This window comes from Bufo gargarizans, chromosome 5 (genome assembly GCF_014858855.1).
Source record: "Bufo gargarizans isolate SCDJY-AF-19 chromosome 5, ASM1485885v1, whole genome shotgun sequence".
NCBI lineage: Eukaryota > Metazoa > Chordata > Amphibia > Anura > Bufonidae > Bufo > Bufo gargarizans.
Genome location: NC_058084.1, coordinates 80,257,115 through 80,545,472, shown reverse-complemented (window position 1 = coordinate 80,545,472; position 288,358 = coordinate 80,257,115). Strand labels below are relative to the sequence as shown.

General features: G+C 41.9%; 1 protein-coding gene and 1 long non-coding RNA gene across 5 annotated transcripts; both read left to right on the top strand.

Moving 5' to 3' along the window:
• The first annotated feature begins 90,693 nt into the window (after positions 1 to 90,693).
• RUNX1T1 (RUNX1 partner transcriptional co-repressor 1) lies at positions 90,694 to 224,883 on the top strand. Of its 4 annotated transcripts, none has more exons than XM_044294087.1 (11): positions 90,694 to 91,484; positions 176,153 to 176,290; positions 178,290 to 178,531; positions 182,074 to 182,163; positions 190,092 to 190,273; positions 193,520 to 193,770; positions 194,362 to 194,447; positions 195,975 to 196,179; positions 205,124 to 205,192; positions 209,771 to 209,961; positions 220,971 to 224,883. In XM_044294087.1, exons 1-11 carry the CDS (start codon positions 91,457 to 91,459, stop codon positions 221,244 to 221,246), a joined length of 1,758 nt encoding a protein of 585 aa, XP_044150022.1. In that variant the 5' UTR covers positions 90,694 to 91,456; the 3' UTR covers positions 221,247 to 224,883. The 4 variants fall into 4 exon arrangements, with proteins under 4 accessions (XP_044150022.1, XP_044150024.1, XP_044150025.1 ...); XM_044294089.1 differs by lacking the exon at positions 90,694 to 91,484 and adding an exon at positions 130,682 to 130,802; XM_044294090.1 differs by lacking the exon at positions 90,694 to 91,484 and adding an exon at positions 130,940 to 130,998.
• Positions 224,884 to 232,740: 7,857 nt separating this feature from the next.
• On the top strand, positions 232,741 to 259,799 carry LOC122937727. Its single transcript, XR_006389903.1, has 4 exons — positions 232,741 to 232,817; positions 240,663 to 240,709; positions 246,593 to 246,623; positions 259,301 to 259,799. It is a non-coding gene; the product is annotated as an uncharacterized LOC122937727 (long non-coding RNA).
• Positions 259,800 to 288,358: the final 28,559 nt, after the last annotated feature.

The following is a 288,358-nucleotide window of genomic DNA, read 5'->3' as shown; positions in this document are numbered from 1 at the left end:
CCACGGCCGCAGCCACACTGGCATAACTTCTGCCATGCGCCACGGACGCAGGAGGGGCAGCAGAACCGGCTCCCCCCCCCCCCGCCTGTTACAACTGTCACGCCAGACCCCCTGAGGGGGGCACACGGGGGGACCCCGCCACTTTTACTGCGGACGGCCGACCCCCCCTTCCCCCCCCACAGGATCCGGGACAATAGCCCCAACATTAAACATCTCAATACTTTTATCACTTTTCACCCAGGGGACCCACCTCTGCGGTGGCCATCACTATTTAATTGTCCCCCCCCACACATACTGCTGGACCAGTGGGGATAATAGGAACCTCTGGTGCAATTGGCAGCACAGCCTCAGCCTCCACAGCTTTTGTGGCTGTGTCCTCGGCCTCATTGGCTGGCAGGTGTATTTGCGCCTCTGTTACAATCCTCCTCACCCCCCCTGTACCAGGGGAGGATTGAGTCCACCGCCCTAAAAATTTTATATGCTGTGGCCAGTTTTTTCCCAGACTTTTTGGCAGGTTTCATTGTTTTCCCTTTTCCTTTATTGTCCTGTCTGTTGTGTCTTGCTGGACTTTTCCCTCCTGCTGCCTGCAGCCGGCTTGTGGCACCACTGCACCCAGCCACACACACTCCAGCCACCGAGATCCCGCTCCGCCCACCCTCGCCCACAGACATTCCTATAGGCGTGTCCACAGGTGCCCCCGCTGCCCCCAACACAGGTGCAGCGGAGCCACCAAGGGCAGGCAAAGCAGGGGACCTGATATCAACTGCAACAGGGGGGCGATGGCATCCCCCCCATACTGCCGCACTTCCACTGTGCACTTACCCAGCGCTACTGTGGACGCGGCGGCAGGCGAGGACACCTGACGCTTGGCCACGCCCCCCCTTCTTTGCCGAAACCTTCCTGTCTAGCTCCTCCATCTCTTCGCCGCCCTCGCTACGTTCGACGTTCGACGCCATCTTAGCTCCTTTCCTCTCCCCACTCCCACGCTCCCTTACCACTACAGAGACCATGCTAGGGGGGTTAGTGGGTGCTGCGTCCCGAGGCGACCCTGCAGTTGGCCCGGAACACAGCTGGTGAGGCACATACACATATCTCACCTCTAGTGAAGTCTTCTTTGCCTTGTTATGATTTTTGCCTATTGGATCCTCCTCCAACAGATCGTCGCCAAAAACAAACCCTTCTTCTCGGATTCTTGGGAATTCCAGGTGACGGATCTCCTCCATCAGCTGACCGCCTGGGTTGCTCTCGCTGTAGTCCTCCTCTGAACTCGCAGGGGGCAGATTAGTTTGCTGGCATCTCTGCCCCGCTGGCAGGCTTGCTTCCAGAGTCTGCTCCCCCAGGTCTTCCTCTGCCTCATCCTCCCAGGACTGTCTTGCCTGGGCCATCTCAGAGAACCTTTCCTCATTCTTTAGCTTCTCTTGAAAGGGGCCACTACCCACCTCCAGGAGCACTCCACTCACCTCTCCACTCGCCTCTTGGAGGGTTACTGTCCACCCTCCCGGACTGGCTGGTGTTCTTCACAGCATCACCCCTGGGGGCCACAGGGGACACTTCCACATGACCCCTGCTTGATCTTCTGACCCCTGGAGTGGAATATGGAGCAGAGGCCGGTAACTCGCCTCCCCTACCTCCCGACGGCCTACCCCGGGAAGCAGGATCCTGGGCCTTTCCTGAGCGCATAGCCCAGGCCCCTACCAGCTCCCTGGGGCCTTAACGAGGTGGAAGTTGTCAGGAGCTGCTGCACACACACCTTCAACCTCAGCTGCAGGAAACAGACACGCCCATGCCTTAATCTCTGCTATGGGACCTCTCTCCTCTGTCTGGGTGCCGGGGCCTAAATATCTTACAATGGCCTCTTCCAGTGGTGGGTGACGTGAAGCCTGATTCTCTGCTATGACATGAAGCCTGATTCTCTGCTATGACTTGAAGCCTGATTCTCTGCTATGACATGAAGCCTGATTCTCTGCAATGGGACCTCTCTCCTCTGTCTGGGTGCCGGGGCCTAAATATCTGACAATGGCCTGTTTCAGTGTTGGGTGACATGAAGCATGATTCTCTGCTATGACATGAAGCCTGAATCTCTGCTATGGGACCTCTCTCCTCTGTCTGGGTGCCAGGTCCAAAATATCTGACAATGGCCTGTTCCAGTGGTGGGTGACGTGAAGCCTGATTCTCTGCTATGAAATGAAGCCTGATTCTCTGCAATGGGACCTCTCTCCTCTGTCTGGGTGTCGGGGTCTAAATATCTGACAGTGGCCTGTTCCAGTGGTGGGTGGCATGAAGCCTGATTCTCTGCTATGGGACCTCTCTCCAATTGATATTGGTTAATTTTTATTTATTTTATTTTTATTTTTATTCATTTCCCTATCCACATTTGTTTGCATGGTATTTAACTACATTTTGCTGCCTTTTGCAGCCCTCTAGCCCTTTCCTGGGCTGTTTTACAGCCTTTTTAGTGCCGAAAAGTTTGGGTCCCCATTGACTTCAATGGGGTTCGGGTTCGGGACGAAGTTTGGGTCGGGTTCGGATCCCGAACCCGAACATTTCCAGGAAGTTCGGCCGAACTTCTCGAACCCGAACATCTAGGTGTTCGCTCAACTCTATCAATCAGTATTTTGTGGAAGCAGGTGTATTGCAGCCCTCAATTAGTATTTGTTGGAAGAAGGTATAAAGCAATAGCACCACTCAATCAGTATTTTGTGGAAGAAGGTATATGGCACCTCTCATTCAGTATTTGGTGGAAACAGGTATATAGCACCCCTCAATCAGTAATTGGCGGAAACAGGTATATAGCACCCCTCAATCAGTATTTGGCGGAAACAGGTGTATGGCACCCCTCAATCATTATTTTGTGGAAGCAGGTGTATCGCAGCCCTCAATCAGGATTTTGTGGAGGAATGTATATAGCTGTAATGACCGGCAACACCCACAGGGAGGAAAACAGGGAAAGCCCTGCCCAAGGGAGAGGGAAAGGTGGTGACCCCTAACTCACCTTGCAGCTGGCACCTGCCTGCCCTGACGTCCCTAGACGGGTTCCTCACCCGTGCGGCGATCACGTGCCTAAACCCTGGCTTTCCCTGAAATGAGCCCTAGATAATGAACGGGCCGGTGGGATCGCTAGTCCTCACCACTGCACTAAGAGGGAAACACCAGGGAGAGGACAGACAAACACAGACAAACACAAACACCCAGGTGGACGGCAACAATTGTCCACAAAGGTCCAACAGGGCTGCGCACAGTCACGCATATACGCGTCATCTCGCGAGACGCGAGATGACGCGAGTATGCGCCCGCGCGTGCGCAGTTCGCGCCGTCATTTCATCGAGAGGTATTTCGTCAGCAACCTGCCAGCCAATGATCGTGGCTGGCAGGTTGCTGATTTTTAAAAAATCCAATCAAAGTGCCAGATAGCAGATCATATTTGTAAATATGATCTGTTATATGGCTGCCTGCTCCTCTGCTGGTTCTTTTCGTCGGTTGGATCCAGCAGAGGAGCAGGCTTCACAGTGAGTACATCAACACTACACTATAGCCCCTGATCACCCCCCTGAACCCCAATTAACCCTTTGATCACCTCTTTGATCACCCCTGTCAATCACAAGTGAAAAGAAAAAAGTGATTAGTGCAAACTGTCACTTTTTTTTTTCACTGTTATTGACCGTTAGGTTTTAGGTATAGTTTAGGTCCCTTGGTTAGGTAGTTAGCAATCAGTTAACGCCCAGCCCACCGCACCGCAGTCCGTTATTCGCTGATTAGCGTATCGCTAATCAGCATTTGTACTTTTATAGTATCTGGAAGTGATCAAAACTGATCACGGTCAGATCTATAATAGTACTAGTGTCACTTTAGTTCGCCCTCCACCCAAAACGCAGTGTTTGCCCGATCAGGCCTGATCGGTCGCCCACACGTGCGTTCGCCCACACCCGCCCCACCGCAGTGACAAAAATATTTGTTTTTTTTGATCACTGCACATTCACTTTACACGCACTGCGGCGATAAAAAAATCAGTTTTGATATTTTTTATCAACCGCAGCGGCCTCCGGTACTTCGCTAGCCTCCCCTTTGTAAGACAGGCTTGCTTTTTTTTTCTTGGGTAGTCTCAGGGAATACCCCTAAATTTAGTTGCCCACATGTCTAACAGGGGGTATTCTTCTGAAGAGGCCTACAGGCTTCTGACCCAGTCGGATGAGGAGTGGGAACCCTCATCTGATGAATCCAGCGGGTCAGAATACGAACCTGTAGAAAGCAGTGGCTCTCTGACCCAAAGTTCGGACGAGGAGGCTGAGGTCCCTGATACCACCAGGCGTACCCGGCCCCGTGTCGCTAGACCGCAGGTTGCGCAGGATCCGCTTCAAGAGCAGCAGAGTGGGGCTGGTGCTGTCGGATTACGTGGTGAGGCATACACCAGCAGCCCATCCCTCCCTGGACCTAGTACCAGCACTGCCGTACAACCTGGTGAAGTAGCGAGCACCAGAAGGGCAGTTAAAGCTGGTACGGTGGCACGTGCAGTAGTGACCCCGTCGCAGCCACCGCAAAGACGTGCCCGTAGAGCCCCTAGAATCCCAGAGGTGCTGGCAAACCCTGAGTCCCCAACTTCAGCCGCACCATTAGTTCCCCCTTTCACCGCCCAGTCTGGAGTTCGGGTTGAGACGGCTCAGAACGGTTCGGCCCTGGGATTTTTTGAGCTGTTCTTGACTGCGGAGCTTTTAGACATAGTTGTGGCCGAAACAAACAGGTATGCCACACAATTTATCACCGCTAACCCGGGAAGCTTTTATGCCCAGCCTTTCCGGTGGAAACCAGTCCAAGTTTCCGAACTTAAAACTTTTCTGGGCCTCCTCCTCAACATGGGCCTGACAAAAAAGCATGAATTGCGGTCATATTGGTCCACGAACCCGATTCATCACATGCCCATGTTCTCTGCTGCCATGTCCAGGGCACGTTTTGAGGCCATCCTGCGGTTCCTGCACTTTAGTGACAACACCGCCTCCCGTCCCAGGGGCCACCCTGCTTTTGACCGGCTCCACAAAATACGGCCCCTCATAGACCATTTCAACCAGAAATTTGCAGATATTTATACCCCAGAGCAAAACATCTGCATAGACGAGTCCCTAATACATTTTACCGGGCGCCTTGGCTTCAAACAATACATCCCAAGCAAGCGCGCCCGGTATGGGGTCAAATTGTATAAGCTCTGTGAAAGGGCCACAGGCTATACCCACAAATTTCGGGTCTATGAGGGAAAAGATCAGACCCTGGAGCCGGTCGGTTGCCCTGACTACCTGGGGAGCAGTGGGAAGACAGTTTGGGACTTGGTGTCACCCTTATTCGGCAAGGGGTACCATCTTTATGTGGACAATTTTTACACAAGTGTGGCCCTCTTTAGGCATTTGTTTCTAGAACGGATTGGCGCCTGTGGTACCGCGCGGGCTTCCCCCAACGGCTCGTTACCACCCATCTTGCAAGGGGGCAGAGGGCCGCACTGTGTAACGAAGAACTGCTCGCGGTGAAATGGAGAGACAAGCGTGACGTTTACATGCTCTCCTCCATTCACGCAGACACGACAATACAAATTGAGCGAGCAACCCGTGTCATTGAAAAGCCCCTCTCAGTCCACGACTATAACCTCCACATGGGAGGGGTCGACTTCAATGACCAGATGTTGGCTCCGTATTTAGTTTCCCGACGCACCAGACGCTGGTATAAGAAGGTGTCTGTATATTTAATTCAATTGGCTCTGTACAATAGTTTTGTTCTCTACAGTAAGGCTGGGAGAACTGGATCCTTCCTCAAATTTCAGGAAGAGATCATCGAGAACCTCCTGTATCCAGGAGGTTCCGTGGCCCCAACCACCAGTGTAGTTAGCCGTCTACACGAGCGACATTTCCCCAATGTCGTTCCTGGTACCTCAACCCAACCGTCACCCCGAAAAAGATGTCGTGTCTGTAGCAGGAGTGGAATAAGGCGTGACACCCGCTATTTCTGTCCTGACTGTCCGGACCACCCTGCCCTATGCTTTGGAGAGTGTTTCCGGAAGTACCACTCACAGGTACACTATTAGCATAGGGATCATCTCACCAGGACAGGCACACAGGGCTATTAGGGCCCATTCACTCACTGCTGCTGCACCAGTAAGCAAACAGGTTAATGTTCAGTTAAAAAAGTTAAAGTTACATGTTCTGTTGCAAAGTTTATAAAATTATTGCGTTGCGGCCTGGTTTTTTCATTTTTTTTTTTTTCTTTTCTTACCTTCCAGGTGGACCAACCGATCGACCAGCTGCAGCACCGATGTGCATTCTGACAGAAGCATTGCGCTGCTGTCAGATTACACGCAAGTCGGTGTATGCGGCGCTGCAAGACGGGATTTTCTCCTCTGCAGTGACAGATACGTTTGCCGAGGCATACGAGCTGAGGAGGAGGCGGCGTTCCTATGCTTTGGCAAACACTTTGTATATATATAAAAAAAATATAAAAAAATCCCGGCAATGATTTATTCATCCACATCGATTGATGCGAATGGAGAAATCTGGTTTGCCAGGGCATACGAGCTAAGTGGGTATGGATGTAGGGCGGAGCTCCTATGTCCTGGCAGACGCCTTTCCCCTCCATTGATCGATGCGAATGAAGAAATCTGTGCCGTTCATTTTTTTCTTTCAGCCCAGAGGCTGAACGGAAAAAAAAATCTCATTACCTGTATGCTCAATATAAGGAGAATAGCAGAAACTCCTAATGCTGGCCATACATGTAATGATTGCGGAGACCCTCAAATGCCAGGGCAGTACAAACACCCCACAACTGACCCCATTTTGGAAAGAAGACACCCCAAGGTATTTGCTGAGGGGCATATTGAGTCCATGAAAGATTTAAATTTTTGTCCTAAGTTAGCGGAAAGTGAGACTTTGTGAGAAAAAAAAAAAAAAAACAATTTCCGCTAACTTATGCAAAAAAAAATATAATTCTATGAACTTGCCAGGCCCCTCATTGGATACCTTGGGGTGTCTTCTTTCCAAAGTGGGGTCACATGTGGGGTATTTATACTGCCCTGGCTTTTTAGGGGCCCTAAAGCGTGAGAAGAAGTCTGGGATCCAAATGTCTAAAAATGCCCTCCTAAAAGGAATTTGGGCCCCTTTGCGCATCTAGGCTGCAAAAAAGTGTCACACATCTGGTATTGCCGTACTCAGGAGAAGTTGGGGAATGTGTTTTGGGGTGTCATTTTACATATACCCATGCTGGGTGAGAAAAATATCTTGGTCAAATGCCAACTTTGTATAAAAAAATGGGAAAAGTTGTCTTTTGCCAAGATATTTCTCTCACCCAGCATGGGTATAAGTAAAATGACACCCTAAAACACATTCCCCAACTTCTCCTGAGTACGGCGATACCAGATGTGTGACACTTTTTTGATGCCAAGGTGGGCAAAGGGGCACATATTCCAAAGTGCACCTTTCGGATTTCACCGGTCATTTTTTACAGATTTTGATTGCAAAATACTTCTCAGACATATGGGCCCCTAAATTGCCAGGGCAGTATAACTACGCCACAAGTGACCCCATTTTGGAAAGAAGACACCTCAAGGTATTCTGTGAGGGGCATGGCGAGTTCCTAGAATTTTTTATTTTTTGTCGCAAGTTAGTGGAATATGAGACTTTGTAAGGAAAAAAGAGAAAAAAAAAAATCATCATTTTCCGCTAACTTGTGACAAAAAATAAAAAATTCTAGGAACTTGCAGTGCCCCTCACGGAATACCTTGGGGTGTCTTCTTTCCAAAATGGGGTCACTTGTGGCGTAGTTATACTGCCCTGGCAATTTAGGGGCCCATATGTGTGAGAAGTACCTTGCAATCAAAATGTGTAAAAAATGGCCTGCAAAATCTGAAAGGTGCACTTTGGAATATGTGCCCCTTTGCCCACCTTGGCAGCAAAAAAGTGTGACACATCTGGTATCGCCGTACTCAGGAGAAGTTGGGGAATGTGTTTTGGGGTGTCATTTTACATATACCCATGCTGGATGAGAGAAATATCTTGGCAAAAGACAACTTTTCCCATTTTTTTATACAAAGTTGGCATTTGACCAAGATATTTTTCTCACCCAGCATGGGTATATGTAAAATGACACCCCAAAACACATTCCCCAACTTCTCCTGAGTACGGCGATACCAGATGTGTCACACTTTTTTGCTGCCAAGGTGGGCAAAGGGGCACATATTCCAAAGTGCACCTTTCGGATTTCACCGGTCATTTTTTACAGATTTTGATTGCAAAGTACTTCTCACATATATGGGCCCCTAAATTGCCAGGGCAGTATAACTACGCCACAAGTGACCCCATTTTGGAAAGAAGACACCCCAAGGTATTCGGTGAGGGGTATGGCGAGTTCCTAGAATTTTTTATTTTTTGTCGCAAGTTAGTGGAATATGAGACTTTGTAAGGAAAAAAGAGAAAAAAAAAAAATCATCATTTTCCGCTAACTTGTGACAAAAAATAAAAAATTCTAGGAACTCGCCATGCCCCTCACGGAATACCTTGGGGTGTCTTCTTTCCAAAATGGGGTCACTTGTGGCGTAGTTATACTGCCCTGGCAATTTAGGGGCCCAAATGTGTGAGAAGTACCTTGCAATCAAAATGTGTAAAAAATGGCCTGCAAAATCTGAAAGGTGCACTTTGGAATATGTGCCCCTTTGCCCACCTTGGCAGCAAAAAAGTGTGACACATCTGGTATCGCCGTACTCAGGAGAAGTTGGGGAATGTGTTTTGGGGGGTCATTTTACATATACCCATGCTGGATGAGAGAAATATCTTGGCAAAAGACAACTTTTCCCATTTTTTTATACAAAGTTGGCATTTGACCAAGATATTTTTCTCACCCAGCATGGGTATATGTAAAATGACACCCCAAAACACATTCCCCAACTTCTCCTGAGTACGGCGATACCAGATGTGTCACACTTTTTTGCTGCCAAGGTGGGCAAAGGGGCACATATTCCAAAGTGCACCTTTTGGATTTCACCGGTCATTTTTTACACATTTTGATTGCAAAGTTCTTCTCACACATTTGGGCCCCTAAATTGCCAGGGCAGTATAACTACCCCACAAGTGACCCCATTTTGGAAAGAAGACACCCCAAGGTATTCTGTGAGGGGCATGGTGAGTTCCTAGAATTTTTTATTTTTTGTCGCAAGTTAGTGGAATATGAGACTTTGTAAGAAAAAATAAATAAAATAAAATCATCATCATTTTCCGCTAACTTGTGACAAAAAATAAAAAGTTCTATGAACTCACTATGCCCATCAGCGAATACCTTAGGATGTCTACTTTCCGAAATGGGGTCATTTGTGGGGGTTTTCTACTGTTTGGGCATTGTAGAACCTCAGGAATCATGACAGGTGCTCAGAAAGTCAGAGCTGTTTCAAAAAGCGGAAATTCACATTTTTGTACCATAGTTTGTAAATGCTATAACTTTTACCCAAACCAATTTTTTTTTTTTTGCCCAAACATTTTTTTTTTATCAAAGACATGTAGAACAATAAATTTGGCGAAAAATTTATATATCGATGTCGTTTTTTTTTTGCAAAATTTTACAGCTGAAAGTGAAAAATGTCATTTTTTTGCAAAAAAATCGTTACATTTTGATTAATAACAAAAAAAGTAAAAATGCCAGCAGCAATGAAATACCACCAAATGAAAGCTCTATTAGTGAGAAGAAAAGGAGGTAAAATTCATTTGTATGGTAAGTTGCATGACCGAGCGATAAACGGTGAAAGTAGTGTAGTGCCGAAGTGTAAAAAGTGCTCTGGTCATGAAGGGGGTTTCACCTAGCGGGGCTGAAGTGGTTAATCAGTATTTTGTGTAAGAAGGTATATGGCACCCCTCAATCAGTATTTGGCGGAAACAGGTATATAGCACCCCTTAATCAGTATTTGGCAGAAACAGGTATATAGCAGCCCTCAATCAGTATTTGGTGGAAACAGGTATATAGCACCTCTCAATCAGGATTTTGTGGAGGAATGTATATAGCACCCCTCAATCAGTATTTGGCAGAAACAGGTATATAGCACCTCTCAATCAGGATTTAGTGAAAGAAGGTATATGGCACCCCTCAATCAGTATTTTGTGGAAGCAGATGTAACGCAGCCCTCAATCAGTATTTGGTGGAAGAAGGTATATAGCAATAGTGCCCCTCAAACAGTATTTTGTAGAAGAAGGTATATGGCACCCCATAATCAGTATTTGGCGGATACAGGTATATATCACCCCTCAATCAGTATTTGGCAGATACAGGTATATAGCACCCCTCAATCAGTAATTGGCGGAAACAGGTATATAGCACCCCTCAATCAGTTTTTAGCGGAAACAGGTGTATGGCATCCCTCAATCAGTATTTTGTGGAAGCAGGTGTATTGCAGCCCTCAATAAGTATTTGGTGGAAGAAAGTATATAGCTATAGCACCCCTTAATCAGTATTTTGTGGAAGAAGGTATATGGCGCCCCTCAATCAGTATTTGGCAGAAACAGGTATATAACACCCCTCAATCAGTATTTGGCGGAAAAAGGTATATAGAACCCCTTAATCAGGATTTTGTGGAAGAAGGTATAGCGTAGCCTTAAAGCAGTTTTTGGGGGGCAATAGGTACTGTATATCACGCCCGTTGCAATTAGTTACTCCTATAGCGTTTGTCCCTCTATCTAGCTGCGGTATTGCAGCAGAACAGCACACAACTGCTGCACAATACAAATAAATGCCGATCCAGAGCATCCCAAACATGCTCAATGGGTGACATGTCCGGGGAGTATGCTGGCCATGCAAAAACTGGGATGATTTTAGCTTCCAGGAATTGAGTACAGATCCTTGCAATATGGGGCCGTGCATTGTCATGCTGCAATATGAGGTGATGGTCGTGGATGAATGGCACAACAATGGGCCTCAGGATATCATCACAGTATCTCTGTGCATTCAAAATGCCATCAATAAAATGCACATTTGTTCATTGTCCCTAACATACGCCTGCCCATACCATAACCCCACCACCCCCTTGGGCCACTCGATCCACAATGTTGATGTCAGCAAACCGCTCACCCACAAGATGCCACACATGCTGTCTGCCATCTGCCCTGAACAGTGAAAACCGGGACTCATCCGTGAACAGAATGCCTCTCCAACATGCCAGACGCCATCAAATGTGAGCATTTGGCCACTCAATTCGGTTACAACGACGAACTGCTGTCAGGTCCAGACCCCGATGAGGACGACGAGCATGCAGATGAGCTTCCCTGAGACAGTTTCTGACAGTTTGTGCAGAAATTCTTTGGTTATGCAAACCGATTGTTGCTGCAGATGTCCGTGTGGCTAGTCTCAGGCGATCATGGAGGTGAACATGCTGGATGTGGAGGTCCTGGGCTGGTGTGGTTACATGTGGTCTGTGGTTGTGAGGCTGGTTGGATGTACTGCCAAATTCTCTGAAACGCCTTTGGAGATGGCTTATGGTAGAGAAATGAACATTCATTGCACGGGCAACAGCTTTGGTAGACATTCCTGCAGTCAGCATGCCAATTGCATGCTCCCTCAAACGTTGCAACATCTGTGGGATTGTGCTGTGTGATCAAACTGTACATTTCAGATTGGTCTTTTATTGTGGGCAGTCTAAGGCACACCTGTGCAATATTTATGCTGTCTAATCAGCGCCTTAATTGGCCACACCTGTGAGGTGGGATGGATTTCCTTGGCAAAGGAGAAGTGCTCACTAACACAGATTTAGACAGATTTGTGAACAATATTTGAGAGTAATGGGTCTTTTGTGTATTGAAAATGTTTCAGATCTTTGAGTTCAGCTCACGCAAAATGGGAGCAAAACCGAAAGTGTTGCGTTTATATTTTTGCTCAGTGTACGTATGGCGTAAGATATACTAACCCTAAGATATAGACAGTCTAAACTTAGGCCAGTCAGTTTATTGATTTAAAAATTTTATTAAAGTGTCTGAATGATAAAGTTGGTGCGTTGTTAGACAATTTTGTCTGTTATACCACCTACTGGTGGACTTACATTGCACCAAAATTTTTGTACAATTTTGGAACATATTGCCACATCTTAGGCATGATATGTGATAAAGCATGCTATAATTTTTTCAAAATTTAGATAAACCCTAAGGCACACAGAAGTACAATTTGGGCCCATGATAGTTTATGGTTGCCATGTTATAGATCCATAGAACACAGTTCTGCAGTTGAATTGTCTGCAAGAGCCTGTGAGTCTCCTTTCACTTGCAGTTCTGCCTTAGATTTTACTGTGTTTTTTCCAGCATTACCTACATAGTCCCTATAGGGATATTGCTTAGTTAGCATGTATAAACATGGACTCCAAGTCTACATTGTATATTTCCGTATTCAGAACTTGTCGTTCCATTATAATTCATTGTGTGGTGTGATGGGGAAGGGGGGTCAAGCTTGTCTACAGAGACAATTCTTGTGCTGGCCATACAGAGTCTGAACTAAAGGTGTAAAATGTGTAACACATTTAAAACAATTGACAATCATAATCAGTTACAGTCGTGAATGTATTTAAATTGTGCAGATTATCTTCCCCCTTTTTCTTGAAGCCATAGAGATATGAGATCCACAGACAGGTAATTAACAATGTAAAGGACAAAAGCAGTTGGAAAGTTAATTACGTGTGATTATCTTACAAAAAAAGGTGATTATGCAGCTGAATGACAAAAGAAAAGTGTTCAATGGAGACAAAAAAATGCCACACTACAAACTGATAGAACCAAGGCCACCCATTGCTAAATTAGAAGCAGTACATTCGAGTTTGTTGTTTTCAATATCCCAGCGTTTCTAGCAAATTTAGACAATGGTGGCTTCAGTGATTAAAATGCGTCTCTCTTTTTGTTTTAATCGTTCATGCATTTTATCTTCAGGAATCTAAAAAATATATATAAAAAATGAAAATGTATATGTCAATTATTTTTCAGCAGGGTGTATTACCATATACCAGGGACACATAGCACATTGGTCATTTTCAGTACAATAAAAAATATCATATATTTCAACTCTATTCATATTATACCGGTAGGTCTCATACACACAGTACAACTGCATGTATAGAGCTTGCATTACAGTCCCTATGATTCCATATTATGCTTGCGTATTGGTGTCAAGGCTTAACAAGCACCACCACAAAAAGGTATATATATATATATATATATACAGGGAGTGCAGAATTATTAGGCAAGTTGTATTTTTGAGGATTAATTTTATTATTGAACAACAACCATGTTCTCAATGAACCCAAAAAACTCATTAATATCAAAGCTGAATATTTTTGGAAGTAGTTTTTAGTTTGTTTTTAGTTTTAGCTATTTTAGGGGGATATCTGTGTGTGCAGGTGACTATTACTGTGCATAATTATTAGGCAACTTAACAAAAAACAAATATACACCCATTTCAATTATTTATTTTTACCAGTGAAACGAATATAACATCTCAACATTCACAAATATACATTTCTGACATTCAAAAACAAAACAAAAACAAATCAGTGACCAATATAGCCACCTTTCTTTGCAAGGACACTCAAAAACCTGCCATCCATGGATTCTGTCAGTGTTTTGTTCTGTTCACCATCAACATTGCGTGCAGCAGCAACCACAGCCTCCCAGACACTGTTCAGAGAGGTGGACTGTTTTCCCTCCTTGTAAATCTCACATTTGATGATGGACCACAGGTTCTCAATGGGGTTCAGATCAGGTGAACAAGGAGGCCATGTCATTAGATTTTATTCTTTTATACCCTTTCTTGCCAGCCACGCTGTGGAGTACTTGGATGCGTGTGATGGAGCATTGTCCTGCATGAAAATCATGTTTTTCTTGAAGGATGCAGACTTCTTCCTGTACCACTGCTTGAAGAAGGTGTCTTCCAGAAACTGGCAGTAGGACTGGGAGTTGAGCTTGACTCCATCTTCAACCCAAAAAGGCCCCACAAGCTCATCTTTGATGATACCAGCTCATCTTTGATGATATCAGCAGGGTGTATTACCATATACCAGGGACACATAGCACATTGGTCATTTTCAGTACAATAAAAAATATCATATATTTCAACTCTATTCATATTATACCGGTAGGTCTCATACACACAGTACAACTGCATGTATAGAGCTTGCATTACAGTCCCTATGATTCCATATTATGCTTGCGTATTGGTGTCAAGGCTTAACAAGCACCACCACAAAAAGGTATATATATATATATATACAGGGAGTGCAGAATTATTAGGCAAGTTGTATTTTTGAGGATTAATTTTATTATTGAACAACAACCATGTTCTCAATGAACCCAAAAAACTCATTAATATCAAAGCTGAATATTTTTGGAAGTAGTTTTTAGTTTGTTTTTAGTTTTAGCTATTTTAGGGGGATATCTGTGTGTGCAGGTGACTATTACTGTGCATAATTATTAGGCAACTTAACAAAAAACAAATATACACCCATTTCAATTATTTATTTTTACCAGTGAAACGAATATAACATCTCAACATTCACAAATATACATTTCTGACATTCAAAAACAAAACAAAAACAAATCAGTGACCAATATAGCCACCTTTCTTTGCAAGGACACTCAAAAACCTGCCATCCATGGATTCTGTCAGTGTTTTGTTCTGTTCACCATCAACATTGCGTGCAGCAGCAACCACAGCCTCCCAGACACTGTTCAGAGAGGTGGACTGTTTTCCCTCCTTGTAAATCTCACATTTGATGATGGACCACAGGTTCTCAATGGGGTTCAGATCAGGTGAACAAGGAGGCCATGTCATTAGATTTTATTATTTTATACCCTTTCTTGCCAGCCACGCTGTGGAGTACTTGGATGCGTGTGATGGAGCATTGTCCTGCATGAAAATCATGTTTTTCTTGAAGGATGCAGACTTCTTCCTGTACCACTGCTTGAAGAAGGTGTCTTCCAGAAACTGGCAGTAGGACTGGGAGTTGAGCTTGACTCCATCTTCAACCCAAAAAGGCCCCACAAGCTCATCTTTGATGATACCAGCCCAAACCAGTACTCCACCTCCACCTTGCTGGCGTCTGAGTCGGACTGGAGCTCTCTGCCCTTTACCAATCCAGCCACGGGCCCATCCATCTGGCCCATCAAGACTCACTCTCATTTCATCAGTCCATAAAACCTTAGAAAAATCAGTCTTGAGATATTTCTTGGCCCAGTCTTGACGTTTCAGCTTGTGTGCCTTGTTCAGTAGTGGTCGTCTTTCAGCCTTTCTTACCTTGGCCATGTCTCTGAGTATTGCACACCTTGTGCTTTTGGGCACTCCAGTGATGTTGCAGCTCTGAAATATGGCCAAACTGGTGGCAAGTGGCATCTTGGCAGCTGCACGCTTGACTTTTCTCAGTTCATGGGCAGTTATTTTGCGCCTTGGTTTTTCCACACGCTTCTTGCAACCCTGTTGACTATTTTGAATGAAACGCTTGATTGTTCGATGATCACGCTTCAGAGTGCTGCAAGATATCTCACTATTTTTTACTTTTCTGAGCCTGTCAAGTCCTTCTTTTGACCCATTTTGCCAAAGGAAAGGAAGTAGCCTAATAATTATGCACACCTGATATAGGGTGTTGATGTCATTAGACCACACCCCTTCTCATTACAGTGATGCACATCACCTAATATGCTTAATTGGTAGTAGGCTTTCGAGCCTATACAGCTTGGAGTAAGACAACATGCATTAAGAGGATGATGTGGTCAAAATACTCATTTGCCTAATAATTCCCTGTATATTGTCATTAGGCAAAACAAAATAATACATGAAATATGTTTAATAGTTTTTTTTTTTAAACGGTATAAAAATAAAGTTTTAAATAAAAGTGATTCAGCAAAAATATAATACATAATTCCTATCACTGTAATTAGAGATGAGGGAATCACAAAAAATTCAATTGCTATAGATCTCAGGTCTCCTAGGAATCATATTTTTTTCTGAAAACATTCAGAGAATAAATTCAAGAGAGATCCCCACCCATAATTCCCAACTGTAAATGACACAATCAAGCCAACTCTCCTTTCAAAAGGACAACAGTTCTGGGTGTCTCAAGAGAAAGTTGCCCTGGTTAGCTGAGTAGTCTGGGGAGTACTCATGGGAGTGCTCTTTCTCAATAGAGAGTCCAACATGCTTGCATGAGGAGTATTGTAGTCCAGCAAAAGCTGCTCTGCCTTTCTGGGAAACATATATGCAAATTTAAGTATCATACATCTTCTGGTATCAGATAGTCTTGGTGTTCTCTCCTTTTTGAAAGAAAAATGAATTTGTGTGTGTGTCTCTCTCTCTCTATTTCTCCCTCTCATGATATGTCCAAAATGAATCCGAATTTTTGGGGAAATTCTGAATGAATTCCAAATAGGTAGATTCACTCATCTCTAGGTGGCACCTTTACAAAAGACAATTATTCACAATTGCCCAGATATTCAGCCCACATAGAGAGTCTTTAAGAGTTTGTACAGTACCTTCCTAACCATTGAGGGCATATGTGATTAATACAAACCGGATTCCCAAAAAGTTGGGACACTAAACAAATTGTGAATAAAAACTGAATGCAATGATGTGGAGATGGCAAATGTCAATATTTTATTTGTAATAGAACGTAGATGACAGATCAAACGTTTAATCTGAGTGAATTTATCATTTTAAAGGAAAAATACGTTGATTAAAATCTTCACGGTGTCAACAAATCCCCAAAAAGTTGGGACAAGTAGCAACAAGAGGCTGGAAAAAGTAAATTTGAGCATAACGAGCTGGAAGACCAATTAACACTAATTAGGTCCATTGGCAACATGATTGGGTATAAAAAGAGCTTCTCAGAGTGGCAGTGTCTCTCAGAAGCCAAGATGGGTAGAGGATCACCAATTCCCACAATGTTGCACAGAAAGATAGTGGAGCAATATCAGAAAGATGTTACCCAGCGAAAAATTGCAAAGACTTTGCATCTATCATCATCAACTGTGCATAACATCATCCGAAGATTCAGAGAATCTGGAACAATCTCTGTGCGTAAGGGTCAAGGCCGTAAAACCATACTGGATGCCCGTGATCTCCAGGCCCTTAAACGACACTGCACCACAAACAGGAATGCTACTGTAAAGGAAATCACAGAATGGGCTCAGGAATACTTCCAGAAACCATTGTCAGTGAACACAATCCACCGTGCCATCCGCCGTTGCCAGCTGAAACTCTACAGTGCAAAGAAGAAGCCATTTCTAAGCAAGATCCACAAGCTCAGGCGTTTTCACTGGGCCAGGGATCATTTAAAATGGAGTGTGGCAAAATGGGAGACTGTTCTGTGGTCAGACGAGTCACGATTCAAAGTTATTTTTGGAAATCTGGGATGCCATGTCATCCGGACCAAAGAGGACAAGGACAACCCAAGTTGTTATCAACACTCAGTTCAGAAGCCTGCATCTCTGATGGTATGGGGTTGCATGAGTGCATGTGGCATGGGCAGCTTGCATGTCTGGAAAGGCACCATCAATGCAGAAAAATATATTCAGGTTCTAGAACAACATATGTTCCCATCCAGACGTCATCTCTTTCAGGGAAGACCCTGCATTTTTCAACAAGATAATGCCAGACCACATTCTGCATCAATCACAACATCATGGCTGCGTAGGAGAAGGATCCGGGTACTGAAATGGCCAGTCTGCAGTCCAGATCTTTCACCTATAGGGAACATTTGGCGCATAATAAAGAGGAAGGTGCAACAAAGAAGGCCCAAGACGATTGAACAGTTAGAGGCCTGTATTAGACAAGAATGGGAGAGCATTCCTATTTCTAAACTTGAGAAATTGGTCTCTTCGGTCCCCAGACGTCTGTTGAGTGTTGTAAGAAGAAGGGGAGATGCCACACAGTGGTGAAAATGTCCTTGTCCCAACTTTTTGGGGATTTGTTGACACCATGAAATTCTGATTCAACATATTTTTCCCTTAAAATGGTACATTTTCTCAGTTTAAACTTTTGTTCCGTGATTTATGTTCTATTCTGAATAAAATATTAGAAGTTGGCACCTCCACATCATTGCATTCAGTTTTTATTCAAGATTTGTATAGTGTCCCAACTTTTTTGGAATCCGGTTTGTATATGTCCTAGCGATTTTGTATATAGTAAGTAGCAGTTGCATATACTGCATGTTTATGGGAGACATTTTTACCATAAATGTGATGTTTAGAGATTAGCAAAGTTTTGAAAAATTTAATTTGGCAGCTTTGCCGAATTTTGACAAGAAATTTGATTGCACCCACTTCATACACAAATCTCTTTCCATTGTATGAAGTAGGTGCAATGATGGGGAACAGCGATCATGTCAGTCCCCGTCATATAACTTCTCAGATGCCACGTTCAATGCTGATAACAGCATCTGTGACTCACATGCAGCCTTTCAGGGGTTAATCAGGGGTTAAAAAAAATTATACTCACTTTATCCACTTGATCGTGCCCTTTAGCGGGTTTTCTTCAATCATGATGGTAGCAGACAGCCTCTCCGTGATCAAGTGATGAGTATAATATTTTTTTTTTTCAGCCACCATTTTAGGAACAATTGATTCATTACCACAAAGCGTGGGGAAATTTAGCTTTGTGGCGAATCAAATTTTTCCTAAAATTCTGATCAAAGTCAACTTCAATTCGCTCAACACTAGTGATCTTAGTAAGACACTCACCTTCTCTGTTGTTGACTCCATTTTGGTTATATTTTTTCATGATGAATTAATAAAAAAAAAATCTTTATTAATTAATTATACAAAAAAAACTTTTTTTTTTAATCTTGAACTTGTACTGTTCTATACTCTTGTTTTTTACACTGAATCAGTACAAAAAATGCTCACATGTACAAGGAGCCCCTGAGGAGTCGGTGTAGAGGATTGGAGTGGTAATTGCCTTAATGAGGTATTGTGTCACAGTGTCCCATTATAAGGAGAATTATTTCTATTGAAGGGGGACATTATGGTGGGCTTTATTACTCCCCCATGGTATGACCCCCTAGTAGCAGCACCAGCCTCTCCCTGCTCTGCTATCCCGCTGCCCCTTCTCCAAATCCTTATTATGAAATCTTTCTCATTAGGATAAAACACAACATCAGCTCCTCCGAGCCCCCCCCCCCCCCCCCACTGCCCCCAAGGGCCAAGCCAAGTAAATGTAAGTTTTCATGTGAAATATGTTTGTTATACACATATAGCATACACTGTGCCACACAATATACAGTATACCTCTACACTGTGTAGTCTGTTCTATAAGCACCATGTTTTGTGGTGGCGGACAGAAAATAATCTGGAAGTGCTCCTTCCAAGACCAGGCTCTGGATCCGCCAGTGCCTCGGCCTCGCTGAAGTCGCCTGGCGGCCGCACCGCTGCCCAGTTTAGAGGACTGGGCCGACTGTCAGATGATGACAGGGCCGGCGCCGCAAAGAGTAATCTCCTAGGCCGGCCCTTTACAGAACTCACCAGGACAGTGATAGGTCAGCTGTGCGCGCTGTGTCGTCACGTCAGACTCCTCCCCTGGGTTCTAGGCCCTCCGTAAAGTAGAAGACCATGACGACTGCTGCGCGCAGGAAGTAAAAAATTCTTCCTGCTTGGAGTCAGGTGCGGTGCTGGCAGCCGGCGGTGAGTCGCGTTCAGCAGCCTTCAGTGTACTGCCCACTTGCCTAGAAAACAACTCATCGGCGGTAAGAAAGTAACTCAGCATTTGCTCACCTCACCTATTATACTATATACTGTATAATTTATACATATGTCAATAAGGCCTCATGCACATGACCGTTGTGTGCATCCGTGTCCGTTGTTCCGTTTTCCGTGATTTTCTGTGGACCCATTGACTTTCAATGGGTCCGTTGAAAACTCGGAAGATGCACCGCTTGTCACCCGCGTCCGTGATCCGTGTTTCCTGTCCTTCAAAAAAATAGGACCTGTGCGGCACCTGAGGGGTTAATTGTGCGGATCACAGCCCCCTGTAAGAGATCGGATGCTGCCAGGCAGCAGGGGGCAGTCATGTCCACAGTTCTTAGTATATTCTAACTTGAAGCATCCCCATCACTATGGGAACGCCTCTGTGTTAGAATATACTATAGGATCTGAGTTTTCACAATGTAACTCAAATCCGATGGTATATTCTAACATAGAGGCGTTCCCATGGTGATGGGGACGCTTCAAGTTAAAATATACCATCGGATTAGAGAAAACTCCGATAGGGACTCCTTACTTTACATTGAAAGTCAATGGGGGACGGATCCGTTTGCAATTGCACCATATTGTGTCAACGTCAAACGGATCCGTCCCCATTGACTTGCACTGTAAGTCAGGATGGATCCGTTTGGCTCCGCACGGCCAGGCGGACACCAAAACAACTTTTTTTTTACTTTCCTTCATGTCTGGTGATCCTCCAAAAATCACGGAAGACACACGGAAGAAAAAACTTACACGGATCACGGAACAATGGAACCCTGTTTTGCGGGCCGTGAAAAAATACTGTCGTGTGCATGAGGCCTTAAGGCATGGAAAAGCTGGGTGATGATTTTTTCACCTAGCTTTTCCATGCTTCTGAATTGCATATCTGCTTATAGGCATATATCTTTATAATAGCTGAGCCGGATCTATTATAAGCAGATATGCCATTCAGGAGCATGGAAAGCTAGGTGAGAAATAGTCACCTAGCTCTTCAATGCTCCTGAATGGCATATCTGCTTATGATAGATCAGCTATTATAAACAGATATGCCTATAGGCAGATTTGCCACTCAGGAGCATAGCATGGAAAAGTTAGGTAAGAGATTATTGGTGCAATGGGATTGATAATGCAGGCTTTTACTACCTGCCTACTCAATTGGGGGTCTACTCACTATGTGACTGTCTACCTACCTACTGTAAGGGGGCACAAGTGGGTGTCATTACCATTTGGGGCACTAATGATGGGGTGTTTGTATAGAGGTGCATACGACATATGAAAACGCTCATGAAACCGTCGGCACAGCCAAAGAGGTTAGTGTATGGATACTTTGCATACCTTTATAGATGTTCTTGCCTTTATGTCACTAAACAAAAAAAACTTTATGGGGGCCCAGTGTCTAACAGGTGTGGTTGTGGGTGCGCTGTCCTCCTGGGCTGCAACACTTCTGCCCTGTGAGTTCATGCCTGAACCTTCTTTGACACACACCGATCCCGTATGCGCTGTGAATGGGGATTGCGGTGCTTGCACAGTCTCAGGTTCCTACAGACTCCACATTTGTGTACCGCAATCCCCATTCACCCATTCATGGCACATGCGCAGGATCTCAACACGTCGCTGTCAAGTGAGCCGTTGGTTTCAACCAAAGGCACGGGCGTGACTTCACATGGGAGAGGTGTGACTTTGTGGGATGGAAGATTTCCTGGCTCTCCAACCACTTAACCCCATATAACCCAAGAAAGACACAAACACATGACTTGGGTAAAAGGCCGTAGCTTAATTTATTAACACAATAGATTACGAAGTATTGTACAGATACCTAGTAGCATAACAAATAGTACAATAAATTGCACCAATCCTATATTATTCCAACATCACAACAATATGTAATATTTGAAAATGAAGGGATCCTAGAAGGCAATCCAAGTAACCAGATTCGCCCCTCGCGAACCTCCTCACATGATCCACGTTTAATCCAACCTTACCCTCGGCCGCACTCTCCGACCCAAGGGCACCAACTCTTGGAATGAAACCACTGTCAGGCTATTAGCCCAAACAGGATCCCCCAGCTTGCCATTCACCACAACGTCCTAGATGCACGGCCATGGCGCACTTTTTTAGACATTCAGCGCCGAAACAACATGCCAGTGAGGCGCTTGATTTGCGACAGCCCGACACGTTGGAATTCAACACTCCTAATGTTCGACCGCCTGCTCCAACAAGAAAAAGCCGTCAACGAGTATTTGTATGACCGGGGTGCTAGGACAGCCTCTGCGGAGCTGGGAATTTTTTTGCCACGTTACTGGACGCTCATGCGCAATGCCTGTAGGCTCATGTGTCCTTTAGAGGAGGTGACAAACCTAGTCAGACGCACCGAAGGCACCATCAGTGACCACATCCCATTTGTTTTCTTCCTGGAGCGTGCCCTGAGAAGAGTGCTGGATCAGGCTGTAGATGAGGAAGAGGAGGAATGTGGCTTTGAGGAGGAGGAAGACCAACCACAGCAGGCATCCCAGGGTGCTCGTTGTTGTCACCTATCTGGGACCCGTGGTGTTGTACGTGGCTGGGGGGAAGAACAGACCGTCAATGACATCAGTGAGGAGGAGGAACAGGAAATGAGTAGCTCGGCATTTAACCTTGCGCAAATGGGGTCTTTCATGCTGTCATGTCTGTTGAGGGACCCTCGTATAAAAAGGATGAAGGAGAACGACCTGTACTGAGTGGCCACGCTACTAGACCCCCGGTATAAGCAGAAAGTGGCGGAAATGTTACCAAATTACCGGAAGTCAGAAAGGATGCAGAAGTTCAAAATCAAACTAAAAAATATGCTTTACACAGCTTATAAGGGGGATGTCACAGCACAACGGGAATCTAACTGGGGAAGAGGTGAAAGTAATCCTCTCCTAACACGACCACAGCGGCAAGGACAGGGCACTTTACAGATGTGTTGTTGATGGAGGACATGCGGAGCTTTTTCAGTCCTACACATCGCCACAGCCCTTCGGGATCCAGCCTTAGAGAACGACTCGACCGACAGGTGGCAGACTACCTCGCCTTAACTGCAGATATCGACACTCTGAGGAGCGATGAACCCCTTGACTACTGGGTGTGCAGGCTTGACCTGTGGCCTGAGCTATCCCAGTTTGCGATAGAACTTCTGGCCTGCCCCGCTTCAAGTGTCCTGTCAGAAAGGACCTTCAGTGCAGCAGGAGGCATTGTCACTGACAAAAGAATTCGCCTTGGTCAAAAAAGTGTTGATTACCTCACCTTCATTAAGATGAATGAGGCATGGATCCCGAAGGGACTGACAGTAGGGGATACGTTTAACTAACAAAAGGCCTGATGGCATGCCTTGGCCTCAAAATGGTCCCCACGCTGCTGTATTTAATGTTTGCATACCGGATGACTTTCGTGAATTCTCCGCCACCAACTAGGGTTCAAGCCGCAATGTTTTAGTCACCTTTCTGCCTTGAAAACATCTATTTTTCTGCAACAATAACATTGTTTTTCAGGCATGTGTACATGCCTAATTATTCTGGCCTCTGGTGCTGCACTGTGGCTGCAAAAACAAAACAAAAAAAAGGCACATACATGTGTCAATTCCCCTTCGTGATCGGTACCTTGTTGTGGTGAAGGGGCTTGTGTATCACAATGAAGCGATCATCACCTCTATGAGTGTGTTGGCAATGTTGCCACACCCCAGATGATAAGGCCGTTGCTTCATTATGATCAGACCAAAAGCGATCGGGGCGGCTGGATGTTTTTCCATAGAAAAAACTTTTTTTTATCTTTTTTTTTAAGTTGTATGGGTGGGTTTTTAATACATAAAATAAAAAAAATCATAATAAAGTCTCTTAATAGTTTATTAGAAATAATGCAGACAATTTAAAAAATCCCCAACAATTCCAATACAAATCAAGTATAAAGCTCAGAACTAAATTATTACAGGATGTCGTAATGGTTCGTTAATTCGACAATGGTTAATCAATTCGACACACGTCCCCGGATAGGGGACGTAACAGGGATTAAACTGATAGGAATAGGACTAGTTAAGACACCACTAATATAGGGTGTCACAGCACATTGCTCCGTGCACGAGCAGTGCCCCAACTTGGGAGTAAGAGGACCGACCAAGCTTCTTTTTCCATCTCCCGGTTCCTAAAATCAGTTTGGTGTATCAGAGTTTGGTCTGTCACTGTGAAGGCAGTCGAAGATACCCGGCCTAAATTTTTTTTCACAAAAGGCAATCCCACCCTGATATAAACTGATGAGAATAGTACTACAGAAAATAGCCCTCATATCGGGTGTGACAGTAAATTGCACGGCGCAGACGCAGTGACCGTGGTGTGGATTCAAACAAAGGGGAGGGAGCCAGCAATTTTTTAACCATCTCCCTGTTTGAAAAATCTATTTAATAAATGGACCCCAGATTGGGACGTAACAGGGATTAAACTGATGAGAAGAGAGAACTATAGAAAATACCACTCATATCGGGTGTGACAGTAAATTGCATGGCACAGACGCATTGACCGTGGATTCAAACAAAGGGGAGGGAGCCAGCGTTTTTTTTAACCATCTCCCCATTCGAAAAATCTATTCAATTCACCTTTCCGGGACCCTTGGTGTTGTACGTGGCTGGGTGAAGGAAGAAACCTTCAATGACATCAACGGCACATGGCTAGCTTGGTATCCAACCTTGTGGAAATGGGGAGTTTGCGGTTGGGCAAATGGACTGTTTGCGGTGGTTTGCGGTGCATTAAAAGGGGAGTTTGGTCTGTCAATGTCTGTGAAGCGGGCGTAACCCTTACACTACCTGATCGATACAACATCATACCTGATCGTATACACACACTGGATGTTTTAAACCACGTTGTTAAAAAAAAAAATTGGATTGTTAGGTGATTTATGCCCTTTATGGATTAAAATCCAACTCTGCGTCAACTATGTAATTTTCCATGGGAGTTTTGCCATGGATCCCCCTCCGGCATGCCACAGTCCAGGTGTTAGTCCCCTTGAAACAACTTTTCCATCACTATTGTGGCCAGAAAGAGTCCCTGTGGGTTTTAAAGTTCGCCTGCCCATTGCAGTCTATGGCAGTTCGCCCGGTTCGCCCGTTCGCGAACATTTGCGAAAATTCGTATTCGCTGTTCGCGAACGGAAATTTTATGTTCGCGACATCTCTAGTGGTAGGATGATTTGTCCAGAAGATGGGAGGATGATGGAAAAGTAGTAAACAAAAAAATAAAATTGGGTGAAACTGCAAATACGAGAAATGAATGAAAAATGGTGGTCTGGTTTGACCGTCTGAAAGGAGAAGGTGAGGAAAGAGAACATCTACATCAAAGGACACATCACTGGATGTAAGAGGTAAGGGGCGCTGTATTAGCCTGCAGTGATATGTAAGGAGGGAAGGGGTTAGGATGAGAATTTGGTATGGGGAGGCGCTTTTTCCATTTTCGCCTCAGGCAGCAGTAAGTTTGCCCCCCCCCCCCCCCCCCCCGATTGCCAACCATATCTCCTCTGTACAAAGATAAAACATACTACAATACATATAAAGTAATTGCAGATACCCCCAGGTCTGGAGTACTGTGCATGCTTTAGGTTTAATTCACGCCAGTTGTGTATTGACTTTACTCACACGAGTTGTATACTTTTATGTGGATTCTCTTGTGCATGAAATCTGATATGGTACAACTAATAAAACACTAGCATTACAAAAATATAACAACATAAAAAGATGGAGATCATCAGATGAAGGAAAGAGGATGAAAAATGAAACAGTCCTGCAGATGTTCTTTATAACATCAGATGGGTTACAAATCTTTCATTCTGATCATAATCATAGCTGATCATTTTTTATCAGATTCTCTCTTGTCAAGTGCGGTTAGAGAAACGTTTGAGACCAATAAATAACCAATAATCAGGGAATACACTGACAATTATTCATTTTTCGTAAATTTTTTCCTAAATGAGCAAAGTTGAACTATAAAATGTGTATATAAACACTCACCTAAAGAATTATTAGGAACACCTGTTCTATTTCTCATTAATGCGATTATCTAGTCAACCAATCACATGGCAGTTGCTTCAATGTATGTAGGGTTGTGGTCCTGGTCAAGACAATCTCCTAAACTCCAAACTGAATGTCAGAATGGGAAAGAAAGGTGATTTAAGCAATTTTGAGCGTGGCATGGTTGTTGGTGCCAGACGGGTCGGTCTGAGTATTTCACAATCTGCTCAGTTACTGGGATTTTCACGCACAAGCATTTCTAGGGTTTACAAAGAATGGTGTGAAAAGGGAAAAACATCCAGTATGTGTCAGAGGAGAATGGGCAGACTGATTCAAGCTGATAGAAGAGCAACGTTGACTGAAATAACCACTCGTTACAACCGAGGTATGCAGCAAAGCATTTGTGAAGCCACAACACGCACAACCTTGAGGCGGATGGGCTACAACAGCAGAAGACCCCACCGGGTACCACTCATCTCCACTACAAATAGGAAAAAGAGGCTACAATTTGCACAAGCTCACCAAAATTGGACTGTTGAAGACTGGAAAAATGTTGTCTGGTCTGATGAGTCTCGATTTCTGTTGAGATATTCAAATGGTAGAGTCCGGATTTGGCCATCCCTCAAGACCATCATGTACCCATCCTGTGGTGGCTACTTCCAGCAGGATAATGGACCATGTCACAAACGAATCATTTCAAATTGGTTTCTTGAACATGACAATGAGTTCACTGTACTAAAATGGCCCCCCAGTCACCAGATCTCAACCCAATAGAGCATCTTTGGGATGTGGTGGAACCGGAGCTTCATGCCCTGGATGTGCATCCCTCAAATCTCCATCAACTGCAAGATGCTATCCTATCAATATGGGCCAACATTTCTAAAGAATGCTATCAGCACCTTGTTGAATCAATGCCACGTAGAATTAAGGCAGTTCTGAAGGCAAAATGGGTCCAACACCGTATTAGTATGGTGTTCCTAATAATTCTTTAGGTGAGTGTATGTGTATATATATATATATATATATATATATATATGTTGAGCATAGTTCTTTCTCAATGTTTCTCTAATTCTTGCTCAGTTTCTGAGAATTCTTGAATCTGTCATACAGACACATATTGATATTATATTCATGTATAATTTTAGGTAAGGAAAAGAGATGAGCGAATCGAAGGGAACTCGATCTGAATTTCAGGAAAGATTTTATTCGCAACTAATGCGAATTTCCTCGCGCTTCGTTGCAACGAATCGCAATTTTCCTAAAATGGCGGCTACATGTGTGACTGAGGAAATTGGGCAAGAAACTAAGGGAAGGCGGGATCACCCAGATTGACATGCCTGCATGCAGCCAATCAGCATCCAGCCAGCCCTGTGATGTCATAGCCCTATATATATGGCAGCCATTTTAGATTCTGCCATTTTCCAGCGTTCTGAGTGCAGGGACAGACGTGTGAAGGCGCTAGGGACAGCAAGTAGTAAAACGATTGTGGAAAAAAAGACAGAAAAAATTATTTATAAGTGCAGGGAAATTATAGGAATCATTTCACAGCATCTTAGTGCAGGGAGAGACGTCAGAAGGCGCTATGGACATTGATAGGAAAGTGATTTACAAGTGCAGGGAATGATTATTTGGGGATCCAAATAGTAATTTGACAGCTCTGTCATTGCATCTTTTTGTTATTGAGCTGCAAGATCTGGAGGAGACATCCGCCGCTTCCTCCGCTAGGCGGGCAAGTAGTGATGAGGAGGGTGGCGCAGGAGCTTGTGTTGGAAGCAGTCAGGCTCCTGACCCAGAGATCGTTGAGGAGGATATCAGTGACGTGCAGACACTACTTGATGATGAAGCCGATCGAACTTGGGAGCCAGGGTGCATAAGGGGCTTCATCATCATCAGGAGAAGAGGGTGGCAGCTTGCCTGTGAGGCAGCAGCTGAGCCAGCAAGGTGGTAGCATGGCTGGGAGTCAGCAGAGTGGCAGCAGTTGCAGGTCTGGAGCCAAACGTGCCCAGGGTAGACCACCTGCTTTGCAGCAGCCTACATGCCCAGGAAGTTGTGATGCAGGTGTTCACAGAGGCAGATGCAGTAGCAGTAAGTCAGTGCAGACTGATGGAGGAAAAATCACCTACTTGGCAGTGTGGCAGTTTTTTCTTAATCTGCGAGAGGAGGTTAACGTGGCCACATGTAGAATAAGTGGGCAGAAGGTGAAGTATGGCCAGGGTGCCAATGTTGGCACTTCGGCCATGCGTCAACATATGCAGCGTCACCATGCAGTGGTGGTCCAGTCTGCCGCAGCTACCGCTGCATCACCCAGTGGCGCACACCCAGTTTCAGCCAGTCAAGGCTCCACAACCTCAGCTGAAGGGAGCTGTCTTTCATTCCCATCTTCTGTTGGTCCAGATGCTCCTGCTCCTCCTCCTCCTAATCCTTGTCAGTCATTCTGTCAGCAATCGATTACCAAAGCATTTGCCAAGAGACAGCAGTATGCGTGCACGTATCCAACGCCACAGAAGCTGAACGTGCTCCTGGCCAAGTTGCTGGTGCTGCAGTCCCTACTTTTCCAAGTGTTGGAATCTGCTCCTTTAAGAGAACTGATGGCTTGTGCCGACCCAAGGTGGAAAGTCCCAAGCCGTCATTTCTTCACCAAAAAGACAGTACTAGCCCTGCACAAATATTAGTGATGAGCGGCAGGGGTCATATTCGAATTCGCGATATTTGATTGTGTAATATGCGAATTTTCGTAATTCGAATTTTTATTGCAGATTTTTCAACTTACAACTATTAGACAAAGAAGATTATAGCACTATATTAGCTAAATTGCTCTATATTCTATTTTTGGAATATTCACTATATTGCTATAACAGTTTTTTCGAATATTCGTAATATATAGCAATATAGCGAATATTTGAAAAAAACGAATATAGAGCAATTTAGCTAATATAGTGCTATAATCTTTTTTTTATAGTTCAGATGAGAAAAAAATTACAACTATTAGACAAAGAAGATTATAGCACTATATTAGCTAAATTTCTCTATATTAGTTTTTTTTCGAATATTCGCTATATTGCTATAACTTCGTTTTTTCGAATATTTGTAATATTCTAAAACAAGAATATTTAGCAATATAGCGAATATTCGAAAAAAACTAATATAGAGCAATTTAGCTAATATAGTGCTATAATCTTCTTTGTCTAAAAGTTGAAAAATTCGCAATAAAAATTTGAATCCGAAAATTCGAATTACGAAAATTCGCATATTACACAATTATTACCTTGCCGATTTTTTCAAGAAAAAAAAATCGTGCATTTTCGAATATGACCCCTGCCACTCACTACTCCTAAAGTCAAGTATATTGCAGCCTTCTTATTGGCCCACAAGCTAGAAGCAGGAAGGGATCATGTGTACTGATAAAAAAATAAAAAATAAATCTGAAAAAAATCGAATATTCGAAATTACGAATATATAACTAATTCGAAATATTCGCAAATTTTCAAAGTACCTATATTCGCGATAAAAATTCGAAATTCGAATATTCGTGATCAACACTAACAAATATGTAGAACAGAAGATGGGCCAGTCCTTGAGCCTATCGGTGTCTGCCAAAGTGCATGGTAGCACGACGTGTGGAGCTGTAACTACGGTCAGGGACAGTACATGTCTTTTACGGCCCACTGGTGTAATGTGGCTTCTCCATAGCCACACCAGCAACTTAGCCAGGTCCCGCCACTTCCGCCTCCACGTTGTCACACCCCCTTGGTCCTGCTACAATGTCTGCCTCTACCTCCTCATCCTCCACCGTGTCCTCAGCCTCCACTGCAGGGACAAGTCATAGTGCCCCTCCAGCATACCACATGTACAGGGCTCGGCGGTGTCACGCTGTTCTGCACCTGGTTTGCCTTGGAGAACGGAGTCACACAGGGGAAGAACTGCTCCGTGTGATGCATCAAGAAATCGAATCCTGGCTTTCTCCGCGTCAACAGAAAATCGGAACCATGTTGTCAGACAATGGGAAGAACTTGGTGTTGGGGCTGTGTCAAGTGTAAATTCCAGGGGTTATCCCCCATGTTTTTTCGCCCTTTGGGAAAAATTATTTCCTGTGTATTGCAGATGTAATGGCAGTTTTTTGGGCACAAGGTATAAACAAAGATCACTTTTCATTGGAAGTAAATCAGTTTTTTTCAAACCAGTCAATTCCGTTAAATAATACAGACATACAAACAGGGTTTAAGAACCTAGGGAAAACATATAAACAATACTATTGTTCATGGAGGGAAATAGCCAGCCTAGAGACATGTATGAAGGCCGATTTATTGTCCTGTATTTGTGGGAGGGGTGTCAGCAGCACTTATATACCAGGCAGTCACCTCCCTTGGGTGTGACGACGGTGTATGCTTGGAGTATCCTGAGTCTGCTGGAGAGGCACGTGAGTTCCAGGTCAGCAGGTTCCGATCCAGCTTGCCGGTTAGGAACTGTAACTGAGGTCATTCCGGTCTCGGGTGAGTGTTCACTGCACATGCAGCACTGTGTAGTTTACAGTCCGGTCGGCGGTGCGTCAGTTTCCTTAAGTGAGGAGGTACTGGACACCTCACCAGAACAATCTGCCTGGTAGCCCACGTCATGGCTCCCACACGGCTAGGTTGCAGGAGTCAGCGAGACTCCATCTCGGTTTTCATGCAGGTACTCATGCAGGGGCGTACATAGAAATCATTGGGCCCCATAGCAAGAATCTTAATGGGGCCCCACTAACTCCGTCCACTGGCCCATCCCACCACCTGCCCTGGCTTCTCCCCTGCCATACCCCCAGCAGTTGCAGCCGTGTAGACATTAGGAGCTACTTTCACACCTGCGTTTCTATTTTCCGGTATTGAGATCCGTCATAGGGTCTCAATACCGGGAAAAAAAAACACTTTTGATTGTCCCCATTTATTGTCTGAGGGCACTGTCCACTATAAGCAGCACACAGGCACAGCTCATGGGGGGGTGGGCTATGGTGGTGCTGGCATAATAGTATACCAGTGCCACCATATCCCCCCTTGCCTTATGAACTGTCAGAACCTCCTAATGCATACCTCAGCTGCTGCAGAACATATAAAGCTTTGTCACATCTGTGTTGGGGCCTCATTCGTGGATCAGGTCAGAAATGCTGGACACAATTTTATAGCCTGGAAGATGGAAACCTGACAGATCTCATCATAGTCAGCGGGATCCGTCAGGTGTTGTCGTCCATGAAGTGCCAGATCCGGAACTGCAGTGATTTTCGCTGATTTGCTCCTATGACAGCAGAACAGCGACCGTCACCAGCACAGAAGTGAACAAGTAATACTCACCTCAGCTGCTGCAGAACATTATAATAGTGACAAGGGAACTACAAGTCTCATCATCACCAGATTATTATTGGAAATTAGGGAGCAACACAGGGAGAGGTGAAAGTGGAGAGAACTACAATTTCCAGCATGTCCAGGCTGTTATGATCAGATACAAGCAGACATTACACAGAGTATTAGGCCGGGTTCATATCACCGTTTAGTTTTCAGTTCTTCTGATCCGTCAGATGAACAGAAAAATAAAGAAAAAAAATGATCCTGTATTTGAAGCATCAGTTCTGCACATTTGGCATCCGTTTATGCCATATCTGTCGGAGATCCGTTATTTTAGACAGAAAAAAGTCCTGCATGCAAAACGGAAAACTAAACTGTGATGCGAATCCAGCCTAAAAAAAGAGAACTACAACTCTCAGCCGAGTAGAAATGTATATTCATATACTTGTATGCTCCCCTCCCCTATCTACATACAAGTATATGAATATACATTTCTACCCCCCTTTCTGGAAAAGATATCATGCTTCTTTGAAGGGATTTTCCCCAGGTCTCTATTTTGGAAGAAATTGACTGTCTGATGCTTCATTTATGTTGTAAGAAGGTCATTTTATTATATCTGAAGGGATTTTAGCATCATTTTAAGTTTTTTAATTGATTTTTACAAAAAACTGTGTTTTCTGTGCGTTTTATTTGAAAATGATATGATAATGTTAGTGACAATGCTATTAGGCCAGATTTTTATATTTTTCTTATTGTTACTTCATTAGAATGAGATATGTTCATGTTAATGTGATAAACTAGGAGGTCCATGGGAACATTCCATATACAGCTGCGGTCCTTCATTTGACATCCAATTGGACATTGCAGATGTCAAATATTGAATAGATTATGGGATGACACCACTTTGCCATTTGCTGTTCTGATACAGATGATAGGATGTTGCGATATTTGATGTTTATAGTATCTATACTATGAAGGTAGCAGGATCTAATATGGAATCTGATCAGGTTCCGATACCATGTTTTCTGGATGCTACAATTAAAGCAGCTCCACCTGAGCTGGCTTCCTGGGAGGATACAAAAGGCTGCTCAGAGCTCACTGTCTCCACCACTGAGGAAGAGGTGTATACCTCGAAACGCGTTTGGGCAAGTCGAGACAGTGAGCCTTCTCTCTCCCCTAAACACTACGAGTGAACCGTTGAGCGACAGCTTCGGTCGGGGCCATCTACACAGCCAGCCTAATACAGAGCCGGTGAACGCTACAGGAATACGCTATTACGATCTAAGTTGGTGAGTCACGTGAGACGTCACGTCAGACTCTTACCACGTGGGACGCCGCGTTAACTTCATCCAGCCATTACCTCGAGTCCTCATGCAAGCGGTGCGGACATACAGAGGGTAAGACACTTTGGCTGTTGCTGTGAGATTATACAAGAGAACTTTCTTGCTTAATACCTGACCCTTATCTGTCGGAATTCGGCTGTTATATATGGGACTTTGAGGAAGTTTTGTATCTCTTTGTGATACATTTGAAAGAGACATCCTGAAACGGCAATCTGCCCTTACCATCCGTGGTGATTGAATATCGGAGGTTTGTTGTTCTATGGACTTTTTGGAAATAATACTAATGATTAAGGATCCTTATTCTCATTTGTTATAGAATTAATCTGATTTTATTGATCTTATGGTTGATTTTATGTATAGTGAATATATGTGATATTAAATTTATATTGTGAACCCTTTTCAATTAGTGCATAGGCTTTATGAGTGTAGGAGCCCCACTACCTGAACAATTGTACCACAATGTGAATGAGGCCCTCCATTATGTTATATACAGGTTGTATCGGAGTGCCTCTTCCTTGTAATTTTTGGCAGCACTTGCACTTTATATACAAGTAAATATACAGGACAGAATGTTACCTAACAATTTTTCCTCTAAAATCGATTTTATCTTCAGTTTTGAGCGTATCATTGTCAGTCTTTAAAAGTGGCGTACTACCCAGACAACATCATTCCCAGCAGCAACCTGGGAGTCCAAGATGCATCCAGACATCCTCCCAATGCTGTTCCTGAACCATTTTGGTGGTGTTTCCATAAATTTCTGACCTTTTCCTATGAACCAGACTCCCTCCCCTCTTCAGAGCAAGGGGTGCCTGGTTTAATGCTCGGGTTCTTTCATTAACTTCTATTGTGGTCGGGCCATCCCGAGGTGTTCTACTCGAGCAGCCGAGCATCCTGAGGTGTTTGACACAAGCACCCGAACATCCGAGCACTTTGTTGCTCGATCAACACTAATGAGCAAATGCTACCCGAGTGAGGGTGGATGCTCCACAGACAGGATCCGTTTTTTGTGGGTTATTGTTCTGACGGATCAGAGGAAGAGCAAATTAATCAGTGACATCAACACAAACTTACTGTTGACACCCTCTCCACTCTGTCGGGGGGCTCTACTTGTGTAAGCGTTTAATAGAACAGGTTCTGTATACATCTATGTGGAATCTACTGACGACGGTGTAAAAGGAGTGCGCTTCTTCTTGACGCTAACATCGACCTGTAAGGCTGAGTTCATACTTGAGTTATTTGGTCAGTGTTGGCCCCATGACTGCCCAAATAAGTGAAGTTTGCAGTCATTCTAAGAGCGACGCCTGTCATATGCTTGTCATACTGACTCACAGTATTGTTTCACTACCACAACAGACTCCCTATGTGTGTTACTGCAAGGCATAGTGTTCTACACTCCTATAAAGGCTCTCTGCAGCCTGGAAATAGCTATTTTTAAGGCAATTCACCGCAAATAAATTTGTATAGAAGATAATTTTTCGGAAAAATTTGGCGAACCAGCCGAATCACATTTTGTAAAAATTCACTCATCTGTAGTAAGGAACATGTACAAGATGTTGTGGTCTAAAGGATTGGATACCAAGCCTGGATTTTAGGGAGTTGACCTGAAGAAGCACACACTCACATGGTCATTTTATTTGTATAGTCTTTGCTGTATGACCACTTGTAAAAAATAATAACGATAGATCATCCATATCACAAAGTGGAAGGTAGAGCAGCATGTTGTCATGAAAATGCAATAAAATCTTCAGGCATCATTTTATTGAGCAGACTGACATATATAAAGGTGAGTTACATTGTAGTGAGTCCCTGAGGAACTGGTGCAGAGGATGGGAGTGGTAGTGGCCCTGATGAAGTGCTGTGTCACGGTCTACTTCCTCAGACCATTGATCCTTGTGGATCAGTGGAAATGTAGTTTTTGAAGAATAAGGCCAGAAGTGAACATATAACAGTCTCTTTTTACTAAGTGCATCATATACTTTTTAGTGCATTCAACAATTGGATGCAGTTCTGGGGTATTAGAGGGCCAGGGTAGTACTTGGAAGTCTCGGTCATGTTCTTCCAGCCAGTGTCAGTCATTTCTAGCCATGTGACACGTCATTGTCTTGCTGGAAAATCCCATCTGACCCAGGGTAGACAATCAGCATGTATGGGTGTACGTGATCTGCAAGAATGGATTCATACCCAGATTGATTGAGAGTGCTTTTCATATGGATGAGTGGGCTCAGAGAATTCCATTGAAACATTCCCCAGACCATAACGCTGATACCACCAGTTTGTGTTTATCTACCAATGGTTGCAGGGTGCTTCTTGTCTGATGTTTCTCCCCTGACACACCAACGTCCATCCATTCGATGCAGCAGAAAATGAGACCCATCGGAGAAAGCAGACCTTTGCCAATCAGCAGAGATCTAATTTGTTGCTGTGAAAATGGAAGCATTTCTGCTGATGCAACTTCGATAGCCGAGGTGTAGTAACCATCTGTATCCGTTTGCTTTGAAGCCCCATATGCTGTTGGGTTCATTGAACAGTTATTTTAGACACATGTATGGTAGCCCCTGGTTCCTTTTTGGCTTTGTAGCAGACGTTCACGTTTCACATGAATGGCACATGGTGCCTTGTTATTTCCACATTATTTATTCACTATGGTGCCTTTTGTCCCCCCGTTCCCCGATACACTTTCACCACAGCAACATGTGAACAATTCACAAACTTTGCAGTTTAAGAAATACTGGCGCTCTTGGCCCAAGAGGCAATAAACATCCCTTTTTCGCAACTCTGATAAATAGTCCCCTTTACCCATGACAGCAAAAAGGGATATGTGTGCAAATAGCCTATCACACACTCTATATACCCACCAAACCAGCTCACCACATCTGACTTCTTTCATGAGCTATGCACTGCCAACAATGAGAGCAAAAATGGTCATAATAATGTGACTCATCTATACAATTTTCTGAGATGGTTTAATTTAGGCATTAAAATCTTTGCTCTTTCTGAGTTCAGTAGCTCAAGTGGGTGGTCCTATCAGTACCTGTCATAGTGAGCTACCTTCAGAACAGTGCTCAAGGCATGGCCTAGCAAGCATCCTGTAAAGAGCCTATAGACTGCAATAGTATTCTATTGCAGTCTATGGAACAAGGGATCAGAAAATCTAAGGGCACTAAGAATTATAGTAATAATATAAAAAAAATAAAAAACACTAAAATATTAATAATTCTAAATGAATCTAAAAATAAACTAAAATATTAACATAATTGCTATTGCAGTGTCCAAAAATATCCAAACTAAGAAAATATTTTTCCTGCGCAGTGAATGCCTTAGTGGAAAAAATAAAAAACACAATTCACTATTATTTGGTCACCTGGCACCGCCCCCAAAAATATATAAAGTGATCAAAAAGTCATATGTACTCCAAAATGGTACCAATAAAAACTAGAAATTATCTTGCAGAAAACAATTTCTCGCACAGCTCTGTAGACAAAACTGTAACAAGATTATGAGTGCCAGAATATGCCGATCCAAAGCAATTTGTTTGAAAGGTTTTTCATTTTTTTAACTTGTTAAACATAATAAAACAACGATATAACTTGTCCCACATATGGCTAGGTGAACAGAGAAAGTAAAAAAGTTGTGGGTCTTGAAGGTGGGGAGGAAAACACTAAACCACAAAATGAAAATTGGCCGGGTCTTTAGGGGGATAATTCATACATTTCACGTTTCACAGAAGATTTCCCCACAAATCTATATATATATCAGTCTGGTCAGCTCCTCCTGCTTTAAACCCTGCTGCCTGCATAATGCTCTGCATTTCAGGGTGTCAGGTTCCCTTTAACTTCCCAAACAGCATAAAACTGTTATCAGTCTTTAGTTCTATATTGAATAGCACAGGTTAAGTACTAATTACTAGTAATGTAACTGTACGCTGTAGACGGTGAAGCGATAGAACCGGCTTTCCTATCTTCCCCAGTTTGAAAGCTCAGCTGTTTCACTGCAAGAATTGGCTGCCAAGTCTACTCAGTATGTGCACATTTATTATGCTTATAATTAATAGGCCCTGTGCTTGCTAAATTTTTGGAAAGCAGTTCACAGCCTGCCCAGGTAATGCCTTCTGACAACGTTTTGAAGAATGATTATGTCATTTGGCAAAGTTCTAGCAAAAAAAAGTAGCTTTTTTTCTTTTTTGTAATGCATAGCCTGCCATATGGCTTGAGAGAAGGCTCAGCCAGATTCCACAGGCACGTATTGGATAATATCCCACAGTACTTGGAAAAGAATTCGGCTTTCTTGCCAAAATGTGGACTCTGTTAATCTCCTATTATTGTGTGGAAACCAATTCATCTGTATTAATTATAAACAAATTTTAATTACTTCAGTAAAAGCTCATTATGTACATATTGGTTGCCAACCCAAGTGTTTGAACCCTGTAAAGCTTTTAACGAAAAAAATTAGGCTTACAAATAACAGTAATTTCTTTTTATTGAACAGGATAAACTGATAACATGTTTTTTGCCTGCATGTGGCCACATTCTTCACACTTCTACATTTTTCTTATAAGAGATGACTGCTAGTAAAATGCTGTGATTTGTATTTCATAAAAACAGGCGGTGAGGAAATATACAAGGATAGCGGAGACTCTATAGCACATTCATTTACAGCACTGAACCAGGGTGTAGAAGAGCATGAGTGTATAGAGAGACCTATACCTCATTATATTTTACTTTAATTTACAATCAAAACTGCAGTACTAACAGAAATCTCAAAGTGACTTTGTGAATAACTACATCACAAGAGTGAAGATTGTTTTTGCTTTATATTATCTATATCTATAAGTACACAATGAATCTGTAGTCCGGGTACTTCTTTTCCTGGACACCACTCTGCCGTTGGATGGTGTGCATGTATCAGTTCTCAGAAATCAAGCATCTCCAAGAATTCTCAGGTGCCTGAAGTAGGGTACCAAACCAGACACATAGCAAGGGAATTCCACACACTTGTAAACAATTAAAGGGGTTGTCCCACAAACAATATTCTACATTTTTTAAACCAGCGCCATTTGTAATTAAATGTAATTAACAAGTAGTATAGCTAATGAGCGATTCAATAAAATACGTTTATATAGAACCATCTACTGGTTTATCTTTTCCTTTTTGCTGTGTTCACCATGGCTGAGGTATATACACATGCTCGGTTCCATCCTTTAACTGCCACCAGCTGTATCTGCTGTTAGACACTATGACAGTTACAGAAAGAAGATGGGGCCGAAAGGACATACATGACCCCCTGAGAAAGGACAAGCCCCCCAACCACTATGAAGCTGGCATTTTGGCCATTACTATGAGAACTACTATGTCAATATTGTCAACATATCCTTTGGTTTAACACAGGCTTTCAAAAATAGTTCATGTTAAAATTTCGGCTGCTGTCTGGACTGCTGAAGAGTTGTACTTATCAATGCAGCTGATATCACTGAGCCTCTGTATGCGTCAATGCTTTCTGATATATCGATTAGTCTCTGCAAATCCTTTGTTGCCTGATGACTCCTAATGCTGCCTGTCTCATTGATGTTGGAGACACAGTCCTTATTGTTGGAGACCATTGCCAATTGTACTTCATTAAGAATATCATTTGGTTACCTTATCAGGATGTCATATTGCACTATGACTTTATGATTCCATGATTTTATGAGTCAGCTGCAGTGTCCTTAAAGAGGTTGTTCAGCCCCAGGGTCCTTTTGGGCACATCCCCCAGTGAAATTGGACCTGTGGAGGGAATACTCTTTACCTGATCCACGCCACCCCACTGCCACTGCAGATCGTGGTCTCCCCTCATCAACATCCAGTTTGATGCAGACTTCATGGCTGACTGGGTGCAATGGTGATTCCCATGGCGAGGTGTGCCCTAAAGGTCTTTGGGGGAAAAACAATCACTTTAAGATCATGTGCTGAATTTGGTTTATTACCAGACAATAAGTTCATGATGAACAGGAGATACACCAAGGCCACAATTTGACTGGAAACTTCCCTTTAATGGGGTTATCCAGGTTGCACCTTGATCCCATGTGGCAGCCACTTCCTGGATCACGTTCCATACATTGGGCATGGTCATGATCCTATCCTGAATCCTGGATCCTATCCCGCAGTGCATGTGTGAGTCTGAATCGCTTGCCACAGTGTACATCACATGATCCTGGAAGTGGCTGCCATACAGGATTGCATTGTAACCCGAATAACCCCTTTAATGGGGAATATAGTATGGATAGGTACTTTAGATCTCCTAAACGAGTGATTAAAAATCGGTTCCATAAAAATAGAGATGTTGATACTTCACAGGTGATGACCTCCGATAATTTGAAAGCAATTGTAGGTGTAGTTGTAACTCCATCTAGCCCTCTGTTTCAATATCAGCACAGCATTGTCTATTGAAATGTCTGTGGATTGCACCAAAAAAGTCCAAACCACGCTTGCCTAAATATTGAAGCTGTTGAGGAATAAAATAGTTTAATAGTACATCTGGAGTCCAAGATGGGGGGAGCTCAATCTGTAATGATATGTTTTCCATTTGAAACATTTGCTAATTGTGGGTGATTTGGATGATATAGTAGGACGCCTTCACACACTACAGATTTTTTTGCAGAATTTTCTGCAACTAAAAATCAGTTCAGCTCATTTCAATGGGGAAGCAAGCACATGGATTTCTGCAAGCCCCATTCATCTGAATTAAACAGATTTTCAGTTGAAGAAAATTCTGAAACAAAATCAGCAGCATGTGAAGGCACCTGTATAGTAAAAGTAAGATTAGGGAAGATGATTTTAGGGAAAAAAATGTATTGCCTCCTTCTGTAAAGTTATCAGTGAATTAGGATGATATCTGGAGGCACTGCCATCTGTAAAAAATGTATACATGCTACGGTAAAAGTTAAGATAGCATTTTTTTAACTGATTAAACTTTGGATAATGAATTTGCTTTTTTCATGGTACAATCTATGACGGGCCTCAAAGCATTTCAGATCATTATAGACAGTGATGAGAAAAAGAAATTGACCAATAGAATAAAGATCAATGCCTTTTTGGCTACCTTTACAAGGAAATAGAGATGAATAAATTGCTGGAAATTTGTTTTGGGTCCAATTCTGATGAATTAGTCTGAAGATTTGATTTGTCAATGAATAAATTCGACCCTGATCAAAAGTCCTCAGGTTGTTATTGTCATTTCAAGTTATGTATGACACTCGGAGGTCTATGACTCATTTTTCCTCTTTTTAGACTCTTTTTTGTTTGTTTGTTTCTTTTTTTCCTCTTTCAAGCTCTTTAAGGCAAAGACACCATTAGTAATGTCAAAGTGGCAGTGACATATATAGCTATGGTTGACGGTGTTAAATAGCCTGTTTAATAGAACACCTCACTGTCAGATTCTCTTTGCTTTTTAAAATTAAAACATGTTCCAAAAATTCTCCCTTTATTGGGGGCAGAAGTGGCAGTAGTAGCAGCGGCAGCAGTACAGTATGATTAGTGACAGACAAGACAGAACATGTACTGTGTAGGAGTAGTAGAGGCAGTAGGGTAGCTGTAGCTGCAGCAGCAGTAGCACTATAGTATGTGATATGATGGACAGGCAGACCACGGCAGTGGCATCATGGTGATAAATAGCCACTGTTAGCAATGGCAGATCTATTCATTGGCATCATCCTAAAATGTGTGAAACTCTTCATGGATCCATTCTGGATTCATTTTCACAAATATAATGTTTTCTACACTGGCGGAGGACAATTCTGTCAGATTTGGTGTGACAAACCCTTCTGCTATGCTGAATACCTAAAGTACTTTGGAGGTTGGACAATACAGTACACTGTGCTACGGATCAGTCAGTATGGACCCACTGTGCCAACTAACCTGAGTGGCATATCCCTTACCCTAAGAGAGTTACTCTGGCACTTCCTCGGTATTCACCCTTTAACCCCTATACTGAAATCTGGACTTCTCTGTGGGTTTGCAGTTTGAGCAGTCACTAAGGCCTGAAAGCTGTTTTTTTTTTAGATCCAGGCATCGCGTTAACTTGGTTGAATTTAGACTCAGGATAGACTTGCAGGGTGGAAAGTGGTGAAGCACACAGAAGGCGGGCAGGCTGGAAACTAGACTGGAGCACAGACTGGGTGTAGAACTGAAACACAAACAGAACTGAACTGAACCAGAAATGCAGGGGCACAGAGGCATGATGGCTACTGGACTGGAACACTGCAGGAACAGAGTGTAAATAATGTAGGTAAATCACAATAGCACTAGATCAAAAATCTGGTCACCAGAGAACCTAAAGCTCAGGTACCCTCTGCCTGGAGAGGGTGCCTTAAAAACCCAGGGATCCTAAGCTTTTGGCTGTGGAAATATTGGGGAGCATGCACTCTGGCACTTTCTGGCCACTGTTCCAATCTGCTGATACAAAAGTCCATGGAGTCAGGGAACAGAGTATGTGGCAGAGCACACATACAGTTCAGGTATGACTGAACCTGTTTTTTCAGGTGGTGCATATCCATTTGCTGATGTGCATCAGCTTGGATCTTCAAAAAGGCTTCCAGCAAACTGAATTGGCTGCTGCAGCTTCTACTGCTTGTACCGGCAGTACTAGCAGAAATAGCGGAAGGTTAGTGTCTCATGGGGGGACATAGAGGGGCCTTCTGGTCAGACACACGAGCAACAGGCACTTACTGGGCAAAAGCGGTGGTGAGCTAGGTACAGAGAGCATCCTTGTTATACAACAAATTTGCCTCCCTTTCCCTTTGGTGATCTCATGCATGATATAATCATTGACCTCTTTACACTTCTACTGCTCCAACATATGCAAGATGCAATTCCAGCGAATTGGAACTGTGCAGATCAAGCAGTGCAAAGGCAGACCATCTGTCAGACCGTTCTGTCACTGCAAATCCAGGAGAGCATGCTTAGCAACATAAGAATGGCTGAAATGAGCAGACACTTTCCGGGACATAGCCAGCACCTTCTCCAAGTGGCAGTGTGCTAAAAAGAAATGTACCACAAAATGAATCAAAGTGCCATGCAGGGATCATGTATTTTATGTCCCATATGCAGCACAGACACAATGGTTCTGCCATTGTCCCTGGCCACCTTGACCATTTGTACTTGGTGGGAAGAAATCCAGTAGGAAATTTGCTGCCTGATGCACATGGCTTCTCTTCCCCCCAGACTCATCAGTTTACACATATGAAAGGATGGAGGTGGAGTAGATACAATGCTCTGCCCTGTTTCTTGAAGACCATTGAGTAGGATGTGGAGGAGGTGGATAATCACCTGGGTTAGGAGCCAGAACTACTCAAACGTGGAGGTGTCAATAGGACCTGACCTTGTTGCTGTGGTGTAGCGTCGCCACTGCCGCTAAAGCATTTACCCAGTGGCTGTAAGAACTGCTCCATGTTTGGATGGGGTCATGTACCTTGCTGTACAACAACAATTCCAAGAAGCTGCCCACATTCTCCATCATGTGACCATGTACAACAGTTCCCTAAGGGTACTTTCACACTTGCGGCAGGACGGATCCGACAGGCTGTTCACCATGTCGGATCCGTCCTGCGGCTATTTCGCCGCGCCGCCGGACCGCCGCTCTGTCCCCATTGACTATAATGGGGACGGTGGCGGAGCTCCGGCGCAGCACAGCAGTGCACGGCGAAAGGCCGTCGGACTAAAATTACTGCATGTCAGGCTCTTTAGTCCGGCGGCTTTCGCAATGCACCGCCGTGCTGCGCCGGAGCTCTGCCCCCGTCCCTATCAATGGGGACAGAGCGGCGGTCCGGCGGCATGGCGAAACAGCCGCAGGACGGAAATGACATGGTGAACAGCCTGTCGGATCCGTCCTGCCGCAAGTGTGAAAGTACCCTAAAAGCACTGGAATCCACTAAGTTGTATGGCAGCATCTTTACCTCCAGCAACTTGGCCAGGTTGGAGTTCAGTTTTCATGCAAGTGGACTACTAGGTGCATATAGTTGTTTCCTGGCTACACATTACATTATGGATGACTGATGATGAAGTGGAAGACAAGGAGGAAGGGTAATCTGAGTGGGAGAAGCAGTAACTAATTAGGTTGATTATGATAATGAGGATAGTCTTGTTCCGATTGCTGGCCAGATTTTTCCACTGGAACTGTTGATGCTTCCTCATATGCTGCAATAGAGTGGTGGCTACATTTGTGCTTGACTGCTCACAGCTTATTTTTATCCTGCAGAACTTGCATGCTGCTGTAGTTTTGTTTGCAGGCACTGTGGAGAAAAAGATTCTATATGGGAGATACCTGTATAGAGCTTGGCCTAGGTCTGACAAATTTTAAGCCATCTAAACCTAAAGACAAAACTCTGGGCATAAAATTCTCTCTTCCTTTTGCTCTTGATTTTTTATAAACCTCCCCATTGTGTTTAAAACCCTAGCACAATATGGAAGCAGGTGTTAAATCTGAAAGATGACCTTTTATTCCATAAATAATCCGCCATCCTCTCGCTGTATTCTACATTGTAAGGGCGCAACGTGTGCCTTAATTCATTTAGGAAAGTAAATGGCCGTGTTTACATATCTGTAAATGGCATTAGTAATGTGAGTAGGGCTGTCGCTCGGCAGGGAATGAAATGCGATCCGGGACGTGTGAGAGAGAACAGGCAGGCGGCTTTCCGATGATTTGCTCTGGGAGATCAGAGATGTACCCAGTTGTGTTGCAGATGTCTGCAGCATCTCACAATACTAAACCCATTTACAATGCAAATACCCTTGAGGTCGTGATATTGGCCTTCAAAGATTCGGCTCCAGAGACTTCACCTTTTAGGAAGTCATCCTTGTCCCTTGTTTTTTTTCCTTCCAGCAGTCCTTGAGCTACTTTTGGTAAACAGCTTTTATGAGTGTTTATTTTATGACAGTCTTATAATGGTATATTGCAGGTGGCAGCACAGCAGGTGTGGATGTTAAGGAACCATGTGAGCTTGTCTGTATGTGTCTCAGCAACGGTTTCCCTTCAACAACGGTTAATACAATTCTAATTCCTTCCAGGAACCACAACAGTAATATATTTCCTGCTTTTTTTTTGTTGCAATTGAGGCTGAAGGCAAAGAAAAGTCTCATTGCTTAGTTCTATAGACAAGGATGGAGACTTGTAATGCATTCATTGGAGTGCAGCTTGCTTGTAATTATCCTCCTTGGCAGCTGAACGAAGGTGGTTAATATTTTAATCATAAATTAATGATGATTTCTACTGCTGTAATTTAAAACACCATAGAAAACAAACAGGAGCATCCAATTGTATGTGTGAAGCTTTATGAAGCTTAGGGCATGGCTACATGATTTTGGGCGTGATGTGTGTTTTTTAATTTATTTTACGGATTTATATAGCGCTACTATAATCCGCAGTGCTTTACAGACATTAGAATCACGCTGTCCCCAATGGGGCTAATAATCTAAGGTCCCTATCAGTATGTCTTTGAAGTGTGGGAGGAAACCGGAGTACCCAGAGGAAACCCACGTAAGCACGGGGAGAACATACAAACTCCACACAGATGTTGTTCTTGGTTGGATTTGAACCCAGGACCCCAGCATTGCAAAGCACCAGTGCTTAATGTGTTTTCCCTTACCTGCAGCAGGATCTGTGAAGCTATAATTGCTGGTCACCCCACTGATAGCAGCACAACTGCTGTGAAGAATATCCGCTGTGTTGGACTTTCAGTCTATCTGGAGCAGTGTTCTTCACAGTTGAGCTGATTCTGTGAACCTCAAGACTAGGGATGAGCGAACTCGAACTATATAGTTCGGGTTCGTACCGAATTTTGGGGTGTCCGTGACACGGACCCGAACCCGGACATTTTCGTAAAAGTCCGGGTTCGGGTTCGGTGTTCGTCGCTTTCTTCGCGCTTTTGTGACGCTTTCTTGGCGCTTTTTGAAAGGCTGCAAAGCAGCCAATCAACAAGCGTCATACTACTTGCCCCAAGAGGCCATCACAGCCATGCCTACTATTGGCATGGCTGTGATTGGCCAGAGCACCATGTGACCCAGCCTCTATTTAAGCTGGAGTCACATAGCGCCGCCCGTCACTCTGCTCTGATTAGCGTAGGTAGAGGTTGCGGCTGCGACAGTAGGGCGAGATTAGGCAGATTAACTCCTCCAAAGGACTTGATTAACTGATCGATCTGCAGCTGTGGATCATTGAGCTGCTGATCCTCAATTGCTCACTGTTTTTAGGCTGCCCAGACCGTTTGTCAGTCACATTTTTCTGGGGTGATCGGCGGCCATTTTGTGTCTTGTGGTGCGCCAGCACAAGCTGCGACCAAGTGCATTTAACCCTCAATGGTGTGGTTGTTTTTTGGCTAAAGCCTACATCAGGGTGAAGCTGTCACACCAAGTGCATTTAACCAGCAATAGTCTGTTTATTTTTTGGCCATATACTACATCAGGGGCAAGCTGCGCCTGTCACCAAGTGCATTTAACCCTCAATGGTGCGTTTGTTTTTTGGCTAAAGCCTACATCAGGGTGAAGCTGTCACACCAAGTGCATTTAACCAGCAATAGTCTGTTAATTTTTTGGCCATATACTACATCAGGGGCAAGCTGCGCCCGTCACCAAGTGCATTTAACCCTCAGTAGTGTGGTTGGTCAAGCTATCACACCAAGTGCATTTAACCAGCAATAGTCTGTTCATTTTTTGGCCATATACTAAATCAGGGGCAAGCTGCGCCCGTCACCAAGTGCATTTAACCAGCAATAGTCTGTTCATTTTTTGGCCATATACTACATCAGGGGCAAGCTGCGCCCATCACCAAGTGCATTTAACCCTCAGTAGTGTGGTTGGTCAAGCTGTGACACCAAGTGCATTTAACCAGCAATAGTCTGTTCATTTTTTGGCCATATACTACATCAGGGGCAAGCTGCGCCCATCACCAAGTGCATTTAACCAGCAATAGTGTGGTTATTTTTTGGCCATATCCCAGTCTAATTCTGTCACTAAATCCATACCGGTCACCCAGCGCCTAAATACTAGGCCTCAAATTTATATCCCGCTAAATCTCTCGTTACCGCTGTCCTGTTGTGGCTGGGAAAGTTATTTAGTGTCCGTCAAAGCACATTTTTTGTTCTGGGTTGAAATACAATTCCCAATTTAGCAATTTAAAAATTTAGTGGTTTCTGCTGTATCAGAGCTATTTGAAATCTATCCCTAAAAGGGTATATAATATTCAAGGTGCACATAGGGTCATTCAGAATAACTTCACACACCCGCTACTGTGCATTTCCAAGTCTAATTCTGTCACTAAACCCAACCCTGTCACCCAGCGCCTAAATACTAGGCCTCAAATTTATATCCAGCTAAATCTGTCCTTAGTGCTGTAGCTGGGCGAGTTATTTAGTGTCCGTTCAAGCACATTTCTTGTTCTGGGTTGAAATACAATTCCCAATTTAGCAATTTCATAATTTAGTGGTTTCTGCTATATCAGAGCTATTTGAAATCTATCCCTAAAAGGGTAGATCATATTGAAGGTGCACATAGGGACATTCAGAATAACTTCACACACCCGCTACTGTGCATTTCCAAGTCTAATTCTGTCACTAAACCCATACCTGTCACCCAGCGCCTAAATACTAGGCCTCAAATTTATATCCAGCTAAATCTGTCCTTAGTGCTGTAGCTGGGCGAGTTATTTAGTGTCCGTTCAAGCACATTTCTTGTTCTGGGTTGAAATACAATTCCCAATTTAGCAATTTCATAATTTAGTGGTTTCTGCTATATCAGAGCTATTTGAAATCTATCCCTAAAAGGGTATATAATATTCAAGGTGCACATTGGGTCATTCAGAATAACTTCACACACACCCGCTACTGTGTATTTCCAAGTCTAATTCTGTCACTAAATCCATACCGGTCGCCCAGCGCCTAAATACTAGGCCTCAAATTTATATCCAGCTAAATCTGTCCTTAGTGCTGTAGCTGGGCGAGTTATTTAGTGTCCGTTCAAGCACATTTCTTGTTCTGGGTTGAAATACAATTCCCAATTTAGCAATTTCATAATTTAGTGGTTTCTGCTATATCAGAGCTATTTGAAATCTATCCCTAAAAGGGTATATAATATTCAAGGTGCACATTGGGTCATTCAGAATAACTTCACACACACCCGCTACTGTGTATTTCCAAGTCTAATTCTGTCACTAAATCCATACCGGTCACCCAGCGCCTAAATACTAGGCCTCAAATTTATATCCAGCTAAATCTGTCCTTAGTGCTGTAGCTGGGCGAGTTATTTAGTGTCCGTTCAAGCACATTTCTTGTTCTGGGTTGAAATACAATTCCCAATTTAGCAATTTCATAATTTAGTGGTTTCTGCTATATCAGAGCTATTTGAAATCTATCCCTAAAAGGGTATATAATATTCAAGGTGCACATTGGGTCATTCAGAATAACTTCACACACACCCGCTACTGTGTATTTCCAAGTCTAATTCTGTCACTAAACCCATACCTGTCACCCAGCGCCTAAATACTAGGCCTCAAATTTATATCCTGCTAAATCTCTCGTTAACGCTGTCCTGTTGTGGCTGGGAAAGTTATTTAGTGTCCGTCAAAGCACATTTTTTGTTCTGGGTTGAAATACAATTCCCAATTTAGCAATTTCATAATTTAGTGGTTTCTGCTATATCAGAGCTATTTGAAATCTATCCCTAAAAGGGTAGATCATATTGAAGGTGCACATAGGGACATTCAGAATAACTTCACACACCCGCTACTGTGCATTTCCAAGTCTAATTCTGTCACTAAACCCATACCTGTCACCCAGCGCCTAAATACTAGGCCTCAAATTTATATCCAGCTAAATCTGTCGTTAGTGCTGTAGCTGGGCGAGTTATTTAGTGTCCGTTCAAGCACATTTCTTGTTCTGGGTTGAAATACAATTCCCAATTTAGCAATTTCATAATTTAGTGGTTTCTGCTATATCAGAGCTATTTGAAATCTATCCCTAAAAGGGTAGATCATATTGAAGGTGCACATAGGGACATTCAGAATAACTTCACACACCCGCTACTGTGCATTTCCAAGTCTAATTCTGTCACTAAACCCATACCTGTCACCCAGCGCCTAAATACTAGGCCTCAAATTTATATCCAGCTAAATCTGTCCTTAGTGCTGTAGCTGGGCGAGTTATTTAGTGTCCGTTCAAGCACATTTCTTGTTCTGGGTTGAAATACAATTCCCAATTTAGCAATTTCATAATTTAGTGGTTTCTGCTATATCAGAGCTATTTGAAATCTATCCCTAAAAGGGTAGATCATATTGAAGGTGCACATAGGGACATTCAGAATAACTTCACACACCCGCTACTGTGCATTTCCAAGTCTAATTCTGTCACTAAACCCATACCTGTCACCCAGCGCCTAAATACTAGGCCTCAAATTTATATCCTGCTAAATCTGTCCTTAGTGCTGTAGCTGGGCGAGTTATTTAGTGTCCGTTCAAGCACATTTCTTGTTCTGGGTTGAAATACAATTCCCAATTTAGCAATTTCATAATTTAGTGGTTTCTGCTATATCAGAGCTATTTGAAATCTATCCCTAAAAGGGTATATAATATTCAAGGTGCACATTGGGTCATTCAGAATAACTTCACACACACCCGCTACTGTGTATTTCCAAGTCTAATTCTGTCACTAAACCCATACCTGTCACCCAGCGCCTAAATACTAGGCCTCAAATTTATATCCTGCTAAATCTCTCGTTAACGCTGTCCTGTTGTGGCTGGGAAAGTTATTTAGTGTCCGTCAAAGCACATTTTTTGTTCTGGGTTGAAATACAATTCCCAATTTAGCAATTTCATAATTTAGTGGTTTCTGCTATATCAGAGCTATTTGAAATCTATCCCTAAAAGGGTAGATCATATTGAAGGTGCACATAGGGACATTCAGAATAACTTCACACACCCGCTACTGTGCATTTCCAAGTCTAATTCTGTCACTAAACCCATACCTGTCACCCAGCGCCTAAATACTAGGCCTCAAATTTATATCCAGCTAAATCTGTCGTTAGTGCTGTAGCTGGGCAAGTTATTTAGTGTCCGTTCAAGCACATTTCTTGTTCTGGGTTGAAATACAATTCCCAATTTAGCAATTTCATAATTTAGTGGTTTCTGCTATATCAGAGCTATTTGAAATCTATCCCTAAAAGGGTAGATCATATTGAAGGTGCACATAGGGACATTCAGAATAACTTCACACACCCGCTACTGTGCATTTCCAAGTCTAATTCTGTCACTAAACCCATACCTGTCACCCAGCGCCTAAATACTAGGCCTCAAATTTATATCCAGCTAAATCTGTCCTTAGTGCTGTAGCTGGGCGAGTTATTTAGTGTCCGTTCAAGCACATTTCTTGTTCTGGGTTGAAATACAATTCCCAATTTAGCAATTTCATAATTTAGTGGTTTCTGCTATATCAGAGCTATTTGAAATCTATCCCTAAAAGGGTATATAATATTCAAGGTGCACATTGGGTCATTCAGAATAACTTCACACACACACGCTTCTGTGCATTTCCAAGTCTAATTCTGTCACTAAATCCATACCGGTCACCCAGCGCCTAAATACTAGGCCTCAAATTTATATCCCGCTGAATTTGAATACAATACATTGGGCCAAATAATATATTTGTTGTTGTGGTGAACCATAACAATGAGAAAAACATCTAGTAAGGGACGCGGACGTGGACATGGTCGTGGTGGTGTTAGTGGACCCTCTGGTGCTGGGAGAGGACGTGGCCGTTCTGCCACATCCACACGTCCTAGTGTACCAACTACCTCAGGTCCCAGTAGCCGCCAGAATTTACAGCGATATATGGTGGGGCCCAATGCCGTTCTAAGGATGGTAAGGCCTGAGCAGGTACAGGCATTAGTCAATTGGGTGGCCGACAGTGGATCCAGCACGTTCACATTATCTCCCACCCAGTCTTCTGCAGAAAGCGCACAGATGGCGCCTGAAAACCAACCCCATCAGTCTGTCACATCACCCCCATGCATACCAGGGAAACTGTCTCAGCCTCAAGTTATGCAGCAGTCTCTTATGCTGTTTGAAGACTCCGCTGGCAGGGTTTCCCAAGGGCATCCACCTAGCCCTTCCCCAGCGGTGAAAGACATAGAATGCACTGACGCACAACCACTTATGTTTCCTGATGATGAGGACATGGGAATACCACCTCAGCATGTCTCTGATGATGACGAAACACAGGTGCCAACTGCTGCGTCTTTCTGCAGTGTGCAGACTGAACAGGAGGTCAGGGATCAAGACTGGGTGGAAGACGATGCAGGGGACGATGAGGTCCTAGACCCCACATGGAATGAAGGTCGTGCCACTGACTTTCACAGTTCGGAGGAAGAGGCAGTGGTGAGACCGAGCCAACAGCGTAGCAAAAGAGGGAGCAGTGGGCAAAAGCAGAACACCCGCCGCCAAGAGACTCCGCCTGCTACTGACCGCCGCCATCTGGGACCGAGCACCCCAAAGGCAGCTTCAAGGAGTTCCCTGGCATGGCACTTCTTCAAACAATGTGCTGACGACAAGACCCGAGTGGTTTGCACGCTGTGCCATCAGAGCCTGAAGCGAGGCATTAACGTTCTGAACCTGAGCACAACCTGCATGACCAGGCACCTGCATGCAAAGCATGAACTGCAGTGAAGTAAACACCTTAAAACCAAGGAAGTCACTCAGGCTCCCCCTGCTACCTCTTCTGCTGCTGCCGCCTCGGCCTATTCTGCTGCTGCCGCCTCGGCCTCTTCCTCCGCCTCTGGAGGAACGTTGGCACCTGCCGCCCAGCAAACAGGGGATGTACCACCAACACCACCACCACCACCTCCGTCACCAAGCGTCTCAACCATGTCACACGCCAGCGTTCAGCTCTCCATCTCACAAACATTTGATAGAAAGCGTAAATTCCCACCTAGCCACCCTCGATCCCTGGCCCTGAATGCCAGCATTTCTAAACTACTGGCCTATGAAATGCTGTCATTTAGGCTGGTGGACACAGACAGCTTCAAACAGCTCATGTCGCTTGCTGTCCCACAGTATGTTGTTCCCAGCCGGCACTACTTCTCCAAGAGAGCCGTGCCTTCCCTGCACAACCAAGTATCCGATAAAATCAAGTGTGCACTGCGCAACGCCATCTGTAGCAAGGTCCACCTAACCACAGATACGTGGACCAGTAAGCACGGCCAGGGACGCTATATCTCCCTAACTGCACACTGGGTAAATGTAGTGGCAGCTGGGCCCCAGGCGGAGAGCTGTTTGGCGCACGTCCTTCCGCCGCCAAGGATCGCAGGGCAACATTCTTTGCCTCCTGTTGCCACCTCCTCCTTCTCGGCTTCCTCCTCCTCTTCTTCCACCTGCTCATCCAGTCAGCCACACACCTTCACCACCAACTTCAGCACAGCCCGGGGTAAACGTCAGCAGGCCATTCTGAAACTCATATGTTTGGGGGACAGGCCCCACACCGCACAGGAGTTGTGGCGGGGTATTGAACAACAGACCGACGAGTGGTTGCTGCCGGTGAGCCTCAAGCCCGGCCTGGTGGTGTGTGATAATGGGCGAAATCTCGTTGCAGCTCTGGGACTAGCCAATTTGACGCACATCCCTTGCTTGGCGCATGTGCTGAATTTGGTGGTGCAGAAGTTCATTCACAACTACCCCGACATGTCAGAGCTGCTGCATAAAGTGCGGGCCGTCTGTTCGCGCTTCCGGCGTTCACATCCTGCTGCTGCTCGCCTGTCTGCGCTACAGCGTAACTTCGGCCTTCCCGCTCACCGCCTCATATGCGACGTGCCCACCAGGTGGAACTCCACCTTGCACATGCTGGACAGACTGTGCGAGCAGCAGCAGGCCATAGTGGAGTTTCAGCTGCAGCACGCACGGGTCAGTCGCACTACAGAACAGCACCACTTCACCACCAATGACTGGGCCTCCATGCGAGACCTGTGTGCCCTGTTGCGCTGTTTCGAGTACTCCACCAACATGGCCAGTGGCGATGACACCGTTATCAGCGTTACAATACCACTTCTATGTCTCCTTGAGAAAACACTTAGGGCGATGATGGAAGAGGAGGTGGCCCAGGAGGAGGAGGAGGAGGAGGAGGAAGAGGGGTCATTTTTAGCACTTTCAGGCCAGTCTCTTCGAAGTGACTCAGAGGGAGGTTTTTGGCAACAGCAGAGGCCAGGTACAAATGTGGCCAGCCAGGGCCCACTACTGGAGGACGAGGAGGACGAGGATGAGGAGGAGGTGGAGGAGGATGAGGATGAAGCATGGTCACAGCGGGGTGGCACCCAACGCAGCTCGGGTCCATCACTGGTGCGTGGCTGGGGGGAAAGGCAGGACGATGACGATACGCCTCCCACAGAGGACAGCTTGTCCTTATCCCTGGGCAGCCTGGCACACATGAGCGACTACATGCTGCAGTGCCTGCGCAACGACAGCAGAGTTGCCCACATTTTAACCTGTGCGGACTACTGGGTTGCCACCCTGCTGGATCCACGCTACAAAGACAATGTGCCCACCTTACTTCCTGCACTGGAGCGTGATAGGAAGATGCGCGAGTACAAGCGCACGTTGGTAGACGCGCTACTGAGAGCATTCCCAAATGTCACAGGGGAACAAGTGGAAGCCCAAGGCCAAGGCAGAGGAGGAGCAAGAGGTCGCCAAGGCAGCTGTGTCACGGCCAGCTCCTCTGAGGGCAGGGTTAGCATGGCAGAGATGTGGAAAACTTTTGTCAACACGCCACAGCTAACTGCACCACCACCTGATACGCAACGTGTTAGCAGGAGGCAACATTTCACTAACATGGTGGAACAGTACGTGTGCACACCCCTCCACGTACTGACTGATGGTTCGGCCCCATTCAACTTCTGGGTCTCTAAATTGTCCACGTGGCCAGAGCTAGCCTTTTATGCCTTGAAGGTGCTGGCCTGCCCGGCGGCCAGCGTTTTGTCTGAACGTGTATTCAGCACGGCAGGGGGCGTCATTACAGACAAACGCAGCCGCCTGTCTACAGCCAATGTGGACAAGCTGACGTTCATAAAAATGAACCAGGCATGGATCCCACAGGACCTGTCCATCCCTTGTGCAGATTAGACATTAACTACCTCCCCTTAACCATATATTATTGGACTCCAGGGCACTTCCTCATTCAATCCTATTTTTATTTTCATTTTACCATTATATTGCGAGGCTACCCAAAGTTGAATGAACCTCTCCTCTGCCTGTGTGCTAGGCCTAAATATATGCCAATGGACTGTTGCAGTGGTGGCTGACATGAAGCCTGATTCTCTGCTATGACATGCAGACTAATTCTCTGCTGACATGAAGCCAGATTGTCTGTTACGGGACCTCTCTCCTCTGCCTGGGTGCTGGGCCTAAATTTATGACAATGGACTGTTGCAGTGGTGGCTGACGTGAAGCCTGATTCTCTGCTATGACATGCAGACTGATTCTCTGCTGACATGAAGCCAGATTGTCTGTTACGGGACCTCTCTGCTCTGCCTGTGTGCTAGGCCTAAATATATGCCAATGGACTGTTGCAGTGGTGGGTGACGTGAAGCCTCATTCTCTGCTATGACATGCAGACTGATTCTCTGCTGTCATGAAGCCAGATTGTCTGTTACGGGACCTCTCTGCTCTGCCTGTGTGCTAGGCCTAAATATATGCCAATGGACTGTTGCAGTGGTGGGTGACGTGAAGCCTCATTCTCTGCTATGACATGCAGACTGATTCTCTGCTGACATGAAGCCAGATTGTCTGTTACGGGACCTCTCTCCTCTGCCTGTGTGCTAGGCCTAAATATATGCCAATGGACTGTTGCAGTGGTGGCTGACGTGAAGCCTGATTCTCTGCTATGACATGCAGACTGATTCTCTGCTGACATGAAGCCAGATTGTCTGTTACGGGACCTCTCTGCTCTGCCTGTGTGCTAGGCCTAAATATATGCCAATGGACTGTTGCAGTGGTGGGTGACGTGAAGCCTCATTCTCTGCTATGACATGCAGACTGATTCTCTGCTGTCATGAAGCCAGATTGTCTGTTACGGGACCTCTCTGCTCTGCCTGTGTGCTAGGCCTAAATATATGCCAATGGACTGTTGCAGTGGTGGGTGACGTGAAGCCTCATTCTCTGCTATGACATGCAGACTGATTCTCTGCTGACATGAAGCCAGATTCTCTGTTACGGGACCTCTCTCCTCTGCCTGTGTGCTAGGCCTAAATATATGCCAATGGACTGTTGCAGTGGTGGCTGACGTGAAGCCTCATTCTCTGCTATGACATGCAGACTAATTCTCTGCTGACATGAAGCCAGATTCTCTGTTACGGGACCTCTCTCCTCTGCCTGTGTGTGTGCTGGGCCTAAATATATGCCAATGGACTGTTGCAGTGGTGGCTGACGTGAAGCCTCATTCTCTGCTATGACATGCAGACTGATTCTCTGCTGACATGAAGCCAGATTCTCTGTTACGGGACCTCTCTCCTCTGCCTGTGTGTGTGCTGGGCCTAAATATATGCCAATGGACTGTTGCAGTGGTGGCTGACGTGAAGCCTCATTCTCTGCTATGACATGCAGACTAATTCTCTGCTGACATGAAGCCAGATTCTCTGTTACGGGACCTCTCTCCTCTGCCTGTGTGTGTGCTGGGCCTAAATATATGCCAATGGACTGTTGCAGTGGTGGCTGACGTGAAGCCTCATTCTCTGCTATGACATGCAGACTGATTCTCTGCTGACATGAAGCCAGATTCTCTGTTACGGGACCTCTCTCCTCTGCCTGTGTGTGTGCTGGGCCTAAATATATGCCAATGGACTGTTGCAGTGGTGGCTGACGTGAAGCCTCATTCTCTGCTATGACATGCAGACTAATTCTCTGCTGACATGAAGCCAGATTCTCTGTTACGGGACCTCTCTCCTCTGCCTGTGTGTGTGCTGGGCCTAAATATATGCCAATGGACTGTTGCAGTGGTGGCTGACGTGAAGCCTCATTCTCTGCTATGACATGCAGACTAATTCTCTGCTGACATGAAGACAGATTCTCTGTTACGGGACCTCCCTCCTCTGCCTGGGTGCTGGGCCTAAATATATGCCAATGGACTGTTGCAGTGGTGGCTGACGTGAAGCCTCATTCTCTGCTATGACATGCAGACTGATTCTCTGCTGACATGAAGCCAGATTGTCTGTTACGGGACCTCTCTCCTCTGCCTGGGTGCTGGGTAGTGTTGAGCGCGAATATTCGAAAAGCAAATTTTTTTCGCGAATATCGCAACTTCGCGATTTCGCGAATATTTCGAATATAGTGCTATATATTCGTAAAAACGAATATTCGTTTTTTGTTTTTTCCCCCCCCCCCACAAAATTACAGTACACATATAATTGATTGTTTCCCAAAGGTCCAACAGCTCAGATCTTACTCACATTGCCTAGAAAGTGATTGAGGCGCGAATCTTCGTAAGGCGATTTTATTAGCGCACATGCGAATATCGGCACGTCCCAGAACAGAGGCAAAGGGCTTTGCATTCATACATTAGTGAATTGAGTTGCGAATCTTCGTAAGGCGATTTTATTAGCGCACATGCGAATATCTACACTTGTCCCAGAACAGAGGCAAAGGGCTTTGCATTCATACATTAGTGATTGAATTGAGCTGCGAATCTTCGTAAGGCGATTTTATTAACGCAAATGCAAATATCTACACTTGTCCCCAGAACAGAGAGGCAAAGGCCTGTGCATTCATATAGTATAGCACCATATTCGCGAATACGTAGAACTTCGTAAAATTCGATTAACGAAAATTCGTATTTTTTATTTTACTTTCCACCTTACAGATTACATTGATCTGTACTCTGTCAACTACTGTCATCACCCCCCACTGTATCTCGATTGATTCCCAAAAGTCTCACATTCCCTAGAAAGTGATTGAGGTGCGAATCTTCGTAAGGCGATTTTATTAGCGCACATGCGAATATCTACACTTGTCCCAGAACAGAGGCAAAGGGCATTGCATTCATACATTAGTGATTGAATTGAGTTGCGAATCTTCGTAAGGCGATTTCATTAGCGCACATGTGAATTTTGCATAGCATATGTATTATGCGATGCGAAAATTCGAATTATCGCATATGCGAAATAATAACGAATTTGAATAATCGCGAATATTTTACGAATATTCTTTCGAATATTCACAAAATTTCGCGAATTCGAATATGGGACATGCCGCTCAACACTAGTGCTGGGCCTAAATTTATGACAATGGACTGTTGCAGTGGTGGGTGACGTGAAGCCTGATTCTCTGCTATGACATGCAGACTGATTCTCTGCTGACATGAAGCCAGATTGTCTGTTACGGGACCTCTCTCCTCTGCCTGGGTGCTGGGCCTAAATATATGCCAATGGACTGTTGCAGTGGTGGCTGACGTGAAGCCTCATTCTCTGCTATGACATGCAGACTAATTCTCTGCTGACATGAAGACAGATTCTCTGTTACGGGACCTCTCTCCTCTGCCTGGGTGCCGGGGCCTAAATATCTGAGAATGGACTGTTCCAGTGGTGGGTGACGGGAAGCCAGATTCTCTGCTATGGAACCTCTCTCCAATTGATTTTGGTTAATTTTTATTTATTTAATTTTTATTTTAATTCATTTCCCTATCCACATTTGTTTGCAGGGGATTTACCTACATGTTGCTGCCTTTTGCAGCCCTCTAGCTCTTTCCTGGGCTGTTTTACAGCCTTTTTAGTGCCGAAAAGTTCGGGTCCCCATTGACTTCAATGGGGTTCGGGTTCGGGACGAAGTTCGGATCGGGTTCGGATCCCGAACCCGAACATTTCCGGGATGTTCGGCCGAACTTCTCGAACCCGAACATCCAGGTGTTCGCTCAACTCTACTCAAGACCCTTGGAGCAGGAGCAGATGTTCTTGCTTCTTCACTCCTCAATAGCCTACCTCTTTCTAGAACTATCTAGAACCCCCCATCCTGGCAGGAAGTAGGAACAGCTCACTCCTAGTAAGAGAAAAAGAATGGGAGGATAATCTCCATTCCTAAAGCCAACCATACCTTATCATTGCTGATGTACATTACTTAGAATAATTTGTAGGTCTGGGGCATTGCAGTAGAAGGATCACAAAACTTTTGAGGAGTTCAAAGGTTCAAACCAGCTTTTTTAAAGTCTCCTAAAATAGTGTTAAACTGTTAAGCATCACTTCAGCAAAGGTTTGCCATCCTGGGTCATCTGTTGTCCAAGTTATGTGAATCCCATACAAGAAAAATAATTGAACTGTTCCTTGGAACTACTCATGGTAGAAGGTCACCATGGTAGACCAACCCTGATAGGTCAGGAATTGTTATCCTAAATTGCAAATCTTCCTAGCTTACTTCCCACACTGTGCTCACAAGGGCCCAGAAGGCTGAGATATAAGGAGCTTTCTGATCAGGTCCTTGTCTGATGGAGCTACCTTAGCTGTCTCTCTGTGTGCACCTTGGGACAATGATCACCATAAGCAACCCAACTAACCGAAGGGTGACTTTGCAGAGTTAACAAGGCAAAATCATTCTTTAACTACATCTCAGCTTCCTGGACACCTGTGAGTGTGACATTGGGAGAGAGATATTGTGGTTAGCTGCAGCCACACTTTTTCAGGTTTTGAATGAGTTCACCTTTAATAGTGTCTTGAGACAAAGCACTTCGTCAGATGGAAGAATTCAGAAGAGTCTTGTCAAGGTTGTAACAGGAGGCATGTCATAAATAAGTCATTTCACAAAGGAAAATATACATTATTTAAAGGCCCATTGGACCAAAATGCTATGTATAACATACGATAATGGAAAATGTCCATTACTGTAACTGTTTCTTTTGAGCCAAGGCTACTGGACCCCAATGAGAAATCTGTAAAAGGGGCCCTCACCTGCCATGTATCATTTGTAATGCTGGTGTTTTAATTACAAGAATAGCACGATGAACAGTGTCCATCATAGGTCAATGGGGTCTATCAGGACTTGTGTAAAAACAGTTCCAGCATGGATCAGTTATGAAGAGAACCGTGGCAGTAAAGTGAACAGAGTCATAGGCCATGTTAACTATCATCAGGATTCAGGCCAGGTTCAGGCACCTAAATCCTTACAGAGACCACTGAGCTTCCACTTGTTGTTTAAGTGAATAATAACAATACATGGGGAATGATGAACACACATGTGTGCATACAAGCCACACATTAGCTCCAATTAAAGGGGTTGGCCACTTTCTGGCTACTTGTGCCGAATGTGTATGTAAGATGACTATACATCCTTTGATATTTTGTGCCGTTTGCTATATTTCATATGCCATACCTCCTTCTAAGGCAAATATTCTGTGCTGTTTGCACAGCGGTCCTGTCCCTAAGATGGCCGCTGATGGAGGGTCACATGACCAGACACATGACTCAGCCTCCTCCATTCAAACACACTGCATGTGCAATAAACTCCCAAACTCTCAGGGTGGCATACCTTATGAAATATAGAAAATGGCACAGAATTTCAACAAAGGCTATATTAGTAAGTGTCCTATAGTCATCTTACATACACATTGGTCAACAGATGTCAGAAAGTGGTAAACCCCTTTAATTATAATGTGACTATTCCACAGATGGATCTGCTGGCCAATCTCTAGCAGATGTCCAAGTTTCAGCTTTAGGCTCCTGACAGGAGGTACTGTGTAAACATGGTCTAGCTAATTTAGGCATAAGAAGGTACACATGATCTGACAATTACATTCCTACTTAATATTGGTGACATACCAGAGTGAAGTGTTGGATGTTCATTACATGCATGGTCACTTCAGACCAGAACAGCCATATTTTGTTCCAATAGAAATTCCATGTGCAATGTATTGTCCATGTGAAAGATAATTCCAGCTCCCTATGCTACATAAGGACGCAGCTGTCATTGTAGTGTGAAGATGCAAATTCTTACCAGCACAATCCAGGAATCTTCTCAGTGGAGAATAAGAAAGCAGAGGACGGTATATCCCTTGTTGCCTGGAAACCACCATAACAGCTGGCCTGGTACTAAACAATGTGTCCATGAATGATGGTGCTTTATGGAAGTGGAGGCTACAGAAAAAAATTTGACATGGGCGGTGTGGAGTAGGGGGGCAAATATAATTTACTCTTACATTCCTGAAAACAAAATACTGTCCTCTCGAGTAATGTTAGGTATCTATGTCATTATGTTAGTGGTGGCAGCGCTGGCATCAATCCTGGTGGATCCTCTAGAATATTTGCTCTGATTTCTTGACACTTTTTTCCTTATTCTTTACTTGATAAACCTTGCTCAGCTCTGCTTCCTGGTCCCTCTCAACACACAGGAAATGACTGTTGGGCCAATCCCTCGCCGCAGTAGTGACCCCAATCAGGCAATGATTGGCTAGCAGTAACTTCCTGTGTGTCGAGGCAGAGATTGGCGAGGGACCCAGGAACCATTGGAATAGGAGTGACAGGGGATTTCTAAAGTGAATACGACTTATTTGAATATGTTATATCTTATTTGTTTAAAAATTTTAATCTGCCAAATAATCACTAGTGATGAGCAGCATAGGCAATATTCGTATTCGTGACATATCCCGAATTGCTGGCCTAATATTCGCCATTAATTCTTAATTTCTAGAATTCGTGATCTCTAGTCATTATTTGCAAAAATCCACAATCGGAAAATTCACAAAAAAAAATTGTGATATGAAAATTTGCGATCAGCACTACTCCTAAATTCAAAGACAATGCAGCCTTCTCATTGGCCCACAAGCAAGAAGCAGTGAGAGATCATCGGTACTGATAAAAAAAAATCTAGAATATTCGCGATTAGGAAGCTATAGCACTATATTCTAGATATTCGCGAATTCTTAAAGTGCCAATATTCGCGATAAAAATTTGTGATTAGAATATTCACGATCAATACTAATAATCACTTTAAAGGGAACCTGTCACCGGGATTTTGTGTATAGAGCTGAGGACATGGGTTGCTAGATGGCCGCTAGCACATCTGCAATACCCAGTCCCCATAGCTCTGTGTGCTTTTATTGTGTAAAAAAAACGATTTGATACATATGCAAATTAACCTGAGATGAGTCCTGTCCCTGACTCATCTCGCGTACAGGACTCATCTCAGGTTAATTTGCATATGTATCAAATCGTTTTTTTTACACAATAAAAGCACACAGAGCTATGGGAACTGGATATTGCGGATGTGCTAGAGGCCATCTAGCAACCCATGTCCTCAAATCTATACCCAAAATCCAGGTGACGGGTTCCCTTTAATTCACCTGGTTACTATGAAAGACATAATACCCTGTATGGAAGACTAAAAAAAATAGGTTTATGTTGGATCCACATATTGCACCTACCTGGAGCAGCAGCCACTTTCCCTGCAGAGACCTGGCAGAAGGCCAGAAGGCTGATGAGAGGTGAGATCATAGCTTTCACTGTTCATTGGCATTATTGACGGTATCTGCTAAATTACCTGTGTATCAGCAGGACAATAACTAGGTATCCGGGGCTTTCATGGTCCCATAGACTATAATGGGCGTGATGGATCTGTGAACACGGACAAAATAGAGCACACATCTGTGCTAAAAACACTGATGTATGAATACACACATTAAAATGAATGGGGACGTGTGCTCCCCGTGCAGAACACGTACAGAACACGTCCGTGGAATACTGACGTGTGAATAAGGCTTAGCTCTCAATGACACTTCTGCACCTGTCCACAGGTATTTTGTCCCACTCCTCATGAGCAAACTGCTCCAGCCGTCTCAGGTTTGAAGGGTGCCTTCTTCAAACTGTTTCAGCTCCTTCCACAGATGTTTAATAGGGTTTAGATCAGGGCTCATAGAAGGCCATTTCAGAATAGTCCAATGCTTTGCTCTTAGTTATTCTTGGATGTTTTTAGCTGTGTGTTTTGGGTCATTAGGGTGCCTTCACAGGCAGATGGTTTTGTGGCAGAAAATTCTGCGACTGAAAATCATTTCCATTCATTTGAATGGGGTAGCCAGCACATGGATTTCTGCAAGCTCCATTAAGGTGAATGGAACAGATTTTCAGTCGCGGAATTTTCTGCCACAAAATCTGCCGCGTGGGAAGGGAGTCTTATCCTGTTGGAGGACCCATGACCTGTGACTGAGACCAAGCTTTCTAACACTGGCCAGCACATTTCACTCCAGAATGCCTTAATAGTCTTGAGATTTCTTGCACAGATTCAAGACACCCTGTGCCAGATGCAGCAAAGCGGCTCCAAAACATATCTGAATGTCCATGTTTCACAGTACAATGTTCTTTTTATTGTATGTTACATTTTTGCATCTGTAAACATAGAGCTGATGTGACTTCTAGGACATTCTCCCTGAAGCTGTGTGGCTTGTCAATATGCATTTTGGCAAATTCCAGTCTTGCTTTTTTAGGATTTGCTTTCAACAGTGGCTTACTCCTCGGTTGTCTTCCATTAAGTTGGCTAAAATAGGAACGGAGGGCGCAATCTGACACTAATGTACCTTAACCTATAATCTCTTTGGAAGTTGTTCTGGGCTATTTGGTCACAATTCGTTTTATCCATATCTTCAATTTATCATCAATTTTCCTCTTGCGAACACGTCCAGGGAGTTTGGCTACAGTCCTGTAGACCTTAAACTTCTGAATGATATGTGCAACTGTAGTCACATGAACATCAAGATGTTTGGAGATGGTTTTATACCCTTAACATGATGTACTTTTCATCTTTCAAATAGGCGGACTGACTGATTCCAAGTTTGAAGACACTTGTGATGCTAATTACAGGACACACTTTAGTTTAGCGTGTCCCTATGATCAAATTATTTTCAGTCTTTTCCAGGGGCACCATTATTTTTGTCCAGGCCAGTTTTCTTAGTTTGTTTTCTAAATTATTCTGTTGAACCACAGTTCAAAAGCAATGTCTTTAGCTGATTAAATTTTTAGTAATTTTTTATTTATTTTTACTTTTGACAGTTTCAAGTTCTTTCAGTGTATTTTAGTGCCTTTTTTCCATCAGAAATGCTGCATATTTTGAAAGCGGACCTACCCTTACTCTGCTATGTCCTGACCTTCTCTCCCATCTTTCCCCTTTGGATTTAAAGGATCATGTCCATTACAGAGACATATGTCCTATCCACAGGATGCCAGTTGGTGTGGTAGTACCATTGTCTGTGTTTCTCTCCTCCCATCTTATAGGGTTTTTATTATTGAAACTGCCCCTGGAAGCAGCATGTCATAGCAGAACCTGAAGAGTAGAGGAACAATTCCGACAGGGGGGGACTGGCCATAAGCCTTAAAGGGAATTTTCCCGGCCCATGGGACCACCTGAGCCCTCCTCACTGCCGCTGGCCGGGTATGTTTTACTGGAGTAACTACAGGGGTCATTATTAGAGGATGTCAATTTGGACCAGCCTACAACATTCGGGCCACCTTAGTTTTTTTTTCAGAGCCACTTTAAGTTCTCAGTCCGCCCCTGACTTCCCCACTCACTGCTGTACAACAGAGCCTGACAACAGTGAGTACGAACAGGTTCAGCAATATACATGAGTTTCTCCTTCTCATCTTCCACATCTTATTAGACATGAGGAGGAGGAGGATGGACTGTGGCTGGTTGCACAGAGAGGGATTAGAGCAGGGATCAGCAACCCCCAGCATATTTGCTGTTCTGAAACTACAACTCCCAGAATCATCCTTTAATTTCTATGGAGGTTACAAGAACAGCTGAGTAAGTGTGCATACTGGGAGTTGTAGTTTGTGCCTAAGATTGCAGATCCCTGTATTAGGGAATTGTCAAGTGTTGGAGGAGAGCTGCAGCAGAAAGTCATATTACTCTGGGAACCCCAAGTTAAATGTATAGGTATACCGATGTAACCATAATGAAAACCTCCATGATTTACTTGCAGAGAATTATAAGGCAATACACAGCATCTATTCTTATTTTGTGATTAGACCACATTAGTTTTTTTTTAAAGGATTAGGGCCCCTTCAGCTCATAGATATCAATGCAATCACCATGACTTTGCTCTTCAGCAGCTTATACAACACCAAAAGGACCTACTTATAATGGCAGTTCTGTTGCCTGAGGGAGCGGAAAGTTAATGAATGACCTCTGCCTCATATTTGTGTACATCAATTCCATGTTATGCCTTTGATCGTCCAGAGACACAATAACACCAATTCAGTCGACTGCAGAGTCCCCTCTGAAAGACCTCCATGTGTGAGCCCAGAGTTCATGAGTTAAAAGTAGCATCGTGATCATAAAAAATTAACTCAAAAGAGTTAAAATGACGCCTAAATGTTTCAAAGGTGTTCTGGTTAACAGATGTCAGAAAAGATGCAGAAATGTATCTATATCCTTCTGTCTATCCATTTATCCATCTATCTATCTATCTATCTCATATCTATCTATCTATCTATCTATCTATTTATCTATTTATCTATCTATTTATCTATCCATCTAATCTATAATGTGACATCTAAATGAACTGTGGTATGTTTTATACTATATATGTATATATATAATATATATATATATATATATATATACATATATATATATATATATATATATATATATATACTAGCTGAAGGACCCGGCTTCGCACGGGTATATTTAATCTATTTAATTTAATGTTTGTGTGTGTCGTTAAAAGATATCAACACTATCCGCTATAAAAGCACTCCACCCCCTTAACAGTGGCCTGCACAGCCCCCCACCCCTTAACACTGCCCCCCCACAGTGCTCCATTCTTTAAAATTGGACCTCCACAGCAGCCCACCCCCTTAACTTTGACCTTTACAGCAGCCTTCCCCTTTAACAGTCAGTTTCACAGCACACCACCCCCTTGACAGTGACCTCCACAGGGGCTCGTCCCCTTGCAAGTGGCCTTTACAGCAATCTGACCTCCATAGCGGACCGTCCCCTTAACTGTGACCTTCCCAGCAGCCTGCCCCTAGGGTGGCCAGAGGTCAAGTTTTAGGCCGGACAGTCCGGCTTTCAGATTTCCTGTCCTCCATCTGTTGCAGGGCCTGGACAGACACAAGGATGTCCTTTTGAACAGTTTATTGGCTATATTTAGGAGTTGCACAACTAAACCAGAAGTAATGGCAGGTGCTCTGATCGATATGATACCTCCAATCACGTACAAAAGATTATATAAAAGCAAGTCGATCGGCCCTCAATATCTGTTCCAAACTGCTAGCATTTAATTCAACAAAAAAATACTGCAATAAAAACAATAAAAATGTCTTGATATTATCACAATAAAACAGCAATTTTCACTAAAAAACTATTTTCACTAAAAAGCAGTATTGGTTTTCACACTAAACACAATTGTGCACGCTAAAATACACGTAATACAAACCCTGCGTATGGATAGCTTATTAGATGCTTGTATAAACACCAGAGTCCTTAATAGAACAAATGTCCTGTAAAATAATCGATCCCAAAAATCGTTATAAAATACTCAGTCCAAAAAATCGTGTCCAGAGAATATTGTAGTTCATCAGATTTTTTACGATTATCTAGTTAAATTATAATTGATATTTTGTGAATATTTTCCCCTATCAATGTACTATGGTGTCTGTATTGCAGATAGGCTTAAGTCCTATGGGGAAATTATGCGATGATTGCTGAATTCCAATTAAGCCACACACCTGCGGTAAAACCGTGAGATATATTGGGACCTCAGAGGTAAGCGTACACCGGCTGTTTTACACGTGGGACGCCACACAGCACGGAGAAATACCAAAAGAGACCTATCTATCAGTGAGTACCATATATACATGAAAGTTTATAAGTGGTATAATCGAAATCCGCATAACTGTGACTGTATATAGCAATCATCGCATAATTTCACCATAGGACTTATGCCTATCTGCAATGCTTTTTTGGATCGATTATTTTACAGGACATTTGTTCTATTAAGGACTCTGGTGTTTATACAAGCATCTAATAAGCTATCCATACGCAGGGTTTGTATTATGTGTATTTTAGCGTGCACAATTGTGTTTAGTGTGAAAACCAATACTGCTTTTTAGTGAAAATAGTTTTTTAGTGAAAATTGCTGTTTTATTGTGATAGTATCAAGACATTTTTATTGTTTTTATTGCAGTATTATTTTGTTGACTTAAATGCTAGCAGTTTGGAACAGATATTGAGGGCCGATCGACTTTCTTTTCTATATTCTTTTATATAGTCCTTTTGAACAGATCACTCTCAGACAGCATCACTGTGCTGTCTGAGTGTGAGCTGCAGGAAGAAAGTCACTGTCCCTCCCACCACTGCAGCTGACAGAAGTTGATTTTTAACTTCATTTTTTGAATCCCTGTCAGCTGAGAAGTGGGAGGGGGCGTGGCCTAACCAGTTCAGGGCGTGGCTTAGCGAGACCTAGAAGTTAATTTTTTTACTTCATTTTTTCAATCTCAGTCGGGTGAGGAGTGGGAGGGGCGTGGCCTAACCAGATCGGGGGCGTGTCCTTTTAAACCTCACCAAGACAGCAGCACTGTGCTGAATGTAAGCTGCAGGGAGAAAGTCATCGTCCCTCCCACCCCGGCAGTTGACAGAAGTTGATTTTTAACTTTATTTTTTTCAATCCCTGTCGGCTAAGGAGGGCTTGGCCTAACAAGATCAGGGCGTAGCTTAGCTGGACCTAGAAGTTGATTTTAAACTTTATTTTTTCAATCCCTGTCAGCTGAGGAGTGGGAGGGGGCATGGCCTAAACTGATCATGGGTGTGGCTTAGCAGGACCTGGGGCGGGGTTTTAAGTTCATCTTTTGAGGGTGGACACATTGTGGCAGGGGGCGTGTATGGGCTCCTTCCTGCAAGAGTGATGCCCCTCTGAGCACCTTACTGGCTCATTTGCATACCAAATAAACTGGATTTTCAGAGGATAAAAACATCTATTGCTGGAACAAAGGCACATCTCCTACAGCAGTGAAGAAAATGGCTGGGTTGTTATGGAAACCTAGAGTAAAACTGTGTATGTGGAGACTAAGGGCCTGCGAGCTTCTATTGGCTAATAAGGGTCATGCGACCAAGCTTCTATTGGCTAATGCATTTTAGGGGAATATCTCAGGAACAGTATGTGCTATAGAGCTGAGACCTGGTCTAAAACCTTCCCAGACACCTGATGTACCTGTGTGCCAAAATTTGTGATTATAAATGCGACGTGCGGATTCCTTTAACGGACATACATACATACATACACACATACACTCAGCTTTATATATATACTAGCTGAAGGACCCGGCTTCACTCGGGTATATTTAATCTATTTCATTTAATTTTTGTGTGGGTCGTTAAAAGATATCAACACTATCCACTATAACAGTGATATCTACAGCACCCCGCCCTCAAAACAGTGACCTTCACAGCCCCCCACCCCTTAACACTGACCACCCCACAGTGCTCCGTCCCTTAAAACTGGACCTCCACATCAGCCCACCCCCTTAACTTTGACCTTTACAGCAGCCTTCCCCTTTAACAGTGACTTTCACAGCATACCATCCCCTTGACAGTGACCTCCCTTACCTTTATTTTTTCAATCCCTTTTGGCTGAGGAGTGGAGGAGACGTGGACTAACTAGATCGGGGGTGGCTTACCGCAACCTAGAAGTTGATTTCTAACTTCATTTTTTTCAAACTCAGTCAGCTGAGTGGGAGGGGGTGGCCTAACCGGATCGGGGACATGTCCTTTTGAACAGCTCTCTCTAAGACAGCAACATTGTGCTGTCTGAGTGTGAGCTGCAAGGAGAAAGTCACCCTCCCTCCCACCTCTGCAACTGACAGAAGTTGATTTTTAACCTTATTTTTTCAATCTTAGTTGGCTGAGGAGCGGGAGGGTGTGTGGCCTAACCATATCGGGGGCATGTCTTTTTTAACAGCTCACTCTAAGACAGCAACACTGTGCTGTCTGAGTGTGAGGTGCAGGGAGAAAGTAACCCTTCCTACCACCCCTGCAGCTGACAGAAGTAGATTTTTAACTTCATTTTTTCAATCCCCGTTGGCTCAAGAGTGTGCGGGGGCGTGGCCTAACCAGATCTATAGCGTGGTTTAGCAGGACCTTGAAGTAGATTTTTAACTTTATCTTTTCAATCTCAATCGGCAGAGGAGTGGGAGGGGTGTGACCTAACCAGATCAGGGGCGTGTCCTTTTGAACAGCTCACTCTAAAACAGCAGTACTGTGCTGTCTGAATGTAAGCTGCAGGGAGAAAGTCCCCCTCCCTCCCACCCCTGCAGCTGACAGAAGTAGATTTTTACATTAATTTTTTCAATCCCTGTCTGTTCTGGAGTTGGAGGGCGTGGCTTATCCAGATCAGGGGTGTGGCTTAGCTAGACTTGGCTCCGGGGTTTTAAGTCTTTTCAGAGTGGACACACTGTGGCAGGGGGCGTGTCTGGGCTCCTTCCTGCAAGAGTGATGACCCTCTGGGCACCTTACTGGCTCATTTGCATGCCAAATAAACTGGATTTTCAGAGGATAAAAACATCTATTGCTGGAACAAAGGCACATCTTGAAATAAGGTACTAAGTGCTACCAGGCCATGGCTTTACTTCAATAGCAATTATCCAGGTGACAGATTTCATTTAAAGCTCTCTTACAGCAGTGAAGAAAAATGGCTGGGCTCTTATGGAAACCTGGAGTAAAACTGTGTATCTGGAGGTTGGAGGACCTGCGAGCTTCTATTGGCTGATAAGGGTCATGTGACCAAGCTGCTTTTGGCTAATGCATTTTTTGAGAATATCTCAGAAACGGTACATCCTAGAGAGCTGAGACCTGGTCTAAAACCTTCCCGGACACCTGATGTACCGGTGTGCCAAATTTCGTGATTGTAAATGCAAAGGTACGGATTCCTTTAGCAGACACACACACACACATACTCTAAGGCTACTTTCACACTTGCGTTTGGAGCGGATCCGTCTGGTGTCTGTACAGACGGATCCGCTCCTATAATGCAAACGATTGCATCCGTTCAGAACGGATCCGTTTGCATAACAGTTTTTTTTCAGATCTGATTTTTCACTTCGTGAAAACTCAGATCCGACAGTATATTCTAACACAGAGGCGTTCCCATGGTGATGGGGACGCTTCAAGTTAGAATATACTAAAAGAACTGTGTACATGACTGCCCCCTGCTGCCTGGCAGGTGCTGCCAGGCAGCATGGGGCAGACCACCCCCCACTCCCTCCCTCCCCTGTTTTTAACTCATTGGTGGCCAGTGTGGCCGCCCCCCCCCCCTGTTTTTAACTCATTGGTGGCCAGTGCGGCCGGCCCCCCTCCCCCCCCCCCGATCATTGGTGGCAGCGGAGAGTTCCGATCGGAGTCCCAGTTTAATCGCTGGGACTCCGATTGGTAACCATGGCAACCAGGACGCTACTGCAGTCCTGGGTGCCATGGTTGCTTAGCAATATTAGAAGCATCATGCTTACCTGCTGCGCTGTCTGTGACCGGCTGGGAGCTCCTCCTACTGGTAAGTGACAGATCATTAAGCAATGCGCCGCACAGACCTGTCACTTACCAGTAGGAGGAGCTCCCGGCCGGTCACAGACAGCGCAGCAGGTAAGTATAATGCTTCTAATATTTCTAAGTAACCATGGCAGCCAGGACTGCAGTAGGAGTCCCAGCGATTAAACTGGGACTCCGATCGGAACTCTCCGCTGCCACCAATGATCGGGGGGGGGGGGGGGCGCACACTGTTCCACCAATGATGGGGGGTCAGTCATTTTAATTAGGGGGGGAGGGGGGCCGGCCGCACTGACCACCAATGAGTTAAAAACAGGGGGGGAGGGGGGGCCGCCCGCACTGGCCAACAATGAGTTAGGAGGGAGGGGGGCTGACCGCACTGGCCAACAATGAGTTAAAAACAGGGGAGGGGGAGAGAGGGGGGCCGCCCGCACTGGCCACCAATGAGTTAAAAACAGGGGGGGGCCGCCCGCACTGGCCACCAATGAGTTAAAAACAGTGGGGGGCTGACCGCACTGGCTACCAATGAGTTAAAAACAGGGTGGGGAGGGAGGGGGCCGCCCGCACTGGCCAACAATGAGTTAAAAACAGGGGGGGAGGGGGGTGCTGGCCGGCAGGGGGCAGTCATGTACACAGTTCTTTTAGTATATTCTAACTTGAAGCGTCCCCATCACCATAGGAACACCTCTGTGTTACAATATACTGTTGGATCTGAGTTTCACGATCTAACTCAAATCCGATGGTATATTCTAACATAGAGGCGTATATTAATAGGGACTCCTGACTTTACATTGAAAGTCAATGGGGGACGGATCCGTTTGCAATTGCACCATATTGTGTCAACGTCAAACGGATCCGTCCCCATTGACTTGCATTGTAAGTCTGGACGGATCCGTTTGGCTCCGCACGGCCAGGCGGACACCCGAACGCTGCAAGCTGCGGAACGGAGGCCAAACGGTGCCAGACTGATGCATTCTGATTGGATCCGCATCCACTCAGAATGCATTGGGGCAGTACGGATCCGTTCGGGGCCGCTTGTGAGAGTCTTCAAACGGAACTCACAAGCGGAGCCCCGAACGCAAGTGTGAAAGTAGCCTTAGCTTTATAATATATATATATATATATATATATATATATATTTTTTTTTTTTTAATTTTTTTTTTTAAAGCTGCAACATCAGAAGGAAATGTTCCAGGGGGTATTAAAAAAAACAAACACACCATGATATGATACCACTCGATAGACAAATCTGTGCTGCTTCTTTTTATTAATCTCTGCATATTTTAATGAGAAAATAGAGGGTATTAATTACATCTCATTATGTTAATATATATCTTGGCATGTTATGTGCATTGTAGACATAGGGTTGCATTGTCATGGTGCCAATTTCATAAGAAAAAGTTAATTAAAAATAATTGCACTAATTGTCTTAATTAAACATGTAATTAACATTGTTCTGAACATATTTTGATGATGCATATTTAAGCCTATTGATCTTTTTTTTTTTTTTTTGTGCAAGTCGAGTTCCACAAAATAAAGCTTTTTACGCTTTACCATGCATCGACTAGGAAGGAAAGAAAAGTGTTGAAGGTCTTGGTGGGGGTGGGATTCTTCTATCTCATGTCATGATGTTATGAAATATAAAAATTGGAATATAATAAAATATTCTCCTGATAGAGCTAGAAAGCAAGATCTATACTGACTTTGTAAACATTTGTACCCACGACCAGATAGGTTCCTTTGATGTAGAATAGAGATGAGCGAATTTCTTGAAATTCATTTGGGGTCTGATTCGCATAAATCTGTTGTCATATTTGATTCAGGTCCAAATAAATTTGACCCAAACCGAAAAATGCCTCAACTGCCCTGAAAAATCATGTATGACACTCTGAGGTTTCCTAGGACTGTATCCAACCCATTCCATGCTCTTTACAGCCAAGACAGCCCAAAAATTATAAATTTTTGGTGGCAGATGCCTTCTTCTTTGTCTCCTTACTTGTAAACTAAAAGCCACCATTTTGAGTGATTCATGAGAAATAAATCACAAAAGTTTTGGATTAGCTACAATACAAATTAGTTTGATAATTCATAATGAACCCTTTAGGTGTTCCACAAGAATTAAAGGAAAATAGAGATAAAATTTTAAAATTTCACTTTGTTGGCAGATTTTCCATTTGAATCCATTTTTTCCAGTTACAAAGCAAGGGTTAACAGCCAAACAAAACTCAATATTTATGGCCCTGATTCTGTAGTTTACAGAAACACCCCATATGTGGTTGTAAACTGCTGTACGGGCACACGGCAGGGCTCAGAAGGAAAGGAATGTCATACAGTTTTTGGAAGGCGGATTTTGCTGGACTGTTTTTTTGACACCATGTCCCATTTGAAGCCCCCCTGATGCACCCCTAGAGTAGAAACTCCAAAAAAAGGGACCCCATTTTGGAAACTACGGGATAAGGTGGCAGTTTTGTTGGTACTATTTTAGGGTACATATGATTTTTGGTTGCTCTATATTACACTTTTTGTGAGGCAAGGTAACAAGAAATAGCTGTTTTGGCAGCGTTTTTATTTTTTGCTATTTACAACATTCGTCTGACAGGTTAGATCATGTAGTACTTTTTGGGCGACTGTCTTGTGTAGGGTCTAATTTTTTTCGGGATGAGATTATGGCTTGATTGGCACTATTTTGGGGTGCGTATGACTTTTTGATCGCTTGCTATTACATCTTTTGTGATGTAAGGTGACAAAAATTGGCTTTTTTACACAGTTTTAATTTTTATTTTTTACGGTATTCATCTGAGGGGTCATGCGTTTTGCACTCGCGTGAGAAAAATCGCGCATGTTTGGTACCCAAACCCGAACTTCTTCACAGAAGTTTGGGTTTGGGATCAGTGTTCTGTAGATTGTATTATTTTCCCTTATAACATGGTTATAAGGGAAAATAATAGCATTCTGAATACAGATTGCATAGTAAAAGAGCGCTAGAAGGGTTAAAAAATAAATAAAAAAGAATTTAACTCACCTTAGTCCACTTGATCGCGAAGCCCGGCATCTCCTTGTGTCTCCTTTGTTGAAAAGGACCTGTGGTGAGCATTAAATACAGGTAAAGGATCTTTGATGAACTCACTCCGGTCATCACATGGTCTTTTACCATGGTGAATCAATACCATGTGATGACCGGAGTGACGTCATCAAAGGTCCTTTACCTGTATTTAATGCTCACCACAGGTCCTATTCAACAAAGGAGACACAAGGAGATGCCGGGCTTCGCGATCAAGTGGACTAAGGTGAGTTACATTTTTTTTTATTTTTTTAACCCTTCTAGCGCTCTTTTACTATGCATTCTGTATTCAGAATGCTATTATTTTCCCTTATAACCATGTTATAAGGGAAAATAATAATGATCGGGTCTCCATCCCGATCGTCTCCTAGCAACCGTGCGTGAAAATCGCACCGCATCCGCACTTGCTTGCGGATGCTATGCGATTTTCACGCTTCCCATTCACTTCTATGGGGCCTGCGTCGCGTGAAAATTGGATAATATAGAGCATGCTGCGATTTTCACTCAACGCACAAGTGATGCGTGAAAATCACCGCTCATGTGCACAGCCCCATAGAAATGAATGGGTCCGGATCCGCACGGAATACTCGCCCGTGTGAAAGGGGCCTAAGTTTTACACAATATCGGCATTTTTTAAACAAAAAAAAATGTTTTAGTGTCTCCATATTCTGAGCCATAGTTTTTTTTTTTTATTGGGCGATTGGCTTAGGTAGGGGCTAATTTTTTGCGGGATGAGGTGATGGTTAGATTGGTACTATTTTGGGGGCGTACGCCATTTTGATCACTTGGTGTTGCACTTTTTCTGATGTAAGGTGACAAAAATTGCCTCTTTTTTACACCATTTTTATTTTAATTTTTTTATGGTATTTATCGGACAGGGTGGATCATTTGATATATTTATAGATTCGGTCATTATGGAAGCGATACATAATATCGGGCTGCCTTCTGAGGCATCGAGTCCCCGCCACAGCAGCGCGGGGACTTGATGGGCTCCCTCAAACACAAACCCCTTCTATGCTGTGGTAGTGGCATAGAATGGGTTAATCCGCAGCAATCACCGATACGGGGGGGGGGGTCAAAGGACCCCCTTGGCATTGACCCAGGGTGCCTGCTGATTGATTTCAGCAGCTACCCAGCACGGCGGTGATTGGAAATACACAGGGCGTACAGGTATGCCCTGTGTCCTTAAGAATCGGGGACATCAGGGCGTGCCTGTACGCCATGTGTCCGTAAGAGGTTAATGTAGAAGGTTGAAAGTTCAAATCCCTACAGAAACTTTTTAAAAATAGAGGCTTAATAAAACTTAAATACACAAGGTGTTCCCAACAGCAAAACATTTGATTTTATTCAGAAAAAAAATGGGTCAAAACGTAAAATATGACCAAATAACACCCATATTAGCCTGCACCAATCTTTTTAACATGTGTAACCAGCATTTTTAAAATGTTTCTGTGGGGATTCAAACTCACAACCTTCTACATTCTTGTATAATACAAGGAAACTTCCATGCTGTTTTTAATAGAAGATAAACTTATATGAGGTTTTTCAGCATTAACTCAGCATTTAGTTCTATAGCCCAGTGGTTAAGGTTCTGGCTCTTAATGTAGAAGGTTGTGAGTTCAAATCCCTATGGAAACTTTTTTTTAATAGAGGCTAATTACAGGGTGTTCCCAATAGTGAAAAATTAGATTTTATTGAAAAATAATAATAAGAAAATTTTGAGTAAAATGTAAAATATGATCAAATAACTCCCGTATTAACCTACAACAACCATTTTAACTTCTGTAACCAGTATGTTTCTGTGGGGATTTTAACTCAAAACCTTCTACATTACAGGTAAAATCCTTAACCACTGGGCTATAGAGCTCAATTATACGTTACTATTGAAAAACCTCATAGAAGTTTATCTTGCATAATACAAGATAAACTTCTACGAGGTTTTTCAGCAAAAACAGCATTGAGCTCTACAGTCCAGTGGTTAAGGATTTTGCCCTTGTGAGTTTGAATCCCCACAGAAGCATTTTAAAAATAGAGGCTAAATGAAACTTAAATACAGGTGTCCCCAAGAGTGAAAAGTTTGATTCTACTGAGAAAAAAAATAGAGCAAAAAGTAAAATATGATCAAATAACACCTGTATTAACCCAACCAACTTTTTAACTTATGTAACCAGTATTTTTTTGTTGGGAAAGGTGGCAACCCTAACAGCCCCACCACTCAGGGCCTCTATAGGCCCGCTCACTGCAGCAAACTAAGCTTTATCAGGAGTCATTTCGTAAAGAATTATTTTTTTCTTTTCATCGCGATATTCTGACCGTCATAACTTTTTTATAGTTATGTCCACAGAGATGTGTGGGGGCTCATTTTTTTTGCGGGACAATCTGTCGTTTTTGACAATACCATTTGAGTTGTGTATGACTTGATCACATCTTATTAAATTTTCTTGGGAGATAAAGTGATAAAAAAAAACTCAAAACGGCCTATTTTTTTTTTTTTTTTCTGTTACGCCATTCACCATATGGGCTAACTTTTTAAAAAATATTTTAATACTATGGGCGCTTTCGTATGCGGTGATGACCATAATTCAAATTTTTTTTGCTTCTTTTTACTTTGGGGAATGGGGGTGATTTTTATGTTTTTTTATATTTTCAAAACTTTTCTTTTTGTTAATTCCCCCAAGTGGACCTCAACTTACAATCATCAGATGTAAATTGCGCCATTATTCTGTATAGAAATGACTTTATCATAGCTCAGTGCTGCCATCTAGTGGCCTGAACTGGGATATACTAACAATGAGCCTGGAAGCCTAGTACACGCTGTGACTCATTTTAAGAACAGGGTCCTTTCCCTGATCTCCTCTGGGGGAAGAGCGCCTAAAGAGGAATCCCGCACTTCCGGTTTTTAACACTCTCAGATGCTGTGAGTGAGGGGAACTGATTGCTGTGAGGGGAGGGGGCATGTGGCACATTCTGGGGCCATGAGGGTGAAGAACTGTGTTAGGAGGTTTACAGGGTGTAAATCTGTGAGGGAGGGCCGGAATCGACAGAATGTAATTGTGTTGTTAGTACATTATTACAAGATTTGGGGCCCCACTTTTGGTTTTGCCCAGGGCCACATTTTGTCCCTGCCTACATGGCCTAAAATGCCCTATCTAGGTGCCCTGACATGGCATGTTTCGCTATGTCTAGCTCATCAGGGGTCAGTCAGAGTAAAGGTCAGTCAGTCAAAGTAAACAGCTGCCTGGTGATGAAGTACAGGGCATCTCTGGCTAACTAATAGAGGCTGGATTTGGGTGGCCAGACATCTGGTTTTAGGCCGGACAGTCTAGTTTTCCAGCTCCCTTTCTTCCGTCCAGCGCAGGGACTGGACAGACACAGGGATTTCCACCCTTTCAGTAGCTCATTCTCAGACAGCGGGACTGCGCTGTCTGAGCGTGAGCTGCAGTAACTTACTGAGGCTTCTCTCACCCCCAGTCAGTCACTACAGCCTCAGACATGGCTTCCTGTGGCTGACTGAGGGGGAGAGAAGCACCTCTGGCTACCCCCAGCTCATCTTCCATTCGGCAAGTTCTTCCCTCTCCTCCCCCCGTTTTTTCTCCGGCCGGCGATGGGGGGCGTGACTTCACCAAGGAGGGGGCATGGCTTCACAGAGGTGGGCGTGGCTGGTAAGGTCCAGCTTTCTGGGGTGTAGCCAGTGGCCACCCTAGGCTAGATACAGGCAGGGGCGTAGCTATAGGGGGTGCAGAGGTAGCAGTCGCTACCGGGCCCAGGAGCCTGAGGGGGCCCAAAGACCCTTGTGCTGCATAAGAAGACACACAAAGCACTGAGGGAAGGGGGACCCAAGCCTAACTCTTGCACCAGGGCCCATGAGCCTTTAGCTCCGCCCCTGGATACAGGCATGAGCTAACAGAATAGGGGGCGTCTAACCACACTCTACTGCTCATAAACAATGATTCTATAAGGGGATGAGTGATGGCATCAGCAATTGCTCCTTCCTATACTCTGGAGAAGATCACTGCATGTAAATACAGCGATCTCTTTCACTAATGAGTATATGATTGTTGGGAAGAAACGCATCCTTTCCGACAATTGTCTACTAAATCTATCAGTGTAAAGTAGTGTTGAGCGAATGTATTAGAATGTATGGGCTCCAATGAGCTGAAGTTAGGTATTCACGAAGTCATGCATTTTCTACTTTAAAAATCAACTACTGAAGTTATTCAAAGAAGTAACACACGACTTTGTGAATACCTAACTTCGGCTCATCAGAGCCCATACATTCTAATACTGTACAGAGACGGATCTCCGTACAGTATTATTCCGAAGTTTTAATCGAAGTGACTTCGAATGACGCATCCGATGCTTGCTTCGCTCAACACTAGTGTAAAGGGACATATACGTACACTAGAGGCAATGCAATTAACTCAGAAATCTATCTTCCTATGAATATATTTAGTTACCTCGTGCAGTGGCCTACCACAGGCCTGGTTAATAGGGAGGGGGAAAGAGGCAACCGCCCAAGAGCCTCCACCACTGTCGTGTGCTTTCCAAATACTCTCAGCAGCAACCTTTCTCCATTTTCCCGCACTGCTAACTAGAAAAAATCCGGTGGTTGAGTATTTATGTACAGAATGCCCCCAAACACAACAATGTGTCTTTGGATCACGCTGACTTTGGTCGAACTTGCTAATTATCTAATTAGTAAGACATAAAGCCACACATTATGTGACACTACAACGTTTTTCTCACAGTCCTTCCCCCACCTTGATACATCCCTGGTCAGAGTAATATTCCATGAAGACAATTGTTCCTGTTATTGCTAACTAAACTAACATTTATCATTTCTTAAAGGGGTTTTCTAGTTCTATTATATGGATAATGTATCCTCATTATTTGCCCTCCGTCATTTCCGTTTACCACCCTACTCGTGCTCTCCGTTCTGTTAGTGACCTAAGATTTAAATCCTCTATAATTCCTACCTCTCACTCCCGTCTTCAAGACTTTTCTCGCGCTGCACCTACTCTCTGGAATACTCTGCCCCGGAATATCAGGTCAATTCCCAACTTCCCTACCTTCAAACGTGCCTTAACCCTTTCCTTACATGTGACGTAATAGTGCGTCATGGCGGCAAGTGACTTGCCACATTTTGACATACTATTACGTCATGGTGATCGGGCGGGGACCGGAGCAATACGCGCCTGATCACTGCAGGGACCCAGCAGTCCGCCCTGCTGTATCCGTTTTTTCCATTCCGATCAAAGATAGAACATGTCCTATTATTGTCCGCATAACGGACACGGATAGTACTGTACTATCAGGGGCCAGCTGTTCCGTTCCGCAAAAAACAGAATGCACACAGACATCATCCATTTTTTTTGCGTATCAGTTTTTTTGCAGACTGCAAAATAGTGAAAAAGCCATACGGTTGTGTGCAAGAAGCCTTATTGTGATAAAGTGAAATAAAAAAAATAAAAAAGTAAACATATTAGGTATCGTCACATCAGTAACAACTAGCTCTATAAAATGATCACATGACCTAACCCCTCAGGTGAACACTGTATAAAAATGAATGGCTTGAATCCTACTTATCACAAACAACTACCTTATGTATCACCCCTAATTCCTCATAGATTGTAAGCTCTTGCGAGCAGGGCACTGACTCCTAGTGTTTCAGTTGTATATTAGCCAGTTAAATTTGTTTTGTACATAAACCCTATGAACCCTATGAAATTGTAAAGAATATGGTGACGCTATATAAATAAATATTATTATTATTATTAATAAAGGCCATCAATAGCTGATCTGCAAGGGTTCGACAACCTACGATCAGCTGTTCTGCAGTAGCCCCGGCACCAGAAGTCAGTGCTAGAACTACAGCTCTATCCACTGTATGCAATTTGCAGGCAGCATGTTATCGAGAAGAAGGAGCTGAGAAGACATATATAAATATAAATTTGTGGGAAAAGATTCAGTAAAACTGGTAATTTATACATTTAAAGGGCATCTGTCAGCAGATTTGTACCTATGACACCGGCTGCTTCCACCCGGCAGTGTGCTCGGTGACGTCGCTGGCTCTGATGGGCAGGCTTTAGCGCTGTCCTAGCTGTTTTACTGGCTACGGCAGCGCTAAATCCCGCCCATCACTGCCAGTGATGTCACTGGGCTTCCTGGCAGCCCCATGGAGAGCCCCGGTACGTCACTGGATCTACAAAAAATGCCTTTGCCCTACGTGATTTAGCACAGGGCAAAGGAGAGCATCGGAGCATGAACTGCTCCGATGCTCAAGTCAGGGGGGCTGCCGGGGTGAAAATGGAGGTATGTTCGGGTTCAGCTCTGAACCCGGACGACCCCTTTAACTTATGGCTTTATCTAGAAAACTGAAAGGAATGTGATAAAATGACAAAAGAAGCATTACTGACTGACTTTTACCCTAAATCCAGAACCACTGATCTGCTCCTTCCCACTGTTCTTTATTAATATGGCCGCAGGCGTTCTGCTTAGCGTGCCGATGGGACAGAGCTTAGTGGTGCGAGGTTGCATGCTCAGCCTGCTGCTCCACCAGAACAGGAATACGGGATCCCTATTTTTTAGATTGTGGGGGTCCCAGCGTTTAAAGCAGTTAGTCATCCACTATCCTGTCTATACTGTCATACTTGGCACAACCCCCTTAATGCCTCTTTTATTACCTTATCACAATCACCCCCAACACCACCACCACCTTGGCCATTTTTTTTTTGCCAACTTAGAAAACCTCTTCAAGGAGTTGTGATCTACTCAGGACCTGTCCGAGATCTAATCGTAGATCTCGATCTTACCTAGGCTCTATCCTGTCCCTATTACAATCCATACATTTTCAGGGGTGATTTCTGTATTAGTGAAGGACCGCTGAATAATACAGACATTTTGCATTATTCAGTATAACTTTACTTGCTATTCTCTAAATCTTTATTCTTTATTAATAGCTTACAAATAATATATGAGATGCATTTATACGCACTACAATATTTAAAATTCCAATTACATCACAGCCAAGTTTACAAGAAGTAAATGATGGTCTGCGTGGTGATGGGCACATGCGGGCTATTTATAAGCTGTTTAATCCTGGGCAGCCCTGCTAACCAAACAGTGCATACCATCAATATATACATAGTGTGGAAGCAGCATTTCACTGTACATCTATCAGCTGGCTCCAATATGTCAGACATCGTTTCGGGAAACTCACAGGAGCGGTCTGCCAGCTATCATTTTTTTAAATCATGGAAGGAAAATTCTCTTAAACACTTAGTTTAGTGGAAGCCACACAATTCATCAGAGACTTGTTATTTTACCCGACAATATACATCTTCCTTGGCTCTATTCATCAAAGTGTCTGGATCCTGACCCTGTTTTTTCAATATGTCTTTATAGAATTAGAGAGGTTTTCTAGTATATAGCCATAAAAAAAAAGTTCTGCAGGTTTCTAATATGCTTTGTGCGTGATTTCCTTATGGCTTGAAAGATCTCTGTTAGCAGTCTCTGACCATAAAGAGACCAGCCCTGTGTGGAGACTTACTGGAAGTACTCCATGGATATGGAGAGTTAATGGCAATGCTCCATGGGAAACAAATCTGCAAAGAGGCATCTCCCAAGGAAAGGAACCATCTCGTCAGTACCACAGATTGGAAGTGGATCCCGATGAGTCAAGATCCGACTTTCCTACAAGCCTTGGAATTTAACAAGGGAATATAGCCAGGCCAGATATCCATCCACAGACAGTATCAAGGCATCACACTGAGGCCTCATGCACACAACCATTGTTTTATTCCGTGTCCGTTGTGTTGTTTTTCGTGATTTTCTGCGGACCCGTTGACTTTCAATGGGTCCGTTGAAAACTCGGCTAATGCACCGTTTGCCATCCACGTCCGTGATCCGTGGTTCCAGTCCGTCCAAAAAATATAACCTGTCCTATTATTTTCGCGGAAAACGGTTTGCGGACCCATTCAAGTCAGTGGGACTGCTAAAAAACGCGGAGGCACACAAGATTGTCATCCCAGTCCGCGCGTCCGCGTCCGCGTCCGTTTTTTCCTATCATTTGCATGGCAAATCTGTCCTAGACTTTTTTTTTACTTTCTTTAATGTCTGGTGGTCCTCCAAAAATAAAGGAAGACACACGGAAACAAAAACAGAAACGGATCACGGAACAACGGAACCCCATTTTGCGGAACGGAACACAACAACGGTCGTGTGCATGAGGCCTTAGCCAGCCAAAATCCTTCTCCGTACTGACGAGGGGAAAGCACTCTGAAACAGCTGTCTATGGATGGATATCTGGACTGGCTATATTCCTTTGTATAAACCTGAGGATTGTTGGAAAGTCGGATCTTGACTCATAGGGAACCACTCCCAAAGGGTGACACTGGCGAGATGGTTCTTTTTCTTGGGAGATACCTCCTTGCACAGTCTTTGAACATAATCATATTGTTTTAGTCAAAATTTCATGGGTTCTGATCTTGCTTTAGAGCTTATTCACTTGTGTCTTTTTACAGATGCATGTGGCCGATCCAAGAAATTTAGTTCATGTCCTATTCTGGTCCATGTCTTTGAACATGGACCTGGTTATCAATTTGAGACAATTGTCGCTGAAGGTAGCCAGGTCTGTATCCAACCCGCACATATAGACCTACTGCCGTATTAAAAAATCCTCCATGCTTTGTGTCTGCAATATTGACAATTTTTAATATGGACGCCTGAATAAAGTCTTAGGGTTCTGATTTTTTTTAGAGGATATAAAACCAGATAATGGATCTTTTTTTTTCTGGTTTGTCCTGATGACTATGATATAAATGTAGCAATGCACATCCGCATATTTACTACCATATTGTGCAGGATGTTTTGTGTTCTTTTTTTCCGCGATTTTTTAAAATTTGTCTTGAAGGAGAGGCACCTTCAGGTGTGAATGCACTCCTATCTTGGGAGTAGCATTCATGTGCACTTTTGCCCTTCCTATCAAACAGGCCGCCTTGATTAGGTGGTACATATAGCTGTGTGTGCTCCTCCTCTCATTGGATGCTTGGTGCACACAGAAGTGACTAGGAGCAGCACACTATATGTGCAGGGTCTGCTCTCCTGAGCATAGATGCCCAACGGCATAGGTAGGTTTAGAGTAGGGCCTGATTGAGACCACCATGGCGCGGGTAGGTGGGCACATATATGTTTTGATCAAAATATATTGGCTGAGAGTCTCAGATTGTATTATTGAAGTGAGGTCTTAGTCCATATATTATGTTTGCATTTATTGTTTTAGTGCATTATTTTCTGTGATTTTATTAATGTAGCCATGAACATCTGCATATTTATAACCATATTGTGCAGGATGTTTTGTATATTTTTTCCGTGATTTTTTTAAGTTGCATGATAACCTGCTATGTAATGCACATCTAGTTTAGTCTGAAACACACCTCTTGGGATAGGGCTCAGGCTACCATGCTTCCCCTTCTTCATGCTTTATCCTGCAGATCTCTGCCCTCATATTTGCTTTTGTACATAAATATACGTCCAGGGAAGTCAGTGTATGTGGAGAGGATTTCCTTTACAGCAAATGAAGAATCATTAGAAACTACAGAAAACCAAGCCACTGGGCAGATGGACAGCATGATGGGGCTTAAATCGGGTTCTCCAGGAATGAATAAAATTACTGAAAATAGCATTTATAATGGCTAGTTTTCTCTAGGGTGCAATCTGGGGATCCGGGGGGGATAGGATCTGTTAGCACACACAAAACCCATCTTAATAACACAGCTGGTTGGGTTACATCATAGTCTTTCCTGTCCATCCTCTCTGAACTTCCTCTTCCCTCCCTTAGTACACACAGTTGATATCTTATCGTAATTCATGATAGCAAGAGTAGGAAGGAGACCTGAGATAGCTCATTAGCTCACTGCTCTGAAGAAACCCATCCAGCTATATTATTAGGATGGGTTTTATGTGTGCTAATAGGGCAGCGGCCATTTTCTTTCCCCTGCTGCATGACCCTAAAGAAATTGAGCCACTTATAAATAATAAAAGCTATTTGGGAATGTATTTATAATAAAGTAATATTTAGGTATTTTCATTCATTTTATTTTATGAATTCCTGGAGAATCCCTTTAAGTGAGACCTCACAACTCTGATGTCCAAATACCTTACAGTCCTTTTCCATAGGCAGATTTCTACTTGCGCAGTGAGCCCCTGAATGGCTGGTGCAGAGGCATGGAAGTGGTAGCGGCCCTGGATAGCTGTCATGGTGTACTCCCCTCAAACCGTTTCTTCCTGGGGATCAGTGCAGTGGAAATGTAGTTTGAATAATCAAGCCAGAAGTAAATTCATAACAGTCTTTCTTTACTTGTGGCACATCCAACAGTATGAAGTACAAAGTATAGATTCTGGCAGCAGATAGAGGAGATATGGTGGCTGATTGGATGGTAATTTGATAGCACTAGCAAGCACTTGCAGATATAGGTGTCCATGGGCTTGATTTTTCTATGGCCTAGCAGTGGTTTGAGTGATGGGTGTCTGAGCTGTAGTCCCTCACCTTGCAGCAGGGTCTGTAAAACTGTATTTTGCTGATCACTCTGTTATCTTGTTGCACTGATGCTTTCTGGAAGCAGTATTCCTAATCTCTCTGGAGTGTTATACTACTTTCACACTAGCGCTTTGTGCGGATCAGTCACGGACGGATCCATTCAGATAATACAACCGTTTGCATCCTTTCAGAATGGATCCGTTTGTATATCTTTAACATAGCCAAGACAGATCCGTCTTGAACTCCATTGAAAGTCAATGGAGGACGGATCAGTTTTCTATTGTGCCAGATTGTGTTAGTGATAAAGGATCCGTCCCCATTAAATTACAATGTGTGTCAGGACGGATCCGTCTCCATTGTCTTACATTGTGTGCAAGGACGGATCCATTTGGCTCAGTTTCATCAGACGGACACCAAATCTCTGCAAGCAGCGTTTTGGTGTCCGTCTCCAAAAGCGGAATGGAGACTGAACTGATGAAAACTGATGCATTCTGAGCGGATCCTTTTCCATTCAGAATGCAAACTGATCCGTTTTGGACCGCTTGTGAGAGCCCTGAACGGATCTCACAAATGGAAAGCCAAAACGCCAGTGTGAAAGTAGACTGAGGCCTCATGCACACGACCGTTGTGTGCATCCGTGGCCGTTGTGCCGTTTTCCGTTTTTTTTCGCGGACCCATTGACTTTCAATGGGTCCGTGGAAAAATCGGAAAATGCACCGTTTTGCAGCCGAGGCCGTGATCCGTGTATCCTGTCCGTCAAAAAAATATGACCTGTCCTATTTTTTTTGACGGACAACGGTTCACGGACCCATTCAAGTCAATGGGTCCGTGAAAGAACACGGATGCACACAAGATTGGCATCCGTGTCCGTGATCCGTGGCCGTAGGTTGCTTTCATACAGACGGATCCGAAGATCCGTCTGCATAAAAGCTTTTTCAGAGGTGAGTTTTCACTTCGTGAAAACTCAGATCCGACAGTATATTCTAACACAGAGGCGTTCCCATGGTGATGGGGACGCTTCAGGTTAGAATATACTGAAAAACTGTGTACATGACTGCCCCCTGCTGCCTGGCAGGTGCTGCCAGGCAGCAGGGGGCAGACCCCCCCCCCCCTGTTTTTAACTCATTGGTGTCCAGTGGGCCCCCCCTCCCTCCGCTGTAGATAACTCGTTGGTGGCCAGTGGGCCCTCTCCCCTCCCTCCCCCTCCTAATTAAAATCGCCCCACTATCATTGGTGGCAGTGGTGAGTACCGATCGGAGTCCCAGTGTAATCGCTGGGGCTCCGATCGGTAACCATGGCAACCGGGACGCTACTGCAGTCCCGGTTGCCATGGTAGCTTAGCAATTTGTAGAAGCTTCATACTTACCTGAAGAGCAGCGATGTCTGTGACCGGCCGGGAGCTCCTCCTACTGGTAAGTGACAGGTCTGTGCTATAAGCAATGCGCCGCACAGACCTTTCACTTACCAGTAGGAGGAGCTCCCGGCCGGTCACAGACATCGCTGCTCTTCAGGTAAGTATGAAGCTTCTACAAATTGCTAAGCTACCATGGCAACCGGGACTGCAGTAGCGTCCCGGTTGCCATGGTTACCGATCGGAGCCCCAGCGATTACACTGGGACTCCGATCGGTACTCACCACTGCCACCAATGATAGTGGGGTGATTTTAATTAGGAGGGGGAGGGAGGGGAGAGGGCCCACTGGCCACCAACGAGTTATCTACAGCGGAGGGAGGGGGGGCCCACTGGACACCAATGAGTTATCTATAGCGGACGGAGGGGGGGCCCACTGGCCACCAACGAGTTAACTACAGGGGAGGGAGGGGGGGCCCACTGGACACCAACGAGTTTACTACAGGGGAGGGAGGGGGGGGGGCGGCCGCACAGGGGAGGGAGGGGGGGGGGGCGGCCGCACTGGCCACCAATGAGTTAACTACAGGGGAGGGAGGGGGGGGCGGCCGCACTGGCCACCAATGAGTTAAAAACAGGGGGGGGGGGTCTGCCCCCTGCTGCCTGGCAGCACCTGCCAGGCAGCAGGGGGCAGTCATGTACACAGTTTTTCAGTATATTCTAACCTGAAGCGTCCCCATCACCATGGGAACGCCTCTGTGTTAGAATATACTGTCGGATCTGATTTTCACGATGTAGCTCATATCCGACAGTATATTCTAACATAGAGGCGTTCCCATGGTGATGGGGACGCTTCAAGTTAAAATATACCATCGGATTGGAGAAAACTCCAATCCGATGGTATAAAAGAACTCCAGACTTTACATTGAAAGTCAATGGGGACGGATCCGTTTGAAATGGCACCATATTGTGTCAACTTCAAACGGATCCGTCCCTATTGACTTGCATTGTAATTCAGGACGGATCCGTTTGGCTCCGCACGGCCAGGCGGACACCAAAACGACTTTTTTTTCATGTCCGTGGATCCTCCAAAAATCAAGGAAGACCCACGGACGAAAAAACGGTCACGGATCACGGACCTACGGACCCCGTTTTTGCGGACCTTAAAAAAAAACGGTCGTGTGCATGAGGCCTTAGTCTCACAGGAGAATATTACCTGGTTCCAAGAAGTAGGAGCTCTGACATGTGCTTCTTCTCCCCTCTCTGTCTGAACTGGAACTCCCCCTCCAGGAAGCAAGACCTGTTCCTGCCAACCATTCCCTCCTCTGCTGGAACACACTGCACCTGTAAATGTCAACAATCAATGATATAGCAAACCAATTGGAGTTTGTTTAAAGAGGCCCACCAGTAAATACAAAGAGTTTTAGAGAGAAAAAGGAGATTCAGAGAGTGCTGCTCTAAAAAACAAAAAAAAGGACCACATTTATTACAATTGCTATTAAAGGGGTTATTCCCTTCTATAGATCATACTTACCCCGCCCACTGACACCCGCATCACTCCAGATCCCTGCACGGCCGACACTGCATCTCCCTGTCGCGCGGATCAAAACATCCTCTGACGGGGGGTGGGGGTGGGGGGGGGGTTGCAGCCAATAGAAGACCGCAAGAGTTACCAGCCTCCCTAGCATTGTGAGAGACGTCACTCTCTTAGCTCTCTACATAGGTAAGCATAAGTACAGATGAGCGAGACAAAATCCATTTGAAATTAATTGAATTTGGCCTGAATTTTGTAAAAATTCAATCTGCATAAGGATCCAAATTTTTGGTGAATCTATTTGGGTGAATTTTATGAGAGCGAGAGAAAGAAATGAAGAGAGATGGAGAGAAAAAAATGCCAAAGACTGGAAAAATCCTAGGAGACCTCGTACAAAGATTTTCAGGCCAACTGGAGCACTTTCGATTTGGGTAGAATCGATTTTATATATATATATATATATATATATGAAAAATAGATCAGCACTCCATTTATATTGTTGTTCACGCCCGCATGGGTTAATGCTGCCTTTTTTTGTAAACACTTCAATTTGATGATGTCACTTCCCTTCACTATATATGTCTATTTTGCATTGTTCACATTTTTTGAGAAAGGCTATATGTTGAGGCCGAAACGTCTCATCACTAAGGCCTCATGCACACGACCGTTCAGTTTTTTTGCAGATTCGCAAAAAACTGAAGCCTCCCGTGTGCCTTCCGCAATTTGCGGAACGGAACAGGCGGCCCATTGTAGAAGTGCCTATTCTTGTCCGCAAAACAGACGAGAATAGGACATGTTCTATTTTCTTTTGCGGGGCCACGGAACAGAACAACGAATGCGGACAGCACACAGAGTGCTGTCCGCATCTTTTGCGGCCCCATTGAAGTGAATGGGTCCCAAACAATGGCTGTGTGCATGAGGCCTAATGGGTGAATAAACACAATTTTTTTTACCCCAATCCTGGAGTGCTGCTCTATTTTTCAGCAATACATTTTGGGTAAGCCTCTCCCCTTGAGCTAGCACCCACTTCCATTAATGGTTGGTGCTGCCATACTCTTACCTTTGTGTGTGTATATATATATATTCCATATACACATATACTGTATATAGTCTTCGTAATGAATGCAGCCGTATTTATAGGAATATTAGCCAGCACAGAGAGAGGTTAATCTGAGGCCGTCTGTGGTGGTAAAATCAATAGACGTGTTTGAGACATTATGTTCAAATATGGAGAACATCTGAAATTATAAAGACAAACAAACCACGTGGCTGAAAACGAGCTCTCTATCCCTTTTCTCTATTCAGCCTAATCATTGTGTAATGGGTGTTCACAGGACTGAGGTTAACAACAATTGGAGAAATTCAATTTCCTTGACCGTGGAAACATTCTTTGGGGAAATCATCTCAGTCTGAGACATCACGAGATCCGATCATATTCATGCAAACCATTAATTAATCAATGGGATTTCCAAAGGCCGATCAAACCTCCGTGCTCCCTGTCTAATGACGCTGGCCGCTCCAGCACTGTAGTCTGTAAATCCATATGTCAGAGGCTCGGACTTAAAGGGGAACCTGTCAGAAGATTCATGCTTCCCTAAGCAACAGCAGCATGAGGTACTGACCGGTTCCCACGTGACAAAGAACTAGAGGAGATTTATCAAAACTGGTGTGAAGGAAAACTGGCTTAGTTGTTCCACAGCAACCAATCAGATTCCACCTTTCATTTTCTGATTGGTTGCTATGGACAACTAAGCCAGTTCTACTTTACACCAGTTTTTATAAATCTCCTCCTATGTTTTACTCTTAAATACTGTGGTGTGGAGAGGATAACTTGAAAACTTCGACAACCCCTTTAAATCCTCCACCACTCCACCACCAGTATCTCTTTACATGGCTGGAGTGATGCCTGTAAATACGGAATATCATCACTGCCGCCATGTAAACCATACGTGTCAATACTGGAGAATATAACGCACTGTGCAGAATTTTTCAGGCATAAGTCCAACCCCCTTTGCAGGTCACAACCTATAACACAGTCCAAGCTAAGGCGCTAGAGGAGCAACGTGAGCAAAGGGCACAAACAGAGGGTCATAACTGAAACAGAGACATTAGGGTCACCTGAGGCAAGGTAATAGTGGGGATACTGGAGCAGGGGTAACTGGAGAAGAGGCAATATTAGCGGTGCATTTAGAGTGGGGGCATCTGGAGCTAAGGCATTTATAGGGTGCCCCTAAAGCAGAGGCATTAGGGTCGCCTGAGGCAGGGTAATAGTGGTGATCCTAGAGCAGGGGTATTAGGGGGGCAACTAGAGAAGAGGCAATAGTAGGGGTGCATTTAGAGTGGGGGCATTGAATGGGCATCTGGAGCTGTGGCACTAATGGGGGTGCACCTAAAGCATAGGTATTGGGGGGACCTAGGGCAGAGTCCCCCCAGTACCACTCTGAACTCTGCAGAGAGCAGCACACATACACAGATCTGAGTCTACTATAAACAAATCCCCTATTTCCCCCTTACAGTCTCATACAGGTCACTACTGTCACACACCTGAGAAATCAGCCCAGCACCGCAGAGGAGTCTTCTCTCCAGCAGCCACAGTTTTCTGACAGCAGGGAGGGCAGGAGGAGGCAGACACCTTCTATCCTCCTTCACAGCCAGCAGACCCAGAAGTCTAGAAGATACTGCGGGGCCTCCTGTACAATGTACACCAGTAGGAGGCTGCATCACTGTGCGATACTGCCACCTAGTGGTTACAATAATTATCTCTCCTGAGAAACAAGAGAAATAATTACTCCTCCATCTTATCCAGGCGCAGGAGACTAGGGGCCTACCAAGGAATCCCCCGCCTCCCTGATGGGCCAGTCCGAGCCTGGTTCGGCGTGGGAAGAAGTGTCTACTTGGTAGTTCCCCTTGGGCAGAGAGAGCTAGGGTGCATTTCAGGATCCATGTTATACAAGGATCTCTTAATGTCTACTGTACCTTGAGTTATGTGACCCTTTCCTTGTCCATGGGCTGAAGATCGTGCCAATTTTCAGGAATAAATGTTTTTTTTTAACTTTTTCCCGATAATTGGCCTGTATAAATGTGTCGCTGATCACACAACCAATGGTGTAAAGTAGGACTGGCTTAGCTGCCCACAGCAACCAATCAGATTCCACCTTTCATTTTTCACATGAAAGATGGAATTTGATTGGAATCTGATGAGCTAAGTTATGGAAAATTCGATTTGGTTCCTTCTCCGAATTTCACAAAGAAATTGGTTTTGTGATGAATTACTACTACTTACTTGTAGTGGGCGCAATGACGGGGAACTGGTGGTCGCGCCAACCAACATCATTAAACCCCTCACATGCCGCTTTCATTGGTGATCGCGGCATCTGAGGTTACCATTTAGGCCTTTCAGGGTTTAATCAGGGTAAAAATAAATAAATACTCACCTTATCCATTTAATCACGTAGAGGCCGTCGCGGCCATCTTGATTGAAGACGTTGCGCAAAATCCTGCTTGGTGACGTGATGATGTCATCACGCTGGCTAGCGTGGTGATGTCATACGTCACCACATGTGAGATTTCGCTCAAATGGATGAGGTGAGTATGTTTTTGTATTTTTTTACCGCCAAACGCCATTTCAGGGAAAATTGATTCGTAACTATGAAGCACAAGAAAATTCGGCTTCGCAGCTAATCGAAATTTCTCCTGAAATACGGATTGAAGTCAGTTTGTTTGACTTCGATTTGCTTAACACTAGTGCAGACTTTATCTTGTGACCTGTTATTTTTGCATTTTTTTGCATTCTGTAAGGCTTGTTCTAGGTTCTACTGTATACTAATATATAGGGATATGAGAGTCTGCTGAGTTTCTATCAGAATTCTGGTATTTTTGACAGCAAGAATCATGCTGCACACAAAACTATTTTTGCCATCAAAAATATCTAAACCCCCTGCCGACAACTGAATGAGCCTAAATTGGGGATGTGAAAAAAAATGAGGTGTACGGAAATGCTTCTTTTACTAGAGGTGTGATAGACCTGTGCAAAAACCTTCAAATAAATAGCGTTAGGGACTCATACCAGAAAAGACTAGAAGTAAACGTGGAACAAACATATATTTAAGATCCGTTCACATTAGCATCATGGAGTTCCGGCAAAGCCTTGCCAGCTATGATGAAATTAATTTCAAATGAATCCCAATGATTTCTTGACAGATCCAAGGCTTTTGATGCTGCTTCGTATCCCCTCAGGTTTCCGTAATTTTTGCAATTCCGTAAATTACTGCAGCACTCCAGACTATGCTATTCTTGCCTGTCAATGACGATGTAGACCAACGAGGATGTGAACAAAGCTTTAAAGAGCTCTCAGGAAAAAATATCTGATTGCTACAAAACAAAAAACACATACAAAGCACATAATAAACAAAAAATGCTCAAAATAATCCTTACCCACCCCAACCCTGCAAATAAAAAAAACAACAAATGGAATGACCCAATGATTTTTATTGTCGGCAAATTTTACTTTTCGGCTAGTTTGTCATCAGCACCAGATCCACAAATAAGGGTTATAAAAAAAAGCACACAATTAAATTGGAGATCAGATCTCATAGGAAGAGGCGTCAGAAACAATAGAACAGCTGGCATTGCTTGCATTAACCCTTAGAACCCTGCTCGCTCCTCATCAGGAGTCTCTGCATATTATTTCAGATTGTAACAGAAGGGACTTAAGTGCAGTTGATGACTGACCTAAGCCAAATTAGGGAACGGAGGGAGAGAGCATTTACCAATATTAAACCTGCCTCCAAAACATTACGAGTGATTTTAATTATAATTGACCTACATGTGTTATTGTATTTTATATCTTCATTAGCGCCAGGATGTGGTCCTTGGATGGGGAAGGAAGGACTGGTCATTTGACATATTACAGGGCGTCGTTGAGTGATGCTGCTCTAAGTTCATTTTCTTCATTGGGGAAATATGGTTAACTTTTGACGTCTAGGCTGACTCACACCAGGTGATGTCTTCTGCATCACTTCTGAGGGCAGGTTTGGAACAGTCCCTGAAAGTCTACGCCAGATGTATACAGCCTGTCTACCTATATTGTATTATACATTGCCATTGACTGTAAGCCTATAGTGACTCCCATAAAAATTTTTATTTCTGTGCGATACACATTTCTCAGTATAGAGCAGCATTAGGCTTTGTCAACGCTACGGTTTCAATACAGTTGAGGCAAGGGTCTACCAGCAAAATGTCTGACAAAAGGACAGTGATAGTCTATGGGGACCTTAGATGTCAGGGCGCAGAACATAGACCCCAAATATGGTGTACATTTAGCTTTTATACCCCATCGAGCCATTCAACATTACATGCTATGCAATAAGATGCAATGTATGCCATTCAGTTTACAAATAATACACACAAAATATTTTCTCCCCTGAACTGTACTTCAGTTTATTTTCCGACTTGTCATTTCACAAAACAATCATTACAGTAATAAAGTAACTCAAGCAACTCAAACATAGCAGCAATATCCTCTCGGTCCAGTCATTACCCCCAATCATAAACTTTATTATATCATCACTGATATATCAGAGGGATCGGTAAAAGACAAGAACTAGAAGAAGACAAGACAAAATTTGACCAGAATTTTCCCACAAATTTGGATTTGTCAGAATTTCCTGAGAAAAAATTTGGAAAAGATTGAGAGAAACAGAGACAGGGAGGGAGAGAGATTGATTTTCCATGCACTAAATGTAATTTCGATTCTGGTAAAATTGATTCGTAACCGAATCGAAACTCAGGGTCGATTGAAACTTCTCTATGAATCTGACCCAAAATTTTTTAGGAAATTTGCTAATTTCTAATATGAACAACTCGCTGCCTACAACTGTACCATTTACCAAAATTAATCCGATGATTTCCGCAGCAGAACTATAGGACTGCGCAATGGTAGGAGTGATATTCCAATGAGATGCCGCTAAGAGATCTTTGTACGTATGTTCTGATGGAACATATTCCAGTATTGGGTAAATCGGTAGTCATGGGGACCCTTGGGTCTCTATACCTACCTTCCCTTATTTTACATACATCATCCTCTTCAGAGATCCTCTTATCCTGAGCAGGTCTTCCGCCTTGGGTCATGTTGGGCAACCTAAAGACATTTCATGAAGAGACGTAAGGAGCAGTTACACCTCTTTGTTTTCAGCACCACCATTACTTAATGAAAAAAACAAACAGACTAAAAAAAAAGAAGTAACAGAAGGGGATTAGTGGAGACGAAAGAGAGAGGCTGGGATTGTAACTGCACTGTCTGCACAGTGATGAGTCCCAGGCAGAGAGGCAGCCAGGAGGAGCTCTGCATCCAGATGGCCAGGGAAAGTGCTGCTCTTGGGTTACTGCAGGGCAGGCGGCTTGGGAGCCTGTTACAAGTCCACCAGGTCTGAGAGAGAAGAGAACAAGGGAGAGTGTGAGCATAAAGAAGTAACTGGCAATGTGCTCTCCCCATTGTTAGCATTACTTGACCCCCTGTGACCTGTGCAAGACACAGATGTCTGCTACCTCTATCACCTCCCACTGCTGGGAGTCCTCCCACCCTTGCACCTGGGTAGCTGAGCCTGGCTGTCTGCTGCCAGTGTGCTGCTTGACTTTACAGGGAGAGCAAGAGAAATAAACATTGAAGAGAGAAGAAGGAGGAGGAGGAGGAGGGGAGGAAGAGATTGCAGCCTTATGCTGGAGATCAGAGCAGATCAGGCTCCTTCCTCCTCCATGACAGAGCCACATAGCCCTGGTCGCCTCTCTGCAGACCACCAGTGACAGCAACAACCCGTGACTTCTCCAGACCACTCTTGTCTGCAAACACCAGGATCTTGTCAGCTCAGACCCCCCACCCCAGTGGTGTTCCCCCCTCCCCACCCCCTGCCTCAGTCCTCAGGAGCTGTGGGCAGCTGGAGTTCTTCACTTAGTTTGGACTTGGATCATCTGGACTTGCAGCATTCCTCTTCTTCTCCACCTCCACCACCACCTTGGTTATTATTACTTTGTGCACCCCTCCTTCTTCCCTTTTTCACTTCTGCACATCAGAAAATAAGGAACTTTTATTTGCAGTTACTGGACAAGCCTGTGGCGAATGGTGGGAATTTCAAGCCCCTTCCAGTGTAAGTAGCCATCAAGTCATGTTTCAGTGCTTCTCAATGAGCTATCAGCTGCCAGACCTGGGACCACTTACCTTGTTTCTCCAAACTGCAGCTACGCATGACAATTTAGAGGTGTTGCACAGTTTAAGGTCATGTCCTATAGGAATGGGTTGCACTAAATTAATATCTGAGATTTGTAGGTTCTGTCATCTTCAGGATTTTGCTTTGTTTATTTTTGTTTGTGTGTGATATGCACATATTGCATTGATAATTTCATTGTTTTTCAATAGGCCATACAAATCCTGGAGATCAGCCTTCATTATGTGTGTTGGTATATATATATGTCTGTGTGGTTCTTTAGTCATATATATGATAGTTTCAGCTTATATTGATTAACAAAATATTCCTTTATGAAACTTGTAGGTACCTGGACAGCAAATCCAGACTATAACAAGACAGTTAGGTAGTAGTGGACAGCCATAGCTATCTATGCTCCAAGCAGGCAATATGACACTGAAAGCTCTAGGTGCTAACATGTATCCATGTATGTCCATCTCTGCCTCCTCTACTGTATACAGTCATACTGTATGTACACTATGGGGCGAGCCTGGCTGACATAAAACAGGAACTGGCTCACACTCCATATACAGTATGTGAATAGCAACCAAAGAGTAATCACTACATAGTGTCTTACCATTCCCATGGCTCTGGAGAAGCTAAGTTGTAAATAATAATAATAATAATAATAATAATAATTAGAACAATAACATTATTAATAATAATAATAATAATAATATTACTAATAACAAATTAAATAATAGTCACAATTATAACAATAATAGTAATAATAGTAACAATTATAACAGTAATAACAAAATAAATAATAATAGTAGTAACAATTATAATAATAACAGTAATAATAATAATAGTAACAATTATAACAAAAATAAATAATAATAATAGTAACGATTATAACAATAATAATAATAATACACATAATATAGCACATTACAATATTATAACCATATATTAAGAGGAGGAGTGTTTTCATCTAGATATTGCCCCCCTTTATTGTATCTATTTGGATCTAGGGCTCTGGTTATCTGTAATCCTGGGTGAAGGTCCCTGGCTGTAAATCCTATCCCCCAGGCTGACCCCTTTAATTGATTGATCTACAGATGTAGGTGCCTGCAGTCTGGGCCATATAGGTGGACTGAGAACTAGGTTTATTTCTTGCTGCTGGAGCCTTTAATCCTGTGGTGGAAATGGACAGGCATCTGGCCTCGCTGGGAGCAGATTGAGCCTGGCCAGAGATAAGCAGGAGCAGCTTTGGGAGGCTGATAGTGTGCTCTGGGCTTCCTGGTGGGACACACAATGTCAGGCATAGTTTCCTAGCTGTGGAAGCAGGTTTCCTTAGGAAACACAGGCAGCTTCCTCCAGTGTTTTTCAGGCTCCAGCAAACCTTTCCAGGAAATGATCAGTCAGATCAATAGGCACATTTACATTTTGCATGGAAAAAAAAAAGAAGCTGTGTTTTGTGGGTGCAGATGCTCCTTATGGACAGGCGAATGAATGGTGGGAGCTCCCTGGTGCAGATCATTGTACTGATCAGGCTATGTGGCTGAGGATAGTAGTCCCTGTATATACAACACTGCCACATTATTCCTGGGTCAAATCCTAGAAATCAATGGATGGATCCATAGGCAGCAGAATTATCTATGTAGAGTGAATGCCCAATCCAGAACTGGTGAAGGTACCCTTGATATTGCAGCTTCCTTTCAGGTTATGCTGGGGGTTGTAGTTACACTGGTTTAGTTTATTAGTGACATGGATGTTTCTTCTCCTGGTTGTGACTGATCTTCCATGGCTCATGCAGGAGATGCCACCTGATAATGGGATGTGACAGCCATTGTGTGTCCCTGAGAGATGGCCAGTCTTTATGGAGTGCCTTTATCAGGGCAGTGCACTTGGCAGCTCGGTGCACCTTTAATGATGTCTTTTTTTCCAATTAAAGGAGCTGATTATAGCAGTAGATACTGAGGGGATATTGTGAGCTGTGGGAAGCTGTCATGTGTCCTGTTATCTGCCCTGCCATGGAGGGGATCTGGGGACTGGGGGATCAGTTCTCACGCTCCAGTCCCTCCTCATGCAACAAATCATCATCCCAGAACCAGGTCACAGCATGCCCACAGTAATGTCATGGCCACAGCCACTTATATACACATGTGCACACAGCTAAGGTTCCTGAGCCTCTATCTATCTATCTATCTATCTATCTATCTATCTATCTATCTATCTATCTATCTATCTCTATTATCTATTATCTATATATCATATCTGTCTGCCCATATCTATCAATTTTCTATCTATAATCTATCTCATATCTATCTAGTTATGCACCTATCTATTCATATAAAAGGTCTATCTATCTATCTATCTATCTATCTATCTCTATATTATCTATATATCATATCTATCAATTTTCTATCCATAATCTATCTAATATTTATCTATTCTATTTATTCATATAAAAGGTCTATCTATCTATTTCTATCCATCCATATATGTTTCTATCTATCTATCTATCTATCTATCTATCTATCTATCTATCTATCTATTTATCTATCTATCCATCTAGTATCTATCTCTCTATTTCTATCCTGCCATATCATATGTGTCTGTTTATCTATCTATCTACTGTAGCTATCATCTATCTTTCTGTCTATGTCCCTCCATCGTTTTAATATATATATATATATATATAGATCATCTATCTGTCTGTCCATCAGTCTATGTCTCTGTCTATTTTGAATAATACACATTATTAGCAGTTATACAATGCTCTGGGTACTAGCTGCCTATATACACCTATATATAGATTGATATATATTTCTATCAAACTAAATGTAACACATAATGTATAAAGACATATTTGTATCTATAATTATTTTTTCTAATTATAAACATAATTGCAGATATTTTAGATATTTCCAATTCCACACATTGAAAAGGGCAAATCAATAACGATTATTGTAGATTTCTGTGTCTGTCCTGTAACCTCCAGGACCTATTGGTAAAACTACACTTTACCACATAAAGATACCAAAGAAATGATATAATGCACTGATGAGGTATAATATGGTATTATATATCTAATAGTACTCAGCAGCTCTGCCCGGCTGTTTCTAGTTGTTTGCATTTGTAATGAATCTAAAATCATAAATGTATTTAATGATTCAATCTGTATAAACTGATAATTGTTTGAATAGTAAATCTAAAAGGTTATGTATATATTCTACAATATTTCATTATACACAAAGATAGATAGATAGATAGATAGATAGATGGGTAGATAATGAGATGGGAGCTGGTCATCTCTCCCCTCCTCACACTACAGGAGCACGGCCACACTTATTCATAGACCAGAATAAACAAACTAGTCCCTAAGAGTTAGGTTCAGCTCTGCTACATCTCTGCATTGTTACTGTGTGCAGAGGAGACCCTCGGCCGCCGCTCACATGCATTACTGGAATAGACCCCCGAGTATGTGCAGTGACACCCCTCCCCCATCACACAGTACATACCTGCCAAGAGTGATCTCTCATCTATCTACTATCTATCTATCTATCTATCTATCTATCTATCTGTCTATCTATCTCATATATATATATCTAATATCTATCTATCCATCAACCTCTAATCTATCTATCTATCTATCTATCCATCATCTATCATGGGGTTAGACTGCATTTCATAGTAAGATCATTTAGCAAAATAATTACATGGAAATATATATTGCTGTTATGGAGGGGATGGAATAGTGTATAACTTTCCTCAATTTCCTACCTCATAGCAATATCTATCATCAATCTATCTAATATCTATCATCTATCTATCTAATATCTATCTATCTATCTATCTATTATCTATCTATCTATCTATCTATCTATTTATCTATCTATCTATTAAATATCTATCTATCTTTATGTATTGCACTGTCTATTATCAATCTATCAATAGATCTATTTATCCATCTATTATCTCTCTCTCTTATCTATATGTCTGTCTATATCAGTCATAAATGAACTGTTTACCAATTAATATATGTTATATCTATCTAATATTTATCTATGATCTATCTCACATCTATTATCTTTCTATCTATCTACAGTATCCATCCATCTATCTATCCATCTATCCATCCATCTATCCATCCATCTATCTCTGTCTCTCTTGTCTCTCTCTAACTTCAGCCAAAGAAGTGTAAAATGATGTCAATGATCTGAGGGATGAAAGATTTCCACCTTCCTGTCACCCTTGTATAAACATCAGGATTATCAGGACCCCCCCTCTCCGGGCCGGCCGTCACCCCTGTATATAATGTCATATACAATCATTGTCAGTAATTAGCCTGAATCATTAATAAAACCCATTAGACACCATGGAGCTCCATATTCCAAAGCATCTGCTGGAGGAGAGAGGCAGGGAGATGCTGGGGGTTATATACTGGAATTTCCAATGTACTTATGATACAGGCACATATGTGTAATTAATACATAGAGGCAATGTGAATCTGATGTAGCAGAGCTGTGTGTGTCATTTGTTATACAGAGGACTCCACTATTGTGTTTGTTGTAGCAGCTTTCATAATGGCAGCGGATCTGTTTCAGATCTTTAGGACATAGAGACATATTTCTTACCTGTCTGGAGGGAAACATTTGGGACTATTTTTAAAGTCCTTAAAAATGAGATAAGATTTAAATAATCGATTAAAAAAATTGCACAGTTGCTTTAAATATTGACACTGGGTTCTCTGATGCCGATTATATTTGGGTTTGTGGAAAAATAAATTATTATTAACTATTGAAAATAAATCTCCAATGAGCTTAATGACAAACTGAGTCCTGCTACATCTGCATGCCTATAGGAATAGATTTGGGGATGGAATAAGCTGCCTTCTCGGTACTAGGCGGTGGAAGGTGCCATATTGCTGTATGTAGATTATTACATGTTTTCTGCTATTATTTGCATTGTCTCACTGCTCTGCTTTTGTATGAGAATCACTGTCTTAAATCTTTGCCAGTATGCGGCCCACCCCACCCCCTTCCTCCTGTGTGGCACACACCTTCCCCCCTTGCCCCATGTGGGCCCTGCTGATACTGTAATCAGCCGGCGCACATTGCCTGTCTCCGCAGCCTCACACATTGTGCTGATGACAAGCCTCTGGCTCTAGATAAGCTCAGAAGGCTGCTTCATGAATACAGAAGCCTCTCTACCTCGCCTGCCCTCAAACACTTACGTTTTCCTCACCTTCCTCTCTTTTGTACTCATTTTTTTTCATACATTTTGCCACATAATTATTTTTTTCATCATCTAATTCAGTTTTACATTTTGAAAGTCGATATGAGAACTTTTTAGAACCGTATTTCGTATATATTTTACTCAATCTATCTAATCAATCATCTATCTACAAATGTATCAATTATCTATTATCTATCTATCTATCTATCTATCTATCCGACATCCAGAGGATAGGTCATCAGTATAAAACACTCGGAAAACACTCTAGCCATTTACAGAAAGGCCCTTACGTATGATTTTTGTTTTTGTAATTATTCATGTTCCGGAGTATGTATTTATTAATAGTGATGAGCGGCAGGGGCAATATTCGAATTCGCGATATTTCGCAAATATTTGGTAGAATATTCGTCATATATTTGCGAATTCGAGGTTATTTTCTTGATTGCAAAAAATCACCAATGTAATATTTGCGTAATATGCGCGAAATACAGGCATGGGTCACTATAGCTACATTTTTCAAGCTGCTAGAAGTTTCCTGAGACCGGAGAAAATGGATGGCACGGCAGAACATTACAATAGCTTTATAGGCAGATAGAGTGCTCCAATATATTTGCGATTGCAAAATTGGCAATAATGCTAATATTTTGGCGCAATACGCGAAACTTCACATTTTAGCAGGTCTGAGTAGATATTACTGATTGGTGCACTATGTATTGTTGTGACATCCCAGCACTACGTCTGTAGCATGTATGTATGGACAGCAGAACCTATCACACTACCTAACACCCTGCACTGCACCAGCTACACTATATCAGGATATAACCTACACTGACTATCTGTATTATATATATATAAGTTATCTAACTAACTAATGTAGTGTGGAAAGCACAGAGCACAACAATGTCACTGCTGTCTCTCTCTCTCTCAGAACTTTAAAAAACTGTGGAAAATGGCTGCTGGGCAGGCTCTTATATAGTAAGGGGCAGGCAACTTTCCTATTGGTTGCTAGGGATGTGGCTAAGCTCAGACAAAGACATTGGCCCACAAGCTAGAAGCAGGGAGGGATCATGGGTTCAGATGAAAGAAAAATCTAAAATATTTGAAATTATGAATATATATCAGTATATTCTAAATATTCGCAAATTCTCGAAGTGCTGATATTCACGATTCGAATATTCTCACCCAACACTATTTATTAGTATATAGAGTGTTTGTCTTTGTGTGTATGACAATATAGTACAAGTTCCTGTGTATATGAGAATATAGCGCATGTGCCTGTGTGTGTATGAGTATATAGTGTCTATATGTATATCAGTATACAGTGTGTGTCTATGCTGTTGTGAGTATATGAGGTATGTGCCTGTGTGTGTATGAGTATATAGTGTCTATATGTATATCAGTATACAGTGTGTGTCTGTGCTGTTATGAGTATATGAGGTATGTGCCTGTGTATGAGTATATAGTGTCTATATGTATATCAGTATACAGTGTGTGTCTGTGCTGTTGTGAGTATATGAGGTATGTGCCTGTGTGTGTATGAGTATATAGTGTCTATATGTATATCAGTATACAGTGTGTGTCTGTGCTGTTATCAGTATATGAGGTATATGCCTGTGTATGAGTATATAGTGTCTATATGTATATCAGTATACAGTGTGTCTGTGCTGTTGTATGTGCCTGTGTGTGTATGAGTATATAGTGTCTATATGTATATCAGTATACAGTGTGTGTCTGTGCTGTTATGAGTATATACTCATACACAGGCACATACCTCATATACTCATAACAGCACAGACACACACTGTATACTGATATACATATAGACACTATATACTCATACACAGGCACATACCTCATATAGTGTCTATATGTATATCAGTATACAGTGTGTGTCTGTGCTGTTATGAGTATATGAGGTATGTGCCTGTGTGTATATGAGTATATAGTGTCTATATGTATATCAGTATACAATGTGTGTCTGTGTGTGTATGAGTATATAGTGTCTATATGTATATCAGTATACAGTGTGTGTCTGTGCTGTTATGAGTATATGAGGTATGTGCCTGTGTGTATATGAGTATATAGTGTCTATATGTATATCAGTATACAATGTGTGTCTGTGTGTGTATGAGTATATAGTGTCTATATGTATATCAGTATACAATGTGTGTCTGTGCTGTTATGAGTATATGAGGTATGTGCCTGTGTATCAGTATATAGTGTCTATATGTATATCAGTATACAGTGTGTGTCTGTGCTGTTGTGAGTATATGAGGTATGTGCCTGTGTGTGTATGAGTATATAGTGTCTATATGTATATCAGTATACAGTGTGTGTCTGTGCTGTTATCAGTATATGAGGTATATGCCTGTGTATGAGTATATAGTGTCTATATGTATATCAGTATACAGTGTGTCTGTGCTGTTGTATGTGCCTGTGTGTGTATGAGTATATAGTGTCTATATGTATATCAGTATACAGTGTGTGTCTGTGCTGTTATGAGTATATACTCATACACAGGCACATACCTCATATACTCATAACAGCACAGACACACACTGTATACTGATATACATATAGACACTATATACTCATACACAGGCACATACCTCATATAGTGTCTATATGTATATCAGTATACAGTGTGTGTCTGTGCTGTTATGAATATATGAGGTATGTATCTGTGGGTAGGTGGCCATAAATATGTATTGCACGTGGCTGTGTGTGAGCATGCGGTGTATGCGCCCATGTGTGCAGCGTACATCTTGACTTTATCTGCCATCGCCTCCTTCCTCCAAAGCACTTCCCAGAGAGAGATTAGCAGAGCCTTTATCAGGAATTTGGGGTTAGTTAGTCAGTCCCTGCAGCAGAACTGAGACCACAGGAAATTTATGATCTGGTCTGAGGACCGCTTAACTCAAACAGAAAATGGAGTGGGACTTTATTGTCTGCAGGAAGTGAGTCACAGGGTGAGGGAGCTCTGATTTATCACCCATTTGACTTCCTTCATCCCATCATTTATTTATCTGGAGGTCCGCAGTCTGCTGATCGCTCACTTTCCTCAGCACATGTATACCCACACACATACATATATCTTATACCTACACGGAGTATCGTCCACCACTGCTTTGTAGAAATGCGTCCTCCATCTTCTGCATCAAACACAGAACAAGAACAGAGCTTTAAAGGGGTTTTCTGGGAGGTTTTCCGGGACCCCCACCGATCTGCTGTTTGAAAAGGCAGCAGTGCTAACAGTAGCGCCGCCATGGCCTTCTCTTAGCAAAACAAGCCCAGCTCCATACATTGTATAGAGGCTGTGCTTGGTGATGGGGCTGAGCTGCACCTAGGCCTTGTGATCGATGAACGTAACATCACATCGCCTAGGAAAATCTGGAGAAAGGCCGCGGAGCTACTTCAAGTGGCACTTCCTTCTCAATCAGCTGATTGGCGGGGGTCCCGGGTGTCGGACCCCTATCGATCATTATAAAACTCCAGGAAGACACCTTTAACAAGAACCTCCTTGGCCTAAATGCAAAATCTATAACACGGACCAGCATCGCTCATAGTACTTATTTCTTCATAGAGGTCGGTGGGAGTAAAAATAATGACTCCATATCGCCTACAAGTGCTGTTCTTAAATAGAATTATGATTAATTAAAGGAGTTTTCCAGGTGTTCAGTATTGATGACCTATCTGATCTGATTGGTGAGGCATAGCTAAAGGCTCATGGGCCCTGGTGCAAGAGTTCAGCTTGGACCCCCTTCCCTCAGTGCTTTGTGGCCGGGGCAGGGAAGCACATAGCCAAAAATTGAAACAGCATCCCCCCCATCCCCATGCCAAATTCTTGACCTAACCCCTTCCCTCCAGCCGGAGGACTAACTTGAACATTCTAAGCCCCAGTGCAAAATCTATAACAGAGCCCTCCCAGCATGCACTTTCAATAATACTGGTGTCTTCTTATGTGGCATAAGGTTCTTTGGGTCCCCTCAGGTTCCTGGGCCAGGTAGCGACTACTAGCTTTGCACCCCCTATAGCTACGCCCCTCATCTCGCAGCTGTTTGAAGAAGATGCAGTGCTCCAGCTTACCAAGAGCAGTGCTTTACATTGTATAGAGGCTGTGCTTGGTATGGCAGCCCAGAACCCTTCGCTTAAATGGGACTGAGCTGTGCTTAGGCCACGTAAATAATGAACATGACATCACTGGCCGAGAAAGTGGCCGCAGTGCCCACCAGAGTACCATAGCCCCTTCAAACAGCTGATCGGTGGGGGTGCATACACCCTAGACAATATTCTGTTTCCATAGACAGATTTTTGGCACCAAAGCTCTTTGTTGCTTGCATTACCTGTATGTCTATGGCCAGTTCAGGTTATTGGCCGTAATATCGTAAGAAATGGGTCGTAGATGAACTTTGAGAGGTTGGATGACAAAGCCTTCTGTTAGGACATGTAGTGGAGAGAGCTGGATCCCCAATTCAGAATTTTCCTCTATTTCCTCTAAAGCTCCAACTTGAAAGGGGAACCTCTCCCCCAATGATCAGTTGTTCCTGAGGGTACCTGCAATCCCAAACTATGCTGGACAATTTTCAGAAGCCCCTATAGCGGTGAATGGAGAGGAGACCGCACATGAGCAGGACCACATTTATGGCATAGCCTACGGTTAGTATAAATTCTGTAAGGGGTTTTGGGGGCTGTATACCCAACTCTTGACAGAACGTATTTTACCCGATCCTGCACAGGCACGCATAATGTCAAGAGCATTACTTCCAGACATTACATGGTCTCCTTGAGCGCAGGAGATCAATAGGTTAAGACAATAAAGCCCCATTATTTCTCTTCCATGAACTGAACATATTGACATTTCAAGACTTCCAGTGCTTCAGTGCACATGATAAACCGCTACCATTTACGGAGTGACTGGCTGCAATGACACTTATTTTAATGTATGTCATCCGTGCCTTCAGGTTAGAGGAATTGTAGAGGAACAGGGAGGTATACTGGGTGCACATTTTAATGCAGTGAGGCACAGCAGAACATGGCAGTTTAATTACAGCTGGAATCACATGGTAGGAAGATGGCGGCTCTTCTGCAGTTGATATACTTTTTAACTTGCTTGGAATTTAGCGCTGCAGACAATGTGACTCATTGTGTTATCCTAAAGAACACAATAACTCCTACCGTAGGCTCTGCCACAGCTGCTTAGCTTCTATGTTTTTCGGGATGTGCCCTCACCCTCATCTCGGTATGATTTAGCACAGCGCTTGTATCTGGAGACTCAGTGGGGTTCATATACTAATAAAGAGAGTGACATCCACATCATGTTCTTTCTTATTGCATGTCTACAATGCGTTCACGTCACGCATTGCACCCGCACGAAAAACTCGCTCCTGTGAAAGTGGCCTTAGGGTGCTGCTGTATTTTTATTGGCATATATTTAGTCTGTAAAAACAACCTGAAATCTGTGTTTTTTCACAAGTATTCTTTTCTTTTTTTTGTTTGGCGTTTTAGTCTAGTTTTTTTCAGACTTTTTTTTTATTTTTGCTATAGAGAAGTATGTTTGAAAAGTCTGAAAAAAATATGGAAAAAACAAACAAAAACGCCAGCAAAAAAATCTGTATTTTAGATAATTTCCTATTTGACTAGGTTTAAAAAAAAAACTAGGTAAAAAAGAACAGCGTTTTTTTGTAAAAAGGCATAGCGTGAAACCACCCTGAGAATAATCATTAAGAGGAGGCACTTCTCCCCCTAAGTTATACCTATCACCTGCTCACAGTGGTACACCGAGCATCACAGCGGAGACCCTCAATATGTCTGCCTCTTCTCTGCGTAGGCAACAGATGTACTCTCAGGTAGCGTGGTGAAAACCGGTCGTTCTGTCAGTCTCCCTGCCTAAATGTTAGGTTTTGCAGCAGATCAGCAGGTGCCATGTGTAAATTTTTCAGAAGGCCGAGTGTCTGAATTCACAAAGGATGAGTGATAAGAGGGAAGAGACGAGCGCAATCAGTTTTTTTTTTCCCAGTGTTTTTCAATTTGTGCAGGATTTCGAGAGCTATTTTGTTAAACTGCTACATCTGCTTGAATATGAATATTGAAGCTCTACCACTAAAATAAACACCCTGTAATTTAGGAGCCTCTGTAATCTTTTGTTAATGCAAGTGGTTTTCAAAAAACATCAATTTTCTATTCTAAAATTTCATAGCCTAATGTGAATTTTTGGCTCTTATCACTTATCTTTGGTGGATAAAAATGGTGTTCTGCAATTAGAATGCACAGGATATGGCGGGTTGAATGGTTTACTTCAGATACCATTAGCGTCTGCAGAGATGCAAGCAATAAATCAAATGGCATATTTCGCATATTTTATATGGCATGTAGGGCATTTGTTGTTTGTGTAACGTCCCTCTGCTGTCTGATATTTTATATGAAAGCAACTTCAAATTCCAAAATATAGCGACAGAATTACTATTACTGCCCTCTATCAACCCAGTGCACGTGAACTAACAACATGTTACACAACGGCAGTTATACTGACGGTCTAAGCACCATGAGGGCGTTTTGTGAAGCGGAGGAAATCATCTTGCATTAGGCGCAGTTCACATGGAGTATTTTCTGTGCTGAAAAAAAAAAAACATCCTAATTCTGTTTCAGAATTCCTCCGTTTTTTTTTAGCAGCCGTTTTTATTTTGATGTGGTTTGTGATGCGGTTTTTGATCCTACCCATTTTGATGGGAAGTTTGGATGTGGAATCCACACCAAGCATGAACGTGTCACTTCTTTATTCCAAGGGACAGATTTTAAAACCGAAAGCGGAATAAAAAAGCACTGTGTAAATTAAGAGGTTTTTCCACTGATCTCAATAGAGATGATTTGCAAGCGGTTTGAGTGCGGTTCCTGGAAGCGGAATCTGCCCTGAGAAAACACGCTTCATTTTGTATAGTATCTTCTGGGCTTCACATTTTATATTTTCTCATAATACTATTACTATAAGATGATATTGTTAAAGTAAAACTCTAGTAGGGAGACAAAATCTCTTCTGCTAGTGTCCCTTTCCTTTCTTCCTTGGTTTCCATTCTCAAAAAATATAATAATATATATATAAATAATCTTTTGCTCCATTATAAGGTATGGAGACCCTAATTTCTAAGGACAGAAATCATCAGAAATATGGCAGGTGACCACATGGCTCCCCATAGGAGTCAGGAGCTTAGAGGTTTTCCACCTGCTGACTGCAGCCCGTGGTGTTTAGGAATAGTTTAAAAATATTTTGGGTGCTGCAAAGCAAATACAGCCCAAAAAATTATATCCAGTAGGCAATTTAACAGACTTTTTGAAGGAAACCTGATATATTGTGTTATGCCAAGTGCAGGGCTCGAGGAGACGGTGCATGACTGGGATTCTTAGAAGACCAAAGACAGAAGTCATGCACTGCTTGTTAAGCTGGCCATACTCATTGGATAAATGTTGCCTGAACTTGCTGATCGAGAAGATTGGGTGTTGGGAGGCTTCCCCAACTGCAGATGTCTGGGGAGAGAAGGATCGGGCAGTTGGATTTTAACATGCCTACCTAATCGGTCGGGTAGATTTGGTGTAGGGAGGCCTACTGACTCTCCTCCAACAGAAGATGTCTGGGGAGAGAAGGATCGGGAAGTTAGACTTTAAAATGCCTACCTAATGATCTGGAAGATTTGGTGTAGGGAGGCCTACTGAGTCTCCTCCAACAGAAGATGTCTGGGGAGAGAAGGATCGGGAAGTTAGACTTTAAAATGCCTACCTAATGATCTGGAAGATTTGGTGTAGGGAGGCCTACTGAGTCTCCTCCAACAACAGATGTCTGGGGAGAGAAGGATAGGGCAGTTGGATTTTAACATGGCGAATCCTTTCGTTGTTAGGAAATAAAAGACCATCAGAGGTGTCTTGACAGTGGCTTATACCCTTTCCTTGTTCAAAACACATGGGTCGAGAGTGTATGTGTATTGAGGAGAGGGAGGGTGTGGAGAATTAGCTTTCAGAAGAATAAGCATATGACCATCAGCTCCCTAGAAAGTGTGGCCAGCTTTAAGCCCTGCATTACATATATCATATGCGGCCATGTTTCTCTTTTAAAACAAAATATTTACCCTAGAAAAAGTAAAAAAAAAAACTGTCTGTATGCAGATACTAAAAATAAACTGTATTTGTAAAGCCAATGGGTAAAGGATCATATATGAAGTCCTCCTCTTGTCTTCAAAGGCAGGTGAAGCGTTAACTCACCTGTAACTTCAATCAGTAAACTGTGGTGTGTGATAATGATAGCTTCCAGTCATTAGAAGCACTAATTGCTTTTCAGCTTAGGAACTTTTGGTGCTTAAGGGGGGTCCTTTATGAGATAAAAGGAGCATAAAAGAGGATGTTATTTAGTAAACATATAGTATACATTGAGGCAGGTTGTGACCCGGGGGCTGATGACTATTGGTCATGCCCAGCATGTACCATAGTGTGGAACTATGGCAGAAACAGGCAGCTCTGCCCAGATGCAACGGATCTTCTCTTGCTAGTCCTCGTACAGAAACCTACTACTGTTTACTAGACTTTGCCCATAATCGGTCCAACATCTCATTGAATATATTTATATGGGAAGGGAGGATTTTACTGACAATGAAATAATTACATTCAATAGTCTGAAGGGTTTTCTACCCTATAGGGATAGTGATAATCTACAATCTAAAATATTGGGTAGTGATGAACACATCATTTTATTCGGGTACAAATAAATTTACTTGAAGTGAATGTGCTATAGTTGCCCTGACAAGGTATGGATGACATTCTGAGGTCTCCTAGGACTGTATGCAACACATGTCTAGCTCTTTAACACCAAGCCAGCATTGGTAACTTAAAGTGATAGTGACATAGATGGCTATGAGTAAATGCATGGCTGCTGGTGGTAACAAACCATCTCTTTAAAACAAAAAAACTGCATTGTAGCATGTTTGATGTTTTTAAAGTTTTCTCCCAAGGAAGAGAACCATTTTGCTTGTAATCCTCCTTCTTCATCTTTCCTGTCTTCTGATCTGAAAAATGAATGACACCACTTGAAGAAATTTGCCCAAATTGATCTGACCTGAATTTTTGGAAAATTCGGGTCAATTTCCACTTGTTTAGAATCAACTTGCTCATTTCTGCTATCGGGACCTGTTAATGCCAGTTTAAAGGGATATACTCCCACCACCTCCTCGTCTCATTCCCTCTCTGTTGGTGTCCCGCAAGGCTCTGTCCTAGGACCTCTGCTCTTCATTATCTACACTTTTGGCCTGGGACATCTCATAGAGTCCCATGGCTTTCAGTATCACTTTTATGCTGGCAACACACAAATCTACCTCTCTGGCCAGACATCACCACCTTATTATACAGAATCCCACAATGCCTATCTTCCATATCATCCTCCTTCTCCTCTCGCTTTCTAAAACTTAACATGGATAAAACAGAATTCATCATCTTTCCACCATCTCGCTCAACCCCCCAACAGACCTATCTATTACGATCAATGGCTGCACACTCTCCCCGGTCAACCAAGTCTGCTGCCTTGGAGTGACCTTGGATTCTGCCCTCTCCTTCCGACCACACATCCAAGCCCTTTCCAGCACCTGCCGCCTCCAACGCATCCGCGCTTTCCTCAACTTTAAATCTGAGAAAATGCTTGTACATGCCCTCATCATCTCCCGCCTAGACTACTGCAACATTCTCCTCTGTGGTCTTCCATCTAGCACACTCGCACCCCTCCAATCTCTCCTCAACTCTGCTTCCCGACTAATACACCTCTCACCCTCTTACTCCTCTGCCTCTCCCCTCTGCCAATCCCTTCACTGGCTCCTCATTGCCCAGCAAATTCAGTTCAAAATACTAACAAATACATACAAGGCTGTCCACAACCTGTCCCCTCCCTACATCTCGGAGCTACTTTCCTGATACATTCCCTACACGCAATCTCTGATCCTCACAAGACCTCCTTATCTTCTCTCCTCTTATCACCTCTTCCCACAATCGCCTCCAAGATTTCTCCTGTGCATCCCCCACAAGCCTACAACCAGTGACCCTGCTGCCTCTATACCGCCATGACAAACTTTACCCTCACCTACTGTGTCCTTCTCCCATACCATGTAGATTGTAAGCCCTCACAGGCAGGGCCCTCTCACCTTCTGTACCAGTTTGTAACTCGTCTTGTTCATGTTTAGTGCAATTGTCTGTATTATGTATGTATACCTCTTGTCATATGTACAGCGCTATGGAATGAATGGTGCTTTAATAATAATAATACTGTATATGAATTGGAAGGTGTTGTAATATTGTGTTTATCCTGTAATATCTTTAAAGTAGAATTATGATTTTGCATAACACATACCATCATATAAAATATATACTATGTTTCACTTTTTACCTTTTATGCTACTTTAGGCCATTGACACCAATTAGACAACTCTTGGAGATGAAGGAAATTTGTCACCTGGATCATCGCTGTTAAAGTAAAGCTATTGCCTTATAGCGCTTAGTACCTTATTTCAAGATGTGCTTTTCTTTCATGGATGATTGCATTCTATCACCTGAAAAACATTTTTTTTTTAACGCAAATGAGGGTGCCCAGAGGGGCATAGTTTTCTCATGAAGGAGCCCAGGCATGCCTCCCTCCAGTGCCCAACCCATCTTCACACAGAGCCCAAGCCCACCTCCTCTCCACTCTTACATGAAGCTCCCTGCTGAAATATGTCCACCTACCCACCTCTACGTCACATTCAGGCCATAACTCCACCTACCATTTCCCTGATGCATCGTGTCTAAATCACAGGCTGAGCATGTCACTGGGCTCGGCGCATGCTCAGTTGCAGAGTTGAGACTGATGCCCTCAATTGGACAGAGAGTACTCAGGTGCAGGCAATGTTAGGCACTGCACATGTGCAAGATTGTGAAGGGATGCAGCAGGAAAAGTGCATGGGGAGTAATGGCCTGAATGTGACATAGCAGGGGGTGGGTGGACACATTGCAGCAGAGAGCATCATATCAGAGTGGAGAGGAGTTGGGCTTGGCTCTGCATGAAGGCGGGCTTGGGCATTAGCAGGAGGCATGCCTGGGCTGCTTTGTGCAAGAATAATGCCCCTCTGGGCACCTTACTGGCTCATTTGCATACCAAACAATTGTGTTTTTCAGAAGATAGAAAACTACAATCCATGAAAGAACAGCACATCTAGAAATAAGATACTAAGTGCTAGAAGGCAATAGCTTTACTTTAATAGCGATGATCCAGGTGACAGATTTCCTTTAAAGAAAGTCTAAAGCTTTCATATATTTCAAGAAGAGGGCTAGGAACCTGTTATTTCAAGGTGGATTGGTCACCTGGCTCTTGGGTTCTCTCCAGATTTTTAGGCTATATTTAAGTAGGACTTTATATTTATGTTACTTCAGTTTAAAAAAAAATGCCCTAACAGTGTTCATCAGTTATGTTTTTAGAAACTGGAAGATTCTAGTGGAACTTTTTTAAAGTCACCCTCCAGGCTCTCCCAAATTTAGACCCACTCCCCTCAGCAGATGTCTGAAAATGATCTGATAATCTTGTTTTTCTCATTGGTGGTTAAGTAGTCTGTACATTATAATTATTCTGACTTTGTGTTAATAACAGCCAGCCTTCTATGTACTGACTTCTGGTGTGCCTGTCATAGACTTATATTATACACAGCCGAGGCAGAGCTGCTGGGAGGAGACAGAGCAGGAACCAATGAAGAGACATGATGTGTGTCTTAGACTACCTTAGACTCCCTGTAGACTCTGTAGCTAAACTGTAGTGACAGATCATATCTCTGCCCTAATGGAGCTAAGCAAAAAAAAGCAACAGAACTGCAGGTAAACATCTTTGTAGACATTGACTTACATATCATTTTTGAGCTCTTGACTGAACAGTCTTTTGAATTAGCTCTCACCATACTATTAAAGGGGTTGTTCAAGATTTTTATATTGATGGCCTATCCTTAGGATAGTTAATCAACTTCAGACCGGCAGGGGTCCCTTTAAATAGTCTTTTTCTGTAGAGTTATGGACTGGGGCGTAACGACGGTTAAAAATGTGCTCTGGAGCGTGAGGGGGTCCATTTGAGAAGATCGGTATTTACAATTACCCAGTTACAAATTTAGGATTTGGAACAGGAGCTATGAGTCTGGTGTTATCTTAACATCTATGATTATGGGATCTTAAACATTACCTTTGGTTGGGATATTGTCACATATGTTACCTATGAGATTACCTGATTGCCTAATTTGCCTACTTGAAAGCAAAACAATTGGACTTCATATAAAAAAAAACAATGGCCATTTTACCTATAAACTAAGATCATATTTCATCATATGAGTAACGATGAAATTAATATTTTGAATAATGAGGCCCACCCTACTGTCATCCACCCTACTTTTTCTCTATACTAGGCCCATTACCAGAATGTTCCACTCCAAGGCTAACAATACCTGGAATTCTCTGTATTCTGTCTACATACTGTAGGGCCATTTTTACAGTAGCACCATCACTATTCGTATTATGTGTATTTTTTTTAGTAGTGTGCATTATGTGCAAACAGGAGAACAGAATCCTTACACACCACAGCGTCTCATCAATGCTTTGCTGAAGGTGTGACCCTGCTAGGGAAGCCTTCGAAAACCGCCATTTATTCAGAAGCCATTATTTCACATGTCTTTGCGGCTTTTGAAGTCACATCATCTATTTGTCTTCAGTTGTGGGATCAGCTGAGAGAACGTGGACTAAATCATATTTGCAGCTGGGCAATTACAATGCACCCTAAGATCTGTGAGCTTCAACCATGAACACAGATGCCTTCAAAGTTCTGTTTTTCTTCCATGTGGAAGTCATTGGCATAGAACAGATGCCTTCATTTTGGAGAAAACCAGCCTCTGGATATAATTGGTTCTCTCTTCCCATGTCCTCTAGGGACAGTCTATTGCAGATTAAATTAGATGAAAAAGAAGATGAACACAAAACAAAAGCTTTTCATGGTGTTTTCACCGTTCTTCTCAGGCCGACTTTACTGTGGAGAGATTTCTCTGTATTTAATGTTACCACATTGTCTTTAGTACTCAGTAGCATAAATTAAATACATATATCACTATGGCATTTGAAAAGGAGAGCTCATCATTTATTTATCCTGATTTCTGGTTATAGTAGACAGATTATTAGAGTTAGTTATTAAGCATTAATGGTGAATGCCATTACGTTTGCCTTGCATTGTAATTTTGTAAAGCGTTTATTTTTAACAACCGACATGCATTTGCTGATAGTTAAAGTAGATGATAAGGCAGACAGGATGTAAGATAATCAGAATAAAGCGCTGTACACAGCACGGTGGAAGGGCTAATGGATCACTCCCATTAAAGAGACAGCCATTCAAAGATGGGCCTTGAGTTTGTAATTTCTCCTGAACAAAAGGAATGTGGACCTCTATGGTTCAGAAACCACTAAGTTGCGAGGTATGTAGATAGTAATGGCCAATTCTGTACCGCAGAGGAGAGGTTGCATTATGTCCTTACATATTAATATACATGGAAGGGTTATCTAGATTTGTAAGAACAGCACATAGATCTAATATGCTATGGCATTAATTTGACTTTTTGGATCTTTGAAATATTTGTGGTCACTTTCACCTGGTATTTGGTCAGACTTTTGCATGAGTATTTGTAAGCCAAAACCAGGAGTGGAACTTAGAGAGAGAAAGTATAATGGAAAGATTTGTGCCTCTTCGGTGTTTTGGAGCCACCCCTGGTTTCATCCTAATTGAACTAAGATTGGTTGAAACCATGGACAGCAATGAAGTAGGCAATTGATAGCAAACAAAAATATAAAGCTTTGATACAGATGTGTCCTTTTTTACCCTTTCTCTTGGCTAAAGATATCCTGAGATGATTTGCATGAAACCAAGTTCCAAGGAAAGAACATTTGAAGTATAATGCTTTAAAGAGTAAAATGAAACATTTTTTTGTTTTTTAAAGCTGGTCATCTCCGTCCACTCATCTTGGAATGTCTTGGTCCAGGAGGAAAGGTATAAAAGGACACAACTGTACTTGGATACAAGTGTTGGCTTGTTTTTTAGGTTGTTTTCTAGAGTTTTTTTTTTTCCAAAGGTCCCACTGAGATGTTTCTAAAAAAAAATTGGGTCTAAAAGTCTATAAGCAAAAAGTCACAGATGTAGCTAGACATTCTTTCACCTGAAGCAAATGTTAAGTTCTGAATGTTCTTTTAGGATGTCTGCCTTTAGCTCTGCCAAGACGTACCTTATATCACCAATCACCTAGGCACATTTTGTGTCCACAACTCTCCAGTTACTCCCTTGTGCTAAAGGGCAAACATACAGTAGTTGTGTTTAATTTGGAAGTGAGACATAAAGAGGTTTCTTGAAATACTTCTCTATACGCATGCCTCTACCAGTAGGGTTAGCTACAGGAGAAGGGCATTGTTGTTCCTTTAGACCTCCAATCATGGCTGCCTATGAATTTATATGGGGAATTGTAGCTTCTCTTCATATTTCTAGTGACAAAATAACCTACTTCCAGATGTGGAAATGTGTAACTGTTACATAGTTAACTTCTTACTCATTATGGCTGCAATGAACCATTTTCCTTGGGGAAATATTGCATATACGCCAGATTTCTGTGAGAAAGGCTATGACACTGCACTGTATGACTAGAGATGCTATAGAATTGTTTATTAGATCCTCTTACAATTTAGGCTGGTTGCGTAATTCAGAAATCTTGAAGAAATCATTGTCCTCAGATAGTCTCCTTGTTGACTGTCTTATTTAGACTGTTTCCCAATGGTTGTAGGGAATGTTGGATGCCATGTTATTCTAAATGAGGTTTTGGAATTTATATGAAAACATCTCACGTGTCTTAGGCTCATCTCTCGCAGTGTATTAGTGTGGCAAGCAACCAACAAATGAGATTTTTTTTCATATGGCTAATCTGCTTTACCTGTAAAAACTATGCACAGCAGACTTCCACAGTATGTGAACCCGTGTAATGCAAATGGCCACTCTCATGGAAGGAATTGTCCCAAAGCTATTGGAACCGACGCCAGAACAGTTGTCAGGATCTGATGTGGAGGTTTCAAAATGTCATAGCTTCCATGTAACATGTATTTTTTAGGGGAAAAACTCAGATGTTTGTATGTCAGAGAAGATGTTAATCAATGAAAGCCACCTGCACGTCATAGACGTCACCTGGTCTTCCCTCTCGAGAGCTTGCCATGCAGCTGTCTTTATATGTGCATGTATCTGTTGATGAGTTGAAAGCCTTTGAATATGATTTTCTGTTTGCTCTCATATGAAACTATAATGTTCATATGAAATAAAATAATCAACCTTCATTGTCTTCTGAAGCCTTAAACCAGTACGTTAAATGACAGATTCTCTATTACATTTCAATGTTTTTTTCCCCCTATCTTTATGTTATGGAAGGCTTGTCCAGTTCTGACCACCCTGACTAATAATTGGTGACCCTGTATAGCTTTTGTAATGGACATCTAAGTGATGCCTTTGAAGGTCATCTATGAAAGTAAATGGGGATACATGCTACATCAGATTCAAGATCTGCGGCACTGGTACTAGTACAAGTACAAGTAGATGAGATTTTAAGAAATTTCATCCACATGCTGTGGGAAAAACCCCCACAGATTTTATATCTGCAGGATGTAAATTTATGGTGCAGATTTTCACAGTGGATTTCACTCTTTGCAATGCCACCTAACCCTGTGGCCATACCCTAATAGAGTGGGATCCCAGTTGAGCATGCTATACGAAAAGGGCATTATCTAAAGAACTTGAGTCCCATAACACTTACGTAAAGCTAAAGGAATGGAGTTTTGGTAAGATTCATAAACTGCAAGGGCATATTCAGATGTAGCAGATGTGGTACAGTTAAAACCTCATGCGTTTTTGTCATATTCTTTGGTACGATTGCAGTTTTTAGGCAAAACATGCAAAGAACCACAACCATATCTAAAGCACAGCAGGATGCATGTTTTTTAATACGGTTTTTGATGTGGTTATATCCACACTTGAAATGATACATATGAATATACCCTAACATCAGAAGCGTAACTATTATTTATAGGGCCCCATAGCAAATTAAGATGTGGCCCTTACCACTTGGTGTAAGAAAATTAAAACAGCATCATACATTGCCATAATAATGTTATAATAACATCATATATTATAAAACCCACATTATAGCAAAAAATCCACTATTGTTTTTCCGAACAAGACCTACAATTTGTACAGATCAGCCCTCCGACATAAGTAAATATCGATGGTTTCCAAAAGGATTTTCGAACTCCTACGAAGGTTCAATTTCTTAAGAACATAACCAAATGAAGACCAAATGGTGGCCATATGCCAAGGGAAATGTGTGTCTAATGGATAATGTCCGTTGATCATATCTGGTTCAATATATATTTCATATCTTCTGCCAAAAATGGCCCTACGGCCGTTGAGGGCTATTCAACTTTTGTAGAGATGAGAATGGTGGTGATAGTGGCATTTTTGGGGGCAGATGAAAGTACCACAAGATACAAAAGTAGACGGGAATTAAACAGAAACCTCTCTCAAATTATTATTGCATTCTTTCTATAAAAAGAAATACATTTCGCATATGGTTTAAGATTGATAAAAGAAATAGAGTTTTGTGTTCCAGTGATTACATTCCCATCTGTGATTAAGGCTGTCTGTCTACATCTGGCTTTCACATTATATCGCTGTAACAAGAATCCTTTATAAGGCAGGGTTCACTCTGTATTTTATATTAGTTGCAGTTCCAACTACTGCACGGACTTGGTTTTTCACATGTGGAGCTCATTACTTCATACCATTGAGAAAAAGTAATATTTCTTTGGGAATGTATGTTTCTCACAATTTCCATAGCAATGCAACATGTTGAATCTTTTTTTTATATCTTTTTACGGTCGTCTTTGAACATTACAGATTGTTTATGACATATTTTTGGATGAGTTATTGCAGTACAGTGGTCTATCGCTTAACATTTAGGCACAATGTAAAGCAGCCACAAATAGGGTATTGTTGGGGAAAAAGGGACAACTTGAACAGATGTAAGTGCACACAGGCATAAAACCCCTATGCAATATATACAAAAAAGGATAATTTTATTCTTATTTTGGGTGTTTTTTTTTACTGCAAAAAGAAAACAAAGTGAATAAAAAAAACTGACTTGACCAATACTATCATGTAAAGAATAATACCACTACTATAAACACTATAGAGGACATCTACTAGTAAAAAAAAAAAGTCCATTGCAGTGAGATCCAGCAAATTGATCAAGTGGCATCCCCATCAGCAAAGCCTGCTCTTTAATGTGCCATGAGTGGTGCCAAATCTCAGAAAGTCAAACACTATGGGGCACATTTACTAGTTGTTCCCACCAGCAAAGCCTGCTTTTTTAAAAAGGGCCACAAGAGTTGGCAAACTGTGGAGCAGATTTACTGCTAAAATGTTCATTAGAGTAAGATCCACTAGATTTATTGAGAAGTGTTCCCATCAGCAAAAACTGCTAATTGAAAAAGTGCTATGAGTGGCACCAAACCTCAAAAAGTCACAAATTTTTGTGCAAAATTGTGCTTTGACAGAAAACTGGTGTCCATGTGCTCCTATAAGTATAAAGGATGATTTCCGCTAGAGTTGCTCAACTTCGGTGAGAGGTGACGTCTTCATAAAAGTCATAATTTATATGGGATTGGCCATACCTGCTTACAAAATCTGGTCTAGTCAATTCTCAGGAGCCATGTTGCCAATGCACCAAAGAATTTGCAATTGTAGGCTTTGGTTTGTTCTTTATTGATGTCCATGGACGTTCTTATTACCTGATCCCTAAAAACAAAATAGAGTGGCCGTAGAGTGGCCTAAATGGTCCCTACAGTAACCTGTCTATTTCTACAGCTTTATATCATTGAATGAGCTGTAGAGTGGTATAGTGGCTTATGTGCCCCACAAGGCCCTCGATCCCATTGTATGTGGCTTCCAGGCCATTAGTGGATGCTAATAGGGAAGAAGTATAGTACAGCAGAAATTCATGTTACATTGCCACTTGAATGAGTTATAAAGGAATAATGATGCCTAATTAGCACTTAACACCACATATCATCACTGGCTCTTGACTCTATTTATAGTCAGTTGATGAATAATTCAAGGTCAAATGGATTTACACTACAAATTTAGCACAAATTCATGTTGTAGATGGTATGACTTGGATTCACCCCCTGTCTAAGGCTCCAACCTGTAGGTAGACGTTGTGGATAAGTGAAGCACCAGGCATGGATTTATAGAAATGCAGGGGTCAACACTGTTCTTCCAAGATTTTACCATTCACAATAAATTAAGACCTCCAGTGAACTGAAATTAAGAACCTAGAGTTGGAGAAAATGTCTGGACAAAATATACTAGTGTTACCACAATGGCCCTATGCATGTAAAACCTTATTTAGAGCTGAGGTGAAATATTATCCAGAGCTCGTAGGACACAACCCAGAGTGTTATGTCACTCGAATTCCTTCTTTTATGACAATGAGTGTGTTTTATACATCTACATAAAACTTAACCTTTAATGGAGTGGAAATGGATTGTAATAGATACAGTACTGTATCCAGCATACTGGATTTATGGCAATACCATGGCTTGTTACCATAATTAATCAAAAATTGTACATTAAAGAGCACTATCTACTAAAATACTCATTGCAATTTTTGTGTAAGTTGAGTTGTCCTCTTATGTAAAGTTTTTGTCCCTTTCAAAGTTGGGTGACTTTCAGTATGGCCCCCATACTCCAAAGCTTAAATGAAATCTGTCACCCCCTACCAGGAAATAAAACTTTTTTGAATGTGTAGATGTGTACTTGTCAGATGAAAGAAACGCACTAGGTCCCATGCTGATGTGGCCCCAATTTGGAGATTTCAACTTCCGTAGAAAAAGTGGTAGGAACAGTCCATTGCCTAGGTTTTTTAAGTGGTAGTAGTATAGTTTTGTGCTACTGTGCCACCTCAGCATGTAAACCAATAGTTAGAGGCGTCGTCCACTTTGGCTAATCCTTTTCTATATGACCCATTAGGGCATAATAACTATAGGACATATGGTTGGTTCCTTACAAAGACCCTTTTTATTGAATGATGAACGGTATTACATGTATTCCCAATCTTTTTTAAAGGGTATGTACATTATCTGGTTTCAAAAGCTCAGGGATTCCAGCAGCAGGACTTCCCGTTCTGATAATTGCCCTAGGACCTTTTTAAAGGGAACCTGTCATCAACTTTATGCTAATCTCACTGAGGGCAGCATAAATTAGTGACAGCAATGCTGATTTCAACAGTGTGTCACTCATGAGCTAAAAGTACGTGGTTGCTGAGAACCAGCATCATTAACATTGCAGCCCAGGCCTTGAAAAGAGTCAAATCTACCTGAGATGGTTATTCATAATCTCCTGCTCTATCACCCCTCTGCTGATGATTGGCAGTTCTCTACTAGAGAGAAAAGGAGAAAGCTAGGTAGAAGACTGTCAGCCATCAGCAGGTGGGCAGGAGAGCAGGATTTCATGAATAACCATGACTCTTCTCAGGTGGCCGGGACTCTTTACCAGGCCCAGTCTGCAATGGTTGTGATGTTGCTTCTCTGCAACCACTTACTTTTAACTTATAAATGACAGACCCCTGAAATCAACTCACCTGTCTCTACTTTATTCTGCCGTTAGTATGGGCAGCATAAAGTTGATGACAGGTTCCCTTTAAGAAAGCGGTTGCCGAAAGGGAAAAATACCTTCCTTTGCATGGAAAAACATAACACCAAAGATATAGTCTTCAAGGAAAATTTCCCAGCTGTTATTGTATGCCAAAAACATCAGCAAAATGCAAACTGATTTGGTACATGTACTTGAACCATCTTAAATATTGAACTACAACGTTTTCCAAGCCCAAAATGTTGCATATGGAGATTTGTTTTGGGTTCAATTTGGCCAAATCGGTCGACCAATTTGATCCAAATCCGAATCAATTCTGCCCCAACCAAAAATGTTCCAGTTTGCCTTAAAATTTATGTATGACACTCAGAGGTCTCCAATTTTTTCCCTCCCATTTTTTATATTTTCTCTCTCGCCAAAATTGGCCTGAGTCAAATCACCAAAAAGTCAGATTCGGATCCACCACCAAACAAATCGCTAAAAATTCGGATTAGGATCCATCTCAAATTTTTACAAAATTTGGGTCACATCCTATTCTTTTAGGATCTATTTGCTCATCTCTAGTTGGAGTCCCACCATGACATTGTTGGATAACCCCAAATTTCTATGATGGTTCATTGCATTCTCTAAACACAGATACATTATAGCTAGAACCATGGAAGCGCATGTTGATAACCAGTTTAGATGAAAAATACATCTTGAGGAACTGTCATGGGGACCATGTTTTCCCCCTGGAGTCAATTTTACAGGATGGAATTCTTCTACATTATTTGAATACTAAAACAATGATGCTTTATATACAGCCATAAGAAATACTGATAATAGTAGCTAATTAAAATGTTTCCTTAAATAGCTAAATAATAAACTCGTCTGTATCATTGTCCCCCTCGTTTTGTTATTTATGTCCTTATTGTGGCATCTTTATTGTGGTTCACTAGCCCTACACGTGATGCCTTTGTAAGATGCACTGGGCATCCTTGTATATCTTTGTGCACTGATCAGAGGCAGAAAACATCTTGCCCTCCTAGAATTGAGCTTTTCAAGTTCCAGGAAAGTCTGTATTTCCTCATGTAAATGTCTCCATTCAAGGACCCCATCTGATTTATCGCTCCCCCCCCCCCCCTGTTATGGAGAAGTGGTCTCCAGCACATTAATGGGCTCTGCCCCACACAGAGGTCTGAGAATAATGTAGCTGTGCTGGCTGATCCCAGGTCAGTATGATGCGTGAAATCAATTTATTTGAATCTCTTTGCCTCTATAGGAATTTGGCTGTTTGCCAGTTGTTTTCATTTAATGTCCTTTGTGTTGAACACAGACAAGCAGGATTGCTTTGTGTTTTTTTTCTCCCCTCCGTCGGTTGCTGCCTGCTCGCAACCATATTATACTCAATGATCTTCGAGATGTAAAGGAATGGATTTTTGTATTGCAGTGAAAGATTAGGGTGAAATTAAATTGAAAATGAATACATGCACAAACTATTAGCCAATTTACAATTCACAAATCATTTCGTTGTGAATAATAGCAACGCAAGACGGGAAGGCGACAGTTGAGTTCATTTCTACATATGGTATATATTCAGGTAAAGGAGGACGGGGTAATCACTTGTGTATTGTTGTCGTGGAGGAGAAGGCTTCCTGCTGGAATCCGTCTGTATTTTATGACGAGCTGTAAGCGGGTATTGGGGGGGGGGGGCAAGACAACATTTACAGTATTTGTAATTGTGCGGGCGATATAATAAATATAGCATTCTAAAATGGAAGCACATAATAAATAATAATTAATGGTGCACATACCGGTAGTTATTATACAGGTGTGTCTATCCGTAAAGGGGTTGTCTGACTTCAGCAAGTGGCATTTATCATGTAGAGAAAGTTAATACAAGGCACTTACTAATGTACTGTGATTGCCCATATTGCTTCCTTTGCTGGCTGGATTAATTTTTCCATTTCACATTATACCCTGCTCATTTCCAAGGTTATGACCACCCTGCAATCCATCAGTGGTGGACGTGCTTGCACACTATAGGAAAAAGCGTTGGTCTCACTGGTAGCTGGGACCATGATTGCGCGGATAGTCACCTACGAGCTGCTGTGAAAGCGTTCCTATGCGTGCTTACACAGTCCCGGCCACCAGAAGGGTCAACCCTTCCAGACAGTATAGGGGTTAGTTAGTAGGGTTGGCCCAGCAGATGCTCTTTAAGAATATATCAGATTAGTATATTAAAAAATTGGAGTCCTTAGCAAAATTCACTAAAACTTTTGGCTGTACTTTGGGGGGGAAATTCACCCATTGGATATAAGGCAAAGAAAAGAGGTGTCCTTCAATGCAAAGTCCAGATATACACCGTCCTGTTACCAGTTCACATGCCAGTACAGGAGGAGCCAGTCTGATCCCTCCATGGCTTTCCAGTCTTAAAGGGATCTGTCACCAGGGACCTCCCTATCCAGCTGTTTGCATAGACATAGCTGCGGTTCAACTCATTATAATAAAAGTGTTTTTCTTTTTTGATCTGAGGCCCCGTTCCCAAGTTATGATACTTGATTGACAGGGCCAGGCAGTGGCAGGGGCTGTTCCTCAGAAATGAGTGCAACAAAAGCAATGGTGACGCCCTCTTAAAAAGCCTAATTTGCATATTGAGAATAAAAATCATAACTCGGGAACAGAGCCTTGGTTAAAGAAATAAATAAAACAGTTTTAATCAGGTGAAGTTCAGCTATGTGTCTATGCAAACATTGTGATAGAGAGGTCGGTGGTGACAGATTTCCTTTAATAAAACATAGGGAAGAATGCTAGGACTAATTAGGGATAACTTAAAGGGGTTGTGTCACAAAAAATATTCCATATTTTTCAAACCAGCACCTGGATCTGAATACTTTTGAAATTGCATGTAATTAAAAATTTTGTATAGCCACAGAGTTATTCGATAAAATGTACCTGTATAGCGCCACCTGCTGTTTATTCTTTTCCTTATTTTTTTTCCTTCTCACTGAGCTGGTTGAACGTGCTCGTTTTAAGGGTCCATTCACACGTCCGTAACTTTTTTTGCGGATCCGCAAAACACGGACACGGCAATGTGCGTTCCGCATTTTGCGGACCACATATCGCCGACACTAATAAAATATGCCTATTCTTGTCCACAATTGCGGGCAAGAATAGGACACGTTCTATTTTTTTCGGGAACGGAAATGCGGAAACCGGAAGTGCGGGTCTGCATTTCTGGAGCCGGGCCGCACATCGTGTGGCCCCATAGAAATGAATGGGTCCGCAATTCGGTTCCGCAAAATGCGGAACGAAATTGCAGACGTGTGAATGGGGCCTAAATCTTCAACCGCCACCAGCCATAGGTTCTGTTAGAAGCTGTGGCAGTTATAGGGAGAGAGCTGCAGCAAAAGGGACACGCCCCTGAGCTGCTAGGCTGAATAGAATCTAGCAGAGCAGTTGGAGCACAGAATGTGGAGATCTCTCGACCCATGTGCGGTACAGGGCTGGTTCTAGCTTTGTTGGGTATTGTCATGTAATATATAATCTCTGATTTTCATTTTTTACCTCATTCATGGCATAACCTCTTTAAGCTAAGACTCCACTTCTCCATGTAGCCTCCACCATTTATTCTCATTGTAGAAAGGAGGTGGAACCTATGTTACTAAATACCAAAGACACCCCGTTCCGACTCTGCTGGCGAGTATGCATAGGCGTACAGATGATTATGATGACGGTGTCATCCGAGGTGGTCCTCAAGGTGATTGGCCGTTGAGTGAAGCTGGGTATACCCACAGGCAAACCATAACCCTACATTTAATGTTTTGGTCAAGCAAGCCCCATAAAAATAAACTATCATCAATCTCTATCACTATGTCCACTTTTTGGTTCCCATGGGGTCGTCTCCGTACCCAAGCTTATGTACACATCCCCTTGTTATGCTGTATCCTGATGACTTGATTTATTGAATTACTGTCACTTACCATGAAGTTGGCCCATGTTTGTGCCGCCAAGGCTATTACTATGTACTGACTTATTGTTATTGTGGGAGTAAACTTATTATTCACTGTTCGTGATAAGCACAATAAGTTGTCGTTTGCATCGCCTGAAGAAAAACCTGTCACTTGTAGAGAAATAATGTGAAAAATCAAGAGAATATGAGCCGATCCTTTTATTTCTGAACAATGCAACACTTCTCCCTCATCACTTCATACAAAGCATTTGTAATAAAAAAATATAGCTGTTTTGGTGGCCTTGTCGGTAGAAGACCACAACTGATAGCGCCTAGTAATGCAGATAACTTTTATATCAATCACATAAAAAGCTATGTGAAGTGGGTATATAGGACTGTAATTTTACATCCCACTGCTAAGACGCAGACGATGTTTGCATTAAACCTGTAATCTATGAGAGGAGATCACTTCTTCAGGAACGTGTGCTTGCTGTGTGATGTGTCATGCTGAATGAGGAATGCTTTACATTAGACCACTCACAGGAGTGACACTTTACAGCGCTGCTGTAAAGTGTTTGGTGCAAGCATGTGCTCATTTTTAAGTGCTGATTAGCGGCATACTGTATTTTGGATGCATCTGTACTATTCTGTGCTGTAGACAATGACCTCTGTATATACAGTGTTTTTCTAGATGCATGGCATCCGCTAAAGGGGTTGCCCAGAAGGCTAGGTCAACATCAACATCAGATTGGTGGCATCTCCACCGGTCAGCTGGCTCCCATTCACTTGAAAGGAAGACAGCTACAGTACCAATCACTGCCACTGACCAATGTATGGAGCTGTGCCTGTTCCAGAGCACCATGGCTCCTTCAGCCAGCAGACCTGGAGATACTAGGACCTCCACTCATCTGATGTTGATGACCTATCCTTTGTAATTAAAATGAATGTCTCAGAAAAATCTGTAACGGGATTCTGATGTTCATGACCTATCTTCAGGATACATCATCAATATCAGATCAACGGTGGTCCAACAAGGGGTTGTCCAAGATTCTGATGTTGATGACCTATCCTCAGGATAAGTCATCAATATCAGATCGATGGTGGTCTGACACCTTGGACCTACCCCACGAATAGCTCTGTGACCTTCTTGCAGCTCACCAAGCGCAATGCTATCCATTGGATAGCGGTCGTACTTGGAATGGGACTGAGCTGCGCCTTGGCCATGTGACCAAAATGACGTCTCTGACCTAAGAAGAGGCTACGGTGTTCACTGGAGCTAATCATGGGAGTGTTAGGTGCGGATTTGATATTGATGACCTATCCTGAGAATATGCCATTCATTTTAGAATCTTGGAAAACCCTTTTGTGTGTATACGTCTATATTACAAGCGTTGGAAAGTAGAGCTTAGGTTGCAAATGGCAACAAAGATCGTTTTGATAAATGAAGCCGTAGGGCCTCATTGTTCAAAACTGTTTAGCAGTAAAACAGTTTTTACTGCCCATGACAACCAATCACAGCTCAGCTTTCATTTCTTAAACCGCTCTGGAAAAATGAAAGCTAGGCCTCATTTACCAAAACTGTCTTTGTTACCCCTAGCAACCAAAACATATCGTTCTTTTCTTAAACCACTGTGGTAAAATGAAAGCTGCATTGTAATTGGTTGCTAAGGACAAAGCCGGTTGTACTAATACGTGATGAGTCCAGGAGCGGCCTGTCCTGCACATCTTTTACCGTAGTGCTGAACCAGCGCTGGCCTCTGTAGGGAATTACGGCTCATAAACAAGAGCGTCTCCGATAATCTAGAGCCATATGTCAGCCCTACACTAAACCCATTTCACATACCCATCACCCACACTGCTCCCCCCCCCCCCCTTCCCCTTACTGATTGAAAATGTACGGCGGAGCTACATACTGCTGACTTCTACACGTAGACCCGGAGGGGACATGTTTAACCCCTTTCTGACTGTGCTAATGAAATACATGTGCTGACTGCAAATATGGGAGGGGGAGACATTTGCAGAAAGCTTCTATACTCATGTATACTTGTCCACTACTTTTATACACACACACACACGCACATATATATATATATATATATATATCCCTATATTTCACGCCTGACCCACCTTAATACTCTATATAAAAGAGTATGGGGGTCATTTATCAAACTGAACTGGCTCAGTTGCCCATAGCAACCAACCAACCAACCAACCAGATTCCACTTTTTATTTTGGACAGCTCCTTTAGAAAATGAAAGGAGGAATCTGATTTGTTGCTGTGGGCAACTAAACCAGTTCTATTTTATACCAGTTTGATATATTTGTATGCTAGCTATACATGTTCAGGGTTCATTTAAAGATGTCATTTTTTTAATGGGGTTTTCCAGGAATATCCTATTGATGGCCTATCCTCAGGCTAGGTCATCAATATAAGATCAGCGGGGTCTGTCACCCGGGACCCCTGATGACCAGCGCTATGAAGAAGCGGCGGCATTCAGCGATCGTTTAGGCCTCTTCCTAGGCCATGTAATGTCACGTTCATCGGTCACATGTCCTAGGCGCAGCTCAGTCCCATTCAAGGGAATGGGGCTAAGCTGCGATGCCAAGCAGAGCCGCTATCAAATGGACTGAGCTGTGCTTGGTGAGCAGTGAGGAGTCCATGGTGATCACTCCGCAAACAGCTGATCGTGGGAGGTCCCGGGAGTTGGACCCCCGCCGATCTCATATTGATGACCTATCCTGAGGATTCAGATTATGTGATGTTGGAGCGTCTATACCGCTTGGGTTAGGGATATCCCGGGGATCACATAGCCCCTGTTTAGTCCCATATTAGTCCCAAATGTAGGCATTATAACATGAGTGTGAATAGACGAGTGTTATCATAGGCGCAGTACCTTTTTTCACTGGGTCTTAGCTTTAACCCTTCACCTTATGACTTAAATTCTGTAAATTGGTAAAAAAATTAAATAAAAAGTGTTGTCCGCCACAAAGTATTCTATCCTGCATCCACCCTGGTGGCGTCATACATAAATCACACATCGATCGGTACTGATGGAGTGCTGTATACAGGTTGACGCGTTACGAGGGGGTCGTGAATGAATTTATATATGAATTTATGTCTTCCTCTTTAGAAGGATGAGAAAAAAAATACCGTAATCTGTTGCGGCTAATATAAAATGATACTGATCGCTCTCAAGTGGAAGAGCAGAGGGTGCTATCAGTGAGCAGGCCAGGATGGGGTAGCGGGGGAAGGGCAGCCGGCTATTCTTGCGGAAGCTGATAGGCAGAACATTGGAGCCGAGGGTCCGGGGTCAGATCCATACATGCTTCCTTCTTATAATTACCCGCAGAGCAAAACATCTAAGTACAGGGTGTGTGAACGGCCTGTATCTGGGGCTGCAGATCACACATCCTGCCGGTCTGTGACAGCGGGCTATCTGTGCTCTGCCTGTGTTCCTTCCATTCACTGAGCCCATTGTGTGCAGCAGGGCTGGGTCAGGAACTGGCCGGGCTTCTCTCGCTGCTGACAGATGCAATTTTTTCCTCATACCTTGGCATATGCCCAGTGGTTTAGTATAGCCAGTGACTGATTGTTGAGGTGCAAGATATATTATAATGATTTTATTATTATTATAATTTTTTATTTTTTTATATTATTTATTATTAAAGTGTCATTCATTCCATGGAGCTGTATGATAAGGGGTAGATGTACATAACATATAACCTTCCGGTATAGTGTACAGGCCATAATAGATTCTGCATGGACATGGCGTGCAGCATCTCATTGACTGTTCTGCGTCTAATGAAGGGGCTCAGTGCACTTACTGCAGTGTCTGTGACGGGGGACTGCCTGTGCTGACAGCCACCAGTTTATTGCCATGTGCAGCTCAGCAGGTGGTGGTCGAGGCTGAACTTGCAGCAGTAGTCACAGAGGGACATTTACCAAATCTGCTACACCAGTTGTGTGTAAAAAAAAAGTCGCCAGTGATACTCGCGTGTGACATTTTTGCATATTTTTGCAACATTTGGTCAAATTTTGCAGCATTCGGTGAGCCTCGCCACTTCAGTGGAGTGAAAAGTAGGTCGGTATCACAGATTACAGCAACTTTACCTCTTAGGGTACTTTCACACTAGCGTTTTTCTTTTCCGGCATAGAGTTCCGTCACAGGGGCTCTATACCGGAAAAGAACTGATCAGACATATCCCCATGCATTCTGAATGGAGAGTAATCCGTTCAGTTTGCATCAGGATGTCTTCAGTTCAGTCGTTTTGACTGATCAGGCGAAAGATAAAACCGTAGCATGCTACGGTTTTATCTCTGGCGAAAAAAACTGAAGACGTGTCTGAATGCTGGATCTGGCATTTTTCACCATAGGAATGTATTCGTGCCGGATCCGGCATTTAAAATACTGGAATGCCGGATCCGTCCTTCCGGTCTGTGCATGCGCAGACTGGTAAAAATGTGAAGAAAGATACAAGACGGATCCGTCGGTCCGCATGACAAGCGGAGAGATGGATTAGTTCTTGCAATGCATTTGTGAGATGGATCCGCATCCGGATGCGTCTCACAAATGCTTTCAGTCACATCCAGATCGGCGGATCTGGCAGGCAGTTCAGACGACAGAACTTCCCGCCGGATCACACTGCCGCAAGTGTGAAAATAGCCTTATTTATCATGTGCGACACCACATTGCACCTCTAGCAAATATATTATTACTCTGCGCCATTTCCTAAATTTGGCACAACCTTACAAAGCAAAGGCAGACTTAAAATTTACACCAAAACCATTGCAAATAATAAATCCCCCCCCCCCCCCCACCACCACCACCATGTGTATATGGTATGGTACACCTTGTTTAACCACATTGTGTGTATTAAGGCTCTTGCACGCGGCTGTAGCCGTTTTTGCGGTCCGCAAATAGCAAGTCCGCAAAACATGGATACCCGCTGTGTGTGTTCTGCATTTTGCAGATCAGCACGTCCCGCTCTCCGAATAAGATATGTTCTATCTTTTTATACCGGGGCCGCAGAACGGACGTACAGATGCGGACTGCACACGGTGTGCTGTCCGCATATTATGCAGCCCCATTGGAATGAATGGGTCCGCATCTGACCCCAAAAAAATGTTGATCAGATGCGGGCAAAAACTACAGTCGTATGCATGAGCCCTTAATCAGTCTGGAGGGCGGTTATATACTGTATACTTGCCATATCAACTTCTAGATAGTCCATCTATAATCACTTTATTTTAAGTCAATCACTGGTGAAATTAGTAGACTGATCTCGTCTGTAGACAAATCGCGGTGTTTACATGAGGACAGGCAAGGTCATTTATTAAACTCAGTCATTTTTGTCATCTTGTCTCATTCATTACCTTCTATTGTATCTTGGTGATTTATTCAGTCACTTTGGCGGTGTCTGGTGGTGATTCCGATCACTGCTCATTAGCGCCACCTGGTGGATCTTACAAGTAAATGAGTCGCGCTGACAGCCCATTGCATTCCACACATTCCAATTAAAATCATGGGTTATCTATGTGGAGTTTTGCTCTCAGATGACGTGTGGACTTAAACTATGGTCAGCCTGTCCACGGAGCCTTGCAATAGAGATACTTCTAGTTATCTGAATGACAATCCATACAATATATACCCAAAAATTATTTGTTCAGCCTGATGATTTCTATGGTTTCTTCGCCTGGGCTTCCATCACAATATCTTAAAAAAAGACAAGAGAAACAAAACGTGCCCAGAAATATAATCGTATAACTTCAAATCAGCCTAATCAGAAATTCACACCACCCTCCATTGGCTTTTATCTCCACACAATGCATGGTACTAAGCAAGCAGGGAACAGAAAATCCCCGTCATGTCACGTCGTGTTATCCAGTTCTTCAGATGATCTGTTCCGTACCTAGATCCATATTCATGGTGACTACAGTGGACATTAGGACTGGTTACAGTAGAGCTTTAGTTATTTAAATGTTTTTTGATCATTGATATATTCACGGTTTATTAATTCAATAGTATAGTTTGTGGGGGACTGGCGACTGCATGTGCCCCGGGTGCCAGGAGCCAGGAGGGGTGCCGCCAAGTTATCCAATATTGACCCGGGTATTTGGATACAGGACTAAGGCAGCAAACTGATACTTTGCCGCAAGTAAAGAATCCATTGACAGTGACCGGTATTTGTCATTCCTCAGAGCTCAGTGACAGGGACTTTCTTTCCTTTTGTTTGTCTGTGACACTAAAATCGAAGCCTTTGGGTGTAAAGCGGCCATAGATTTTAGACAACAGCAGAACAAACAATTTTTTGGGGGAGATTTATCATCTCCTTTTGCACCTGAAAAGTAACATTAGAAAGCCGCAAACTATGTGTTTGCGACGTTTTAAAAAATTGTCACATCTCTCAGATTTTTTGCCACCCTCTCCACTTTCCTAAAGGGGGCTTGGCCAAACACCCTGACTAATTTATCTTCATTTTCGGCTGCTCTGAGAGATTTCTGTTTAGGCACACGGACTGCGGGAAGCGTGCTCCTCGCCGTAAATTAGGTGCATCCTCTGGCGGTGCATATGATAAGCGCTGGTCTTTATAAATCTCGCACTATGTCTCCCCCATATACAGGCTTGCGTTCTGAAGCAAAATAATAAAGTCCCTATTAGACTTGCCGATGTTTGGACGGGACAAGCGCCAATGGACACGAAACACATCCATCAGTAAATGTGCAAGGAATGAGTACTACCGCGATTGGACTCTACCTTGTTCGGTCTAGCAGGGCCCTAAGAGGCGGCTTATCTGTCCAAAGAAGAAAAGGGACTGATCATGGGTGATCCAACTGCCCGATCCTTCTCGCCTCTCACAGCTGCCATCGGGGGAGAGTCGGGAGGCACCCATATACATTAGATGGTCAGTCGACTGGTCCCACCAAAGCTTTAGTCTAATGTTACTCAATGGCTGGGATGATGACTCCCATCATTGTGGGATGGAGTTCTATCTCAAGCACCAAGGGCAGATCTGTACAGAGAATTGATTGACTATATAACTCAAGATGTCATCTTCATAGCCCTAGGTAAAAAAAATGCTCCCTGACGCAATATTGAAAGTTCTTTCTTAAAACGCAACGTTTCTACGACTTTCCTCATCCCAGCAATAAATTATAATTCAACCTGTCCGACCCCAATGCTTCTACGGGCAGCACTGTATCCATAACTGCTATTACCTGGAGTCACTATTCTGAGATGAGGACAAATTAGAGAATCCACAGTCCTAATGTCTGTAGGATGGTAGGTGCTACTCGGCGATGTCAAGTCCATTACTTCCGTGAATGGGATTTGGAGGCCTTGCCTATTGTTTTAGTCATCATAATGCCATTCATGGCTTTCCCAATTAGCATTTATTGTTGCAAGCGTACAAGCAGAAAATGTGAAATTGGTCATGTCATGAATAGCTCAACACAGCGCCGGAGCCTTGTAATGGTGCCTGCAGTGTAGTGTGGGGTGGGTACTCAGAGCAGGCTGTCCAGATGGCAGCCTGCATATAGCAAAGCTGCAGGTTTTTGTCCCCGATGATGAGAGGAGGGAAGATTCACTGAAGCATATGCAATCACCCTCGCATTTTAACAAAACTAACTCACCATCAGTCACAACCCAGAGTGGCTGACATTAAAACAATGGCTTTTCAATAAAAATCTTAAGAGACCTTGTGCAATGAATTTTGTTGAATTTAAATGCCGCCATCTATTTAGCCTGGAAGAATCACACGGTGCACACATCAGTCTGTTCACTTAATACAGCCTGACTGAATAGACAATCCTATTTTATTTCATAGACTGTTTGCAATTCATCAGGATTCTATGCAAAAGCCACCTGTTCTCTTAGCTGACGGGATCATTTATACACCACGAACATAGCAAGATGGAAGCTTGTGTATATTTGCCACCGGTCCGATCCACGCTGTGTGTATACATAGAAGCGGGAACGCAGGACATTATTGAGCTCAAATATTGGCTTTGTGTTCCTTCACTGAAATACATGTACATTAGCTATAGAGAAGTGGGAGACACAGCCGTCTGGAGATGTGGTAGTCATCCGATCACCACGTGTCTGTACTTTATTATGTCGACAGCTTCTATTAGTCTAGACATTGTAGTACTATAGCAGTACATTTCATGGAATGCATAGGGTTTCATTGATTTCTCTGCTGATAGGAAGCTAGGGCAACCTGCAGGTCTCGACCCACCCATGACATGGGTTTTGCCCCATCGGTGGGACACTTTAGGAGAACTGGAACATTGGAGGAACTGAAGAAAACATTGAACAAATTAGAATCTGAAAGCCCCAGCAATTTGTTTGTCCTTTTTTCCCCCCTTAATTTGAAGGGATCATTGAAGTCTCCATTGGTAGAAAGAGATCTGAGAGTGGAGAATGCGAACATTAGCAAGTCCGCCCATCCAAGCTGGTTTGCCAATAACTCATGAAGCCCACCCTAGGCTGAGGGTCTATTGACCATTCATCAATGCTTCTTGGCCGATCATTGAGTGCCGCCTCTTCATTCAGTTTATCAAGTCTTGCACATAGAAAGGCAAGGAAAAAAAAAACGTATTCAGCTTTGTTAAAGCCAACAAGGAGTAAAACTTGCCATTTGAACCGTTTCTGGCCCTTGGTTTTCCCTGTTAATGCAGCCCCCTCCCTTTAGAAGAGCGCCTTTATTTGGATGGGTTAGGATATCTGAGACTATTCTCTTGCTCTGAATAGCTGGTGGCAGGAAAGAGCAGATGTGGTAGGAGTGTATTTGGTCGGGTGTATTGCTTTCAATTAGGATCAATCAGGTGTCAGCTTCTTTACAATGCTCTCACTTAATACCCACTGCGTGAAGTCATGAATTCTCCATGCATCACAACAGAGCAGCTTATAAGTAGGAGAACGTAGCCAGGACCAAAAGCAGACGCACCAGATCCTTGTTGACTCCTGGTCACTGCAGTCCTCCTCGCCCTCCAGATGCATTTTTATAGTACGTTAGAGTCAAACCATGCTGGTAAGTTCTGCAGATCTGTCCACTTTGCAATATATCCGCTTAGCACTTGGCTTGGGAAGATGCCGCAGTAGACGTGTTCATTAGGATGCTTTTAAGATGTATATGAAAACGTCTCTTGGTACCTTCTCTTTACACAGCGATAGACCCAGCCACGTTGTGTCTTGTGTTTTATCTCCATCCATCTTGGAGATGATCTGTGTCTTCTAACGCCTTGACCTATAAATACATTTTTAAATGATGCAAACTGTTATTGTAGCTGTGTTAAAAGAAAAAACACCTATCAAGGAATATGTATTCAGGGAGCGCTGCCAAAAAGGTTGAAGTCTGCAACTATTAAATAATGAGGGGGGGGGGGGGGTAAAAGTGAGCTTGCAGCTGGCTGCTGGAGGGAAAAAAACCTGAAGTAGTCTCAGATGCTCAGGCATCCTGTCAAACCTTTCTCTAAAACCAGCTTTAAGGTGACAATCCCCAGGGATCCTGCTTCTGTTGACGTGGATCAATTTAAAGTGGCAATTACTCCAGTCAGATAACGACTTTAAAAGCTTTTTTTTTTTTTTAACGCAAGGAAAGGATGCATAATCCAGGGGGGCCTGGATGATCACATTAATGCGGCAGACACTGAATTGTGAATAAAGGCAAAAGATAACATTTGCATTTAGGTTGTTTATTACTCCTTTATACTTTTTTATGGTCAATGTAACCTCTTTTAGGACTGTACAGGGTCCCTTGCAATGTTTCGCTTGATTGTGACTTTTTAGATTTTTGCTTTTTATCTCTAATTTGACCACATGAGCCTTTAAAGCGACAGTCAAGCAAAATTGATGTCTCCTCCACCTCTAATGTTCTCTGTAACCAGCCTGGAAAGAAGATGACGGTAGTGTGCAGACCGCCGTAGGTCAGCGCGTGTACCTTAGTTTGAGTCGTATCAGCAGCTGCTGCCGACGATTTGGGGTTCTGCGGTCTTTTAAGGTGCCTAAGTCAAGCTCTACCCCTCTTGTATGTCTCAGCAGAGGGGAGAGGATTCTGTTCAGCAGACGGAGGAGGAAGACAGTCAGGGAGGAGGGGACATTTTGTCCCTGTTTAAACACCATAGATCTCATTAGTTGACTGTATAGAAGGCTTGGGTTGAAATTGACATCAGCTAATGCACTGCCGCATGGAAAATGACTATCGAGGAGATGGATGTGGAGCGAGGACTGTAGGCTGCAAGAGTTAAAGGAACAGCTTGTGTGTCTTGAGCATTGCTGGAATGATGCAGAAGGGACTTCCTGAAGATCTGGAATCTAATAATTGCTCCTTCTCTCCTTGACTGAAACATACTCTGGCACAGGTACTTTATAGAGAGGCGGCGTGTGCTGTTCATGTGCTGCAAAGATGTTCTTCACCGACGCTGCTGAGGTTTAGGAAGGGTTATGTTCAAAGAGAGAGTTTGAAGCAGCAGTTATGTTCCTGGGGCTCAGCTTTTCTGTAGAAACCTGAGCGTGCTACATAAGACAGGCTTGTCAGGCGTATGTTTCTCCTATGAGGTAAGGATCTTATACAAAGGACTAAAGAGCCACTGCTGAGAGGAAAATAGCCAGCCTTCCATAAAGCAGCCTAACAAAAGCCTGCAGCTTTATGTATCATGGTGTCCATTAAAGCTTATTAGGGAAGAGTGCACTGAACCCAGAGAGGTTTCGCGTTATTCACTGGAAGGATAAACATTTAAGGGTGTACAAAATTCACGAGCAGGAGGACATGATTGTTAAGCTTTGAAAAGGCTTCGCAGGAGATACTTTGTTTTCATCTCCTATGGATCAGCATGGAAAAGGTAAAATAGCACAAGCTGTAAATGTTTGGAGACTATCAATCTGTGGTTCCATGGGGGGGGGTAGGACCGCTGTGTCCCTCTTCTGAGCGTGTTTTTACACATACTTCAAGGGCTCACAAAGACGAGGCTTTTGGATACTTTTGTTCAGTGGGATGAATTGGCCTATTAAGAAAAAAAAAAAATCATTAAAAAAACAGTTTATTGTGACATTTCCAAAGCCAGACAAAGAGCGTGTTTACAGGTAATTGTGTGACTGAGTTTGGGTTTGGTGGGGAGGGGGGTTCGTTGGGGATCCGAGAACTGGTTTTGTGACCTGTGTTTAAGTCAGAGGTAATAAAGCGAAGGGTTAATTGTTTTTTATTTTTTCCCCGGACTGTGTTTTGTAACGCCTGCAATGATCTGGTTACCCGTCGTCCCCCTCTCTCGTTTTATGCTGTACGACCCCACGGATGATGATGGCGCTACGTCGGTTTCTCGGCGATGGTAATCAGTGAATTGTAAGAGGCAGACCGTCCTGACGCTAGATAGAGCGAGACGAGTCAGCAGGAGAGACCTGGGCTTGTGCTAATTTGCACACACATCCCTGTCATTGTTCTGCCTGAAGAGACAGGGCTGGGTTCAAGGCCACATGTGCTCCTGTCATCGTTCACATTTCTGCTCCAAGTGCAATACGGAGTGTCAGCTCTCCATCTGTCTAGCATCATCCTGCCTGCAGCCAGCAGCCCGCATGGCCAGGCAGCCAGTCCAGAGCTGGAGCCTCTAGATCTGAGAGCGAGACGACAAGGGAGAGCTGCTTCCCAGGGCTTTCTCTGTGCAGGATGCCCGGTAAGTCAGGATGTCTCCTTCTTCTTCAACCTTGGAAGCTTTGGTTAGATGGATACAGTATTACTGCGTGTAGATGTGTGTTACTTACTATATCTATTGATGTAGGCACATACTGTATGTATGCATTCAGATGCTGTGCCTATAGGTGCCTAATATATGGGGTTACCCGGGGTGGAACGGTTTTACACCGTGTCATCTGTAGGTTTTAGATAGGAATTATTCTACGGGTTTTTGATATGGCGCTTTCCTGGCTATAAATGGAGTATTACAGCACTTCTTATTTGGGCACGGTGCTATAGGCAGAACTAGTTACACACATAGTGAGGCTGGGAATGATTTTTTTTTTTTTTTTGCTGAAATATGTAGAAGAAAATATTAATCTTGGATGCGTGTCCAGTCCCCAATTTAAGATACATTGCCAGTACAAACACATCTGGCTTAGCTGGAGAGGGCCAATGGAAAGAGCATGGCCGGGGTGAGTGTGTCAGGGGACAAGGTGGGCTGTGGAACACTTTCTTTGCTACAGGCCCTGGAAGAATGTGCTGCTTGCTTGCTTGATGCCTCGCTCTTATTTAGGTAGGGCGCTCTGCTTTTCGGTTTGCGCGGCCTGTGTAGCGGCGCAGATGGTGTTTTGAAACCTTATCTGGCTGCCAGCTTGCTGTGGCCACATTTGTGTGAAGGTATTGGCAGTTGTTTGAAGAATGTCTGCTCTTCAGGGTTGAGCTGTGGTCACAGCGCCGGGCTGGCATGTGTGGTTACAGCAAGAAGGCGGCAGCAGCGACAAGGTGCAGAAACCTCAATTGATTTTATGGTTGGAGGTTTAATTATATATTCGATAGGATGCGTTTAAAGCCCCGTTTCACTCCTGTACGACAGTACGGCTCCTGCACCGTGGTCGTTTTTTTTTTTTTGCCTTTTTCCTGCAATTGTTTCATTCTAAATTAGAATATTCTGTTTATATATCTTTTTCTTATTTGTTTATTTTTTATTTATTGAGTGATACATTTTGTGACGTAACGTCTCGACCTGTCATAAATATGCCGTCCTTTAGTCGGGATCGGTTGGAGGCACGCATGGTTTTGTCACATTAAACAGTAGCATGACTGTGCCCAGATTAAACCAGATGCCCCCTGATACATAACGAAAATGATATAAATAATCCTAATTGAATCTGTCATCGGTATTTATACCAAATTCCTTGTTAAACAAGCTTAAATTATTACTGCCTTCCTCTAAAAGTAGACGCAAGCACTAGTGTTTTCAAATGTTTGCAGTGAATGCCAGCAAGGCTTGCACTTGGAAACAGAGAATACATTCACAGCTGTGACTGTGAGCATGTGCCAAAAGAGAAATACTTGAGCGAATCTGACACTTGGCTATTTCTGACACCCATCTGTAGGGTTTTTTTTTTAATACTCTTCGCTAGAATGAGCTGCCTCTCAATCTGTTTATTGCATATTTCAGCATTTTCATAACTATATTGGCTTCAGCGGTCACGTTTGTGCTTTGCTTAGAGACATGATTTGATGTACTGCTGATCGCTGGGATATCTGCCTTTAATGGAACCGGTGACTACATCTTTAACCCCTTGCTGGCCGCCTGTGCAGTTGGGTTTATGTTTAGTGGAAATGATTATTAATGGAAAGGATTGGTTATAACTTATAGCGGACAAAGTATCGGACGCAGTCGGATTTCATTCGCTGAAATGTGTATTTGTGAAAACCGAACAGGTTGCAGTGTTATCGTGGAAAAGAGGCCTATCTGTCTATCTTGTATGGTGCTTAATTAGGGCCTATATTTCTATCTCATATCTGTTTATCTTATCTTTTTATATGTCTATTATCTATCTATCTATCTATCTTCCATCTATCTATCTATCTATCTCTATCTTCCATCTATCTATCTATCTATCTATCTATCTCATACCTGTTTATCTTATCTTTTTATATGTCTATTATCCATCTATCAATCTATGTTGTACGGTGCTTAATTAGGGTCTATATTTCAATCTATCAATCTATTATCTATTTATGTATCTATCCATTATCTATCTCATATCTATCTATCTATCTATCTATATATCTATATATCTATCGTGTATGGTGCTTAATTAGGGCCTATATTTCTATCTATCTATCTATCTTCCATCTATCTATCTATCTCATACCTGTTTATCTTATCTTTTTATATGTCTATTATCTATCTATCTATGTTGTACGGTGCTTAATTAGGGTCTATATTTCAATCTATCAATCTATTATCTATCTATCTATCTATTTATATATCTATCTTGTATGATGCTTAATTAGGGCCTATATTTCTATCTATTACCTATCTCATATCTGTTTATATGTCTATTATCTATCTATCTATGTTGTATGGTGCTTAATTAGGGTCTATATTTCAATCTATCAATCTATTATCTATTTATGTATCTATTTATCTCTCTATCTATTATCTATTATCTATCTCATATCTGCTTATCTATCTGTAGATATGTCTATGATCTATCTGTTTGTTTATCTATCTATCGCATATCTATCTATCTACAGTATCTATCTATCTATCTATCTATCTATCTATCTATCTATCTATCTACAGTATCTATCTATCTATCTATCTATCTACAGTATCTATCTATCTATCTATCTATCTATCTATCTATCTATCGCATATCTATCTATCTATTGCATATCTATCTATCTATCTATCTATTGCATATCTATCTATCTATCTATCTATCTATCACATATCTATCTTTTATCACTCTAATTATTTGAGACTTTTAATTTACCTATTCAAAATAATTTTCAATGTAAGTTCTAGCAGTCCGCTCAATATTTAGTTTCATACATTGACACGCTCAAAAAATAATTTGAGAGTCTATATTTTAACCCTGTGTTGTTGTCCCTGTGTAGTAACATTATCCGTGCATATGTAAAACACCTCCTCTATGTAATTAACATTCAGGACAATGAGCCATATTTTGCAGCGGACAAATGAAAAGCCAAACAAGACTTGTTCTCGGCTTATGATACAGTATTCATAATTTTGTAAATGTCAAAAAAAAAAAAAGAAAAACAGAGTTAATTCTGCAGAAAGCAGTGTCTTCTTTGGAAACGTAAGAAGGGTTTCTCAAGTCCAAATGTAGCAGAGCTGTGATGTCGCTGTAGGTTTACCTACAGTGTTATGTGAAGCCACGGGTAACACATTGTGATATCAGGATGAATTAGGCCAGATCTGCTAGATCTTAGGCCTACTACATGGTGTTATGTAAGTGGTAGGCTGCCTGGAGGGTCCATCATATGTTTTCATGTGATTTAGGTGATTTTTCTCTAGATTTATAATTTGGGTTACAAATTGCAAAGGGAGATACTGAATAGAGCTTCTTAGTATTAACAATTAATAAGACATTAATAATCGTAATTAGCCCTTAGCAACTGTTAAAGGAAAGACTCACAAAGTCTGGAGTGATATAGTAGTGAGATTTGGCCACCTCATTCATTATAACATATTAGCAGACTAGCAGACGGTATGTACTGATACTGAAGAACAGCGCCAACATACTCCGTAGCCATGTGCACAGATTGCATTCCCTTACAATGACCTCTGTCTCTAGTGATACTCCCTCTATCAGACACACACATCATGTGACTTAGGTCCGTAATGTTCATTGGTTGTCTTTACATCTTTTAGATTTATTTTGCATATTTCCTGGAGAGCATTGCCTTCAAAAGGGGTTTCCTGGTTTGCATAAACATCCTTTAAAATAATCATGTATGAAGATCGCTGTCATTTTGTAATGTATTTCTTTTACCTTTTATTGCTCCTATTTTCCAGTCTGGGCTGTGGTCACATGACCGTGTCCATGCGGCTTTTTCCTGTGATGTCATGTCCATGGGTGTGTCAAAGCAGCATCAGCGACAGTGATAAGGGAGTGTCTATGTAGCCAGATGGGTGGGAGGAGTTATAAACTAGCTGGGCGTTGTTAGGGGCGGTGCTGGAGCTGTGGTAGAGGAAGGAGAAGTGCATCATGGGTTTGGTTGGACACAGCAACAGGAAGTGCTACATATAGGATGTAACAAGCCAGAGTGATTTGTTTAAAATTGTGAAAACGGATCAGGAGAGAAAAAAATAACTTAGGGACGATGTACATGAGGTAAGCAACTACATTAACATATCTGTTATGAATCATAGTAATCCCAGAAAACCCTTTTAAGGACTGCTTTCCTTATGCTTGATCTCCACAAACGGAGTCAGTACCTTCATGCCCTTGTACAAAGATGTCCCTAATGCCAAACATATGAAGTGATTTACCTCGGATGAGATGTCACAACTCGCTGCACTATATGCCAAAAAGTAAATGATCCTGCATTCAATAATACACAGGGTTAATGTAATCTGCACCGAAGGATATTATTGGAACCTAGGTGGTACCTCTGGTTCCAATTATGGGGATTCCTACCAAGTTAAACTGAAACTGTACCCAATCAATACATTACACCAATGTATAATGCCTGTAGTCTTCTATAGTGTATATAGAGTCACCAGGGAACACAGGACACATGCAGGTCCATCAGCTTGACCGTGAATATTCTACTTAATTCAGGTTAAGAAATATGTTTTAGCAGTTTGACAGCAGACATGAGCAATACAGGGACACAGATGTAGAGCACTGGTCTAGTAGGGAGCTCCCGTACATCTGTGTATCTACATAGCAGATGGTGCCATGACATTACACACTCCTACGTTTCCAGTTTAAAACTTAAAACCTTTGGGGGCTTTTGAAAAGAAAATGATGAAAATTAATACAAAAATTACCCATAATGGCCAATCAGATCTCGTCTTTTATCTTCTCAACTGCATTAGTATAATGATAGGTGGGACTTGGGTGACATGGTCCACCACACATGCTGTTTTTTATGATCACCCCGTAGGTGCTACTTGCAGGTCAAAAATTATTTCTCAGTAGGTCTTACTGTCTTCCGTATTGTAAAATAAGGTTCTGCACCCAGTTAAAAAAAAATATATATTCATTTTAAATCCCTTATTAACTCATTTTAATCAAATAATTAGAGGTAATAGGTCCAGAGGCACATAAACGGTTATCCATTGGCACAGGCAGAAGACATAGAAATCAGTATATGTTGCAGAGAGAGTTGGCTATCGTAGGCTGTGTTTGATAAATGATTCAGTAGGTTTATTCTCCGATGCTCATATAAAAGCTGCACAGGTTGGACTGTTTTAGTATAGCAATAGGAAGAACAGATGCTGGCCTGCAAAATATGTCTCTATCGCCCGTGGCTCAATATGAGTCTGTTTCCATAAAAGGACAGTCGGTTATCAGTCAGCATCGGCCAGGAATAATAACCTTCCTTTAGAAGATGTCTTGGCATTGGGTCAGACCACCCTTTCTAGGCTCCTGCTCGCCAGATGTGCTTGGAACCGTTCCTTTTTCAAAGTTCATGTTTCAAAAATGGATTTGTTTTTAGAATCTGGTTTTACTTAAGACATCCCCATCGTGGAGTGCATTTCATAAATTAGCCACATATTTTTCTTAGCGGAGAACTTAACTGACTGTAATTTTTAACACATGGCTACATCATGTGAAATTTTCAAAACACTTGCACATAAGTTTAAGATGGTCCCAGTAGAAATGAGCCATCAACTCACAGCCAGAACCCCGATTTTATTTTATTTTTTCAATTTTATTTTTTTATAACATGTCCGTATTTTCCATTTAGTCAAGTGATATATCACAAAGACATCTTTCTGGTGTATTATACTAGCGTATTGTTTATTGAAAACCGTAAACTTTTTTACCATCTGCTGAACATTGATTTGGCATTTACAGCAGCACGGTTTTTAAAGGGGTTATCCAACCCCTATAATTCCCCCCAAAATGCCCGGGCCCCTCATACTGGTCATACCTACACCCCCGTCGCTCCTGATGCCTGCACGGCCGCCACTGCACCTCCCCGTCAAAGCATTCGGTGAGGGGGGGGTTAAGCAATATTAGACCAGGACAGGAACGGGCGATGCTAGGGAGTTGGTTCCCGTAGCGGCCTGCTATTGGCTGCCCCCCCTTCCACCGGTGCCTGATGTTTTGATCTGCGCAACGGGAAGATGCAGAGGCAGCCATGCAGGCATCAGAAGCAATGCGGCTGCATGAGAGCGGGGTAAGTATGACCAGTATGAGGGGCCTGGATATTTTTGGGGGCATTACAGGGGTTTGATAACCCCTTTAAGGCAATTTTTTCGTGTTCCCACCATTGCTTTTTGAAAGTGATCTTTTGCCTAAAAATTGCAGGGCCTAAATTAATTTGGACCTAGAACAGCTAGATGTAGTTCTAATGGAAGGCATGGGTAATAGATGAATATATATTGTGTAGGGATGTGGAGAGCTCATATTTGCTGAAACTTTGGAAAGATCTCTGCAGAGGCAATGCATTTTAGAGTAGGACGGAGCCAATATTCTTGACAACGTTTTAAAAAGAATCGGGTTCGGATACAACAATCCAAACCTGAGTCACTCAAACCTACTAATAATTATCAAACTATTCTCATTTCTATAAAGCTTTACAGTTCTGTGAATATGGGACTAAGAGGCCTTGTTTTTGAAGATTCTATTTACTGTAGCAGCTTTCAACTTTTTGGTATTTGCAGTGTTTTCTGGTCTTTTATGAAGGTGTTTCAGAGGTGAGGCAATCAGGTCATGAATAAATAAAATCTTATGAAGACAACCTCTTTCATTATGCCTTTATAGGGCATATGGATGTCACAGAAGGTGGTCCACTGTGATGTCAGGGTCGATGTCAGGGTAGAAAAGGGACATGTTGGATTTCCGAGTGTCTTGCAGCAGTTTTCTCCCATCTCCCATTCACAACACATGTGTGCTTGACAGATCCAAGTATGTGTGTGTATGGGTGAATTGGAACATAGCTATCAGTTGAGGAAGCCGGATTGCTCCGGCGATACGTGTTAGGCGTTTTCTCACTTTTCCAGGTCCACTGTACCAGCTGTCCATGTAGGTTTAGCTCTTTCATTTTGACCCTATTCAGGTCTGTTTGTACTTTCAGAGGTTTGACCTAATGCTACATTTTCTTCATGTTCCATATTGATATTGTTACACGCTGGTTTTTATTATATGTGCCTATGGTGGGGCAACTCAGTGGACCTGTTTGTGCTGGTTACATAATATTAACTGCATACCGCACTTTGTTCTAATTGTATAAAAAAATTTAATGTGTCTGTTGGTGTATCTAATAAACTTTATATATTTTTGATACTGACCTATTGTCGGATGTGCATTTATGGGGTGATTCTCTTGACCCTCTCTTGGGTTAGATTTTATTATCTCATATCAGTTGAATGAGCATTTAGTCAACAATTATATGTATGGCCAGCTTAATATTAATAATAATAATGGTGACCACATGTCCGTTGCTTGTGGCCAACCGTATCTATCATACAGTATCCTATGTATGGTCTTAAAAGACCAAGGATTAATGTCTGTTAAGGGGTCACCTCACTGGACATGTGGTTCTCACCAGCTTGCACCAATTTCAATATGGACACTCAGACCTTGTGGTGAACGAGCAGATTTTCCACACTTTCTCTTACTTGCCGGTATATTGCCAAGTCGTCACTACACTTAGCATAAATGCCTTCTGTCCTTCTCTAGTCTGTTTATCCCATTTATTACACTATTTATATCTTTTCAGAGTTTCATAAGGGAATACCATTATTAGTAATGCAGCATATTCTTCATAAAGCCCCATATATATAGTCATGTGTTTTGTTTTTAGCACATGATCAGAATCAGAAATATTTTTCAAAGAACCTTTAAGAGTCAACCCAACCTTCCAAGAATACATTATTGATCCAGAAGAAAATGTCATGAAACCCTCCTTCTCAGCCCTTTCACATTTTCCTAATATGTCATAGTAAAGAACAAAGGGAGGTTTTCAACATTTACTCCATAGAGTGTGGGTAGAATTATGTTAACAGATCCTTTTCTATATTATCTTGAAAAACAAGTATTTCAGTCCCAAATTAATAGATGCCTCATCCACCAGTCCTCTTAGTCTTAGTCTTTCCAATAATGCTAATATCACCACTCGAACCCCTCCCTCTGACTGAACACAGTCTATTGAAATCTACCATTTGCTTTCACAGTGGTAGAATAGTTAGATCTTTAAAGTTTATTTCCTGGAAATCAAGAGCTTTAAAATAGAATTCTAATGGACTGACCCAAGTATGGATCAAGATTTCTTATCAACTCTAAAGAACAATTCAGTCATTAGCAATTAGAGTCATTTAGAATGATAATGCTTTTGGGTGTTGTTTTTGGATTTTTTTTTTGGTCCCAGTTTCAATACTGGATCATTAAGTTTACTAATTGATGTAATAACGTAGATGTAAGCCATCTAGACTTATGTGATGTGCTCATTAAGGATGCTTCAACCTATAGTTGTATGAGTAGTTTTGGTGTAATGCATTGTCTACATAGTGTTCATACCAAGCTGGTAATGGAGATGTGTGTTATTCAACACAATGAAATCCCACTGGAGCCCTTAATTTTAGTGTAGATGGTCTTAAGAAATAGTTACCAACTAACAGCTGGTGGTGCAGATATCAGTCTATGACTTTCCAATAAGGATTTTGTTTTTCTCAGGATCTTTGGAAAGACTAAAGTAAAGTGGAGATTTTTTCCAAAACAGCCATTTACATTCCTACCAATTCCATCTTCATATAGTTTTGATTTGAAGATTAGTTAGTACTTGGCTGGTCAGAAGGGATGCTGCTTGAGACTTGAGCTTCCCTTGCACATTTCTTTGGTGGATCCTAATTTAACGCTCATCATCAGCCAGTCAACATCTGTTCCTTTGGTTCTCACTTCATCATATGTCATCTTTTTTTGCAGTCTATACTGCAAAAATGTCTAGTAAACTTTTCAGTAGGACACTCAATAAAAAAAAATGTTAAGGATCTTCATAGGGGTTGTCCAATAATCTATAGGATATGTGATAAGTGTCTGATCGCAGACCACCAACATTTATTAGAATGGACATCTTTTGTCCCCTCTTTGAGTGGAATAGGGCAGACTAGATGGGCCAAATGGTTAATTCTATGTTTCTATGGTGGTATATGTGCGCTGACACTCTATTCTAAGGCTATGGTACTGACGGAGATAGCTGAGTAGCTCCTTTCAAAGAGTGGTTAAGTGGGACTTCCAATCTTGCGATAGGTAGGGATTCCAGTTGTACAATTCCCAGTGAGAAAACACTTATCACCTATAAGACGTGTTTAACATAAGAATTTTATTGGCATATTTATCAGATATTCTTAATTCAATTTATCTATTTATTTAAATATTTATCTTTACCATTAATAGTGTCATAAAAACGGTTGACCAGTTTACATGACGAATTGCTCATGTGCTGATAACTTAACATGAATAATTCATGTTTACACGCAGGTCCGCCGACCGGCTTTCCAGCGCTGTGCTCCAAAAATGGCCCACGACGGGCCCATTTCTGTCCATCAATGGCCTCCATTCATTTACATTGGGAATGTTCTGCGCTTGCGCTAGTTCACCTGTCCGTCCCCAGTGTAATTGAATGGAGGCCACAGATGGACGGAACCCTTTATCGGCAGCCATGTATCGAGCGCAGCGCTGGCAAGCAGGTCAGGGGACCTGCATGTAAACATGAAATATTCATATTAAACTACTGTATATGACATCAGTGCTGATGGTTTAATAATGCTTATTTCTAGTCTCTGTTACCAGCAAACGTGCCGCTAGTAATGTATAGTGGCCAACCCTTTTAATGTATAACAGCTTTGAATGAAAGCAGGATTGGCACCTAGGATGGAAAAATAGGATGTATCCCCACTACCCAAGGGATTCTAAATGACTGCAATGATTATAAATCACTGTATAAGCAGCAATGCTACAGCCATGCTTTTATATCCACCATCTAACACTGAGCACCAAGGTAGGCAGTAATTAGATTTCAGTTATCACTCTGGTAGTTGTAATCCATGCGGATAATATTTATTGAATAAAAAGCATCTGAGATCTTCCCGTCTATTGACTCTAGCTGCTGTCTGCCAACTGCCTCCAAATGTGATTCCAAACCCTGTTGGCATTTGTGGATTAAGCAGAGAAAATTGTTTGCCAACCAGATGTGTAAGGAATAACAACATATACTAGTCTTCCCGGAGGAAGAGAGATGTTTGTTTAGACCAGAAAACCCTCCTCTATCTGGAATTAACGCCTCATTTCCAAATCATTTCATATCTTTCCCACAATAATGAGCAGCTCTAAATTCTATGGAGGAAGTCGGTTCCCAATGTAGACAGAATCCATTCTGCTTCTATGTGTAAACATATGGAGATGGGATGTGCTTATTTTGGCTGATAATGTCGCCTTTTATCTGATGCACTGTGTGTCTGCTTCTTTTCAAACTGACCATAAATAAAAGCTTTCCAAGATAACAATTAGACATACACCAGCATTTGCATTAATGTCTAACAGGACTGGGCTTGTAAATTTGCGCTCTTCAAGAAGGTACAAAACTTCTTCACTAGTGTCGGGGATTGGAGGTAGCTAACCTATACATCAGTGTCTAACCCTTTAATGAGATTCGTCAAGCAGGATAAACATCTGGAGCCAGATGTCTTGGGGTACCTACCCTACTTCCAGTTGGTGTCACTTGGAAGAGTTTCATTCCTTTTGGAAGAGAGATCATTTGCATACTCATTTTTCCCATGGATCATTGCCAGTACTCCAACCTCCATCCTCAGCTGCATCTCCTTAATGAGAACCAATCTCCCCAAAGTCTGTGCTTGTAAACACTTGTAGACACGCTTTTATTTTTTTAATGACTATTCCTTATATACTGTATGTAACAGTATGCGATATTTGGTGGTTTTAGTTATAACATTGATATATGTTTGGCTTTTTTTTAGTACCTTTACTTTTGATTTTGCCAAGACTGTACGAATTAGGAGGCCAATAACTCTAGGTGACCAAATGAGAACCGTTGGGTTTTGGCAGCTCCAGATAATGTTTGGTTGAGTTAGGCCAGACTTTTTTCATGTATGCTTACTAATCCTTTTACAGAATTCCTTCCATAAACAAATAAAACGTAACTTTTAATAAATCGTATCTAAAAAGAAGACAAAATGCACAATAAATAAAAAAATTGGGACAATCTTACCAGTATTCTGAAAATTCAGTTGGCACATAAATACCAGACTGGTTTGGTTGATACCGTTGATGGGGGGGTAGGGTTGGGATGATACAATACAATATGCATATCTGCATATCCTGTCCCTTTCTTGCCCTTTCAGGTTTATTATGCCCTAATGACCAGTGATAGCCAGTTCGCAGTGTTCGCCGACGAACACATGCGATCTGCCATCCTTATTCCCAAGTCCGGCGATGCAGAGGTAAGTCCTTACCTGTGCCTGCGCCGCTCGCCGCTCTGAAACGCATGCGGTCACCGGGAGCAGGCAGTACCGAGAACAGATTTCATTGGCTATGGAGTCATCACCCTGACAAGAGCAACCTCGTCTAGAACCTTGCCCTGTTGCCAATCTTAAAAAAAAAATATTAGGGGAAGTTGGTTGGGGGAATACCTGATATCTGTCAATACCCTCCCTAATCCAAACCTCAAACAAACAAAAACTAAAAATATATAAAACTTTTTGGGGACTTTTTTTGAGAATATTTATCATATATTTTTTTATTTGTTTTTGTTTGAGGTTTGTATTAGGGTTAGGGAGGGTATTGACAAATATCAGGTATTCACTCCACCAACTTCCCCTAATATTTTTTTTTTTTTTAGGGATTGGCAACAGGGCAAGGTTCTGGATGAGGCCGCTCTTGTCAGGGCGATGATTCCATATTTAGGAGGTCATTAGGGCATAATAGACCTGACAGGGCAAGGTAGGGACAGGATATGCATATTGTATCATTACATGCCCCCCCCCCCCCCCCCCCCCCCCCCGTCAGCGGTATCAACCCAACCAGTCCGGTATTCATGTGCCAACTGAATTATCAGCATACTGGTAAGATTGTTCCAATTTTTGTATTTATTGTGCATTTTTGTCTTCTTTTTAGATACGGTTTATTAAAAGTTACGGTTTATTATTATTATAGTTGCCCCTCTTGAGTTGCTAGTGGGAAATTCTAAAAGGGTGCATAGCACAAGTATACCACCATTTACTCGTACGTTGTCACACACTTTGAGATTGGTTTAGCATTCCTTCCATGACACAAAACCTGATCATTATTTTTGACAGGGGCTTGTGTAGTGGATTGAGATGGAAAGATCAACAATGGCCAGTCATGAATGTAGTTCGCTAATATGCTGCTTTTTCCTTGAGACATCAGATTCCAAGCTTTTTAAGCCTCTAATTCCTTTCAGCACAAAAGTCGATATTTGACTTTACAAATCAATAACTTCACAATACCCAGGATGGTTTAGATGAATGTGTTTTTTAAAGTGTAGTATCCTAATGAGGTGTCTCTGAGGGGAAGATCTGTAAGAGATGCAGATTTGAATAGAAAGAATGAAAGTAAGGCTATCATTGACAGTCCTACACGTATAAGAATACAAAAATATTAGCTGCACTGGCCCCCAAAATATAAAGATACCCTGGTTTGTAGAAGCCACAATAAGTGGAGCAGAGTTTATTCTGCTTCAGTCTCTGATTGGTAGTACCCTACCCTATAGACCAGTGGTCTATACATGAGACTCTATAGTCTCTGTCTGGCTTTAGGAAATGGGAAGAAAAAGTGTAACTAATGCCCAAAGGCACATAAAAATGAAAACTTAAGGATCTTGTATGTAAACAGAATCATTTTCCAGAATTATTTTTGTAAAATTAAGCCAAAAATGTGGATACAACATGTGCAAAGCTGAAAGCAGTGCAATACTGTAAGAATGAGGTTCCTGGTCTATGGAGCTTACAATCTAGCTAGATGTGTGGGAGTCCAGAGAATAGATCAGTAAGGCCTTTACTCATAAAGCAGAAGTGTTACCATGTTACATAAGGAAAGGAAAATAAAACAACTTGTTATCATAGGTAATTCCCTGTAAAAGCTCCAGCGTATCCTGCCCCAGCAGAGGATATCTTAGCTGGGTCCATATGGTCCCAGTTAGTTGTGTACATGTGTGATGGTGTAGATACACACAGGAACCATCTAGATGTCGACCTTTTGTTAATATTGGGTTTATGAGTTGTTTAGATAACATATCGGACCGTTTCCTCTTCATAAAATGAATATAAATAAATAAACAGAATTTGGTTGTAATTACGGGAAACGTGTAATGATCCTGTTCTGCTGAGTTAACATACCACAGATCTGCAGCCGCTAGAGAATGGACAGGGACTACATTAGGAGGGATGCTTTTTAGTCTTGATGTTTAAGTGAAGTTTGCTGTCAATAATTGATCACTTAGTATTTGATCGATAGCGGTTCTAGAAATGTCTACATTATTAACTGTGCTGAAGGGGCATGCAATCCCCTTATAGTGTAAGTCACTCAGAATATATGGTATTCAAAGAAAACCAAATCCAAGAGTTTTATTGGCAGGACCAAATACATTTAGCATTGCCAAAGCAAAACCCATTCACAACCCTGCATTACAACACAGGACACCCCCTCCCCCATCTCTTCCCCTCTCCCTCCCTCTCCATCTCTCTTCCTACATCTCTCTCTCCTCCTTCATTCATTTTAATTCTCTCTCTCTGTGTTTCATTCTAGCACTCTCTCTATTTCCCATTCTTTTTCTCCTGCTTTCTGTTCTCTCTCTATTCTTTGCTCTTTTTGTATTTTTCTATGTCACTCTTCTCTTTTACTCTGTCTCTCTTCCTCCCATCACACCCCTCTGCCTACACCTCTCTCCTGTCCCCCTTCACTCCTTTTCCTTCCCTCTCTCTCCCTCTCTCTCCCTGTTCTTTTCTATCACCCTCTCCATTTCCTTTTCTCATTCTTTTTCTCCTCCCTTGTTCTCTTTCTAATCTTTCCTCTTTTTCAATCTTTGTCTTTCTTTATTCTCTCCTCTCTTTTACTCTGTGTCTTTCCCTCCGTTTACACTTCTCTCCCTTCCTCACTCCCTTTCTCTCTCTCTGTGCCTTTATTTCACTCCTTCCAACCTGCTCCATGTATTGTCCTTTCTTACTTTCTTTCTCCCTCCTTCTGTCTGTCTTGCTCTCTCTATTCTGTATTTCTCCTCATTTCTCCTATTTCACCTTTTTTTCTTTTTGTCTTTTTTGTCTCCTCACTCCTTTTCTCTCTCTCTCTCTCTCTCTCTCTCCATTTTCTTGCTCTTTCTACCCCCTTGCTGTATTTCCCTTTCTCACTCTCTTTCTTCTTCCTTCTATCTGTCTTGCTCTCTCTCACTCTCTATCCCTTCCTCCTCACTCTCTCCCTTCACTCTTCGTCTTTCTCTTGCTCTTTCTTCTCTCTATATATGTATATTTGTACTTTTTTTTTTAAACATAATTCATGGGGATCGGCATCTTTTAGATTTATGGGTGCATTATTTATAAAGCGTTTGGGAAATTACTTCACAATTAAGGGATTTGGTTTTGTTTCCATAAGATTTATGTAATCCTATTACTTAAACCTATAGTAATACTTACAGCATGAACCACGATGAGGAACCCTGCCATCCTCCATTTACTCTCTAGCTCCAATTAATGCTTAATAAACTACATTGCAATTCCTTTAGCTTTCCTTGAATAATTCATGGTTCGTACATCTAGGCCAAATAGTCCCTTGTTGGTGTGTGCCAATAGTCTACTTTAGTTTGGGATGGACTGATATCAGGGGGTTTGATCTGCGAGACATACAGTACCTGGCTCTTCTCTTATAGCTGGAGATGGGGATGTTTCTTTGGGTGACACAACATTGGGGTGTATCTAGAAAATATAGCACAAATAGTAGTACCTTTTCTACAGACAAGCAGGCTTTTACTTTGATATAAGTCGTAATCCATTGTTTCATCTCATCCACATGTATCTTCATTTAAATGTCTGTAAGAAAACCATAGAAGAAAAACAGATGAATGTGATGTCCTGAGACTCCTTCATGTTTCATAACTATATACCCTCATATATTCTTCTTATAAAAGGTGTCCCTTCACAAGAATATAGTCTGCTTTATGTATTGATGTGAATAGTAGCCACAGTCTGCTGACCAATTCACAGGGAAATTTAGTGAGGTTGTACAAGATAAGGCCTCGGGCACACAACAGTATGTATTTTGCGGTCCGCAAATTGCTGATCCACAAGGTACGGATTCTGTTCGTGTTACATTCACATTTTTTGCGGATTCATTGTCTTCAATAGGTCCATGGTCTGCATTTTGTGGACAAGTATGAGACATGTTCTTTCTTTGTCCATTGCACAAAAAAAAAATTGAATATATCTGCAAAATGCAGACCATGGAACCACTGAAGTCAAAGTGTCAAAAAAGTTTAAAAAATGCACACGGCACAAGGACCGCATCCGTATTTTGTGGATCCACGATTTGCGGATGGTCATGTGCACGAGGCCTTATAAAAACATGACTGCTTTCTCCAGAAACTGCATCACATTTATCCATGCCTTGTGTGTGTTATTGCAGCTGTACTTTATTAAAACATTTTTTTTTTTGGGGGGGGGGGGGGGTGGTGGATTTCGACAAACCTGTCTTGTGGCCAAACCTGCAAATGGAAGCATACTGACCTGTTCCATACTGCTAGATCCCAGCTCCTTCTCCCTCTGTCCTCAGCTGCCTCTCTTGGGTCCCCCACCTGTCAACATCCATATTGACACTGCTGCAGCCATTTTACGGGCCTCGGCGATGAGCTGCTTCAGGTCAATTGGTAAGTGCTTGGCTGCAGTGGTTTTAAAGCAGATTTTTACAGCAGGGAATCCGAGTGAGACAGTTAAGGAGGGAGAGTGAAGGAACCGAGAGGGAACAGTTAAAGGGAACCTGTCACTGGGATTTTGTGTATAGAGCTGAGGACATGGGTTGCTAGATGGTCGTTAGCACATCCGCAATACCCAGTCCCCATAGCTCTGTGTGCTTTTATTGTGTATAAAAACCGATTTGATACATATGCAAATTAACCTGAGATGAGTCCTGTCCCTGACTCATCTCACGTACAGGACTCATCTCATGGTAATTTGCATATGTATCAAACCTTTTTTTTTTTACACAATAAAAGCACACAGAGCTATGGGGACTGGGTATTGCGGATGTGCTAGTGGCCATCTAGCAACCCATGTCCTCAGCTCTATACACAAAATCTCGGTGACAGGTTCCCTTTAAGCATGCTTCCCTTTTGCAGGTCTGGCCATGAGGGGTAGTTGCCAACCACCTTCCCCCACCCCCCCTCAAAAGATGTCCAACCCCATTAAAGTGAATGGGGCTAAACTGCAATATGCAATACTTCACATAGCCTGTGGACTTTTGGATTTTTCTAATCATGGACAAATCCCAAAACATATACAATCTGCCATATATTACAAAATCAATACCTAGAACCAACATTTGGTAATTATGGTTTCTGGATGTGTGTAGTATTACAGTTTAGACCCATTTACTTCACTGGAGACAAACTGCAGAACCAGACACAATCCATGGACAGGGGTGGTACCATTTCTGGAAGCAGCCATGTTTTCTAAACCTGTGCAGTGGCAATCAATATGGCGGCACTTCCTCTAAAAGTGGCCACCTCAGCAAAAAGGATATTTCAAGTGTGTGGAATAACATGTACAGCATTAAACAAAAAAATGAATGATTATTTTTATCTTTAGCCAATGTCATTGATTCTAGATGAATCACTTTAAAATAGAGGTTGTCCGGATACTAAGAAGACTTTTCATAGCTTGAGGTTGAACATGTTAACACAATTCATATTCTGGGGCCAGCAGCCAAAATTCTGGAATCGTGATTTGGTCCAGACGGTGCCGGGTAATGAGGGTGGGGTATGTGGATGGAGACGGTGACCATCTCAGCATGAGTGTGTCGATGATCACAGAATGTGACAAAAGCCAAAAGCGTCTCTAAGTTACATATAAATACAGTGCAGCGATGGTTTGTGTAGATGGTTTGTGTTACCAGAGACATGAGTGGTTGGAAGCCTTTATCATTGGTGTTGGTGAATGAATTAACTTTCATGAGGTTTGTGGCGTTAGGTTACAGCGGTAACAAAAAATGTTCACTTCCAAAGCACACTATGAAATATCCTGCTATTTGCCTGGAAATCGATTGCCCCCTCTCACATTAAACAATAACATATGTTTCTGTATTGTAGCCGACTCCACAAAGTAGCTGAATCCAGACATTTTCTTAATATTAAATACATTTAATATTACATACATTTATCAGGCCCGCAGGGCTGTTTACAGCTCCTTGTCCTTTACCTCCCAAATGTTTGCTAAGTTTTCTCTATAGTCATAAAACTTGGGGACATTATCAGAACACCCTCAACCGATTTCCTGTGGATGGAATATGTTTTTATGAAAGCCACCCATTGGGTGATTTACCAGATTATCAATGAGTAGTGAGCAAACATGGCTTATCTGTGATATACATAGAGCAATAGAACTGAGTAATGAAGATGTGATGTCCTGTATATTGATATAGGCTTAATGGGTTCCCTCATTAAAGGGAACCTGTCAGCACAAATTTGGCTTCCAAACTGCCTGGAGTACCTTACAATTTGGCTATTGAGGTAGGATCTTCACCAGTTGGCTTATCAGATGGGACCTGCACCTACAGTCATGTGAAAAAATTAGGACACCCTTTGAAAGCATGTGGTTTTTTGTAACATTTTTAATAAAAGGTTATTTCATCTCCGTTTCAACAATACAGAGAGATTAAAGTAATCCAACTAAACAAAGAAAACTGAAGAAAAGTCTTTTCAAGATCTTCTGTAAATGTCATTCTACAAAAATGCCTATTCTAACTGAGGAAAAAGATAGGACACCCTTGCCCCTAATAGCGAGTGTTACCTCCTTTGGCTGAAATAACTGCAGTGAGACGGTTCTTGTAGCCATCTACCAGTCTTCGACATCGGTCTGAGGAAATTTTACCCCACTCCTCAATGCAGAACTTTTTCAGCTGTGAGATGTTTGAGGGGTTTCTTGCACGTACAGCCCTTTTCAAGTCACCCCACAGCATCTCAATGGGATTCAAATCTGGACTTTGACTTGGCCATTCCAGGACTCTCCATTTCTTCTTTTTCAGCCAATCTTTGGTTGATTTACTAGTATGTTTTGGGTCATTGTCATGTTGCATGGTCCAGTTCCGCTTCAGCTTTAATTTTCTAACTGATGGTCTCACATGTTCTTCAAGCACCTTCTGATACACAGTAGAATTCATCGTGGATTCTATGATGGTGAGCTGACCAGGTCCTGCTGCAGCAAAGCAGCCCCAAACCATGACACTTCCACCTCCATGCTTCACAGTTGGTATGAGGTTCTTTTCTTGGAATGCTGTGTTTGGTTTACGCCAAACATGTCCTCTGCTGTTGTGTCCAAATAATTCAATTTTGGACTCATCTGTCCAAAGAACATTATTCCAGAAGTCCTGGTCTTTGTCAACTTTATCTCTGGCAAATGTCAGTCTGGCCTCGATGTTTCTCTTGGAAAGCAAAGGTTTCCTCCTTGCACACCTCCCATGCAAGTTAAACTTGTACAGTCTCTTTCTGATTGTAGAGGCATGTACTTCTACATCAACAGTAGCCAGAGCCTGCTGTAGTTCTCGAGATGACACTTTAGGGTTTTTGGAGACCTCTTTTAGCATCTTGCGGTCTGCTCTTGGGGTGAACTTGCTGGGGCGACCAGTCCTGGGCATGTTGGCAGTTGTTTTGAAAGCCCTCCACTTGTAGACTATCTTCCGGACAGTGGAATGGCTGATTTCAAAATCTTTTGAGATCTTTTTAAATCCCTTCCCAGACTCATAGGCTGCTACAATCTTTTTTCTGAAGTCCTCTGACAGCTCTTTTGCTCTCACCATGGTGCTCGCTCTCACTTCAACAGTCAGGAGCACACCAAACTAAATGTCTGAGGTTTAAATAGGGCAAGCCTCATTCAACATGCAGAGTAACGATCTACTAATTATGTGCACCTGGTGTGATATACCTGTGTGAGATCTGAGCCAATTTAAGAGGGAATACATGTGAGGGTGTCCTATCTTTTTCCTCAGTTAGAATAGGCATTTTTGTAGAATGACATTTACAGAAGATCTTGAAAAGACTTTTCTTCAGTTTTCTTTGTTTAGTTGGATTACTTTAATCTCTCTGTATTGTTGAAACGGAGATGAAATAACCTTTTATTAAAAATGTTACAAAAAACCACATGCTTTCAAAGGGTGTCCTAATTTTTTCACATGACTGTATCTGACATTGATGATCATTCCTTCTCCTCTCAGATAGGGTTTTCCTAATGGATGCTACATTACCCATCTTGCCTGGCTTTGCAGAGACAGAGGGCATGGAGGCTAACCACACTGCACTGCTCTGAGTCCTCTGAGGGTAGCCATGACAGATCAGTGACGCAGAGCTGCTGTCCTCTCACACTGCAGGGTCTCCATGTTCTCCTATGAGATGCAGTTTGAGCCTGTGTCTCTCTCCTGTCAGCTCTTACATGCTGGGAGACCAGTGTGAAGCTAGATCTCATAAAACTACACTTGAGAGTCAGCACACACAGATAGTACAGGCAGTCTGAGCCAGAAGGTTTAGATAACTGCAGCTAGTCACTGTATACACTTACCAACTATATATCTGCACTCCTGGTCGTTTAGGTAGGGAAGACATTATATCTTCAACATAATACAGGGCTATACAGCAAAACAAAGAGGGATGGAAGGGGTTCTGAACGATGCCAGGAGAAATTTGATTGTTGATGTCATCCTGTACTTCATAGGAAGTCAGCCACATGGTAGAGACCGGGTTCTTGTTTAAATATTAGAGCAAGCTCTGGGCTGCTAGTCAGATTTGAGATCACATGACCAGGTTCTGATAACGAAAATTAATGTTTAGGGATTTATGTAATAATGGCAATTGGTAAACTCTAGAGATAGGAATATTAAGTTCTTCTAGGAGAATAGTGGCTTGAAGGGGTACTCCCATCTCAGACAATAAGGCATATCACCTTGAAATTCACGGACGGCACAACACGCATGTGCAGCCGCCCTCCATTCATCTCTATGGGGCCCCCGAAAATAGTGGTACACCCTCCATGACTTACAAGGTTCCGTTTAAGAGACACCTCTGGGACCCGCACCTATCAGACAATAGGGGCATATCCTAGTGATATGCCCCCATTGTCTGAGATGACACAACCCCTTTCATGATTAGAACGGTTGTTTGTAGCATTGGGGCCCTGGGTTCAAATCCATCCAAGGAGATCTGCATGGAGTTTGTATGCTTCTTCAGGGTACTGTGGTTTCTTTCCACACTCTGAGGGTACAACCCCATGGTCAGATTTCATTTGGAAGCTAAAACCAGAAATGAATTTAAAAAAGAGGAGAAGTCGTATCGTCCTTTATACTTTCTTTCTTTTTATGATCGATTACTGATTTTGGCTTCTAAAACTGCATCAAAAAATCTGACCATGTGGCCGTACCCTAACCGCATACGGACTGGCTAATTGGCCCTAATGTGTCTGAAAGAAATTCGATTTGAGAGGTCCACTGTGGAAAGGGACTGATATGAGACGGAGCGATAACTATCTCTGTACAGCCCTGCAGAATAGGTTGGTGCCATATAAGCAGCAAAAATTTAAATCCTAATAAATGTGCACCTTGCTTGGAGATATATTTGATGTTTAATCTATTACATACAAATTGTGATCAGTTCCTACAACATAAGAAAAGGGGCAATCATCCCAGCCTTGTTCTCCCATTTTATTCCATTTTAATGACTTTTCAGGCTATTTTGCCACTGACCATTTTAAACTGTTTCATGATTAACTAACCTTTTCAATGCTCGGGGGATCTGGAAAACCTTTTTACTCTCCTACCATCTACCCAATTTTTGTGTACTCTGCAGCTGGCTCATTAGCGTAAAATTGCCAATTTATTTTTCAAAATAGTAGCTATTTCTGTGACACCAGCAAGCAGGTGGCAAATTGTTTACATTCTCTCGACAAAATTGCATTGTATCACAGGAGTCAAGCTAAAATCAATAATATTATCTCTTAACACCGCTTTTTGATTTTTCTGCTTTTGGTTTTTGCCATTCAAAAGAATTGCTCTGGAGAAGGTGATTGAGAGCACGGCCCAGGCATATTAATAGAGATGGAAACCAGGTTAAAGTCATCTGAGGTTTCCAAAATCGAGTTGGAATTTCAAACATGAAAAAAACAGCATTGATTTAAGTCCTGGAAAATATTTTTAGAGGAAGGGGATACTGTTATCTTGTTTTTCCTTGGTGGATGGAACACTGTGGTCATTAGGATGTGGCTCTCTACACCCTGCCTGCATTTCTGGGAGTGCTGACCTCTTCCGCTAGTCATTGACTTGAATTAAGAAGGTTCTATAGTCGTAGAAATAGGTTTTGTTTATGTCAGTATTGTTCCTCTGACAATATCATGGGGATGTGGGTTGTGTAAATGAAAAGCTCTTCTGCCTGAACCCAAAGGGATCTCTGAGACTAAAGGCTTTTTTTAGATACAGCGATACAACATGCGATTATCGGGAGGGAAGTGTTCCTTCCCAGCAATCGCCTGCTCGTTAGCAGAGATTACTGCTTTTACATGCGGCAATCTCCTCCACAGTATGGAGATGATGGCATGAGTGATCGCTCGGCCCCCTTCTGACTATATGATATATGATGGATTGCCCGATTAACGAACATTTGCTCTGTCATTGGGTAATCCGCAGCAGCAGTATACATTCAGACAACCGTATTTATGGGCCACATCCATTCTGCAATTTCGCGGAACGGATGCAGACCCATTCATTTCAATAGGGCTGCAAAAGATGCGGACAGCATACCGTTTACTGTACGCATCTGTACTTCCGTTGCTCGGTCCCGCAAAAAAGATAGAGCATGTCCTATTCTTGTCCATGTGCGTTCTGCAGAATGTGCGGACCGCAAAACACATAAGGCCGTGTGAATGTACCCTTACACTGCCAGATCATCACTAACGAGCATTATTACCTTGGTCCTTGTACCAAGGATATAATGGTTTGCTTTTGTTTTCGTCAGGGGAAGTTGGCCAGTCAGCTGCTGTTTCCTGTAGAGCTCTACTAATAGACAATCAAATTGATGGTCACCAGAGCGACAGTGTCAGGCGTAGGGTCTGAGCATTGTAACCCTTTCAATGATGTCCATACTTCCATATGGGATGTCAGAAGTAGGATCTGGGCATTGTAACCCTTTCTATGATGTCCATTCTTCCATATTGGACAGACAATGTCAGAAGTAGGGTCTGAGCATTGTAACCCTTTCTATGATGTCCTTACTTCCATATTGGACAGACAATGTCAGAAGTAGGGTCTGAGCATTGTAACCCTTTCTATGATGTCCATGATGTGAGAATTACTCGAAAGTAGTCAACACCAGTGGTGGGGATTTCCTCCAGTGGTCTTGATATATAGCAGCAAGCAGTCAGTAGGTTGGATCTTCTTGCAGAATGTAGATTGCCATAAACAGTAGTGTCTGCAACGTGCATTTCTACTTCTTTTTACGATGAAAGATTGGCTTCTTTGTATCCAAACCTGCTTTGCCAAGAACTATAAGGGTTTTTGCAGCAAGGTAATAAAGTGATAGTAGTCTAGGCTTCTTGCCAAGTCCTATTGTAGTGAATAGGGAATTGAGGGCGATGTAAGAGAATTTTCCAGGCCATGAGTAGATTGTTATGGTTAGACATCAACAGAAGCTTTCTTCCCTTGGGGCAGAAAAATGTACAGATCCTCTCATTATCAATTGGGGAACAATAATTTTCAATAAAAATGCGTTCTGCTCCCTGCTAAACGGGATATTGTCTACATATAGATGGAATCGGGAATTTGTATTGTTACTTCTTTTAAGCAGAAAGCAGCAGATGTAAGTGTTTCCAGGTGTGAGGCTTCTGCTCCGTCCTTCAGTCCAGCAAAATGAAATCAGGATGTTGCTTTGTAGTTATGGCTGGTCTATGAAGTTTTTCCCAATGTCTGTGTGTATATATGTGTATGTACATGTGGATTTGTGTGTGTGTCTATGCATATGTGTACTGTGACATAGTAAGGGTTCATTCACACGTCCGTGTGTGTCTTGCGGATCCGTGGATCCGCAAAACACGGACATCGGCGATGTGTGTTCCGCATTTTGCGGCCCGCACATCGCCGGCACTTAATAGAAAATGCCTTTTCTTATCCACAATTGCGGACAGGAATAGGGCATGTTCTATTTTTTTCAGGAACGGAAATGCGGACCCGGAAGTGCGGGTCCGCATTTCCAGATAGGGGCCGCACATCGTGTGGCCCTATAGAAATTAATGGGTCCGCAATTCCGTTCCGCAAACAGCGTAACAGAATTATGAATATGTGAAGGGAGCCTAAAGGGAGTTGTATGTGGAGGCAGGTATTTTCCTCCCAGTGTGTGCTGCTGGACTAATTAGCAGTCAGGTAAGGTCAGACACCGGACTGGATCGCAGGTGTCGGTCCGGGTTTTTGTTAACACCTAGCTGCCTTTAAAAGACAGCTGGGTTCATGCAGAGGGGATCTCTGTATTGGGATCTGAGGCTTGTGCGGGGAGGAGGGCTGAGACCCCTGTGAGGGGAAACAGGCCGACTAAAGCCTGCTGATGGCTTCTTGTTGGCAGAACAGGCCGCATGCTGTGAACTGACACCAATACTGCAAGGTGACTTTTTTGCTTGAAAGTGTTTTTTTGTTCTGTGAACTTTCTAACGTGTGAATAAACACAGAACTTTTGGTTTACAAACTGGTTGGCGCCTCTATACTGCGTCCGCTCCTCTATACTGCGTCCGCTTATCCTGTTTACCAGAGCGAATCCCCACAGTATGTATGAATGCATGCGTATTCATATGAGTCTTTGTATGTGTAACTGTGTGTATTTATATGGACATGTGTGTATGCCGATGTTGAGTGCATGCATATGTATATGCTTTTTTCTTTTTTTGTGCGCACACATGTGTGTTAGGCTACTTTCACACTTGTATCGTTAATTCCGGCAGAGGATCTCAATACTGGAATTAAACTGATCCGTTTACACTTTGCACGTCAGGATGCATCCGTTCCATTGGGATGGTGTTGTGGTAAATCAAGACGGAAAAAAACTGATCCGGTACTAAATACAATAAAGGTCAATGGGTGACCTGGTTTTTCAGGCTCCTAAAAAAAAAAAAAAAAGGATCCGTCACCATTGACCTACATTGTTTTCAGGGCTGGATCCGTTTTTGGCGTTTTTATGACAGGACACAAAACTGCAGCTTGCTTTGGTTTTGTGTCCGGTCACAAAACGGAATACTGCCGGAACGGAAGACATCCTGAACGGATCTCTTTACATTCAGAATGCATGAGGACTAAACGGATCACAATACCGGAAAACAAAAAAGCAACCGTGAAAGTAGCTTTAAGTGTGCATATATATGTTTGTGTGTATTTATGTCTACAAAGGGAATTGTATATATGTGTAAATGCATACATTTATATGTGCATGAGCATGTTTATGTGCACGCACATTTGTACAGGTATGCTCTATGGCAGGGATGGCCAACCTGCGGCCCTCCAGCTGTTGCAAAACTACAACTCCCAGTATGCCCGAACAGCCTACAGCTATCAGCCTACAGCAGGGCATGGTGGGAGTTGTAGTTTTACAACAGCTGGAGAGCCACCGGTTGGCCATCCCTGCTCTAGTGTATGTGCGAGTGTTTTGCACAATCTAGGTTTCTGCTCGTGTACATAGGAAGTATATGGGTTCAGGGGTCACAGTGTGTCTATAGGTACTGCATGTGTATGAATGTGTTGTGCCTGAATACCATTTGTGTGCCTTTTATGTATTCCCCTTGCCCATGCAGTGTCTGCCATGGAGAAAACACATTTTCTTTTCCACCTGGCAGGTCCAGGCCCACAGGAGACAGGAGCAGCACAGAAGAAGCAGGTGATGGAATGTGAAGAAATAAGGAAGCCTAGAGACCCGGGCAAAAGATTGCAGTTGAAAACCCTGAGTGGGGACATTAATACATCGTCTTAAGGCTTGATGGGACATGTACTGCTTACTGTTCCATCTGGTGCTTATGATAGCTCGGCATATTAGCATGCTGCCAGTTCATAATGTATTCAGGGCAAGACAGCATCCCTTGCATACCAATTGAGGCATCTTCCCCGTGAAAGCTGCTTCTGAATTTCAATGATGTTTTTGCTACAGTGCCAGGACTGCGCTCGCCATCTCGTTCATAAGACAAACACCTACTGCTTTGTTTCCTTCAGGAGAATTTCAATGCATCTTTCTTTTGTATATCCTTTGTAATTTAGGATTAGATTATACCTGTTTCTTTGTCAGAACTGATATTCTAATACTATACATTGCAACCAAGTTTTAGGTTGAAATACTTTTGCTGATAATCGCGTTTTATATAAGGATGTAACAGCTTCTGAATATTTTTAGCAAGATATATATCTATATCGATCTTTATTATTTTCAGTATTTTGTACCAATATATTTAGGATTTGCCCTGCTACGGGGGCAGGGGAAAGGATGTAGACTGGGGCCCCCCTTTATACTGACTGGTGGGGGTCCAGATGGTTGGAGTCCCACCAAATTTACGTAATCCATCTCAGAGGCTGACATTGTTCTGCCACAATATTGTGTCATGTTGTCCCGTTCCCATTAAAATACACACATTTTTGGTGGATGAGGACATGATTATTTGGCTTGTATACTTATGCCTTGCTTTTCAGGACTAAGATGACGAAATTGATGCTTCAGTTGCTTTTAGAAGACAATTCATGGAGATTATTAGATGCACATTACCACTAGAATGGAAGTAACTACCTGAATAGCGGGAACAGGGTATGGGCCCAGCAACTCAAGCTGGCGATACTCTTTAGATAGATAGTGGCCAAATGTTCATTTAACTGACAGCTATTCCTCCGGCTCCCCCCATACACGTCCACAATTACTTGACCTTCATGTTTTCTCAATAGGGAGAGTGACAGTAGATTATCTTGAGTACAAGCGAATGGGCAAGTCAAAAATTCAACATGCCGACCCTTCGCTCTCATCATCGGCTGTTGGGGGATAGTCGGGAAGCCATTGTACTCATTGGATGGTTGGGCCAGAAGTCTTCCCAGGATTAGCGGGTTCAGCTGACATTCATCTAATGCAACTCCAGTCCTCAAGGCCCACCTGCCGGTCATCATTTGAGAATATTCCACAGAATGAATACCTGTGTTAAGTCCCAATGATATTACCTGCTCAGTACTAAGGAAATCCTGAAAACATGACATGCTGGGCTAGCGAGATGATTGGAGTTGAAAAACGCAGATCTAATATGTATGGCCACCTTTAGGGGGGCCATCTCTACTTATGAAGGTGAAAAACTGCCTGCAGATTTCTGAGATATAAAAGAAACTAGGAAAGATGCAATCATAGGCCTATCATATCCCAATAGGGTGGTGCCCAATACCATGGTAGCTATCTTGCCCCATTGTTTTTACTTATACACAGGTCCACTGGCTACTTAAATGTCCTATCTAGCTACAAAAGAATTGTACCTGACCTAGTATTCTGCCTTATGACTTCGTATTCAACGGCAGAAATGCAAAAGAGCAAAATAAAACTGCACAAATCTATGATCCAGTTCTTGTAATCTGAAAAAAAAAAATATATATTCCATTTGCTTACTTCGAAGTGTTATTTTCCTTAGGATTCACTGTTTTGTCAGTGTCCACATACGTAATGACTTCAAATTGTATGTGCCAGAAATTTGTTCTGATATAGGTTTCTCTCGCTATTTTTTTCCACCTTTCCAAAATCAATTGTTAACAGGATTATGCTATGTATAAGATTTTTCACAGTAACTGGCAATTTACCATTGATAAGCGGGCTGTTATACCAACATGTGCAGAGATAATTGAGGGTCATTTTCTGTCTTTATATTGGAATTCAGGACTGAAGCCAGCCGTGCATCAGCAAAACGCTCAACTAATCCAGCTTCTCTCCCCAGGGGCTCGATGGGCTGCTGTGCCCCGGTGATGGCAGGATTTTAAAGGGACAGTTAGTCTGAAGAAAAGATGTATGTAGTGATGACTCAGGAAGGAAAGCTTAATGGCTCAAATAATAGCTTACAGCTTCTAGCATACAGAAGAGACGCTCATATTTATTATATTTTAAAATGAGTAAGTCTAAACGCGTTTCAGGCAGCTGCAGATCGAAGTGTAACCTTAATTCCCAGGGAGAGAATCGTCATCATTGTCTTAAGCTTTAAAATCTTCCTGTTGATTCTGGAAGCTATAATTTTATACCCATCTGCAGCCTGTAATATTATAGATACAGTGACATGGAAAGCGGTGTGGTCGCCCCTGTGTCTTGTTTTATTGCAGTTATATTTCTAGTACAGTCATTTGCAGACATTTTTCTCAATGTATACAATATTCATGTAGTCTATAAATATTTCATGAAGCAGTGTTACATGAGGGCACCATTATCAATATAGAGATCGTTTACTTCTTCTACGTCTTTAGATTACATAATTTTCGCTGTGTTTAAAGGGGCTGTCTCGCTTCAGTAAGTGGCATTTATTATGTGGAGAAAGTTAATACAAGGCACTTATGTATTGGGATTGTCCATATTACTTCTTTTGCTGGCTGGATTCATTTTTCCATCGCATTAAACACTGCTTATTTCCAGGAGTTACAGCCACTGCCGCAGCGCAAAAACGAGGTGGACGGGAGCTGCTGCATGGTCCCGGCCACCAGACAGGCCGACTCTATGGATTGCACAGTGGTCGTAACTGCTGGATTGCACGGTGGTCATAGAACACCTGGAAACGTGCAGCATATAATGTGATGGAAAAATGAGTCAAGACAGCAAAGCAGGCAATATGGACAATCACAATACATTATGCTACTTTGGAGCCATTACATGTTATCTCAGCCATAGCCCCATCTACATGTGTCTCTCGTTGCTGTTCTTTATTGTAAGTTGGCTCTCCATCAGAAGGAAACTATCTTGATGAAGCCTTCTATAGGTAGAAAAAGCTTTAGAAAAGTCACGGCACTCTCGAACTTCAATCCAAATTTAGTGTTTAATCACACCAAAAAATACAGCAACTTTTCGACACACAGGTCTTTCTCTAGCTACATGTCTATAGGAAGCTACCCTCAAAGTCAATGTCCAAACCATTAAAGAGCCTTGAAACATGACTAGGGATTTTAGCCAAGCTGAGTCTTCTCCAGAAGGAAGGGAAACCCATCTGCAAACAGCTGTTTTTGGGTCCTATCGCATATTGACTTACCCCTTGGCTACCTGTAGGTGGTTTTAGAGAGATTTTATATTTTTTTTTTTACGGAGAAGAGATACGTTGCTTAAGAGACTCCATACATCAGGTGGTGGTCTCCACAAGGAGAAACAAAGTCTGAAATCCCTGTGGTCATGCACCACTCAGGTCTCGTATCTTTTGCAGTATGGACATGCCAATGTGGAAAGCCCCAGGAAGACACATATAGTTGTATGAATGCCCCCCTAAGTATAACAATGTGTACAACTTTTCCCCGATGTGTTCCTGTAACCTTTCTACAGTCATTTCTGGTACTTCACAAGACACAGGATAATTATATGCAGCATAGTAAATACATAACGTCATGCCCCGGACAATCATTTCAGTTTTATAACTTTCATAATGGAGCCAAAGTAAACATCCAGATGCAAGGAGAAGGGAATACAGCGTTCACACCATTGAATACATAATTGTTGAGGGTCTGACATGTATTTGTTACATAGAGCAGGATTTATATATACACGGCTTCATACATATGGATGCATATAGATGTATTTGTGTCTCGGTTGGTCTGGTGGATTTACATAGTAATAAAACATGAACAGGAAATGATCCGAATGTCATCCTTCAAGGAGCCGAGTCATTTATAGCAATAAGTGTCAATGGGATTTGGCTATCAACATGTACGGTAATGCTTGTAAACAGTATAGAGCATTACAAGTCTGGATTAGGAAGCAAATAATTATTATACAACATGGTTCTTAGTCAGAAGGGTTTACACTAATTGAATATGAATGGCTAACCATTCCTAAAATGTACAGCATACAAATGGTGTCCGAGGCACATTAAGGGAGTCTTTTCTGTGTGACCATAGGACTCTATCCTATGACTCTTACGTGTCGATTTAGGTCATGGAACAATCAGGATTTACATGGTGCCCTCAACAATTGGTATGGGTTGTCATATAAAAGAGCACAGAAAGTAATATATGTATCACTACCCACGTGGACTATTTAGAGACTCCTACAAATTAACAGATTGAACAACGCTGGTGTCCGTCACCCTGGACCCCACCAATTAGCTCCTTCGGACAGTTCTGTAAGGAGAACAGAAAGCTCCGTCCACTGCAGTTTCTTGAAATGGTATTCTGCAGCTCACTTTCCATGCACTTGAATGGGAGCTGAGCGGCACTACCCCAGAAAGGCCACTATACAGTGGTAAGAACCTTGGCTTAGTCCACTGTATAGTATCAAGTGCTGCTAGCTGCCCAAAATAGCTGATCAGGAAGGGAGGAAGGAGACGTTGGCCCCCACAATCTGATAATGATGACCATCCTAAGTATAGGCCATCAATATCTAAGGCCACTATACAGTACTAAGAACCTTGTGCTCCTGGCTCGGTCCACTGTAGAGTATACAGTGATGATAGCGGCCCAAAACAGCTGAGCTGTTGCCCCAACCCCCCCCCCCCCCACACACACACACACACACATACATACACAATCTGCTAATGATGACCATCCTAACTATAGGCCATCAATCTCTAAGTGCCATAAATTGCAATTAATGAATAAAGCGTAAAAGCTTCCCCTAGTGATGGATGCAGGTAGCCTGAATTTTATCAATGCACTCTATGACTATCCAGAATATTGGACCTCAAATCACTATGCAGATGTAATACAAAATTAATGACCGGCAAATAATTTTGTACCTATTTAGATTTAAAAAATAATGGAACCCAAGAATGGACAATCACATCTTTGAGAAGATTCTTCCTGGTAGGATAACTATAAGATGAGCAGAAATGAATAATCACATCTGCACCTATAGAACAGCCACTCGGTCCCCCATATATTAGATAATTAGGCAGAGCCCTTTCCATATTAGATATTAGGACTAATGCATTAAAATGTGACTAAACCATTTGGCGGTCAAGGTTTTGAAAGAAGAGATTATAAGATACCAAGAAACAGCATTATATCTTGTACAGGGAATATAATGGTGAATCCCATTTTTTCTATGTAAGCACGTTTGATGATGATGATGATGTGGTTTTCATCTGCTGCGCGTCTTTAGTGCTCTTGTGTTTTATGGCTCAATAAAAGTGACATCTTGGATATTGCCAATAAGACAGTACAGTTTCCTATGTCTGAACCCAGTGTCATATATCTCTATATATTATGGGCTCTTCGCCCCCTTTACTCAGACAGGAGACACATATTTGGTGACAAGTCTAAGAAAAGGTCACGTAATGAGCCAAGACTATTATAAGCTTCAAAGCCATTACTAGTAAGTGTGAGTTACTCCTTAAGGCCAGCGGCTGAGACATGACATGTTTTACTGCTACTTCAACGCTTTACTTTTCAAAACATTATAACAGGCTAAGGTTTCTAAAAAGGGATGTGGGAGGCCGTGTGGGTAATTCAAGCTAGAATTGTCAGCACTTACAAGATTCTTGAAATGTTTCATGATGGCCAACAGTACTGTTAACATCTGGACATCTAATGAGACAAGTCCCATTTATTACAGTGAAAGCAGAACATTGTGCAGAGGATAATACAGCTGGCGTTCACTCCAGATTTATCATGTCTTTGCTCCGCTGCGCTCACTTAGGGTCTCTAGACAGTTAGTTTTTTTCCTTCTGAACTTGTGACTGGCAATTTGGAGACATCACATTTGCCATCGTAAATCTTTATACTATATGGACTGAAGAACGGGAGAGCCAAGGCAATGAGAGTAACAATTACATATATTACCATTGTGTATGTTGTTCCCTCTCTGTGCATAAACTTGGAGAAACTAACCAGGTCCTTGTTTCCTTGGGAGGATCCAGTTGGTCTAGGGAGTCTTACAGACAATTCTTTCTGGGAAAACGTATGCAAATTAGCTCTCCTCCAGAGAGAAGAAAGCTGTCTCTCTAGTGCCAACTATAGAAATTTTCACCTCCAACTCATAAAAGAGCCTTAAAACCTGACTAGGGATATCAGCCATACCAGACACACTGCTCTGTAGACAGCGCTGTTTCTTATTCCTTCTCAGTACTGAGCAGGGTACTGTTTTGCCTGAGTAAGATACCTTTTGAAAAGTACTGGAGGAGAGCTAATTTGCATACCTTTTCCCAGGAAGCATTGCTTGTAAGATTCATGACACCTGTGACCAGCTGGATCTCTGCAAGGGTACTGAAGTATGAAAATGTACCTGGGTCCTAGAGCTTCTGGGGATGCAAACCCCTTTCTGACCATACAAAGACACTAGTATTATGAATGACATGTGGTGACCTTGTTATTTTGGACAGTGTTTCACATTGAGAACCAAGAGCTGTAAGTTACGTGTCTGTTATTGAGAACTGGGAGCAGCTCCTCTCTCTTTGAGTTACAACTGCTGAAGCACCACTGAACTGAACTTTTATGATGTCATGGTAGCCCCTTTAGGCGGTTTTCCAAAATTGTAATATTGATGACTTATGCTCAGGATAGGTTATCAATATCAGATCTGCATGGTCTAAGACCCAGGAACCCTGCTAATCTGCTGTTTGAGAGGCCGCAGCTTGTCATGCACAGTGCCATCCATTGGATGGTGGCAATGCTTGGTATTGCAGCTCAGCCCCATTCACTTTAATAGGAATCCCTTTGTAATGCATTGCCCTCTCAGGGCAGCAGTAGGCTTAACACAGTGCATCTGTTTTAGCTGGAGTATTCCTTTAAGATATTATTTTAAAAAGTTGCATCCAAAAATTATGTTTTTCATATTGACCAATCAACAATACCCTAGACAGAGAAAACTTTAATAGTGACCATATTGGATGTCTCTATGGTTTTACATTTATTGGTGATTATTTATAATTGTGGGAAAGTCCTTTATATGATAGTGGGAATGCTTTTTATATAATAGTTGGAATGCTCGTTATATGGTAATGGGAATGTTCTTTATATAATAGTGGGAATGCTCTTTATATAATAGTCGGAATGCTTTTTATATATAGTGAAATGTACTTTATATGATATTGGGAATGCTCTTTATATGATGTGGGGATGCTCTTTATATGATGTGGGGATGCTCTTTATATGGTAGTGGGGATGCTCTTTATATGGTAGTGGGGATGCTCTTTATATGATGTGGGGATGCTTTTTATTTGGTAGTTGGGATGCTCTTTATATGATGTGGGGATGCTCTTTATATGGTAGTTGGGATGCTCTTTATATGGTAGTGGGGATGCTCTTTATATAATAGTGGGGATGCTCTTTATATGATAGTGGGGATGCTCTTTATATGGTAATGAGAATGTTCTTTATATGATAGTGGTGATGCTCTTTATATGGTAGTGGGGATGCTCTTTATATGGTAGTGGGGATGCTCTTTATATGGCAGTTGGGATGCTCTTTATATGGTAGTGGGGATGCTCTTTATATGATGTGGGGATGCTCTTTATATGATGTGGGGATGCTCTTTATATGGTAGTTGGGATGCTCTTTATATGGTAGTGGGGATGCTCTTTATATGGTAGTGGGGATGCTCTTTATATGGCAGTTGGGATGCTCTTTATATAATAGTGGGGATGCTCTTTATATGATGTGGGGATGCTCTTTATATGATGTGGGGATGCTCTTTATATGATGTGGGGATGCTCTTTATATGGTAGTGGGGATGCTCTTTATATGATGTGGGGATGCTCTTTATATGATGTGGGGATGCTCTTTATATGGTAGTTGGGATGCTCTTTATATAATAGTGGGGATGCTCTTTATATAATAGTGGGGATGCTCTTTATATAATAGTGGGGATGCTCTTTATATGATAGTGGGGATGCTCTTTATATGATAGTGGGGATGCCCTTTTTTATGATAGTGGGGATGCTCTTTATATGATAGTGGGGATGCTCTTCATATAATAGTGGGGATGCTCTTTATATGATAGTGGGGATGCTCTTTATATGATAGTGGGGATGCTCTTCATATAATAGTGGGGATGCTCTTTATATGATAGTGGGGATGCTCTTTATATAATAGTGGAAATGCTTTTTATCTTATAGTGGCAATGCTTGTTGTGTAATACAAAACAATTGTATAGAAGATGCATAAAATGTCTTCTCTATCAGCGACTGATTTCAGCTACTTTACATGATGATAGCAGTATTTCACGTCCAAGTGTTCTCATGGCTTTGTACTCATAACTATGTCCAGCTTTTATTCTACCACTTCACTTATGAGAGCAGTAACCGGCTCAACTCCTCTGTCCTCATTGTCTGTAAAAACCGTAAATTATTCCAAGGCATTAAAAAGGAGAAGTAAAAGATGGGGGCAATTATGGTAGAAAATATATTCTGCTGGATATTTATTCCCCATTAACCGCTTGTTTGTGATGATTTGTCTGCACTGACTTGTCACTGAGGTCATGTAATAGGCACGAGATGTGTGATATCTAATTTATATATGGAGAGAATAAAAACGGCTTCAGATGACATTTACGAAAACACATTGCTCCCCTTCAATTTAAGGAGACGTTTTTAAGTACTTACAATAAATATAGTTTTTTTTCATGCTCCAATGAACACGTCCAGATCTGTTCATGTTCACCGCCTGCAATGTCTGGGAAACTACATTTCCATCCCTGGAAGTGATGCTTTTCAGCATTTTGATCAAATATTAACAAATATCCATTGTTTGTCTTGCAGATGATGGATTTACGGATTGTGAATGTATATAAAATGATGTATTATCATTAATCTACATTTTTTGAGAATAAAGTCAGGTTACAGGAAAAAGGACGTCCATTATTATTATTTATTTATTTTCTTAAATAAACTGATCATAATGTGCCCTATTGTTCGAACCCTTAAAGGGTTGTCTCAATTATGATTGTCCATATTTCCTCCTTTGCTGGCTTGAATCATTTTCCATCGCATTATACACTGCTTGTATCCAGGGGTTACGACCACGTGGTAATCCAGCAACGGTGGTCATGCTTGAATACTATAGGAAAAAGCACCAGCCTATGTCCACTCCGACGGTCCCAGCCACTAGAGAGGCTGATGCTTTTTCCTATAGTCTGCCAGCATGACCACTGCCACTGAATAATGCCTTATGCACACGACCGTGGTGTGTTTTGCAGTGCACAAATCGTGAATCCGCAAAACACGGGTGGCGTCCCTGCGCGTTCCGCAATGTGCGGAACGGCACGGACAGCCTTCAATATAAATGCCTATTCTTGTCCGCAAAGCGCGGACAAGAATAGAACATGTTATATTTTTTTAGCGGGGCCACGGAACGGAGCAACGGATGTGGACAGCACACGGAGTGCTGTCCGCATCTTTTGCGGCCCCATTGAAGTAAATGGGTCCGCATCCAAGTTGCCGTTTTGCGGACCCAAACAACGGCCGTGTGCATGAGGCCTAAACCTGTATGAGGATGAGCAATAGCAGTAACTATCGCTCATCACCTCAATACAGGCAAAATGACTGCTGTATGTAAATGCAGCTCTTTCCTCCGCTGACAAGCAGGGAGGGACAGTTCCTTCCTTATAATTGCCCGCTCAGTCAGGCAGTATAAATCTGCTTTAACTGTTACTTACGAACATTTCTATTGGTAAATTTAGGGTATTTCAGCCCCGATCCTAGACATGCCTCAAATTCACCGGGACTGGCTACTTCTACTTGGGTAAGGTTTACATAAACCCTGCTCATTTTCAGGCCATATTGAGCCAAATTTGATGGGATTGTCTCTGAAAATTCAATACAATGCCAACAATTGTGGGTCTGTGGGCAACTATGAAATGATCCGGGCTACATTGTTTCTTCTTCTAGTTTAGATTAACTGATTTAAGACTAGTAATTTTTAAAGTGAACCACCATTTTAAATTAGAAACATGAACTTTGAGCTTATGCTGTGTTAGTTCGCAAATCTTTTAACAATATGGCAGAATATTTTGCCTTCCTCTGGCTTCTTTTTTTCATTATAGCATCAAATATTTTATTTGCGACGGTGAAATTTACAGTTAAAAAATCTGATCAATTTATGCTGCTATGTAAACTGGTTAGTAGAGATGAGTGAATCCCTCAAAATTTAATTCAGGTTTGATTTAGCGGAATAGGTTGATTGATTCGATTCAGGTCTGAATCAATACTACCCGAATCGACAGTGACCCTATTTGCCTAAAAATCTGTGCATGGCACTCTGAGGTCTTCTGGGACTCATATTTTTTCTTTTTAGACTCTTAATTTTTGTAAAGAAAAAAACATTTTTTTTTCTCTCTCTCACTCTCTCCTCAAAATTAGACCGAATTGAATCGCCAAATTTAGATTTTTATGAAATTTGGGTCCAGTTGATACTCTCATCTCTACTGTTTAGTTATATAGTGTTTGTAAAGAATGGACACTTCATTCAGAACAATACTAAAAGCAGTGCAAATAATAGAGGCGGACATTGGCTTATGTAGTCAACAGAAGAATACAACATTAAAAAAAACACTGGGCAGACATTGGAACCCTTATTAACTCTTTTCAGATGTCGATACATTCCCTAGACCATAAATATTAAAATGTTTACTTTTTGTTTAAGAGCAACTCCGGTACCCACTTACATATGGAAGCGTTTAGCACGGCTGACATCTGTGGATGGATATCGTGCAATATATTTTTTCCATCTGTGAACCAAGCAAAAAGGCCTTCAGAGTTGACATTAAAGTCGTCATTGAAATGCTGATATATTCCACATTGTTTGGTAATGTAAACATCCATGGTACCTTTGCCCTGGACACACAACGCATGCATTTATGGCGGTGCAGATACCTTGTTTCACTAGAAGCAGCTTGGATGAATTAAATATCTCATACTACTTTTACATTGCTTGGACTCCTGCGGTAAGTCTTCATTACAAATGAGGAGCTTGATCTCAGCAACACGTATGGGTAATAGACACAGGACGGAGCCCAGACACATTTTTACATTGGGTCCCAACACTCATGTCAACTGTGAGTGTGATCAAAGGCTGTTCTGTTGGCCCAAGAGACAACTAATGATATCTGTTCTCCAAGTATGTGTAAACAGTGTGCTACATGGTCTAAAGACATGGAATAAACGAGGCAATGGCCTGAGCTCAAAGAATCTATTCAGCATGTTACTGTCTAACTGGGGAAAGAATAATACGGACAAATATATTTTTTTCCAGTGAATTAGTTGTTCTGTCTCAAATCCACAGCATCTTTGTAAGGATCTATTGTAGTACTCTCAGCTCTGGGTATAGCTATTGGGGGTCCAGAGTTTTCAGTCACTTCTAGGCCCCAGTTTCTAGAGGGTATGGAGCAGGGGGCAAATGCCCATGTGCCTTATTTGAAAACTCCAAGATTATGTATGGCATATGGTAGCTAGGAAATAGTTACAGATTTTGCCTTGGGCCAAGGAGCCTTTTGCTGCCATGCCTCATTGTATCGCCCTACTATGTAAACACAACAGGCTATGTAAGGAGTCTATACATATCTGACTACAGTTTAAGGAGCTCATACACATAAAAGCAAAGTCAGACAATAGGGACTGGCCAACTGTCTTATGTGTATTTGTGTGTACAGACACTCCCCCAACAGGTAATGAAGGACGTGTTGAACTGGAAATATCCCACTGGATGAATTGCAGTTGAATTTGGATGACTGCTATTGGAGATGTATGGCCAGCTTTAGCTGTTGGACAGATAATACTTGTATCTGTGATTATCTGGTTTTGTCTAAGTGTGGCTTATTGCTAGATCATGTCACCAATGTCAGATAGGTGTGGGTCCCACCTCTGGGACTCACACCTACCTTCAGAATAGGACCCCCAAGGTGATTGGAGAGCATCTGCACATGTGCAGCTGCCCTCCATTAATTTTGATGGGACTGCTGAAAATCGCTGAGCGCTACCTTTCTTGGCTATCTCCGGCTTTCCAATAGAAGTGAATGGAGTGGTGGCTCACTTGCAAGGTGTGTACTTCATTCTTTTCTAGAGGACTGCCATAGAAATGAATGTAGAGCATGCTGTGAATGTATGGTGCACAGTTCTTCTCTTTTGGAGGCCCGTTCTGGAGATAGATGCAGGTCCAAACCTATCTAACTTTGATGGCATTTCCTAGCGATATGACATTGCAGTTACTTGTAATACAACCCCTTTATTCCCATAATTGTTTTTTTATGGGAAACCTTCTTTACAATATGTTATTATTATTTTCTAAGTCTATGCAACATTTATGTAGGACATAATTATGGGGATGGTACATGACACATGGGTTCAGAGAACCCCATCATGCACTACCCCTTCAGACCTTGAGGTAGACTTCACAAAATTTCTTCTGGAGTCTTCCTGAACTGTTTGGATCTTTGTAGTAGGTAAATTTGTGATTTGTTTTTTGTAAACCCGTTTTGTATGGAAACATCTACTTTATTGCTCATTAAACATCCACAGGGGTCAGTAGAGGTGGTCTGTCATCACCAGTGATTGATTGTCCTCTAGTGGTGTCCTCTTTTTCTGGACATTGTCCATTTGAAGAGGACAGAGATGTTTTTCTTTTGCTCAGTTGACGTTGAATGTTTTTTGCTGTTGAAGAAACCTGAGTGACTTTTATTTCCTTTCCCTTTGCTATAATCGAAAACAAAGGTTGTGGCCATTTGCATGCTTGGAACATGTTTCTTGAATTTGCCATTCCTATCTTCCACTTCACCAGAGGGTTGTATGTGTGCATGGGGATTAAGACTGACCCATTATATCACCATGTATCTCCATCATGAACTGATTGCTGTAGATGTAAAACAAGGAGCAGATGGTATTATTTTGGCTTCATTTAAATGACCTTTGGGTTGAAGTCTTGCTTGGTCAGAATCGAGTCTCCATTCTAAGCTAGGTCTTGAGTGACAGCCAAGTGTGGAAGTAAAACGTAATCATTGCCATTCCTCTGTTTTCTCAACTTAGATCATCCAAAAAAAAAAAATATGTTGTATGAAACTGAAAACATATTCACTTGTGTTACTTAATTGTTTCATAAAAGCAGCATGCTGTCGACCACAGTCCATTGAAAGCAAGACTGGCTTGAGCGGAGCACAAAAATAGCAAATGAGCGTGTGTCAGTCATGCCAGCGCTATATTTATTGTACTGTGGTGAGTGGTAATGACCGATATTAGCCATTATGCCACCATTGTCCTGCCATCTTTTTTTTTTTCCCATTGGCAGATCCTGCTTTTATTCTAAACAACAGCCTTTTTACTGGATAATTCGTTAAGAGAAAACAGATTGGCTGGGTGCCGTCCAAATGACAGAATGATGTTTTGTCGTAAATACTTGAATTAGAGGATACACATTGTGCCTTATTCCTGTACAGCAATCCATGAGCCGAAATCAACTCCCTCCCTTTACTGGTCCCACATGTTTCTAATCTGGGTATCTGGACAGTCTTTTCCAATAGTTCAGCATGAGTGTTAGCAGAATGGAATCCAGATGGACCACTGCTATCTGCAAACTAGCTCTGGCAAATGTCCTCCTATCTTTATTTCTTTGGCAAGAGAGAAATACTTGCCTTTATTTAGATGGTGTGCTCTAATTGTCGCCCTTCGCTCTGTTGCCGTCTATGCTGAAAGCAAATCATTCCATTGCTGATGGGAAAGCAAAGGTTGGATGAGGCAAGCAATCGTCAGTTATTAATCATCAGTGGTAATAAACACTAATTCGTTTTTATTGACAGATATTTATAGGGGTTGGCTTATTGCAGACATTGATGGCTCCTATCTCAAGAACGGGGCTCCTGAAGTGAAGGAGAGTACACCGCAACAGCCTCCTCTCCATTCACCATTATGGGACTGCCAGAAATAGCCGAGCCAGTGCTCCATTATTTTCAGAACTCCCATAGCAGTGAATGGAGCATGGCCGTGCTTGTGCCATGTACTCTCCTTCACTTCGGAGAGAGGGGGCATTCTGAAGATAGGAGTGGGTCCCAGAGGTGGGACCCGCTCCTATCTGGCATTGGTGGCATATCCTAGCAATATACCATCACTGTCTGAGATGGGAATACCCCTGGAAGTCTGCCCATACACCACCCGGGTCTGCAGTGGAGTCCACATGCAGATCGACTCTAATTGCTGAGCCACACCTCTACTTTCCAGGCCACATCTGTACAGGCTGTTTGTTAATAGTATGCACAGGCACCGTCACGTTGATCCCACTGCTGGACCACATTGTGTACAGGCAGGCTTGGATGGCTTTACACGCTGTGGTGTTAATGCATATGATACGAGTCATTGCGATCGTCGCTTTACTTTTTGCAGCAAGTAAACATGAAATGATGGTCAAAAACTAAATACAGTCACTTGACAGTCTTGAGAAGCACTCAGGACTCCTCTATGTTGTTTGGTTGGCAAAACTGAGTAATGGCTACTTGTGATTACTATGATTTATGATATGGTTTTGTACAGAGAACAGTAGCAGATGCAGAATCATAAATGTTATTGTAGCATGCAAAGCCACCCTTTGTATGAGTCAGTTTGGCAGTTTCTCAGCTGTAAGGGTATGTTCATACAGCTGATATGTTGAAGAAATGTTTTAAATGGAAAAATGAATTCTATACTTGTGCTTTTTGTGTTGTGTTTCTGCAAGACTTATTAAGTTGCAGAATCTGTAATGTTAATCTACCCTAGCTCTCTTTTATATATTGCGCAGTTAGACAGTCCCATGCTATATGTCCTAGTAGGACATATGGTCAGCATATGGAAGGTTTCCTTCCTCATGCCTCATCTATTGCCGCTAATACTATTAGTGGCTCCCATTCTGGCAGAACCAGGCAAAGCATGAATTACATGGTCGGCCAATTTTTTGAATGGCAGCAATGTAATACTACATTTATTCTGCAGTGGTCACTGTAGAGGACACGGCCCACCCAATAAAACTTCTCCTGGTGATATCAGGTGGTTAACAGCAGTGTTTATTTTTGGGAACAACAAAAATGTGAAAATGCCAATGCAGAGCTGAGACCCATGTCCTGTCAGAGACCAGCACCCCTGCTTTCTAGTCACAGCCAGATGATTGCTGTCTTTTACAGTGTAGGTATAATCAAGTCACAAATAATTGGCACAGAGCAGTAGGCGCTTCAAAAACAGCTACCATTCCTGTAGGACGGTAGAGGCAGTAGGTGCTGCAACAACAGCTACTAATCCTGTAGGACAGCAGGTTAACATTGTAGCACCAAGGTGGCCTTCACAGGAGAGATGCTTTGGCCACGTACAGTTATACAATAAGCTGTCTCAGATGAGAGGCACAGTTGTTGAATGTTATACGCTGTGATGGTCAAGGACATGGTTGCCCTAAGACCTGCTGTGGGCCATGCTCTCCTCCTTTTACCATTTCAATCACTGTTTGCCTGGTGTTGCCACATGGACTGCGATGGAATCCAGCTGGACAGACTATGCACCCATAGCACCAGTTACCAGCATCCTCCCTGGCTGTGGACTTCAGCAGGACCTGGCTCGTTACACAGAGTTAAAGTAATCACATAGACAAACACCCAACACAGCCTCTGAGGGTGGAAGGGCATCCCCTTTTGTACTTTAGCCACTAGCCCACACTGGGAGTACGGTGCCCCTAGATCTACGTGCTCTCAAAACAGACTCTACTGTGTCATTTCCCACCAATCATTGCATCTAAGGGTCTATCGTATCCAGGAAAGGGCATGGCTAATATTAGAGTATTGTATACCAAGTACCACACACTTTACATGTGGTAATATATAATATGACTATTATACATAATAGAGCATGTATGTAACCCATATATATCACATACACGGGGTGCTCGCACTGTTAAAGGCATAGCATACGACATTATTTTAGCAGTACCAATAACTGGTATTTGACTCTGGACCTGTAACAGCAAAAATAAATCACCCAGATGTACTATAATAAAAACACTCAATAAAACTAAAACTGCCCCAAGACCGTTTAGGGGGTCTCCTCCTCACAGTGCTATTGATGGTCTGTCGTACTGGATCCAAATCTCTGTGTGTAAATCTATTATCTTATTAATAATGTCACACAACTATACATGATAGAGGAAATTTCCCTGTTCAGACGTACTTGAAGACTGAAGGCTATGCCATGAAAAGAAGATAGACTGTATGTTCTTCCCATATTTGTCTGGTTTTCTGGTGTTTAAAGGTATTTTCCGGGAGTTTTATATCATTGACCAATCCTCTGAATAGGTCATCAGTATCTGATCGTTGGGAGTCTGACACCCAGGACCTCCGCAGCCTTCTCTGCTTTTCCTAGGCCAGTGATGATGCGTTCATCGATCACGTGGCCTAGGACGGGCTCTCCAAGCACAGCCGCTATACAATATATGGCGTGTGCTTGGTGAGCTGTTGAGAAGGCAGTGGCACTCAGGGATTGCTGCTGTCTTTTTAAAACAGCTGATCGGTGGGAGTTCCAGGTGTCGGAACCCCACGAATCAGATCCAGAGGATAGGTGACTCATCAGTAAAAAAAATCCTAGAAAACCTTTTTAATTGAATTCCAATTACAATGGCTCCAGCGTGTTTTCGAGTTTGTATGTGTGGCCTTGCTAAGAGCTTCAGATTATAAATCTACATAGCGCTTGTATGCTCTCCCCAAGTTTTCTTGAGTTTCCTATGGGTACTCCTGTTTTCTCCCATTCTTTAAAGACATACTGATAGGAAATTTACATTGGGAGCTCCACTAGGAACAATAAGCGATCATATTGTCTGTAAATTGTCTGTAAAGCGCTATATGAGTGAGTAAAATAAATAAAAAGAAAAATACGTTATTACGGAATATAAGTAGCTACACAATACAGGATGAGTTTTATTATTACTATTGGACCTGTCAGCTGCATGTATATGGTGGTAGTACCTTTTCTTAGTGGTCTACTGCATGCGTTGTAGAACCATGGATGAGCACAGTTGTCCAGTTTGTTGTCTGTCTGCAGATTCTGCCTATTTAATTGAATATTAGCCTATTCTGAGTTGCGTTTTGGCCCCGTGCCACTGTCTTCATCACAAGCTGCACACTTATCCTTTGTGCCGTCGAGGGCTGGGGTTGTTTCTAGTTTAATAGCTCACTGGGAAAATCTAGTACACAGGTGTCAGCCATAATCTCAGCCCACTTCTGAGATCCTTCAGCTAATGATTCCAGATGATGATGCAAATGTTTATTCATTTGAACCAACTTGACCTACAAAGAATGAAGTAGAGAAGCAAAAGGATCTGTGCAGCTTTCCTCCATATGACGTTCAGGTCAGCAGCACGCTTGCATGGGGAGATGCTGCTGAGCGACTACAGGGATTTATTAGCCCTCCCTGGTCCAAGTGACTGAAAATTTACCATCAGCAAATCACATTTCCGCAAAATACGGATGTGGTCCATGTGCATCACGCACTTTTCACAGGCCCTATTGAAAAAAATGCCTATTCTTGTCTGCAAAGTGGACAAGAACAGGACATGTTCTAGAGTTTGCAGAAATTGATCACTGGCCGTTACCATTCCCTCTGTCAATGGGATGGTTCCAACAAACTCTGATCTTGTCCAATCAATGCTAAGTGTCAAATTGTGTACAGATGCAACCTGTGGACAAGAGCAAAGGTAACACCCAGTTGTCAATTTATGCATCCATTTCCAGGAGGAATAGCAAAGGGACGACACAACACAAAAGTTAAAGGCGTATCCAGAGATATAAGGGTTGTCCCATGACGACAACTTATCACCTAGCCACAGGATAGGGGCTAAATGTCAGAGCTATTGGTGCTCCATTCTCTAGCCTTGCTTGCACGCAGTGACGCGGTGCACCTCTCGATGCTGCAGCGCCGCGCGTCCACATTCCTACCTTGCACTGTCTGCCTCTCTGTTGTCTTGCCCACCCCACCATATTTAAAGTAGCAGTCTCCTCTCTCTAATAACATGGCTAGATCTTGTAGGAACGGTGGGCTGTGAATTGCGCCCGCGTGCAATATTTACAGTAATTGGAATACACCTGTAATCTTTTCTTTTTAAGCGGCGGTATAAGCCGGACTATTTGTGCATTTTCCCCCCTAATGAACAAGTATAAACAATCCGCCGCTGTGTAAACGAAGAAAAAGCTTTTTACTATGTGACATATGGTATTTATCTATTGTTACCTCGGAACGAAAAGGAGAGAAAATAGGGTCGGAGATAGGGCCACGAGACTTGCAGCCGTATCAAAACAAAGCCGGATAGCGGGCAGGCAGCAGGTGCTGCTTCCAGGGGGAGTCGGGGAGGATGCCGAGCGCTGCCAACAGCTCACCTGTAGAACAGAGCATCAGGTTTTGGATTGTCGGAGCTGCCATAGGGGGATTCATTACCATCTCGCCTTTTAATTTACTTCCTTTCTCTTCCGTACTTGCATTATGGCTTTAGATGCCATTGTGTCTTATGCTTATTCTGTTGAAGAAGCATCTGTGCACAGCGACGAAAGCAATCTTCTAAAGATAATGGATCATGGTTTGATGAGGTCTGGGGTAATAGTCAGGGTGGCACTGTGTATATGTCTATAGTTAAGGTATATATTAGTGGTATATAACATTTAACCTTTTTTTTTTTGCCTCTTCTTTAGATCGTACTGAGAAGCGCTCCACAATGCCAGACTCACCTGTGGATGTGAAGACACAATCCAGGCTGACGCCTCCAACAATGCCGCCTCCCCCGACCACACAGGGAGCCCCAAGAACAAGCTCATTTACACCCACAACATGTAAGGAAACAGTTGAACCTCTTGGCTGTTAATGAAGCTTTTTTTTTATTGTCTGGCCTTCATCAGACAGATGGAGCTTTGTCCTTCGTGGGGGCAGATTGTATATGGACTGTGAATGGTCTCATGCACTAAGCCGAATCATGGCTCCATGCAATCCGAGTTGTACAGAGCCATAATACAGCAAATATAGAAGTTTATGAAAACTGCACCTCTAATGGCATACATCTGCTTCATCTGCATTGTAAACTCCGGCACTCTGATCCGGTCACTGTATCTGGCATATATGCCAGCTTTCAACCGGACAAAAAATACTACAGCGGCATATATGCTACATATATGCCAGAAAGCAGCCGAATCCCATTACAGTTAATGGTGATCCAGTGGTGCATGGTGGTATCCTGCTATGCCAGATATACAGTGAACTCCGGCAGTCCACCGAATAGACTGCGAGAGTTCACAACACAGATGTGAATGGGGCCTAAGGGATAATGCCTCTGTAATTCAATGCACTATAAAGGCGCCTTAAAGGGACACTGACAGGCATGCGCCTGTCAGTGTCCCTTTAAAGTGGTACATGTAGTAAGGAACCATAGGGGATGCCTTGTGCCTCAGTATAGGCTCTGACAACAAGGCTTTGAGCCCTTACCTTGCTTGCCTGGCTATGGAAATTCACTTCTTCTAAGAGGGGTCTCCAATTTAAAAACTTTCAATTTTAAGATAAAGGCATCTAGTAAAGAAGCCCTTGAGATATGCTTCTCGAAATGTCTAAATAGTTCATTGAAATTTCTCTATTTTCCTAAAAAAAATTAGAACATACTGTTCCTGACTAAAATATATAAGATTTAAATGTAATTAAGGAATATAGTCCCGATTTGAATGTGACCTATTGTTGACTCCATCTTGAAATTCATTATTTTCCTGCAACATTTTTAAAATAAGGCCATTTCATTTCATTGTCAAATATAACATAAAACTTTCCCCATAAGACCAAGTATCCCGGTGACAAGGCTAAAGTAAGTTCTCCGCATAAACATGATTGCTATGTTCAGGATAAACTGTGCAAATGGTTCAGTCTTTAAAAATAGGCTCCTTAAAATGACACCTGAATGGGACATTCAAAAGTATATTTCCTGCTGCTTTAATGCCACTGAAGTGGCCAATCAAACCTCATGAATTGGAAGGTGACACGTTGTAGGATAAGGCATTTTACTATTCTCCAAGTGAAAAAAATACAATACGAAACATTGTCAGAATTGTCTAGAAATGGGGTTCCTTCTGGAGTTATTACAATACAACTAACATTTCGGTAGACTTGTTGACCAACTAGAATACACATATACATAGGGGAAAATAGTCCACAGCATGTATATGTTTACTGTACATGGAAAATGTCACCGAAAATGGAACATACATGGGTTGGTTCACATTCGTGTTATGGAATTCCATTATAGGTTCTGTTATGACGGAATATTACAGAATTTTAGGACAGAATGCAAATGGAAGCCTTAAAGAGAATACATGACGTGAAAAATTGTCCTGTCGATGGAATTCCATAACACGAATGCGAACCCGCCCTTGCATGTTCAATACCTAGTCTCAGGCAATGTATACAAATTAGAGTTTACTTTACTGCTAATCGGTGCTTTCTGTAGCCCCACATGGGACCATCTTAAAGAACCCTTATTCGATGGCATGGATGTATTTAGTCCTTTGTGGAGCCCTGGTTGGTTCCATATTTGTTATTGGGTGAAGAAAAGCTGTAGAGGACTACCCTTTACTGAGAAACTATATTAAGTTTGTGGAGAGTTGATCCAAGGTTAATGAAAGGGTATCAGGCCCTTCTGTCGGTGGTGGGGTGGAGACATATACAATACTATAATAAGGGGTTCATTTTGACCATATACAGTAAAGCACACCATGGGGCAGTGGTACAGATTGATATGTGACGTTTTAAAGGTTCTTATATAGAGATGACAGCCTTATTTTTTCTTCTCATCAGTAACCAATGGCACAAGTCATTCACCAACAGCACTGAATGGAGCTCCGTCCCCTCCTAATGGCTTTAGTAATGGACCCTCATCCTCTTCTTCATCCTCGCTGGCAAATCAACAGTTGCCTCCAGCATGTGGTGCACGGCAGCTCAGTAAACTGAAGAGATTCCTCACCACGTTACAGCAGTTTGGCAATGATATTTCACCAGAAATCGGGGAAAGAGTGCGCACCCTTGTGCTTGGATTAGTGGTAAGAAGAGCCATGAAGTGGTTCAGATTGTACAGTATCAATGCAGTGCAGTACTTAGCAGTTATTAGATGACAAATGGGTTGGAATGACTAATGGGTTGGAAAAGTGACAACTATCACTGTACAAAAAAAATTTGCGCTGAGAAGTTATAATTACTCTTCCCCTATACAGTAATAGCAAATAGTGTTTTCTTCATGCACTAGGGGAAGTTTAATTGTAGCTTGAATAATGTTTACCTAACATTATGCGGCTATCGACGTACAGTATATGTAGTGCAATCTGCATATTTTGATCTTTTTCTGTTGCCTCTTCCACCTCTAAAAGTGCATGTTTTTTTTCTCCACAACTGCTGAGTGTGTTGCCTCTTCCTGGTGTGTCTCCCTCTAAGGGTATATTCACACAACCGTATTTCTGGGTCCCTATCTGTTCCGCAATTTTTCAGAATGGGTATGGACCCATTCATTTCAATTGGGGCTGCAAAAGATGCAGACAGCACACCATATGCTGTCCGCATCTGTAGTTTTGTTCCACAGTTACGGAAAAAAAAGATAGAGCATGTCCTATTCTTGTCCACAATCACGGACAAGAATAGGCATTTCTATCATAGGGCTGGCCATGTGCGCTCCGAATGCACACAGCCGCTACCCGCGTTTTTCTGATCCGTAATTTGCGGTGGTGTGAATGGACCCTTAGCCAGCAAAATGCCTGCTCATCTAATGCTCTCCTCTCAGTATGAATCTCACACAGACATTGTTGAAGAGACTCCCTCCTCCCCTCTCACAGCAGGAGTCTCACAGAGTCACAATGCAGAAGACCCTTTCCTACTTCTAGAAAAAAATGAATATAAAAAGAGAAGACAAAAGCACAATCATTTAAAGGGAACATGTTGCTAGATTCTTGCACCTTATACCACATGCATGTCTATAGGATGCTGGGTAGACATGAGTGAACTGATTCTTAAGGATCAAAATTCGACACAAATTTTTGAAAAAAATTTGATTTGTTAGATTCAGGAAACCATTTCAAGAAAGAGAGAGATTTTACAGGAATGTATAGCACTTTCAATTCTGGTAGAATTGATTCATATCCAAATTGAAGTTTAATACATTCACTCATCTCTAGTTGTAGGAATGCCTCCAGACTCCTTTTGTGACTCTTTTTCGGTAATTTACATAAAGCATGTGCTGTATATAAACAGCTTTTTATTCATAATACCGTAACAGAGTTTGACAGTCAAGTCTAGTGCCCTAAACGCTGGCAGTATGATGACGTGCTGGTGGTTTACGGTATGAAAAGACGGGTTCCATTTAATGATGATGACAAAAATTAATTGGCTTTCTGTGTTGATGAGGAAGGAAATTTATGTATATGTCATATAACAGGATCATTGTGGAATATTGGAACGATGAGGAGACAGATTTATGTGCTCTACTCCCCAGATCTTCTACCTAATTTATGCGGGGGAAAAACAGGAGCAGGCAAAATCTAATAATATAACTATAATTACACAACTGTTTCTCGAGCTTTGATTTATTATTGCTTTCTCTTACCAGAGCAGTGATGTTTGTTAAGAGCTCTGTCCTTTATATGAACAAAATTAAAAAGAAAAGATATATCAAGCTGAAAATTAATTTTTATTCCCGAGGTACGACGATGTGTTCATTTCTAACTATAGTACTGATTGGACAAAAAGTGGTTTTCATCAAAGTCTTAATTAGAAATGGGCTCAGAGCTGGGCTTTCAGATTAAACTTTGTTTTAAGTCACTGTACATACTGTGTGGGGGTGTACAGATCCATCACTATATAACTGGACAAATCAGTGTAATGGGGGGGGGGCTGTGGGAGTAACCAGAGAAAATAGCCAAGTGCAAGACACTCTTTCTTTTTTATATCTATACAGATCTCTATAGACATATCCCTTGCCTGTGTAATCGAGCTAACTTTCTGTAGTCATGGCCTCTGAGGTCAGTGCTCAGCTACCAGTTTGTAACTCAATATATCCAGCATGGTGAACAATAGACAAGTTCTGCGGTATCAGAATGGCTTATGTATATCTGGAGAACATCATTAATGAGGATCAGTCACCACTCCTCACATGTCCTCTTCAGTAAATACGTTTTAGTCAATACATATCTACATTCTGCCGATCCTTTGTTGGTCCTCAGGATAGGTCATCAGATTGGTGGGGATCTGACTCTGTGTTGAGCTGTTTGAAGGGGCCACTGCACTCTTGCTCTGTAATGTTTACCTGCATGCTGTGAACATACAAAAGAGGTGGGCACCACCAAAGTAATCGTAGAACAGTAGTATCCACACAAAAAGAGTACACCGATACTAAAAGCACACCAAAGTTATCAACACAGAGATTTGCAACAACCGGGAACGTTCCCTGTGATGCACAGCTATTTGACACTTTCAATGTGTTGTCCCTGGTGCTGAACACAGCACTTTGAACTTTGAAGTTTTGAACTTTCTATGTTGATAACATTTGAACCACAAGAGATATTGCAAATCTGATTTAGGCAGTTGATTTCAGAGAACATGTTGGTCTTCTGATATGCTACATGACCCTCTTCCCATTGGAAAAATTTGCCCTTGATTCAATATGGCAGCTTTCAAGATGAAGGCCATGTTCCAGACTTAGGCTAAAGGATAGGCCTCCTCATCCATTACTTGCTGGGGTATTCAGAAGTTTCATTTTCCTTTTTGTTTCTGAAATAAAAGGGTGGCATGCTAGTTTTGACTCACCCAGTGTGTGTATATATATATATATATATATATATATATATATATATATATATATATATAAAATCACAAAGAGAAAACGAGCAGGCAAACATAAAAAATAGTTAAAAAGTTTCCACAACAGGATGCACCAATACCCCACAATGAACAGCACAAGCCCTGAATAGGGCAATATAAGGAGACCAAAAATCCTCTAAAAAAAATCATTATATAAATAACATAAAGATAATGTGAAAATTAAATGAAAGTGCTGGACCTTACAAAAAAACAATAAAGTTATGTCATGTGGGGATAGGAGACACCCCACGTGTATTGCAGCTTCTTCAGGGGTAGCAGCGGTGCAGGAAATTACAGATTTTCATATAATTTGCTTTGAATGAGAGAGGAAGCTGCACTGCCGTCACAATGTAGATGACATGCAGGTAAACATTAAAGAGGAAGCAGCGCTCACACAAGCTCCGCAGCCCATTTAAACAGCTAATGGTGGGGAGACAGACCCCATCGATCTGATATTAATGACTTATCAAGAGGATAGGTCATTAATATCACGAAACCGGAATAACCCTTTAAAGTAATTTGTTCAGTGATTACTGATTCAGCTTTTATATGATGTATGTTTTACCACAATTTCCCATGTAAATACACAAACATGTCTATGAATATGTTTAGGATAAAATATATTCCAAGGAAAATCAACTATTACCCTTGGCCTTTCTAATTTTCTGCTGAAAACCTATTCCTACTATTGAGTAATATGCTAAGCCTTGTATTCTTTTTCTTTTGCCATATCCAACAGAATTCTACACTGACAATTGAAGAATTTCATTCCAAACTGCAAGAAGCGACTAACTTTCCACTGCGACCCTTTGTCATCCCATTTTTAAAGGTATTGTACAGTTCATCGGTCTGGAAATGATTTCAAACCTTATTGTTGCTAGGTCACAAATGTGTGTTTTACTGTTTTGCTTTTAAAGAGAGAAAATGGAAAATAAATCAGAGCTGTAAGGACCGAGCTGTGATGGACACACTTATCTAGGTGACTCTTTGCCCTGTAGCTCTCTCTTTATGTTATTTCTAGTTATGGGGCGTGAAAGTGCCATGAGTGGATCATTTAGGATGGTTTAGTTCTCTCCATTTCAGTCCATGGCACTGATGCTGGCTTAGAAAATGTAGCAATATTTAATGTCCAATATTACATGCTAATCTGAAATCTTCTAGCTCTAATTTTGTTGACAAAAAAAATTTACCCAAATTTTCCATCCCCAAAAAAGTTTCCAATTTTGGAACCACTTTGTGAGCCTTTTGTACTAATTTTACAGCTATTGCTAGTTCACTAATACACAGACTGCACAAAGTATTCATGTGGGCATGTGTCCTCTGGGTACAACAAGAAGCCACTAGATCTCAAAGGCTAATAGTTCTTCTGAACTGAATTTTTGCCATAGGTAGAGAGGAAGGCACAGCTGGTAGGGAACATGCTTTCCAAGTCCTAGGGGGCACCTTGAGAAGCCAATAACACTCTAATATTAGGGTTTTTTGCCCTTCTTCTGGATCAACACAGTAGGATTATAGCTTAGACTTGATCATCAATTGCATAACTATGTATGTAAGGCAAGGTTCACATCTGCATTTGGTAAATCTGGTAGTCTGTGTGGCAGAAGAGCAGTCTACTGTAATTATATCTGGTGTAGCCAGATACTGTCGTGGCCCACCAAATCCCTATTGACTATAATGGCATTGGTCGGGTGTCCAAGAGAAGACCCAACAGATTCCATTATAGTTCATGGAAATCCGGCAGACGTCGGCAGTGTATAGCTATGCCACATAGGTCATTGAGATAGTCTGCTTCTCTGCTGGAATGGACTACAGAATTTACCGAATGCAGATGTTGACCTAGCCTAGCACTCACTCTGCATAAGATGTTATGCACACTCCGTGAAACGGCATATAAATGAATTGTTGAATCATATTAATGGGCTGTAGCCATATTTTACAATACACCAATGAATTTTCTATTATGCTACGGGTTGTAGTGTTTCTGTGTGATGCAGACGATATCGTCTTTTCATAATGAGCATCCACCATCTCTAGTGATTATTACATTAGTTAGTGGTTATGTAAAAAGCATGTTTTCATCATTCTTGTAAGTCATGACCTGCGGAGGGAAAACAATCTCTTTAACATAGCTGTGTTGTTAGGCGTTGTGCGTAGATTATCTGCCCACAAAATAGCATCAATACATATGTATAGCACATTATGTTCTTAACTCACACTAAAAAAAAAACTTACACAGAACCTGGCTGTGTCAAGGCTGAGTAATTGCAGAAAATGATAGAGATGTATGCTCAGAAATGTTGCAGTAAACCTGTGCTGTCGAGTACTTTAAGATGAGTGCGGTGTGATCTTGTCGCTAATGGTATGGTTCCCCCTTCAGAAATATATAATGGTATGTTATAAAACCAATGTGTTTCTCATGATGGGCATTTTACCAGTGAAAGTTCAGAAAGCACAACGTGCCTCTCATCAGTGTCTATGATCAAACTGATAGACTTGTAAGTCTAAAACTTCTAATGTAATTCAATGAAATATCTAATGTTGCTATGAACGTTAATGTTCAAGATGCAATTTTTAGTATATGTCAGACCTGTAGCTGACTATCTCCATTTGTACCTAATATTTTAATTTTATTTTTCATTAACATAATTGCTGAATGGTCTTGTGATGGTCTTGTGGTGCCCTTTCTTATTACGGAGACCACCTAGTATGCATTGTATGATTATTGTAATGTATGAGTATTGTAGTCCAGTCAATGATGTTCTGTGTTTCTGGGAAATATATATAAAAATTAGCATATCTTACTTACATATCTGCTGGCATATCTGATACCAGCAGAAGTAAGCTATGCTAATTTGCAAGTATTTTTTCTCAGAAACGCAAAGCAGTGTTGGATGGACTACAGTGGAAAGAGCACCATCAAGACCACAACAGACAACAAGGGTAATTTAATCTTGAGATGCTCAGTTTTATTTTGCATGTTTCCTTTACTGAGGTATACTATGGGAATATTCAGTTCTTGCATATCACTTTTCCAGTGGAGTATTATGTGTGGGTGTCTCTTTCTCCTCTTTTATGAGTCCTGGGAGATTTAAGAGTGTTATATACCAAATTTTATGGCAATTGACCCATATTTGATTTGGGTAGAATCTATTCAGAAAAAATTGTCAGATTGGAGATAAAATAAATTTCAAGAAGTTTGCTCAGCTCTAGAGTGAACATACGGTCTCCAAGCAGATGTTGGTCAGGTCTTGGTCAGATCCAAATCTGGTACTCCAGTGGTACAAGACAGCAATCCTAACCTCTACCAATATTATCTATACTGAATGAACACCAAAACATTACTAAGTGCTTTAATGTTCAAATCTCACTGCACTATCCTACTCATTTTATCAATGTCATGCTCACAAGGGGTCATGGAGCTGAAATACGCGTCAATGAAACTGAGATACAATTTTTGACCCTTCAGGGCCCCTAATTAGTTTGATGGGGAAGGGAAACCACAATTATACACTAGTTCTTAAGTATCCAGACCAGCTTCCTATTCCTCACTTTTCTGTGTGACATAAGGGTTACGATATTAGGTGTGAAATGGAGTCACACCTGGGTGGAGGCAGACTTTATTTTTTTTATATTGAACTTCACCAAGACCTGAAGTCAGTATTAGGGTTTGCAATCTTTAAGATAAATCAAAAGTTAGCTTATCTGCACGGCCCCCAGTACCTACATTAGTCATCAAAGCTCTTCTCCATACTGTAGCCACACAAGGTGGGTCATTGGAGTCCTCTTCTATATGTTCCACTGGTTAGAGTGTAAGAAAACTGTGCTATGGGGCTGTTGAAGGCAACCATGAATGCTTATGATAGGGTTACTATTCTTAGCACCGTCAATTCGGTTCAAACATTGGCAACAGCGCTGATTCTTGGCCATCTTCCAACAGTAGTCCATTCAGCTAATTAACATAATCACCTTGTTAACACTGTGTGCCAAATGCAGATAAACCTAAGGCCTAATTTATTTGAGTTGTCAATGAGTAAGCAGGACTGATTATGTGTGGACTGGTAGGTGGCAGTTAAAGAAGTGTATAGCACTCGACCCATATCCCTTGAAGCAGCGTACTTAAACTAATAAGCAAAGCTGTTTATAGAAGTGCCGGGTATGTTCGCTTCATAAAAGGATGCTTTCTTTATGAATTTTATCATGTTAACATCATCTCCTCTGTGAATACCGTTGAATTCTTTGCTTTGTAAAAAATAAAAAATATGCTTCTCTTCAGGGTCAAATTGGCTGCCACAAAAATTATATATTTTTTTTAAAGCAAGCTTCCAAGGACGCTTCCACATTCTTCTATCATAGCTGTGCGCCATATGGTCGCCATATCATTTACTTTGGATCACTGGAATCAAAGATGCAACTTTTTTTCTAATTTTAGTGCTTTTCCTCAAAGGAGACATTAATGACAAAAACCATATGGTTGTGGGAACACGGGGCCTTAATAAGTGCATTCAAACGCAGCTGTAACAATATGCATTAAAATCTTGTTTTCATTAAGCTAATGCAACCCGCAGACCCACGATTCCATTCTGCGTTTATGGAGAAACATTTACTGGAAGGATATTAGACACCATCCTAATTACCTAATCTGGCACCAGAACTAGAACAAACAAAATTGCTTTGTATTACCATTTTTTTTATTTTTTTTCAAATTGAAAGAACATGTTTATAGAATTGCTGAATAAAAAAAAAAAGAGGGGAAAAACAAAAAACACTTTAACCGTGTCATCGTTACTTTTGAATTTGTCAGAGGCAGCATTTCTGGTGTTCATTAGCTGTAAATCTATGAATCGCTGACTTTTTTGAAGGAATCAGAAGGGAATAGGATTTTTTTTGGACCGAGCTGTTTATTTTGTGTCAGTGCTGTTGTTTTACGCTGTAGGCCGCGGTAATGGTTTTTACACTTGAATTACACTTTATGTGCCAGTGATGCCTGCAGGGCATTGTGTGGGGCCATCTATCTTCCGACAGCCTATTAAAAATCTATTCTATAAGATGACTAAACATGGTATGAGTGTTTTTTTAAAAAGGCTTAAAGAGGACCTGTCACCACAAAATGCAATGCAATCTGAAAGCACCATGGTACAGAGCAGGAGAAGCTGAGAAGATTGATATAGTATTGTGGGAAAAGATTTAGTAAAATTTGTAATTTATACATATCTTTGCTTTTTCCACTTCCTGGGAACAGCATTGGTACAGAAGGGAGGAGTTGCCAGTGACTACTCTGTATGAACACATATGCACAATGCTATCAATCATTGGTAAAGCCTTCCTTCTGTACCCATGCTGCTCATAGAAGGTAGAAAAAGCAAAGATATAAATGTATAAATTACTGGTTTCATTGAATCTTTTCCCACAGAGCTAGATTTTAATCTGCACAGCTTCTCCTGCTCTATAACATGGTACTTTCAGATTATATTGTATTTTGTTTGTCACCAAGAAGGCCACACTGATTCTCAGACTACCTGATGAACACTGTGCATCAATAGTGTAAGACACTTCCTGCTTGTCCAGCCCTGCTCTTGGATTGGCCAGCACTGCTCACATGAGCACTGCCGGCCAATCTGAATGCAGCAGGAAGTGTCTTGGGCTATCAAATGAACAATATGTATCAAGTAGTCTAAAAGTGGCACGGCCATCTTGGATGACAGAAGAGCTTCACAAGAATCAGAGGATCGGCAACTGAAAAAATGAAAATGAGGGAGCTATATACGTTTTTGGTTCATTCCCTAGTTAATATGAATTTTTCCATGAACCAGAGGGTTGCTTTAATCATTATTTGCTTCCTCATTGAGATGATCCATGTTTTTTTCACATTAGATCTTAACTTTAGATCTAGTGTTCATATTATACGAGGACTTATCTGGCTGTGACTGACCCTGACACTCTATAAAGAGATTTAAACATCCCTTTGACATGGTAAAGGTGGATTTTTATAACTATTGTAGACAGATTCTAAGCACTTTATAACTTTAGGTTCTTTTTATGTTTAGATTGTCCAACATTAGTATTATAAGATCTATACAGTATTTGCTTCTGGATTTTGCATAGAAACACTCTGTAGACAATGTACTGATGTTGGTCATGGCTTAAAGCCAGCTGGCATTGCCAAAAGTCATCTGCACACAACATGGCTATTCGTTTTTCCTATTATCATCCTGGAATTTAGTCTGTGAGATTGCATAAAATAAATCTATTTCCATAGCTTTACAATACAAATATCTCCAGCTGCAAATCCTGTCTAAGTTAACACACCTGGATGCCAAAGTCTTGGACAAACATTATCATTTTATTTCTGTCTGGGTGTTAACTACATTTCTTATCGCAATGCATCACTCTCTGTATGACTGTTTAATCCAACGTTTGGGCACGGAGACCCGCTTAGGGTAGACCAACTTAGAGCACCCCATTAAATAGACCTTTGAAAGTGCAGAAAGCCTGAGAAGGTAGTAGAGTGGAAGACAGAAGTTGTGATGGTGGTAATGATAGTGACTGCAGTACTCAAGGTAGCAGTACTCACTCTGATGCTCCCTGGGCCATGCAGTAATGGAAAAGAAGCAGCTTTTCTTTAATTGGGGGCACTCGCCAGCTTTTGCAGCTCCTGCCTGATGGCCGTTGGTGCCCTTGGTGGAAATAGGGTCAAGGAAGGTGTTTCTCACTGTGGGATACCATGCAATACTGTAGAGGTGCATATGTTGGTGCACAAAATGTTGAGGCCAGTTTGATAACCAAAACAGTTCTTTACTATAGGCAGTGGAAGCAATTAGCAAATACATAGTATCGTGGTAGTAGTCTTACAGTTATTATCATACATATGTACAGGCAGTTTTCCCAAGGCTGTGTGTAGGGAAGAGTAGGCCATACACTAGTCCTCTCTGAATTTCACTTTTAGACTGTAGAATCTCGCCAATCTGGCCTAAGGGGTGCACTTTTTCTGTCTTTTTAGATCTATATACTCACAGTACCTTCCATGGAGTGCAGTCTTTTAATATAGTAGGGGAACCTAAGGCTTATTCTCCCAACCACAATGCAGTAAAGTCCAAAACAGACAAAGATGTGCTACCTTCACTGGCTTGTATTTTTAAGCAATCTTCCTTGTATGGCCACTAAACCTTCTGGCATATCAACAGTTCTTTCCCTCAGGGGATGGCACATATATGGTAGCTCTGCTTGATACTTTGAGTTTTGACTATAGCTCACTCAGCTTTTTTCTGCTCATTGTCTCAGCCTACAAAGACAAAAAGACACCTCACTACTAGAGGTAGAGTTGTAACAAGCCCACACTTGGCAATTGTTGCTAAGGAAATAGCTGACCATTTTACTCCCTACTCCCAACACATAACCCTTGACATGCATAATGCAAAATGACATCACATTAACCCATTAAGCAGTGGGTCGCCAGCACATTGCAATAGATTTAAAGTAAACATTTTTTTTTTGCTAGCTCCATAAACAGTTTTCAGTTATGTTTTTTGGTCTGTGCATGAAGCTTGTTTAAAACACACCTGTCAGCAGCATCAACTAGTAAACCAGGCAGACTGCCTGATAGGCTTGATCTTGCTAATAAATAAAAAAAATGATATGGTTTGGCTAGAGATGAGCAAAGTTTTTAAATATTGGGATTTGGCAGCTTTGCCGAAGTTTGACAATAAATTCTATTCATTACTAATTAATTTGTCACAAATCTCTATGTTAAAACCCTATTCAGCCTGTCAATTATCGGGACCGTTTTTTAATGGCAACATAGACAGAAGTGCACTTGTCTAATGGCCGTAAAAATTGTAATATGCTAGTGCAATAGGGCCTTATGAGTTAAAAAAGTCACTCACCTCATCCACTTGCTCGCGCAGAGGCAGTCCACTCCTCTCTTGATTAAAAAAGACCTGCCGAAGGACCTGCGCTAAGCGTGATGACGTCACCGCACACCCTCAGCGTGAGCACGTGGTGACGCAAGCAAGTGGACGAGGTTAGCATTTTTTCCAGGTTTTTTTCTAAGACAACTCTAGCCACCATTTTAGGAAAAATCGTTTGATATCACCAAGAGCAAGGAAATTTGGCTTCACCGCAAATTGAATTTTTCCTAATCTTCGGATTGAATTCCACTTCAGATGCTTCAATTCGCTCAGCATTAGTTTCAGAATTCCCAAACAAAAAAATACTTTTATTCTCTATGAGGGCTTCACTGCACTGAGGGGGAGCCTCTCGGTGCATATCAGTTTCACAACTTTCCAGTGCTTGCCATGAATCTCGGTGCACTGAAGCCCTCATTTGAAAGGAATAAAAGTCTTTTGTCTCGGGAATGCTACAGAAAGAAGGATCAAAACTACCAGGCAGTATGTCTTGTTCAATAGGGTTGATCCTGATGACAGGTGTTCTTTAAAGTAAAGTTGAGGCAAAAAATGATCTAACTACCCCAGGAAAGTAATATTTTGGGGGAAGAGATAAACCCAACTAGGCAAAAATGTGTTATTTTTGCCAGATTCAATTGAAATTAAATAAATGACAGCACAGATAATTAATTTCTATAAGAACTAGTATGTATGATCCCAACAAGTTTGTGGCATCAAAAGATCTTACTTCAAGATGGCACACACTATCTGCCATTCCCAATGTTTACTTCCTCATTATGGAACATAAAATAACACACTTTCCTGCTTCAGATGTCATAACAAGATGTTCCCTTAATGTTTTTTTGTGTTTTTATAGGCCAATCTGCCTCTGCTGCAACGGGAACTTCTGCACTGTGCAAGACTGGCCAAGCAAAACCCAGCCCAGTACCTAGCTCAGCATGAGCAACTGCTACTGGATGCCAGCACAACCTCACCTGTTGACTCCTCCGAGTTGCTTCTCGATGTGAATGAAAACGGGAAGAGGAGAACCCCTGATAGGTAAATAAAACCAAGATCTGCTGATGTTGACATATCAAACTTTTAGTATAGCTCTGCTGCATGTAAAATATAAGTAGAATAGATTCTATTAAAACATACAGTAAAATTATATTTCTAAGAAGTCCTGTCCTTGTATATATCTGAATCAGGCGAGCTACGTACTTCAGACTGCAAAGCATGGAACACAGGTATTTTGCTTAAATTGGATATGCCATAAATGTCCAAAAGATGTGGGTCCCACCTCTGGGATCTGCTACTAACTGAATAGAGAAAGTCATGCATAGGCATCATTCTCTCCATTCAGATCCCATCCAAAGGTGGGAGACATTTACAGCATATTTTATCGATATTCCAGAAATGTCCAGATGGGATAATCACTTTAGCACAGTTTCAACTTTTGTACAAAACTAGCATACAGCTTCAGTAAATGTGCCTCAATATTGAGTTCTGTTTATGAACAGTCTGCAGTACACTCCTAAGCTCCCCCTAGTGGTGGCTGCAGGGAAGCAGAACACAAATAAGTTGTGTTTCCACGTGTTAAAATCCTGTGCTATAGCATTTATGTCTACCCTTTGGGTACATGGACTGCTGTAAGCAAATCTCTTATAGAATGTGTTGATGTTTAATTTTGCAACAGAAAAATGGTCACTGATTCCATAGCAGTCTGTGTGTCATAACTGAGGCTCAATTTGTCACAAAAGTAAAGTTTTAAACTTTTTTTTGTGCTGGAAAAAGCAAACACATCCTTTATAATGAAAGCGACTTTTCCTATTAGTCATAAATGTGTTGCATTCTACAGCTCATCTTCCATGACTCTAGTTATTCCTTGCAGACTAAATACATTATTTTATTTCTTATAATAAAAAATGTCTTATCTGGCTCTTTTACTTGCATGGGCCAAAATGCTTCCAAAAGAGAGTCCAGGAAATATGGACTAAAAATAAAACGTACATAAAACATGGTTAGAGGGAAAAAAGACATGTAAATTACAAGGTCTAGTCACTTTCATGTTGTTCCCTATTTCCAGTAGAACATAAATATAAGTGTAATGTATATGTGGTCTGAGTGGTTCCAGGCTTTATAGTCTTCATTCCTATATCAAGGAATGAAGCTAAATTGCATATCAAATCCCTATTATAAATACATGTCAGGATATGGATTGTTTTTTCTTTTTCTTTTTCTTTTTTTGCCTGTAGTGATCTTTGAAATCTATCCAATATTTTTCTATTAAAAAAATAAGATTTAAATAAATGATGTTTTTTTCTATACTTGTCCTAGATATTGCTTTTGCTGATTTGAGTTTTCTGCTGATTTCATTCCAAGAATGTGTGACATGTCTAACTATGCTACTCCTCAATCATCTATGGTCGTCTTATGTAACGGATAATTCTTCGACCATGATTTTATTTATTTTTTCTTGCTGGTGATGTTTGTCCGTTTTGGGGCTAGGACTGAGTTTCACTAAAAGACACACAAGAGAACTACAATAACAAATAATGGATTTTCCCCTTTGGGCAGCTTGTGTCTTAAATAGATGAATACATCAGTTATAGTCCAAAATTAGAGTTTTTACGATCCAAAGTGTAGAAATAACAACTTCAAATGACATGAGGAAGACTTCTGATTTGAAGTTAAAAAAAGTTTAATATTCCCCAAAACCCACTGAACTAGCCCCAAGAGATTTACCACGTGGTGCAATATGAAAAATAAAAACTCAGTCTTGAGCAATTCACATGGCTCTATTCACACAGTCTCTTTTTATGTCAGTCATGACGGATCTGTTTTCGAACAAAGGATTCCATTTCCTCATCGTGGGGTCTGTCAGATGTTTGTCTTGAGTGCTGGTATTTTTGACAGCAGACTACTCGCAATGTCAAAAACACTGGCACCCTGATGAAACAGGAAAAGGGACAATGTGAACAGAGCCATCATGTGGGATAGAGCTAAGTGATGATTTATGTAATATATGATATATATTTATGAAAAACAATTTTTTTAATAAAAATATCTCTCCAGCCAAAGACTTGGAAGAATGCACTAAAATGGAGCCGGCTTATAACTGTGTGTCTGTTGTTTTCTCTCCTTTGATGGGGTTATCTGTGCACACTCACTCTTTTCAAGCGTGAAATTAGACATGTCAAAAATTTTCGCCGGGAGCTATTTTTCATAAACTGATCACATGCAAATTTCTCCAACACCACGCTAATAGGAATTCAAAGAAAATTTTGTAGCAAATAAAAAAACATAGAAAAGATGTTAAGAGCTATAATTTATGTGAGCATCGTGCCATATTTCTCTAAAGTCTTGGGGTCTGCAGGATATATATATATATATATATCATTTGGCCACACTGGCATTATAAATTTTTCACCATATTATTATTTGCCTTCTACCGAAGACAGATGACAATTTTGGAATTGCTACATATCTTTGTAGTCAGTAACACAGCTTTAACCTCATTGCACTTGCCAGCAGGACTATTTCCATCTGGAAGGCTTAGTAGGTAGAAGAAAACAGTGTCTACCATGCAAGTAACTGAAAACATATTTATATTCACACCCCTATTGTGGTGGTGTTTTTTCATACACTTTTTCATTACGTGCATTTTTTTTTTCATTTTTTTTTTTTTTGCAAAAATGTAGATTTAGATTTATTAAGGTTTTAGAGGTCTGACAGTGAAGCTTTATGTTTTACTGAATGTTTTCTTGGTGCATATGGTCTAACACGGATGAGCAGTCACGGTGAGATTTTGGAGTCTATTAAACTGGCTCATTAAAAAGATCAATCTGTTTCAATAATAACACTGGGAGCCATCAGTCACAGAAAGAGTGAAAAAAAGTCCTGACACGTGAGTGGAAAACACAACTGAGTAATTTGTCCATGACATGTCATGGTTGCAAAGAACTCATAGTATTTATCTCACTATTAGACTTCATTCCCAGCAAGACTAATAATTTGTTCTACCTCACAGGTTTTGTTTACTCCTTTTTTCCGGCTTAGTCTAGAGCAAATCTTGGGGGTTATTAAACCCGTAGAAAGGTTCTATATCACAAGATTTAGCTTTTCTTATGATGACTTTTCTCCACCGCCTGGGAGACATTGGTTGTGGTTGACTATGTATGTAGATGAGAACAAATTGAGTGCCTTCCCATGTTGTACATCATCTCCACGATGTCAAGCCTACGTAAGATCAAGAAAATACACTTAGATTACATTTGTAGTACATTACACATATTTTCTTTTCAGAACCAAAGAAAATGGCTTTGACAGAGAGCCTTTGCACTCAGAGCATCCAAGCAAGCGGCCATGCACTATAAGCCCCGGCCAGCGGTACAGTCCAAATAATGGCTTATCCTATCAACCCAATGGTCTGCCTCACCCTACCCCACCACCACCTCAGCATTATCGTTTGGATGACATGGCTATTGCCCACCACTACAGGGACTCGTACAGACACCCTAACCACAGGGACCTCAGGGACAGAAACAGGCCTATGGGTAAGAGAATTGGAGATTTTGTTTGTGTTTCTCCATTGCTAGCATAGCTCTTTGGAGAATATTAACCTGATTAAATTGTCATTGTGGTCATTGTTGCAATGCATTGTATGGCAGTATTAAAAATGCAAAATGTAAGTCAATAAATCCCATTTGTTATTGATTTAAGTGTAGGAGAAAATCACTTGAAGTAACAGGCAGCCGCTTTGTGAAAGTGGTAATTAAACACTGAAGACCTGACAGCCAAACTAGAGACTCTAATCTCCTACACTTACAATCAGATTTTATTGATATCAGTGGGGAGACCTTGGTGGGCACCAATCGACAGCTAGGTCTAAGGTACATTCTGACATTCTGTGTTGTCATGGTCTCTATCAAGCAGTATCTTATTTTATTGTATTTATGATTTTTACTGAGTTTATTAATTCTCTAGTGATTGATTTCTAAGTTTTGTTCCGATGAGACATCATAGTAACTCTCCACCCAAAAAAAAAAAAAAACTCTTTAGGACTATTGTTAAAAGACTTCACTTAATCCATTTTTCAGAAAGGTGTTAATTGGTGCTACATGAGACTTTACATCTGCTTTGTCTAGGGTTGCACGGAGCACGTCAAGAAGAAATGATAGACCACAGACTAACAGACAGAGAGTGGGCAGAAGAATGGAAGCACCTTGATCATGTAAGAACCTCGTCATGTTTCTAAAAGACACTGGAGATCCTGGTGTCATTGTTGTAAAAGCATACATAGTAGACCTAAATATATTGCCCTTTTCTGAGGTATTAATGGGGTTGTTCTCATATATCAAATATTAGATGTGCTCTACCCAGGTATGTACAATACCAGGGCCCCATATAGTCAAATGTTCAGGACCTCCTAGACTCCCTCCAACAATTCCCATTCTCCCCTTGGTAAACTATTTTATATACATGTGGTGGGCAACTAAAGGGAGGATGTTTGGGGAGGGGATCATGTGATCATTATGAAGCATAAGGATTTTAATGTTTTGTGGGCCCCTGAGAGAGAAAGACAAGCAAAAACATGACCTTTAAGCAGACACATACAATAATTTTTGAGTTTCTTAAGGGGGAATAATTGGGGTCTGTGAACTTTATGGGTTTGGTAGTAACATATTATTGGTTAAAAAATGGTAACTATTCATGTAAAGCATTGTGTGAGTCCTGTATGGATGCAGAAGGCAGCTGACAGGCGAGTGTGGATCCCCATCCACTATGCTGCCCTGAAGGTGACCTTGGCTTGCTGCAGAAGTGTCATCTAGAACCTGAACTCCTGGGAATGAAACTATTTTGGGAAAGCATACTTGGAGTCCTAAGAATAGATGAAGAACATTGGTTGAGATTTATAAAACTGGTGTAAAGTAGAACTGGCTTGGTTGCCTATAGCAACCAATCAGATTCCACCTTTTATTTTCCGGAAGTAGTTGTGAAAAATGAAAGGTGAAATCTGATTGGTTGCTATGGGCAACTAAGCCAGTTCTACTTTATACCAGTTTGATAAATCTACCCCATTGTGTTTTTTTTTTCATGGGGGTAATTTATTTTTCATGGGGATATTGGACTTATGAACTTTTATATACATTGATCTAGAAAAATAAACACCAAATTTAAAATAAAATATGAATTGTGGAAGCAAATCTTTGTCATATTTTACGAAACGTTTGATGCCCCATGTAAAATAGAATTATTGCCCTTCATTCTCTATAGAACGTTGTCCTGTTTGGATAAAGTAGCTGCCTGAATTGATTTTTCTCCCTCTGCCATGCTTCACTTGCCTAGCTCATTTACAATATATCATCTTTATATCTCGTACATTGTCTTCCCGTACTGTTGTCGAGAGCTAAATAATGGCATACATTCCCATTGCAGTTTGGATCAGTCCTATGCAAATTTTAAGCATGCAAGATTACCAAGTCATAATATATTTAAAACGAATAACTCTACCATCATCACAGATGGCAGATGAAAGTACTTTCCAAGTGTTTGGAAGCTAGGCTTAATGAATGTTACATGTTCACAGACAGGCTCTTTTATGCCATCGCAAAAGAATAAAAAAAAAAATGCTAACCCTAAGATACAGTTCTCATGCAAAAATATATGTGCAATATCTACCTTCTATATGTTGTAGCTCTTTTAAGGTTATGGCAAGTAAACAGTTTTTGTTTTTTTCCTCCTGATCTTGTCCTAACAGCTGTTAAACTGCATAATGGATATGGTGGAAAAAACAAGACGATCCCTCACTGTGCTACGGCGATGTCAGGAAGCCGACCGGGAAGAGCTTAATTACTGGATCAGGCGGTACAGTGATGCGGAGGATTTAAAAAAAGGTAGCAGTAGCAGCAGCACCAGCCATTCCAGACAACAGAGTCCTGTGAATCCAGATCCCGTCCCCTTAGGTATATTAGCATAAACAATGATGGGTCCTTGGACCTTGGTCCTAAGGTTCTTTAATGACTTTTCTCTCCTTAGCTGTTTCTGTGAAAATCAATGTCATTTGATAAAGGTTTTTACATATTTATTATGTGATGACATGCTTTTTTTATTTTGCCTTAGTGCTAGTAATGTAGCGATGGTGGAATTGAAACCCATTTGATTGGGTTAGTCAAGGGGTTAAGAGCAACCCCTGCCATGCTTTCATGCATGGGAAGGAGCTGTTGGATGAGCTTGTGGCTCATAACCTAATATTGACTCAGAAAACACGATTGACTCAATGCATCTGTCTTGTCATGTGCCAGAAATTGTAGTTGTCTGAGATCCAAAATGTAGAAGTCAATGGAAATCAAATCCTTATTGTCTTCATTTAATAAAGCACCAAGGTTCTATCAGAGCTGTACATGAGTAGGAATATATTCTAAAACACATGTTTAAGGATACCATGGATGAGGTAGAAATGTTTGTCTTGATTGCAGGCTAGCATCCTGAGGTGAAGTAGTCTGTCTTGATATAAGTAGATTTCAAATACATCCCTTTTGCATATCCTCCTGGTAGTCACATTGACAGCAGTGCTCCTTTGAAGCTTCTTCAAGGAAATGTTAGTGAGTTGCTTGAGATATCAGTAGCTATTGACTCAGCGACCTTGGAAGTTCTGAGTTTTTGTAGTTTTTTTCCAAGTTCACCAACAGGATACATGGTGCCATTTACAGCAGTCTGGAGTCTAACCTGTACAGTTTGTGCAGGAATGCTCAACTTTCTTCAACTAGACCAGGGATGCTCAACCAGCGGCTTTCCAGCTGTTGCAAAACTACAACTCCCAGCATGCCTTGACAGCCTACAGCTATTAGGGCATGCTGGGATTTGTAGTTTTGGAACAGCTGGAGAGCCACTGGTTGAGCATGTCTGATCTAGTGTATAATAGGCTATGTTGATAATATTCAGGTTAATCCTTTTGAAACATAAGAGCACTTCGGCGCTACCTCTGGCAAAGCCACCGGGAAATTCTCCTTATATATACACCTAACGTGACTGTAGACTTTGATTAGCCAGGCGTAATCCCAAAGAGAGTCCTTTAGTCCCCATGCACATGGCCATCTCCATTTTGTGGTCTGCAAAAACACGGATCCACAAAATGCGGGTATTGGCCGCATGAATTCCGCAATTTTCCCACTCCCAAACTGCTTTATCAACTGTATTGAAAAGTGAAATTTTTTTAAATGATACCCCCCCAGAATATGTTTTTTTTTTGTTCAATGGGAGTCAAAGCCAGGCCTCTTGCACACGACCGTATGGCTTTTTCAGTATTTTGCGTTCCGCAAAAAAAAAAAAACTGCAAAAAATATGGATGACGTCCGTGTGCATTCCGTTTTTTGTGGAACAGAACAGCTGGCCCCTGATAGAACAGTACTATCCTTGTCTATTATGCGGACAATGATAGGACATGTTCTATCTTTGAACGGAATGGAAAAATGGAAATAAGGAAACAGAAGGCATACGGAGTACCTTATTTTTATTTTATTTTTGGATCCATTGAAATGAGCGGTTCCGTATACGGTCCTTATACAGAATGCAAAAAATGGAACGTAAATGGAAAAAAAAGTATAGAACTATATAGGCATCTGGATGATACATGGTCTACAGATGTGAGGCCGTTTGCCGTTGTGATTTTTTTTGTGTTAGACTTGGATTACTTCTGCTAACATCTGCCAAAAAATCTAAGTCATCTGATTTTTCATGTTTTTTTTTTTAACCATTACATTTTTTATTGCATTTATGTTGGCTCTACGCTCCTTGTTGGGCTGAACCACTTAAATGTATTATTCTAGTCTAAACATGGTGTGGAGACATGAACACCGGCCATCTACCCACTCCTGCTTTATTTCCCAACATATAATCAGTTTGAATCAGGATATTTGGAGAACAGACGACATCCATTTCTTTCCCTCGATAAAGGATTGAAATAATATATATGTGGATTACTTCATTGCCGTTCTCAAAAGTCATATGTACAGTTATAAAAATAAAGTTACCCACATTTTTATTATTTTCCTCAAACTTTAGGTTAAATAAGGTTTAGCCTATGTGTTTTTCCACACAATATAAAATAATCGATAGTGCGGGCAGTTTTGTTTTTCTCAGGATTTTACAGCAAGTGATTTGTGCCAAAATAAATACTCGGCCTTTTATTGTCTATACCGTTTCCTCGGCCGCCTTCTTTTCATAGCTTTGCCCATGTGTTGCTTTCTGTTAGATTCCATCATTTTCTAGAGGCTGAGTTACATTTTATGAGTGTATGATTTATGATTTAAAGGGCCAGTAAGCCATAAACAGAATGTCTGACATTAAGAAGCTATTAGTCACATTCCCAAATTAAAAATTCCCATGCATTCACAAGCCTTGAGACATTTCACATTGAACTAACATCTGCTGTGTAACTGAATACAAAGTAAAGTTTTATTTTATTAGATATTACAAGCCATTGGTTTCGATGGGAGCATAGGAAAATATCTGCCCCAACAATTTCAACTTGATCATGTCTTGTCACGCCTTTCTCGGGCCAATATTGTGACTTGGTGCAACTTGGTGAATCTTCCTCGAGTCCTCACTATAATCTGTTATTGAAACAAAATATTTGGACATGTGTATCAGAACATGCCATTCCTTCAGGGCACGGTATACCAGTAGTAATAAGCCAGAGCAATTGGATTTCTTGTATTTTTTTCTTGAAGATGTGAGTATTTAATGCTGGAGATTCCATGTACAAGTTGTTCTAATTGAGAAAGCCAGTCTGATAAACGGAAACATTTTCAGAAAAAAATACTCTGACTTATTACAACTGTTATACATGCTTTAGAACATTTTACCTTATTACAATATAAACCTTTGGACATAATTCACTTTATAGTTTAAGGCTCCTGTTTAGGCCAAGCTGAACACAATCTAGTTCAGTTTCAAGGGGATAATTTTCGGAAACTGTGGCTAGTCATATGGTTTAGTTATCTGTCGGCCCCTCTTACAAATGGAAGCAGGGCTTTCCCTAGTGTGAGAGAGAGGAGTAAGCAGCCAGAAACCTTTGAGGTAGCTTATTTCACCTAAGAAAACCAAAGGATTGGTTATTTTGAAAAATAACAGCCCAAGCCTTCTTTCCCCTCTGACGTCTGCTGTTGGGGAAAAGTCAGGACACCACTATACACTTTAGATGGTTGGCTGATGCTTAATCTAATGCATGTGGCCCCCTTAACCTGACATAGTTTTCTCAAATAAGAGGAAATTATGTGTTTACAAGGAATTACTTGCAAGGTAATGGAAAAATCTAAAGGGAATATCGAGCCACTACAAAATAATGCTGTAATAGTCACAGATAGAGATTACATTTCTTGAAATTCATTTTGTGTCCTTTTCTAACAAATCAGCCAGCAGATTCTACTCAGGGTATGAATGACTCAAATGAGCTCAGGTTGCCCAGAAAAGTTGTGTATGACACTCTGAGGTCTCTTAGGACTGTATTCAACCCATCTCAAACTCCTTAAAGGGAACCTGTCACCTGGATTTTGGGTATGGAGCTGAGGACATGGGTTGCTAGATGTCTGCTAGCACATCCGCAATACCCAGTCCCCATAGCTCTGTGTGCTTTTATTGTGTAAAAAAAAAAAACAATTTGAAAGAGGCTCTGTCATCCGGATCAATACTGACAAACATAATACCTTTCTTTCTGCTGTCGGTGGTTCAGTGGTGGAGAAAAATTAACTTTTAAAAATATACAAATTAAGTATGGGCTTTTCCGCTTTGTGCACCGCTCCAGTGATGCCCCTGTTTCTCCATAACAACGCCCCTCTGCTGTAGTTTACACCCCTTGCCTTTAGATCGACCCGCTGGTCTAGCAGTGAGATCCCGTGCCTGCGTACCCGTGCCCAGAACGGCGCATGTGCGCACAACTTGTCAAGATGCATAGTGCACGGGTGTGTAGGTGCAGAATCTCAGCTCTAGACCAAAGAATATATTGCTGTCAATCTAAAGGCAGGGGATGTGAATTAAAGCGGGCGTCATTATCGAGCACCAGGAGCATTGCTGGAGTGGTGCTCGAACCGTATAAGCTCACCTCCTGGTGCTAGAATACTTAATTTGCATATTTTTTAATGTTAATATTTCTCTACCACTGGCAACAGAAAGAAGGGTATCATTTATGTCAGCCTCATCAACACAATAGCTTGGCAGGGTAGAGTTGATCCAGGTGACAGAGCCTCTTTAACGCCAAGGCAACATTAGTAATGTCAAAGTGGCAGTGACATATCTGACTATGGGTAAATGTATGGTTTTGTGGCAGATGCCTTCTTCTCTGACTTCAGACCTGTAAATTGGTGGCTGGCAGTTTGAGAGATTCATCCAAATAAAATAGTAAAATTTGGTATATTTGAGACAAATTTGATTGATTTGTAATCGATTTTCTCATCTCTAGTCACAGACATGAGTGCTTCAAAATTTTGGGAAACTTTGCTGTCTTGAGGGTAGTAAGTGACCACTTTATTCCACTCTGCAATCCCTACTACCTATCCTCAATCCATTTTACAGCATTGGCCTTCCTCCATTCAAGAGTTTACTTTGGGGTCAATGGACCTTAACTTAGAAAGCAAATTCCCAGCTAAGACTTATGTTAATACAGAGATAAATTATGATATCGCTGTGACAAGACGTATGCCCATAAACTGAAGTCCTTACAAATTGTGCTGTTTTACTTTCAGCTATTTTAGGACGGCTGAGGCAGTCACATGCCATGACCTTATCTCCTCGTTAATGAGAAAATATGACTTTCTCTATATAGCTAAATGTTAACTCCAGTATTTTGGCTAGCAAACTCCCAGATAGAATAACACTGCAAATAATCAGATATAATTTGAGTCTGATGAAAAATCACAACAAAGTATTTTTAGTGCCTAATTTGTAATACCACATAGTTTTGTCATATATTTTTCACAGCTGTTCAACAGCTTGGCTAATCTGTTCTTGGAAGAGTTCTCTCTCCTTTCTGAAATATTTCTATGGTTACAACATTTCGTTTTCATTCTCACGGAGGATCGGTTTATGAGGTAAAAACCCTTTATTGATACAGACATCTTACAATGCTAAGCCAATGTGACTGCAGGCTACTTCATGACATCCTTAGTGTGCTAGTGGGGTGGCGTGAAAGCATTTTATTAATCTAGTTTTAAGGTGTGATTCAATTTATTCTGTGATTCATAAAGAAAATATCATTCTGACATGTCCAATACCATTTGGGTATTTGTGCATCTTTTTGCCCTGTTATAAAGAAGAGATTAGAGATTAGCGACTCCCTACTTAACATATCGAATTCAACCTGACTTTTCCACAAATAAGGGTCAAATCCAAATCAGTTTTTGGTTATTCGATTTAGGCATATCAAAATGGCATCAGCCATTTTTTAAATCAGAAGACAGGACAGATGAAGACGGAGGATGATCACATGACCCCAGGCGGTGTGTGTATACACATCGGCAGGCATTTGCCACAGAAAATAAAAATATTTTTTTAGATTTTTTAATGTAAAGAAATTTGAAAGTGCAGTTTGTTACCCATAGTCATAGATGTTCCTGTCACCTTGTCATTACTAATGCTGTCTTGGCATTAAAGAGGTTTATTGGGGTTGGATACAATCCAAGGAGACCTCAAAGAGTCATACACGACTTTTCAGAGCAGTTGGTACACTTTGATTCTGGTTGAATTTATTTGCTGACTGGTTAGGCCAAATTGTTTCCAAATCAAGAAATTCGCTCACCTCAAGTAGAGGCGTGTTTCCCAGCAGATAACTTGCTATTGATATAACACAACCTACTTTGTGAAGCTCACTTTCCACTGTTAATTTCAAGGTTAATATATTCTATTGCAGGGGTCAGCAAGTTCTGGCACTTCAGCTTTTGCAAAAATACAACTCCCAGCATGCTCTATTCACATATATGGGAGTTCTAAGAATAGCTAAGGAACTGTGCATTGTAGTTTCACAAAGAACCCTGTGTGTCTCCATGATAACAGGTTATTCATAAAAACTGTCCATAATTCCTGCTAACTTACTTTGTGTGGATCAGATAGATGGCAGGATGAGACTACAAGAAGATTGTTTGCAGTCTCAAACTATGGAGACAATTAGGTCTGCATAGGAGCTGTAGACACAAAATGGTAAAGGAGTTCTCCAGAATTTTGATATTGATGACCTATCCTCAGGATAGGTCATTAATGTCAGATTGGCAGGGGTCAGAAACCTGGCACCTCAGCCAATCAGCTATATGAAGAGGCTATGGCACTCCATGAACACTAAGGCCTCTTCCTAGGCCATGTGACATCAAGTTCATCAGTCACATGGCCTAGGCGCAGCTCTATCCCATCTAATGAATGGGGATGAGCTGCAGTTCCACACAGAGCCGTTATATAATGGACAGTGCTGTGCTTGGTAAGCTGCAAACAGTCTCCTAAAATAGTGGATTGGTGGGGGTGTCTGGTATTGGACTCCACCCTGTATCATGTTGATGACCTATCCTGAGGATAGACCACCAATATCAAAATCCTGGAGAACTGCTTTAATCAAGACTATTTACAATATTGCCCAGGGGCATAGACCTTACAGGGAAATTTCCCAATGAGCTGATGCCCATGGGGCCGCCTACGCCCTCTTCGCGGCTGGCCAGTGGAATTTTTGGGGGATTTATTTTGTGCTGCTGGCAGAATTTTGTGACGGACTGTGGTATTTGGCTCTGTTGGACTGGTATAATGTGCCACTATACAGTATTGCTGGCCCTGCCTTCCATCAATTTAGACCCAACTACAAAACTGGGCCACTTTTCGTATTTTTTCCAGGGCCACTTTAAAGGGAACCTGTCATAAACTTTATGCTGCTCATACTAAAGGCAGCATAAAGTAGAGACAGGTGAGTTGATTTCAGCGGTCTGTCATTTAAAAGTTAAAAGTAAGTGGTTACCAAGAACCAACATCACAATCATTGCAGACTGGGCCTGGAAAAGAGTCACAGCCACCTGAGAAGAGTCCTGGGTATTCCTAAATTCCTGCTCTTCCTGACCACCTGCTGATGACTGACAGTCTTCTACCTAGTTTTTTCCCTTTCTCTCTAGGAGAGAACTGCCAATCATCAGCGGATGGGGAGAGCAGGAGATATGAATAACCATGACTCTTCTCAGGTAGATTTGACTCTTTTCAAGGCCTGGGCTATAATAATTATAATACTGGTTCTCAGCAACCACTTACTTTTAGCTCATGAGTGACACACCACTGAAATCAACATTTCTGTTACGACTTTATGCTGTCCTCAGTGAGGTCAGCATAAAGTTGATGACAGGTTCCCTTTAAGTTCCCAGTCCACCCCTGGTATTGCCTCACCTTCTATTTTAGATGTGTTCAAGCAGTTGACTAATGGTTGTGAAGGTGGGCATATCCTTTAGGGATGTTCAGACTTACAATGCAGGTCATTGACTTTATGGCTTCAGAACCATCCACTTTAGGCTACCTTCACACTTGAGTTGTTGTTTTCCGGTATGGAGATCCAGCAGAGGAAAAAATGTTTCCATTTAGTCCTCATGCATTCTAAATGGAAAGAGATCCCTTCAGGATGCATCAGGATGTCTTCCGTTCGGGCAGCATTCCATTTTGTGACTGGACACCTAACCAAAGCAAGCTGCGGTTTTGTGACCGGTCATAGAAACGGAAAAAACACAGATCCGGCACTGAAAACAATGTAAGGCTACTTTCACACCAGCGTTTTTGCTGGATCCCTCATGGATCAGCAAAACCGCTTCTATCATCATAATACAACCGTCTGCAGCCATTCTGATCAGATCCAGTTGTATTATTTCTAAAATAGCCAAGACGGATCCATCTCTAAAACCATTGTTAGTCAATGGGGGACAGATCCGTTTTCTTTTGTGTCCGAGAGAACTTATCTGCCACCATTGACTTACATTGTGTGTCATGACGGATCCGTCTTGCTCCACTCCACATCGCGCACAGAAAAATGCTGCTTACAGCGCTCTTCTGTCCACGATGGGGACGCAACCAAACGGAACGGAATGCATTCTGGTGCATTCTGCTTCGTTCCATTCAGTTTTGTCCCCATTGACATTGAATTTGGACAAAACGGAAGTGTCCATCATAGGATCTCAATAGCGGAGAGGGAAAGCACAGATGTGAAAGTAGCCTTAGTCAGTGGTAACGGATCAGTTTTTTCCGTTTTGATTTCACACAACCGCATTCTAACGGAACGGATGCATCATGATGTGCAAATGGGTCAATTTAATTCCGGTATTGATGTCCTCTGTGGGATCTCAATACCGGAATTAATAACGCAAGTGTTAGCCTTAGTTGTAAAATTCTAAGATGATGTCTTATATGTAGCAAAATTCGAGCAATGGTATATTATATTATCAATGTATAAAGGATTACATTACCCAGGAATCATGGATTTGATAAAATGTCACAGGAACTTCATGCTCCTATAGAATCTAAGTGCATATTGATATTAACCAGTTAAAATCCTCCAGTTAATAAATGCCTTGTGTCCCTGCTCCTGAGCCAGCCAAGCTTGACGCTGATATTTATGAGCCCAGGCTCACAGACAGCTCAGTCAGTGCTGCTCGCTGTATAAAATTTCCATTTGCATTAATTTCTTTGGAATATTTGCAATCTGTCAGAGAATGTCATGGTGTTATGCTGTCGACATTCCTACAGAAGGCACGAAACATCTGTGACAATGAGATTTTTGTGTACAGTAGACAATACTTGCAGCGTGATAACAGAGTGGGTTTTACTGTCAGTCTCAAGTACTAACAAATGAGCAATACTCTCAATGTGTTCTTTTTTTCTTTCCTTCTCTCCCTTCCTCCTCTGCAGAATCGCATCGGGAATTCCTTCACAGGCCCGGTTCTGGATACGTGCCAGAAGAAATTTGGAAGAAAGCTGGTAAGGATTGTTTAAAAACACAGACCTAGTGTTCTGGCAGATGTGAGCAGTTGTTAATGCACTGATGTGAGGCATCAGAAAAGCAGAGTGATTAGTAACAGAGCAAAATCGCAATAATCCTCAATAACTGCTCCAAATTATAATCTGGGTTTACTGCGTAATTCCTTTGTAGAAAATCTCCAACCCCAGGAGATACTATTGATCTTTAATGTTTGCTGTGTCATTACTATGTATGTATCAGGCTGCACTGTATTAGTGTTTTCAGAACAAATGTAAACTGGTTAATAAAGTTTGCACTGAATTAATAGAATGTATGACCTTTCATTTGTTTTATTTTTGGTGTGTTTTTTATCTTTTTTTTTTATACTGTTGGGTTTAGCATTTTTGTATTTGAACTATCGTATCAAGGCTAAAGGAAACAAATGCCATAAATTTCTTCCACCATTCATTTTCTTAGCTTTGATATTTTTGATTGTTGAACAAGAAAAATATTTTATTGCTTTTCTATCCCCAATATTCACTTTAAAGAAAATGTTCTGAAACATATTTTTCTGGCCTATTATTTATGAAATAATTCCCATATGATTTGGCTTTAATGAAAGAAAAAATAATTTATGCCAGCACTGGCCTTTGAAATGTGGGGGGAAAAAAGTCCACCCATACGCTAATAGAAAATCGCATTGATTGTAAAATTTGTACGAAATTAATTAATTGAAATAAAAGGTTGTAGACATCGTAATAAAACATGACTGATACCACATTCCAAAGATATTTCTTTTTCGGTAAGCAAGGTTTGTTTGCATTCGGTGATAAATATGCAAGCACCTTTCGAGCATCCTATCAATTCTCTGTGCAGATCTGTGTGTGCCTGTGGGACTAGAATAGGAATGCATAATTTAAATATAAATTGCCTGATTTGCATATACAATTAGTCAAGCTGTAGCTTTGATCGTAAGCAAAAATTATTGTCCTGTATTGCCACTTAGATAGAATTTTAATTCACCTTGAATATTCAAAGTAAATTAGGTCCAGGATGCATTGTTCACGGCTGTGATATTAGGAACCACTGCCTTCACCACAATCAAATGCCTTAGATTTTAAAAAAATTAATTAAAAAAAAATGTAAAAAAAAAATTCACATACAATTTTTTTTATTTAATAAATAAAATATTTCTCGAAATTAAAGAAAGTATTTCTAGAACTGAAGGCTTTTGCATTTCTAGAATATAAATATTCAATTCTACGGTCATTCTCCATTATTTTCAAATTACGGTTGCATTTTCTAGTATTAAATTTCAGCAAAAGAAAAAAGTGTCCTGGTGTTTTGCTAATGGCGTGTGGGAAAATATTTTTTTTTCCGTGGTTTGCAGATAGTGTCTTTAAAGATTGCTTCCTGAATCTTATTCATTCATTCTTTATTTTTAATATCGGGTAATATGATTCTATTAGAAATCTATGTTCTTAATTAAACAGAACATTTAATTAAGGTGCTTTTTAAGCAAGTGAAACAATTAGGTGAAAACACTTGAATGAAACATGTCATAATTAGTTTTAATAGAGTGTTAATTGGTACAACGTTTGCCAAGTTAATAATTACTGCTTATTAAATTTTCAATTATTCATTGTCATTCTGGTTTGAATAAAGATGAAAATTAGATAAACTGGATCAAGTGGAAGATATCTTTCCATGATAATTCATTTAAATCATTTTCTTTTAAATAAAGTATTTAGTCTGTCTTTATGTAATGAATAGGCATGTGTAATAAATGAAAAAAAATAAAACTCATATTTTTTTATTTTTTTATTTATTATTTAAGTGTTTCTACCTGCGTTAGAAACTAGGCTAACGTAGCTAAATGTATTGTTATATAAAATTTGATTCGGCTCCCTTTGCTGAATTTTACAAACAAATCCGCTTCATGGCAAATTACTTTATCACAAAGCGCATTTCATTGTAAGTAGTGAGTGCAATGACGGGGAAAGGCGATTGTGCTGCTCCCAGTCGTTGTAGCCCTTAGATGCCTCATTTATACATGATCACGGTATCTGATATACATAAAAGAATGTAAAATAAAATTAAAAAAAATACTTACCTGATCCATTTGCTCGTGATGGGCCAGCCGCTGTCATCTTGCTTGACGGTCTGGCGCGAAATCTTGTGTGGTCCGAGATTACGTCATCACGCTAGCCGGCAGGTTGACGTCATACGTCACCGCCCACTATTTCAGGTTAAATCTAAATTGATTTGCTATTGAGAATCATGAAGAAATTCGACTTCGTGGGTTAATCGAATTTATCCTGAAATTCGAATCGATGTGTTTTTTCATATGAAAGGATCAAAGCACATTATGTTAATCCAAATTCTACATATACCAGTGTATTTATATATATCAGATAAAAATGGCAGCACTGGCAAAAAGTGAAAGGTTGTGTGCACGTTCTTGAGGGAATAGGCTTCTCACCCCAATAAATAGCCCTGAAAATGAACGGCACTCCAGTAGGTCATGAACAAATAACTCCATTATTCACCCATGCGGTACCGCACGGGTGAATAAAGGAGTTATTTGTTCATGACCTACTGGAGTGCCGTTCATTTTCTGGACTATAAATATAGATATATATATAGTATACAGTATTTTGTTCATACAGTATAAATCATAGTGTTATATAAGTTGTGCTGCCATTTATGTATGTCATGCTTGTTTCCTACTAAGCTTAGCCAAAAATTGAAAACAATAATCCCATGGCTATTGGTCCTCAAATAGATTCTATTGTCAGAAAATAAATAAATTAAATTGTATAAAAATACAATTCCATGTCATTGTTTATATGAAAAAGTTCCTGAAATCCTGATGTTTTCACCCTGATTACTGAACTTCACAGTAGGCTGACACTTCCCGTTCTGTAGAGATCACTTTGCAGCAGTCATCTCATTATCATCATACACAAGATCACAATGAAAGCTGGAGGCAGATAGCACAGAATCATAGTACATAAGAATCATACATAACCTCCTCCTAATTCCTGTATATTGACCTCTTCACTTACTATACATCTTTTCTGATATTCAGGTGTCTGCTGTAAAGCAAATCTCTAATTGCTGTTTCAACACCTCAGGCAACATGGCTGCCTCCATTATCATGTAAAGAAACTCTACTGGATTCAAATCACATTTCTATCATCCGCTTACCAGATTTGTTTAACAGATGCCCAGAAGACATACGCAAACAGGTGCCAAGGGAAAGGCATTTTACATTGATTTCAATGTTAAAAAAATGTTTTGGCGGATACCAAAGCAAAGTCTACCATGCTTTTGTGGCCAAAACAAAAAAAAGGCAGTGATGGATAAGTTTCTTTTTTTAACAGTGAAGTGTAAAGTGGGTGCCCTTCCATCGGCTTACATTTGCATACTTTTTCTGGTTATCTGTCAAACAGATCTGCAAAGCGGATATTAAAACCTGATGTGAACACAGTCTACGGGCTGTATTACATTAAAAGATTAAGCAGACGCTTGTCGGGAGGGAGGCGTTTCTTCCTGGCAATCGCCTACTCGTCAGCAGAGGAGACCGCTGCTATTACATGCATCAATCTCCTCCACAGTATGGGGAGGAGCGATCATTATACCATTGCTTGTCCCCATACTGACTAGTTGTTTGCCGGCAGCAGATCGTGATTAGACAGCACCATCTGCCACCAGCATAAAAATCTGGATTGCCTGATGAACAAGCATTTGCTCATTCATCGGGTAATCGGCAGCAGAATTACACTGCCAGATCTTCGCTCAAGAACGTTACTATGAAGACTCATTCGATCTGGCAGACAATCTGCCGGTGTAATACAGCCCTTAGAATATAATATGCAAGAAAAAATTTAATCAGATTAAATAAATAGATTTTATATCTTTTCACCAGTAAAAGGATGTGGTTTATTCTATTTTACTTGCTTTGATGTGTCTGGTTGAAGATGATGGATATTTGTCTTTTTTCAACCATGTCCCTATGACTGCACTGAATTGATGGACTGCATACAGTACATGTTGTGGGTATATAAGTCGCCTGCATCCTAGGTGCACAGGTTATAGTTTAATGAACCCTGCAGTATGTGTACAGTTTATTTTAGTAAAGATGGATTATGGTAAAATTCTGGTAGTTCCCAAGGTCAGAAATCACTTTTTGTTAACATAGTCCAGGGGCAGATTGGCCTTAGACCTTACAGGGAAATTTCCCGGTGGGCCGATGCCCAGGGGGCAGCCTGGGCCCTCCTCATGGCCGGCCAATGGAAGTTTTTGGGGATTATATTTTGTTTTTGCATGGACTGTGGTATCTGACTCTGTTGGGGTGGTATAATGTGCCTAAATATGGTACTGCTGGCCTTGCCTTCCAAAAATTTGGATCTGACTACAAAACGGGGCCATTTTTAGTAATTTTTCCAGGGCTGCTTTAAGTTCCCAGTCCGCCCCTATACATGTCCCTTTTGAGGAATCAGGTACTTGTGTTTCTTATACGTGGGTAGTTCCGCCCTTCTTGGTGGACCTCGGCAGAACATGGATTTACAGAAAATATTCCATTTGTCTTACAGAAGAAGCTGTAAACGAGGTGAAAAGGCAAGCAATGACAGAACTGCAGAAAGCAGTGTCGGAGGCAGAAAGAAAAGCACATGAGATGATTACCACAGAGAGAGCAAAAATGGAAAGGACGGTTGCAGAAGCAAAGAGGCAAGCTGCGGAGGACGCCCTGTCCATCATTAACCAGCAAGAAGACTCAAACGAGGTAAGACAAAGACAGAACGACAACCCAAGCATCATGTGACCTGTGTGGACTTTCAGTAAACTTTTGCTATGTTACAGGTACATATCAAAAGTTTAGATTGGTTGGGGCCTGAGACCCCCACTGATCTCTCGCTGCGGGACAGGAAGCAGGACAGACTCAACAGAAAGTCTGAGGACCTGTCTCATGCAGCCAGGAGAACATGTACATGAACATGCTGTTCTAGAGATCGGTGGTGGTCTCAGCGCTGAGACCCCCACTGATCTAACCTTTTTATATGCCCCTATGACATATCAAAAGTTCACTGAAAGTGCAGTGCCACTTCAAGTTTGCATTTTAAACACAGATTCCCCCCAAAAATATATTTTCCAGATTATTGTATGGTCTACTTTCAAAGCTGATCCAGTGCAGCATAACTTGTTTTAAACTAGGTAGATAGATATGAGATAAAGATAGATAGATAGATAGATAGATAGATAGATCAAGCAAATCTCCTTCCAGTTTTGGTTATAAGGGACCCTGGACCATAGATAAATTGTTATGACATTGATAGATATATAGACAGATTGATAGAAATTAGAAAGGAATTAGGTAAACAGATTTATTGTATTTATTATTTATATACCACCAACATATTCCACACTTTACAGGAATTTAACCCACTCCTAGTGGGGCTCACAGTCTAAGTTCCCTATCAGTATATCTTTGGAGTGTGGGAGGAAACCAGAGAACCCAGAGAAATCCCACACAAACGCGGGGAGAACATACAAACTCCATGCAGAAGTTGTCCTTGGTCAGATTCAAAACTACAACTCCAGCGCTGCAAGGCACCAGTGCTAACCAGTGATGGCCAGTTCGCATTGTTCGCCCGCGAACATATGCGGGCTGCCATATTTTCTCACAAGTCCGGCGGGGCACAGGTAAGCCCTTACCTGTGCCTGTGCGTGAGCCGGTCTGAAACAAATGTGGTCAGCGGGAGCAGGCAGTTCCAAGAACAGCCCGATGAAGGCCCCCGGTGGCTGTTCTCGGAACTGCCTGCTCCCGGTTACCGCATTTGATTTCAGACCGGACTTACCTGTACCTCGCCGGACTTGTGAGAAAAGATGGCAGCCCGCATGTGTTCGCGGGGGAACAATGCAAACTGGCCATCACTGGTGCTAACCACTGAGCTGCCCTTAAGTAGGTTTATTTGAGATAGATAGGTAGATAGGTGAATAGATATATTGATTTGAGATAGATATATAGATTAATAGAAGTTAGGAGAATAGATGGATATGAGATAGATAGATAAATAGATAGATGTGAGATAGAGCTTAAGAAAGGCCTCAATGTGTTGGGCTGAAACGTTGTGGTTTGGGTAAATAAAAACGGGTCCACCACCTTTTCACGAACAACAGAGTGCTGCCTCATCTTGTACCTCTACATACATAGGCTCAACAACCTACAGCCTGGTGGGATTGCACACGCACTTCTTGTGACTGCTGCTGCCTTTTTGTTTTGATAGATAGATAGATAGATAGATAGATAGATAGATAGATAGATAGATAGATATGTGATAGACAGACTGATAGAAATTCGGTAAATAGTTGGATAGAATGATTTGTCTTAGTTGATGGCAAGATCTAGATAGATAGATAGGTAAACATTAGGTAAATAGATTGATTAGAGATAGATAGATAGACAGATAGAAGTTAGGTAAATAGATAGACTTGAGCTAGACAGGCAGATAGAAGTGAGGTAAGTACATAGCAGCAGTAGTGATGCTCCTGTCTGATACAGGGGGTGACTCCTATCACATTGACATCAGCTATCTCACATTATTCCAGTAAACCTTATCTATTATTCACTTATCTTTTATTCAATGAATATAAAGCTATAGGTTGAAAACCTCCAATTACAAAACTATGCGAAAACAAAAACCTGGCACTAAGCTCCAGATTCAACGTGTAACTGTGCCTTAATAGGCAAAGCTAGAATTTAATTTGTTGCAGACGTCTTTGAGGATGAAAGACCCTTGTGGGATCAGTAGATGCCCAGAGTTTCATTTTAATGCATAGCAGATGAGTTCCCGAAGACAAAAGAAATTGATTTGCAACATCTGAAAGTTTCTCAGGAAGGGAAGCAAGCTACTCCATGCAGGAATCAAATGAGGCCGGCCCATAATTGGCTTGGCATCTTCATGTTAACAAGTCAGATATTGATGAACATATTTGTACACATTCAATCGGAGCTTTGTTCTGTAACTGTGGCATGCTTTCCTTCTACAATTACGTGTCTTAAAGGGAATGTATGAGAGTAAACGTATGTGTGCCCGTCTGTTTACAATGCTGAGGTGGGTATCTGTATGTAGTGTTCTGTATTGTGGTCAATTCCATATCTATCTATCTACATCCTATCTATCTATCTATCTATCTATCTATCTATCTATCTATCTATCATCTCTGTCCATCTATCTATCTATTTCATATCTATTTTTCTCTTATGGCACTCAAAGGGGTTGTCTCACTTTAGCAAATAGCATTTATTAGGAAGTTAATACAAGGCACTTACTAATGTATTGTGATTGTCCATGTTGCCTCCTTTTCTGGCTGGATTCATTTTTCCATCACATTATACACTGCTCATTTCCATGGTTATGACCATCCTGCAATCCATCATTGGTGGTCGTGCTTGCACACTACAGGAAAGACCCCTGGCCTCTCTGGTGGCCAGGACTGTGGGAGTGCACCTAGGCTATGTATTTTCCTATAGTGTGCAAGTACGGCCACCGCTGATGGATTACAGGGTGGTCGTAACCATTGAAACGAGCAGTGTATAATGCGATGGAAAAATAAATCCAGCCAGTAAAGGAGGCAATATGGACAATCACAATACATTAGTAAGTGCCTTGTATTAACTTTTTCTACATGATGAACACCATTTCTACATGATGAACACCATTTTCTGAACTGAGACAACCCCTTTAAATCTTTTATCAGGCAAAGGGCTGATTTATCGTAAGATTTCATATTTATCTATTAAAGGGGTTATCTAGTTTAGAAAACCCATTATCAACTTCTCTAGTAAGAAATACTGAGTTAAAGGAGACGTTTCCCATTAAGGATAATTATTTTTAAGTTAAAATAAAGAGTAGGTAAAAAGCGTCTGCTTGTCTCTAGAGATGAGCGAATTTCTCCAAAATTCGATTCAGCCAGTTCGCCGAATTTTCCGAAAAAATTTGCTTTGATTTGAATATATTTGCAACAAATCATGATAAAAAAGCGTCTATTTCCGGGCTGCATAGAGCCTTTATATGGGTGTAGAACACTGTGCCTTGCAGTAACACGCATAGGGAGTCTGCTGGGGTAGTGAAACAATACTGTGAGTCAGTATGACATTCAGATAACAGGCATCGCTATTAGAATCACTGCACACTTCACTTATTTTGGCAGTCACGGGGCCAAAACCGACCAAATAACTCAAGCATAAACTCAGCCTTACTGGTCGATGTGAGCGCCAAGAAGAAGTGCACTCCTTTTACACGGTCATCAGCTGATTTCACATAGATGTCTACATAACCTGTGCTATTAAACGCTTGTTCAATTAGAGCCCCCCCCCCCCCCGACAGATTGGAGAGGGTGTCAGCAGTAAGTTTGTGTTGACGTCACTGATTATTTTGCCCTTCCTCTGATCCTTCAGAACAAAAAACGGATCCTGTCTGTGGAGCATCCGCCTTCACGCGGTAGGCATTTGCTCAATAATCCATCAGTATTGCTAATGCCCAAAAAAACAGGAGTGGATCTAAAACAGGGAGGACACGTGAATGGAATATTGGCATGTCTTCTGTGTTTTGTACCCAGTCCTGCTTTTGGCTACCAAATCATAAGCCAATTCTGATGAGACCATACAGGCCTTACAGCTGCTACACAGACAGGATCCGTTGTGTGTCTCATTTTTCCTTCCTTCTGACCGATCAGAAGAAAGGTAAAATAAATGGTGATTTCCAGAAGGCGAAACAAGGACAATAGCAACCCCGTTAGAGATTGGGGTGGGTGATAACAGCATGAGAAGTCCACAGAGTGGCCCTATGACATAGTGGTGAGGTGGAAGCAGCATGAGGAGACCACCAAGTGGCACAATGACAGGGTCTGGAGGTGGCGGCAGCATCAGGAGGCCACAGAGTGACACAATGACAAAGTGTGGAGGTGACAGAAGCAGTATGATTAGGCCACAGAGTGGTACGGTGACATACTGTGGAGATGGCAGCATCAGGAGGCGACAGAATGGCAAGGTGACATTGTGTGGAGATGGCAGCAACAGCCGCAACACGATACCACAGAGTGGCAAGGTGACATAGTGTGGACATGGCAGCATCACGAAGCCACAAAGTGGCAAGGTGACATAGTGTGGAGTTGGCAACAGCATGATACCAGAAAGCTGCATGATGACATAGTGTGGACATGGCAGCAATAACAACAGCAGTAGCATGATTCCACAGAGTGGCACAGTAACATAGGGTGGAGATGGATGATCTAATCTGATGCATCAGACATTGGTGGGTGGAAATCCTAGCTGATCCACGCCTGATTCATCTTGACAAAAGTAAGTCTCTACACATTTTGGGTGGACAGGCAAGTTCTTCTTGGGGTAACTATGGCCCGCTCTGATGCCACACTACTGGTCAGGCAGGACAGCTTTTCCAGGGCAAACTTGGACAGTTACAGCCATAAATCCAGTTTGGCTGCCCAGTAGTCCAGTGGCTCTTCTATGACGGCCGGCAGGGTGCTGTCAAAGTATGCCACCACCTGCTGGTTCAGGTCCTGCTCCAGGTCTACCTGCTGCTGCTGCTGGTGAGTAGTTTCTTCACTATGCGGGTGAAGAAAGATGCTCATCAGCGACTCTAGACTCAGGCTGCTGGTGCTGCAGTCAATTGCGATGTCGAAGATCCAGTCAACCAATCAAGGACCGCTGGGTTGCTGGTCAAGACACGACCGGTAGCTGACATGTGGCCTGAGGCCTCGGGAAGAAACCTGTGCTGCCACACCCCTTTACTCTGCTGCCACCTGCGCCAGAATAATTTGCTCCTCTGACACTTCCCTGTGCAGGGCCTGGCACTTCTCTGTCTGACATACTTTTAGCTGAAGTAAATAAATTAAAAGCAAATTAAAACACCCCTAAAAGCGCCAAATATATTTATATTTTTTTTTACTGAGATGGGCAACTAAAGGATTTGAAATTGGCTGGCAAGTGAACTGTGAATATTTTTCTCTTATTCTCTAGAAATATGACAATAAACGCTTTTAGCACAAATAGCACCAAATGTATGGGTGTGAAATATGACAAGAAACGCTTTTAGCGCAAATAACAGCAAATATGAAATTAGTCTATTTTTCTCTTTTTTCTCTATAAATATGGCAATAAACGCTTTTAGCGCAAATAACAACAAAAGTGACCTGCGTAAATATTTCTCGTAATGTATTGAAATAGGCTACTAAATTATATCAGCGCAGTTAACAGCAAAAGTGACCTGCGTATATACCCCGTATTTATCTTTTTCCACAGATAAAAGCCACTAAAGGCTTTTCAACATAGCACTTCCACCCCAATAACTAATTGCTGGAATGACAGAGCTATATTATAAGACTATCTGGATCCCCAAGTAATGTTTCCCTGCACTAGTAAATCGCTTTTTTTCACAATGTGGATTTTCCTATGACTCTCCCTACCATCTGCACACGTCTCTCCCTGCCTGTGAAATTATTCCTCTCACTATCCTTTCCCTGCACTAGTAAATCGCTTCTTTCCTTTCGTTTTGCTTTCACTCTCCCTAGCGCTTGCATACACGTCTGTCCCTGAACAAAGTATGATAGTGAATGGCAGACTCTAAGATGGCCGCCATATTTATAGGGTTGTGACATCACCGGGCCGGCTGGCTGCTGATTGGCTGCATGCATGGCATTATGGGCCATCCCGCCTTCCCAGAGTTCCTTTCCCTATGTCCTCACACGTGTAGCCGCCATTGTAGCCGGCTAGCCGCCATGTTAGGAAAAATTGTGATTCGTTACCCCGAAGCGGGAGGAAATTTGCATTTGTTCAGAATAAAAATTTTCCTGAAATTCCTGAAAACAAATTTGACTTTGTCAGCTTCTATTCGTTCATCTCTACTTGTCTCTCTGGAGGACCCAGGACATTCATGTATTACATGGGCAGCTCATTGATTTGAAGGAGTAGTTTGTAATTCAATGTTTCCCCTGTGTTGGCTCTGCAGGGGAATAGTACACTTGTTGCCAAGTTTTTAGACAACTGATTGCCTATTATGGTACTCTTCCTTTTTTTTTAAAGTGGACAATCCCTTTAAACATTTCACCTTTAATTATTTTATACTTTATTCCTATTATTTCATCAGTTTTACTCTTGAATAAAATGTTGTCCTGTGTATGTATTGGATTTGATTATTATTAGGTACTGCTTCCTGTTTTATGATCCAGGATATAAAACCCTCATTAGCCAGGTCATAGTTAATTTCAACCTAAGACAAGATATAGTCCTGGATTTATCTATTTCAGGCTGAGGGATGTGGAGCTCCTATCTTATTACTGTAGGCAGACCAGAGTTATCCATGTAATAATCCATTATTATTGCCAATAATGTAGTATTTTAGAACAATGGGCAATCACCTTAATATGGGCTGACAATGTAGGAGCGCAGAGGTGACAAGCAAGAGTAGTCAGAACTCGTTACAGCTTTTTTACTGTATAGATGAAAAGTGCTTTATATTGCAGCTATATCATACAATGAGATTAATCAGACATATACACATATTACATGAGAGGGGGGAGGAGAAGGAGACAGCAGATAAGGAAAGTGGAGGCAATATATGGCCAAAACCTCCAAAAGAACTGGCAGGGCCAAATCTGGTTCTGTTATGGTAAGCCTTGGATACTGGTGATACCACAGAAACTATGGACTACTCGACTGTCTAGAAATTCTATAGCTGTGTGTGACCATCTTATTCCAAAGGTAGCTAACATATTCCTGTGACCTGATAGACTTCCTTTGCAAGCATGAGAGATTACTGGCGATCAGTAGCTGGGATATAACATTTCCTCCAGCAGATCATATGGTGATTTTAGCAGTATACAATGCTGGAGGCCACGATATCAGACCCTCTGTGTCCAACACTCACAAAGTATGAACTGACCTATATTCTACATTGTATGCCAGGAGGGCAGCCTCTGGGATCTTTGTAGAGATATGTAGAAGAAAAGTAAATTGCTAATATATCAGATGAAGAGAGCTGAGTTTATCGTTCTATGACATTTTTGAATCATGATATTTAAAATAAGATAACATAGTAGACTTGGCAACAGATGGCTCAAGATATGGTGATATCCAATGAGTTGTGGCACATGAGAAACTGACAAATTCACATAGTCTATGCTTCTATCATTAAAGTTGCATGGGAATGACTGAGTAATACTGTTAAAGAGCCGCACTGGCAGCTTCAAGAATCAGACCCCCTTCGATGCAGCTGAGCAACCTGGAACCCGTTAATAGAGATGAGCGAATGAATTTGGAAATTTTACCCACATTACCAAAAAAAAAATCTTATTCTACTGAATGCGAATTTTGTGTGGTTTGTGTGGGGAGAATGAGAGATTTTTCCAGGCAATCAGATTACTTTCTACTGAAGTTGAATTTATTCGGACCCAAATAAAATTGGACGGTTGAGTTTTCCAAAACGAACCCAAATCAAATTTTGAGAAATTCACTTATCTCGCGTTGGTAACTACTGTTTTGTTCAATAAAACCACGAGAGGTCTTAGTCTTGCTACTATCTGAAATTGGACTGTACTCTAGAGCCAGGGGAGGTCTGGATCTTACAACTATCTGAAAATGGACTACCAAAGAACCACATGTGGATGTATTTGGTTGACTAAGATCACAAGAGGTCTGAGTGATGCAGCTGTAATAAAACCATTTCATCCCAGTCTAAAATAGAAATTAAGAATAATAGATTATGGGTGCGTATTGTAATTTGAAGGGAACCTGTCACAAGTTTTATGCTTGCCTACATGAGGGCTGTATAAATAGGTGACTGAGGGCATGAATGACACATTGGTCATTTACTATTTTTGACCCAGTTGTTTTCTTAAAATCTTTCATGAGAACCCCAGTGATGGCTAAGCGCTGGAGTCCTAATATTTACGAGCTATGGCTGCGTCCACCCTCCCACGGATGATTGTCAGCCTCCTTTGTATACTTTGTGTGGACAAAAGCTGTCAGCCAGTGGTGGGAAAGGGGAAAGCTGGGATCTCATGACTATTGGGAGCTCATGAATATCAGGAGATCATGCACCAAATTGAGTAGACATTTTTTCATACTTGGAGTGACCCAGAAATACTGAACAAGTCAAATAAATAATTTTGATGTTTCATTACAATGTCTAGTAAAAAAGCCCATTGTTGCGTGCTTTGAATCTATATGGGAAAAATTTGCATGCTATGGCAAAAGTAAATATATCCTGCACCCATTTGCTATGTGCAGTAATAGGTTTTGACATCTCCAGAACTCGGCTAAGTTTAGACAATGTAAACCTGAAACCAGAAGGAGTGAATTAATAGCAGGTGATGCCAGACATCCAGTCTACAACCTCAACATTTAACTACCAAAGGGGAAAAAAAAACATCTGTTTCTGTGTTTGGAAACTTTTTTTTTTCTTGGGATATTTTGAAGTGTTTTCAAAAGATGGGAACAATTTTAGAAATAGAAAAAAAAGTTCCAGCACATGCATTTGTAATTATCTGGTTCATTCTGTATACTCTATGCTTTTGAATGGAGCCACATCTGATTTTAATCTGATGGAGCCAGTAAGTATTGGACAGATACCATATTTCCACATGGCAAACTTTCCAGTACCTTCTATAGTCTCATAAAGGCAGATATAGATGTTTTTAATATGCAATTTTATACAGTCTTTCTATAGATATATTGATCTTAACACTTTAGTTTCTCAGTCTTTTGCTCATTATGAGGGCTGATGCAGACACCCATATTACAGTTCTCCTTTGTACAGAGAATAGGCCATATAAGTATATGAGCCATCTACAGTACCTCTTTATGTCTTCAATTTCATACAAAGGTACAGTATGATGGAATGTTCCATCAGATGCTGTATCTATAGAGTTATAGCTAGAACAGAAGCATTACTTCTAGGGAGGGAATATCTCCATACATGAGTCACCAGGTGCAACCTGCATGGCAGCACTGCGTACTATGACTCCCATATAGGCTGTGTACCTGTATGTATCAGACAGAAAAAGAATGTCAGATGCTCCACGAGAAGCCGTATTATGGATATTGTATACTTGATTCTAAGGAAGAATGACCCCATAAATCAGTGCCATACAGCACTATAGAGTATGGAGCCAGAGAGACTTGATTTACCTCTGTGGCTGCATACTTTGTTCTCATGTCTCCCATCTTCTTCCCCATCTTTTGTTCTTTATGATTATTCAACCCTTCAGTGGATACTGAAAACTTACCTATTCCAATAAAGGTATGATCTGGCCCACTGTAGGTTTTTCTCAACTGCTCTTCCATCCTTGTCTCCTTGGGAAAAGCAAAGTTTTCCATTCATTTCCCAACCTACTATCTAAACCCTGTTCCTCCTAGATTGTAAGCCTGTATGGCCACGGTTCTCTTTCCAAATAGACATAGTTCATATGATATGTACATTCTGTATTGTTCTGGGTGTAGGGACAAGCAAAGAGTTGCGTACTTACTTCCCAACCTCTACTATCTACCCATTATTCTTCATAGATTGTAAGCCTGTATGGCCAATGTTCTCTTTCCAAATCAATATAGTCCATATATACATTCTATATTGTTCTGGGTGTATGTTACCTGCAAAGTGGTATGGATTGTCATGGTGTTATATAATTAAATGATAGTTTTATGATCGTATGTCTCGTAATTGCCATTGAGACCTCTTGGGCTAGTTGCACACTAGCGTTAAAATATTCCGGCAGGCTGTTTGGACCGATGAACAGCCCACTGGAGTTCATTGTTTCTGGCACAGCTGGATATGGCGGAGGGATCTGGCCTCTTTGTGGCATTAGCACAGCATGCAATGGTTTTTGTCCGGCTGAATCCTGGCACTGATGCCAGAAATAGGCCAGATACATGCCGGGTCCAATTATAGTCAATAGGCTCCATCAAGGAAAGGCAGTATCCAGCTATGCCGGATATAATGATGAACTCCGGAAGGCTGTTCCTCTGCCGGGACAGCCTGCAAGAAGATTGTAACACTAGTGTGCAACTTGCCTTACTGTGAACGACCAACTTAACAGGAACAAATAATAATTGTGGCTGTGGATATAGATTGATTCCTGCAGAAAATATTTTTTTTCCATATTAAACATTTCTGTTATACAACAAATGAGATAAAATATATTATTGAAAGTTTTTCACATATTATTTGTATGTTTATTGGTATTTCCATCTGGGTTTCCAAAGGTTCCTTTGATTGAAATCAAAGAGACTAGAATCAGAGCTGGTCCCTTTCAGCAAAATACATTGTTTATGGCACCGTCAAATCTCATTCCACCTTTTATTTTAAGGCTTTTTTTATCAAAGCTTTGAAAACTTTCAAGTAAAGTTTGGCAGATGAAGGAAAGATGGTAACATATCAAAAGCATTTTATAGACTTGAAAAAGAAAGTAGCTTAAAAGAGGGGAAAAAAATTAATTTTTGAAAGTCAGAACATGTCTTTGCTGGTAGCGTCTTCTGTCATCTGCTGCAGAAAAACCGGAGCAGATTGTTTACATAGCATTTTGCAATTTCACTATAATAAGGCAAATTCAGTGGATTTGCACAAATGTCTCACCATGTGTTCAGAACACATTTCGTACTTTTTCCACCTGTGCTTGTAATTTACAGTTCGTCTAATGTTACTCTTTGAAGCAATGAACATAGTTAAACCATTAAATGTTCTTACAGAATTTTCCTTTTTTTCCCCTTTTTTTTTGTAGAGCTGCTGGAACTGTGGACGGAAGGCAAGTGAAACCTGCAGTGGCTGTAATACTGCCCGGTATTGCGGATCGTTCTGTCAGCACAAAGACTGGGAGAAACATCACCATATCTGTGGACAGACTCTTCAAGCTCAACAGCAAGGAGAGACTCCAGCAGTCAGCTCCTCTGTTACACCCAACAGTGGTGCAGGAAGCCCTATTGACACTCCACCAGCAGCTACTCCTCGATCGACCACTCCAGGCACACCGTCCACCATAGAGACAGCTGCCCGTTAAAAAAAAAAAAAAGACAAAAATTTGTTTGAAAACTTTACAGATTCAATGAAAACCAAGTCCTCATTCTCAGATGTTCAAAGATTTAAATGAAGTATCATATTTCATTGCTACAATAACAATGGACTACTTTTATCTTGCGGTAGTAGTGTGAAGGCCAGTAACGGGTCACAATGACTTCTTATGGAAATCAAAGATATCTTTTTCTTTAGAAAACTGAAAGAGCGTAAAGAATATAACACAATGCTAGATTTGACCTCCTCCCTGGTATTTTACAGTAGCTGGGATTTAAAACTAGATGACCTCATTAACAAATGCTTTACCAAACAGCAAACCAAGAGATTGCTAACTGCTGTTGAGAGCAAAAAAAAAAAAGCTCATATGAAAAATAAAATCACATTGTTCTTTGTAAAAGGGGAAAAAAAAATCAAGATGAGCCCCTCAAGGGCATAAGCGTTGGATACAGCAGTAGACATTTTAACAAGAAGATGAATGGCGTCCATGGGTTACGAACTTTGAAGACCCGCTACAAAAACTCACAGATGTGCAGCAGATTGGAAGCAACCACAGATGTTCATCATTTTTTTTTTGTTTCAAAATAAATACAGTACTATCCAGGTCAACACGATGAAAGATGAGTTGCAGTGGGATATATGAAATGCCACCATGTAAAAGCTTTTTTCCTTTGATATGGAATGGTTCTCATCCAGTAGTTAAGTACTAAGTTGGCAATCATGACACCAATCATTTGCCCCAAAAATAAACTTTTCGATGCTCAATCTCTTTTGCAAGGTTCCACAGAGACAATCGGGTCTATTCTAATATTTTTTTTTAATTTAAAGTGACAAAAAAGATTTAAAAAAAATGTATACTGTGTGGCTTCAGCTCCAGCCCACTTTTAAACAGAAAATAATTTTTCATCCCATACTGTTTCACCTTAAAAGCTAGTAGTTCTCTCGGTGTTTCAAACACTCCTGTCCTGTGAGGTTCCCCAATGGTGTTTTTTCTTGTAAATGTGATGGACAAATGTGAAGATGCATCGTAGTTCTAATCATGCCCACATTTAACCTCTTTATTCTTAGCTGGTGAGAAACCCTTCTCTTTCTATGCTGCTTTTATATCTGTAAATGTAAGTGATAAATCTCTAGTAGTACAAACAGCCCATTTTTTGTCTTTAAGAAAGGAAAAAATTAATGACGCTATTTACGGGAGCTGCTAATTCACTCTGTTCTAAGATTTTTTTCTGAAAACTAGCATGCTTCACGGAATGCTAACCTATTGGTGTTTTTGTAGGAGGGATGTACATAAATGTATTTTTGCACTGTCACAATGACTCCCTAGGCATGCATTTTTATTTTTTATTTTGGCAAACTCCTTTTTGACTATTCTAGGTCCACCTCACCATTCGATCTATCAGTAGCATAGAACCATAGTGGATTTTTTTGTTTTATCTTCTCATTTTTTTATGTTGCCTTTTTTTAAAGATTCACAAATAGCAACTTTTTAATAAAAAAATTAAAAACAAAAACAAAATATCACATCAATGTTAAAGGGCAGTGCATGTGTATTGCTGTAAGACTATGTATTTCTGATTTTAACTATGATAATGAAATTTCCAAATGCTGAGGTGTAGATTGACGGCTTTAACTGCTGAATGTCAGGTCATACAGTATTAAACATAAAAGGGAAGTCAGCCAAAGACTGATCTTAAGGACCAAAATGAAAATTTCTTAAAGCACCAATACTATATTCCAAAAGATCAGCAGGTTAAACATGTCCAGTAAGGTACAGTGTGAATTCATTAAACTTTTTTTTTCTAATGTCCAGTGTCCAGACCAGATGTGTGGGTTCAATAAAATTATATAAAAGAAAATAAGAATAGCCTAAGTCAAGGAGGGTCCAATGTATCAGCCCATCTGTACTATATCTCCCATGAGAGCATGCCCGTTGGAGGGAAATATGTCTCCTGCATAGTCATGGGACATGTAGCTTTATTTTTTGCTATATATTTATCCCTTGTTAAGGGCCTGGTTCTGTGCTTTATGTGAGTATTGCAAATAATGGGTTATGTAGACTAAATACTTACGTCAGAGGTTACAGGTCAAGTACCTATATAGCGTGGTAGAATACCATAATGCAGTACTTTTACACTACTATTTAATGACTTTATTTATGTTGTTTGTCATATTTTTGGTTTGTTCTGGATTGTACTGCATTGTGAATCGGTCTAAAGGTGCCTCAATCAAGGGCAATTCTTGCAATTCTTTTGGGAGCCAAAGGATAAACATATACGTAATGAAGCACATGACCAGGACTTTCAACAGGTGATTTCTTTCCATGGTGCTGCCAGATCCATTGACTTTCTCTGTGTATTAGTAGTGTCTGTGTATGACACTGGACAGTCTTTTCTATTGGAGCTCTTGTACGATCAGTGTAGGAAGGAAAAGACAATTTGCTAAATTTCTGGTAATTTACATAAATCATATCATCTGTCAATCCATATAAGCTGTTCAATTATATGACAGCTGTTTTTTTCTGTGTAAAATATGGGTTTGTGACAGTACGTCTCATTACTTTAATTCAGGGCACCCTGAGAGACATCAGATACTACTTCCCTCCTCCTAACTTTGAGCTCTTCTTCTTTCTTCTTTTTTCTTTCTTTCTATTTTGCTACAGTCTCCTCAGTGGCAAAAAGTTTCACTCTACCTCTGACAGCATGTATATTGGACCAGTAGCTATCAAAACTGGTCTAGTCAAACCAAATGGGCATAAAACAGATACCAAAAGCAAAGCTCATACAGCTGCAAACCATATCACTTCTTGGTAACAAAGCAGACCTCATTATCTTAATAAAAAGAAAAAAAATTACTTTCCTTTTTTGCTTGTCATTTAAATGCAGGCTATGTGAGAGTATAATTTGTAGGTATAACACAATAAAAGTAAAAAAAAAAATGTTCTCTTCATTGGATATAACTAAATGGTGGTCGCTGATAGGCTTAGGGCACCCTCTTGCTAACTCTTGCCCCTCTATTTCTTCCTTCTGGTCTTTCTCTTTAACCCTGTCACACGATAGGGCCGCCTATTGTCTTGTTTTTTTTTTTCTTATTTCCTTTTTCTTTTTTTTAAGCTTTAATTTGTGTAGGTGCATGTCTTGGGGATTTAAAAATACAAGGCTGGTTTACTAATGCAAAGCATGCCTAAGTCTGGAATACTTAAAGTTGGGGTGGGGTGGGCTAAGGTGACTCCATGTTGTCCGAACTCTCTAGAGGACAGTAAATCAAATTGGAGACTGTTGAAATGCAGATTTAAAGTACTTTTTTCTAAATCATTAAGGTTTTATTTTATTTTATTTTTGGTTCTGCAACGTTATTGTGAAAAAAAGTTGTTGTGCAATACTTAATTCAGACATGTACCACAAGTTAATGGTAGACTAACACTGGGTGAATGGGGGGAGGGTAGACATCATGCTTTTGTCAGCATAATCTTGAGCTTTCAAGTCTACTATGTCTGAACTGTGGGTTCTTGTTTATTCTTTTCCTTTAGTTGGACTGTAATGTATGGTCTGTCAACCTGTGAATCTTTAAAGTATGATTCAGGTATTGTTGTATTCTTTACTGTGTAATAAAAACATCAAAAAAGACTTATTACATTGGTTCATTTATTATGATCTGGATCAGTCATTCTAAAACTGTGAGGTGCCTTCTATATCTTGATGAGGCGCAGCATGACTCAAATATACCATACTCAGCAGGACAGTTTCAGGATCCCTGGACACAATGCACATATATTTTGAGCAATACATGCAACTTCACATTTTATCAGGTCTGAGTACATATTACTGATTGGTGCACTATGTATTGTTGTGACATCACAGCACTATGTCTGCAGCATGTATGTATGGACAGCAGAACCTATCACACTACCTAACACCCTGCACTGGAACAGCTACACTATATCAGGATAGACATCATGCTTTTTAGCAGTGTATATATTGGTTGCACCCAAGGGATGTCCTATTATGATTGTGTTGTTTTGCCCCAAAAACCAGTTGCAATTTTTCTATTATTTGTAAGTGAGTATTGCAATAATCATGTTTAAGTTGGGCAAGAGCAATGTACTGTACATTTTGGTCGTACACAGGGGATGTCCTATTATACCTATGTTTTTCCCCAAAAAAACAACAGTTCCAATTTTTCAAATTTTATGACCAATTTTTCTAGTTTTATAACTAGTATACAAAGAACTTAAATAAGAATATTGTTTGGAACAAGCCACTGTTTATTCCCATACTACCTTTTGTGTTTATAAACATAGACAGGCATCTTCCCCTGTTAAGGCATAATTCTTGGATGGCTTGTTCTGAACAAAGTCCAGTTTTTTTCTGATACATCATGTGTATTTAAAAATCAGCAGGCATCTGCCCCCAATAAGGGACAATTTATGGAAAAAAATTTAATATTAAAAAGCATAAATCAGACACTGTGTTTTTAATCAGGGTGTTTGTTAACACCTTCAACCATGCTTTTACCCAGCACTCCAAAATTTCTGTGAAAAAAAGTGGATGGTTTATTAACCCATCTAGCAGCAACGTTTCAGCTCTACTCAATGGAGCCTTTGTCAAGCTGTAATTTGGCTCGGCTGCACAGTGGAACAGTGCGGTAGGGGGGCCCGTGAGAGGTTCTGTGGCAGGGCAGGGAGAGAGAGATGAGTGCCATCTATGCAATGTGCAAAGTGCAATACACATATAGCAAGCTCAATCAAAAAAAATTAATTGCATAATTGATCCAAAATTTATGGTTATAAACAAAATCTTCAAATATAAAAGTGTACAAATTTATCTTATCCATGACACAATTCATCATCTTCCATTGCGTGATTTATAAAAGTGTCTATAATAAAGATATCCATATAAAATCAATATACTATCCATGATTAGTGAAGGGACGTGATTATAATATAAAAAGAAAATCCGGTGTACATGATGTGTTAAATAAAAACTTTATCAGTTTTTATTGAACACATCATGTACAGTACACCTGATTTTCTTTTTATATTATAATCATTGTGCCAGATTGTGTCAGTGAAAACGGATCCGTCCCCATTGACTTACATTGTGTGTCAGGACGAATCCGTTTGGCTCAGTTTCGTCAGACGGACACCAAAACGCTGCAGGCAGCATTTTGGTGTCCGCCTCCAGAGTGGAATGGAGACGGAACGGAGGCAAACTGATGCATTCTGAGCGGATCCTTTTCCATTCAGAATGCATTAGGGCAAAACTGATCAGTTTTGGACCGCTTGTGAGAGCCCTGAACGGATCTCACAAACGGAAAGCCAAAACGCAAGTGTGAAAGTAGCCTTAGTCTCATTTTGACATTCTTACTATTGTTGTCTTTGTCCTAAAGTGGTTGAAAGTGGAGGGAGAGAGAGAGAGAAAAAAAATAGTAAATTAAAGGGAATCTGTCACCTGCTTTTACCATTTTAAGCTGGCACCATCGCTATGTTGACTAAAGTACCTTATTTCCTGCAGTCTTCTTTTTACTTTATTTTGTTTAGTAGTTTTTTATGTTATGCTAATTAGGGTCCAAGGTGCCCAGAGGGGCGTTTTTTCCACTCTCCGGTGCCCAGTGACGCCCCCCTGCAGTGCCCAGTGACGCCTCCTGATCATCAAGTAACCTCCCACAGCCTGGCAAACGGTTCCTCCCCCTCCCCACGTCATAGTCTACCTTATAGAAATGCCCCATTCTTCTTCCTGTCTGCGGCCAGAAAACGTGCGCAGGCGCAGTACCGCCTGCGGCCTGCGCGATCATCAACGTCCTGAGGGCAACAGTGCTCAGGTCACATCACTGGGCTCGGCGCATGCCCAGTGAGAGTTTCGAGGCTGTTTCCCTCAAGAGGTTGATGATCGCGCAGGCGCAGGCCGCAGGCGGTACTGCGCCTGGGCGAGTTTTCTGGCCGCAGACAGGAAGAAGGACGGGGCATTTCTATAAGGTAGACTATGACGTGGGGAGGGGGAGGAACCGTTTGCTGGGCTGTGGGAGGTTATTTGATGATCAGGAGGCGTTCTTGGGCACTGCAGGGGGGCGTCACTGGGCACCGGAGAGTGAAAAAAACGCCCCTCTGGGCACCTTGGAGCCTAATTAGCATAACATAAAAAGCACTTTTATATCAAAACTACAAAACGAAATAAAGTAAAAAGAAAACTGCGGGAAATAAGGTACTAAAATTTAGTCAACATAGCGATGGTGCCAGCTTAAAATAGTAAAAGCAGGTGACAGATTCCCTTTAAATAAAAAGAGAGAAAGACAAGAGAGAGAAAATATGATACCTCAAATTTCCAGGCCAATTGTAGCACTATGAGTTAGGGTAGAATCAAAATTTCTGGCTGATTCATTAGAATCGGACAAGAAACAAATTTCAAGATACTCACTCATCTATACACCTATTACGTGTATCTAGGTTAAGCCTCATTCACACGTCACTGTGCCACTTACGTGTGCTGTTTGTGTTCTCCACAGACTGCACACGTACCCATGCACTTTAATGTGTGTACTCAAACATCAGTGTTTTACCATGGTCCGTGGACCTGTGGTTTTAGCACGGAAGCAAGCTCTATTTCGTCCATATCCATCACACCCATTATAGTCTACGGGTCCATGAAATCCATGGAAGCAACATGGAAGCCATCCGTGTTTCACAGATCATTAGGAAGAGATGCTTTGAAAATTATTTTTCAGCTGCACAATGTCCGTGGAACATGGATGACACACAGACCATACACGGATCCATCACGGACATCTTCACGGAGGCATCACTGACCGCCATTTCATGGAATTGAGCACAGATACGGATGCGTGAATGAGGCTTTAGACTTTAACTTAAAAACAATCCTACTGGTTCTCAACTTGACCGGATATAATGATTTTTTTTATTTTTTTCATCTACACACGGTAAAGGTAAGTATTCCTTAAAGGTATTGTCCACTCCTTTTATAGTGATGGCCTTTCCTCACAATAGCTTTAATATAAATGTGACATATTGGCTTTTTAGCATCAACCGAATTCTTAAAGTGCGAATCTGTTGATATCCAAATTTGACATCAGTTCAGATTCAATTCAAGTAGACGCACCAAAACCGCATATTTCTTATTTGCAGTATTTAATCAGGAAATGTGTGCATTCATCTAATATTTCATGTTCAAGCACATTCTCCATATAAATGTCCATACCCAGCATCCAGTGTGCATAATGGGTTACAGTCAGGATTCAGCGCATACAGCACCCAGCAAGCAAGTTGCTATGTTTCGGGGGTTCGCCTCCTTTGTCAAGCATGCAGTAATGACTGTAACCCATTATGCACACTGGATTTCATGCTAGTATGGCCATACTCATGATAGGCCACCAGCATCTGATTGGCCGGGGTCAATACTCCACACTTCACCGATCAGCTGTCCGGAGGGTCCTCCAGCCCTGCAGCCACATAGCTCCTTCCATCGTGTCGTGGTAGCTGCTTACTGCAGTGCTGCTCCCATTGACGTGAACAGGAGCAGCTCTGCAGTCCGTTGCACAATGACTATATATTGTGCTGTTTGGCTAATTCAAGTGATCAAATGATACATTAGACTTCTAGTTATAAGCATAAGCACCCCCCTCCTTCTCAGTGATGATTGACAGGCTGTGTAGAACAGGCTCAGGGTAGGTCATTAGTATCTGATCCGTGGGGGTCCAACACCCGGGACCCCCTACCTATCAGCTGTTTAATAAGTCACCGGCACTCGAAGTAGTGCCAAGACCTTCTCACGGCTTAGCCTAGGCCATGAGACATCACGTTCATCAGTCACATGGCCTAGTACAGCTCAGCCCCATTGAAATGAATGGGCTGCGATACCAAGCACAGCCTCTATTCAATGAACGGCGCTGTGCCTGGTGAGCTGAGAGAAGTCTGCGGTGCTACTGCAAGTGCCGGTGCCTTCTCCAGCTGATCGGCGAGGATCCCTGGGTTGTCAGAAACCGATCAATCAGATACTGATGACCAGTATAAAAGTCTTGAAAAACCCCTTTAAATGGAACAGATCAATATTTGTTTAGTTATGTAAGGGGGTGGGCAACTTTCCTATTGGTTGCTAGGGATGTGGCTAAGCTCGGACAAAGATATTGCAGCCTTCTCATTGGCCCACAAGCAAGAAAGGAGGGCACTTCTCATTGACTGCACAGAGAGCGATTCTCCTATTACAATTTGCATTCGGCTGTGTGCACAATGTCAGCCATCTGCTTAGAAGTAAGAGAATGTCTCCATTCTAGGATGAAATGGTCGTTATCAGTTACAGACGTGGACAAAATTGTTGGTACCCTTTGGTCAATGAAAGAAAAAGTCACAATGGTCACAGAAATAACTTTAATCTGACAAAAGTAATAATAAATTAAAATTCTATAAATGTTAACCAATGAAAGTCAGACATTGTTTTTCAACCATGCTTCAACAGAATTATGTAAAAAAATAAACTCATGAAACAGGCATGGACAAAAATGATGGTACCCCTAGAAAACACAGAACATAATGTGACCAAAGGGACATGTTAATTCAAGGTGTGTCCACTAATTAGCATCACAGGTGTCTACAACCTTGTAATCAGCCATTGGGCCTATATATATGGCTCCAGGTAATCACTGTGTTGTTTGGTGATATGGTGTGTACCACACTCGACATGGACCAGAGGAAGCAAAGGAAAGAGCTGTCTCAAGAGATCAGAAAGAAAATTATAGACAAGCATGTTAAAGGTAAAGGCTATAAGACCATCTCCAAGCAACTAGATGTTCCTGTGAGTACAGTTGCACATATTATTCATAAGTTTAAGATCCATGGGACTGTAGCCAACCTCCCTGGACGTGGCCGCAGGAGGAAAATTGATGACAAATCTAAGAGACGGATAATCCGAATGGTAACAAAAGAGCCTAGAAAGACTTCTAAAGAGATTCAAGGTGAACTTCATGCTCAAGGAACATCAGTGTCAGATCGCACCATCCGTCGTTGTTTGAGCCAAAGTGGACTACATGGGAGACGACCAAGGAGGACACCATTGTTGAAAACGAATCATAAAAAAGCAAGACTGGAATATGCCAAACTACATGTTGACAAGCCACAAAGCTTCTGGGAGAATGTCCTGTGGACAGATGAGACAAAAATCGAAGTTTTTGCCAAGGCACATCAGCTGTATGTTCACAGACGAAAAAATGAAGCATATCAAGAAAAGAACACTGTCCCTACTGTGAAACATGGAGGAGGCTCTGTTATGTTCTGGGGCTGCTTTGCTGCGTCTGGCACAGGGTGTCTTGAATCTGTGCAGGGTACAATGAAATCTCAAGACTATCAAGGAATTCTAGAGAGAAATGTACTAGCCAGTGTCAGAAAGCTTGGTCTCAGTCGCAGGTCATGGGTCTTGCAACAGGACAATGACCCAAAACACACCGCTAAAAACACCCAAGAATGGCTAAGAGGAAAAAATTGGACTATTCTAAAGTGGCCTTCTATGAGCCCTGACCTCAATCCTATTGAGCATCTTTGGAAGGAGCTGAAACATGCAGTCTGGAAAAGGCACCCTTCAAACCGGACACAACTGGAGCAGTTTGCTCATGAGGAGTGGGCCAAAATACCTGCTGAGAGGTGCAGATGTCTCATTGACAGTTACAGGAAGCGTTTGATTGCAGTGATTGCCTCAAAAGGTTGCGCAACAAAATATTAAGTTAGGGGTACCATCATTTTTGTCCATGCCTGTTTCATGAGTTTATTTTTTTACATAATTCTGTTGAAGCATGGTTGAAAAACAATGTCTGACTTTCATTGGTTAACATTTATAGAATTTTAATTTATTATTACTTTTGTCAGATTAAAGTTATTTCTGTGACCATTGTGACTTTTTCTTTCATTGACCAAAGGGTACCAACAATTTTGTCCACGTCTGTATGTTGTTATCAGTAGTAAATTACATGTATATCTATCATCAGCATCATCTCAAGTTGTAATTGCTGCTCATTTGTAAATATTGCTATCACTTTGATTATGTCTTTACAAGAACTTTGTTGTAAAGAACTTCTTAAATACCAGGAATGTTGCCCTGAATATGAAATCCTTTATTTTTTTCCAGTACAGTATTTGGTTTTGCACCATCTGCCCCAATGTAATATATACTGATGAGCCATAACATTAAAATCACCTGTCTAGTATTGTGTAGTGGGTCCTCCATGGATCCAGGGCCGGTTTTAGATAAAATGTGTCCCTGGGCAAAATCAAAAGTGGGGCCCCAAATCTTGTAATAATGTGCTAAAAACACAGTCAAAAGTCCAACACCTGACACCCCCGCCGATCAGCTGTTTGAGCAGACGGCGCATGCTGTTCACTGCTGCTGTCCCATAGGCATACAGCGGTGAGCAGGAAGAGAGAAGGGAGATGGCACATGCGCACAGCGCACGCCGTCTCCTCAAACAGCAAATCGGCATAATAGTAATAATATAACCATAATGCTCCCAGTGGCTCTAATGTCCCCCTGTAGTGCTCCCCACTAGCTCCAATATATATAATGCTCCCCCCCATAGTGACAGTATATATATAATGTACCCCGTAGTGCCAGTATATAATACTCCTCCATTCCTCCCCAGTTGTGCCAGGTATATATAATAATCTCCTTCCCCCCCATCCCTGGTGCCCCCAGCAGTGCGGACATTTAGTATAAAAAAAAAACACCGTTTTATCTGTGGCTTGTGTTGCTGTGTCCTGATGCTTGCGATCCCAATGACATCACCGCTCCTGCTCCGGGTCTCACATGATGATGTCATCATGCGAGATCCAGCGCAGGAGGTTGCATCGATAGCGGCCTGAGGCTTGTGAAGTTGGACGGCCATGAGTGCCCCCCCCCCTTTATGGGTAGCAAAGTGGTGCCCTAGGAGGATGAATACCCTCCCCTATCCATCGCCCCAGCCCTAATTCAGAGCATATTACTGCAGGAGGTATAACAGGAGAGGACTATAACTCCCAGCATGTGTAAGCCATTATTATTTAATATCAGAGCACACTATAGGGGGATGTATAAGAGGATGGGACTACAACTCCCAGCATATCCAAGCCGTTATTATGTAATATCAGAGTACATTATAAAAGGAAGTATAAGAGGAGAGGACTTCAACTCCCAGCATACCCAGGGTGTTGTAATGTACCCTGGTATTACATAACAAGCTGGACATGCTGGGAGTTTTAGTCATCTTCTCATACATCATCTTGTAATGTACTCTGATATTACATAACAGGAGGTATAAGAGGAGAGGACTACAACTCCCAACACTTGGCACTTACATTGAATCCTTCACTTCTTTACATGCAACACTGGTCTTCTTCTTCATTACTTTTCTGCACTGCTTAGTTCCTGTTTTGGTCACATGATGGTAAGGTCATAGCAGGTCCTTCACCCCCCCCCCCCCTTCTCTGCTGAGCTCCGCCTCCTGCAGGTGACATCATGGCAGGCTCTACAGCTACAGTAGAAGAGTGTTGCTGGTGTTCGGAGCTGTCAGTTTGCAGAGCGGCACTGTGGTAATGACTTGTGTTATGTGTACAGGGATGGGGCCTTACACTGCATTGTAGAGTGCAGCTTTTCAGCTGTCCGCCCGTCCGATTCCAGGGACGTTCAGATGAACAGCAGCACTGAAGCAGGGGGCCTCTTAGAGGATGGGGGCCCTGGGCAATTGCCCAGTTTGTCCCCCCCCTAACGCCAGCCATACATGGATCAGACTTGTTTTTTCTGTGTATCCCTCAGAAGCACAAATTGAGATCTGGGGAATTTGGTCATGTTCCTCAAACATTTCCTGAGCAATTTTTGCAGTGATGAAGGGTGCAATATCCTGCTGAAAAGACCACTGCCATTAGAGAATACTGTTGCCTGGAAAGGGTGCAACAATGTTTAGGTAGGTGGTATGTGTCAAAGGAACATGCAATAGAAGGTCAGGAGTAGAACTCAAGATTTCTAGAAGAAAATTGTCTATAGCTATCAACATCTTACTACCATGACTGAAGCAGGAACCATGAATATTTAATGCCGGAGATTTCTTGTACAAGTAATTCTAACTGAGAAAGCTAGATGGATGACTATAATACAAGTCAACTTGCTGCCTCCACTCACAGGCCTATTTTCTTATGATCAGTCTGGTTCCCATCAGTTGGATCCCCGTCGATCAGACACTTATGCCCTAACCCAGGGATGGCCAACCTGCGGCTCTCCAGCTGTTGCAAAATTACAACTCCCATCATGCCCAGACTGCCTACAGCTATCAGCCTACAGCAGGGCATTGTGGGAATTGTAGTTTTATAACAGCTGGAGAGCCGCAGGTTGGCCATCCCTGCCTAACCCGTTGGATAAACCCCTTAACCACTTCCTGTCTGCACCATGTAAATATATGGCAGTTTTCAGTAGGATACTTTAACCGCCTCCGGACCGCCTAACGCAGATGTGCGGTCTGGAGGCGGCAGCCCTGCACTCAACGACGCATATACGCGTCATCTCGCGAGGGCCGGGATTTCCTGTGAACGCGCGCACACAGGCGCGCGCGCTCACAGGAACGGAAGGTAAGCGAGTGGATCTCCAGCCTGCCAGCGGCGATCGCTCGCTGGCAGGCTGGAGATCCGAATTTTTTAACCCCTAACAGGTATATTAGACGCTGTTTTGATAACAGCGTCTAATATACCTGCTACCTGGTCCTCTGGTGGTCCCTTTTGCTAGGATCGACCACCAGAGGACTCAGGTAGCTCAGTACAGTCGCACCAAACCCCACACTACACTACACCCCCCCCGTCACTTATTAACCCCTTATAAACCCCTGATCACCCATGATCACCCCATATAAACTCCCTGATCACCCCCCTGTCATTGATCACCCCCCTGTCAGGCTCCGTTCAGACGTCCGTATGATTTTTACGGATCCACGGATACATGGATCGGATCCGCAAAACACATGCGGACGTCTGAATGGAGCCTTACAGGGGGGGTGATCAATGACAGGCGGGTGATCACCCATATACACTCCCTGATAACCCCCTGTCATTGATCACCCCCCTGTCATTGATCACCCCCCTGTAAGGCTCCATTTAGACGTCTGTATGATTTTTACGGATCCATGGATACATGGATCGGATCCGCAAAACACATGCGGACGTCTGAATGGAGCCTTACAGGGGGGTGATCAATGACAGGCGGGTGATCACCCATATACACTCCCTGATCACCCCCTGTCATTGATCACCCCCCTGTAAGGCTCCATTCAGACGTCCGCATGATTTTTACGGATCCATGGATACATGGATCGGATCCGCAAAACACATGCGGACGTCTGAATGGAGCCTTACAGGGGGGTGATCAATGACAGGCGGGTGATCACCCATATACACTCCCTGATCACCCCCTGTCATTGATCACCCGCCTGTCATTGATCACCCCCCTGTAAGGCTCCATTCAGACGTCCGCATGTGTTTTGCGGATCCGATCCATGTATCCATGGATCCGTAAAAATCATACGGACGTCTGAATGGAGCCTTACAGGGGGGGTGATCAGTGACAGGGGGGTGATCACCCTGATCACCCCCTGTCATTGATAACCCCCCTGTAAGGCTCCATTCAGACGTCCGCATGTGTTTTGCGGATCCGATCCATGGATCCGTAAAAATCATACGGACGTCTGAATGGAGCCTTACAGGGGGGTGATCAATGACAGGGGGGTGATCAGGGAGTCTATATGGGTGATCACCCCCCTGTCATTGATCACCCCCCTGTCATTGATCACCCCCCTGTAAGGCTCCATTCAGACGTCCGCATGTGTTTTGCGGATCCGATCCATGGATCCGTAAAAATCATACGGACGTCTGAATGGAGCCTTACCAGGGGGGTGATCAATGACAGGGGGGTGATCCGGGAGTCTATATGGGTGATCGCCCCCCTGTCATTGATCACCCCCCTGTCATTGATCACCCCCCTGTCATTGATCACCCCCCCCTGTAAGGCTCCATTCAGACATTTTTTTGGCCCAAGTTAGCGGAAATTTTTTGTTTGTTTTTGTTTTTGTTTTTTCTTACAAAGTCTCATATTCCACGAACTTGTGTCAAAAAATAAAATCTCACATGAACTCACCATACCCCTCACAGAATCCAAATGCGTAAACATTTTTAGACATTTATATTCCAGACTTCTTCTCACGCTTTAGGGCCCCTAAAAAGCCAGGGCAGTATAAATACCCCACATGTGACCCCATTTCGGAAAGAAGACACCCCAAGGTATTCCGTGAGGGGCATATTGACTCCATGAAAGATTGAAATTTTTGTCCTAAGTTAGCGGAAAGTAAGACTTTGTGAGAAAAAAACAAAAAAAATCAATATCCGCTAACTTATGCAAAAAAAAAAAAAATTTCTATGAACTCGCCAGGCCCCTCATTGAATACCTCGGGGTGTCTTCTTTCCAAAGTGGAGTCACATGTGGGGTATTTATACTGCCCTGGCTTTTTAGGGGCCCTAAAGCGTGAGAAGAAGTCTGGGATCCAAATGTCTAAAAATGCCCTCCTAAAAGGAATTTGGGCACCTTTGCGCATCTAGGCTGCAGAAAAGTGTCACACATCTGGTATCGCCGTGCTCAGGAGAAGTTGGGCAATGTGTTTTGGGGTGTCATTTTACATATACCCATGCTGGGTGAGAAAAATATCTTGGTCAAATGCCAACTTTGTATAAAAAAATGGGAAAAGTTATCTTTTGCCAAGATATTTCTCTCACCCAGCATGGTTATATGTAAAATGACACTCCAAAACACATTCCCCAACTTCTCCTGAGTACGGCGATACCAGATGTGTGACACTTTTTTGCAGCCAAGGTGGGCAAAGGGGCACATATTCCAAAGAGCACCTTTCGGATTTCACAGGCCATTTTTTACAGATTTTGATTGCAAGGTACTTCTCACACATTTGGGCCCCTAAATTGCCAGGGCAGTATAACTACGCCACAAGTGACCCCATTTTGGAAAGAAGACACCCCAAGGTATTCCGTGAGGGGCACGGCGAGTTCCTAGAATTTTTTATTTTTTGTCACAAGTTAGCGGAAAATGATGATTTTTCTTTTTTTTTCTTTTTTCCTTACAAAGTCTCATATTCCACTAACTTGCGACAAAAAATAAAAAATTTCTAGGAACTCGCCGTGCCCCTCACGGAATACCTTGGGGTGTCTTATTTCCAAAATGGGGTCACTTGTGGCGTAGTTATACTGCCCTGGCAATTTAGGGGCCCAAATGTGTGAGAAGTACCTTGCAATCAAAATGTGTAAAAAATGGCCTGCGAAATCCGAAAGGTGCACTTTGGAATATGTGCCCCTTTGCCCACCTTGGCTGCAAAAAAGTGTCACACATCTGGTATCGCCGTACTCAGGAGAAGTTGGGGAATGTGTTTTGGGGTGTCATTTTACATATACCCATGCTGGGTGAGAAAAATATCTTGGTCAAATGCCAACTTTGTATAAAAAAATGGGATAAGTTGTCTTTTGCCAAGATATTTCTCTCACTTAGCATGGGTATATGTAAAATAACACCACAAAACACATTCCCCAACTTCTCCTGAGTACGGCGATACCAGATGTGTGACACTTTTTTGCAGCCAAGGTGGGCAAAGGGGCACATATTCCAAAGTGCACCTTTCGGATTTCACCGGTCATTTTTTACACATTTTGATTGCAAAGTTCTTCTCACACATTTGGGCCCCTAAATTGCCAGGGCAGTATAACTACCCCACAAGTGACCCCATTTTGGAAAGAAGACACCCCAAGGTATTCCGTGAGGGGCATGGCGAGTTCCTAGAATTTTTTATTTTTTGTCGCAAGTTAGTGGAATATGAGACTTTGTAAGAAAAAAATTAAAATAAAAAATCATCATCATTTTCCGCTAACTTGTGACAAAAAATAAAAAGTTCTATGAACTCACTATGCCCATCAGCGAATACCTTAGGGTGTCTACTTTCCGAAATGGGGTCATTTGTGGGGTTTTTCTACTGTTTGGGCATTGTAGAACCTCAGGAAACATGACAGGTGCTCAGAAAGTCAGAGCTGCTTCAAAAAGCAGAAATTCACATTTTTGTACCATAGTTTGTAAACGCTATAACTTTTTATCCTTTAACTGTTTTTATTAAGTTTTCAAATATTTAAAGAATAAACATACAAACAAAGGCAGTGTCGCACTGCTACCATTGGTATCCATTCTTACAAGTGCAAAGTTACCAGTTGTAGTGTCCATGAACATACAGAGGCTGACAAAAACCCAACTAAGCTGTCAGTATTAGCCGTCCGCCTCCGTGGGATACAATAGCCGCCATCCCCGAGAGAGCCTTAATATTATAGACTGATATGATCCCCAGTGGGCTCCCGGGGTAGATGCCCTGATATTGTCTCATTCCTATTGTACCCTGTAGTAGTGAATTAGAGAACGACACAGACAAATAAAGAAAAGGCTAGAACAAAAACGGAGATGCTCGGGACTGTTTGGGCTCAATGATCCCCCCCCACCCCCCAATCAGGATAGTAGAACCGGTTCTTCGCCAGCTGTCATCTGTTGCAGAAACCATGTGGTCCCCGAAAAGCATTCGTGTATGGCCTTACGGATATGTAACGGCAGTATATTAATAAAGCTTTCCCACACCTGAAAGAAATGTTCTACTTTTTTGTCTTTTTGGTGTGACGCCTCCACCCAGTCCATGCGCATGATATAAGATAGTTTCTCCAAGAATAATTTAAAAGGGGGAATTGTGGGCTGAAGCCAGACTTGCAAAATTGCCTTGGTGCCCGCCGCTGCCACAAAGTGTAGCAGTTTCTTACATCCTGGGGTGCAGTTGTATTTGTCCTTATCCAAATAACCGAACAGCGCCCAAAGTGGGTCGCGTGGGGTAAAATTGGTCAAGTGTGCGTTAGTGAAGGTGATGACTCTGTCCCAGAACTTTCTTATCATTGGACAGTCCCATAGACAATGGTAAAGTCCAGCGTCCAAAGTCCCGCATTTAAAGAAATTGGTGGTGTCATATATACCCATTCTAAACCCCCTTCTCGGAGTCAGATATGATCTATGACAGATTTGTAGGATCATCTCTGTGTATCTTGCTACAGGTAAATGTTTGTATGAGAATTCCAGTGCCCGGAGTATCACTGATGGGGTGGCTTGTGGTACCTCTGTCTGCCATCTAGTCATGGGAACTGTGGATGTGGAATAGTCAATTGGTACATGGAGGAATTTGTAATTTGTTGAAATTTGTTTCTTCCCCTCGTTGGGATTCGAGAACCATTTTTTAAAGTATGGACTCCACTCACGTTCCGTCAAGGCAGGAATCACTTCATTGATATAGCTTTTTGCTTGTAAGTATGGGAAAAAAGGGAAAAACTATGTGTGGGTATTCCTTCTGCAAGTCCTGGAGTGGTTTAACCATTCGTGTTTGCGTGCTTATAAGTTTGTCAATGTTGGTGATGCCTTGCGATTGCCAGCATAACGCTATAACTTTTACCCAAACCATTTTTTTTTTGCCCAAACATTTTTTTTTTATCAAAGACATGTAGAACTATAAATTTAGCGAAAAATTTATATATGGATGTCGTTTTTTTTGCAAAATTTTACAGCTGAAAGTGAAAAATGTCATTTTTTTGCAAAAAAATCGTTACATTTCGATTAATAACAAAAAAAGTAAAAATGTCAGCAGCAATAAAATACCACCAAATGAAAGCTCTATTAGTGAGAAGAAAAGGAGGTAAAATTCATTTGGGTGGTAAGTTGCATGACCGAGCGATAAACGGTGAAAGGAGTGTAGTGCCGAAGTGTAAAAAGTGCTCTGGTCATGAAGGGGGTTTCAGCTAGCGGGGCTGAAGTGGTTAAATAATAATTTGAGATAATATATTCCCTTCTCACCTTCTTAAATCATTGAATAATCTCTACTTACTGCAACTAAAAAATGTCCCAGTAGAAAAACACCATTGTTTTAGTGGAGTCCTAACGAAGAGGAAAGAATAGACTATATGGGTCTAGCCTTTCACTCACCATTGGATTACTCTGGACCTTCTCCCCAATAAGTACCGTATTTTCCGGCATATAAGATGACTGGGCGTATAAGATGACCCCCAACTTTTCCATTTAAAATATAGAGTTTGGGCTATACTCTCCGTATAAGACTACCCCTGAATGCCCAGCCCTCCCTGTCTTCAAGACAATCTTCTCCAGTCCAGGGAACTGACTGGGATCTGTGGATGGCACTGTTATGAGGAGGGGGGATCTGTGAATGGCACTGTTATGGGGAGGGGGATCTGTGGATGGCACTGTTATGGGGAGGGGGATCTGTGAATGGCACTGTTATGGGGAGGGGGATCTGTGGATGGCACTGTTATGGGGAGGGGTATCTGTGAATGGCACTGTTATGGGAAGGGGGATCTGTGGATGGCACTGTTATGGGGAGGGGGATCAGTGGATGACACTGCTATGGGGGGATCTATGGATCACACTACATAGCATCTTATGTCATCCACAGATCCACCCCATGACAGTGTCATCCACAGATCCCCCTCCTTATAACAGTGTCATCCACAGATCCCCCTAAACAGTACCATCCACAGATCCCCCCTAAACAGTGCCATCCACAGATCCCCCTCCCCATAACAGTGCCATCCACAGATCCCCCTAAACAGTGCCATCCACAGATCCCCTTATACACCCTTGAGTCATTCTGTCAAGACAAGAGGAAATAACTGCCATTACAGAGCACAGCTTTTCTCGAATTCTAAAGTCAAACTAGTTAAGTAGTAGCTCCTGGGCTTCAATGAAAAATTGTAACGGGGCCCTTAATTATCACATATCCCTTTTTGTGTGACAGACAAGTGTGGACTGGCCATAGACTCTACAAGGAAATTTCCCAGTGGGGCGATGACCAGGGGGTAGCCCAAGTCCTTCTCTGAGTATATAGTGATCTGAGGCTCTCAGCATTAATTAATGCTAGGTGCATCAGATACTTCTGCACCTGGCTGGAGACCATAGGTCCCCATCTGCATTCAACTGTATTGTCGTCCTCAAGACGGCAATACAGTTGAATACTGCAGGTGGGGTGGCAGTAGTTTATATTAGCTGGACTGTCGTATTTGGTTCTGTTGAGGTGTTTTTTGTGTTGCACTACAGTATTGCTTGCCCCAACTACTTATGTAGGCCTCGCCTTCTGTCAAATTGGACCCATCTACAACATGCCACCACTTTTTTTTTTTTTTCCAGGGCCACTTTAGGTTCCCATTCGGCCCCTGGTGACAGAGAGGTCTATAGCCTCACCACTGCTATGTTTGAGTCCAGGAAAATTTAACATAACCCTACTGGTGCTGTAATAGTGTCCATATTGTTTTTTTTAGAAACAGGTATCACAAGTGATAGAAACAGACAAGGAAGAATTTGACTGGTAAGTTTTCTTTTAATACAGGAGGAAATGTACTTTCATTTAGAAATTCATCTATAAATGATTGCAAAGCTATTAAATATTGCAGTAAAATGTACTGAACTTGTACCTCCTGTGGTTTTTCAAATTTGAAACTGCCTCTTGAGTTGCTCAGTTTATTATGTTCTTATGCAGAGTACATGCGGTTTTAATCATGAAAAAAATACCCAGTATGGTAATTTCTTATTTTAGACTTTATTAATGATAATAAGGAATTAATAATTCAGTGACGTATCAGAATTGCATGGTTCATAGGTTGCTCTTCATAATTGAACCATGTACACCATAGTATTTTAAGCTTACTGTATAAAATCATTGCTATAGTTTTACTGATATCATTGTATGGCCTACTAATATAACATAGGGGTTGTCTGCTTTAGAAAACACATTTTCAAATGCCCTACTCTGAAATACTGAGCCTACGAATAGCCAGAACAAAAATTGTCTACAAAGAGCATCTCTTGCTCTGGTGAATTAGTTGGTAAATATGTGAAAAAGGTTTTCTCACATAATCTTGCTGTACTAGAAAATAAACTTGTGGTGCGACTTCCGTTGCTGCCCCCCTGGGGCAGGGTGCAATAGTAGTCCTTAATACCAAGGACTACAAAGAAGAACTGGAACGCCAGTAAGCTGACACTAACACATAAAAACTGGATTCCAAAAAAGTTGGGACACTATACAAATCGTGAATAAAAACTGAATGCAATGATGTGGAGGTGCCAACTTCTAATATTTTATTCAGAATAGAACATAAATCACGGAACAAAAGTTTAAACTGAGAAAATGTAAAATTTTGAGGGAAAAATATGTTGAATCAGAATTTCATGGTGTCAACAAATCCCCAAAAAGTTGGGACAAGGCCATTTTCACCACTGTGTGGCATCTCCCCTTCTTCTTACAACACTCAACAGACGTCTGGGGACCGAGGAGACCAGTTTCTCAAGTTTAGAAATAGGAATGCTCTCCCATTCTTGTCTAATACAGGCCTCTAACTGTTCAATCGTCTTGGGCCTTCTTTGTTGCACCTTCCTCTTTATGATGCGCCAAATGTTCTCTATAGGTGAAAGATCTGGACTGCAGACTGGCCATTTCAGTACCCGGATCCTTCTCCTACGCAGCCATGATGTTGTGATTGATGCAGAATGTGGTCTGGCATTATCTTGTTGAAAAATGCAGGGTCTTCCCTGAAAGAGATGACGTCTGGATGGGAGCATATGTTGTTCTAGAACCTGAATATACTTTTCTGCATTGATGGTGCCTTTCCAGACATGCAAGCTGCCCATGCCACACGCACTCATGCAACCCCATACCATCAGAGATGCAGGCTTCTGAACTGAGCGTTGATAACAACTTGGGTTGTCCTTGTCCTCTTTGGTCCGGATGACATGGCGTCCCAGATTTCCAAAAAGAACTTCGAATCGTGATTCGTCTGACCACAGAACAGTCTTCCATTTTGCCACACTCCATTTTAAATGATCCCTGGCCCAGTGAAAACGCCTGAGCTTGTGGATCTTGCTTAGAAATGGCTTCTTCTTTGCACTGTAGAGTTTCAGCTGGCAACGGCGGATGGCACTGTGGATTGTGTTCACTGACAATGGTTTCTGGAAGTATTCCTGAGCCCATTCTGAGATTTCCTTTACAGTAGCATTCCTGTTTGTGGTGCAGTTTAAGGGCCCGGAGATCACTGGCATCCAGTATGGTTTTACGGCCTTGACCCTTACGCACAGAGATTGTTCCAGATTCTCAGAATCTTCGGATGATGTTATGCACAGTTGATGATGATAGATGCAAAGTATTTGCAATTTTTCGCTGGGTAACACCTTTCTGATATTGCTCCACTATCTTTCTGCGCAACATTGTGGGAATTGGTGATCCTCTACCCATCTTGGCTTCTGAGAGACACTGCCACTCTGAGAAGCTCTTTTTATACCCAATCATGTTGCCAATTGACCTAATTAGTGTTAATTGGTCTTCCAGCTCTTCGTTATGATCAAATTTACTTTTTCCAGCCTCTTATTGCTACTTGTCCCAACTTTTTGGGGATTTGTTGACACCGTGAAAATTTGAATCAACGTATTTTTCCTTTAAAATGATACATTTATTCGGATTAAACGTTTGATCTGTCATCTACGTTCTATTACAAATAAAATATTGACATTTGCCATCTCCACATCATTGCATTCAGTTTTTATTCACAATTTGTTTAGTGTCCCAACTTTTTTGGAATACGGTTTGTACATTATCCTACAAAATGACCCTCCACCAACAATCCGCCATAAGATCCAATTAGTTCTCGATAAACACCTCACATGTGGCACCATTGATTAAAAGACAGTTGAATTTCTCACCAACCACCATCCAACAACAACCGTGATATATATCCTACCCAAAATACATAAATCCTTGCAAAAACCACCCGGACGCCCAATGGTTGCATCAACCGATTCGATTCTGGCCCCAGTTTCCATCTTCCTCGAAAAGATCCTCACTCCCCTCACCCAGAAGGCCAAATCATACATATTAGACACTAATCATTTCCTCAAGAAACTCAGAGAGCTCATACCAGTAACTCCAGATAGCATCCTAGTTACCTTTGATGTTAACAGCTTGTACACCAGTATCAAACACGAAAAAGGCATTCTCTCCACAAAATCACTTTTAGAACATTCAACCTACGATTCCAACATAATTCAACTTACACTCGAACTCCTCGATATCGTCCTAAGAGACAACTTTTTCCTTTATGGTGATACTTTTTACTTACAGACATGTGGGACTGCAATGGGAGCGAACGTGGCACCGCCCTATGCCAATGGATACATGGCCCACTTCGAGGAAACATACATATATCCATTACACCTCTTCAAACAATTTGCTACCTGCTGGTTCAGATTCATAGATGATATCTTTTTACTTGAATTTACACATTTACTCAACCTCCCAAGACCAGAACTACAATTTACCTTAAATTATGATACAGCTTGCATCAGTTTCCTGGATACAAAGGTTCTAAAAGACAACATGGGCAACATTAGTACTGACCTATACACCAAACTTGCTGATCACTACAGACTCCTCCATAACTCTAGCTGCCACCCCGCCTCTACCAAAAACTCTCTTCCACGATCACAAATCCACCGCATTAACCGTATTGTCTCCGATCCCCAGAACTGTAAAGCACAACTCCAAACCATGAACAACTCCAAACCATGGTTCCTCAAAAGAGGCTATCCAAAAAACCTACTGGACAAAGAGATAGCCTATACACCACCTCAGACTAAACCCACCAAAGAAACAACCGAACAGGTCCCCTTCATATACATCTACCACCCTCTGATGCCCACCATCGAACATATAATCAAGAAACACTGCCCAGTACTTAAAGGGAACCTGTCACCGGGATTTTGTGTATAGAGCTGAGGACATGGGTTGCTAGATGGCCGCTAGCACATCTGCAATACCCAGTCCCCATAGCTCTCTGTGCTTTTATTGTGTAAAAAATGCAAATTAACCAGAGATGAGTCCTGTCCCTGAGATGAGTCAAGGACAGGACTCATCTCAGGTTAATTTGCATTTTTTACACAATAAAAGCACACAGAGCTATGGGGACTGGGTATTGCGGATGTGCTAGCGGCCATCTAGCAACCCATGTCCTCAGCTCTATACACAAAATCCCGGTGACAGGTTCCCTTTAAAACAGTTTTTCCCACCTTTCCAAACTCCACCCCTTATGTGCCTTAAAAGATCCCCCAATCTCAGGGTAAACTGCCGACATAGGCAGCCAAACACCAGAACCAAGACAAACCTTCCTCAAAACTCAATGTCACGGCAAATTCCCTTGCCTTCATTGCAGTTGCTGCTCTAACATCATAAAAGGTGAATATTGCACAACTTAAATTCCAAATGATTGAAAAAGTACGACGCCCACGACATGGCGGAAACCCCATACGTCTACTAAAGGAACATGAAGCATTTTGGATCCACACGCTTTAAAGCCTGTCCCCGAAAGGCCTTAACCGGGCCTTAACCAATCCTTACAGTTGTGTTCAAAATAATAGCAGTGTGTAAAAAGTAAATAAAGCTCAAAATCCTTCTAATAGCTTCTATCTTCATACACGCAAATGCATTGGGAACACTACCCATTCTATTCCAAATCAAAACATGAAGAAAAATATATCAAATTTGTGTTGTTCCTCTAAAGAAATTGAAGAAAAGTGAATATTAAACAGTTAAAAAAAATTGCAGTGTTTGTATTCTTCTTTACAAACTCAAACATTCACTAAATAAACTGTAAAATGTTTGAAGATTTTGCTTGCCTTTGAATCACTTAACTAATATTTAGTTGTACAACCACTGTTTCTGAGAACTGCTGTACATCTGTGTTGCATCGAGTCAACCAACTTCTGTCACCTGTGAACAGGTATATCAGCCCAGGATGATTGGACTACATTCCACAGTTCTCTATTTCTTCTCTAAACTGCATTTTTGATGACACCCCACAAGTTTTCTATTGGATTAAGATCCGGGATTGGGCTGGCCTCTCCATAACATCAATCTTGTTGGTCTGGAACCAAGATGTTGCACGTTTACTGGTGTGTTTGGGGTCGTTGTCTTGCTGGAACACCCATTTCAAGGGCATTTCCTCTTCAGCATAAGGCAGCATGACCTCTTCAAGTATTCTGATGTATTCAAACTGAGCCATGATCCCTGGTATGCGATAAATAGGCCCTACACCGTAGTATGAGAAACATCCCCATATCATGATGAGGTAAACGGGTGGGCCTCCCAGGGCAGGGGTAAACTGATCCATGATCCCTGGTATGCGATAAATAGGGACAACACCGTAGTATGAGAACATCCCCATATCATGATGCTTGCACCACCATGCTTCACTGTCTTCACAGTGTACTGTGGCTTGAATTCAGTGTTTGGGGGTCGTCTGACAAACTGTCTCCGGCCACTAGACCCAAAAAGAACAATCTTACTTTCATCAGTCCACAAAATGTCTCTTTAGGCCGGTCAATGTGCTCTTTGGCAAATTGTAACCTCTTCAGCACATGTCTTTTTTTCAACAGTGGGACTTTGTGGGGGCTTCTTGCTGATAGCTTGGCTTCACATAGGCGTCTTCTAATTGTAACAGTACTCACAGGTAACTTTAGACCTTCATTGATCTTCCTGGAGCTGATTGTTGGCTGAGTCCTTGCCATTTTGGCTATTCTTCTATCCATTTGAGTGGTAGTTTTTCGCTTTCTTCCACGTCTTTCAGGATTTAGTTGCCATTTTAAAGCATTTGCGATCATTTTACCTGAGCAGCATATCATTTTCTGCACTTCTTTATATGTTTTCCCCTCTCCAATCAACTTTTTAATCAAGGTGCACTGTTCTTCTGAACAATGCCTGAAACTACCCACTTTCCTCTGAATTTCAGAGAGAAATGCACTGTAACCAGCATGTACATTTTCTGCCTTCCTTCTTTAAATAAGGGCAATAATTGTCACCTGTTTTTCAAAGAATGAATGACCTCACTCATTGAACTCCACACTGCTATTATTTTGAACATGCCCCTTTCAATTAGTGATTCAATTACACAGAATCAGCAACATGCATGTCATGACTGTTTGGTCTGTTGGATTTCTATTCCTCTACAACACCTGCTAGTAAATTTTATGCCAGGTAGAAATAACATTTCTACCAAAAACAGTGATTGATCAGGTTAGTGATGTCTGACTGCTATTATTTTGAACAAAATTGTATGTCTAAACAATTTTGCTGATTCCACAGTACCTGTATAATGCATTGCATGTATTTGTTTATTTTCTTCACTAACTTATGACACTTTCTTTTCAGACCCAATGATCTCCCGTGGGACCTCCCAAAGGTAGTATGCACCCCAGACCGGCAACCCCCTTCCACTCTCTTTCCCTTCTCTCACACATCACACATGTCACACATCACACATAATGCCACACACTCTTCTTTCTTTCTCTCCTTTCACACATCACACTTGTCACACACTACACACACTCATCCTACCTCCCCTCCTCACACCACACATACACATACTCATTCCACACTATACTTACACGTTTACACTACACCACATACACATCCCACTTTCACATACATGCCCCTCACATTCATTTATCCCCTCTCTTCCACAACATTTAGATTATTCACTTATTTACTACATTCCTTGTTCTCATCAGCTCTTTCATACAACTCCCTTCTTTATTCTATATTCGTTCCACACATCAACATAACTTTGCCCTCCTTTTTACTCTCCCTCCCTTCTCCAATATGGCCACTTCCTCTTCTGTAAGATTCTACAAGATCTCGAGATCATCACGCCACCACATACTCTGAAGCGCATGAAATCTCGCAAGACTCTGCGGATTTCACGAGTTTCAGTCCCAAACGTGGCCTTATAGATGCCACGCCAGGCGTCACACTAGCCTCCAGCTTCCCAGCAGCGCTGACACGCTGTGCCACGGGTACCACCTTGTCTCCTATCTCTGGTAAGCCTCCTTAAACCTTTCTGTCGGCACTGAGGCTGCTGCCCTTTCCACTCAACCACCAATATACTTATTACCATCTGCATATTACCCACATATTACCTATGGATTGCTAGTTCCTCATTCTTATAAGGCTGTTTATATATTTCCTCAGATCTTATACTACTCCTCACTCACTACCATGATGTTTGTCTCTGACTTGTACATATTATGAATTTATAATTATGCATATTTTCTACTCTATTATTATGTGCTATTATGTACTATTATCATGTATTTTGTACTATTACTATCTCCTATCCCCTATGCTCCATTATTAAATCTAATTTTTCTTGAGATTTAGCTAAACCTTTACCAGAATATTCCATTCTCCAAGACTCTAGCTTAGGATATCCGATGTAGCTCCAACATGGTCCATAGCCTCTCTACTCCACATATAGGCTACACCTATTGTTACCGTATACAAATTTATCCTTCCTCTTAGACATTTAATTTTGCTCTCTACTTGAATCCCACCCTCTTCCCTTATCACTAATTCATTCCTTTTTTTTTTGTGACTCTTGTGACCAAGGTCCTATTGTGACCGAAACGTCAAGAAAACAGTCACAGTCTAATTATCGGCAATTGTTCCTTGTAATTTTGCTTCCTTGGAAGACTTGTCAAAAAATAAATAATTTTATTTTGGATATAACCCGTGAGTGTGCGGTGGTTCTCTTTTTCATTCACCTCTGGTGCAGGGAGGCAGCTAGAGAAGGTTGTACCCAGATAAGATATTGAAAATGATTGGGGGCAGTAATGATGTTCTAGACCAGTGGTTCTTGACCTTTTCATGCTACGTACCTCCTAGTGACAAGAATTGCGACAAAAAGTACCCCCGAAGAAGCTAACAGTGATAAATGTTAGCAAAAAAAGCCTATCATCATGTGTCTGTGATAGTCAGGCTTCTGTCAGCAGTTCCTTCAGATTTGACAGAAAGAATAGCGCAACTAATCTTCCAGTCAAAATGACAGACACTACATTACTTTTTAAATTAGATTCCACATTTTCAAACATACAGGAGAATACAGCACCACATACCTCTTACATCTGTGACGTCTCCTCTGATGTTCTCTTTCTTTATCTTCTCCATTTGGACCAGACCACCATGATGACTTTTCAGCCATGTCTTGTCTCTGCAAAGTTTGTCTCACAGACTTCTTAAGTTCCTACTTTTTTATCATCCACCCCCATTGTGCTTCCCAATATTATACTGTAGAAAAAGATAGTCCCCTTAAAAATACTAGTACCACACAGATAGCCCCCCTTTCAATATTTATTGACACACAGTGGCCTCAAAGATAATTGTGTCCAGCAAATAGTGCCACTGAGAGTAATAGTGCTGTAAACAGTGTCTCCCCTCCAAAAATTGTGCTAAGCTAATACTGTGGCAGGGTGCTCCACACAGTTACTCATGGAGTTGTTATTACTATTAGCTAGACATGTAATCTTATGTACAGACAGCCATTTTATCATGTGCTTCAGTGTTAATGCAAATGTTATAGTACATGCTATCTATACTTTATACTTATACTTGCTATTTGTATTCTTGTAGTTTTACCAAACAAAGAACAGTCCTTTTATTTGGAAGACAGGAATGGTTTATGCTGAATGTCAGACTGCACACTGTGTGAACGTGTATGAGGACAGAACAATCCCAGTAGTAATAACGCATCCATAATGTGTCCAAGTAGAAAACAAATGCCCCCTTATAGCGCCACCAGTAGTAATAAAACTCCCATAATGTGTGCCAACAGAAATAAATTCCTAATTATAGTGTCCTCAGTAGAAAAAAAAACTTATAGTGATGCCTGTAGTGCTAAAAATCCCTTTACAATGCCACCAGTAGAAAAAAAATGCCCCTTTATAGTGCCCCCAGTATTACTAATGCACTCTTATAGTGCCACATGTAGAAAAAATGCCCCATTATAGTAACCCAGTAATGATAATTCCACCTTATAGTCCTCCCAGTAGTACTAATGGCCCCTTGTAGGACCACAAGTAGCAAATAATGCCCTCTTAAAGTGCCCCAGTAGTACTAATGCTCCCTTATAATGTGTACCATAAGATAAAAATGGCCACTTATAATGTGTGCCATAAGACAAAATTGCACCCATACTTGTATTAATAATGTCCCCATAGGGCCATCCCATTTATAATAACGACTCCCCTACAGTGGCCCAAAGAATGATCCCAAATAAAAATAACAAACCCAAAAACTCAGCTCCATGCCAAGGTCTCCAAGGTGGTGCAGGACACAGGCCTCTTCTGGCCTGCGTCCTAAGCTGCTTGAGGCCCCGCTTAGGCGGTCAGGATGATGATGACATCATCCCACTGCCTCTAATAGGTTTCAGGCCTAGTGTCTGTGGCCTATCCGAGTGAATGTCAGGGCAGGGAGACATCGCCCCCATGCCCCACAGCGGCATTCAACTGTATGACTTAAGGACGGCGATCCAGTCGAAGGTTAGGAAGGCCCTCCCACATACCCCTTCAAGCTGCGGCACATTACCCCTGACACTGGCAGCACTGACTGTGCACACCCCCGACTGGTAACACCCATCTGCAAGTAATTAATTCAGAACTTTTAGCAGGAATAATAAAGGAATGGCACATCATAAAGTCATAAGTATAGAAGTGCAGAATCCAGAAATGCTATTACAAGGGAGGTGCCTGTACTGTTGCCGATAAAATAGATAAGTCAGGAGCGGTGACAGGTCCTCTTTAAATCACAAAGGTGAAAACATTGATGGACGTTGTGATATAAATCATCATTATCCAATGGGAAAATATAATGCAGTTTATCATTCTTAATGAAGAGGAAAAAATCCTTTGCTTGGCATATCACTTTCTGTTCTGTTATCAGCGTGCAGATGGAGTAAAACACGATAGCAGTGAGCAGCACATCATGGCACAGCCTGTCTCTTCCAATTAATTTCAATAACGTCGGCTAGTTACTTCCGAATTAATCTTGAGACGTGTCAGAAAATAGCAGAGAATCTCCACGCAATACCTTCCCATGGCCTATCAGCCGCTACAATAAATTCTGCTCCATCTGCAAATGCGGCCAAGGATTTCTGTGATCTGAAGAAACTAGCCGTGCAAGCGTTTTTTATTTTTATTTTATTAAAACCTTACAGTAAATATTAATTGGAAGTAATTAATAATCCATAGACAGCTTGCCCGAACACTCACAGGCATAAAACAGGGGAGTCGATTTATGAAAGATGGATAAATTACGTTGGCATTTCTGGCTTGTTAAGAGACCTTTATCAAGGCCAGAGCTTCAGTGTAATTTATACTCGCTCTTAATATCTCCAGTAATCTGTTTAAGACTTGTGAGCGCTCCAGCTGACTTATCTATTTATATCTACATAAATACATTTATATTTTACATCTCTACCATTCCTGTGCCTGCCCGAGGATGGTAATTGGATGGACAACTAAATGGAGCGTTACATTACGGCCGGTATACCTGAATCAGCAGAGCTAAATATCAGGCCGCTTCTAAAAAACTTTCTATTGTCAGTTTCTTATTAAAAAAAAATTGGGGTAATTTGTGAAATCTGTAGTGTTTTACCTCTAAAAATAAATAAGACAAGTTACCAAGCTAAAAACAGTTTGATGAATTAAGTAAAATAACAGATTATTGCTTTGGGAACCTGCTGTTGGCCAGGGGCGGATTGGTCATAGACACTACAGGGAATTTTCCCGGTGGGCCGATGCCCCCCCCCCCGGAGCCCTCCTCACTGCGACTGGCCAGGTACACACTACTGGTGGCACTATAGGGGTCTTTATTAGAGAAAGTCCAGACAACATGCTGAAGGTAGGGCTGGCTTGTTCTTGTGGCCCTCATCTTTCTTGCCGAGTGCTGTCCTGTCTATTTCCAGGACTACCATTGAAGTGAATGGAAAAGTGGCGGCGCTTGCACAGTGCGCTCTCCATTCCCTTCGGCTCTTTTCATAGCTACCATAGCAGTAAATCGAGGGTGGCTGCACTTGCGTGGTGCACCATCATTCACTTTAGGGGCCCTGTCCTAGGGGTGGCAACTGCACCTATCTGACATTGGTGGCATGTCCTAGCGATATGCCACCAATGTGTGAGATGGGCCAACCGCTTTAAGTAAAGGCAATCCCACAGGTGCTGCAAGATGCTTAAAGAGCATCTGTCAGCATGAGTAAACCTATGTATTAAACCAGGCATATGGCCTGTTAGGGTTGATCATGCTGAGGTAAACGATCCCTAAGTAGTTGAAATCAGTGGCTCCGTTGTAGAGAAATCTTCACTCTAATACAGTACATATGCTAATTAGGTGTTTGGAGCACTGAGGGCCAGGAATAAACTCCTCAGAGCACTGCCGCTCCCTTTGAGTGACAGAGCCAGGCATCCTCCCTGTCTTCCTGCCTAGCCCAATGTACACCTTCCCCAATGCCAAGATGTGAACTGAGCATGTGCAGATACAACATTCAGTGAGGACAGTGAGGATGTCTGGCCCTATCACTCAAAGGAAGGGGGGAGTGGCTAAGGGGGAAAGGCGGTGGTGAAGCGTTGCTCTGAGGGGTTAGTCCAGCCCCCCAGTGCTTCGAACACTTAATTAGTGTATGAATTTAAGTGCAGATTTCTCTACAGCAGAGCCACTGATTATAACTACTAAGGGATCGTTTAACTCAACATGATCAACCCAGGCCTGGTTTAATAGGCTTGATCTTGCTGACAGATGCAAAGCTTATGAGCCCCAGTGCACAATCTGCACCAATCATATTATAATTTACCAATCATTTATAAAACTGGGCTCTTCTTATGTGGTAGAGAGACTTTGGGCCCGGGTGTGATGGCTGCCTTTGCACACATTATGGCTGGATTCACATAAGAATATGTGCAGTGACCAACATATGTGCAGTTGGCCAACAGGCCAACGCTAGTGATAGGATTTTATATGTTACCTGTCCTTAATATTAATGTGTAATATTAATGCTATGCTTGCACTCTTTCCTCTAGTTAATGCTAGACAGGAGTGTGAGCAGCTAGCAGCATTTACGGTACTGTAGCATTCTTCAGAACAAGTTTAGCGAAAGCCAAGAAACAGAGAAGTATTGTAGATCAGCATTTTTAAGGTTGAGCAGCAAGTTATTTGCCAATATTACCAGACGCGTTTCGGAGTTGCGCTGACTTCTTCTTCAGTGGCCATAATAAAAAAAATAAGTATGGTCTGTTATTATTTAAGAAGAAGGGCAACTACAGAGATTCAGGAGATTCAGAAATCAGTATACTAATAATGATATACTTGCATAGCAATACAAAGCATCTATTGGAAGTGACTGTTTGCACAGTGACGTTGAGTATCTTATTACCCTGGAAAGAAGGAAACACTATATCATTATATAAGTTCTATTTTTAAACTACAGAGACAATATTTAAATATCAGTATAATACTGGACTTCAAAATTGCTTCCAATTACATCGCAAGAAACATATGCATTAGATAGGGATTATATGTGGCATTTCCCTACTGATTGCTTTGTGGGAGGTGAAGACAATCTAAAATACAGTTGAAACCAGAAGTTTACATACACTGACATGAAATCAGAATAAACCGTTCCTGTTTTTGGTCAATTAGGATTACCATAATAATTATTATTTGCTAGAATAATGACAGAGAGAATGTTTTAAGGCATTTTTATTACTTTCTGCAATGTCAAAAGTTTACATACACTAAGATTACTATGCCTTTAAGCAATTCTGGACTGCCTAAATGATGATGTCATGTTTTTGGAATCTTCTATTAGGTTTGCTGCCAACATCGGAGTTAGGGCTCATTCAGACGGCCGTATGCTGTCCGCAAAAATGCGGATCTGTTTTTTTTGCGGACAGTTCAGCATGTCCGCAAAAAAACGGATTGCATTCCGTTTTTTTCCTGATCCATAGACTTCAATAGGGCCATGTCCTGATTTTCACTGACAAGGATCGGACATGTTTCATTTTTTTGCTGAGCCGTGCAATGAATGAAATGGGCCCCATAGAAATGAATGGGACAGCATCTAATCCGCAAAAAAACGGATCCGCATACGGCCGTCTGAATGAGCCCTTAATTAGAGACACACCTGTGGGTGTATTTAAATGCACACCTAAAACACATTGCTTCTTTGTGTAGCATCATGGGAAAGTCTAAAGAAACCAGTCAAGATATCACAAAGAGAATTGTGACTTTCACAAGTCTGGCTCAACCTTGGGTGCAATTTCAATATACAAACTACAGATTGGCGTGGTATTAAAAAGCAGGAAGTACTATACAGGGAGGAAGATCCTGCACTTGTGGTCCACAAGTACCACAAAGGACATCCTACGCAAGATAGCAAATGTGTGGATGTGATACACAGTAAAAATAATATAACAAAAACAAAGACAGGTGCACTCTGCGGTCTTACTAACCCTCATACTGGTGTAAAACTTAGAGATTAGCCAAAATATCCTACTTGGAGGACATGTCTGAGCCGTAGCACCGCGCCTAGGTTTCTCAAGTAGCTCGGGACCTAAGGCTAAACCTACCTGGGTCTTATGGGCAATACCAGGAGCCAGTGGGCGAATTACAGGAGCAAAAGGTCTGACTCACAGCAATCTCCCAGTAAGCTCCAGCGTGTGACCATGCATACAATGGAAGGAGGGAAAGAGCTCTGAGCCCCACCCAAAATGCTGCCTGTGGATGGAAATAAAGGCACATTCAGACTAGGAGTTTCTACACCTCTAAAAAATGCAATATACAAACTACAGATTGGCGTGGTATTAAAAAGCAGGAAATGCTCAACCTCATATGCAGTGGTGCGTCTATACAGGGGGTGCTAATGACACTGGTTCTGTGCCCCTGAGATGAACGTGCTTTGGCCCGACATGTGCATATCAACCCAAGAACAAAAGCAAAAGACCTTGTGAAGATGATGGCGGAAACTGGTAAGATTGTGTCAATATCCACAGTGAAACGAGTACTGTATCAACATGGGCTGAAAGGCAACTCTGCCAGGAAAAAGCCATTACTCCAAAAGAAACATAAAAAATCCAGATTTTAGCAGTTTGTCCCGACTGCTGTGCTCTCCCCATGGTGCCTCCCGCTGCGTACGAATCCAGGAAAACAACTACAAGATCCTCACCAGATGGTATAATACCCCTGACAAGACATCACTGTATTCTGCTTCAGCCTCTGACGTCTGCTGGAGGTGCCATGGGGAGAAGGGAACTTTTTTCCATATATGGTGGTCCTGTCCCCCTATTTACAAATGGTGGACGGAGATCTTTGCTCAGTCAAACATGATTTGTAGGACCTCTATTCCCATCTCACCTCAGCTAGCTCTCCTTTCCATCCCTCCAGCAGTACATGCGGCAAAACTGCCATACGTGTTTACTCAAATGCTAATTGCTGCTCGCCTCTTGCTTCCCAGGCATTGGCTACAATCCCATGTCCCGACTATTGAAAACTGGTTTCAAAAAATAGATCAACTTCATAGATTTGAAGAGCTTTCTTCGTGGGAGATGCGGTCCCATGGAACCTTTCTCAAGAAGTGGCTCATATGGTCGGCTTACAGAGACCCTCATAAGTAACCGAGTCTCGCCTGAGGACATCTACTTGATGCTCTGGGGCTTTGCCTCGTTAGTTCACTTTCTTGACAGCCTTCTGCTACGGTGATCATTGGGCTGGTTACTTACCCCCTGGGGTTGGCGGCTGTACGCACAAACTCGCTCAACTCGCCCCCTATAGATAATGTCCTTAATGGGAATGGGTGTCCTCTCCAGCCGACACGTCTGTATGATCCCGCCCACAGATGCTTCAATCTTGCTGAATACCATGCCCCTGCCTCCCCCACAAACACACCTTTGCTGATTAGGTATTATCTATAGTACTTTCTATGGTGTATAAAATGTATGACTTGACCTTGTGCAACTCTTCATGCTAAACAATAATGTACTTATTTGAGTTCCTATGCAGGCCTGCGTGCCTATACCCTGGTACCTTGTTACCCCCTGTTTTTTGTTAAAAAACAAAAACATAATAAAAAAAAAAATCCAGATTAATGTTTGCAAATGCACACAGGAACAAAGACCTACATTTTTGGAGACAAACCCTGTGGTCTGACAAAACTAAAATAGAACTTTTGGGCCATAATGACCATCGTTACGTTTGGAGGAAAAAGGGAGAAGCTTGGAAGCCTAAGAACACCATCCCAACTGTGAAACAGTGGGGTGGCAGCATCATGTTGTGGGGTTGTTTTGCTGCAGAAGGGTCTGGTTCACTTCACAAAATAGATGGCATCATGAGGAAAGAAGATTATGTGGAAATACTGAAGCAACATCTCAAGACATCAGCCAGGAAGTTAAAGCTTGGGCGGAAATGGGTCTTCCAAATGGACAATGACCCGAAGTATACTGCCAAACTGGTTACAAAGTGGCTTAAGGATAACAAAGTCAATGTTTTGGAGTGGCCATCATAAAGCCCTGATCTCCACCCTATTGAAAAGTTATGGGCAAAGCTGAAACGGCAGGTGCGAGCAGGGCAGCCAACAAACATGGATCAGTTACACCAGTTTTGTCAGGATGAGTGGGCCCAAATTCCAACCAACTATTGTGAGAAGCTTGTGGAAGGATATCCAAAACGTTTCACCCAAGTCATACAGTTTAAGGGCAATGGTACCAAATATTAATAAAATGTATGTAAACTTGACTTTGCAGAAAGTAATAAAAATGCCTTAAAACATTCTCTCTCTCTTTATTCTGGCTTTTGGCAAAAATGAATAATTATGGTAATCCAAATTGACTAAAACAGGAAAAGTTTATTCTGATTTTATGTCAGATATAGTATTGATCGAGCACCAAAGTGCACGTCTGCTTGGGTCCATCACAACGGTATGCTCGTGTGCTCTACCGAGCATCTGAGCACAATGGAAGTCAATGGGAGAACCGCAGCCACCCCCTGCTCGGAAGAGAAGAGTGTGTCTGGTTCACAAAAATAGTTTAGAAATTGATGGAAACCCCATCAAAATGGCTTGGAAACAGCATTAAGAGGATAGCTGGATGCGTCTTGGACTCCTATTATCTGCGATATAAAATAGACAACCACACAAAGGCTATATGCCAAAAGCCAGGTATGTGCAAGCCATCAATCTATCCATGAGACAGATAACAGGCTGAGTCAGCATACCTTACTATGGCAGTCTTGTGCACTATGAGACATTCCAAACCAGCTCTGATCTGACAGAGAGCCAGTAAGTCTCAAAGTTACTTCAGATCTGTTGAATGGCTTGGGTGGACCTGCACACCAAGATCAATATCATTAGGGTGACAAAAAGTTTTCTGATTGTCCTAACATAATATTCCATAACCTTTCTATATAGTTATGTCATGTAAAAACTCATTTGTATAAACATGGACATATGGGAAAGACATAAAAATGTGCGATCTATACTACTCATGAACAGCGCCACCTATTGGTTTCGTAGTCTTATGACAAGACTATTAGTCTTGTCATAAGACTATAAAACCAATAGTTGGCGCTGTTCATGACTCATGAACAGCGCCATCTATTGGTTTCATAGGCTCATGACAAGACTATTAGACTATGAGTCTTATGACAAGACTATTAGTGTTGCCTTTTGTATGGAAAATTTACGATAAAAATTTGCGATTAGAATATTCGTGATCTACACTACTCATGAACAGCGCCATTGTCATAAGACTATGAAACCAATAGATGGCGCTGTTCATGAGTAGTGTAGATCACGAATATTCTAACTGCAAATTTTTATCACAAATTTTCCATGGCTGAAATTTTTTTATTTTTAATATTTTATTGACCAATAAATAAATACAAATATATGACTAACTTTTTGTTCTAGGTTGTTCCAAGTGTAGTGTGCCTGTCTATATTTAGAATATAACTATTTAAGATTGACAGGATGAGTCATAAAGACAGAGCACCTTTATCCATAACAAAAAAAGAGGGCGAGTCGCTAAATCTAATATATATATATATATATATCTTCCAAAACTGGACTATAAATTTAAGGTACAGACAAACCAGGGGTAAAGTAATCTGTTTTTCTCTAACAGCATCTAGTGACATTAGTATTCTTATAGTTAATTAAAGGGTTATTCCCAAGTAAATATTTATGGCATATCCACAAGGTATGCCAGTAAAGTGAGTCCGGCAGCACTACTATATCCAAAGAAAAAGCCAATTTGGAAAGTCCATATATTGTACCTTATATCCCGGTAATGTTGGTGCCAGCAGATCGGGATCCTGGCCGATGATCCACAGTCAAAATAGTAATATATAAAGAAATCCGCAGCACTCTTCAGGTGATGGTGAATAAAGTGGATTTATTCCATACAACAGCAAGGAATTGCAACTGTTTCGACCGCTCCCGGTCTTTCTCAAGCAAGGTATGCCATACATGTCTGATAGGTGCAGGACCAGTTGCTATGAATGGTGAGGTTGCAGCACATAAGCATCTCTCTCCATTCACTTATATGGCAGTTCTGGAAATAGCCGAGTAACCATGCTTAGCTGTTTTCAGAAGATTTTTTTAACACATTACTGTGTTGTGTTGCACCTGTTGAATAAATCATAATTACCTGCTCCCTGCCACTCGGTTCCATTTCTCTGTAAACTTCCCCAGATAGACAGGGTCAAATGCAACGCTGCAGCCAAGGGCTTGCTTCAGCGGCCCATAACCCAGCAGTGATGTTTGAGGATCCGTCACCCCTACTTAGGCCAGTCATTAGCTACAGAAGCACACATGACCCTCTCCACCCAGAGGTTTACAGGACGGGGACCAGAAGACTGCTGTGGCAGGTAGCCTGAACAGAGCGCCGAGAGCAGGTCAGTATGAGTTTTTCAACAGGTCCAACAGAAAGTCCCCAAAGCTAAACAACCCTTTTAAGTTTTACTGTATATTACAGTAAGAAAGTGTAATGAGGATCTCTGTACACAACATATTACAATTCATTTTAGAATATTTTTGAAAGGATAAATTGATAAATTACCACATATAATGGACCCTCTGTTCCAAGCAACATGTTCATTTGTGGTGTCACGTCCTATTATATCATTCATGGATTCTGCACGTGTGGCGAGCATGTTTATAAACACGAGTGCGGATCGGGGGGAAAGAAACAGCTTGCCATTTGTCACACCAGACTCCGATATTCTATTTAGAGATACATAAAGAGGAGAGAAATGTTATATGTTGTGACTGTCTGGTTGCAGAAGGTGTTATCTTTCTTACAATCTCCGTCCTACAAATGTCCTATCTTTTCCCACTTCTTGAAGCAAAGTTAAAAGTGGCGTGCTGCTGGGCTGCCAGAGAGAATGGGCATATATTTCATTTTGGTTAGAGGTGATGAAGCAAATGACAGGCGCAAATTATGCTGGTAGTAGGGGTAGTACTCAGAGAATCTGCAAAGTCATTACTGCTGGTTTAAAAGCTCTGTTTGATGCCACCTCCTGCAAAGTCCACTGCAGAAACTGCCACATACTATTGCATCAGAGCTATAAAAAATGACACAGTCGTTCAGTGGGGTTTCTGTGTTCACTATGGGGGTGCTCAAAATCAAATGTCACCAGAACTTGTAACATGCATTAAGAAAATGTATATTAATGCTGATGATGTCAAAATACTTTTCGATGAACATCATTCATTGCAGTGAGACCAACATAGATCACACTGTGCAGCAATCACTGAATGGACTAATCTCCGGAGGAAAAATATGAACAGATAAAGGCTTAGAAGACACAAATAGGACTCCAGCATGACTACCTAATTGTATGTTCTTCCATTAAGTGAACTTTAGCAAACACATTTTTGGCCATTACTATGTCTCTGCCAGAATAGCTAGGCAATCTCGATGCTATGTCTATGTGTAGTCCAGGAAAGAAGAAACTGCCATTAGGTAAATCCTCCCTACCTTAAAACTAAGACTTTGTTCACATTTGTGTCTGACATTCTGTTTTTCTGTTCTGTCATAGGAGCACAGATACCAACATCACCGGTCATACCTCATTGTCTATAATGGGTCCCATCAGGTGTCTGTCATTTTATCAGGAATATTTAATAGAATCTACAACTGAGGCACCTAATGGAGTCATCAGCGAGATGTGTAATTTTAACTCCTTATCCCAAAGTCATGTAAAAATAAATTGTGGTAAGGGTCACGTGTGTGGGATGGCTGGTTATGATCCAGGATACAGAAGCTGTGCCCACCCATTACCTTTCTGAAAGAAGGCTGATACCGATAGCCACCCTTATGTGCTCTTGACCGACCCTGGATTTTTAACCTCTTCTGCTTGATGAATGCTGATTAATGTGCTGACAACAGGAAGGGGCTTCATTTGCCAATTCCCGTAAGCTTGGCACTGCTAAGCGGGGGATGATGTTTTTATACTGGCAGCTTTCGACTTGTATGTCCAACATTTATGCCTGTCAACCCTAACAGATACCTGCACATTTTTTCTGTATATTGAAAGATCTCTGATGGGGTAAATATGTCTAAAAATAACTAAATCACATTTAAAGCACAAAATTTACAATTTACAAAAATGGAACCGTAAATATGCATAATAAACATTAAACACTTTTTTTTAGCTTGTTTTTATTGAAATTATAAGAATTTACACATAAAAGGTGAATGTCCAGTTTAAGAAGTAAGAAATAATCTAAATTCTTCAATAGACTCTTTTTTAAAATAAAAAGTGTTGGGATGGCCTCAACACTACACTGGGTCCATCAGACACTGTCGAGGTGTCAACATATGTTGCTGCTCTCTGGAAGGGATGGTAAGGCGTGGTGCACCCCAATAGAAAATAAGTCCAGAGAGTAAGGGTTTGCAGTGTACTTCTTTACTGGAAGAACTCAAGTGCAGAACAATAGAAATAAGGCATTGAGTTGACTTCTCCAGTCTCCTCCATGGAAGAAGAAGGCTCATGTTGAGGAAAGGGCTGAGGTAGCTGCCTGTTTCTCTCTCAGAAGACTGGTGGCCCAGGGTCTGTGGCTTAGTCATCTACTTGGCTTGTTGGTCAACAGCATCACCATCTCAGCATCTTCTTCTGGTTCCTCATGCAACCTGGCAGAGTCTCTCCTACTAAGCACTGGTCCCTATCTGCAGATAACTAAGAGCTCTGACTGCTCTCCTTATATACCGTTTCTAGCTGAACTAGAACCTTGTAGTGGGAGGGGTGGTGTGGAGAAGCACAGCCTAAACAGACACAATGTTACAGACTTGTATAGAGTTTCAATTAAAGTCTATGGCAATGAATATGCAGTTTTTCCAGATATAAACAACATAGCTAAACTAGTCAGAAGGCCAGTGTGTCTTTTCCCCTCCAAAACTTTGCGCAGCTAGAAAGTCATAAAGTCTCTCAGTATTAGTTGGCTGTGCATTAACCTTTGCCACAGTGCAAATTCACAATATGATACAGTGTAAGTGCACACAACAGCTTAAATCACAATGCAAGTTAACCCATCAAAGAGCTGAGCTCCAATTCCATGGACAAGAGGGTCACTTTTACCTGGAAAATACCCCAAAAAATTATTTACCTTGAATGCATATAGAATTCCTTAATATCATTTTTTTCCTTTCATGACTTAACCCGGTGCTCGTTATATCAGCTTTCTTTTTCACTATTGCCTAATTATAAATCTTAACATAATATTTTTTGGTTTTATTTGTATACTTGTATTGTGTTTTATTTACATGGTTATGAGATTAGCTATCTCACATGAGCTGCTGCTGCTGCAATGTCAGCTGAAGAGATTTCCTTTATAGAAGGTATCCCTGTTAGTGGGCAGTGATTTTAGGGAAGATCCATGGTTGTATTTATTTCATAATGAAGCACTGTCGGGTTGGCAATGAAAACCTATACCCGGGATTGTCTATTTAGTTCTTCCAGTAGCTAAAAAATGTATTTGGAAAAAATGGATTCATCTACAATGAGCAACACTACAAATATTTCTGGAAAGGGATGAGAAGTTGATGCTTCTTGAAAAACTGGACACAACAAAGGTTCAGGGTTTAGCTCTAGAGAGATACAATGCCTGATGTGGTAGTTATATCGAGAAGGGGCTGACTTAACGAGTGCTTGTAGTAATTTTAATAGAGGACTGAGGTAGCTATATGGTTAAAGGAGTGAGAAAGGAGATCAGGACGGACACCTGGAGAAATAGAGGGAGGAGTAGTAGTTATATCACTGTTGTTGATTTAATTTAATTGATGATTGTTATTAGTGATAAGCGAAGTTATCAAAACTTCAATTCGGCTGCTTCTCCAAATTTCTCAAAGAAATTAGTTTTGTCACAAACCACATTTCTTTGCAATTACTGGGCGTCCCCTCCCATCATTGAACCCCTCAGATGCCACGTTTATCGCTGGTCGAACCTTGAGGGTTTTTAGGGATTAATTTGGTGAAAAAATAAAAAATACTCACCTCATCCATTTGATAGCATAGAGGTTGCCGCGGCCATTTTGATTAAAGAAGATTGATTACGTAATCACGCCGGCCAGCGTGGTGACGCCATACGTCACTGTGTGCGATATTTTGCCCGGTATCTTCAATCAAGATGGCTGCAGCGGCGTCTTCGTGTGCAAATGGGCGAGGTTAGCATGATTTTTTTATTTTTTCTCTCAATTAAGGGAAAATTAATTTCCACGAATCATGAGGAAATTCGGCTTTGCGGCAAAGAATTGATTCGATCCGAATTAATTTGTGGTGAATCGCGTTAACAGCTATTTCCTGGCTGCAGAGAGACGGATCCGGCATTTCAATGCATTTGTCACACGGATCAGGATCCTGACCCCTATGACAAATGGCATCAGTTTGCATGAGTTTTGACAGATCCGTCAGGCAGTTCCGGCGACGAAACTGCCTGCCAGAATCCTCTGCCACAAGTGTGAAAGTACCCTTAGAATCACTACACACTTCACTTCTTTGGGCAATTAGGGGGCCAAAACTGACCAAATAATTCAAGTGTGAACTCAGCCTTACAGGTCGATGTTAGAGTCAGGTATAAAGAACCCTGCAGAGGCCCAAGATCCTACTATAGCGTAAAAGAGTGCACTTCTAAAAGAGTGCACTTCTTTTACACCGTCGTCATCTGATTCAACATAGATGTCTACAGAACCTGTTCTAGTAAATGCTTATACAAGTAAAGTCCACTGACAGAGCGGAGAGAATGTCAGCAGTTAGTTTGTGTTGACGTCATTGATTATTTTGCCCTCCCTCTGATCCATCAGAACAATAACCCCCCAAAAAACTGATCCTGTCTGTTGAACATCCGCTTTCACTCGGTCAGCATTTGGTCAGTAATCCATCAATATTGCTAATGCCAAAAAAAACTGGAGTAAATCCAAAACAGAGATGACACTTGAATGGAATATTTGCATGTCTTCTGTTTTTTGTACCCACTCCTGCTTTTGGCTAGTGATGAGCGGCAGGGGCAATATTCGAATTCGCGATATTTCGCGAATATTTGGGCGAATATTCGCCATATATTCGAGAAGATCTCCAGGCATTATTTTCTTGATTGCGAAAATTCGCATAAAATTCGCATACAAATTTTTTTCGCATAAAAATTCGCATGGACTGTTATTTCCACAAAAATCGAATATTCGCAATTACGAATATATTTTGCGAAATTCGAAATATTCGCGAATTCTCGAAGTGCCGATATTCGCGATTAAAATTCGCAATTCGAATATTCGTGATCAACACTACTTTTGGCTACCAAATCCTAAGCCAATTCTGATGGGACCATGCAGGCCTTACAGTTGCTACACAGACAGGATACGTTGTGTGTCTTATTTTTCCTTCCTTCTGATAAGAAGGGTCAAATAAATGATGATGTCAACCAGGCCAAAAAGGCAAAGTAGTGGCCCAGTCATGAAGTGGGGAGGGTGGACACAGCATGAGAAGTCCACAGAGTGGCCCAATGACATAGTGTGAGGGTGGCAGCAGCACCAGGAGACCACAGAGTGGCAAGGTGACATAGTTTGGAGGTAGCAGCAGCATCAGGAGACCACAGAGTTGCACAATGACAGAGTGTGGAGGTGGCAGCAGCAACATGAGGAGGCCATAGAGTGGCAAGGTGACATAGTGTGGAGGTGGCAGTAGCATCAGAAGACCACAGAGTGGCACAATGACAGAGTGTGGAGGTGGCAGCAGCAGCATGAGGAGGCCACAGAGTGACAAGGTAACATAGTGTTGAGGCAGCAGCAGCATCAGGAGACCAAAGAGTGGCAAGGTGACGTAGCGTGGAGGTAGCAGCAGCATTAGGAGACCACAGAGTGGCACAATAACAGAGAGTGGAGGTGGCAGAAGCAGCATGAGGAGGCCACAGAGTAGCAAGGTGATAAAGTGTTGAGGTAGCAGCAGAATCAGAAGACCACAGAGTGGCAAGGTGACATAGTGTGGAGGTGGCAGCAGCATCAGAAGACAACAGAGTGGCAAGGTGACATAGTGTGGAGGTGGCAGCAGCATCAGGAGACCACAGAGTGACCTGGTGATAGAAGAGGCGTGTGGCACTAACAGTACCCACTGATGATGGTGGCTGCAAGAAGGAACACTTGGCATCAGATGTGTGGCATCAGGCAGGTGGCAGCATCAGAATAGTAGCTGAGGCAGGTAGCCAGAATAAACCAGTCTTTTTTGTCAAGGTTTGGGTGAGGCAGCATGGATGATCTAATCAGATGCATCAGGCATTGGTGAGTGGAAATCCTTGGTGATCCATGCCTGATTCATCTCCACATTTTGGTTGGACAGGCGAGTTCTTCATGGGGTAACTATGGCCCCCTCTGCACTAAACACCCGCTCTGATTCCACACTACTGGCCGGGCATGAAAGCTTTTCTAGGGCAAACTCAGCCAGTTACAGCCACAAATCCAGTTTGGCAGCCCAGTAGTCCAGTGGATCTTCAATGACGGCTGGCAGGATGCACTCCAAGTATGCTACCACCTGCTGGTTCAGGTTCTGCTCTATGTCTAGCTGCTGGTGAGTAGTTTCTTTACTATGCAGGTGAAGAAAGCTGCTCATCATCGACTCTAGACTCAGGCTGCTGCTGATGAAGTTGGTACTGCTCCTGCCACCCCACCCACCCCCAGCAGCCATGGCAGTGGAACGTGAGCGCAGAGGGCCTCCCGGTCAGACCTGCGAGAAGATGGACGATGGCGCAGATAGGCAGCGGCCAACTGACTACATAGGATGTCTCTATAGTAGTTCAGTTTGTCCTCCCTCTCACAGGGTGTAAAAAACACCCCCATTTTGTACCGGTAGTGAGGGTCTAACATGGTGGAGAGCCAGTAGTCATCCCTCTGCTGAATGGTAACAATTTGGTTGTCACTACGGAAGCAAGTGAGCATGCATTGGGCTATTTGCACAAATGACTTGGGGGGACTCCCTGCCTCCATCTCCACTGCATACTGCCACGGTGTGTCCAGGTTATCTGCCTTGTCTTCCTCATCTCCCTCTTGTTCCTCCGGCTGCTCCTGCTCCTCCTCTCCTGTCACTTGTGTAGAAAAACCACCCATTTCTTTATACATTGATTGTGCTCCAATGTCCTCCTCTTCCTCCAGCACAGCCCCCATAGGGCTCATGGGGCCGTGAGATGTAGACACCATGTCTCCAGTCCCCTGACCAGACAGATTTACCAGCATCTTTTTCCAGGATATGAATCAGTGGAATGACGTTGTTCATCCACACGACGGCTAATAAGCCCTTTTTCTTTTCCCCACTAATACACTCCAATACTCGCTCGTGTGAAAGAGGCAAAACAACCGCTTTAAAACATATAACTTCTGCCGTGAATGGCAAATAATAGGGCTGTCATTTTCTCACTTCACCACACAACAGCTAATAAGCCCCTCCCCCCAACTAATACACGCCAAAAAAAGGCTTTAGAACATATAACTATAGGCGTGAATGGCAAATAATACTTTTTTTTGCCACTAATACACGCCAAAAAGGGCTGTAATTTTCTCACTTCACCACACAACGGCTAATAAGACCCTTTTTTCCCCCCCACTAATACGTGCCAAAAAGGGCTTTAAGTTTCTCACTTCAGCACACAACAGCTAATCAGCCCTTTTTTGCCCACTAATACACGCCAAAAAAAGGCTTTAGAACATATAACTATGGCCGTGAACGGCAAATAATACTTTTACTAATAAGCCCCTTTTTTCCCCCCACTAGTGATGATTGAGAATGCTCGGCACATGGCAGTATTCGGCAATGCTCGAGTCTCCTCCCCGCACATTTCTTGGCTGGCACGCAGCCAATAAACGTGCAGGTAGGTACTGCCCTCACTGTTAGCCGTAGCCAGGTTGGTCACTGGCATTGCAGTGATTGGCTGGCAGTTCCGATGACGCGTGTTTGGCTCAGTCTTAGTCAGGGAGAGCTGTGTTGAGGAAGGGACAGGCAGTGTAGGGAGCAATATACAAATATTTTTTGTAGAAAAACTTTTCATAGACCCAAAAGTCACTTTAAGGACTATTGTTGTGTGTGGCAGCAGCAATATATATATTTTAGCACAACCTGTGCTAAATTGCTAAAACTTAAGAGACCCAAAAGTCCTTTTAAGGACTATTGTTGTGTGTGGCAGCAGCAATATCTATTTTTAGCGCAAACTGAGCTAAATCGCTAAAGCTTTACAGACTCAAAGTCCTTTTAAGGATTGTTGTGTGTGGCAGCAATATCTATTTTTAGCGCATCCTGCGCCAAATAGCGTGCAATAGTAAGGCCGCTGCAGACAGCGACATTAGCTGCACCACATCTCCTGTGTAAAGTGTGCGCATCCATCCAAAAAATATCTGACATCCACTGTACTTTTTCCGTAAACGGTGTCTGCCACGGACAGTGACATTAGCTGCGCCTCATCTCCAGTGTAAAGTGTGCGCTTCCAAAAAATATATAACATCCACTGTACTTTTTCTGTAGACGGTGTCCACTGTGGACAGTAACATTAGCTGCGCCACATCTCCAGTGTAAAGTGTGCGCATCCCAAAAATATCTGACATCCAGTGTACTTTTTCTGTGAACGGTGTCCACTGCGGACAGTGACATTAGCTGCGCCACATCGCCAGTGTAAAGTGTGCGCATCCAACTACTTGGTGTCCAAGCTGGACACGTGGCACGAACTGGCGCTCTATGTCTTGGAGGTGCTGGCCTGCCCTGCCGCCAGCGTTTTGTCTGACCGGGTATGCTAGTGGCATTATGACAGATAAGCCTGTTAACTGAAAATGCTGATAGGTTGAGTCTTATAAAAATGAACAAGGCCTAGATTGACCATGACTTCCCGACTCCACCAGAGGAAAGCTGATGAACATAAAGGCACTTTAAATGTGTTGTTTTTAATGTTCTGAATACACTGTATTCATATGCACCCCTTCCACCACAAACAAGGGTATCTGGTTGAATCTTCCTTTTCTCATCCTCCTCCTCCTCTTCCATCATATCAACATGCTCTCGCATATATGCCCTTCGCATATAATGTTTTACAGGGTCAGCTCAGCTGCAGGCCCTCGCATATAATTTTTTAGAGGGTCAGCTCACCTGCAGGCCCTCACCTACAATCTTTTACAGGGTCAGCTCACCTGCAGGCCCTTGCATATAATGTTTTACAGGGTCAGCTTACCAGCAGGCCAGCACCTAAAATCTTTTAGAGGATCAGCTCACCAGCAGGCTATGAAACATAATTTTTCAAGGGTGTATGATGCCCTCCTTTATGTGTAATAAAGGGTTTATTGGAGCGCCGGTTCCTTGTATTTTTTGGCAGCACTTGCACTTTATAGTCAATATACAGAAAATAATGTTTCCTAATAATTTTTCCCTATCTTTTGTGCGTATTATTGTCTGTGTGTAAAATTACTGTATTACTCGGACAACATCGTTCCCAGCAGTGACCTGGGAGTCCAAGATGCATTTAGACATCTTCCCCATGCTGTTCCCGAACAATTTTGGTGGTGTTTCCATCAATTTCTGACCTTTTTCTATGAACCAGACACCCTCCCCTCTTCAGAGGTGCCTGGTTTAATGCTCGGGTTCTCCCATTTACTTCCATTGTGCTCAGGTGCTCGGTAGAGCACCTGAGCATCCCGAGGTGTGCGGCCTGAGCACCCGAGAACTTTGGTGCTCGATCAACATTATTCCCCACTAATGCATGACAAAAAAAGGCTTTAGATAACTGCATATATACAGTTGCAAGAAAAAGTATGTGACCCTTTGGAATTATATGGATATCTGCACAAATTGGTAATAAAATGTGATCTGATCTTAATCTAAGTCACAACAATAGACAATCACAGTCTGCCTAAACTAATAACACACAAAGAATTAAATGTTACCATGTTTTTATTGAACACACCATGTAAACATTCACAGTGCAGGTGGAAAAAGTATGTGAACCCCTAGACTAATGACATCTCCAAGAGCTAATTGGAGTGAGGTGCCAGTCAATTGGAGTCCAATCAATGAGATGAGATTGGAGGTGTTGGTTACAGCTGCCCTATAAAAACACACACCACTTCTGGGTTTGCTTTTCACAAGAAGCATTGCCTGATGTGAATGATGCCTTGCACAAAAGAGCTCGCAGAAGACCTACGATTAAGAATTGTTGACTTGCATAAAGCTTAAAAGAGTTATAAAAGTATCTCCAAAAGCCTTGCTGTTTATCAAATATACAAATTGTATATAAATGGAAAACGTTCAGCACTGCTTCTACTCTCCCTAGGAGTGGCTGTCCTGTAAAGATGACTGCAAGAGCACAGCGCAGACTGCTCAATGAGGTGAAGAAGAATCCTAGAGTGTCAGCTAAAGACTTACAAAAGTCTCTGGCATATGCTAACATCCCTGTTAGCAAATCTACGATACGTAAAACACTAAACAAGAATGGGAGGATACCACAGAAGAAGCCACCGCTGTCCAAAAAAAACATTGCTGCATATTTACAGTTTGCACAAGAGCACCAGGATGTTCCACAGCAGTACTGGCAAAATATTCTGTGGACAGATGAAACCAAAGTTGAGTTGTTTGGAAGAAAAACACAACACTATGTGTGGAGAAAAAGAGGCACAGTACAACAACATCAAAACCTCATCCCAACTGTGAAGTATGGTGGTGGAGGCATCATGGTTTGGGGCTGCTTTGCTGCGTCAGGGCCTGGACGGATTTCTATCATCGAAGGAAAAATGAATTCCCAAGTTTATCAAGACATTTTGCAGGAGAACTTAAGGCCATCTGTCCACCAGCTGAAGCTCAACAGAAGATGGGTGTTGCAACAGGACAACGACCCAAAGCATAGAAGTAAATCAACAACAGCTTAAACAGAAGAAAATACACCTTCTGGAGTGGCCCAGTCAGAGTCCTGACCTCAAGCCGATTGAGATGCTGTGGAATGACCTCAAGAAAGCGATTCACACCGGACATCCCAAGAATATTGCTGAACTGAAAGTTCTGTAAAGAGGAATGGTCAAGAATTACTCCTGACCATTGTGCACGTCTGATCTGCAACCAGTGGCGGATTATAATTGGGGCGTTTGGGTCGGTAGCCCCGGGCCCGGCATCGCTGGGGGGCCCAACGACCCAAATGACCACAAACTACGGCGGGGCACGGGAGGGCATAGTTCCCTGCCCCGCCGCCGATCACCACCATAGGCTTCAGGCCTAGCAGGCCTGAAGCCTATGCGGTAGTAAAATCCTGGCGCAGGCGGGCGTGATGACGTCATCGCGCCGTGCCTGTGCCCGGACGCAGCACACTGACGTGTGTGCGCACGCCTGCACCATCTACGAGTGAGCGCCGGCTGGGACACAGGTAAGTATTAGCTTTTAATTTTTATTTTTTTGTGTGCCAACTGCCGACTTTGGGGGACATTACTGAAGGAACAGGGGGGGGCAAACTATTACGTGGGGGCAAATTACTAGTATGGGGGAAATTAATACTGTGGGGGTAGTGTGGGAGACAATTAATACTGTAGGGGCAAATTACTACTATGGGGGGAATTAATACTGTGAGGGCAGTGTGGAGAAATTAATACTGTGGGGGCAGTGTGGGGGGCTATTTACTTAATGGATGGCAGTGTGGGGGAAAATTATCTAATGGGGGGCAGTGTGGGGGGTTATTACTTGATGGGGCAGTGTGGGGGGCAAATTACTTAATGATGGGGCAGTGTGGGGGAAAATTACTTAATGGATGGCAGTGTCGGGGCAAATCACTTAAAGGGCTTCTGTCACCCCACTAAAGTCATTTTTTTTTTTGGTCTAGTTACATTCCTTATAGTGCGATAGTAAGAAACACCATTATATTTTCATATATCGCACTATAAGGAATGTAACTAGCCAAAAAAAAATATATGACTTTAGTGGGGTGACAGAAGCCCTTTAAATGGCAGTGTGGGAGCAAATAACTTAATGGATTGCAGTGTGGGGGGCAAATTACTTAATGGATGTCAGTGTGGGGGCAAATTACTTAATGGATGGCAGTGTCAGGTAAAATGATCTAATGGGGGGCAGTGTGTGGGGTTATTACTTGATGGGGGCAGTGTGGGCAGCAAATTACTTTGTGGGTGAAATTACTACATGGGAGGCAGTGTGGGGGAAATTACTGTATGGAGCAGTGTGGGGGAACTTACTATATGGGGGAAATTACTGTATGGAGCAGTGTGGGGGAACTTACTATATGGAGGAAATTACTATATGGGGCAGTGTGGGCGAAATTACTATTTGGGGGCAGTGTGGAAGAAATTATTATATGAGGGCAGTGTGGAAGAAATTATTATATGGGGGCAGTTTGGGGAAATTACTATTTGGGGCAGTGTGGGGGAAATTACTATTTGGGGCAGTGTGGGGGAAATTACTATTTGGGGCAGTGTGGGGGAAATTACTATTTGGGGCAGTGTGGGGGAAATTACTATATGGGGGCAGTGTGGAAGAAATTACTGTATGGAGCAGTGTGGGGGAATTTACTATATGGGGGCAGTGTGGGAGAAATTACTATATGGGGGCAGTGTGGGAGAAATTACTATATGGGGGCAGTGTGGGAGAAATTACTATTTGGGGGCAGTGTGGGGGAAATTACTATTTGGGGCAGTGTGGGGGAAATTACTATTTGGGGGCAGTGTGGGGGAAATTACTATTTGGGGGCAGTGTGGGGGAAATTACTATTTGGGGGCAGTGTGGGGGAAATTACTATTTGGGGGCAGTGTGGGGGAAATTACTATTTGGGGGCAGTGTGGGGGAAATTACTATTTGGGGGCAGTGTGGGGGAAATTACTATTTGGGGGGCAGTGTGGGGGAAATTACTATTTGGGGGGCAGTGTGGGGGAAATTACTATTTGGGGGGCAGTGTGGGGGAAATTACTATTTGGGGGGCAGTGTGGGGGAAATTATTATATGGGGCAGTGTGGGGAAAATTATTATATGGGGCAGTGTGGGGGAAATTATTATATGGGGCAGTGTGGGGAAAATTATTATATGGGGGCAGTGTGGGGGAAATTACTATATGGGCCAGTGTGGGGGAAATTACTATATGGGCCAGTGTGGGGAACATTACTATATGGACCAGTGTGGGGGAAATTACTATATGGGGGCAGTGTGGGGGAAATTACTATATGGGGCAGTGTGGGGGAAATTACTATATTGGGGCAGAGAGGGGGAAATTACTATATGGGGGCAGTGTGGGGGAAATTACTATATGGGGCAGTGTGGGGGAAATTACTATATGGGGCAGAGAGGGGGAAATTACTATATGGGGCAGTGTGGGGGAAATTACTATATGGGGCAGTGTGGGGGAAATTACTATATGGATCAGTGTGGGGGAATTACTGTGTGGGGGCAGTGTGGGGGAAATTACTTTATGGATCAGTGTGGAAGAAATTACTGTATGGGGCAGTGTGGGGGGAAATACTATATGGGGCAGTGTGGGGGAAATTACTATATGGGGGTAGTGTGGGGACCTTTCTATTAGGGGACATTATTTTTGGGGACACTATACAGAGATTATTACCTGGAACACAATATAGGGTGTTATTATTACTGGGGCACTCAAGGGGACATTATAATTGCTGTAGACACTATAGGGACCTTTGGGGTAATTTATCAAACTGGTGTAAAGTATAACTGGGTTAGTTACCCATAGCAGCCAATCAGATTCCAGCTTTAATTTTTCACAGCTCCTTTGGAAAATTAAAGGTGGAATCTGATTGGCTGCTGTGGGCACCTAAGCCAGTTGTAATTTACACCAGTTTGATAAATGACCCCAATTATGAGAACTCTAACGTGTCTGTGTAACAAACTCTGTAGAGACGAGATGCGGCTGAAAGAATTTGTCATGGCGGTCTTGGTCAAACGGAGGAGAAGATGAAAGAGAGGATCTACATGACAGGAGATGTCACTGGATGTAACAGGTATGTGGTGCAGTATTCTCCTATATGTAGAGCGGGCTCACTACTGTGACTTGTGTCTCATCTTCTCCTCCAAGTCTTTTTTTATCATAATCGTATGTATTTTAAATTTGGCAACTAAAATTTGTATTTGTCACCTGCAGTCCTATGTAACAGTCTAGATAACAGTGATTACTTTCTGTGTACAGATAATGTAGTAGATGTTCCATGCAGTCCTATGTAACACCCCACATAACACAATAGTTCACTGTGTTATGTGGGGTGTTACATAGGACTGCAGATAACATCTATGACATCTGTACACAAAGAGTTATGAGATGGTGGGGGTCTGACTCCTGGCACCCCCGCCAATCAGCTGTTTGAGGAGACCGCGATGTCCCAGTGAGCGTCGCAGCCTCTTTGCTCGTTACCAAGCACAGCGCTGTCCATTTGATAGCCCTGCGCTCGGTATTACAGCTCAGCCGCAATCACTCGGATGAGACAGAGCTGCACCTAGACCATGTGAACGATGTCATATTGCCTAGGAAGAGACGTTGGCGCTTACGAAGCACCGCAGCCTCTTCATATAGAAAAAAAAACTAAAACTAAAATGGAGGGGGGGGGGGGGGGCGAATTGGGTAGACAGCCCCGGGCCTATCATGCACTTAATCCGCCCCTGTCTGCAACTACAGGAAACGTTTGGTTAAAGTTATTACTGCCAAAGGAGGTTCAACCAGTTATTAAATCCAAGGGTTCACATACCTTTTCCACCTGCACTGTGAATTTTTACATGGTGTGTTCAATAAAAACATGGTAACATGTAATTCTTTGTGTGTTATTAGTTTAAGCAGACTGTGATTGTCTATTGTTGTGACTTAGATGAAGATCAGATCACATTTTATGACCAATTTGTGCAGAAATCCATATCATTCCAAAGGGTTCACATACTTTTTTTTGCAACTGTATATAACTGCATCGCACAAGGGCTAATAAAACCCCAATAACAAGAATGTTTTGATGGAATTAGAAATTGAAAACCTGAAATCAACAGCAGTATAATGGCATTTTGGATCCGCAGTCAGTGCAGCAAGGTATAATAGGATTGTTCCTAGTACCCAGGCTGTACACTGTTGGACTCTGTTCTGCTTCAATACTGTGGAATAATTCCTCCCTATCCTTTCCCTACACTTCTAATGCTCTTTCCCTGAACTTCTATTGAGTGAAATATAAGTTTTCAAGTTTTTCCTAGCACTGTCCCTAGTGCCTGCTGACGTCTCTCCCTGCACTAAGTACACTGGAAAATGGCTGAAACCAAGATGGCTCAGGCTATTTATAGGGCTGCGACATCACAGGGCTGATTGGCTGCAACATCCCTGGCATGAGAGATGCTGGGGGACCCGGGAGTGAAGATTCGTCGCCAGGATCTTCTGGGTCTATGCAGAGGAGAGATCGGCTGGACTCTGGATCTGTGGCTGAAGGGATCACAGCACCCAGGCAGCCAGGTGAGATGAATTTGGGAACTGTATTGTCTTTTATGTCATATTCTAGGGGTGTAGGGGGGGGGTTGGGAGCCCCCCGGCAGAGTTAGACAGAAGTTTAGGTCATTTACTGGGCGGTTGTTGGCTGGGTGAGGGACGGCAGGGGGGTCACCGTTGCAAGCATGGGGAGTTGGCGGGGGTTTTGGTAGGTGCCGGGAGGCTTTGTTGGGGGCAGGCGGTGGCTCAGTGTCGGTGGAAACGCAGGCAGGGGGACCGTTGGAAGAAGAGACTGTTAGGTTAGATAATAGAGCAAAAGGGGAGGTTTACATTTGTTTTGAGGGCCTATTGGGGGCACATCTGAAACAGGAGGTGTGCGAGCGAATATAGAAAGGGGAGTACGTGGAAATAATTTCCTTGCTTTCCTTGGAAAAATGTAATTTAGATAGGACTAAGAAGGATGACAGTAAAAAGGAAGATGATCCCGTGCCCTTTTTTTCCAAATTGATTGCAGGCATTTGCGATATTGGCAAGTGTCATAGGGGAAAGGACACCAGAGTGTTGTTCGGCACTGTTCTCTTACCTGGATGCCATTGGGGAAGTGTATCGTGTGTACGGGGACCAGGCATGGCTTTGTTACGACGAGCAATTTAGGCAGAGGAAAGCAATTTAGGCAGAGGAAAGCAGTCCGGCCTAATATCAGGTGGGATCACAAGGATATTGCCTTGTGGTTAAAAGTTACGGCCCCAGTGAAGTCAGTGAAGTCAGTTCAGTCCTTTTGGGGGGAAGCTGGGGGTGGAGCAAATCCAGTTTTTTGGCAGCATCCGCAAAAGGATTGTGCTTCTTGTTTAATGAAGGGAGCTGTAAATTCGGAGCAAAATGCAAGTTTAAGCTTGAGTACTCCATGTGTGGGGGGGAATCACAGAGCCACACGTTGTTTTAAGGGGAACAAACAGAAAGGGGGGAACCCCATAGCAAAGGGGGAGACACCAGTTCGGCTGGAAAGGATGGAGCAGTTTCTAAATAGATATCCAGATGGTGGCAGGGGGAGGTTCTCGGAGTTGGAGAAAAGGTCTGGTAGGGATGAGGGGAGGGCTCTACGGTTGGGGCTGGACTCCCATGGTTGGTGGTTGGTTCTGGTAGACTTAAGGGGCCATCAGTGGTGCCTCCAAGCTGGTGTTCATCGGCTGGGGGCAAGATGGCCTGCCCCGGACGGGTTGATATCATTGTTTGGGGCTTAAAAGACCTACTCCTGTATTTTATGCTATACATATGGGGAATGGGTATTGTTCATACGCTGTTGCATATGGATTACTGGGAATATTATGTTATTTTATAAAAAGGTTATGTATATGGAAAATAAAGCGGCTGCTGTGGCCAATATTAATCCAACCTGGTGTCTGTTTTTTTGGGGGGTTGGTGGGCAGAAGGAATTAGGTATATTTGGGTTTGGGTTAGTTAAGTAGGCATGCATCTGGGTTCAGGTAAGTAATAGAGGGTTGAGCAGAAAGTAACCAATACCACCGTCATGACTTCTCTTTTTTTTTTTCACTCCTGGTTTTGGCATCCAAAACTGCATCAAGAAACCTGACCGTACCTTAATACTTTGCCCCAACACACAGAGCACACGCAATGACATGGGCAACCCTGCCCTGAAGACTCACCCTGGTACACCCTACGCATGCCCATTCACTTGTCCCAATGTGTTTCCCTCTAGAAACAAGGGTATATCAGGGGATTATATAGGGAAATACACAAACACACAGCGTACTATATCACCATGATCAGATAATGATATACATCTAGGACCCATATACATATAGATACAAACTGGCAGCAATGACTAAGGATCACAATGCAGCCCTTCATTCAGAGCCCCCGAGACCAGACCTTCCTTTCTCCATCGGCGCAGGGTCTGAGTGATACTTGGTTACTGCTGACATGGATCATTCTGTATGACCACCATATGACTGTATTTAGTGGTGTACACCATAGTTACAGTATATGTTTCTGTATTTTGTGGTTTAGGTATAGGGAGGAAGAAAACACATGAATACATAAGCAGTAAAGCTTTCTATTGTCAGCGCACCCCGTCTCACAGATATCTATAAGATGCATTTTTTCCCATCAAAGTGGGAGGAAAATGTCAGTGTGTCTCATAGGGCGAATAGTAATTCGGAAGTAATTATGGAAGTGCTCATTAGTACAGGAGGACCGTGGAGCAGTGAATACAGTGGTCCCTGGGCTCTGTACTTACCGCTTCCTAGTCTTTTTCCTACAGGCTCCACATGCTGTCCTGGATCTCAGGAGTGGAGGCGTCTGAAACACGAGAGGTTAGTGGATTTTTTTTTTTCTGTCTGATCTGAGGTCTGATTAGGTGTCTTATAAAGATTATAAGTCTTATCTAAGGTCTGATTAGGGGTCGTAGAAACATTTGGGGTCTAATTTGCAGTCTTGATTGGGTTCTTATTAACTTTGTGGGTCTGATCTGAGGTCTAAATGGGGTCTTATTAACATTAGTGGTCTGATCTGAGGTCTGAATAAGTTCTTATTAATATTGGGGTCTAATATGAGGTCTGATTAGGGGTCTTATTATCATTGGGGTTCTGAGCTGAGGTCTGATTAACAGTGGGGCTCTGACTGGAGGTCTGATCTAAAGTCTAATGAAAAACTTTTTTTGTTATTTCCCTCCTTTAAAATCTAGGTGTGTCTTATTAGGCTAAAAATAAAGTAAATTATATGCAATTGCGGACAAGAATAGGACGTGTTCTATTTTTTTCCAGACAGGAAGATCGGGGGCGAGCTCTGGAAATGCAGATGCCCCTTAGAGAATGAATGGGTCCTCACCCGTTCCGCGGACCCATTCTACGGACGTGTGAATGGACCCTAAGGGTGGTTTCACGGTTTCATACAAATAGTCTTTTTTGTTGTTGTTGCTGTTTTTGCATATTTTTTTTTTACTATCAGAAATACTCCTATATTAGGCGTATTTGTGCCGCAATTTGTGACTTTTCCCCATTCACCCCAGGTCTTAATTTAAGGCAGTAAGAAAGCTGGCTTACATTTAGACCGGCTGTGGATATGCCGGGTCGTCTACATAACTTTGGCGGATCCACCCCTGTCTAATACGCCGGTGTTCATAAAGCGTTTATTTCACTGTGTTTTTTGTGTTACGTCAGTTTTTATCGCTTTTTGGTGTTTCTTTGTAATATGCAGTATGTTGTAGGAAAAAATATATAAAAAAAATGGCAAAAAGAGACTATGGGAGAAATTTACCATGAGTGGAATTTTTTTAATCAGCTGTTCTTTGAATGTGAGTTACCATAATTTCCATAAAATTTTTTAAAACAATGCTTGGAACCTCTTCAAACATACAGCTTTTAGCCTAAAGATGTTACTCCAGTTTTTATATGCCTTTTTTGGGCTTTTTTGTGAACCTGCTTTTTGGTTGAAAAAACTGAAGCTCCAGATGTTAGCTGAAATTCTATGAGAAATGTGAATTGCCGGACACACAAGCATTTTTGCTCACTGGAATTTATTTTCTAATTGGTGTTTTTTTTTTGTCTCACTTGCATTTTTTTTTATGCCGCAAGCTTAAGGCTGGGTTTACACCTGAGCGTTTTACAGCGCGTTCCTATGCGCTGTAAAACGCTCAACAGGCAAGAACCAATGATTCCCTATGGGAATGGTTCTCATCTGAGCGTTTTACAGCGCATACGATCGCGCTGTAAAACGCCCGACGCCCCAAGAAGTACAGGAGCTTTTTTGGGGCGTCTTGTCGCGCGTTCCCGTACATAGACTTCAGCGGGAAGGCGCGACAATGGGCGTTTGGTTGTCTCTGTATGCGCGATGGCAAACGCCCGTACAATCGCGCATACAGAGCGCTCCATTGCGAACGCTCAGGTTTGAACCCAGCATAAGAGGGTTATCCAAGAAGCCATATGATCCCGTGTGGACGGCACTTCCAGGATCATGTGCCGTTCACTTGACATGTGATCTGACCGCACGAAATTGTGTGGCATTGCTGATAACCCCCCCCCCCCTTTTTTTTTTTTACATTTTCTCTATTGAAATACCATATTCAGATACAGTACATAAATCAATAAAAAATATTGACATGGTATTGGTTTCCAAGTTATATATAACAATAACCGTATAAAGGAAAAGAAAGAAACAATTGCACACCACTTGTTACATAAGTAGAGGCAAATATCTTATCATTAGGATGATATTACAGACTTCTTCAAGATAATTGTTGCAACATCAATCAGAGACATGTATATATGGTAGGTTTGGGAAAGTTTCATACAGACAAGTTTAAGTTTAAATTTAAGTTTTAATCTAGATCTAACTCAGGATGTAGATATCTAAAAAACTTGGTTTATAGAAGCTGGATGAAATCCATGCATCCCATCTGGTATTATATTTACTTAGCTGAAGGCTGAAGCAGACATTTTTTCATACCAGCATTGTTCATTTACCGACTGCATGATAGTAGAGATATGTATGGGCAAATTGTCTTTCCAATGAGCCGCAATTTTCTGTTTTGTTGCTATCAGCATATGAGAGATAATGGCGATATGAAGAAAAGAAAAATCATCAATACCTAAGTAGAGAAGAGCCAGGGCTGGGTCCGGGATTAAGGGGTATTGACATAATTTGGATAATATGATGAATATTTAATCCCAAACTGTCTTTACATAACCGCAATCCCACCACATGTGAATATAGGTGCCTTCCATTTTACCGCACCTCCAACACATATTTGAAGTACCTGGCAATATTTGGGACAAACGAGATGGGGTATCGTACCATCTGCAAAAAAAAATTCTGTGTGTTTCGAGGTGAGAAGTACATTTAGAGAATTTGGAAGTAGATGATAGAGCTGCTTGCCATTGATCATTTGAGAAAAGCTTTCCCAGATCCTTGTGTCAGCAGTTTTTTATTGTCTCGGACCCATCATCCACTTCTAGTAATAGATTTTTGTAGTAGACGGAGATGCTGTCCGTGTTGGAGTTGGGATTCATCAACCGTGAAGGTATTATGGAGGGCTGTGGGATGTAAGGAGGGATTATAGATCTGGAGTTGATTATGTGTCTTAACGGCAAATATGTAAAGTAATCTAGATCAGACAAACCATATTTTTTAGCTAAAAAAGGAAACTGAAACAGGGTAGGGTTTCCGATATCCCCTAAATAAATGATATATTTATCAATCCAACTCTTTAATGAGAGATTCGAGATGAATAGTTTGAAAATATTCAAGGGCAATTTTAATATGTCCCATGGTCTAAAGAACTTATGAATCGAAGTGTCAAGCCACAAATGTATCAAGGCTCTTTATGTGGAGGTCAAAGCAGGTGGATTGATATGTGGAATAAAGATGAGGTGTGTATTCAAAAAGTGAAATATATCATGGTTTTCCAGCAATCCCAATTCAATCTGCACCCATCTCTTAGATATGTCTTTTATCCAGAGCCATTTTAGGTGAGCCAGAATCACTGATTGGTTGTAAAGTAGAAGGGAAGGGCAGTTTACCCTTCCTATAGAAATGTGGGAGAAAAGAACTTCCATCTTAACCCTGGCCCTTTTCCCATTCCACACAAATCTCATAATCCACGTTTGCAGCTTTCTGATGTAAGAAGGTGGTACATATATTGATACATTCCTGAATGTGTAAAGAATTTTGGGTAGAATCATCATTTTAGATATAACGATTCTACCCAGCCATGAGATTCCAAACATCTTTTATGAAGTAAGCTTACTTTTAATTTCCTCCATTAAAATGAGGTAATTATGTTGGAATAATGTGTTGGGGGGATAAGATAAAGTTATGACAGGATATGGGATACTATTCTTGACCCCTTGAAATTGAAATTTCGACTTTAGTTTAATACGTTCTGTTCGACTTAGATTAATGGGTAATATCTGTAATATTTGTTTACATTGACCTTGTAAATCAAGTATTTCCACCATTGCTGGAAAAGAGATTAAGGGTTGTTTCATTATTAAAATGGTGTCATCAGCAAAGAGACCAATTTGATGTACTGTCCCAGATGTCCTAATACCTGTAATAGTTTGAGATGACCTAATGTATTCTGCAAAAGGTTCCATAATTAGAGCAAAAATATGCGGGGACATGGGACATCCCTGGCGGGCACCGTTGGTTATGTCAAATCTGGTTGAGAGAAAGCCTGATGTATAAACTAGAGCATTTGGTTGGGAATAAAAGGCAAGTAATGCTGTAAGAAAATTACCCTGGAAGCCAAATTTGAGTAGGGTGGCCTCCAAGAAGTTCCAATTGACCTGTCGAACGCCTTCTCTGCATCCAGGGAAAGGGAGAAGGCGTTCCATGTCCATTAATAATGTCCAGCAGATCTATAAATCTTCTCGTGCCATCTGATGTTTGTCTGTTCTCAACAAATGTCACTTGGTCAGCGTTAACCAGGCCATGTAGGATATCTACTAAACGGTTAGATAGTCGCTTGGAGAAAATTTTAAAATCTGAATTAGGAAGGGAAATTGGACAGAAGTTGGCTGGTGTGTCCGGTGTTTTACCTGATTTTGGTAGAGTAATTATCATAGCTGACAACATTTATTTAGGAATGGGATAGCCTTCAAGGATTTGTTGGAAACATTTACATATGTGTTCTGTTAAAGTCGATGTGAATATCTTATAATATTCCTTATAATGTAGGAAGAAAAAGATTTGGAGAGGACAAAGAACAAAGACCTTATAATATTCGTTAGTGAGACCATTCGGTCCTGGGGCTTTATTTAGTTTAAGAGAGACTATAACTTTGGTTATCTCTTCAGTTTGTATGTGCCTGTTAAGTAGTTTCCATTGGTTGTCAGATAGTTTTGGCAAAGAGATTTTTTCTAAGAAAGTGTTAATTGTTTCATTAGTGGGTTGTGGGGTATGAGTGTTTTTTGCTGAATTGTATAATTTATAGTAATAGGTAATAGTAATAGTATAGGTGAAGAGACCGTTATTTCAGCAGTTCCGCAGCTTGTGAGGGAGACAATACAACAAAGTTGGCACCATTTCTACTGATTAATAACTTCACTGGAAACCCCCAGCGATAAGGGATGTTGTTTTCTCTCAAGATGGTTGTGTATTTAGCGAATTCTCTCCTTCTTACTAGAGTTGCAGGGGAGAGGTCAGCATAAAGAGAGAAATAAATGTTTGAACCTTGTTTGAAGTGAAAGAAATGAAGGCGTACTAGCAGATCTATTGGTGTGCTAGGGGGCTTGGATCTGGATTTAAGTACCTGATGGGCTCTGTCTATAAGGAGATCCATTTCAGGGGGTGTCAGGAAGAATTGATGCAAATAAATCAATCAGAAATTCTTGTAAAGAGTCATTAGTGACAGACTCAGGTATATTTCTGAGCCTAATGTTGTTTCTGCTAGAACGATCTTCAAGATCTGCCAGTTTTAGCTTAATGGCTGCCACATCATCTTGTGTTTCATTATATGAATCAACCATGGAGTTATGTGCTTCTTTAAACTCCTCAATTTTTTCCTCCAAATGAGCATTGCGTTCTCCGTTAGCTGTATTATCAGCTCTTATTGTGTTCAGGGCTGAGTGTATGTCTAGTTGTATTGAGTTTTTTAAGTCTGCCAACAAGTCCTGCATAGCTGATAAAGTTAGAATGTCTCCCTTCTCAGAACTGGCAGAGAAGCCAGAATTAGCTCCTATGGGAGAGTTTTGAGCTGATCCCCTGTTTGAGGAGCTAGAAATGATGGATTTACTTGCCAGTGATACTTGTGATGTTGTCCCTGCAGAGCTGTGCTGTCTCGTGGTGCGCTGTGAACCGGAGTGCAGTGCGTCTTGTGGAGCTTCCTGAGGAGAGCGGGTGCCATCTTGGGTCTGCGCCATCGCAAAGAATGAAGTGAGTTTGGTAGGGGGACCAGGAGTCTTCTTGGTCCCTCTGTGGTGATGTAGGAGTCTTTAGGAAGGTTTGAGAGGATTTTTGAGGCAGCTGGAGGATTTTCAAACGCTGTAGCTAGCTGAGGCTGCCTGAGCTCTCAAGGCGCGCATCCTTTCAGCAAGGCATCAGGATCCACCCCGATAACCAGCAATGGTGGTTAGGCAGCTTTTCATTGCTCTATGGGGGAAAAAAACGCCTGAAAAAAATTAATAAACACATTTGTTTAGTAACAAACAAAAAACAAAAAATGCAATAAAAATGCATGTTAAAAAAAACAGTTACTATGGCATTTTTATTGTGGCCAAAAAATGCCAGACCATTTGTGTGTGTATGGGCTCTAAATCTGGTGTGCACCTGATCAACATACGTGTATCTAACCACATCCCCTCCCCCACCCATAGTAATCCCAGGAAACCCATTTAAGGCAATTGAAATTTGCAGAATATCAATTCAATAGCAATACCAAATAATTAAATAACACCCCCCAACATGCGACTGCCTTCATCTGGTGGTCACTATCCAGGAGGCTGCTACACAGGGGTGTATTTAGCTTTATTTCTTGGTAAGTTATACTTTTAGTTTATCTATTGTTATACTGTAAGAGTTTAGCCTAATTTTAATATACTATTTTAGGGCTCATGCACACGAGCATCAGTGTGCCCCCGTGGCCATATTGCGGCCAGCATACAGTGGGTCCGCAGTACACTGGCCATGTGCATTCCGCATCACGGATCGCGGACCCATTCACTTGAATAGGTCCGCAATCACGAAGATGCGGAACGGAGGCACAGATCGGAACCCCATGGAAGCACTACAGAGTTCTTCCGTGATGTTTCTGGATGTGCCTCCGTACCGCAAAAAAGTAGTGCATGCACTAATTTTTTGCGGTGCGGACTGTCGGATGCGGATCACGGACCCCATTCAAGTGAATGGGTCCGTGATCTGCATGCGGCTGCCCCACGGTCAGTGCCCGTGCATTGCGGACTGCAATTTGCGGTCCCCAGCATGGGCACGGAGCCCTTATGTTCGTGGGCATGAACCCTTAGTGTATTGTGGCTATTTTTCTATTTTCTTTCTGTTGTTTTTCCCCATTTTTCTATTGCACTTATTTTTATAATAAGGTTGATATTAGAAAAATCTGCAGTTTGTATAGAAATACAATATATAAATACCAAATGATTTAAGACAATGTCCTCCAGTTTTTTAAACATGAAATGAATATATGTAAATATTTCAGTACCCAATATTAAAAAGGTTTTATATGTAAATGCAGCTTTATCGGGTTATCTGGTTTATAAAAAGGGAATCCCATCCATCAGCCAAAGCACAGCTTGTCTACAAAGAGCATATCTCTTTCTTTCTGATCAGCACGTTATATGGGGAGTCTTTTGATTTCAAAGGGCATTCTGTAATGCTTCACGTTCCCTGCGGAGGTGCTGTAGGGGAATTGAACACTTCCTGCCAGGTTCCTTCACAGATTACAAGTGATCACTGGGGATCCGAGCATCAGGATAATCTATGATTAGTTGATTTTCAGGGGACACTACTAACAAAATGGAGACAACCTCATTAAATGGGTTTTCCGGGTTCAAAGCTGTACCTGGACATATCCAGAGTTTTACCCAGGCAGACCCCCTGACAAGAGCATCTGAGCAGTTCGTGCTCCCATGCCCCCCCTTGTCCTACGCTGAATCGCGCAGGGCAAAGGCATTTTGTGGAGTTCCAGTTACGAACTGGGCTCTCTTTTGGGCTGCCAGGCGGAGGCTTCCGCCCAGCAGTGAGCCCGGTGATGTCACCAGCACTGATGGGTGGGGAGCACTAAAGCCTGCCCATCAGAGCCAGTGACGTCACCGAACACACTGATGGGCGGAAGCGTCTGCTCGGCAGTGTGTTATAGTAAATAAAAGAGCCCCTGCCCTGCCCGAACCTGCGCAGGGCAAGGGAGAGCATCAGAGCATGCTAACATCAGGGGGGCTGCCTGGGTAAAATTATAGGTATGTCCAGGTTCAGCTCTGGACCCGGACAACCCCTTTTAGTAACAATCCACCCATCTCCACGGTTGTAGTCTCTGGAGGTCAGCACTAAAGAACTGGATTTGCACTAGTAGAAGATATCTACAATCCTGCCGTTTTAGCCACATTTAGATATCGCCAAAGAGCTCTTTTACCCCTTAATTTCATTTTTAATGAGTGTTATGTTAATGATGTAAATTAAACCAGTGGGAAAATTATTAAATCATCATTAATCTAAAGTATGGCCAATGGTACACACAATGGTAATATTGTAAAATTTTATGGAAATATTTGGGGAAACATAACTCAATAATACAAATATTCATGAACGGATGAAAAGCAGGACCTGATATTATATGGTATCATAAATGACAGGTGCTCCCAGAATGTACAGTGGCAGACCATGCCTCATGCCTCCCTAGCCCATTACTATTCAAACAGAGAAGAACATTTTTCTTTATGATTCTTTTATTAAGCCTGAGTTGTCTCTTACAGTTTCTCAATTATTATTTTTTTAACCTTGACTTTAAAAATGAGACTTGGAGTTTTGGGAATTAATGGCCAACTCTACTCTTACATAATTTTTCATACACAGCCTCTGATGTGACTAGGTCTTTCTCTGTACTGGAGCACAGGTTAACTAGGTCTACATTAAAACATGGTCCTTTATGTCACCATATGTTTTGATAAGCCAATGTTAAGCTTATTAAAATCATCTGGGAGGAAACTGAGCAGCAACATGTCTTATCTTTCAGAGCTATAGTAGTCGATGATAATGTTACCATTAAATATATATATAAATGACAGATGGTTAGAGTCAGACCTTGTGGAGGTGCAGTGTGTTCTGCTGACTCATCTGCTACTCCAACTGTTAGACCGGACGGGAAATCATGAATTTATAACGAGCATTACCTGCTGAGGGCAAAACTTTATTAGACAGGTAAAGGCCAGCATTGTGAAGCGACGCTGCTGACAGATGTGAAAGGTACAACAGCAGGAAGCTCATTCAGCTGGCATAATCATGGTTGACCTGGTTTATGTCAGGGGATATTTAGCTGACCATGCTGTAGAATGCATCACTGATGAAGATATATATTTATATATATATATATATATATATATATACAGTCATGCATTCTCTAGCAGGGTCAACTATATATCTCTTGACAAAAACCAGGTACATATATATATATATATATATATATATATATATATATAAATAAGGACTACAAGTAGCAGCACATCTCCATGCACAAAGACAAAACATTGTGTCAGGCCCACCTAGTGTGCTGCTTCTTGTAGTCCTGGCTTTCTTTTACATGATTGCAGCCATGATAGTGTGCACCTAAACCCTTTTTTCTTTATATTATTCAAAAGACCGCGCAGCTCGCAAATCCACAATGGAAGCATCAGTATTCAAAGGCACACAGACAGCCTATTTTCGATGCAATTGATCACTGGATAAACAACGGGACTTCCTCTCCAGTCGGACTACTTGTCTCCGTATTTTAATGCCTGTAGGCGAGTCTTATCCACATCTCACAGACTCCCCGTATTGTGCACACAGCTCATACCCAGAACTATGTATCGCCAGAGTAATAGACTACATCCACACCCTGCGAAGTCTGACGCCGCAGTAAAATACATCATATCAGATCAGACGCGTCGCCTAAGTCCCGCCACCTTTTAACCCTGGGCCAGTTTTCACCTTCCTGCCCAGGCAATTTTTTTCAAATCTGACCAGTGTCACTTTATGTGGTAATAACTTTAAAACGTTTTTACTTATCCAGGCCATTCTGAGATTGTTTTCTCGTCACATATTGTACTTGAGTGATAAAATTGAGTCAAAATATTTTATTTCTATTTATAAAAAAATACCAAATTTACCAAAAATTTGGAAACATTTGGAACTTTCCAAATTTCAATTTCTCTACTTTTATGATAGATAGTAATAACTTACATTTTCCATATGTCTAATTCATGTTTGGATCATGTTGTGAATGCTATTTTATTTTTTGGGGACATAAGAAGGCTTAGAAGTTTAGAAACAAATCTTGAAACTTTTCAGAAAATTTCCAAAACCCACTTTTTAAGGACCAGTTCACTTACATAATAGAAACCACCCAAAAATGACCCCATTTTAGAAACTACACCCCCTCAAGGTATTCAAAACTTATTTTACAAACTTTTTTAACCCTTTAGGTGTTCCACCAAAATTAATGGAAAATGGAGTTGAAATTTACGAATTTCCCTTTTTTGGCAGATGTTCCATAAAAAAAAATTTCCACTAACAAAACAAGGGTTAACAGCCAAACAAAACTCAATATTTATTGCCCTGATTTTGTAGTTTACAGATATACCCCAAAGGTGGTCGTAAACTGCTGTACGGGCACACGGCATTCTGCAGAAGGAAAGGAACGCCATATGGTTTTTGGAAAGCAGATTTCACTGGGATAATTTTAAGCTGCCATGTCACATTTGAAGACCCCCTAATTCACCCCTAGAGTAGAAACTACAAAAAAGTAACCTCATTTTATAAACTAAGCCCCTCAAGGTATTTAAAACTGATTTTACAAACTTTGTTAACCCTTTAGGTGTTCCACAAGAATTAATGGAAAATAGAGATGAAATTTCAGAATTTCACTTTTTTGGGCAGATTTTCCATTTTGAATTTTTTCTTCCCCACTAACAAAGCAATGTTTAAGACTTTTATTGCCATGATTCTGTAGTTTACAGAAACACCCCATATGTGGTCGTAAACTGCTGTACGTGCACAGGGCATTGCGGAGAAGGAAAGAAACGCCATATGGTTTTTGGAAAGCAGATTTCACTGGGACAATTTTAAGCTGTCATGTCATATTTGAAGACTCCCTGATGCACCCCTAGAGTAGAAACTCCAATAAAATGACCCCATTTTGGAAACTATGGGATAAGGTGGCAGTTTTGTTGGTACTTTTTTAGGGTACTTCAGATTTTTGGTTGCTTTATATTACACTTTTTGTTTTGGCACTGTTTTTATTTTTTGCTATTTACAATTTTCATCTGACAGTTAGATCATGTAGTATTTTTATGGAGCAGGTTGTTACGGACGCGACAATACCAAATATGACTTTTTTTGGTTGTTTGTTTCAGTATTTTTGAAAAAAAAATATTTTTTAGTGTCTACATATTATGAAAGCCATAGTTCTTTTTTTGTTTTGGGCGACTGTCTTATGTAGGGGCTCATTTATTTCAGTATGAGATGACGGTTTGATTGGTACTATTTTAGGGTGCGTATGACTTTTTGATCGCTTGGTATTACATTTTTTGTAATATAAGGTGACAAAAAATTGCTTTTTTGACACACTTTTTTTTACGCTGTTCATCTGAGCGGTTAGGTCATGTGATATTTTTATACAGCAGGTTCCTACGGACACGGCGATATTCTAATATGTATACTTTTTATTTATTTATGTTTTACACAATAACAGCATTTAAAAAAAAAATAATCATGTTTTAGTTTCTCTATATTCTGAGAGCCCTAGTTTTGTTTTGTTTTTTTGGGGGCGATTGTCTTAGGTAGGATCTTATTTCTTTCAGATAACGGTTTGATTGGTACTATTTTGGGGTGCGTAAGACTTTTTGATCGCTTCGTATTACACTTTTTGCGAAGTAAGGTGACACCGTTTTTATTTAAAAAAAAATTACGGTGTTCACCTGAGGGGTTAGGTCATGCAGCATTTTTATAGACCAGGTCATTACAGACGTGGCAAAACCTATTATCTATACTTTTTTTTATTTATGTAAGTTTTACACGATGATATCATTTTTGAAACAAAAAAAATCATGTTTTAGTGTCTCCATAGTCTGAGAGCCATAGTTTTTTTCAGTTTTTGGGCGATAAACGATGTCTTATATAGAGTATCATTTTTGTGGGATAAGATGATGGTTTGATTAGCACTATTTTGGGGTGCATATAACTTTTTGATTACACTTTTTGTGATGTAAGGTGACAAAAAAATAGCTTTTTTACACCGTTTTTATTTTTTATTTTTTACTGTGTTCACTTGAGGGGTTAGGTCATGTGGTATTTTTTATTTTTTTTATTTTAACTTTTTTATTGGTTTTCAATAAAAAACAAGAAGTAACAGGGTTACAGGTACAGGCACGCAGGCCATGCAAGTAGGCACAATAAGAGTACAGATACAATCAGATACATGGCATTGTCGGACATACATATTGAGAGTGTCGATCAGACCGGCAATTTGGGGATGAATACAGCATCCTGTGGGATGGGTAGCGAATTGAGGGAGGATAGTGGTTGTGGGTCACTACCGTAGGCCAAAGGCTACAAAGTGAAGCTTAGTGATAGAGTAGTGGGAAGTATAGTAGGTGAGAGGCCTAACGTTATGATAGGGTGATATTCAGTGGAGGAGGTTGTAATTTCGATGAAAAGACCAAGTTAAATGCGTCTAACAATATCTTGGGCCTAACCCAAGGGGCTTAGGGTCTGGTCATGTGGTATTTTTATAGAGCAGGTTGTTACGGACGCGGCAATACCTAATATGTCAACTTTTTTTTATTTTTTTACATTTAACACAATAAAAGCATTTTTGAAACAAAAAAATAAATCATGTTTTAGTGTCTCCATAGTCTGACAGCCATTTTTTGCGGGATGAGGTGACGGTTAGATTGGTACTATTTTGGGGGGCATACGCCTTTTTGATTGCTTGGTGTTGCACTTTTAGTGATGTAAGGTGACCAAAAAATTATTTTTTCTTAGCAGTTTTTATTTTATTTTTTTGACAGTGTTCACATTAGGTTATGTGATATTTTTATAGAGCCAGTCGATACGGACGCGGTGATACCTAATATGTCTACTGTTCTTTTTTCACAATTTTTTTATTTTATTTTTTTATGTACTTTATTTTCGGAAAAGGACACTTTTTTGTTTTTTACTTGAAACCTAAAATTTTTGGAAAAACTTTATTTATTTATTTTACTTTTTTTACTTTATTTTTTGTCCCACTATGGGACTTCAACTTTTGGGGGTCTGATCCCCTTTACAATGCATTGCAATACTTCTATATTGTGATGCATTGGCTGTAAGTGTATTACACACTGTAATACACTTACAGCCTGCTTTGCCTGTGAGATCCAGGGGGCTGGATCTCACAGGCTGTCATGGAAGGCAGCCACAATGCCTAAGTAAGGCATTCTCTCCCTCCCTCCACACATCTCACGTGCCACGGTCAGCGCAGGCTGCGG

What these genes read in the sequence shown, in the direction of transcription:
- RUNX1T1 (XM_044294087.1), top strand. Translation starts at nt 91,457, where the DNA reads ATGGTGGGAATTTCAAGCCCCTTCCAGT. An exon ending in AATGGAAGCACCTTGATCAT is followed by an intron (nt 194,448 to 195,974) that starts GTAAGAACCTCG and finishes TTGTCCTAACAG; the next exon opens with CTGTTAAACTGCATAATGGA. An exon ending in TCCAGATCCCGTCCCCTTAG is followed by an intron (nt 196,180 to 205,123) that starts GTATATTAGCAT and finishes CCTCCTCTGCAG; the next exon opens with AATCGCATCGGGAATTCCTT.